General features: G+C 44.3%; 5 protein-coding genes across 7 annotated transcripts in view; 3 read left to right on the forward strand and 2 right to left on the reverse strand.

The window, feature by feature from the left end:
• Positions 1 to 7,623: 7,623 nt before the first annotated feature.
• On the reverse strand, positions 7,624 to 13,272 carry LOC140724706 (uncharacterized). Of its 2 annotated transcripts, none has more exons than XM_073039155.1 (2): positions 13,077 to 13,272; positions 7,624 to 7,837 (listed from the first exon to the last, which is right to left on the reverse strand). In XM_073039155.1, the coding sequence occupies exons 1-2, from the start codon at positions 13,270 to 13,272 to the stop codon at positions 7,752 to 7,754; spliced, it is 282 nt and encodes a 93-aa protein (XP_072895256.1). In that variant the 3' UTR covers positions 7,624 to 7,751. The 2 variants fall into 2 exon arrangements, with proteins under 2 accessions (XP_072895256.1, XP_072895255.1); XM_073039154.1 differs by having other exon boundaries at positions 13,041 to 13,272.
• A 203-nt stretch (positions 13,273 to 13,475) lies between these two features.
• On the forward strand, positions 13,476 to 82,765 carry ubr7 (ubiquitin protein ligase E3 component n-recognin 7). The gene is made up of 11 exons (XM_073039153.1): positions 13,476 to 13,635; positions 17,307 to 17,440; positions 31,311 to 31,371; positions 54,651 to 54,746; positions 54,840 to 54,893; positions 59,776 to 59,881; positions 64,337 to 64,515; positions 68,748 to 68,903; positions 70,960 to 71,128; positions 73,567 to 73,628; positions 81,801 to 82,765. Exons 1-11 carry the CDS (start codon positions 13,486 to 13,488, stop codon positions 81,891 to 81,893), a joined length of 1,260 nt encoding a protein of 419 aa, XP_072895254.1. The 5' UTR covers positions 13,476 to 13,485; the 3' UTR covers positions 81,894 to 82,765.
• Positions 82,766 to 86,158: 3,393 nt separating this feature from the next.
• On the reverse strand, positions 86,159 to 182,133 carry btbd7 (BTB (POZ) domain containing 7). Of its 2 annotated transcripts, XM_073039150.1 has the most exons (12): positions 181,983 to 182,133; positions 157,369 to 157,428; positions 139,968 to 140,163; positions 137,670 to 138,752; positions 121,909 to 122,117; positions 119,881 to 119,956; positions 117,565 to 117,725; positions 101,456 to 101,599; positions 95,822 to 96,008; positions 94,204 to 94,382; positions 93,077 to 93,451; positions 86,159 to 90,309 (listed from the first exon to the last, which is right to left on the reverse strand). In XM_073039150.1, the coding sequence occupies exons 3-12, from the start codon at positions 140,047 to 140,049 to the stop codon at positions 89,488 to 89,490; spliced, it is 3,318 nt and encodes a 1,105-aa protein (XP_072895251.1). In that variant the 5' UTR covers positions 140,050 to 140,163; positions 157,369 to 157,428; positions 181,983 to 182,133; the 3' UTR covers positions 86,159 to 89,487. The 2 variants fall into 2 exon arrangements, with proteins under 2 accessions (XP_072895251.1, XP_072895252.1); XM_073039151.1 differs by lacking the exon at positions 157,369 to 157,428.
• A 61,160-nt stretch (positions 182,134 to 243,293) lies between these two features.
• On the forward strand, positions 243,294 to 244,661 carry LOC140723078 (cytochrome c oxidase subunit 8A, mitochondrial). The gene is made up of 2 exons (XM_073037699.1): positions 243,294 to 243,755; positions 244,362 to 244,661. The coding sequence occupies exons 1-2, from the start codon at positions 243,645 to 243,647 to the stop codon at positions 244,455 to 244,457; spliced, it is 207 nt and encodes a 68-aa protein (XP_072893800.1). The 5' UTR covers positions 243,294 to 243,644; the 3' UTR covers positions 244,458 to 244,661.
• A 30,636-nt stretch (positions 244,662 to 275,297) lies between these two features.
• LOC140724707 (protein unc-79 homolog) overlaps positions 275,298 to 288,358 on the forward strand; it is a 436,731-nt gene continuing 423,670 nt past the window's right edge. The window contains exon 1 of the mRNA XM_073039156.1: positions 275,298 to 275,423. Within this exon, the coding sequence (XP_072895257.1) occupies positions 275,402 to 275,423 (22 nt within the window). The 5' untranslated portion in view covers positions 275,298 to 275,401. The remainder of the gene's footprint in view (positions 275,424 to 288,358) is intronic.

The raw sequence follows: 288,358 nt of genomic DNA on the forward strand, positions 1-288,358 counted from the left end.
GACCAAACCTTCTCTTTGCATATTTACTTTGAAGCTAATGGCGTAGTAGTCACTGGATGTGAAGTGTTTCCCGACCCACCATCCCCCCGAGGCAGAACATTCTGTTCTCAGTAAGGGCCTCACCTTTGTCCCCCTGTGCCCACACCTCAGTATGTTCCGCACCAGCACTGAGCTCTTCATTCACTGCCTCTGTTTCCGAGCCTATTTCTTTGGCAAGGACTTCCCACCTCGCCGATGACCCCTTCTCCTATCTTCAGCCCTCCTCCTCTTCCTGGACACACGGCCCTGGTCCTCTGCCCACTCTGGACCTTTTCATTGCCAACTGCTGATGGGACATAATCCGTCTCGACTTCAACACTCCTCTCTCCTATTCCAGTTTCACTCCTTCCGAACACTGGGCTCTCCACTCCCTCCGCACCAATCCTCAGTTCGCCATCAATCCCACAGGTGAGGGAGGCACTGAGGTAATTTTGCTGTCCTGACCTCTACCTTGATGAGGCCCAGCTCCTCTTATGTACCCTTCGAACAGGGCCCCACTAAGGAGCACCAGGCCATTGAATCCCACATCATCTATCAGCTCTGGGTGTTTCCCATCCACTGCCAACCTCATAGTTCCCACACCTCACACCTCCCATTCCTACCTCCTACCCAAGATACACAAACCCGCTTGTCCAGGTAGATCCATTGTTTCAGCTTGTTCCTGCCCCACTGACTGCTTACCCTGACTGTGTCTTATCCCCCTGGTTCAGTCACTTCCCACCTACATCTGTGACACTCACACACTCTTGATCTTTTCAATGATTTTAGGTTTCCTGGCCCCGATCATCTCATCTTCACTATGGATGTTCAGCCCCGTGCACCTCCATCCCCCACCAGGAAGGCCACATAGCTGCTTTTTCCTGGACACCAGACCTGACCAGTTACCCTCTATCACCACGCTCCTCCGCCTAGCGGAACTTGTCCACATACTAAATAATTTCTCCTTTGGCTCCTCCGACTTCCTTAAAAAAAAGGGGTAGTCATGGGAGCCACACGGGTCCGGGCTTTGCCTGCCTGTTTCTCAGCAACTTTGAACAGTCCATGTTCCAAGCCTACACTGGTGACCGTCCCACTACATCAACGACTGCATTGGTGCTGTTTCCTGTGCTCATGCTGAATTCGTCAACTTTATCCACTTTGCCTCCAATTTCCACCCTGCCCTTAAATTCACCTGGGCCATTTCCGACACTTCCCTTTCTTGATCTCACGCTCTCTGTCTCCGGAGACAGTTTATCCACTGATGTCTATTATAAACCAACGGACTCTTACATCTACCTAAACTACACCTCGCCCCACCCTACTACTTGTAAAAACACCATTGTCTTTTCTCAATTCCTCTGTCTCCGCTGCATCTACTCTCAGGATAAGGCTTTTCATTCTAGAATGAAGGGAATTCTAGAAAGGGGCTTCCCTTCCTCCACCATCAACACTGCCCTCAACCGCATCTCTTCCATTTCACGCACATCTGCTCTTACTGCATCCTCCCGCCACCCTACCAGGGATAGGGTTCCTCTTGTCTTCACCTACCACCCCACCAGCCTCCGCGTGCAGCACATAATTCTCCAAAATTTCCACTACCTCCATTGGGATCCCACCACCAAGCACATCTCCTCCCCCCACCACTTTCTGCTTTTTGCAGGGATCGCTCCCTACGCGACTCCCTTGTCCATTCGTACCTCCCCCCCCCCCCATCCCTTCCCACCGATCTCCCTCCTGACACTTATCCTTACAAGCAGAACAAGTGCTACACCTCCTCCTTCACTACCATTCAGGGCCCAAACAGTCCTTCTTGGTGAGGCAACACTTCACCTGTGAGGTCATAAACTGTGTCCGGTGCTCCCAGTGTGGCCTCCTGTATATGAGACCTGACGTAAATTGGGAAACCGCTTCGCGAGCACCTACGCTCCATCCGCCAGAACAAGCAGGATCTCCCAGTGGCCACTCATTTTATTTCCACTTCCCATTCCCATCATGATATGTCCATCCATGGCCTCCTCCACTGTTGGGATAAGGCCATACTTGAGTTGGAGGAACAACATCTTATATTCCGATTGGGTAGCCTGCAACCTGCTGGCATGAACATCAATTTCTCAAACTTCTGGTAATTCTCCAACACCCCATCCGCTCGATTTCCCACCCCCTTTTCCTCTCTCACCAATCAACTTCCCAGCTCTTTACTTCATCCCCCCCGCCCCCCCCAGGTCTCACCCATAACCAGCTGGTTCTCTCTCCCCTCCTCCCATCTTTTAAATCTACAGTTTTATGAGAGGGGTTTGGAGGGATATGGTCCAGGTGCAGGTCAGTGGGACTAGGCAGAAAAATGGTTTGGCACAGCCAAGAAGGGCCAAAAGGCCTGTTTCTGTTCTGTAATGTTCTATGGTTCTATGGTTTCCCCCCCAGTCCTGCTGAAGGGTCGCGGCTTGAAACATCGATGGTACTCTTGTCCACAGATGCTGCCTGGCCTGCTGAGTTCCTCCTGCATTTTGTGCGATGCTGCAGATTTTTCATTTGTTCCCGTCAGCTACCTCATCTCATTCCCGAATAGCAGAACCAGTATGACGTGCTCTCTCATCAGGACTTCTATGTACCAATAAAGGACTTTCCTGAACACAAACTCTGTCCTATCTGGTCCTTTTACAGTCAGTATGTAGACAGTTAAAACCACCTGTGATAACAAACTTTCTGTATGTTTCTTGAAACAGTCTGCGAACTTTACAAATTTGTTCCTCTAAATCCCTTGAAATGTTGGGTCTGTAATATAGCTCTATAATATGGCCTTTCTCCAATTTAGAATCCCAGCCTGTGGACCAGATCGTATTTCTCAGTTCCATTCATAACGCTAGTTGAGTTCTGCTCTGCCCCGCCGGTACACTGCCGTAACGTTTTCCCTGACTAGTAACGCCACCCCTCCTCCTTTAATCTCTCCCACTGTCATGCCACAACGACGGAACCCTGGAATATTGAGCTGCCAATTCTGCCCCTCCTGCAACCGTCTCATTAATAGCTACAATATAACTCCAGGTGTTGATCCATGCCCTGAGCCGATTCACCTTTCCAACCATACTTCTTGCATTCAAATTTATGCAGCTCACGACACTAGTCACACCATGCTTGACCTTTGAATCCTGACTTTGTCTGAGGTCTTACCAACATCTGTCTCCACTGACTGTTCTGGCACTCTGGTTCCCATCCCCCTGCAACTCTAGTTTAAACCCCACCATGCAGCATTAGCAGGATATTAGTCCCCCTCCAGTTGAGGTGCAAACCGTCTCCTCTGTACAGGTCCCAGTTGAGGTGCAAACCATCTCCTCTGTACATGTCCCAGTCCAGGTGCAAACCATCTCCTCTGTACATGTCCCAGTCCAGGTGCAAACCATCTCCTCTGTACATGTCCCAGTCCAGGTGCAAACCGTCTCCTCTGTACATGTCCCAGTCCAGGTGCAAACCGTCTCCTCTGTACATGTCCCAGTCCAGGTGCAAACCGTCTCCTCTGTACATGTCCCAGTCCAGGTGCAAACCGTCTCCTCTGTACATGTCCCAGTCCAGGTGCAAACCGTCTCCTCTGTACATGTCCCAGTCCAGGTGCAAACCGTCTCCTCTGTACATGTCCCAGTCCAGGTGCAAACCATCTCCTCTGTACATGTCCCACCTTCCCTGGAAGAGCCCAATGATCCAAAAACCTTATGCCCTCCCTCCTGCACCATTCCTTAGTCATGTATTAAACTGCATGATCTTCCCAGTTCTGGCCTCACTAGCACGTGGCACGGGGAGCAATCCTGAAATCAGAACCCTGGGACCCTGCCCTTTAACTTAGCACCCTACTCCATGAACTCCCTGTGCAGAACCTCACCACTCATCCTACCCATATCATTGGTACTTACATGGACCATGACTTCTAGCTGTTCACACTCCCACTTAAGAATGCTGAGGACTCGATCCTGAACCCTGGCAGCAATACACCATCCGGGAATCCCATTCTTGCCCACAGAACCTCCTGTCCGTTCCCCTAATGAGTCCCCCTTCAGCACAGTGTGCCTCTTCTTCTGAATCAGAAAGTCAGATTCAGTGCCAGAGACCGGACCACTGTGACCTTGCTCTGTTAGGCCAAGCCCAACAACAGTGGCCAAAGTGATATACCTGTAGTTGAGGAGCTGGCCAAAGGGTAACTCTGCACTGTCTCCTTAACCCCTTCCCCCTCCTGTCTGTCACCCAGTTTCCTGTGTCCTGCACGTGGGGTACAGCAACTTCTCTGTGCATCACGCCCTCAGCCTCCCAAATGATTCGGAGTTCATCCAACTCCTTAATGTGCATTGTTAGAAGCTGCAGCTGGATGTATTTCTTGCAGTTGTAGTCGTCAGGGATAATGAAGGTCTCCCTGCCCTTCCACACCCCATAGGAAAAGCATTCAACTATCCTGCCTGGCATCTTGACTGTCATCACTGAGCAGGTATAAAGGGAAGGAAAATAAAAACACTTTACCTAGAGCTTTTCTCATTCCTTTGCTTTCTCTGACTGAAGCCGCCTTTTGTTGAAGCCTGAAAGCTCTTGAGGCTGAAGATCAACCCTCTGCTCTGGCTGGGGATGCTGAAAGAAGCAGAGGGCATTCCCACGCATGGAGAAGCAGGCAATTCATCTTCCCAGCCCAGCAGAGCAGAGGAAGAGAGTGCAAATGATGAGATTAGGGGCATGGTGGTAGCGTAGCGACATAACAGCTCAGGCTATCAAAATTCGGAGTTCAATTTTGGCATTCTCTGTAAGAAAGTTCGTATGTTTTCCCCATGTGCACGAGGATTTCCTCCCACAGTCCAGAGGTACCGGTTAGTAGGTTAACAGATCATTGTAAATTGTCCTGTGATTAGGCTAGGGCCTAATCGGTGGGTTGTTGGGTTGTACAGCTCAGTGGGCCAGAAGGGCCTGTATCTCCAGATATTATAAAATTAAAAAAATGCCAACACAGCAGGGATTTCTGAGTATACAGAAACACAAACACAGCACATTTGCCATTGTGGGATCCCTTGCTTTACGTACGACATCTGGTATATGATCAGCATCCGACACTTCACTGTTTATTTTGGTTTAATTGTAGTTTGGAGTTTCTCAGCTATCAGTGTGGACTTCCCAGACTGAATATTGAGAACAGGAAGCATTTATCTTCCAGGGGAACAGTCTGAGGTACCAACCGAGCCCTGCTTCACCTGCTTTTGCTCCGCCAGGTATTTCACCTGAACTGCCAATTTGGGGTGGCACAGTAGCATAGTCTGTTGTCGCCAGTACAATCTCCTATGCAATAGTGTGCTGGAGCAATGGCATCAACACGGCTGGCTCTGTTGTGGGAGTCAAACTAGACACACTGGAGGCAGTGCTAGAACAAAGGACCCTCCGGAAAATCCTGTACAATGTTTCTGCATGTCACCTTGGCTGAACAGAGGAGCACTTTCAGTTTCAGACTAACACATCTGTGCGCTATATGAGATCATGTTTACCATCAGCCATTAGGCTCTATAATGAGTCAGCGGGGAGTGATCTCGTAAACCTTGTACATCACATTTTTCTAAGGTAAGCTTTTTAAAAATTCTTTCTTACTTCTCTTCTAATAATTGTGTATCTGTGCACTTGTAATGCTACTGTGACACTGATTTCCTTTGGGAACAATAAAGTTTCTATCTATCTCATGGCTAGTACAAAGCTTTACAGTACCAGTGACCCAGGTTCGGTTCCCACTGCTGTCTGTAAGGATGTTCTCCCTGTGACTGTCTGGCTTTCCACTGGGAGCTCCGGTCTCCCCCCACAGTGCAGAGATGTCCCAGATAGTGGGCTGATTGGTCACTCTGAATTGCCCTGTGATTCGGCCAGTGGGTTGCTGGGTGGCGCAGTTATTTCTCAGCTGTATTGACAGAGGAGATAAGAGAAAAGAACGAGTGATGTCCTGAAACTTATCAACATTTAAAAAAGAGAGGTACTGGTAGCCTGGAGGCACGAGGGTCTGTGCCAGTGTACCCCCGACCCGTGAGAAGCAAGGGAGGAAAAAAAATCCTGGCAGACCGGCAGAGATTTTTGTATCTTCCTTTGCAACGAGTGAGGCGCTGGAAGAGTGGAGAGTAGCTCATGCTGTGTCTTTGTTTAAGAACAGAAACGAGAGCAGGTCAGGGTGGGAAATGGATCCATCTGTCAGCATGGCTCTTACGTGTCTCATCAATTCAACTGTGTTTATCGAAGAGGTGACCACCTTGACAAGGTCAGCACAAAAGATGGACTTCTGCAAGACATTGGACAAGGTCTCATGCCATCCGATCCCAGATGAGCTGGTGAAACGATACAACACTGGCCTGGCTTGGTGGAAGAAGGTAGACTGGCTGGTTTTCAGATAGAAGGCCTGTGACCACTGGCGTGAAGCAGGGTCAGTATGAGGTCCCCTCTTAAATACGTATTTAAGTTGATGGCATAGTGGAAGATTACTGGGGAAAGAGGGCCAAAGAAAGAGAGGGAATTTTATTTAACGTACAGCAAGAGAAACAGCAGAGGAACAGGAAGTTCCAGCACAATTACGCCCGTGTGACTAATTGACCTTCCAATATGAACATCTTTGTAACGTGGCAGAAAACCAGAGCTTTCGGAGAAAACCCAGACGGTAACATGGAGAAGCTACAAACTCCTTACAGACAGTGGCAGGAATTGAACTGTGGTCATTGGCCATGTACTAACATTACACTAACCACGACACTAGCGGGCCACTCTTAAAAATATACCACTCAGTATACTTTAACTGATGCATTCTGGGGAGCTAAACCAAGGCAGGACATAATAATGAATGCTAGGGCCTTTGAAGGTGCTGAGTTCCTTCAGTGTTTCGTGTGTGTTCCATTCCTGTCTTATGCACTTGAACAGCCAAAATAAACAGTAAGAGATAAAACAAAAGGAAGACCATCATTGAATTTCAGGATCCCCATGACATGTCCTCTTCTCAATGCTACCAGCAAAAAAAAGTTCATTTATTATCAATGTACACTTTACACAATCTTCAGATTTGTCTTCTTACAGGCAGCCATAAAACAAAGCAACCCAATAGAATCCATTAAGAGAAGACCATCAAACATCCAATGTGTAGAACCAAACACAAATGCAAACAATAAAAGCAAGCAAACAGCATTTGGAACTGAAGTTCATGAAAGGGAGTCCACAGAAGCCCATTACTTGCAGGCCACAGCCTCATTTCGGTGCAGAGATGAGTAAACCTCATGGCCCTCACCTCGGGCACTGGCCCAGGGTCATTTCTCACTCTCGAAGGAGGAACAGGAACCTGAAGCCACACTCAAAGTTTCAGGACAGCTTCTTCCCATCTGCCATCAGATTTCTGAACGGACAATAAAACCCATTAAGATTAACTCAGCTTCCCCCCCCCCCGGCTCTTTTTTGCACTACTTATTTAGCTTAATTCTTTTTTTAAAATATATATTATTGTAATTTAGGTTTTATTATGAATTGCACTGTACTGCTGCCATAAAACAAATTTTATGACATAATCAGGAATATTAAACCTGATTCTGAATTTCTTAAGTAAACAGTAAAAAAAAGTTAACGAGTACAAAGTTTTCAACAAATTTAATAAAAAATGTCCTTCGGTTGTTGAGTAGTCTAAAGTGATTAAAACAGTGACAGCCTGAAGGAGGAGTCAGATCGTCAGGCGCATACTGAGGTGAATCATCATGACAATATCACGACTGCGTCCTGGTCCTTTTAGTCGGAGGTGCATCGCCATTTCCTTCGTCCTCACCTTCATCGTCTTCATCATCTTCTTCATCTGATTCAAGAAAAGAATGTTCAGTTCATGGCAAAAAATAATTATCACTGTACTTCAAGAAATGGGTACAAGTACCGAGAAAGAAAACTAGAATACTGGAAATCCAGAGCAACACACATAATGTTGGAGGAACTCAGCAGGTCAGGCAGCATCTGTGGAAATGAATAAACAGTTGTCGTTTCAGGCTGAGACATTTCATCAGGACTGGGAAGGAAGGGGGAAGATGCTGGAATAAGATGGCCCACTCTCCTCTCCTATCAGATTCCTCCTTCTGCAACCCTTTACCTTTTCCACCAATCACCTCCCAGCTTCTTTCTTCACCCCTGTCCCCCTATCAACTTCCAGCTTGTCCATCCCCTCCCCCCACCCCCTTCCTTTCCACCATTTCTGTGCGTTCCTCTGGGCACATCAGAAAGAAGTTCACAGAGGAATACGAGGGGATGCAAACAGAATCCGAGTCAGGTTTATCATCACCAGCACGTGACGTGAAATTTCCATCCAGACAGCAAGCACGGCCTCATTCTATAAAGTAGAATGCGAGGAGATATTAGGCAGATGATCAAAAGGGGAGTGAGGTGGAGGTGTTCTGGAAACACTTCAAATCTGGGAAGTCGGTGACAGAATTGCTGACAATAAACTCATTAACATAATGTTGGAACTGGGAGCCACTGCGCAGGATCAGGAAAAGCTGCAGAAAGTGGTAATCTCAGCCAGCTCTGTAATGGGCACTGGCCTCCCCAGATCACAGACACCTTCAAAAAGTGATGCCGGAAAAAGGGTATCAGTCCTTAAGGACCCCACACCCAGGACATGCCCTCTTCTCATTGCTACCATCGAGGCACAGGAACCTGAAGACACACACTCAATGTTTTAGGAACAGCTTCTTCCACACCACCACCAGATTTCTAAATTTGCCGCAATACAAATTTCACAACATATGCCAGTGATATTAAACCTGACTTGGAATCTCAGCTCAGGACACTTAGTGCTGTTGAAAAACCGGAGGTTCAGTCCCATCTTCATTTCCTTTACAGCATCTACTGCCATCAATCCAGGAAAAGAAGCTGACATCCCAAAGTATTTGGAGATAAATCCCGGTTGATAAATTCCAAAGCCGATCGATGCACTTACACACCATTTACACTAGATGGCAGCTTGCACAAAGCTTCCCGTTGGCGAGCCAAGAATGTTATATTGAATAACAACAAAGTGAGGGTTCACTTGTCCACTCCTCTTCCTATTACATATGGACATTGTACATCATTAAGTTCAAATTTACAGTCATCCAACTACAAATCTACAACCAAATGAAAGTGTTCCTCAGACCACAGTACACTCACAATACATACATCACAAAGCACGTGAAACAAAATATTACCCCAAGTTTATCAGAGACAGGTTTAATATCGCCGGCATACGTTGTAAGATTTGTCTTTGTGGCAACAATACAAGGCAATACTTAACAATAGAAAGAAAACTACTGCAGTAATTTAGTTTTTCCTTACAAGATATATGTAGTGCAAAAATAGAAACAAAAAAGCCTGAGGGAGTGTTCAAGGGTTCAATGTCCATTCAGGAATCAGATGGCAGCGGGAAGAAACTGTCCCTGAATCGCTGAGTGTGAGCCTTCAGGCTTCTGTACCTCCTACCTGATAGTAATAGTGAGAAGAGGGCATGCCCTGGGTGGCAGGGGTCCTTAATGACGGACTCGGCCTTTTTGAGGCATTGCGCCTTGAAGATGTCCCGGATATTATGGGGTTCAGTGCCCACATTATGACATATAATTCGAAGTCTATGCACATGTAAACAGTGAACTGCTCGCTGTCAGAGTGATGGGGCCTCGGAAGTGGCAGGGTCTCACAGCCTGAGGGAAGAAGCTGTTAACTACCCAGTCTGGCAGCCCCAGTCCTGATTAGGTCAAAGAGATTGTGAGATGGGTGGTAGGGATCTTAACAATGCTTCAGGCCAGACTCTGATGAGCTTCTCGGCACTGGAGCAGACGAGAACGGGTCTTAATATCCCAAAGATTGAGGAGCTCGAAAAGCACGTCCCCACTGTGTTGCAACAATGAGAAAAGGTTCATATTGACGTGGACGTCTCTTCAAATCTCAGGCATCACTTCTCGCCAAGGCAAACATTGGTGAATGTTATCACCATAACCTTCAAAGTAACCTCCAAAATGCAGGAAATAACACTCGGTGATCAAAGGTCTCAGAACTAGCACAAAACTGAGGTCTACTAGGCAGTAGGGATAACCACCCTCCTATTCACCTCCACAGCCCTAACCACCACGACTTTATCATCGCCTGTCACAGACACCTTGTGTACAGACACTCCTGTGTCTAGTGCCACTTTATAGACATACAATCAGTCTTTGTATACAATTATCTCATGTATTTTCTTTATCTTATTGTGTTTATTTTGCATCATGTCCAGAATAAAAATGATTTTGTTCTCCTTTACACTTGTGCTCTGGAAATGACTGAGGGTTGAAGATCTGCTCCATCTTCTGCAGGGATCAACAGGCTCTGGAGAAATGCCACCAACACTGCCCGGACAAAACCTTCCCAACTCAACAAACAGAGAGATGCCACAAGATGAACATTCTCTCCCAGGCAACCAGTATCTCTGGTCAGCTACAGTGGATACTGTACAATTTTTGAACTCAATATTGGGTGAAGATCACCAGGTAGACTGAGATTGAAAGGATATCCTCAAAGCTTTTCGTTTCGGAAAAGGATTTGCAATATCCCCTGTGAAACCACTGCTCCGGGACTATGTGTACAGAAAGAGCAGTCAGGACAGTGTTGGGAATTTCAGATTCATACGCTGGCCACGTAGAAGTCCGCATAAGCAGTGGAAGGAGTACAACACTTCACAAATACCAGCCCTCCCAGCCTGTCAACCACCTCCTGCTCCATTTCTGGAAGAGGCTAAAGTTAACTCGCCATGCCCTTCACTCAACTCTGACACTCTTGCCTTCTCCCCATAACCTCTGTTGCCCTGACTAATCAAGAACCTATCAACCTCCACTTTAAGTATACCCAATCACTTTGCCTCCACAACCATCCGTGGCAATGAATTCCACACATTCACCACCCTCTGGCTAAAGAGATTCCTGTTCATCTGTTCTAAATGGACATTCCCCTGTGGCTCTGTCCTTTGGTCCCAGACTCCCCAACTACAGGAAACATCATCTCTACATCCACACTACTGAGGCCTTTCAATATTTGATAGGTTTCAATGAGATCTTCTGCCCGTATTCTTCAAAACTCCAGTGAGTACAGGCCCAGAGCTATCAAACGTTCCTCATTGGGGCCGAACAGGACTAACACAAGAAGAGTCTGCTGGAGGAACATCTGTGGGAGACCACCCATCCCACCATCTCCTTGACCCACCTCTGGCAGGGAGGAGGTACAGGAGCATCAGGACGAGGACTGACAGACTAGGCACAGCTCCCTCCCTCAGCCCGTGAGACTAATGAATATCCTGCCACCACTGAGTTCTCATCACAAGGATAACAAGCCGTTTACTGTTTTCCTGTGCTGTGTACTACATACACTTTGAATTATAATTTATTAACTTATTTGATCTTGAACGTATCCAATTCCTCCTGGTCTACTCACAGCAATTTCATCTTTAACACAACAACAAAGCCTTGAGATTGCACTTAGAACAACATTCCCTCTCATTTTCTTTTCACAGCTGTGCAGACTGTTCAGAGCAGGAAGTTTTTACACAACCTGAGAACTGCACAGCTCTTTAATTCATTTCGTAGCATGTCACACCATTCTTGTCTGGCGTGTGGTGTCAGGATTGGTCTCCATTCGGATTAGCCGGGTCACGGTATGAATGTTCCTGACTCAACCCTTGTTATTTTAACGAGGCCGAGTGGCTAGCTCGACGCTCAACCCGGCACGGATGGAAAGCGTGAAGCTTTAATGAGTCGTTATATTCAGGAAAGTTCCACCTGTGCAGCAACAAAGCAGGAGCATTTTAGTTACAGTGCGGCCACACACCAGACCATCTTAGAGGGAACAGTGCCTCAGAGGTGCTCCCTGAGGATTTCAGGTGATTCGTGTGTATGGTAACCAGTCCACACCCTTTAACCCTCTGTGCTGCACAATTGGGAAAATATTCCCAGCATTTTCAAATTCTTCCTTCAGAGTTCCCGCATCTGCTGTTTGGATCATGGCAAGTTAAACCTGGTTTCCTGGGCAGTATTCCTCATGTAGTTTTCTGTACATGAAATTCCTGGGACGGGTCCCACACCACAAGTGTGTGTGCATTTCAAAAGAATATTAGCTGACTGCTAAGCATTTTTGGACATTCTAAAAGAGACAAGAGCCAATATATAATAGTAAGCCTTACTTTCAGAACTCTAACGGGTTTAAACAAACTACAATAAAGTTTATCCCTAACTTAACGTAAGCAAAGTTTCAAAGTACATTTATTGTCAAAGAATGTACAAGTTATACAACCCTGAGATTTGTTTGCTTACAGGTAGCCAGGCAGCAAGAAACCCGAACGAACACAGGTAAAATAAAGACCAATACCCGATGCGGGGGGGAGGGGAGAGAGAGAGAGAGAGAGAGGGAGGGAGAGGGAGAGTGAGAGTGAGAGTGAGAGAGACAATAAAAGCAAGCGGCAGCACTCAGAATGGAAGTGAGTCGGAGGACACGGAGCCTGGAGTAGGCCCAAAACCTTAGGGTCAGTTCATCACGCCGCGAAACCAAACAGCCTCGGAGAGGAAGAACATGCAAACAATAAAAGCGGCAACAGCGTTCAGAACCAACTCTCATTTACAACCCGATTGTCCCCAATTTACCAGGGTGCTGCCTGGATTAGAGTCCATGTACTCTAACGAGAAAACTCGGATCGCATGATCTAGGAAGGATGTGGGGAGGGTTGCCTGGATTAGAGGGAATGTGCATGGTTGTATTTCCCGGAGCGGTGGAGGCTGAGGGGAGATCAGGACCGTATCTTTTTACCCAGGGTTGAAATATCAGAGAACATGCAGAGAGGGGGAATTTTAAACGAGACGTGAGGCAAGTTTATTTACACAGAGAGTGGTGGGTGCCTGGGGTGATGATAGAGGCAGAAGCATTAGGGACTTTAAGAGCAGTTTAGATGGGCACATGAACGTGAGGGATTATGGACATTGTGTCGGCAAAACCGTTGAGGAAATGTTCTTTATATTTACACCAACTGCAGTGATGTGCGGTCACGGCGAACCCACCGGAGCCGGAGGCCGTCCTCTCGGTGTCTGCCTGCTTTTCCTGCAGGACCAGGTCGTTCAGGGCGCCGCCCAGCTGGCCGAGGAGGCTGCGGACGCCAGTGAGGATGCCCGGTATGGTGCGCCGAACACGGACGGAGTAACGCCGGCTCCGGCCGCTCCACTCCACCAGCTCTCCGCAAACTTCGCACTCAGCCATGACTGTCACCTCCGCACTTTGACCCAGGCGCCTCGCAAAACCACCGCCCCGTTTAAATTCACGTAACAATACAATAACCAGGGCAAAGTTGGTGGCTGCGCCCAGTGAAACGCGTCTTTTATTAGGAAAAGGCCGTGTAGCAGTGCGGGGGGATGGGAGGGCATTTGCAGCTTTAAATAGCCCCCAACCCCGGAAGTCCTTACGCAGTTTGAGATGGCGGCAAACGAGGAGAATCACAAGCGGCCGCTGCAGGAGGATCCTATCGTGTCCTTAGCCGACGTTCTGGAGGAAAATGAGGAGTTGGAGCACGAAGCGTGCGCGGTTCTGGGTGGCAGCGACTCCGACAAATGCTCTTACCCGGAGGTGAGTCCGTCTCTCTCTCTCTGTTTATAAGGCCTAACAATTTATTGCGTGGTTCTAAAATCCTCTCGGTCCTACGGCGGGGGCTCAATCGGGTCTGAATTATCGGTTTATGTGAATCTTTTGAAAGTCGACCTGACATAATTGTGTGGATGAAGGGGCTCGGCCCGAAACGTCGACTGTTTCCCAGCCTGGGGTCCATGGACCCCTTGTTTAATGGCATAAAAAAGGGTCGCGACCTGCTGAGTTCCTCCAGCATTGTCTGTGTGTTGGATCTGATAGGACTGGAGCGGATGAGTTTCAGGTTGGCCAGATATTTCAATGCGATTCAAAACATTTTTATAATAAACAAAAGCGGATACAATTAAACCAGCTGGTAGAGGATTATCTGGACTTGCGCTCTCGGGTTGGGTATGAAGTGTTTATTTGTGGACGGGGATTTTTTTTTTCCGTGAACTCACGAGATTTTATTTTAACTCCAATTAATTCTCCGAACGGATCAATTTCCCTCCCCGAGGTACTCCGGCCGTTTACTCGCGTCTGTCTGGCGCCATTTTTACGTAATGAGTTACGGCTGCTGTGATTGGTCAGCTAACTGTCGTAGGATTCTTTTTGTGGAACGGTGATACAGTACGTACGGTATTGGAGAGGGAGGGTTTAACGCTCCCCGTTAACCATGGGTTGAGTTCAAATCTGTTCCCCACGTTCATGTTCCTTATAGTGGGAGAGTCCCTAACCAGTAGGCACAGCCTCAGAATAGGGGGACGTCCCTTTAGAACAGAAATGAGGAATTTCTTTATTCTGAGGGCAGTGGTCTGTGAAATTCATTGCCAGAGATAACTGTGGATGCCAAGTCATTGGGTATATTCAAAGTGGAGGTTGCTAAGTTATTAATTAGGCAGGGTGTCAAAGGTTACAGAGAGAAGGCAAGAGAATGGGGTAAATAAGCCATGATGGAATGATAGCACACTCGATGGGCTGAATGGCTTAATTCTGTTCTATGTCTTGTGGTCTGTACATTCACTACTCAGCCCTTTCTGCTCCAGCTCTTTTGTTTAAATTAGCCACTGGGTGCTTAGCTGATTGCACTGTATTTTGTCAGTATTGGGTGCACCTACTGACGCAGAATCCGTATGATGCTGTTTCTCTACTAATTTAGTTTGAGGTTTTTAAAACTATATATCGCAATGTATGGGTGCAAAATAAATTTCATGATGTATGTCAGTGAGTTAAACGTGATTCTGATTACTAAAACCCCTTGAATTGGTTGTGAGTAGACCCAGGTTTCTGTATGAGTTTCTAAACGTATGCAGTTGTTTGTACATTATATGCATTTGAATTTCCTATCAGCAAAAGCTACTCATTTTCTGCTACTGAACGTAGAATAGGAACAGTCCCTTCGGCCCACAATACTATGCTGAACCAATTACCGAGGGAAATGAATCCCTTCTGTTGGATTAGTAACGTACGACTTTCATTCAGTACTCGGTTTTGGCTCTCAGTTCATTTGGGTCCTTGGCAGCATTTGCCTGTTTTTTTTTAGTCCCTGTCAATTTGCTCCAAATTGCCTGTGTTTGTTTATGTTATTTGTCCTCGGGTGGCTGTGGAGGCTGATCTGGTGCAATGTGGACACAGATAAGTGGTGTCTGGTCACTGGTTGGGTCTCTCCTTCCACAGTGGCTGCTCGTTCTGTGTGTTACAGCGGCGGCAGGTCACTCTCCTGTAGCACAGCTCCCTCTTGAGCAAATGTCCTCCAAGTCTCTCTGTTGAGTCCATGGTCTTCCCAGTATTTAAATGTAATGCTGAATTTCTTCAGGCTGATTTTGATGTGATCTTTGAAGTGTTTCCTTTGCCCACCGAGGGCTCACTGACTGGGAGTAAGGGATCTGTCTGGGGAGACGCGAGTTAGACATCAGATGACACGACCCCTCCATCAGAGGTGCTGTTGCTTTATCATGGTGGAGATGCCATTCATATTGGCCGTCTCCAGTACGCTGGTGTGGTGTGTCTGTCCTTCCAGCAGACCCACAAAGTCTGTAGTAAGGTGGTTTAGCCGTATCGATACAGGGTGTAAAAATGCCACTGAGAGAGGGTGATCGTGACAAGGTAGATTGTGAGGTTGAGAGCCTGTCTTATTGTACATCAGTGGCCCTTAAACTGGTGAAGATATCCTTGAGCCTGTTGCGATGTGCTTCAAGGCTTTTGGTCCCTTCTGTGCGATTGGAGGGGATGAATGGTGCAGAGAAGAGGGATTGTGCAGGCTGGGTGGAACCTTGGGCTATGTTGCCTGCTTCCTGAGGCCGTGAGAAGCGTAGATACGGTCTCTGAAGGAGAGGCTTGATCTGTGTCTGGAGAAAGGGTCTCAACCCAAAGAACAACTATCTGTTTTCTTCTCCAGATGTTACCTTGTCAACCTGAAATTATTAACCTGCTCAGTTGAGGAAAAACACCAGAGACACGAAATTACCTCTGAAGCGGTTTTTATTCAGAGAGGAGTAAGGTAGCCAACTCCCAATTTGTCGGTTTACAAAGGTCATACTTATACCCAAAAGCAGGGTACTACATTCGCAAATATGGTTACCGATTCAAATTTATCAATTGATCGGCTATTGCATAGCTAAGCACGCAAAATACTCAGAATAAGCATAGATGCAAGCGTAATACTTGGAATGGGTATGGACGCAAGCAAAACACTCGAAATAAGTATATAGCTCAAAATACTTTGCCAAACACATTGTCTCGTGGTCGCAAGGTTCCTGTTCTTTGTGGTTGCCACATGCTGTCTGGCATCTTAATTTAGCAACCTCTTCCCTGTCCTCCTACACTTCCCCAATGACGTATCCTCTCCCTGGTCCTGTCTACACTTACCCCTCGCCCACCCCTTCTACACGTACCCCTTGCCCTCTTCACATTCTCAACCTGAGCCACCGAGTTCCTCTAGTGGCTGTTTGTGTTCCAGCATCTGTAGTCTCGTGCGTCTCTGACATTGCTAACATTGCCTCTAGGACAGGGGCTGTCAAAGCTCTGATCCCTGGAATCAATTTAGTAACACACAAAGTGCTGGAGGAACTCAGCAGGTCAGGCAGCATCCATGGAAAAGACTGAACAGGTGACATTTTTGGCCGTGACCCTTCTTCAGGAATTATTGCCCTTTTAATTATTTTTGATGCTACCAAGCTCTCCAAGTCTTTTTGTTGCCTCTCTCTTGTCTTCAGTGGTTCATTGTTGGGTTGTCTGATAACTGTTCCTTGGGGCAAGCTGCCAGGAACCACCCTGGGGCTTTCAGAAGGTCTTGTGGGGACTTGCACATCATTGATTTGTGTAGATACTCTGTTAAAAACCAGATGGGTGAGTGTGTTTTGTGTGGTACAGGAGGTTTCTGAATTTGATGCATATGCAACTGAGAGAGGCCGTTTGGATAAATTCATAACCTCTTGCTCTGTGTCACTGTATGGTGTTTGAAGGTGAGAGCTCAGAGACTGTGTTCCTGAGTTAAATTCCACGCTTGACTGTGTTTGTCTTCTGCTTTTCCAGACATTTGTTTAATCACGTTGTGTGTCTCCCCACACCCACCCTGACCCAATAATTGCTGTATTTATGATTTTCTTCCTTGGCAAAGGTGATGTCACTGATAATCTGCTTTTCTGAAACAATTGATTTGCTTTCCCCCGCAGGGCTATGTGAAGAGACAGGCACTGTATGCTTGCAACACGTGTACGCCCAAGGGAGGACAACCTGCTGGGATCTGTTTGGCATGCAGCTATAAGTGTCATGAAGGCCATGAGCTGTTTGAACTTTACACTAAAAGGTATGATCGGCGGAGAAGGGAAACTGCGAACAGTGTTGGGTTAGACTGTACGGTTATTTTTCACAGCTTAATGTATAATTACCTGCTTGTATTTTGTATTGCTCATTATGTGCTGTCAGATGATGAGGGTGATCACGGTCTTACCATGACCGTGATTTCTCCTGGCAATTTTTCTGCAGAAGTGGTTTGCCATTGCCACCTTCTGGGCAGTGACGGGTGACCCCAGCCCCTGTCACTACTCTTCAGAGATTGTCTGCCTGGTCGCATAACCAGGACTTGTGATATGATCCAGCTGCTCATACGACCATTCACCACCGGCTCCCATGGCTTCATATGACCCTGATTTTGAGATGGGGGTTGGTAGCTAAGCGGGTGCTACAGCTTGCCCTGGGGTAACCTGCAGGCTAGTGGAGGGAAGGAGCGCTTTATACCTCCTTTAGTAGAGATGCATCTTGACCCTGCCACCCCGTGTTTTATGTGTTTTCTATACATGTAACTGTTTAGTATGTTTCCTAGTGGTCATGGTATGTATATGACTCTGGGAGCTTCTGTATGTATTTTATTTGAATAAAGACTATGTGATTGGTTAACTCTGATCTACAAATTTGAATGAAATGTTTATTTATGAGTGGAGGAAAGGTTGACCACATTGGCCCACCATCTTTTTTTCCCCTTTTATTCCTTTTCCGTTCTTTGTTGTTAGCTACTCTGTTTCTAATTCTTTGTTCATTTGGCATTTAATAAAACGATTGTGAAACACGACTGGGTTTGTTAACTGGAGTGTGGTAGAATGTGTTACTGAACAGAAAATCCTACAAAATATGGTGATATTAATTGTCCACAGATCCCCAGCTGCCTCGGGAGAGACCAAGGCTGTTGGAGTAAACCCGGAATGGAGCCCCTAAGGGGCTGGATGTCCTTGAACATCATTCTTGCAGCCAAGCTAGTGCCAAACGTACGGCCTGGCTTTCCACAGGTCTAAAGTGGTGAGGCCGCGAGAGGGATTGACAACTGGGCATCTCAGGAGCTCCAGGCCTTCTGCCCAGGCTTGCACCCTGGAGCGGTTACTCCACTGTCCTTCGAGACATGGATGCCATCACTCGTTTATTTATTTATTACCATTTTTATCTGTGCTTTACTATTGCCCAGTTTGTCTTTTGCATGTTGGTTATTTGTCCATCTTTGTGAATAGCTTTTCATTGATTCTGTTGTGTTTCTGTTTGACTGTGAATGCTGACAAGAAAAAAATAACTCAGTGGTGTGTTCCATAAGATAGAGGCAGAGTGAGGCCGCTTGTCCCATTGTCTGCTCCGCCATTTCATCGTGGCTGATCCAATTTTCCCCTCAGCCCCAATTTCCTGCCTTCTCTCCATAATCCCTTCATGCCCTGACCATTCAAGAAGCTGTCAACTTCTGCCTTGTGTATATTTCAGACTTGGCCTCCACAGCTGTCTGTGGCAACAAATTCCAAAGATTCACCACCCTCCGGTTTAAAAAAAAAATTTAAAAAAATCCTCCTCATCTGCCCTAAAAGGACACCCCTCTATTCTGAGGCTGTGACCTCTGGTCTTGGACTCTCCCACCACAGGAAACATCCTCTCCACATCCACTCTATCAAGGCCTTTCACCATTCGATAGGTTTCACTGGGGTCACCACACATTCTTCTGAGTTCCAGTGAATACAGGCCCAGAGACATCACTCTTCACATGACAAGCCATTCAATCCCAGAGTCATTTTTGTGAACCTCCTTTGAATTCTCTCCAGTGTCAGCACATCCTTTCTAAGACAAGGGGCCCAAACCTGCTCACAATATTCCAAGTGAGGCCTCACCTTTGCTTTATAAAGTTTCAACATCACATCCTTGCTTTTATATTCTAGTCCTCTTGGAATTAATGCTGACATTGCAATTGCCGCCTTCACCACAGACTCGATCCGCAAATTAACCTTCTGGGGAATCCTTGTGCAGTCCCTTTGCAGCACAGATTTTTGTATTTTCTATCCATTTAGAAAATAGTCAACCTTTTAATTTCTTCAACCAAAGTGCATGACCAGACACTTCCCAACACTATATTCCATCTGCCATTTCTTTGCCCATTCTCCTAATCGAAGTCCTTATGTAGCCTCTCTAACTTCCTCAAAGGTACCTGCTCCTCCACAGATCTTCACGTCTGCAAACGTTGCAACAAAGCCATCAATTCTGTCATTCAAATCATTGACATATAATGTAAAAGGAACTGGTCACCACACAGACCCCTGTGGAACATCGCTAGTCACTGACAGCCAGTCAGAAAAGCCTCCCTTTATTCTCACTCTTTGCCTCCTGCCAATCAGCCACTGCTTAATCCAAGCTAGAATTTTTCCTGTGATACAATGGGCTCGTAGTTTGTTAAGCATCACCTTTGTCAAAGGCCTTTGTTGATCCTGCTTGATATTTCTTCAAAGAATTCCAACAGATTTGTCAAACAAGATTTTCCCTTGAGGAAACCATGCTGACTACGGCCTGTTTTTATCATGTGCCTCCAAGTACCCTGAGACAATATCCTTGATAATTGACTCCAACAACTTCCCAACACTGAGGTCAGACTAACTGGCCTGTAGTTTCCTTTCTTCTGGCTCTCTCCCTTCTTGAAGAGTGGAGTTGTATTTAGTGATTCACAAAAGATCATTACTAATGTCTCCACAATCTCTTCAGCCACCTCTTTTCAAACTCTATAGTGCGTGCACTATCTTATCCAGCTGACTTGTCTACCATCAGACCTTCCAGTCTCCCAAGAACTTCTCTCAAGTACTGGTAAGTTCATATACTTTGTGGCCCCTGACCATCCACCATACTGTGTTATCTTCCACCATGAAGGATGATGCAAAATACTTGTTCAGTTTGTCCGTTTCCTTGTCCCCCATTACCACCTCTCCAGATCATTTTCCGGCAGTCTGATATCCACTCTGTCCTCTCTTTATGTATCTGAAGAAACTTTTGGTATCCTCTTTAATATTACTGGCTAGCTTGCTTCTAAAAATCATGAAGAATAGGGGTCCCAGAACAGATCCCTGAGGCACACCACTGGTCACCGATCTCCATGCAGAATATGACCTGTCTACAACCACTCTTTGCCTTCTGTGGGCAAGCCAGTTCTGGATACACAAAGCAATGTCCCCTTGGATCCCATGCCTCCTTACTTTCTCAATAAGCCATGCATAGGGTACTTTATCGAATGCCTTGCTGAAATCTATATACACTACACCTACTGCTCTACCTTCATCTACGTGTTTAGTCACATCCTCAAAAAATTCAATCAGGCTTGTAAGGCACCACCTGCCTTTGACAAACCTAATCATATTATGCCTCTCCAAATGTTCATAAATCCTGCCTCTCAGGATCTTCTCCATCATCTTACCAACCATTGAGGTAAGACTCACTGGTCTATAATTTCCTGGGCTATGTCTACTCCCTTTTTTTGAGTAAAGGAACAACACCCATAACCCTCCAATCCTCTGGAACCTCTCCCATTCCCACTGATGAAGCAAAGATCATTGCCAGAGGCTCAGCAATCTCCTCCCTCACCTCCCACAGTAGTGTCATGGTTGTATCATCTTTCCTTTTGAATACTTCTTTGGGATGTATATATCCTATCTTCAAAACTGCTTCCAGAAATTCCAGCCATTGCTGCTCTGCCGTCATCCCTGCCAGTGTTCTTTTCCAATCAGTTCTGGCCAACTCCTCTCCCGTGCCTCAGTAATCCTCTTTACTCCCCTCTTATTCCCATACATCAGACTTTAGCTTCTCCTTCTCAGATTTCAGGGTGAATTCTATCATTATGATCACTGTCCCTTATGGGTCTTTTACTTTAAGCTCTCTAATCAATTCCGGTTCATTGCATAACACCCAATCCAGAATAGCTGATCCCCCAGTGGGCTCAGCCACAAGCTGCTCTAAAAAGCCATCTCTTAGGCTCTGTAGAAATTCCCCCTCCTGAATCCAGCACTAACCTGATTTTTCCAATCTAACTGCATATTGAACCCCCCTATGATTATAGTAACATTGTCCTTTTGACATGCATTTTCTATCTCCTGTTGTAATTTATAGGCCCCATCTTTGCTACTGTTTGGGGTCTGTATACAACTTCCATCAGCCTTTTTACCCTTGCAGTTCCTTAACTCAATCCACAATGATTCAACACCTTCCGGTCCTATGTCACCTCTCTCTAGTGATTCGATTTCATTTTTTACCAACAGAGCAATGCCACCCCCTCTGCCTACTTTCCTGTCCTTTTGATACAAAGTGTTTCCTTGGATGTTAAGCTCCCAGCAGTAATCTTCTTTCAGCCATGATTCCGTGATGCTTACGACATCATACCTGCCAATCTGTAACCGTGCCGCAGGTTCATCTACCTTATTCCATATACTGCACACATTCAGATACAACACCTTCAATCCTGTCTTCACCCTTTTCAGTTTTTGTCTGCCCTTTACCTCACATCTCATCCTGTTGACACCAATTTTCCCCTAATCAGCAGCTTCTCCTCACTACACACAGTCTCTCTTTGTAAACCAGCTACCTCATCTTCAACACTAACGTCTCCCTTTCCTACAACACTTCTTGCATTGAAATATACATGGCTGAAGACAATTGTCACACCACACTCAACCTTTTGATTCCTAACTATGTCAGGTCTTACCAACAACTGCCTCCACAACCTCTCCACTAACTGTTCTGGCACTCTGGTTCCCATCCCCTGCAGCTTAAACCCCACCAAGCAGCTTTAACAAACACTCACATGAGGATATTAGTCCCCCTCCAGTCCAGGTGCAAACCGTCCCTTCTGTACAGGTCCCACCTTCCCCTGGGAGAGAGCCCAATGATTCAAAACTCTGATGCCCTCCCTCCTACACCAACTCCTTAACCAGGTATTAAACTGTATAATCTTCCTAGCTCTGTCCTCACCAGCATGTGGCACGGGTAGCAATCCTGAGATCACAACCCTGGAGATCCTGCCCTTTACTTGGCTGCTAGCTCCCTCTGCAGAACCTCGTCACTTGTCCATTACTGTCTAGCTGTTCACCGCTGAGTTCTCGATCCGAGATACCCCAGACCCTGACACTCGGAAGGCAACATACCATCCAGGAATTGCCTGACCGTTCCTCAACTAACGAATCCCTCGACCACAGCACGCCTCTACTTCCCCTTCCCCTCTGAGTCAGAGCAAGACTCGGTGCCAGAGACCTGATCACCGTGTGACTTTCCAGTGATATACCTGTTGTGGAGGGGAATGGCCACAGGGGTACAGGTCAGTGCAGGATCCTTAACCCCTTATCCCTTCCTGACCACCTAACCTGTGTCCTTGGGTGTAACTAGCTCTCCACATGTCCTGTCTATCACCCCCTCAGCCTTTGAGTGATCCTGAGTTAATCCAATTCCAGTTCCAGCCCCATCTCCTTAAAGTGACTTTGATAACAGATTCACTTGGAACTTTGAACATGGAGTCGCAGAGCACTGTTAATTTGCTCATTTTCTCCACTCTAGTTGATCGGTTGGACCTGTTTCTAATGGGATTAGAAAGCTGTTTATCCTTGATACTGTGGGGATCTGTTTTGGATTTCTTTGTGTAGGATGTGGTATCACTAACACTTGTTATTTATCTCTGCGACCTTTTAAAAAAAAAAAGTGCACACTGCCTGCTTGAAGCACTGCAGTCCTCGTGCTGAAGGCTATTTGGTCGCCCTGAAACTGCCTACGCAGGATTACGGGGAGGCTGACACGCTTACTCTTACTAGTTGAGGTACTAAGTTCAAAAGTCGGGAAGTTATGCTGCAGCTTTTTTAAACCGGTTCGGCTGCATCTGGAGTTTTGCGTACAGATCTGGTCGTCCTGTTCTAGGAAGGATGTTGAGGCTTTGGAGATGATGCAGAAAGGGTTTACCAGGGTGCTGCCTGGTTTCAGGGGCGTGTGCTATAACAATAGGCTGAATAAACACACACAAAATGCTGGTGGAACGCAGCAGGCCAGGCAGCATCTATAGGGAGAAGTACAGTCGATGATTTGGGCCGAGACCCTTCGTTAGTCCTGACAAAGGGTCTCTGCCCGAAACGTCGACAGTACTTCTCCCTATAGATGCTGCCTGGCCTGCTGCGTTCCACCAGCATTTTGTGTGTGTTGCTTGAATTTCCAGCATCTGCGGATTTTCTCGTGGCTGAATAAACTTGTGTTTTCTCTGGAACAGCAGAGGCTGTGGGGAGATCTGATAGACATTTATAAGATTGAGAGATTTAGCTAAAGTAGACAGACAGCATCTTTTCGCAGGGTTGAAATGCCTAATACGAGAGGGCACGCATTGAAGGTGAGGTGGGGTCATTCAAAGGAGATGAAGGCCAAGCTTTATTTTACACAGAGAGTAGTGGCTGGCTGGGGTGTTGGTTGAGCTAGAGACGTTGATTTGGCACAACGTTGTGGTTTGAATGGCCTCTTCCTGTGCTGTGCTGTTGCACGTCCTAATTTCCAAGATTCAGCTTCAGTAGTGGTTAAGCAGTGGAGATAGATTTCCAAGTTGGAGATGAGCATGAGAGTGTTGGTGTTCTCATGAAGATTTGAAAGATGTTGGGAGCGTGGAAGCGGTGGCTCATTGCTCAGAGCATCTCACATTCCTGCCGCTGTCTGAAAGGAGTGTTACCTTCTTTCCGTGACCGCATGGCTTCCCGCTGGGAGCTCAGATTTCCTCCCACTGGCCACAGGTGTCCACTTGGGGTGAGTGAGTGGCAGTATGTTTGTTGGCGAATACCAGATTGCGGCTGCTTAGTTCAATATTCACTGCATCTCACTGCCTGTGACAAATAAAGTTCCTCTTTATCTTCACTGGGACCCACCGTGCTGTGTTCCTGATGCCTGTGGAGTGTACTTGCACTTGTTGGAGCTTCTCCTGGTGACGGGGAAAAGCAGGCGCCAAATATGTAATCTATAAATGGCAAAAGAACTTGCAGCTCTTCTACTGCTTCTCCATAACACCCGTATGCTGAGTCTGTCCAGGGTTCTCTCTGTGTGACTCTGGGTTTCCGCATCTACAGACTGTAACACCCGTCTGCTGGGTCTCTCCAGGGTTCTCTCTGTGTGACTCTGGGTTTCCGTATCTACAGACTGTAACACCCGTCTGCTGGGTCTCTCCAGGGTTCTCTCTGTGTGACTCTGGGTTTCCGCATCTACAGACTGTAACACCCGTCTGCTGAGTCTGTCCAGGGTTCTCTCTGTGTGACTCTGGATTTCCGTATCTACAGACTGTAACACCCGTCTGCTGGGTCTCTCCAGGGTTCTCTCTGTGTGACTCTGGGTTTCCGCATCTACAGACTGTAACACCCGTCTGCAGGGTCTCTCCAGGGTTCTCGCTGTGTGACTCTGGATTTCCATATCTACAGACTGTAACACCTGTCTGCCGGGTCTCTCCAGGGTTCTCGCTGTGTGACTCTGGATTTCCGCATCTACAGACTGTAACACCCGTCTGCTGAGTCTGTCCAGTGTTCTCTCTGTGTGACTCTGGATTTCCGTATCTACAGACTGTAACACCCGTCTGCAGGGTCTCTCCAGGGTTCTTGCTGTGTGACTCTGGATTTCTGCATCTACAGACTTTTTGGTGTTTTTGTTGGTGTTCTTGAGCCCATCAGCCCTCCCGGGGCCTAGGCTGCCAGAATCCTTGGTCCTGGGCCAGTGGAAGTTTCCAGTTTCACCACATGACCTAAAGCTTCTTTAGGTATGTGGAAAGCAAAAAAATAGTTAAGTCCAAAATTGGACCATTGAAGACAGAAATGGGTGAATTCATTATGGGGAACAAGGAAATGGCAGATGAGTTGAACAAGTACTTTGGACCTGTCTTCACTAGGGAAGACACAAACAATCTCCCAGATGTAATAGTGGTCAAAGGAACTAGGGTAAAGGATGAACTGAAGGAAATTTATATCAGGCAAGAAATGGTGTTGGATAGACTGAGTCTGAAGGCTGATAAGTCCCCGGGACCTGATGGTCTGCATCCCAGGGTACTTAAAAAGGTGGCTCTAGAAATCGTGGACGCATTGGTAATCATTTTCCAATGTTCTATAGATTCAGGAACAGTTCCTGCTGATTGGAGGGTGGCTAATGTTGTCCCACTTTTCAAGAAAGGAGGGAGAGAGAAAACAGGGAATTATAGACCAGTTAGCCTGACGTCAGTGGTGGGAAAGATGCTGGAGTCAATTATAAAAGAGGAAATTACGACACATTTGGATAGCAGTAGAAGGATCAGTCCGAGTCAGCATGGATTTATGAAGGGAAAATCATGCTTGACTAATCTCCTGGAGTTTTTTGAGGATGTAACTATGAAAATGGACAAGGGAGATCCAGTGGATGTAGTGTACCTGGACTTCCAGAAAGCTTTTGATAAAGTCCCACATAGGAGATTAGTGGGCAAAATTAGGGCACATGGTATTGGGGGCAGAGTACTGACATGGATTGAAAATTTTGATGGCTAACAGGAAACAAAGAGTAGCGATTAACGGGTCCCTTTCGGAATAGCAGGCTGTGACCAGTGGGGTACCGCAAGGTTCAGTGCTGGGACTGCAGCTGTTTACAGTATACATTAATGATTTAGATGAAGGGATTAAAAGTAACATTAGCAAATTTGCTGATGACACAAAGCTGGGTGGCAGTGTGAAATGTCAGGAGGATGTTATGAGAATGCAGGGTGACTTGGACAGGTTGGGTGAGTGGGCAAATGTATGGCAGATGCAGTTTAATATGGATAAATGTGAGGTTATCCACTTTGGTGGCAAGAACAAGAAGGCAGATTACTATCTAAATGCAGTCAAGTTAGGAAAAGGGGAAGTACAACGAGATCTAGGTGTTCTTGTACATCAGTCAATGAAAGCAAGCATGCAGGTACAGCAGGCAGTGAAGAAAGCTAATGGCATGCTGGCTTTTATGGTGGTGGCATTCGTCGGTCTCGAGAGACCATGGATCTGCGCCTGGGCAGGGTTGTATGGGAGACCGGCAGTTGCCCAAGCTGCAGTCCTTCCCCTCTCCACGCCACCGATGTTGTCCAAGGGAAGGGCACTAGGACCCAAGCAGCTTGGCACCGGTGACATCGCAGAGCAATGTGTTGTTAAGTGCCTTGCTCAAGGACACAAACCCGCTGCCTCAGCTGAGGCTCGAACCAGTGACCTTCAGGTTACTAGTCTGATGCCTTATCCACTAGGCCACGCGCCAACACTCGCTGGCTTTTATAACAAGAGGAATTGAATATAGGAGTAAAGAGGTCCTTCTGCAGCTGTACAGGGCCCTGGTGAGACCCCACCTGGAGTATTGTGTGCAGTTTTGGTCTCCAAATTTGAGGAAGGACATTCTTGCTATTGAGGGAGTGCAGCGTAGGTTCACAAGGTTAATTCCCGGAATGGCGGGACTGTCATATGTTGAAAGATTGGAGCGACTGGACTTGTATACACTGGAATTTAGAAGGATGAGAGGGGATCTGATTGAAACATATAAGATTATTAAGGGATTGGACACACTGGAGGCAGGAAGCATGTTCCCGCTGATGGGTGAGTCCAGAACTAGAGGCCACAGTTTAAGAATAAGGGGTAGGCTATTTAGAACTGAGATGCGGAAAAACTTTTTCACCCAGAGAGTGGTGGATATGTGGAATGCTCTGCCCCAGAAGGCAGTGGAGGCCAAGTCTCTGGATGCATTCAAGAGAGAGTTAGATAGAGCTCTTATAGATAGCGGGGTCAAGGGATATGGGGAGAGGGCAGGAACGGGGTACTGATTGTGTATGATCAGCCATGATCACAGTGAATGGTGGTGCTGGCTAGAAGGGCTGAATGGCCTACTCCTGCACCTACTGTCTATTGTCTGTTATCTTCAAGGCAAGATCCCTCCGCTCCCGGCTGGGGATGAGGTCTTTGGAGCTTCTGAGGAGTTTAAGGTGGGGGGTTATATGGGAGGCAGGGTTTGAAGGTCGGCACAGCATTGTGGGCCGAAGGGCCTGTAATGTGCTGTACTATTCTATGTTCTATATGATGGTGTTTCTAGGCCCATGCCCAGCCCGCCTTCTTTCCGAGCCAGGCGTGGAGCTGTCGGGTGTGCTAGAGAGACATTCCTGTCATGTGCTTGCTGTTTATCGGCCAGAGTGGGAGTCCTGACTACAGGTTTCCCCCGCTATTCGAAGGTAGAGTGTTCCTATGAAACGGTTCGTAAGCCGGAATGTCGTAAAGTGAAGAAGCAATTACCATTTATTTATATGGGAAAAATCTGTGAGTGTTCGCAGACCCAAAAAATAACCTACCAAATCATGCCAAGTAACACATAAAACCTAAAATAACAGTAACATATAGTAAAAGCAGGAATGATTTGATAAATACACAGCCTATATAATGTTGGAATACTTTTCCACAATTATTGCAGCACTGTCCACTGCAGCGAAAATCTCACGCAAGCGCTCCCGGCAGAAACACACGACGCAAGCGCTCCCGGCAGAAACACTCTTTCCAGTAACGTTTAAGCTATGAAGCTACCAAATAACACACAAAAATACACAGCCTATATAAAGTAGAAATAATGTACGCCCAGTGTAGTTTCACTTACCGGAATCGGGAAGACAGGTGTGTTAGGCTGAGTCGGAGGTTGGGGTGGTGGTAGGTGGAGGAGACTGGGGTGCCATCTCATCGTCGTCTGTTTCCATCAGGGCAGGCAGGTCACCTTCTTCTATGTCTGCCTGCCTCAATGTTGAAGGTCGAGTTTCCTTGTCTGCTGTGGCTGATGTGGAAGGCTTGAAAAACAACAGTATGCTTGTTTGCTAAGCCTCGTGTGTTTTTCTATCATACGGTTCTTTGTAAGCACTCAAACCATCCTGCAAATATGCCCTAATCTTACGTACCCTTTCAAAATTAAAGTCATACTTCACTGCAATCATTGCAGTGTTGTCAATCGCAGCGAAAATCTCACGCAATTGCTTCCTGTTCAGTTCCTGGACGTCTTCACTTTCGGGCCATTCGCTACTGCGTTCGGTTTCAATTGTTATCCTTTCCTCTTCATCAGCTCTTCATCTCTCAGTTCTTGGTCATGGGATGCCAAAACCTCTTCAACATCATCTTCGTCATCACCCACAAACCCTTAGTCAAACTCACTATATCCTTACTTTGTTCACCACGATCGAAACGCTTAATTATGTCTAGTTTTACGCTAAGTGACACCCTTACGCGTTCTTTTAGGCTTTTCAGATACCTTAGAACTCATCTTGCTAACAGATGCACAGAATAAATCGAGATAAAGCACAGATGCTCACAGGCACGTGTTTAAGCAACGGCTAGAATGCAGTTCCGGGGGAGGAGCTTGGCTGCTCGGGGCGTGCTGCCTTTTTCATAACAGTGAAAACACCTTCTGTTAGTGAAAACAGGTAACTGATATAGGTCTTTCGTAACAGTGAGTTGACGTAAAGCGAACGTTCGAAAACCGGGGGACACCTGTATACTCAAACAGCTTTGAGAGATGTGTGAATGGAAAGCAGTGATGATGTCATGGAGTGTATCCATGGAGATGTATATCTTGGGTTTGCACTGTTGTAATGAAAGCTGTTATCGAGTGATAGAACATTACCCCCAGAAATGGGCCGTGGCAACTTGGCCTTCTGTCTGGCCTTGTCAACCTGCTCCCAGACCATAGCCCTCCATATCTTTCTCATCCATATATCTAACGAGGCTTAAATGTTCCAATTGAACTTGCATCTGCCTCTCTTGCTGACAGCTTGATCCACTGCTGCAGCACTGAGTGAAGTAGTTCGGAAACTCACTCCAGTCTCCCGCTGCCCGAGTCGAGAGAGACGGAAACTCACTCCAGTCTCCCGCTGCCCGAGTCGAGAGAGACGGAAACTCACTCCAGTCTCCCGCTGCCCGAGTCGAGAGAGACGGAAACTCACTCCAGTCTCCCGCTGCCCGAGTCGAGAGAGACGTAAGCTCACTCCAGTCTCCCGCTGCCCGAGTCGAGAGAGACGTAAGCTCACTCCAGTCTCCCGCTGCCCGAGTCGAGAGAGACGTAAGCTCACTCCAGTCTCCCGCTGCCCGAGTCGAGAGAGACGTAAGCTCACTCCAGTCTCCCGCTGCCCGAGTCGAGAGAGACGTAAGCTCACTCCAGTCTCCCGCTGCCCGAGTCGAGAGAGACGTAAGCTCACTCCAGTCTCCCGCTGCCCGAGTCGAGAGAGACGTAAGCTCACTCCAGTCTCCCGCTGCCCGAGTCGAGAGAGACGTAAGCTCACTCCAGTCTCCCGCTGCCCGAGTCGAGAGAGACGTAAGCTCACTCCAGTCTCCCGCTGCCCGAGTCGAGAGAGACGTAAGCTCACTCCAGTCTCCCGCTGCCCGAGTCGAGAGAGACGTAAGCTCACTCCAGTCTCCCGCTGCCCGAGTCGAGAGAGACGTAAGCTCACTCCAGTCTCCCGCTGCCCGAGTCGAGAGAGACGTAAGCTCACTCCAGTCTCCCGCTGCCCGAGTCGAGAGAGACGGAAACTCACTCCAGTCTCCCGCTGCCCGAGTCAGTGTTGAGGATTCTCATCAGTGTTACCTGGGAAGTTACACCTCAGAGTTGAGGAGTCTCATCAATTTACTGTTTACAATTTTTTCTGAATAAATTAGAATCTAATTGCTCAATTTATGCACTGAGTTAAAAGCTTATTTTTTTAAGTTTAATTTGTTCACCCGCAGTATTGTATGTGGTTCAATTTGTGGTTCAAAAATTAGAAATTAGATTTCTTCATCTTCAAATGTGATATTACTTTTGTAGGGGGTGCGAACATTAATCAAACATTTCCTAGGGGTGTGGGGCATAGAAAAGGTTGGGAACCACTGCTTTAACACAGATGAAGAGGAACTTCTTTATGCAGGGGTTGATGGATCTGTGGGTATATTTAAAGCAGAGGTTCTTCATTAGTCATGGCATGAAGGATTATCAGAAGGCAGAAGATCAGGGCTGAGAGGGGAAATGGATTAGCCATGATGGAATGGTGGAGTAGTGTCAATCTGGTTTATTATCGCTGGCATGTGTTGTGAGATTTGTTACCTTAGCAACAGCAGTTCAATGCAAAACATAATATGGAAGAAAAAAACAATAATAATAAGTCAATTACAGTGTACATATATGAAAAGATTAAAAATCATGCAAAAAACAGGATATGTATTAAAGGAGTGTGGTAGTGTGGAGGGTGGCCTGATCCTACTCCCGTGTCTCGACGTCTCTGAGGCGTCCCTCGCTCTCCTGCACTCCGGGGAATAAAGTTTTAAATGTTTGCAACGTTTTTCTGTCTCGGAAGAGTGAATTGAGTTGTTTTGAGTGTAGTACACGCGGTCATTTCATGCCAGACAGCTTTGTGGAGAACTTTGGCCCAACAATGGTAACGTGTGTATCGAGCACTTTCCATACAGACGATGCATTGCAATGGGATATAAAGTACAGAGATGTCAGTTAAAAACAAGGTAAAATAAATAGGATTTGATCTGTTGTAAAAGTGGCAACTGAGTCTGCACCCTTTATAGTTTGAATTCCACAGTTTAGGAGGCTACTTCAAAAAAGCTGATTTGCCAATTTTATTTTGAAGGAGACTGTTTAAATTTGAGAGACTGGTGGAAGAAGACATGGGAGCTCGAGCAGGATTACAAAACAAAAATGATTCTGTGATGTTCCAGAACATTGAGAGCTTTAAAAAAACAAAAGAGACTCTATGTACAAATAAATATACATAATGTACCAATGATCACATTGCAGCAAGTCTTTTTTTTGCGAAATGTGGCCAGTTTTTAACCTCTTCTGTGGTGATTTCTGTCATTGAAAGTCACTGACTATGTACTCATTATATTTTTGCTTTGCTCTTCCAGAAATTTCCGCTGTGACTGTGGGAACAGCAAGTTTAGTGATCTGCAGTGTAAGTTTTTCTCGGTAAGTTTGATGTAAGTGAACCATGAGCTTGTTATTTTAAATGTTTTTGGAATTGAAGTTTAGCAATGGAGTTGTTACAGATGTCTATATTAGAGGCAGATTTTGATTATTGATAGCTTTATTGAGGGTGCTGGATTAGACTTGTTGATTGTTAATTAGACTTGTAATTGTTTTGCAGCTTAGTAATTAATATCCTGCTTGAATTTTTTGTATGACTACATGTATATGTGTAATTGTTTAGTGTGTTTCCTAGTGGTCACAGTATGTACAGGCAATTGATCGGTGTGCCCCCTAGTGGTCACAGTATGTACAGGCAATTGATTGGTGTGCCCCCTAGCGGGTAAAGTTCTTTGCATGATTCTGGAAGCTTCTCTGGTGTTGCATTATTTGAAAAGGGCTCTCTGGTTAACTCTAATCTGCAAATTTGAATGCAATGCCTCTACACCCCACCTTGTACCCATACACAGTTCATTGAGATGCAGAACAAAGTAGGCCCTCTGGCCCTCTGAGTCACACCACCTAGCAACCCCTGGTTTCAGCCCAGCCTAATCACAGGACAGTTTACCAATAAACCTACTGTGTCTTTGGACTGGGAGAAGCCCAAGCACAGTCCACAGGGGGGGTTGCACAAAGTCCTTACAGAGGATGCTGGAATTGAACTCTCCCCTGAGCTCCACTAACCGCTGTGCTACCCGCCACTTTGTTCTTGCACTCTTGCTTCTCCCTGGTTTCAATTTTGTGCCTCTTGACTACTGAAGGAACCTTTGATCAGAACATCAGAATCCACCAAGGGTGTGGTTGCTGGGGGTGGGGGGGGTGGTGAATGTGGATAGCACAGTGACAGTGGGGAGGGAATTAACAGGTAGATTGCTGAGGACATGAAAGAAGCTGAAATCGAAAGGCCACTGTGAATGTACAACAGCCAAGCAGACCTTCAGTCCAGTGTCTCTCCACGAAACGTGAGCGGTACAAATGGAGTAAATGTGAGCAGGCTTTTCCAATTGAGGTTAGATGAGAAAAGAACTAGAGGTGTTAGGTTAAGGGTGAAAGGTGAAATGTTTAAGGGGAATATTTCTTCACTGAGGGTGGTGGGAGTTGGAATGAGTGGATATTGATTTGATTTTAATGTTTTTTAAAATTTTTTTAAATTAGTTTTTCAAAACATTTTACAAAATTAAAAAAACCCAAATCCCAATGAGGAGCATTAATACAGAGCAAGGTTAAGCATACAATATCAATATGCTACAGAGGAAGAGAATTTAACAAAAAAGCACCTAAATTAAAGACAAGTGAGCTTAGTGTCCTCCCCAAACCCCACAACACAAGAAAAAAAACAACAATTCCAGACCAACCACCACACAGTATAAAGAGTATAAGTCCGGACAGTCAAACTCCCAGACTGTGAATACGCTTAGCAACAGAGGATAATAATGCCTACTACCAGAAAAGAAAGGGAGCTGAAAGCAAGGGACCGAAAAGAAAAAAAAAACCCTAGTCAAGAGGAAGGTTATGAAAGTACTCGATAAAAGGCCCCCAGATCTTATGGAACTTTAAATTCGAATTGAGAACTGAATAATGAACGAATATGAGTTTCTTGGAGGAAAGCAATGTCAGCTTTGAGTTGTTTAATATGTGAGAATACCTTCCTCCTTTTAACAGGGTGGTTCAGTCCCTTTACATTCCAGCTCACAGATTTAAGTGCACTAGCCATTATCAATTACTAATGCATAAAAGGCAGCAGGCATATAAAAAATCAAGCGGTACAATAGCAGTCTGGGAGCAGAGATGTAAACATAGATTCGTAAGGTCAAAATATAAACATGTCCTAACCAATAAAGAAATGTTGGAACTGGAAAAGCCACCCCACCCACACAACCCAAAACTAGACAGCTACCAAAACAAGTAGCTAGCTCTACCAAAAAAATTAACCCAAATACAACTTCCAGATCTGTGTCATTGACAGCAGTTCCGTATAAATGCTATAACAAACAGTAACTAGTTTATGCACTAGAAAACATAACTACAGATTAGAACACCTTCTGCCGAGATATACATCTTAATACAGAGAAAATTGGAAGAAAACCAAAACTAATCTACCCGCGAAATATTATAGAAGGATAAAGTAAGAGAAAGGGAAAAAAAAGGTAAGAAGGAAAAAGAAAAAAAAGAGGAAGGGGAAAATTGTAAATTCAAGACGAGTATTTATCAACTGTTTACCGAGAAGGGAGAAAAAAACATTCAGAGAATGGGAAAAAAAGGGGGTGAAGAAAAGAAAAAGATAAAATAAATAAGTATTTAAAACAGAGGAAAAATAAATCAGCAGTTGAACTGTGAACCGACAAACAGGGAGGCCTTCACTAAAGACTTCAAACCTCCAAAACAAGTTAGATTTAGTTGTAGAACTCTGTAGGTAAAGTTATACAGAGGTGAAAATAGATTACACACACACCAAATCCCGGGAGAGATTGTCAACAGCCTTTAGAGTTTCAGTGAATAATGTCTGAGTGATTCAAGTGAATTCCGAGTCCAGAGAAAGTAATTTTACTACGAGGAGTACTTATCCACCATTTTAGGAAGTCCGATCAGATTCCGAAGATGACTGGATAGCCGGAAGACTTGCCACAAACGCTTCGGCTTCCCTCGCTGATTTGAACCACTTGAATTCCCCGGTATTAAACTTGATTCTTAGGTCAGCAAGATTACGAAAGGAAGGTTTGAAACCACGATCAAAAAGCACTTTCATTACGCCTTTATACTCAGCGCGCATCTTTAAAGTCTGGGGTGCAAAATCTTCCACAAAGCGAATGGTTGTATCCTGGAAAGAAAAAGAGCCTCTGCGACGTGCCTCCACAATCAGACTGTGTTTTACCTGGTATTGATGGAAACACAAGATTACTGGTCGCGGACGGGTGCCCAGAATTCCGGGAGGTACATTAACTCTGTGTGCCTGTTCGAGCTCGGGCGGGTTTGGAAGCAGATCCTTCCCGAATATCTCACAGAGAAACTCGGCGAAAAACTTCACGGTTGACCCCTTCTCAGTTGCCTCTGGTAATCCCAGAATTCTGATGTTGCAGCGTCTGCTGCGATTTTCGAGGTCCACCATTTTGGAAAGAAGTTTATTAGATTTTTCCTCTAAGCTGGAACAGAGAGTCTCCAAGTATCGAACCCGACTTTCTAAAGCTTCAGAAGTCGAATTGATGCGAGATAAGTGTTCAGCATGTTTGTCCACTTTATCGTTGATCCGATCCAGTTTGTCTTCTAGCTGTTTGAAAGCGGTTTTAATTTCCTTTAAGATTTCGTCTCGGAGATTTGCAAGCGCCTCCATCGTCACGCCCGACGAAGTCGTAGTTTCTTTTCTCCCGGATTTAGAACTCTTGCTAGACATTGTAGGTTAGATATATTTACAGGCAAGTAAGAGATACCGAAATAATTCCTATCTAAGCTTTATAAAATGGAGACATTTAGTGCAAAGGTAGCGACAGTAACGGAACAAAAGTTCGGAGCAGCTAAGCAATCGCCATCTTACCGGAAGTCGATTTTAATGTTTAAGAGAAATTTGGATAGGTACGTGGATGGCAAGGGAACAGAGGCTATGGTCTGGCTGCAGGTCAGTGGAACGAGACAGATTGAGTTCAGCATGGACTAGATGGGTTGAAGAGCCTGTTTCTGTGCTGTATTGTTTAATGACACAATACCTGATTAAATCTCTTCTGTCTGTACATGATCCATATTCCTCCATTCCCAGCGTATCCGTGTGTCTGTCTAAATGCTTCTTAAACACCAGTGAGGTATCTGCTTTCACCACTGCCTTGTTAGGCACTTGTTGATACCTACCACTCTGTTTTGCAATAGAATTTGCCCTGCACTCCTTTTAAACCAGGGGTTGGCAACCCTTTTGCCTCTGTGGGCCGGATCGCATATTAATGAGTGGACGGTGGGCCAGATAAATGTCATGAAAAAACTTAATATGGGAATTATCCATTTAAATACTTCTAGTTATGTTTTGCCTCAAATTAATGAATAACGTATGCTAGAATATCATTTGTGCTTAAGGTTGCCTATCCCTGTTTATACTGACCTTCTCACCTTACGTACACATCCCCCAGTATTCCAGTAGGCTGTCCACCCTCGGTACGCCTTCCATACGCAGCAAATTTGCGTAACAGTTAGTGATGTTTTCCAGCTCGGGGCATTCTAGTGCCGTCTGTAGTTTTTTTACGTTTTTCCCCTGGCTGCACTCTTGTTTCCTCCCACAGTAAAAACACGTACCGATTAGTAAGTTAATTGGTCATTGTAAATTGTCCTGTGATTAGGCTGGGGTTAATCTGGGGTGTTGGGTGGTGTGGCTCGTTGGGCTGGAAGGGCCTGTTCTGTATATGATCTCCATGTGAATACAGACAGTAATGTTAGAAACCCCTGTTGGCATGACTGCGAGAGAGAACATGGCAGGTCTGTCCGATACAGGCAGTGTTCTGGTATACCCGTTCCGCACCCAGCCTGGAACGGTATCGATGGGAATTGCACACGTCAGGAGATGAGAGGGTATCTGTAGAACAGAGAGGGTATCAGTGTGTGATTGTGTTTGGAACGTCCTTTTGTTGGAGGGTTTTATTCGGAGCGTGTGTACCAAGGCCAGCACCCCACACCTGTGGAGACAGCATTTACTCACCATTACTCATTACGGTTCCTTGTTGCACTTTCAAAGTTTCCACTTGGAATTCTAACAACTTTTAATTTTCATTGTGACTCCATCCATTCCCACCACCCCTTCCTCTGCTAATTCCACACTTCGAGCTGGATAAGACCTGGGGGAATTCGGCCCATAGGGTCTGCCCCGCCATTCCATCGTGGCTGGTTTATTATTACCCCCTCAACCCCATTTTCCTGCCGTCTGTAGAAAAGAATTTCACCACCCTCTGGCTCATCTCTGTTGCAAAAGGACGCCCCTCTATTTTGAGGCTGTGTCCTCTGGTCCTAGACTCTCCCACTATAGGAAACATCCTCTCCACATCCACTCTATCTGTGCCCTCTGGTCCTAGACTCCCCCACTATAGGAAACATCCTCTCCACATCCACTCTATCTGTGTCCTCTGGTCCTAGACTCCCCACTATAGGGAACATCCTCTCCACATCCACTCTATCTGTGTCCTCTGGTCCTAGACTCTCCCCCTATAGGAAACATCCTCTCCACATCCACTCTATCTGTGCCCTCTGGTCCTAGACTCCCCCACTATAGGAAACATCCTCTCCACATCCACTCTATCTGTGCCCTCTGGTCCTAGACTCCCCCACTACAGGAAACATCCTCTCCACATCCACTCTATCTTTGCCCTCCGGTCCTAGACTCCCCCACTATAGGAAACATCCTCTCCATATCCACTCTGTCTGTGTCCTCCGGTCCTAGACTCCCCCACTATAGGAAACATCCTCTCCACATCCACTCTATCTGTGCCCTCTGGTCCTAGACTCCCCCACTATAGGAAACATCCTCTCCACATCCACTCTATCTGTGCCCTCTGGTCCTAGACTCCCCCACTGTAGGGAACATCCTCTCCACATCCATTCTATCTGTGTCCTCTGGTCCTAGACTCCCCCACTATAGGAAACATCCTCTCCACATCCACTCTATCTGTGCCCTCTGGACCTAGACTCCCCCACTATAGGAAACATCCTCTCCACATCCACTCTATCTGTGCCCTCTGGTCCTAGACTCCCCCACTATAGGAAACATCCTCTCCACATCCACTCTATCTGTGTCCTCTGGTCCTAGACTCTCCCCCTATAGGAAACATCCTCTCCACATCCACTCTGTCTGTGTGTGCCCTCTGGTCCTAGACTCCCCCACTACAGGAAACATCCTCTCCACATCCACTCTATCTTTGCCCTCCGGTCCTAGACTCCCCCACTATAGGAAACATCCTCTCCATATCCACTCTATCTGTGCCCTCTGGTCCTAGACTCCCCCACTATAGGAAACATCCTCTCCACATCCACTCTATCTGTGCCCTCTGGTCCTAGACTCCCCCACTATAGGAAACATCCTCTCCACATCCACTCTATCTGTGTCCTCTGGTCCTAGACACCCCCACCATAGGAAACATCCTCTCCACATCCACTCTATCTGTGCCCTCTGGTCCTAGACTCCCCCACTATAGGAAACATCCTCTCCACATCCACTCTATCTGTGTCTGGTCCTAGACTCCCCCACTATAGGAAACATCCTCTCCACATCCACTCTATCTGTGTCCTCTGGTCCTAGACTCCCCCACTATAGGAAACATCCTCTCCACATCCACTCTATCTGTGTCCTCTGGTCCTAGACTCCCCACTATAGGGAACATCCTCTCCACATCCACTCTATCTGTGTCCTCTGGTCCTAGACTCTCCCCCTATAGGAAACATCCTCTCCACATCCACTCTATCTGTGCCCTCTGGTCCTAGACTCCCCCACTATAGGAAACATCCTCTCCACATCCACTCTATCTGTGCCCTCTGGTCCTAGACTCCCCCACTATAGGAAACATCCTCTCCACATCCACTCTATCTGTGCCCTCTGGTCCTAGACTCCCCCACTATAGGGAACATCCTCTCCACATCCACTCTATCTGTGTCCTCTGGTCCTAGACTCTCCCCCTATAGGAAACATCCTCTCCACATCCACTCTATCTGTGCCCTCTGGTCCTAGACTCCCCCACTACAGGAAACATCCTCTCCACATCCACTCTATCTTTGCCCTCCGGTCCTAGACTCCCCCACTATAGGAAACATCCTCTCCATATCCACTCTGTCTGTGTCCTCTGGTCCTAGACTCCCCCACTATAGGAAACATCCTCTCCACATCCACTCTATCTGTGCCCTCTGGTCCTAGACTCCCCCACTATAGGAAACATCCTCTCCACATCCACTCTATCTGTGCCCTCTGGTCCTAGACTCCCCCACTGTAGGGAACATCCTCTCCACATCCACTCTATCTGTGTCCTCTGGTCCTAGACTCCCCCACTATAGGAAACATCCTCTCCACATCCACTCTATCTGTGCCCTCTGGTCCTAGACTCCCCCACTATAGGAAACATCCTCTCCACATCCACTCTATCTGTGCCCTCTGGTCCTAGACTCCCCCACTATAGGAAACATCCTCTCCACATCCACTCTATCTGTGCCCTCTGGTCCTAGACTCTCCCCCTATAGGAAACAACCTCTCCACATCCACTCTATCTGTGCCCTCTGGTCCTAGACTCCCCCACTATAGGAAACATCCTCTCCACATCCACTCTATCTGTGCCCTCTGGTCCTAGACTCCCCCACTATAGGAAACATCCTCTCCACATCCACTCTATCTGTGCCCTCTGGTCCTAGACTCCCCCACTATAGGGAACATCCTCTCCACATCCACTCTATCTGTGTCCTCTGGTCCTAGACTCTCCCCCTATAGGAAACATCCTCTCCACATCGACTCTATCTGTGTCCTCTGGTCCTAGACTCTCCCCCTATAGGAAACATCCTCTCCACATCCACTCTATCTGTGCCCTCTGGTCCTAGACTCCCCCACTATAGGAAACATCCTCTCCACATCCACTCTATCTGTGCCCTCTGGTCCTAGACTCCCCCACTATAGGAAACATCCTCTCCACATCCACTCTATCTGTGCCCTCTGGTCCTAGACTCCCCCACTATAGGAAACATCCTCTCCACATCCACTCTATCTGTGTCTGGTCCTAGACTCCCCCACTATAGGAAACATCCTCTCCACATCCACTCTATCTGTGTCCTCTGGTCCTAGACTCCCCCACTATAGGAAACATCCTCTCCACATCCACTCTATCTGTGTCCTCTGGTCCTAGACTCCCCACTATAGGGAACATCCTCTCCACATCCACTCTATCTGTGTCCTCTGGTCCTAGACTCTCCCCCTATAGGAAACATCCTCTCCACATCCACTCTATCTGTGCCCTCTGGTCCTAGACTCCCCCACTATAGGAAACATCCTCTCCACATCCACTCTATCTGTGCCCTCTGGTCCTAGACTCCCCCACTATAGGAAACATCCTCTCCACATCCACTCTATCTGTGTCCTCTGGTCCTAGACTCCCCACTATAGGGAACATCCTCTCCACATCCACTCTATCTGTGTCCTCTGGTCCTAGACTCTCCCCCTATAGGAAACATCCTCTCCACAACCACTCTATCTGTGCCCTCTGGTCCTAGACTCCCCCACTATAGGAAACATCCTCTCCACATCCACTCTATCTGTGCCCTCTGGTCCTAGACTCCCCCACTATAGGAAACATCCTCTCCACATCCACTCTATCTGTGCCCTCTGGTCCTAGACTCCCCCACTATAGGGAACATCCTCTCCACATCCACTCTATCTGTGTCCTCTGGTCCTAGACTCTCCCACTATAGGAAACATCCTCTCCACATCCACTCTATCTGTGCCCTCTGGTCCTAGACTCCCCCACTACAGGAAACATCCTCTCCACATCCACTCTATCTTTGCCCTCCGGTCCTAGACTCCCCCACTATAGGAAACATCCTCTCTATATCCACTCTGTCTGTGTCCTCTGGTCCTAGACTCCCCCACTATAGGAAACATCCTCTCCACATCCACTCTATCTGTGCCCTCTGGTCCTAGACTCCCCCACTATAGGAAACATCCTCTCCACATCCACTCTATCTGTGCCCTCTGGTCCTAGACTCCCCCACTGTAGGGAACATCCTCTCCACATCCACTCTATCTGTGTCCTCTGGTCCTAGACTCCCCCACTATAGGAAACATCCTCTCCACATCCACTCTATCTGTGCCCTCTGGTCCTAGACTCCCCCACTATAGGAAACATCCTCTCCACATCCACTCTATCTGTGCCCTCTGGTCCTAGACTCCCCCACTATAGGAAACATCCTCTCCACATCCACTCTATCTGTGCCCTCTGGTCCTAGACTCCCCCACTATAGGAAACATCCTCTCCACATCCACTCTATCTGTGCCCTCTGGTCCTAGACTCTCCCCCTATAGGAAACATCCTCTCCACATCCACTCTATCTGTGCCCTCTGGTCCTAGACTCCCCCACTATAGGAAACATCCTCTCCACATCCACTCTATCTGTGCCCTCTGGTCCTAGACTCCCCCACTATAGGAAACATCCTCTCCACATCCACTCTATCTGTGCCCTCTGGTCCTAGACTCCCCCACTATAGGGAACATCCTCTCCACATCCACTCTATCTGTGTCCTCTGGTCCTAGATTCTCCCCCTATAGGAAACATCCTCTCCACATCCACTCTATCTGTGTCCTCTGGTCCTAGACTCTCCCCCTATAGGAAACATCCTCTCCACATCCACTCTATCTGTGCCCTCTGGTCCTAGACTCCCCCACTATAGGGAACATCCTCTCCACATCCACTCTATCTGTGTCCTCTGGTCCTAGACTCTCCCCCTATAGGAAACATCCTCTCCACATCCACTCTATCTGTGCCCTCTGGTCCTAGACTCCCCCACTATAGGGAACATCCTCTCCACATCCACTCTATCTGTGTCCTCTGGTCCTAGACTCTCCCACTATAGGAAACATCCTCTCCACATCCACTCTATCTGTGCCCTCTGGTCCTAGACTCCCCCACTACAGGAAACATCCTCTCCACATCCACTCTATCTTTGCCCTCCGGTCCTAGACTCCCCCACTATAGGAAACATCCTCTCCATATCCACTCTGTCTGTGTCCTCCGGTCCTAGACTCCCCCACTATAGGAAACATCCTCTCCACATCCACTCTATCTGTGCCCTCTGGTCCTAGACTCCCCCACTATAGGAAACATCCTCTCCACATCCACTCTATCTGTGTCCTCTGGTCCTAGACTCCCCCACTATAGGAAACATCCTCTCCACATCCACTCTATCTGTGCCCTCTGGACCTAGACTCCCCCACTATAGGAAACATCCTCTCCACATCCACTCTATCTGTGCCCTCTGGTCCTAGACTCCCCCACTATAGGAAACATCCTCTCCACATCCACTCTATCTGTGTCCTCTGGTCCTAGACTTTCCCCCTATAGGAAACATCCTCTCCACATCCACTCTATCTGTGTCCTCTGGTCCTAGACACCCCACTATAGGGAACATCCTCTCCACATCCACTCTATCTGTGTCCTCTGGTCCTAGACTCTCCCCCTATAGGAAACATCCTCTCCACATCGACTCTATCTGTGTCCTCTGGTCCTAGACTCTCCCCCTATAGGAAACATCCTCTCCACATCCACTCTGTCTGTGTGTGCCCTCTGGTCCTAGACTCCCCCACTACAGGAAACATCCTCTCCACATCCACTCTATCTTTGCCCTCCGGTCCTAGACTCCCCCACTATAGGAAACATCCTCTCCATATCCACTCTATCTGTGCCCTCTGGTCCTAGACTCCCCCACTATAGGAAACATCCTCTCCACATCCACTCTATCTGTGCCCTCTGGTCCTAGACTCCCCCACTATAGGAAACATCCTCTCCACATCCACTCTATCTGTGTCCTCTGGTCCTAGACACCCCCACCATAGGAAACATCCTCTCCACATCCACTCTATCTGTGCCCTCTGGTCCTAGACTCCCCCACTATAGGAAACATCCTCTCCACATCCACTCTATCTGTGTCTGGTCCTAGACTCCCCCACTATAGGAAACATCCTCTCCACATCCACTCTATCTGTGTCCTCTGGTCCTAGACTCCCCCACTATAGGAAACATCCTCTCCACATCCACTCTATCTGTGTCCTCTGGTCCTAGACTCCCCACTATAGGGAACATCCTCTCCACATCCACTCTATCTGTGTCCTCTGGTCCTAGACTCTCCCCCTATAGGAAACATCCTCTCCACATCCACTCTATCTGTGCCCTCTGGTCCTAGACTCCCCCACTATAGGAAACATCCTCTCCACATCCACTCTATCTGTGCCCTCTGGTCCTAGACTCCCCCACTATAGGAAACATCCTCTCCACATCCACTCTATCTGTGCCCTCTGGTCCTAGACTCCCCCACTATAGGGAACATCCTCTCCACATCCACTCTATCTGTGTCCTCTGGTCCTAGACTCTCCCACTATAGGAAACATCCTCTCCACATCCACTCTATCTGTGCCCTCTGGTCCTAGACTCCCCCACTACAGGAAACATCCTCTCCACATCCACTCTATCTTTGCCCTCCGGTCCTAGACTCCCCCACTATAGGAAACATCCTCTCCATATCCACTCTGTCTGTGTCCTCCGGTCCTAGACTCCCCCACTATAGGAAACATCCTCTCCACATCCACTCTATCTGTGCCCTCTGGTCCTAGACTCCCCCACTATAGGAAACATCCTCTCCACATCCACTCTATCTGTGCCCTCTGGTCCTAGACTCCCCCACTGTAGGGAACATCCTCTCCACATCCACTCTATCTGTGTCCTCTGGTCCTAGACTCCCCCACTATAGGAAACATCCTCTCCACATCCACTCTATCTGTGTCCTCTGGTCCTAGACTCCCCCACTATAGGAAACATCCTCTCCACATCCACTCTATCTGTGCCCTCTGGTCCTAGACTCCCCCACTATAGGAAACATCCTCTCCACATCCACTCTATCTGTGCCCTCTGGTCCTAGACTCCCCCACTATAGGAAACATCCTCTCCACATCCACTCTATCTGTGCCCTCTGGTCCTAGACTCTCCCCCTATAGGAAACAACCTCTCCACATCCACTCTATCTGTGCCCTCTGGTCCTAGACTCCCCCACTATAGGAAACATCCTCTCCACATCCACTCTATCTGTGCCCTCTGGTCCTAGACTCCCCCACTATAGGAAACATCCTCTCCACATCCACTCTATCTGTGCCCTCTGGTCCTAGACTCCCCCACTATAGGGAACATCCTCTCCACATCCACTCTATCTGTGTCCTCTGGTCCTAGACTCTCCCCCTATAGGAAACATCCTCTCCACATCGACTCTATCTGTGTCCTCTGGTCCTAGACTCTCCCCCTATAGGAAACATCCTCTCCACATCCACTCTATCTGTGCCCTCTGGTCCTAGACTCCCCCACTATAGGAAACATCCTCTCCACATCCACTCTATCTGTGCCCTCTGGTCCTAGACTCCCCCACTATAGGAAACATCCTCTCCACATCCACTCTATCTGTGTCCTCTGGTCCTAGACTCCCCACTATAGGGAACATCCTCTCCACATCCACTCTATCTGTGTCCTCTGGTCCTAGACTCTCCCCCTATAGGAAACATCCTCTCCACATCCACTCTATCTGTGCCCTCTGGTCCTAGACTCCCCCACTATAGGAAACATCCTCTCCACATCCACTCTATCTGTGCCCTCTGGTCCTAGACTCCCCCACTATAGGAAACATCCTCTCCACATCCACTCTATCTGTGTCCTCTGGTCCTAGACTCCCCACTATAGGGAACATCCTCTCCACATCCACTCTATCTGTGTCCTCTGGTCCTAGACTCTCCCCCTATAGGAAACATCCTCTCCACAACCACTCTATCTGTGCCCTCTGGTCCTAGACTCCCCCACTATAGGAAACATCCTCTCCACATCCACTCTATCTGTGCCCTCTGGTCCTAGACTCCCCCACTATAGGAAACATCCTCTCCACATCCACTCTATCTGTGCCCTCTGGTCCTAGACTCCCCCACTACAGGAAACATCCTCTCCACATCCACTCTATCTTTGCCCTCCGGTCCTAGACTCCCCCACTATAGGAAACATCCTCTCCATATCCACTCTGTCTGAATCCTCTGGTCCTAGACTCCCCCACTATAGGAAACATCCTCTCCACATCCACTCTATCTGTGCCCTCTGGTCCTAGACTCCCCCACTATAGGAAACATCCTCTCCACATCCACTCTATCTGTGCCCTCTGGTCCTAGACTCCCCCACTGTAGGGAACATCCTCTCCACATCCACTCTATCTGTGTCCTCTGGTCCTAGACTCCCCCACTATAGGAAACATCCTCTCCACATCCACTCTATCTGTGCCCTCTGGTCCTAGACTCCCCCACTATAGGAAACATCCTCTCCACATCCACTCTATCTGTGCCCTCTGGTCCTAGACTCCCCCACTATAGGAAACATCCTCTCCACATCCACTCTATCTGTGCCCTCTGGTCCTAGACTCCCCCACTATAGGAAACATCCTCTCCACATCCACTCTATCTGTGCCCTCTGGTCCTAGACTCTCCCCCTATAGGAAACATCCTCTCCACATCCACTCTATCTGTGCCCTCTGGTCCTAGACTCCCCCACTATAGGAAACATCCTCTCCACATCCACTCTATCTGTGCCCTCTGGTCCTAGACTCCCCCACTATAGGAAACATCCTCTCCACATCCACTCTATCTGTGCCCTCTGGTCCTAGACTCCCCCACTATAGGGAACATCCTCTCCACATCCACTCTATCTGTGTCCTCTGGTCCTAGATTCTCCCCCTATAGGAAACATCCTCTCCACATCCACTCTATCTGTGTCCTCTGGTCCTAGACTCTCCCCCTATAGGAAACATCCTCTCCACATCCACTCTATCTGTGCCCTCTGGTCCTAGACTCCCCCACTATAGGGAACATCCTCTCCACATCCACTCTATCTGTGTCCTCTGGTCCTAGACTCTCCCCCTATAGGAAACATCCTCTCCACATCCACTCTATCTGTGCCCTCTGGTCCTAGACTCCCCCACTATAGGAAACATCCTCTCCACATCCACTCTGTCTGTGCCCTCTGGTCCTAGACTCCCCCACTACAGGAAACATCCTCTCCACATCCACTCTATCTTTGCCCTCCGGTCCTAGACTCCCCCACTATAGGAAACATCCTCTCCATATCCACTCTATCTGTGTCCTCTGGTCCTAGACTCCCCCACTATAGGAAACATCCTCTCCACATCCACTCTATCTGTGCCCTCTGGTCCTAGGCTCCCCCACTATAGGAAACATCCTCTCCACATCCACTCTATCTGTGTCTGGTCCTAGACTCCCCCACTATAGGAAACATCCTCTCCACATCCACTCTATCTGTGTCCTCTGGTCCTAGACTCCCCCACTATAGGAAACATCCTCTCCACATCCACTCTATCTGTGTCCTCTGGTCCTAGACTCCCCACCATAGGGAACATCCTCTCCACATCCACTCTATCTGTGTCCTCTGGTCCTAGACTCTCCCCCTATAGGAAACATCCTCTCCACATCCACTCTATCTGTGCCCTCTGGTCCTAGACTCCCCCACTATAGGAAACATCCTCTCCACATCCACTCTATCTGTGCCCTCTGGTCCTAGACTCCCCCACTATAGGAAACATCCTCTCCACATCCACTCTATCTGTGCCCTCTGGTCCTAGACTCCCCCACTATAGGAAACATCCTCTCCACATCCACTCTATCTGTGTCCTCTGGTCCTAGACTTTCCCCCTATAGGAAACATCCTCTCCACATCCACTCTATCTGTGTCCTCTGGTCCTAGACACCCCACTATAGGGAACATCCTCTCCACATCCACTCTATCTGTGTCCTCTGGTCCTAGACTCTCCCCCTATAGGAAACATCCTCTCCACATCCACTCTATCTGTGCCCTCTGGTCCTAGACTCCCCCACTATAGGAAACATCCTCTCCACATCCACTCTATCTGTGCCCTCTGGTCCTAGACTCCCCCACTATAGGAAACATCCTCTCCACATCCACTCTATCTGTGCCCTCTGGTCCTAGACTCCCCCACTATAGGGAACATCCTCTCCACATCCACTCTATCTGTGTCCTCTGGTCCTAGACTCTCCCCCTATAGGAAACATCCTCTCCACATCCACTCTATCTGTGCCCTCTGGTCCTAGACTCCCCCACTACAGGAAACATCCTCTCCACATCCACTCTATCTGTGTCCTCTGGTCCTAGACTCTCCCCCTATAGGAAACATCCTCTCCACATCCACTCTATCTGTGCCCTCTGGTCCTAGACTCCCCCACTATAGGAAACATCCTCTCCACATCCACTCTATCTGTGCCCTCTGGTCCTAGACTCCCCCACTATAGGAAACATCCTCTCCACATCCACTCTATCTGTGCCCTCTGGTCCTAGACTCCCCCACTATAGGGAACATCCTCTCCACATCCACTCTATCTGTGTCCTCTGGTCCTAGACTCTCCCCCTATAGGAAACATCCTCTCCACATCCACTCTATCTGTGCCCTCTGGTCCTAGACTCCCCCACTATAGGAAACATCCTCTCCACATCCACTCTGTCTGTGTCCTCTGGTCCTAGACTCCCCCACTATAGGAAACATCCTCTCCACATCCACTCTATCTGTGCCCTCTGGTCCTAGACTCCCCCACTATAGGGAACATCCTCTCCACATCCACTCTATCTGTGTCCTCTGGTCCTAGACTCTCCCCCTATAGGAAACATCCTCTCCACATCCACTCTATCTGTGCCCTCTGGTCCTAGACTCCCCCACTATAGGAAACATCCTCTCCACATCCACTCTGTCTGTGTCCTCTGGTCCTAGACTCCCCCACTATAGGAAACATCCTCTCCACATCCACTCTATCTGTGCCCTCTGGTCCTAGACTCCCCCACTACAGGAAACATCCTCTCCACATCCACTCTATCTGTGCCCTCTGGTCCTAGACTCCCCCACTATAGGAAACATCCTCTCCACATCCACTCTATCTGTGTCCTCTGGTCCTAGACTTTCCCCCTATAGGAAACATCCTCTCCACATCCACTCTATCTGTGTCCTCTGGTCCTAGACACCCCACTATAGGGAACATCCTCTCCACATCCACTCTATCTGTGTCCTCTGTTCCTAGACTCTCCCCCTATAGGAAACATCCTCTCCACATCCACTCTATCTGTGCCCTCTGGTCCTAGACTCCCCCACTATAGGAAACATCCTCTCCACATCCACTCTATCTGTGCCCTCTGGTCCTAGACTCCCCCACTATAGGAAACATCCTCTTCACATCCACTCTATCTGTGCCCTCTGGTCCTAGACTCCCCCACTATAGGGAACATCCTCTCCACATCCACTCTATCTGTGTCCTCTGGTCCTAGACTCTCCCCCTATAGGAAACATCCTCTCCACATCCACTCTATCTGTGCCCTCTGGTCCTATACTCCCCCACTACAGGAAACATCCTCTCCACATCCACTCTATCTGTGTCCTCTGGTCCTAGACTCTCCCCCTATAGGAAACATCCTCTCCACATCCACTCTATCTGTGCCCTCTGGTCCTAGACTCCCCCACTATAGGAAACATCCTCTCCACATCCACTCTATCTGTGCCCTCTGGTCCTAGACTCCCCCACTATAGGAAACATCCTCTCCACATCCACTCTATCTGTGCCCTCTGGTCCTTGACTCCCCCACTATAGGGAACATCCTCTCCACATCCACTCTATCTGTGTCCTCTGGTCCTAGACTCTCCCCCTATAGGAAACATCCTCTCCACATCCACTCTATCTGTGCCCTCTGGTCCTAGACTCCCCCACTATAGGAAACATCCTCTCCACATCCACTCTATCTGTGCCCTCTGGTCCTAGACTCCCCCACTATAGGAAACATCCTCTCCACATCCACTCTATCTGTGCCCTCTGGTCCTAGACTCCCCCACTATAGGGAACATCCTCTCCACATCCACTCTATCTGTGTCCTCTGGTCCTAGATTCTCCCCCTATAGGAAACATCCTCTCCACATCCACTCTATCTGTGTCCTCTGGTCCTAGACTCTCCCCCTATAGGAAACATCCTCTCCACATCCACTCTATCTGTGCCCTCTGGTCCTAGACTCCCCCACTATAGGGAACATCCTCTCCACATCCACTCTATCTGTGTCCTCTGGTCCTAGACTCTCCCCCTATAGGAAACATCCTCTCCACATCCACTCTATCTGTGCCCTCTGGTCCTAGACTCCCCCACTATAGGAAACATCCTCTCCACATCCACTCTGTCTGTGCCCTCTGGTCCTAGACTCCCCCACTACAGGAAACATCCTCTCCACATCCACTCTATCTTTGCCCTCCGGTCCTAGACTCCCCCACTATAGGAAACATCCTCTCCATATCCACTCTATCTGTGTCCTCTGGTCCTAGACTCCCCCACTATAGGAAACATCCTCTCCACATCCACTCTATCTGTGCCCTCTGGTCCTAGGCTCCCCCACTATAGGAAACATCCTCTCCACATCCACTCTATCTGTGTCTGGTCCTAGACTCCCCCACTATAGGAAACATCCTCTCCACATCCACTCTATCTGTGTCCTCTGGTCCTAGACTCCCCCACTATAGGAAACATCCTCTCCACATCCACTCTATCTGTGTCCTCTGGTCCTAGACTCCCCACCATAGGGAACATCCTCTCCACATCCACTCTATCTGTGTCCTCTGGTCCTAGACTCTCCCCCTATAGGAAACATCCTCTCCACATCCACTCTATCTGTGCCCTCTGGTCCTAGACTCCCCCACTATAGGAAACATCCTCTCCACATCCACTCTATCTGTGCCCTCTGGTCCTAGACTCCCCCACTATAGGAAACATCCTCTCCACATCCACTCTATCTGTGCCCTCTGGTCCTAGACTCCCCCACTATAGGAAACATCCTCTCCACATCCACTCTATCTGTGTCCTCTGGTCCTAGACTTTCCCCCTATAGGAAACATCCTCTCCACATCCACTCTATCTGTGTCCTCTGGTCCTAGACACCCCACTATAGGGAACATCCTCTCCACATCCACTCTATCTGTGTCCTCTGGTCCTAGACTCTCCCCCTATAGGAAACATCCTCTCCACATCCACTCTATCTGTGCCCTCTGGTCCTAGACTCCCCCACTATAGGAAACATCCTCTCCACATCCACTCTATCTGTGCCCTCTGGTCCTAGACTCCCCCACTATAGGAAACATCCTCTCCACATCCACTCTATCTGTGCCCTCTGGTCCTAGACTCCCCCACTATAGGGAACATCCTCTCCACATCCACTCTATCTGTGTCCTCTGGTCCTAGACTCTCCCCCTATAGGAAACATCCTCTCCACATCCACTCTATCTGTGCCCTCTGGTCCTAGACTCCCCCACTACAGGAAACATCCTCTCCACATCCACTCTATCTGTGTCCTCTGGTCCTAGACTCTCCCCCTATAGGAAACATCCTCTCCACATCCACTCTATCTGTGCCCTCTGGTCCTAGACTCCCCCACTATAGGAAACATCCTCTCCACATCCACTCTATCTGTGCCCTCTGGTCCTAGACTCCCCCACTATAGGAAACATCCTCTCCACATCCACTCTATCTGTGCCCTCTGGTCCTAGACTCCCCCACTATAGGGAACATCCTCTCCACATCCACTCTATCTGTGTCCTCTGGTCCTAGACTCTCCCCCTATAGGAAACATCCTCTCCACATCCACTCTATCTGTGCCCTCTGGTCCTAGACTCCCCCACTATAGGAAACATCCTCTCCACATCCACTCTGTCTGTGTCCTCTGGTCCTAGACTCCCCCACTATAGGAAACATCCTCTCCACATCCACTCTATCTGTGCCCTCTGGTCCTAGACTCCCCCACTATAGGGAACATCCTCTCCACATCCACTCTATCTGTGTCCTCTGGTCCTAGACTCTCCCCCTATAGGAAACATCCTCTCCACATCCACTCTATCTGTGCCCTCTGGTCCTAGACTCCCCCACTATAGGAAACATCCTCTCCACATCCACTCTGTCTGTGTCCTCTGGTCCTAGACTCCCCCACTATAGGAAACATCCTCTCCACATCCACTCTATCTGTGCCCTCTGGTCCTAGACTCCCCCACTACAGGAAACATCCTCTCCACATCCACTCTATCTGTGCCCTCTGGTCCTAGACTCCCCCACTATAGGAAACATCCTCTCCACATCCACTCTATCTGTGTCCTCTGGTCCTAGACTTTCCCCCTATAGGAAACATCCTCTCCACATCCACTCTATCTGTGTCCTCTGGTCCTAGACACCCCACTATAGGGAACATCCTCTCCACATCCACTCTATCTGTGTCCTCTGTTCCTAGACTCTCCCCCTATAGGAAACATCCTCTCCACATCCACTCTATCTGTGCCCTCTGGTCCTAGACTCCCCCACTATAGGAAACATCCTCTCCACATCCACTCTATCTGTGCCCTCTGGTCCTAGACTCCCCCACTATAGGAAACATCCTCTTCACATCCACTCTATCTGTGCCCTCTGGTCCTAGACTCCCCCACTATAGGGAACATCCTCTCCACATCCACTCTATCTGTGTCCTCTGGTCCTAGACTCTCCCCCTATAGGAAACATCCTCTCCACATCCACTCTATCTGTGCCCTCTGGTCCTATACTCCCCCACTACAGGAAACATCCTCTCCACATCCACTCTATCTGTGTCCTCTGGTCCTAGACTCTCCCCCTATAGGAAACATCCTCTCCACATCCACTCTATCTGTGCCCTCTGGTCCTAGACTCCCCCACTATAGGAAACATCCTCTCCACATCCACTCTATCTGTGCCCTCTGGTCCTAGACTCCCCCACTATAGGAAACATCCTCTCCACATCCACTCTATCTGTGCCCTCTGGTCCTTGACTCCCCCACTATAGGGAACATCCTCTCCACATCCACTCTATCTGTGTCCTCTGGTCCTAGACTCTCCCCCTATAGGAAACATCCTCTCCACATCCACTCTATCTGTGCCCTCTGGTCCTAGACTCCCCCACTATAGGAAACATCCTCTCCACATCCACTCTATCTGTGCCCTCTGGTCCTAGACTCCCCCACTATAGGAAACATCCTCTCCACATCCACTCTATCTGTGCCCTCTGGTCCTAGACTCCCCCACTGTAGGGAACATCCTCTCCACATCCACTCTATTTGTGTCCTCTGGTCCTAGACTCCCCCACTATAGGAAACATCCTCTCCACATCCACTCTATCTGTGCCCTCTGGTCCTAGACTCCCACACTATAGGAAACATCCTCTCCACATCCACTCTATCTGTGCCCTCTGGTCCTAGACTCCCCCACTATAGGGAACATCCTCTCCACATCCACTCTATCTGTGTCCTCTGGTCCTAGACTCTCCCCCTATAGGAAACATCCTCTCCACATCCACTCTATCTGTGCCCTCTGGTCCTAGACTCCCCCACTATAGGAAACATCCTCTCCACATCCACTCTATCTGTGCCCTCTGGTCCTAGACTCCCCCACTATAGGAAACATCCTCTCCACATCCACTCTATCTGTGCCCTCTGGTCCTAGACTCCCCCACTATAGGGAACATCCTCTCCACATCCACTCTATCTGTGTCCTCTGGTCCTAGACTCTCCCCCTATAGGAAACATCCTCTCCACATCCACTCTATCTGTGCCCTCTGGTCCTAGACTCCCCCACTATAGGAAACATCCTCTCCACATCCACTCTGTCTGTGTCCTCTGGTCCTAGACTCCCCCACTATAGGAAACATCCTCTCCACATCCACTCTATCTGTGCCCTCTGGTCCTAGACTCCCCCACTATAGGGAACATCCTCTCCACATCCACTCTATCTGTGTCCTCTGGTCCTAGACTCTCCCCCTATAGGAAACATCCTCTCCACATCCACTCTATCTGTGCCCTCTGGTCCTAGACTCCCCCACTATAGGAAACATCCTCTCCACATCCACTCTGTCTGTGTCCTCTGGTCCTAGACTCCCCCACTATAGGAAACATCCTCTCCACATCCACTCTATCTGTGCCCTCTGGTCCTAGACTCCCCCACTACAGGAAACATCCTCTCCACATCCACTCTATCTGTGCCCTCTGGTCCTAGACTCCCCCACTATAGGAAACATCCTCTCCACATCCACTCTATCTGTGTCCTCTGGTCCTAGACTTTCCCCCTATAGGAAACATCCTCTCCACATCCACTCTATCTGTGTCCTCTGGTCCTAGACACCCCACTATAGGGAACATCCTCTCCACATCCACTCTATCTGTGTCCTCTGTTCCTAGACTCTCCCCCTATAGGAAACATCCTCTCCACATCCACTCTATCTGTGCCCTCTGGTCCTAGACTCCCCCACTATAGGAAACATCCTCTCCACATCCACTCTATCTGTGCCCTCTGGTCCTAGACTCCCCCACTATAGGAAACATCCTCTTCACATCCACTCTATCTGTGCCCTCTGGTCCTAGACTCCCCCACTATAGGGAACATCCTCTCCACATCCACTCTATCTGTGTCCTCTGGTCCTAGACTCTCCCCCTATAGGAAACATCCTCTCCACATCCACTCTATCTGTGCCCTCTGGTCCTATACTCCCCCACTACAGGAAACATCCTCTCCACATCCACTCTATCTGTGTCCTCTGGTCCTAGACTCTCCCCCTATAGGAAACATCCTCTCCACATCCACTCTATCTGTGCCCTCTGGTCCTAGACTCCCCCACTATAGGAAACATCCTCTCCACATCCACTCTATCTGTGCCCTCTGGTCCTAGACTCCCCCACTATAGGAAACATCCTCTCCACATCCACTCTATCTGTGCCCTCTGGTCCTTGACTCCCCCACTATAGGGAACATCCTCTCCACATCCACTCTATCTGTGTCCTCTGGTCCTAGACTCTCCCCCTATAGGAAACATCCTCTCCACATCCACTCTATCTGTGCCCTCTGGTCCTAGACTCCCCCACTATAGGAAACATCCTCTCCACATCCACTCTATCTGTGCCCTCTGGTCCTAGACTCCCCCACTATAGGAAACATCCTCTCCACATCCACTCTATCTGTGCCCTCTGGTCCTAGACTCCCCCACTGTAGGGAACATCCTCTCCACATCCACTCTATTTGTGTCCTCTGGTCCTAGACTCCCCCACTATAGGAAACATCCTCTCCACATCCACTCTATCTGTGCCCTCTGGTCCTAGACTCCCACACTATAGGAAACATCCTCTCCACATCCACTCTATCTGTGCCCTCTGGTCCTAGACTCCCCCACTATAGGGAACATCCTCTCCACATCCACTCTATCTGTGTCCTCTGGTCCTAGACTCTCCCCCTATAGGAAACATCCTCTCCACATCCACTCTATCTGTGCCCTCTGGTCCTAGACTCCCCCACTATAGGAAACATCCTCTCCACATCCACTCTGTCTGTGTCCTCTGGTCCTAGACTTCCCCACCACAGGCAACATCCTCTCCACATCCACTCTATCTGTGCCCTCTGGTCCTAGACTCCCCCACTACAGGAAACATCCTCTCCACATCCACTCTATCTTTGCCCTCCGGTCCTAGACTCCCCCACTATAGGAAACATCCTCTCCATATCCACTCTATCTGTGCCCTCTGGTCCTAGACTCCCCCACTATAGGAAACATCCTCTCCACATCCACTCTATCTGTGCCCTCTGGTCCTAGACTCCCCCACTATAGGAAACATCCTCTCCACATCCACTCTATCTGTGCCCTCTGGTCCTAGACTCCCACACTATAGGAAACATCCTCCCCACATCCACTCTATCTGTGCCCTCTGGTCCTAGACTCCCCCACTATAGGGAACATCCTCCCCACATCCACTCTATCTGTGCCCTCTGGTCCTAGACTCCCCCACTATAGGGAACATCCTCTCCACATCCACTCTATCAAGACCTTTCACCATTCAGAGGTTTCAGTGAGATTTCTACCTCTTTCCCTCCCCTTCCCCCCCCCCCCCCCCCCCCCATTCTCGTAAACCCAGTGAGTACAAGCTAGGATCTGTCAGACACTCCTCGTATGTTAACCCTTTCATCACCAGAACTCTGGACCCTCTCCAATACCAGCACATTCTTTGATAAGGAACCCAAAACTGCTCAACATATTCCAAGTGTGGTCTGACCAATGTCTCGTAAAGACTTAGTATTACATCCTTAATTTTATATTCTAGTCCCTTTTAAAATGAATGCTAACATTGCATTCATTCTGTGTAGGCCTTTCAATATTCAGTAGGTCTCAGTGAGATCCCCCTCATTTTTCTAAACTCCAGCGAGTACAGGCCTAGAGCCCAGTATGTTAACCATTTCATTCCCAGAGTAATTCTCAGGTACTTCCTCTGGTTCAGTGCCAGCACATCCCTTCCTGGATAAGGGGCCCAAAACAGCTCTCAGTACTCTGTGTCATCGGTCGAATGCAGATGATTACTTTGAATATAAAAGTTTTTTGTTTTTTATGGAATTATTGAATTTGATGTTTGCCGTTAAAGGAGCAACAGAAGGAATTTACACATTCCTGAGCGTTTTCTGGTTTTTTTGGGCTTTAGGACAAAGAAAAAACAAATTGCAAGAATAAATATAATGACAACTTCTTTGGACTGTACTGTACCTGCAAGAGGCCTTATCCAGATCCTGAAGATGAGGTGAGATATTCGGAGGCTTGCCGAGAAATTCGAGCTTTACCAGAATGGGCTACAAAGCAGCTGCCTCATGGAATCTGTGTTCTTGCTTCTCAGACCCCTGATGAAATGATTCAATGCGTGGTGTGTGAAGACTGGTTCCATGGAAGGGTGAGTTAACTGTTTGTACATAGTGGGAGTTTCTCAGTCTTCATATATTTTTAAAATTGTTTTGGCAGGTGCAAAACCTTTTTTTATGGTTTTATAGTTGGTTTCTGGGCAGAGGGTCTCTTGTTTTTTTTTGCCGAGCTGATCTTCCAAAACACAACAACTGACGCTTGTAAAGATCAAAATGTTATAAGGTAAACTTCCAACTAATACTCTTTGTTCAGTTTTTGATCGTAAATAGGAGCCAGTCTTTAGTACTTAATGTAAGTGGAAAGCAGCAATCAGCTTGAAGTTGAAAACACAGCTGTGCAAACAGACACATTATGTATAGAAAGCAGGATGTTGGATCACAACAGTTGTCTTAGTCAAGAGGCAAAGAGTAAGAAAATCGGTTATTTAACATAAAAATTAAAAAGAAGGCATATAATAGAGCAAAAATTAGCATGAGGTTATAGGATTGGGAAGCTTTTTAAAAACCAGCAGAAAGCAATAAACAGCAAATGCTGGAAATACTCCAGGTCAGGCAGCTTCTGTGGAGCAATCTCTGCATTAGGGTATTTCCACATTTTGTGTTTGCACATTTCAGAATGTGTAATATCGTATTGTCACATCAATTATTCACTCCTGTTGGCTTCACTGCACAGTACACTTGGCAGTAAAGCTGTATTCATAAGCAAATACCAAATAATAGTGCTCTTTCATCACAGCTCCTGGAGTATGTGCGTATAAATGAATTACACTTGGTGAATGAAGTATTTATTTCATTACTTAATTCAAACAAGTCTATTGGATAACTTATTTAATCCCACCAGTTGTATTAATCCATGCAACACACAAAATGCTGGAGGAATTTAGCAGGTCAGGCAGCATTTATGGAAAGAGTGGACAGTTCATGTTTCTGGCTGAAACCTTTCAGCAGGACTCTTGGATTTCCAGCATCTGCAAATTTTCTTATTTGTAATTGTATTAATACTATATTAATAATATTAATAGTAAACATAACGGTATGAAAGTACTATTATTAATACTATTTTAATAATTTATTAATTTTTTCCACGCTGATATCAGAAGTAAAACATGGGGTTATGTGTGAACAACACTTGTTGAGTCTGGATAACTTTTTGCAAGCTGTTAAAGGAAGCATATGTTGGTACTTGGTGGAGTTGGTTTTGGGAGTTCAATACAATGCTATTGGGCAGCACTTCTTCAGAAGTAAGGGGCGGGATTCTGATCCAGTGCTTCTGAATGAGGAAGTTTTAGATCCATGGAGTCTCGGGCCAGAGAGCACAGCCTCAGAATAGAGGAACAGAGCTGAGCCATGATAGAACATAGAACATACAGGTCCTTCGTCCCACAATGTTGTGCCGACCCTTAAACCCTGCCTCCCATATAACCCCCCACCTTAAATTCCTCCATGTACCTGTCTAGTAGTCTCTTAAATTCCACTAGTGTATCTGCCTCCACCACTGACTCAGGCAGTGAATTCCATGCACCAACCACTCTCTGAGTGAAAAACCTTCCTCTAATATCCTCCTTGAACTTCCCTCCCCTTACTTTAAAGCCATGTCCTCTTGTATTGAGCAGTGGTGCCCTGGGGAAGAGGCACTGGCTGTCCACTCTATCTATTCCTCTTAATATCTTGTACACCTCTATCATGTCTCCTCTCATCCTCCTTCTCTCCAAAGAGTAAAGCCCTAGCTCCCTTAATCTCTGATCATAATCCATACTCTCTAAACCAGGCAGCATCCTGGTAAATCTCCTCTGTACCCTTTCCAATGCTTCCACATCCTTCCTATACTGAGGTGACCAGAACTGGACACAGTACTCCAAGTGTGGCCTAACTAGAGTTTTATAGAGCTGCATCATTAACCCGTGACTCTTGAAACTCTATCCCTCAACTTATGAAAGCTAACACCCCATAAGCTTTCTTAACTACCCTGTCTACCTGTGAGGCAACTTTCAGGGATCTGTGGACGTGTACCCCCAGATCCCTCTGCTCCTCCACACTTCCAAGTATCCTGCCATTTACTTTGTACTCTGCCTTGGAGTTTGTCCTTCCAAAGTGTACCACCTCACACTTCTCCGGGTTAAACTCCATCTGCTGCTTCTCAGCCCACTTCTGCATCCTATCAATGTCTCTCTGCAATCTTAGACAATCCTTTACACTATCCACAACACCACCAACCTTTGTGTCGTCTGCAAACTTGCCAACCCACCCTTCTACCCCCACATCCAGGTTGTTAATAAAAATCACGAGAAGTAGAGGTCCCAGAACAGATCCTTGTGGGACACCACTAGTCACAACCCTTCAATCTGAATGTACTCCCTTCACCACGACCCTCTGCCTTCTGCAGGCAAGCCAATTCTGAATCCACCTGACCAAACTTCCCTCGATCCCATGCCTTCTGACTTTCTGAAAAAGCCTACCGGTGGAACCTTGTCAAATGCCTTACTAAAATCCATGTAGATCACATCCACTGCACTACCCTCATCTATATGCCTGGTCACCTCCTCAGAGAACTCTATCAGGCTTGTTAGACACGATCTGCCCTTCACAAAGCCATGCTGACTGTCCCTGATCAGACCATGATTCTCTAAATACCCATAGGTCCTATCTCTAAGAATCTTTTCCAACACCTTTCCCACCACAGACGTAAGGCTCACTGGTCTGTAATTACCCGGACTATCCCTACTACTTTTTTTGAACAAGGGGACAACATTTGCCTCCCTCCAATCCACTGGTACCATTCCCGTGGACAATGAGGACATAAAGATCCTAGCCAGAGGCTCAGCAATCTCTTCCCTCACCTCATGGAGCAGCCTGGGAAATATTACATCTGGCCCCGGGGACTTATCCATCCTAATGTATTTTAACAACTCCAACACCTCCTCTCCCTTAATATCAACATGCTCCAGAACATCAACCTCACTCATATTGTCCTCACCATCATCAAGTTCCCTCTCATTGGTGAATACCGAAGAGAAGTATTCATTGAGGACCTTGCTCACTTCCACAGCCTCAAGACACATCTTCCCACCTTTATCTCTAATCAGTCCTACCTTCACTCCTGTCATCCTTTTGTTCTTCACATATTTGAAGAATGCCTTGGGGTTTTCCTTTACCCTACTCACCAAGGCCTTCTCATGCCCCCTTCTTGCTCTTCTCAGCCCCTTCTTAAGCTGCTTTCTTGCTACCCTATATTCCTTAATAGACCCATCTGATCCTTGCTTCCTAAACCTCATGTATGCTGCCTTCTTCCATCTGACTAGATTCTCCACCTCACTTGTCACCCATGGTTCCTTCACCCTACCATTCTTTATCTTCCTCACTGGGACAAATTTATCCCTAACATCCTGCAAGAGATCCCTAAACATCAACCACATGTCCATAGTACATTTCCCTGCAAAAACATCATGCCAATTCACACCCGCAAGTTCTAGCCTTATAGCCTCATAATTTGCCCTTCCCAATTAAAATTTTTCCTGTCCTCTCTGATTCTATCCTTTTCCATGATAATGCTAAAGGCCATGGAGCAGTGATCACTGTTCCTCAGATGCTCACCCACTGACAGATCTGTGACCTGACCCGGTTTATTACCTAATACTGGATCTAGTATGGCATTCCCCCTAGTCGGCCTGTCAACATACTGTGACAGGAATCCATCCTGGACACACTTAACAAACTCTGCCCCATCTAAACCCTTGGAACTAATCAAGTGCCAATCAATATTAGGGAAGTTAAAGTCACCCATGATAACAACCCTGTTATTTTTGCACCTTTCCAAAATCTGCCTCCCTATCTGCTCCTCGGTATCTCTGCTGCTACCAGGGGGCCTATAGAATACCCCCAGTAGAGTAACTGCTCCCTTCCTGTTCCTGACTTCCACCCATACTGATTCAAAAGAGGATCCTGCTACATTACCCACCCTTTCTGCAGCTGTAATAGTATCCCTGACCAGTAATGCCACCCCTCCTCTCCTTTTCCCCCCTTCTATATCCCTTTTAAAGCACTGAAATCCAGGAATATTGAGAATCCATTCCTGCCCTGGTGCCAGCCAAGTCTCTGTAATGGCCACTACATCACAATTCCACGTATGTATCCAAGCTCTCAGTTCATCACCTTTGTTCCTGATGTTTCTTGCATTGAAGTACACGCACTTTAGCCCTTCAACCTTACTACCTTTATACCCTTTATTCTGCTTCTCTTTCCTCAAAGCCTCATTATATGCTAGATCTGGCTTTACGCCATGCACTATACTTGCAGCTCTCCCATGACCTTTGTCCTCCTCCACCTCACCATCTGCTCTAACACTCTGGTTTCCCTACCCCTGCAAATCTAGTTTAAACCCCCCGGAGCAAACCTTCCCGCAAGGATGTTAGTCCCCCTCCAGTTCAGATGCAAACCGTCCCATCGGAACAGGTCCCCACTTCCCTGGAAAAAGGCCCAATTATCCAGAAACATGAAGCCCTCCCTCCTGCACCATCTCCTTAGCCACGTAATTACCTGCATTATTTTCCTATTTCTAGCCTCGCTAGCATGTTGCACGGGTAACAATGCTGAGATTGCAACCCTGGAAGTCCTGTTCTTCAACTTTGCACCTAACTCCCTGAATTCTCTTTGCAGGACCTCCTTCCTCACCACGTCATTGGTCCCTACATGGACCACGACATCTGGCTGCTCACCCTCCCTCCTGAGAATACTTGAGAATGGTGGAGCAGATGGGCCAAGTTCTGCTGTTGTATCTTCAGTTTAACAAAAAGCATGATAATGGTGTCTGGATTGTTCTGCACCGTTTTCATTGTTTACCAAACTAGCAGGCATTTGTTATGATGTCACTCTCATTCCCATGGTGATTATGGCACTGACCGCTGTTTGATTTTTCAGCACCTTGGTACTGTTCTCCCTGACAACGTGGAGTATCAGGAAATGGTGTGCCGCAGCTGTATGAAGAGATGCTCCTTTCTTTGGGCCTACGCGACACACTTGGCAGGTACGGGTCACCTTGGTGCTTTCCTACCCACAGCTGACGTTCTCGACTCACTGTTCCCGAAGCCATATTGTGCAGGGTCTCTTGAAATGCTGATTGTCGGTTAGCTTGCAGGCATCTAGAACTGCAATTCAGCTGGCTGCTTCTCTTGCTGTTCCCACGGAGCTCCTGAGAGTAGGCACTGAACATGCAGAGAGGTTCACCGTGGTGGGTGTTGGCTCGATTACAGGGCTCGTGCTATCACAAGAGGTTGGACAAACTTGGGTTGTTTTCTTTGGAGCGGCAGAGGCTGGGGGGAGACCTGATGGAGGTTATAAGATTGAGAGGTACAGATAGAGAAGAAGGTATCTTTTTCCCAGGGTTGAAATGTCTAATTCTGAGGACATGCATTTAAGGTGAGAGGGGGACTTTTAAACGAGGGGTGAGGGGCAAGTTTTTTTTTAGACTGATGGGTGCCTCAAATGAGATGCCTGGGTGGTGGTAGAGGCAGAGACATTAGTACAACAAGATCTAGGTGTCCTTGTTCAGTACAACGAGATCTAGGTGTCCTTGTTCAGTACAACGAGATCTAGGTGTCCTTGTTCAGTACAACGAGATCTAGGTGTCCTTGTTCAGTACAACGAGATCTAGGTGTCCTTGTTCAGTACAACGAGATCTAGGTGTCCTTGTTCAGTACAACGAGATCTAGGTGTCCTTGTTCAGTACAATGAGATCTAGGTGTCCTTGTACATCAGTCACTGAAAGTAAGCATGTAGGTACAGCAGGCAGTGAAGAAAGCTAATGGCATGTTGGCCTTCATAACAAGGGGAGTTGAGTATAGGAACAAAGAGGTCCTTCTGCAGCTGTACAGGGCCCTGGTGAGACCACACCTGGAGTATTGTGTGCAGTTTTGGTTTCCAAATTTGAGGAAGGACATTCTTGCTATTGAGGGAGTGCTGCGTAGGTTCACAAGGTTAATTCCCAGTATGGCAGGACTATCATATGCTGAAAGATTGGAGTGACTGGGCTTGTATACACTGGAATTTGGAAGGATGAGAGGGGATCTGATTGAAACATATAAGATTATTAAGGGATTGGACACGCTAGCGGCAAGAAAAATGTTCCCGATGTTGGGGGAGACCAGAACCAGAGGCCACAGTTTAAAAATAAGGGGTAGGCCATTTAGAACAGAGTTGAGGAAAAAATTTTTCCACCCAGAGAGTTGTGGATCTGTGGAATGCTCTGCCTCAGATGGCAGTGGAGGCCAAATCTCTGGATGCTTTCAAGAGAGAGTTAGATAGAGCTCTTAAAGATAGCAGAGTCAAGGGATATGGGGAGAAGGCAGGAATGGGGTACTGATTGTGGATGATCAGCCATGATCACATTGAATGGCGGTGCTGGCTCGAAGGGCCGAATGGCCTACTCCTGCACCTATTGTCTATAAGTGTTTAGACAGGCACATGAATGTGAGGGAAATGGAAGTATAAGGACATTGTGTAGGCAGAAGAGATGAGTTTATTTGGCTATTTGATTTATTTATTTGGCTGGTTGAGCACAACATTGTGGGCTGACCGTTGGGAGAAATTTGAAAGCTTGTGAAATCGCTCAAAACCATCGGGTTGCTCCACCATTCCATCAAGACTGCTTATTTTCCCTCTCCCTCTGGTCTTCTGCTTTCTCCCCTTAACCTTTGCCAACTTTGCTGATCAGAAACCTATCAACCTCAGTTTTCATTATACCCATACCCCGTCCTCTCCAGGTCTGTGCTGATGCAATAAATTTAATTTATTTGTCGTGGGAACCGTGTGTATTGTATAACTGTACTACCTGAGTACAGACCAGTAACATTAGTAACTAATACAGTATGTTCCAGTACATTTGGCCCAGTTAAGCTCCTGTCTCAATTAGCCAAAAAAAGTATAAAAAACAAACTACATTTAACTGAGTGACAAATTACGTATTTAAATGAGAAACAGAATAAATTAGAACATGTCCTACAGTGCTATAAAACTATAACAGTTCCTCATAGTTATCAACAGAGGAATTCATACAGTCTACATTAGCATGTTTTCTTATCTGACAATGAATTAACAAGATCAGTGCAGACACCTAGGGTAGATCTTTTGGCTAGTGTCAAATCTTTTCGTGGTCCTAAAATCTTTTTTAAAAAAATCAAAAATCACTGCTTTTTGAATCGGCATCCTTTGGCCCAGATGGCTACCATAACACAAGCACGTGCAACTAATATAATTTTAAAAACTGCTCTCCCTAAGCATGGCATAGTGTCTTATCAGCTGTACATGTGTACGTGACTGGGGCTAGTTAAAATGAGTTTCCTGTTCCAGTTAAGTGACAGTGTCCCAAATAAACGAATATTAGGAACTAACACTGTTTTATAGTACTCTAGTGGTATTCTGGTCACCTCATTACAGGAAGGATGTGGAAGCTATGGACAGGGTGCAGCGGAGATTTACCAGGATGTTGCCTGGTTTGGAGAACAAGTCATATGAAGCAAGGTTAGCAGAGCTGGGCCTTTTCTCTTTGGAGAGTAGAAGAATGAGAGGGGACTTGATAGAGGTCTACAAGATTATGAGAGGCATAGATAGGGTGGATAGTCAGTACCTGTTTCCCAGGGCACCAATAGCAAACACCAGAGGGCATATGTACAAAGGGAGGGAAGTTTAGGGGAGACATCAGGGGTAAGTTTTTTACACAGAGGGTTGTGAGTGCCTGGAATGATTTGCCAGGGATGGTGGTGGAGGCTAAAACATTAGGGGTATTTAAGAGCCTCTTGGACAGGCACATGGATGAAAGAAAAATGGAGGGTTATGGGGTAGTGTGGGTTTACTTTTTTTTTTAAAAAGGATTATATGGGTCAGCACAATATGGAGGGCTGAAGGGCCTGTACTTGTGCTGTAGTGTTCTATGGTTCTATATGTTCTATATGTTCTCATTTGTTATTTAAGGAAGTTGAGGGCCTTTGTCGGTCAGAGTTGATCATGGATATTGCGACCTAGCTGTCTAGATACACAAGCCAGGGCAGTACAACATGGAGAGCAAGCTCCCCCTCTCCACGCCTCTGATGAACCCAAAGGAACGGCAGAGACCGATACAGTTTGGCACCAGCAGCGTCAGGTGTTGCCAGTCAGCATTGAACTCAGTGTAGGACTGCCTTAGGGACTCCAACTCCGGATTTTTCCCTCTGGGTTTACTCCCGAAGCCGTCCCCATGGGTGGGTCTAGCTGCAAGGCAGCAGAGGTTTGAGATCAGAGTTTTCCTTCTACATGAGCTGCCGACCACGGCTGACGAGCCCCATCTGCTTGAAGTGATGGGTTTTAAGGTGCCAATACCCTGCCTTTGCCCCTTCTCCTGTCAGTCAAAACAGTTCCACCAGGCTTGGTTACTAAGTGACACGTGAAGGCCAGGAGCTGGACTTGGTTGTCAGAGGCTATTTGAGGTGCCACCATTGAGAGCATTTAATCGGTCAGTGGGAGTTTGTCCCCATCACCACCCCTGGCTATAACAACCTTAAGAAACCTAAATTGTTCTATATTTAAATACATAATTTGTTACTCGGTTAAATGGTAGTTTGTCTTCTATTTTAACTATTTCTGTGAAACTTTGGCTAATTGGGACAGCTGCTTAATTGGGCCAAAATGTTTTGGTCCTGATGTGTCCATTTACCTGGAATCCACAGTATTCCTTATTGCAATACATTAAAAAAACTATAAATTGCAATGTACTGCTGCCACAAAATGACAGTTTCATCACCTCTGCTACCCGATTCTAATTGTGTTTGGTTTTGCTTGATTTCAAAGTCATCGCTCTTGTGGAAACCCAGCTCTACCATATTGAGGGTAAATTTGGGTAGGTATGTGGAGGAGAACGTGTGGAGGGCTATGGTCGATGGGACGGGGCAGATTAATGGGTTGGCATGGAGTAGATGGACCAAAGGGCCTGTTTTTGCACTGTAGTGTTCTGCGACTTTCTGCTTGGATGCTGTGGCAACTGTGTCTGGGTTCAGTTCAGTATGGTTCATGTTTGCATAGGTGTGATTGCCGACACAGTGACGAGTTCTTGATGAGGAAACAGCATTCTGCCAGGTGAACGGAGGCAGGAGAAATTGACGGTGTGGAGTGTCGTTCCCTTAACGGGAGATGGACTGGCTTCAAGCCTTTCAGAATGGGACAAGCGTGCCGATGAATCATGCTAGTTGTGTTAGAACTGGATAAAAGAAACTGTTTAATATGGGAATGAGTAAACAGTTGACATCTCAGGGTTATTCTGGCATCTTCCCACTTCCTTTCCAGTCCTGATGAAGGGTCTCGGCCCGAAACACTGACTGTTTATCCATTTCCATAGATGCTTCCTGACCTGCTGAGTTCCTGCAGCATTTTGTGTGTGTTGCTCTGCATTCCTAGCATCTTCAGAATCTCTTGTGCTTAACTATTTAGTGTCCTTTTTGTGAACTTCTGCCAGTTATCAAGGCAGCAGATGGTGAGAACAGCGCACCGTTGACCAAGTTGGAGGACAGCAACGTTGATGTGTGTACGGTGCAGGAAAATGGTGATTCCTGTAATCAAAAAGCAGTGAAAACTGAAGAAGGTGAAGCCAAGCAGAATGGACCCTCCACAAGCTGCACAGCTGAGCAATCTGAGGTAACCTCAATACTTGCTATAGCTGTGATGTCTGTACTCAGTCCTGCGGCGTGGAATGCTCAGCTCTGCCACCTGCTGGCCGATATCGTCTCTGACTCCATAGACATGCACTGCACAAAACAATTTGATCCGTTGTGCAGGTGGTGACATTTAATTACCCATTTCAGGCCATAAAATAAAGGAGCAAAGTTAAACCATTCAGCCCATCGAGTCTGCTCTGCCGTTCCATCATGGCTGATATATTATCTCTCTCAAATCCATTCTCCTGCCTTCTCCCTGTAAACTCATGCCCTGTCTGATCAACAACCCATCAAGCTCTACTTTAAATGTACTTAATGACTCGGCCTCCACAGCCGTCCGTGGCAGTGAATTCCACAGATTCAACCCCCTGCCCCCAGCTTTAGAAATTCCTCTTCATCTCTGTTCTAAATGGATGCCCCTCTATTCTGAGGCTGTGCCCTCTGGGAAACATCCTCTCCACATTTACTCTATCTTGGCCTTCCAACATTCGATCGACTTCAGTGAGATTTCTACACCCACTCACCCCCAATTCTCCTAAACCCCAGTGAGTACAGGCCAGGACCCATCAGCCACTCCTACATTAACCCTTTCATTCTCAAGCATGTTCTCTGGACCCTCTCCAATACTAGCACATTCTTTGATAAGAGACCGAAAACTGCTGAACATATTACAAGTGTGGTTTGACCAATGCCTTGTAAAGACTCAGTGTTACATCCTTGCTTTTATATTCTAGTCCTCTTAAAATGAATGTGAACATTGCATTTGCTTTTCTAACCACCAACTGAACCTGCAAGTTAATCTTTATGGAATCCAGCACGACAACTCTCAAGTTCCTTTACTCCTTTTGATTTCTGAATTTCCTTTCCATTTAGAAAATAATTTACACCTTTTATTACTTCTGCTAAAGTACATGACCACTCATTTGCCTATACTATATTCCATCTGCCACTTTGTCTATTTTCCCTATCTGTCCAGGTCCCTCCTCCAACATGACCTGCCCTCTAATTATCTTTGTATTGTCTGCAAAGTTAGCCACAAAGCCACCAGTTCCATCATTAATTCATTGACATATCATCTGAAAAGATGTGGTCCCAGTACTGACTGCTGTGGAACACCACTCGTCACCAGGAGCCAAGCAGAAAAGGCCCCCTTATTCTCACTCTTTGTCTCTTGCCAGTCAGCCGGTCGTCTGTCAATGCTAGTATTTTTCCTGTAATACCATGGGCTCTTGTACTGTTTAGCAGCATCATGTGTGGCACCTTGTCAAACGCCATCTGAAAACACGTAAACAACATCCACTGACTCTCCTTTGTCTATCCTTGCCTGTTCTTTCCTCAAACAATTCTAACAAATTTGTCAGTCAAGATTTTCCATGAAGGAAACCATGCTGACTTTGGTCTTTTTTTTTAGAAAAATGTGTTGTGTCTCCAAATACCCAAAAAAAACTCGTTCTCAATAATTGTCTCCAACATCTTCCTAACACTAAGGTCAGACTAAGTGGCCTATAATTTCCTTTCTTCTGCCTCTCTCCTTTCATTAAGAGTGGAGTGACTTTTGCAATTTTCTAGTCTTTGCGAACCATTTCAGAATCTAGTATTCTTGACAGATCAATGCCTCCACAATCTCTTCAGCCACAGTACCTCTTTCAGAAACCTGTTATGTTGTCTATCTGGTCCATGTGACCGATCTACCGTCAGACTTTTCAGCTTCCCAAGAACATAAGAAATAGGTGCAGGTATAGGCCATCCGGCCATCGAGCCTGCCCCGCCATTCAATAAGATCATGGCTGATCTGTCCGTAAACTTAGCTCCATCTACCTGCCTTTTCCCCGTAACCCTTAATATGTAAAAACCTATCTAACTGTATCTTAAATATATTTAGTGAGGAAGCCTCAACTGCTTCCCTGGGCAGAGAATTCCAGAGATTCACCACTCTCTGGGAAAAACAGTTTCTCCTCATCTCCGTCCTAAATCTTCTCCCCTGAATCTTGAGGCAATGTCCCCTAGTTCCAGTCTCATCTACCAATGGAAACAACTTTCCTACTACCTTATCTATCCCTTTTAAAATTTTGTATGTTTCTATAAGATCCCATCTCATTCTTCTGAATTCCAGAGTATATAGTCCCAGGCGACTCAATCTCTCCTCATAGGTTAACCCTTTCATCTCTGGAATCAACCTGGTGAACCTCCTCTGCACTGCCTCCAAAGCCAGTACCTCCTTCCTCAAGTATGGAGACCAGAACTGCACACAGTACTCCAGGTGCGTCTTCACCAGTACCCTGTATAGTTGCAGCATGATCTCCCTGCTCTTGAATTCAATCCGTCTAGCAATGAAGGCCAACATTCTGTTTGCCTTCTTAATAGCCTGTTGTACATGGAACCCAACTTCTCCTCGGTAATAGTAACAACACTCGTTTCTGTCCCGACACCTAGAACTTTAACCATACTACTAGTGTCTTCCACAGTGAGGGAAGATGCAAAATACTTATTCAGTTTGTCTGCTATTTTGTTGTTCTCCACTACTATCTCTCCAGCATCATTTTCCAGCAGTCCAACATCCACTCTCACCTCTCTTTTATACCTTGTGTATCTGAAGACACTTTTGGTATCATCTTTATTACTAGCTAGCTTACTTTTGTATTCTGTTTTAACCTTTATTACTTTTTAGTTGTCTTCTGTGGTTTTTAAAAGTTTCCCAATCCTCTAATCTTTGCTCTAGTATATGCCCTCTCTTTGGCTTTGACTTCTCTTGTCAGCAACTGTTGCATAATCCCAACTTTAGAGTACTTCCTCTTTGGGATGTATCTATCCTGCACCTTCTGAATTGCTCCCAAAACTTCCAGCCATTGCTGTTCTGCCATCATCCCTGCTAGTGTTCCCTTCCAATCAACTTTGGGCAGTTCCTCTCTCTCAAGCCTTTATTTCCCTTTACTCCACTGTAACGCTGATGCATTTGACTTTAGCTTCTTGAACTTGCAGGCCCCCCTGCACTAGTTGTGATTGGCCGGCAGTACAGACGCTTTGCTGTCATATTCTGGGTATGGGGTATTAGTTTTGAGTGACTGTTACAGCCAACATTTCCTTCCAGCCAACAGTGCGTGTGTATGACCCGTACCCCTGCCCCTGAAATGCAAGGTCCTGCGTTCAAATCCTATTCTGGAAATTAAAAATTGAAACACCACTGAGAGAACATTGCTACCAGGCACCATGAAACTTGGACACAGAAGATCCCATCACATCGAGGAGGATGGGGCTGTGCTTGTTTAGCCTCTGTTACTCCTTTAGGATTTGTACAATAATACAATTCACTTTTTTTTGCTCAACTTTTGCATTGCTTATTAAATTTAATCCAATCTTTTAATACTTCTACATTATAGTTTTTAATGTGTAGCAATGTATAGCTGCTGCAAAACCCATCTCACATCATGCAGTACTATGCAAAGGTCTTGATCACATTTTTTAGCTAGCGTGCCTAAGGCCTTTGCTCGGTACTGTTGTAATTTTGTTTTGCGCTATACTGCTGCCACAAAAAACCCCCCAGATTTCTTGACATGTGAGTGATAAACCTGATTCTGGTGGGGGGGGGGGGGTCTCCATTGTGGACTGAGAGTGGGAAGAGGGGAATCATGGTAGGGAAAAGGGGAAGGGAGCAGGAAGCACCAGAGAGAAATTCTGTAATGACCAAGAAATTAATTGTTTGGAATGAAATGATCTTGCTGGGTGTGTCTGCACTTGCGCCAATCCCTACCCCTGGCACTCCTCTGCCACGTGTCCCACACCTTTCCTGCGGCACTCCACATTCACTGTTCCCAACATCCTTTTCTCCTCTCCTCGCTCTCCGCTCCTCTTTGACAAGTACGGTAATGTCCAAAAGTCTTAGGCACACGTATATGGCTAGGCAGTACTGTACGCCTGTGAGTTTAAACCTGATTGTGATTCGTACTTTGGATTACAATAAATGTAAAAGATGCAGCCAATGTTTCTCTCTCCCCCATTATCGGTGAAGTATAATCAGTGATTTTAATCATTGCGACAAAGTCTTGAAAAGGATGTGCATTGAGCTTGGGGGGCTTTCACTCTTGCCAGAGTCTGGGGGCATAGATCATTTTCAACCGTGTCAGTAACATGCATTCATATCACTAATGCCAGCATGTTGTATCCTCTTTGTAATTTGTGTTTGGTCTAGAATTTAAAGTTTGATTTCTCTCTCAGGCAGTGAGTGACGACAAAGCAAGTTGCAGTGTGAAAGAGGAGGATGCTGGCTGCAAACTGCAACAGCTGAGGAAGAGAGGGGGCATGCAGAGAGACTGTGCCACCTACTGGCCTCATAACTGGCGCAACACGTTGTGCACCTGCCCGTCCTGCATGGTAGGTTGGCCTCCACTCTCCAATTAAGTTAAAGTTTATTGTCATCTGATTTTATACAAACTAATGAAACAATGTTCCTCTGGACCATGGTGCACCCACAATACATATATCACACACAGCACATAAAACAAAAATATTACCATAAGTCTAAAATATAATTCAAAATGCATGAAATGTGCAGCACGGGTAAACAGTATACAACTCGCTGTTGTCGTGACAAGCTCTTGGTGGTGGCAGGGTAAGAAACTGTTAGGCAGTCTGACAGTGCGAGTCCTGATGCTCCTGTACCTCCTCCCTGATGGTAGGGATCCTCAACAATACTTTGGACTGTTGGTATTCTATGCTGCTGCTGAAGGTCACAGTGGGGGAGGAAGACCCCAGTGATCTTCTTGACGGTTTTTCTGCCCTCTGTAGGGTCATGCAGCTTCCTGACCACACTTAATTTCCCCACTATCATGGCTTCCTGTAAATCATAGGTTTAAAAAACTGAGTACAGAACTTTAATCTGTTTTTAATGTTAGCAATAAAGATTTTTGTGTGCTTTTCTGCATGTAGCATTCTGAAATGGTTTAAGATGCCTTGTAAATGCATATTTAAATAGATAAATGATTTTAAATCAAGGATACTGGATTCACATCTTATGAAACATTGAATCCTGCTTCTGGGTTTCTTAAATCCTGTGACTCTGAAGATTTGCAAGATGTTTTTTTTCTTGCACTTCCAGCCTGTACTGTTTCTCTGGATACCTAGTCATAAAGTATATTGAGTCTTGGAAATCTGTCTAACCACAGCATTGAATAATTCATCTTAAAAGAAAGCTAACTCTTCAAATATTACAAATGCCAGCTGATGTTCTGCTGGAGGCTTGCCAATATACAATTTGCAAGTGTTGATGAGGAGGAGGAATTTGACAGCATGTCCTCCAGGTTTTTTTTTAAACAAAGAAATTAAACTGTGTGTGGATGAATTCTTGACAACTAGTATTGTGTTCACTAGTGTTTAGATCACATCATTTCAATTGTGATAAAATAGACCTCTGCGCCTTGAGGTGCTCCGCTGTTTGGGGTCGACCATGGAAGTTGCGTCTCAGCTGTTTGTGTTACACAAGCCTGGGCAGTACGATATGGAGAGCAGACAGCAGGCTCCCCCTCCATGCAGCTGATAACCCAAAGGAACAGCAGAGACCGATACAGTTCGGCACCAGCAGCGTCGCAGGAGTTTCCAGTCAGCATTGAACTCGGTGTAAGACTGCCTTAGGGACTCCAGCTCTGGATTTTCCCTTGGGGTTTACTTCCCCACGAGTGGGTACAGCTTCAAGGTGGAGGGTTGAGATTTTTTTTCTCCTCCTAGATGAGCTGTCAGCAATGTTCCCTTTGAGGTGTGCATTCACACATCTTCTGCTGCTAGTGCACAAAGGAATTTAAACTGCGCACAAAAGGTTGTCCTCTACCTCATTGGTATGTTAAGGATATTTCACAATTGTACATAATCATATTTCCTTTTCCGGTTTCTGGAGTAGACAGTGTTGACAGTATGGAGTTTACAATGATTTGTCTGCAGATTTTATAACTGGCTTATTTATACTGTTTTTATTGAAGAAGTTATTCAGTGCACACACACGTCACTAGGCAAACAACTGCACTGTAGAAGATTTTTGCGTGAACTGGTCAGAGGGAACGTTGGTTGCCAGCGTGGGCTAATGAACACCATCTGCTCCAGGCAACGGGTTTGAAGTTGCTAGTAACCTGCCTTTGACCCTCCTGTGTCAGTAGAAACGGTTCCGTCGGGCTTAGTAGTTGAGCCACAAGTGACGGCCGGGAGCTGGACTTGGTTGTCAGAGGCTATTTGAGAGGTACTCCATTGCGAGCATCTACTAGGTAGTGAGATCTCATCCCTAGTACCCCAAGCCTGGCTATAACAACTGTAAGAAACCAGTGTTTCAGTTATGACTGAATTTTATTAAATGGCTTGTTTTTCTTTAAATTATTTCATTGCTGATAAAAACTTTGTGCTGTGCATTCTGTATCCACCTCTGTTAAATATGATTGCTTTGCAGAACCTGTACAAAGAACTCGAAATCTCATTTCTTTTGGATGAGTTTGACACAGTACTGGCTTATGAGAACAAAGGTAAAAGTGATGAGGAGACTGATCGAGAGAGAAGTGACCCACTGATGACTGCCCTGAGCAATATGAATAGAATCCAGCAAGTTGAACTCATTTATGGTACCGTGTTCGTTTTTGTTTAAGTCTGTTAAGTGTTTGAATAGCTGTCTGGTTCTGCTTGTGGCTTTTAAATAAAGATCAGTGGCTACTTGGTAGCCAAGCGCTACAGCGCCAGCAACCTGGGTTCAATTCCTGTTGCTGCCTGTAAGGAGTTTGCACGTTCTCCCTGTGACCGGGTGGGTTTCGCCCCATATTCCAACACCACGTGGGTTAGTCACATGGGTGTAAATAGTCTGGAAAGGCCAGTTACTGTATCTCTACAGTAACCCGGACAGGATGAGATGTACCCCAGGCTACGGTGGTACACGAGGGAGGAGATTGCTGAGCCTCTGGTGATGATCTTTTCATCATCAATGGGTACAGCAGAGGTTCCGGAGGACTGGAGGGTTGCGGATGTTGTTCCCTTATTTAAGAAAGGGAGTAGAGATAGACCAGGAAATTATAGACCAGAGACTTACCTCATTGGCTGGTAAGTTGATGGAGAAGATCCTGAGAGGCAGGATTTATGAATATTTGTAGAGGTATAATATGTCAGCATGGCTTTGTCAAGGGTAGGTTGTGCCTTACGAGCCTGTTTGAATTTTTCTGAGGATGTGACTAAACTCATTGATGAAGGTAGAGCAGTAGATGTAGTGTATATGGATTTCAGCAAGGCATTTGATAAGGTACCCCATGCAAGGCTTATTGAGAAAATAAGGAGGCATGGGATCCAAGAGGACATTGCTTTGTGGATCCAGAACTGGCTTGCCCACAGAAGGCAAAGAGTGGTTGTAGACAGGCCACATTCTGCATGGAGGTTCGGTGACCAGTGGGGTGCCTCAGGGATCTGTCCTGGGACCCTTACTCTTCATAATTTTTATAAATGACCTGGATGAGGAAGTGGAGGGATGGGTTAGTAAATTTGCTGATGACACAAAGGTTGGGGTGTTGTGGATCGTGTGGAGGGCTGTCAGGGGTTACAGTGGTTCATTGATAAGTTACAAAACTGGGCTGAGAAGTGGCAGATGGAGTTCAACCCAGAAATAGCAGTGAGGTGGTTCATTTTGGTAGGTCTAATATGATAGCAGAATATAGTATTAATGGTAAGACTCTTGGTAGCGTGGAGGATCAGAGGGATCTTGGGGTCCGAGTCCATAGGGCACTCAAAGCTGCTGTGCAGGTTGACTCTGTGGTTAAGGCGGCGTACAGTGTATTGGCCTTCATCAATTGTGGAATTGCATTTAAGAGCCGAGAGGTAATGTTGCAGCTATATAGAGCCCTGGTCAGACCCCACTTGGAGTACTCTGCTCAGTTCCAGTCGCCTCACTACAGGAAGGATGTGGAAGCCATAGAAAGGGTGCAGGGGAGATTTACAAGGATGTTGCCTGGATTGGGGAGCATGCCTTATGAGAATAGGTTGAGTGAACTCAGCCTTTTCTCTTTGGAGTAACGGAGGATGAGAGGTGACCTGATAGAGGTATACAGGATAATGAGAGGCATTGATTGTGTGGATAGTCAGAGGCTTTTTCCCAGGGTTGAAATGGCTAACACAAGAGGGCACAGTTTTAAGGTGCTTGGAAGTAGGTACAGAGGAGATGTCAGGGGTAAGTTTTTTTTTACGCGGTGAGTGCGTGGAATGGGCTGCCGGCGGCGGTGTTGGAGGCGGAAATGATAGGGTCTTATGAGACTCCTGGATGGCTACATGGAGCTTAGAAAATTAGAGGGCTATGGGTAAGCCTAGTAATTTCTGAGGTAGGGACATGTTTGGCACAACTTTGTGGGCTGAAGGGCCTGTATTGTGCTGTAGGTTTTCGGTTTCTAAAAACAAATTAGCTTTGTCACCTATACAGCACAAACATGCGGTGAAATGTGTCATTTGCGTCAATGACCAACAGTCTGAGGATGTGCTGGGGACAGCTCGCTACTGCAGCTGAGAATGGCCACAACTTACCCAGGAGAACACGCAAACTCCTTACCCTGAGAACTGAACACTAATTGCTGGCACAGTACAGCATTGTGCTAACTTGGTGCTGCCCAATCACTCTGACTGCACTGCTTCTGAAAGACTAGATCACAGTTCTGTTGTCTCTGGGAGCTATTTTGTTGTATTATGGATTGAAAATCACGTTCAAGGCTGAAGTATGGGTCTTGACTGAATTTTAATCTTACTGGGGTATTTAAGTCTACTTAAACATTTAACTGTCATTTTAATGGGCACTGAAATGGGGACTTAACACAAAACACCACAATTATTACAATCAAATAGATTTAAGCTTGTGAAATCTGGTGCCAGAGAAATTATCATGTCTGATTTGCATGTCTTTTAAAAATATTGGCTTATTTCACCTGTTTCTCTGCTCACATGCTAGTAATTAACTGTGCTGTAGGGTAAAAAATAAAATTCTGATTCACTCATCCTGGTGCGTGTTATGGTTTAAAGAAAGTTTTTCCTTTTACAGAGTACAATGATTTAAAATCTGAATTGAAAGATTACCTGAAGAGATTTGCAGATGAAGGAAAGGTAAGGTCAGCTTTGTTTTGAACAAGTTTATGAAATTGAGCCAATTGAAAAAGGTAGAATTCTTTGTGGTAACTTTTGATTCGTAACCAGGTCAGTAAAAGGCACACAGGCTCCCTGCAGCATCTGAACTGTGAACGAAGAGAGGAGATGAGATCCAGCAGAATCAGGCAATTTGGCCCATCGAGTCTGCTCCACCTTTTCTTTGTGACAAACCCAATTTTCCTATCTGCCCTGATCTCCTGCTTTCTCCCTGTATCCCTTCATACCCTGACCAATCAAGGATCTATCAACTTCTGCCTTAAATACACGTAAAGACTTGGCCTCCACAGCTGCTGTGGCAAAGAATTCCACAGATTCACCACCTTCTGGCCTAAGAAACTCCACCTCATCTCGGTTCTAAAATGAGGCCCGTCTATTCTGAGGCTGTGTCATCTGCTCTTAGACTCTCCCACCATAGGAAACATCCTCTCCACATCCACTCTATCAAGGCCTTTCACCATTCGGTAGGTTTCAATGAGGTCACCCCTCATTCTTCTGAATTGTAGTGAATACAGGCCCAGAGACTTCAAATGCTCTTCATATGACAAGCCATTCAATCCTGGAATCATTTTCATGAATCTTCTTTGAACCCTCTCCAGTTTCAGCACATCCTTTGAGATGAGGGGCCAAACCTGCTCACTGCTTTTTAAAAAAAGTCTCAACATTGCAACCTTGCTTTTATATTCAAGTCCTCTTCAAACGAATGCTAACATTGCATTTGCCTTCCTCACCCACATGATTTAAATAATGTTTTTTATTACCCTTGCGGTTTCTTAACTCCACCCACAAAGATTCAACATTTTCTGAACCGATGTCGCCTCTTTCTAAAGATGTAATTCCATCTGTTGCCAACACAGCCACACCACCGCCTATGCCTTCCTGCCTGTCCTTTCAATACAAAGTATATGCTTTGATGTTAAACTCCCAACTATGGCCTTCTTTCAGCCACGACTCACTGATTTTCACAATGTCATACCGACCAATCTAATTGTGCCTCGACCTGATTCTGAATGCTACACATATTTAAATACAGCACCTTCAGTCCCGTATTCTTCGCCCTTTTGAATTTTGCTGCTGTGGTACAATTTAACTCTTTGCTCTGTCTGCATTTGTACCCAATCATTGGCTTGTCCTTTCTTACATTCATGTTACACCCATCATCTACTTGTAAACCTACTGGCTCATCCTCAGCTCTGTCATTCTGGTTCCCATCCCCCTGCCATATTAGTTTAAACCATTCCCAACAGCGCTAGAAAACCTGTCCGCAAGAATATTGGTTCCCCTTGGATTCAAGTGCAACACATCCTTTTTGTACAGGTCCCATCTGCCCCAGAAGAGATCATAATTATCCAGAAATCTGAATCCCTTCCCCCTGCTACAATTCTTCAGCCACACATTTACCTTCCACCTCATTCTATTCCTATCCTCACTGTCAATCTCCTGAGATTACTACCCTTGAGGTCTTGCTTCTCAACATCCTTGCTAACTTTTTTTCAGGATCTCCTCCCTTTTTCTACCCATGTCATTGGTACCAGTATGTACCATGACTTCTGGTGCTCACCCTCCCTTTTCAGGATATTGTGGACATGTACAGAAACACTGCGGACCCTGGCACCCACCTGCGTTTGCTTTTGGTGTTCACAGAATCACCTATCTGTCCCCCTGACTATAGAGTCCCCTAATACTGCTGCCATCCTCTTCAGTTCCCTGCCATTCTGAGCTACAGTGCCAGAGGCATGGCTGCTATTGCTTCCCCCAGGTAGGTTTCCTCCCCCCACAGTACTCACTCAAAATGGAGTACTTATTGTTGAGGGGACATCCAGTATCTGACATTCTCCCTTCCCTCTCCAGATAGTCACCCATTACCAGTCTCCTGTAGCCTTGGGGTGACTACCTCCCTGTAGCTCCTGTCTATCACTGCCTCATTTTCCCTAACAAGCCGATGGTCACCGAGCTGCAGCTCCAGTTCCCTAACTCCATCTCTAGGAGCTGCATCTCGCTGCATAGGGTGCAGATGTAGCCATCAGGGACACTCGGCGTCTCCTGGAAATCCCATATCTGACACCCAGAACTGAACACTGGCTCTGTAGACATGTCCCCTATGCTCTCAGGAGTTAAAGAAGAAAAAAATAAGGAATGAACTCACCTACTTACCTTGCTTCCATCTGTTCTTGCCAAAGCTTTGTGAGCCAAAATCTTACTACTATGACGACCGTTCCCACAATGACAGAAGTGCGATGGGGTACTTCCCTTTCACAGAGACTGGGATTATACAAGCTCTTTGTTTGACCTGTGTAGGAACGCTCCTGTTGCGTCTGCAGTACTGTACTTCAATTAACAACCTCTGAGGCCGTGTCCAATCAAAACCTATCCATCTCTGCCTTAAATACACCCAACAACCTGGCCTCCACAGCTGCATGTGGCAACAAATTCCACAAGTTCACCAACCACTGGTTATTGAATTTCCTGCACATTTGTTTTAAATGGATGCCCCTCTATCCCGAAGCTGTACCCTCCTGTCCTAGACTCTCCCACCATGGGAAACATCCTTTCTGCATCTACTCTGTTTAGGCCTTTCAACATTCAAAAGGTTTCAATGAGATCCCCCCCATCCTTCTAAATTCCAGAGAGTACTGACCCAGAGCTATCAAATGTTCCTCGTATAATAACCCTTTTATTCCTGGAATCATCCTTCTGAACCCTCTCCAATGCCACATTTTTTTTAGATGAGGAACACAAAGCTATTCACAATACTCAAGGTGAGGCCCCACCAGTGCCTTATAAAGCCTCCGCATCACATCCCTGCTCTTGTATTGTAGACCTCTTGAAATGAATGCAAACATGGCATTTACCTTTCTCACCACCGACTCGACCTGCAAGTTAACCTTTGATAATTCTGCACAAGAACTCCCAAGTCCTTTTGTATCTCAGATTTTTGGATTTTCTCCCCATTTGAAAAAGTCTGCGCATTTATTTCTACTACCAAAGTGCATGACCATTGTACTTCCAACATTGTATTTCATTTGCTACTTTCTTATCCATTCTCCTAATCTGTCCAAGTCCTTCTGCAACATTCCTGTTTCCTAAACACTACCTTCCCCTTCACCATTCTTCTTATCTCCTGCAAATTTGGCAACAAAGCCATCTATTCCATCATCTAAATCATTGATAAACAGCATAAAAAGTGGTCCCAACACCGAACACTGTGGAACACCACTAGTCACTGGCAGTCAACCAGAAAAGGATCCATTTATTCTCACTTCCTGCCTTCTACAGATCAGCCAATGCTCCAACCATATCAATAACTTTTCTGTAATACCATGGGCTCTTAAATTGGTAAGCAGCCTCATGTGTGGTACATTGTCAAAGGCCTTCTGAAAGTCCAAATATACAACATCCACTGCATCCCCTTTACCCTACACGTACTCTCCTCAAAGAATTCCAACAGGTTTGTCAGGCAAGATTTTCCATTAAGGAATCTATGCTGACTTTGTCCTATCTTGTATGTGTCACCAAGTACTCCATAACCTCATCCTTACCAAATGACTCCAACATCTTCCCAACCACTGAGGTCAGGCTAACTGGTCTATAGTTTCCTTTCTGCTGCCTTCCTCCCTTCTTAAAGGGCAGAGTGACATTTGCAATTTTCCAGCCCTCTGGCACCATGCCAGAGTCCAATGGTTTTTGAAAGATCATTACTAATGCCTCCACAATCTCTACTGCTACCTCTTTCAGAACCCTAGGGTGCAGTTCATCTGATCTGGGTGACAACATGAGCCCTTAGGTTTTTGGCTCTTTGAACACTTCCTCCCTTGTAATAGTAACTACTCACTTCCCTTCCCTTGCACATCAGGCATACTACTGGTGTCTTCCACAGTGAAGACTGATGCAAAATACTCTTAGTTTATCTGCCATCTCCTTGTCCCCTGTTATTATTTCTCCAGCCTCATTTTCCAGCAGTATTATATCTACACTTTTTTTTTACATACTTGAAAAAGATTTTACTATCCACTTGGATAATATTTGCTGGCTTGCTTTCATATTTCATCTTTTCCCTTCTAATGTTCTTAAGTTGCTCTCTATACATTTTTTAAAAACTTGCCAACCCTCTACTTTCCCATTCATTTTTTGCTTTGTTGTATGCCCTTTCTTTTTGCTTTTACAATAGCTTTGACTTCCCTTGTCAGTCACGGTTGTACTATTTTACCATTTGATTATTTCTTAGTTTTGGAATGTATCTCCTCATTTTCCCAGAAACTCACACCATTGCTGCTCTGCTGTCATCCCTGCCAGCACCTCCTTCCAGTTCACTTTGACCAACTCCTCTCTCAAACCACTGTAATTTCCTTTACTCCACTGCAATACTGCTATATCAGACTTAACTTTCTCCCTATCAAATTTCAAGTTGAAGTCAATCATATTGAAATCACTGCTTCCTTAGGGTTCTTTTACTGTAAGCTCCCTAATCACCTCTGATTCATTACATAACACCCAATCCAGTATAGCTGATCCCCTAGTAGGCTCAATGACAAACTGCTCTAAAAAGCCATCTCTTAGGCATTCAACACTCTCGAGATCCATTAGCAACCTGATTTTCCCCAATTGACCTGCATGTTGAAATTTCCCATGACTATTATAACATTGCCCTTTTGACACGCCTTTGCTATTTCCTGTTCTAAACTGTGGTCCACCTCGCAGCTGCTGTTGGGAGGTCTGTATCTGACCTCCATCAGGGCTTTTTACCCTTGTTGATTTTTTTTTTAACTGAACCCACAAGGATTCAACATCTTCTGATCTGATGTCACATCTTCTACTGATTTGATGCCATTCTTTAACAGTAGAGCCATGCCACCTCCTCTGCCGACCTTCCTATCCCTCCGATACAATGTGTAACCTTGGACATTCAGCTTCCAACTACAACCATCCTTCAGCCATGATTCAGAGATGGCCACAATCTCACACCTGACAACCTGGAATAGTGCAGTAAGATCACCCACCTTATTTCTTGTACTTTGTGCCTTGAGTGCAGTATTTGTTACCCTTTTTTGATTCTGCATCCCTGATGCACTGATACTCACCCTGCTGGCTGCAATTATGTCCTACCATCTACCTGTCTTCCTGACAGTCTGACTGCATGCTATCTGTGCTTTTTTACCATCTGTCCTATCCTGTGTACTTCACTCCAGTTCCCAACAGAAAAGCCTCCCTTTATTCCCACTCTTTGCCTCCTGCCAATCAGCCACTGCTTTCTCCATGCTAGAATCTTTCCTGTAATGTCATGGGCTCATAGCTTGTTAAATAGCCTCATGTGTGGCTCCTTGTCAAAGGTCTTCTGAAAATCCAAGTGTACACACACATCTACTGATTCTCCTTTGTCTATCCTGTTTGTTATTTCTTCAAAGAATTCTAACAGATTTGTCAGGCAAGATTTTCCCTTGAGGAAACTATGCTGACTTTGGCCTATTTTACTATGTGCCTCTAAGTACCCTGATAACTTGTCCTTAATAATCAACTCCAACATCTTCCCAAACACTGATGTTCGACTAACTGGCCTATAGTTTTCTTTCTTCTGCCCCTCTCCCTTCTTAAAATTTTCCAGTCTTGCAGAACCATTCCAGAATCTGGTGATTAGTGATGACCTTTCAATAATGCCTCCATGACCTATTCAGCCACCTCTTTCAGAACCTTGGGGTGCACACCATGTGGTCCAGGTGACTTGTCTACCTTCAGACCTTTCAGTTTCCCAAGAACCTTCTCTCTAGCTATGGTAACTTCATTCCCGCACCCCTGACACCTGGAGATTCCACCATACTGCTAGTGTCTTCCACAGTGAAGACTGATGCAAAATACTTAGTTAGTCTGCCATTTCCTAGTCCCCCATTACTACCTCTCCAGCGTCATTTTCCAACAATCTGATATCCACTCTTGCCTCTCTTTTACACTTTGCATCTGGAAAACCTTGTTTTTGGCTATCTTACCTTCAATATTTCAATTTTTCTGTGTTTTACTTTTTAGTTGCCTTCTGTTGGTTTTTAAAAGCTTCCCAATCTTCTGACTTCCCAGTAATTTTTTCTGCATTATATGCCCTTGTTTTGGCTTTTATGCTGTCTTTGACTTCCCTTGTTAGTGATGGTTGGCTCATCCTCCCTTTAGAATATTACTTCATCTTTGGGATGTATCTATCCTGGGCCTTCTGAATTTCCCCCAGGAACTCCAGCCACTGCTATTTGGCTGTGATCCCTTCTGATGAAATTTGCGGGAAGATGTTATTTTGGAGTTGGCATTGGTGGTATCACACAGAGGTGGCTATCCTCACTGCTGAACCACTGGGTGAAAAATTTTGGGGGCAGGGCAATGTGTCATTGGTTGCCTTGATGAGGAAGTGGAGTCTGTCTTGTGGGATCTTCCATCTACCTAACCCCCTATATTTTCTCTTTCGGACCTCCTCCCTTTTCCTACTTGTGTTATTGGTACTGATAGGTCCTATGACTTGTGGCTGCTCACCCCCCCCTCCCCCGATGATGTGGATCTGAGAGATCCCCAAGCTTGGCACCTGCAAGGCAAAATTCCATTTGGGTGTCTTTTATGTTCATAGAATCTGCTGTTGCTCCTTGAATGATGGAACCCCTACCATTACAGCCCTGCTTCTCGTCTCTCCTTCCCCTCTGAGCCACAAAGCCAGACTCAATGCTAGATGTACACATGTAGTTATCAGCGAGGCTGGCGGTCTCCCAGAGTTCCCACACCTCACACAGAGAGCGTACCACTAACCCATGACCCATTCTCAGCACAATGTATCAATAGACAAAAAAAGGGGGAAAATACTTGTTAGAAACTCACTTAGAATCTCCGCCTGTGTGAGCCTTGGCCTGTTTATGCTGAAGCCTGTTGAGCCAAAGTCTGCAGACCTGGCAGCATCTATGGAAAAGAGTACAGTTGATGTTTCATTCCCGAGACGTCTGTACTCTTTTCTATAGATGCTGCCTGGTCTGCTCTGTTCCTCCGGCCGGCATTTTGTGTGTGTGTTGCTCAGATTTCCAGTATCTGCAGGTTTTCTCTTGTTTGTGACCCAACCCTGAGGGCTCTAACACTGTCTACTCCTACCTGGCTGCTCTGCTTACACCTGGCTTCTTTTGACTGGCCTTTGTCGAGTGCTGAAGAGATTGTTATGATTGCAGGAACTCTGCAGGCCAAGCACCATCTATTACTGTTTTCTCTCCCCCCCCCCCCCACCCCCCCCAAATTCTGGCATCTTCCCCAGTCCTGAAGAGTTTCGGTTCGAAGTGTCATCCGTTTGACCTACTGTGTTCCTCCCACAGATTGTGTGAATTTGGGTTAGCATAGACTATTTGGGCCAAAGGGCATGTATCTGTGCTGGATGACTATGTGGCTTTATGGAAGGGTATAATCAGTGACCCCAAGCAGTGGCTTTAAGTAGCAACTGAGCTGAGCAGACTTTCAAGCTGCTCATTTCCTGTTTTTGACTAGATGCTTTCTATTTTTACAGTAATTCAATTTCACTGGCGGGCATGTGACATCAGAAATTTGCCTTTGAAGCTGCAGGCTGCAACAGAAAGCTTCAAAGGAACTTCCCCCTGATGGGGAGTGAGCAAACTAAAATGTTCAAACGGCAACCCTCTCCCTCCTCCAGCAATGGTCACCCAGTCACAGAGAGGTTTATGATGCCACCTGGAGCTTAGCTCTGGTAGTCACCATGGTTCTAGCCAAAGAGTGTTCCAATCAGTGGAGCTGGTGGAAGATGATGACACATCAGTGGTAGCAGTAAATGGTCCCCAGTCTCTAATTCCATCCTGATCTGTCAGGCTGATGCCCCCCCCCCCCCCACATTAAACAAAATCTTGCACGTTTTCTCCATTTAGGGAATCTGCCCTAACATCCCCATTAACTGGATCTCAGTCGGCCTCTACAGCCACACCCACAGACAATACTTTAGGAGATCATATTCAACTTGAGTGAGCCACCTACTACATTGCCCCACCCCTTCAGGCAAGTTGTACAGAGAAGTTATCAACATGTGGATGTTTGTCCAATGGCCGGGATTGGACATCCTATTTTAGAAACTCACTTGTTCTAATAAAACTGATTTTTACCTTTATCTTTCTCCGTTAACAGGTGGTTACAAGTGAAGATATCCAGCGATTCTTTGAGGAGCTTCAATCAAAGAAGAGACGGCGAGTGGACGGGATGCAATATTTTTGCAGTTAAACTACCATAACATTCAGTCAAAAGATGTGCAAAATGTTATCATAACAACGGCACTTTTAAAATTAACTGGTTGTCCCCTGTTTATTTTACTTGGCCTACTTGGTGTAATTCAAGCAGAAATGGTTTAGTGCAGAGGTTCCCGAGCTTTTCTTGCGCCATGGACCCCTACTACTAATGGAGGGGTCCATAGACGCCAGGTTGGGAACCCCTGGTTTAGTGAGAAGAGGCAATAGAGAATTCATAGCATCAGTTCACTTCAGTAGGGGAAGAGTAGAAATGCAGAAATGATACTTTTATAAGAAATTAACAGCTTGGATTATGTATGCACAGGTAATTCTTTTTAAACTCATGGTTTGTAATAAGCATTGGGACAAATGAGACCTTCAGACGGGACAGTGGCTGTAATACATCCATGCTGCCTTCATCCACCAACTAAATACCCACCCCGACAAGCTATTTAACAGCAGTGTGCGGTAAATATTGAAATCAAGCCATACCTGTAGCTGAGAGCTCTCTTGTTCACCGACTTTAAAACCAGCTTCATCTAGCCAGAAGGGGCAAGTTCATAGCTTCAACTGTACACTTAAAACTGCAAATCAAGGCACTAAGGTTCATATTGAGATTGCTAAGAAACTAGCCATCATTTGACAGTGAGGATCTTTAATTGACAATTGTTAACCTGAAACCGTGCTCTACAAGTTGCTTCATTTACAGCAAGTATAAGGAACATCTGTCTCAGTGTCACACCCTGTAATTTTTAACGTTGGAACTAAAATATGAAAAGCTGACCGACATGTTGAATCTGTTCTGTTACTAATGCTTTAATGTTCATGGGTTAGGGAGAAGAAGCCAATAAAAATTTAGTTACTTTCTCATGTGAGATGCTTTCTGAAATGTGACATCACCCATTTAAATATTTCTTTCTAGTCCTGCAACAAGGCAGTCTTGTCAACAAGTTCAAATTTAATTGTTCAACCAAACGTGTGACACTTGGGTTCTGTTGGCTGTACAAGTCTAGGGAAGACGATCTCTGGCCCCACTAAACATGAGATTGAGGTGCAAAACCTCCTGTTTGTGTGGATACTGCATAATGTGTTACTCTGTTACAAATCAATACCACAAAATAAGACAGTACACTCTACGCAATTTAGCTTTAGTCAAATTAAGAATTATGAAGGGTTAGTAAAGTAAAACAAGAAGGGCCCATTTTAATGAAAGTCTAATGCAGACGGTAGGAGCTCACAGTTTCCCTTCCTTTGGTCCTCCATCGACTTTCCCCAGGCTTCGTCGACTCCTGGCCCCACTCCACGTCCACTCCGACCTCTCGTTTCTGGCATCTTCTCTCTTCATCTTTCACCAAACAAAAGACCCAGATCACCTCTGTCTCAGGCACACAAGAAAAAAAACTCTTCATTGGACAGCGCACATTCCATGGCCCGTTATCTCTAGCCATAACCCAAACACTGCTGCTACAGAACAACCATTGTGGTAGCAGTGAAACCTTTACCAGGGTGTTACACATGTATGCAGCCAAACGAAGCACTGGGCCAAGGAGAACCAACAGCCATGCACACCAGAGAAATATTGTTACAAAACATTTTTGAAGTGAGTCATAGAGAAGTACAGCACAGAAACGGCTCTTTGGCCCAGATCATCCATGCCAAAACTAACCTGCCTATTTCTATTGACGTACACTGGGGCCGTATCCCTACTATCCACTCACAAACAAGAAAATCTACAGATGCTGGAAATCCAAGCAACCCACACAAAATGTTGGAGGAAACAGCAGGCCTGCTGAAGGGCCTCTCCCCGAAATATCACCAGTACTCTTTTCCACAGATGCTGCCCAGCCTGCTGAGTTCCTCCAGCATTTGTGAGAGTTCCCTACTATCCATGTACCTATCTGAACTTCTCCTGTGCTGGCAGCTCATTCCACACTCGCAACCCTCTGAGTGAAGTTTCCCCTCATGTTTTTCATCCTTAACCCATGACCTCTGATCACAGTCCCACACAACCTCAGTGGAAAAAGCCTGCTTGCATTTACCTTAGCCATACCCCTCATAATTTTGTATACCTCTATCAAATCTCCCCTCACTCTTCTACATTCTAAAGAATACAGTCCTAACCTGCTAAATCTTTCCCTATAACTCGGGTCCCCCAGACATAGCAACATCCTTGTAAATTTTCTCTGCACTCTATCAACCTTGTGTATATCTTTCCTTTGGTAGGTGACTAAAACTTCATAATACTCCAAATTTAGGCCTCACTAACATCTTGAACAACTTTTATCTTCAGTACTCAATACATTGATTTATGAAGGACAATGTGCTTAAAGCTTTCTTTACGAGCCTATCTACCTGTGACACCACTTTCAATGAATTATGTACCTGCAGTCGCAGATCCCTTTGTTCCCCCATGGCCATGAGACATGAGCAGAATTAGGCCATTGAGTCCACTCCATTGTATCATCATGGCTGACCCCAGATCTTTTTCAACACCATGCATACACCTGCCCTCTCACCGTAACCTGACCAATCAGGAATCTATTCCGCTTTTAATATACTCACAGACTTGGCCTCCACCACAACCTGTGGCAGAGCATTCCACAGATTCAACACTTTTTGGTTTAAAAAAAAATCCTCTGTGCCTTCTAGTTCTGAATACCTCCACCAGAGGAAACATCTTCTCCACATCCACCTTACCTAGAACTTTCAACATTCAGAAGATTTCTGTGAGATCCCCGCATTCTTATAAATTCCAGTGAGTACAGGCTAAAGCTGCCAGATGCTCATTTGTTAACCCCTTCATAATAGACTCCCCCCAACACTTCCCCAACCACTGAGGTTAGGATAACTGGCCTATAATTTCCTTTCTTTTATCTTCCTTCCTTTTCAGTTTTGCAATTTTCCAGTGTTCCAGGCCCATGCCAGAATCAGGTGATTCTTGAAAGATCATGACCAATGCATCCGTTATCACTTCAGCTCGAGGGTCTTGGCCTGTGGATTGATGGTGCATGGATGTTGTCCTGGAGCCACATTGCTGCAAGAACAGCCCACAGCAGCTGCAGATGAAGGAATTCAATTTGTCCTTGACCTAGTGAATAGAGGGCAGCACTGATGGGAGGGGGCTGCCTCCAACCTAGCACAGAATTCTTAAGTAAAGGCTTCAAAAGGTGCAGAAGCTGATAGAAATGCCAGTGTTTCTTTGCTGTCTGCCTCACTGACTTTAAGATGGAACATTATTTCAGGAATCTGACATTAGACATGACATGGCCATTTTAACCCAATAGGAGAACCAATGCTGCAGTTGCATACCACTGTTTATACACAGTGGCCAGTTTATTAGGTACACCTGCTCATCAATGCAATTATCTCACCAGCCAATCATGTGGCAGCAACTGAATGCATAGAGAATTGCAGACTTGGTCAAGGAGGTTCAGTTGTTCAGACCAAACATCAGAATGGGGAAGAAATATGATCTAAGTGACTTTGACCATGCAATGATTGTTGGGTATGGTTTGACTATCTCAAAAACTGCTGATCTCCTAGGATTTTCATGCAGTCTCTAGATTTTATAGAGAATGGTGTGAAAAACAAAAAAAAATCCAGTGAGCAGCAGTTCTGTGAGCGAATGATGAAAGGCCAGCGTTGGGCATTTTCATGCCTTACAAGGCGTGGAACGAAAGACTGTGTGGCACGCCACTCCTCACACAGATATTTTGCAGTATTTTTCTTTATTTTGCGAGGTTGAGTTGCCAGCTCAACACTCAACCCGGCACGGATGGAAAGCATACTCGGATTGGATTTGAACCCGGGAACCTCCGTTCCGGAGTCCGGCGCTGATGTCACTGTGCCACCAGCCGACCCTGTGAGCGAAAATGCCCTGAAATGAGAGGTCAGAGGAGAACGTCCAGACTGGCTCAAGTTGACAAGAGGGCGATTAGTAACTCAAATAACCACACATTACAACAGTGGCGTGCAGAATAGCATCTCTTAATGCACAATGTGTCGAACTTCGAGGTGGATGGGCTACAGCAGCAGAAGACCACCGACATACACTAAGTGGCCATCTTATTAGGTACAGGGTGGTACATGGGATAAACATACAAAGTTGGATTTGGGGACAATCAAGAACATGATGGGATAAATAAAGTGTATTCAGATTATATTTGGATCCTTCCACAGATGAAACAGTCACCAACCACTGGAATGCCATTCCAGGTGGTCACATTTCCTCTTGCTCGAACAATGATGAAGGGACAGTCATTTCAAATGTGCTGTTTCATTTTAATAAAAATATGGATTAAATTCACAATCATAATGAAACATTCTGTTGGCCATTTAATTAGAACACTAACTATGCCAGTTTAGAATTTGTTACATGCTTTTCCCTCCCCAGAAACAGTAGAAAAATAAATGAGAGATTCTGTACAACTGCTACAGTACTCAATAGGGAAATGCATTTCACTAAGCAACAACTTCCTTTTAAGATGCTAAAAAAAATAGTCATCTCTTTAAAAAACTTTATATACATTGAAGCATTGTAGAATCAATAGACAGTTATGCCATTTGTAGAAAACATTTGCATAGGATATTTGATCTAATTTACTGTTATTTGAGCCTTTAGCATTGAAGGCACTTTACTGTATCCCAGTAACAGTTTAGATCGTAAGCATCCAAAACAAATCATTACAGAACTAAACACCAACAATGCAAGTTTTTAAAAAAGCTTTTGCTACGAAGCACAAATTCATCTGAGTGGCTTCCAATATTCTAATATAACCAAAATTAAACTGGTAAACAGTTGCAGTTCAACATCATGCAGGGGCATGTGGCCAATAGAAAAAGATACATCAACACAATTTAGAACAATATACAAGTAGCGTCAGATCAGGCAACTTTCGAATGTTGTGCGTGTACTGGAAATAGTTGCTTCTGTTATGTTTAGGAAGGGCTGCAGATCTGTGGCAATGCAGATAAATTAGCAGGCAGTTTTGACTACCTTCTTAACCTAAAAGCAAGCACTTATACTGATCAAAAACCAACAGTGAAAACAATGTTAGAGTCATCGAACACAGAAACAGGCCCTTCAGCCTATCTAGTGAATACTACTGCTCTGCCTAGTCCCATCAGCCTGCACCTGGACCTTAGCCCTCCATAACTTTCCCATCGATGTACCTATCCAAACGTCTCTTACATGTTGAAATCAAATGCGAATCCACCACTTTCAAGGGCTACTCGTTCCACACTCTCACCAACCTCGTGAGAGAAGTTCCCCTCATGTTCCCTTTAAACATTTCACTTTTCACCCTTAATCCATGACCTCTAGTTCTAGTCTAACCAAAACTCAATGGAAAGCTTAGCTCCCAAGCTAATGTGTTAAACCTGGAAACCCCAGTACTCTCTCAAGAAACTGCACACACATCCACAAGGTGGCACTAGAGCAACACTCACAGTACAATAAGGGTGCATTAGGCTAGATGATCATCTGGAGTGGAATTGGAACTCACTCTGTACAACCAAATGAAGCACAGCTAACATATTGGAATAAAGCAGGGCACCAGAGTAACAAAGCGATTAGCGTGAGGCTATTACGTTCAGGCTATAGCAGTTTGGAATTCAATTCCAGTATCTTCAGTAAGGAGTCTGTATGTCCTCGATGTGGCTGTTTTCTCTGGGTGCTTCTCCCACAGTCCAAAGGTATACTGGGCAGGTGAATTGGTCATTGTAAATTGTCCCATGACTAGGTTAGGGGTAAATTGAGGTTGTTAGGATGGCACGGCTCGAAGGCCAGAAGGGCCTAATTCCGCTTTACTAAAATAAAATTAAACTTTATATTCAATGGTTGCCACACGCCCAAGAGTGGAAGTTTGTGTGTAGTCTTAGAATTAAGATTTTCAATTTAACACCAATACATCAGCTCTAGGTACCCTGACATGATTGATAAGATTGCACTGTAACACTGAACAACAGTAGGCTTTGCATCAGTATATTGCATTGGAAATTTGCACGCAAAGCTTTTTGCTTTGAATTCTCCTGTCTCCTAATGTCAGTCCTGATGTGGCATCCAAACAGGAAACAGAACAAGATCTGAGAAGGAAAATCTGCACAATTACTTCAAATTAGTTTTATACTGTAGATCAGAATGAGTAAAATTCAAAACACCACCACTGAATTTAAATGTATAACTCACAGATACAGGTTCAAGAGGAGAGAAGTTTCTGCAAGCGATTGTAGGATCGACATAGCTGGGAGAATACAGAACTAAAACAACTATAATCAATTATTATAGTTCTCTAGATATTCTACCTTGCCTCCAAGATTGGATTAACAGGGTTAGTCTCTGTCTTTAGGAGTAGGCCTGGATTTAACTGTTGCCAGGGAGGTGAAAATGAGATCTGCAGCACGTTGGCCATCAACAGTGCCGCAGAGAGGGAACTACAGCATCTCACAAGAGATTCTGCAGATGCTGGAAATCCAGAGTAACAAACACAAAATGTTAGAGGAACTCAGCAAGTCAGGCAGCATCTACGGAGGGAATAAAAACCTTCTTGCTTGTACTCCTCCCCTCCCCCACTTTCTTACTCTGGCTTCCCCCTTCCTTTCCACTGATCGCGGCCCAAAACATCAACTGTTTACTCATTACTATCGATGCTGCCTGACCTGCGGAATTCCTTCAGCATTTTGTGCACAGAACATCTTAAATATGTGCAATTGCAGACCCTACTTGGATACAGCAAAGGGGAAACAAGAGAATTTAAAAATCACATACAACTTGCATTCTAGTTTCTCCCCTTCACAGAATTATTATTTTAATTGTTGGAAACCATTTTGGAGACCAACATTAATCTATCCATGCAGAAATTTGAAAAGGAGCTAACAAACTAAAAAATGAGGGGAAAGGGCTGAGAAGTTTCATGTGTCCAACGACAGATCCATGATTAAGCAAACAATATGACAGCAGCTTCATCGGGAACTCCAGCTGCTTTCTCCATGTTGCTAGTATTTCTGCCTTTGGGATTTCAGCTTCTCAGGATATATTAAAGCATTAATCCTATAAACCGATTGTCACAGCAATCTGATTGTCCCAAGATTAAGACTATAGCTTTAAACTGACAAGGATCTGTGCTCTGAATAGAGGCAGCTGGCCAGCAGATTAAAGGCGTTCTTCCCTTGCATGTTTCCAATGCTGAGTACACTTGAAAAGAATACTGCCCAGTATTTTAAAGACTAAAAACTTTCTCGAAAATGAGAAAATATGCCAATGTGTACTGTATATCAGAGTACTTTTCAACATTAAATATTACACAATTGTTATCCAATGCACAAAAACATGGAACTGTTTTAAACAGACCTGAAAAAACGGAGGTAAAAGATCGAGCATTATTTTAAATGGTGAACTTGATTACCGGACGATTTGAACATTAGAAAGGATGGCAATACTGCACATGACTTGGTTTCCCGAGATATTAAAAAAGTCATAGAAAATCACTTAGAAATTATCCTGTTTAAGGTAGAAATGTTATGTACAAAACATCTATGAAAGCAAAATTAAGAGTCATCTGCTGAAAAATCACAATGGATTACTGCTGTCATTAAAGAGCTGACTTTTTGTACGAGAGATCAGATCTGTTTGGTGACCTCCTTTCTCGGCTTAGTGTATCTTCCCTACTGTTCCGGATGTTTCTGTGAGGCTGAGCGCTGGGTCCCGGCTCCAGCACGTCACCATCCGATGATCGTCTGCTGCAGTGAGCCTCGCGGCTCTCAGAGCTACAGGGCACACTGAGGGCATGGCTAGCGGTCAGGCCACAAGTCAGATCCGTCTCCATTAATCCCCTGCTTCTGGTATGCAAAGAGCCCCCACTATACTCTTGCTTCAGTGCTAAGTCCAACCTGTGTGGTGGCTGCTCCAGAAAATCGAAATAAGGTGGGTCACTGGGTCTTGGCTGTTGGGCTTCAGGAGGCAGTAAATACTCTCTCCTTGATTCTACCGGCTTACTAGAAGGTTCACTGCAAAGAGAAGTCATCTTGAAGCTCCCTGCTGCTGCAGATCTATTGGGATTGTATAACTCTGGGCTGAAATATGTTGCCTGTGAAGGAGCCAATGTATGTCTGCTTGTTCCTGGAGTGTACGGCCGGTAAGATACAGTGGAGAAATCATAGAGATCAGGGTAGTCCTGGAAGCCTTGGCGAGGTTCTGCCTTCAGATGACTGGGCTTTCTCCTCACACCGTGTGCGCGTCTACTGTGCAAATATGGTGCAGGCCGTGGAAAGGAAGCAAAATCTGAAGCCATTTGGTTCACTTCGGTACTTAAAGCAAGCTCTGGAAACCTTCTGTCCTTAAGTGACAAGTTACTCAGAGATGTCACACCCATTGCAATGTCTGGCATCAGTTCATTCAAGGCACCTTCAGCACTCTAGAAGAAAACAAAATTGAACAACATCAAATTTGGATTTTCTACTCCATGACTTTTGAAACCAAATTAACAAAGCAAACTATGTGAACACAACATCTGTAGATCCATATGATCACAGTAACTTTTAAAGTATAGCTGGTGAGCTCCATACTGAACTATTCATTGACCAGCACCTGGACCACGGCTCTCCATACCCTTCCCATATATGTACCTGTCCAAATTTCTCTTAATCAAACCTGTATCTACCACTTCTGCTGGCAGCCTGTTCCACACTCTCAGCACCCTCTGAGCGAAGACGTTTCCCTTAAATAGTTCATCTAAGACCTCTAGTCTCACCCAACTTCACTGGAAAAAGCTCACTTAAATTTACCTCATAAATTTGTATACGTCTATCTTGACTGGACACAGCATGAAAGGTTATGGAGAGGAGACAGGGGAGTGGGGCTTAGGAGGGGAAAAAAGATCAGCCACAATTGAATAGCAGAGCTATGCTTTGTACTGTGTTTTACACATTGGCCCCTGAGAAACCCTATACTATTTGGCTGTATTCATGTGCAGTTGAATGATAATTAAACTTCGATTTGAACTTGAAATCTCCCGTCATTCTTCTACACGCTAGGGAATAAAGTCCTAACCTATTCAACCACTCCCTGTAGTTCAGGTCCTCAAGTACAGCAGTATCATAATAAATTTTCTCTACACCCTTTCAATCGTACTGATACATTTCTGTGGGTAGGTGATCAGAACTGTAAATTAGACCTCACCAATGAATGTTGCTTTTGGAAAATTAAAGAGATAGTGCACAAACACTGAAAATGTGAAGCCTCAAGCTTCCTGATGAAACTAACTCAAAATACTAACCAATACCCTCCTTTACCTCATCTAAGATCCATGCAGGAAAAAGGCATAATGAATGATGCATGTTGTTCCAATTGTTGAGTTAATATTCTCATAGCACCCTTTCATTTATAAGCACACACTTAGTTTCAGGCCCAATTTTATTTTAGGGTTCTCAGTAATATTAACTGTAATGTTAACTGGCAAGGCTAACAAAATAGTTTTTCTGTAGTGTTATAATGAAATGGCTTCTCTGTAATGTTAACTGGTGATGTAATGGTTCTTTGTAGTTGTGATGTTTGGGTTATAATTACAGATAACGGGGAACTAACCAGTGGAAGACTTGTGCTATCTTGTATGGTGGGAACCAAGAGAGGGTTCGCAGTCTTTAGGAGGAGGCAAGTGGCAAGGAAGGGTGAGCGTGGGAGCATTCAGCGGTCCCAGGGCAGCGGATACTGGAATTTGACGGTTCGGAGGTTGTTTGGGGACAGATCCGGAAGGCGTGAGCTCCAATGAATTAAATTTGTGCACAAAACTAATGAATTTACTGAGTGGCACTTTTGTTTATTTGTTTCTACTAACCATACCACCAAAAAAAGTTATGAAGTGTAATCATTTAATTGTACACTGTGTATTGTCTGATATTTTACATTGTGGGCTTGTATCGGGGTGCATTACACAGCATCTACACCACTGTGAGCACACCGTTTGGCAGGGCCTACGGCAGTTCCCCCTAGAAGGATGTTACATATTTATTTATTTAGAGCTCCAAGGCGGAACAGGCCTTTCTGGCCCAACGAGCTGCCCTGCAATACACCGATTTAACTCCAGCCTAATCACAAAAATTTGCAAAGACCAATTTGGCTGTACTCATTTTACAGGTACCCAAGTTGCTGATTTCCACACCAGATGGTCTGATGTGTTTCCTTAAAAGGCTCCATGCCCTGAATAAAAATTAGCACACAAACAGCATTTTTTATATTTTAATACTTATTTATAATATTTTTATTAGTTTATTAATATTTATTTACAATATTTTAATACCCTAATCAGCAAATTAGAAAATGTTGATGTTGAATCTGGGAGGAATAGACATTTGATAACCAAATCTGTTTAAGGACATTGGCCAAAGATGGATATGCAGAGTTGGGTCATGGATTAACCATGTAATCATTAAGAGGCCAAATAACCTACTTCCATTCTTAAGATCCAATGAGAGCCCGTGCAGAAGTCAGTAAAGCAGATTTACATTACTATAGAGCTTCAAGAAATCAGTAGAATCAGTATAGGGTGTGATGCATAGAGATCTCCTATGGAGATAGGTCTTGATCCTTCAAGGTTCAAAGTACATTTATTATAGAAGTATGTATACTATATACAAGCTAGAGATACATCATTTTGCTAAAAGCCATAAAACAAAGAAACACAATAGAATCCACAAAAAACTGTCAAATATCAATAAAACAAACAATACACAGAACATTAACTGCAGAGTCTCCAAAAGTTACCCCACAGCTGTGCAGCCAGTTCAGTGCTGAGCTGTTAAACGGCCCAGGTGACTGATGGCTACAGGCCACAGGCCATAGCTGTGCAGCCAGTTCAGTGCTGAGCTGAGTAAAGCCTGTCTAGGAGCCTGATGGCCACAGAGCAACACTATTCTCGAAACTGGCCATGTGGGATATCAAAATTCCTGAATCTCCTGCAGGCAGTAGTAGAGAGACGAGAGGGAGTCTCGTCAAAGTCAGGCAGACAAGATAGGCTTAGGTGGAAGATCTTGGCTGACATGGAAAACTGAACAGAACACCAGATACTTAGAAATAAAATAGTTAATGTAACATTTTAAGCCCCGTCACATGATTCAGAAAGGCACGTGGATATTTTGTTTCCAAATTCTTTACCACTGATCTGACATTTAAAAGTCAAAACTTACCCCTATATCTGTTTGCGCCTGGACCAGTCTGGCAGAATTGGTGCAGTTGGGAGGCATTTGTTTACCACCAGATGTATAAATAGGTCTGGTGGTCAGTCCAGAATAATGTAAAGAACGATTACATGGGTAGGATAAGGAGCGGGATGACAGCTGACCAGGCAGCCTCTGCTTCGAATCGGTTTTGTGCTTCTCGTGTGTCATTGCTTTCGGTGGGTGATACGGTGGTGGAGGTGGTGGCAAAGGTGGCCGGAAAGCTGCAAAGGGCTCAACGTCACCACGTTGTCCAGCCGGTGAACTGCTCATCCTGCAGTGACGAACAGCTAGCACTGGACTCTCATCACCAAACCGCTCATGAGGAAAGAACTTCAGAGGATTCTGTGGAAAGCAATAGATAATCATTAGATTAGCAGAGCTACATTCCTATAGACTTAACCCAGGTCAATTGTCATTAAAGTTTTCACATATCTTAATAATTCAAATATTTTAAGTTAGCTGGCTTGTTAACAGGGAGAAAGAATTTTAAATTGTGGGTTGCTCATGTCCGTTAGAGGGTGCAGAAGAGGTTTACGAGGATGTTGCCTGGGTTAGACAGCATGTGCTATAACTAGAGGCTGGACAAACCTGGGTTGTTTTCTCTGGAGCAGCAGAGGTTGAGGGGAGATCTGATGAAGGTTTACAAGACTATGAGAGGCATAGACAGAGTAGACAGACAAATATTTTTCCCTGGGGTTGAGATGTCTAATAGTAGAGGATATGCGCATTTAAGGTGAGATGGGGTATTTCAAAGGAGATGTGGATTTTAAAAAATTATCATTCAATTTATTTATATATATATATATATATATATATATATATATATATACACACACACACACACACACACTTGATTATTACTTTATTTGGCTTGGCACGACGTTGTGGGCTAAAGGACTTGTTGCTGTGCTGTACGGTTCTCAGTTCTATGAAGCTGCATCAATTCCAAAGTAGTTTTAAAAATGGTTATTAACAAGCTAATTGTAGGAAACCTCTTTGCCCAATACTGCACCTAAAGGTATTAATATTTATGAAAACTCATTTGGTCGTTTAGGCTGGTCAATGTCATAATGTTACACACATAATTCCCATACCTGAAGCAGTTCAACAGCAGCATCTGGGAGGTTAAATTCTCTCAATACCCGGATCTGAATTTCGTAGCTTACAGTTGCTCCTTCCCCACAGTTCAACGCATATGCTCGCTGCACCTGATCCGTATGTCTAAGTTCTTGAAGGCGCCTGATCATATCTTTTACCATTTTCAAGGGGGGGACTGAAAAGTAATATTTATTTAGTAAGGTCTTTGCACAAGAACCTGCATCTGAACTCATTTATATTGGGAGGAAATCATAAGGCAGAGGAGCAGAACAAGGTTATCTGGCCCATCAATCCTCCTCCGCCTCCGTTCATTTACTATCCACTAAGTGGTAATTTTTAGTGATTTATTGTAATATGGATGAGATTCTAACTAAAAAGCAATACATACAAAATGCTGGAGGAATTCAGCAGGTCACAAAGCAATTAAGGAGGAGAAAGGAGAGTCAACATTTTGGGCTGAGACCCTGGACCAGGACTAACTGAAGTGGTAATTTAGTCTGACCAGTGGAGTGATAACAGGCCATCTAGCTGTTTAAATATTCAGGTTTTTTCATTGTCGTTTTGTACTATTTACTTTCTTTGTGTGTGTGTGTGTGTGGGGGGGGGGGTCTGTTGCTCCCTCACTTTCAGGGAATTTAACTCCCATTATCGTCTGTCCATTAGCTGAATAACAGGAATGGATTTAATGATACTGCTTTGTAAACCAAATCAACATGTAATGCAATCCCTACAAATCAAGAGCACAAGAAACTATAACAAAACAGTCATATCTAAGTAAAGTGGACTGATGCTGTTTAAGAGAAAAGCAATCTGAGAAAGGCAATGAATTAGCCCTCAAGAGCTAACAAGTGCAAATGTTATGATGGTGCTGTTTGCATGAGACAGCAGCCACACCCGGTACACTGCTTTGATAGGCAAGCTAAACCAGGTGAGAGTAGCCAGCGGGCCTCATACCAGGTGAGATAGAGTCATGCCTGGCCTAGCACGTGCAGCCAGCACCAATGGACTGGAGATCCAGGGCAGTTCTGCAACACTCCGTGGAGAATGAAGTGCTTGACGTGGCACAGTAGTAGTCATGGTCACGTACTGCAACCTGGACCCGGACGTGATGACTTACCCACACCGGACCCAGACTTCAGAGGTCGAGAGAGTGGAACTGCCCCTGCGCAATAGCTTGTACACTTGAAAAGTCTTCCTGCACAGCTCTCAGATCATTGTTGGATACAATGTCAACCAACAGGTCATCAGGGCTCAACATCTGAGCACAACTTTTTAATGGTATCAACTGAAGGCAGTGAGTGACCCCTCCATTGTGGAAACCATTCCAAAATTCCCCAACTGAAGTACAACCATTTAGGTGATTTGAGGGGGTGGTATGAGGCAGAGTGACAAATAGGTGGGGCAAAGATCATGGGTGAGAGTGAAAGGTGAAATATTTAAGGGGAATCTGGGAGGGGTAGGGAGGGTTACGGTCTGGGTGCAGGACAATGGGACTAGGCAGACTAACAGTTCAGCATGGACTAGATGTCACCTGTTTCTGTGCTGTAGCTCCCCATAACTCCAAATACAGAACTGAGAATGAATAGCTAATTCCAGCACTGGAATAATACTTACCGGGAATTTCATTGGCAATGATTGAAGGAGGGTTAGATGGTGCACCTATCGGCTGGTGATTCATTAAGTGACAGCATTGTGGAACAGCACTATTCACCATGTATAGTGTGTCTGGTACATTGGACATACGGACCATTCGCAGCCGGACAAGATCAGTCTGCTCCACCATCATCTCGTCCAATACAGTCTGCAAACAGAAATCAACACACATAGGGGCTGCAATTACATAACGGCTTGAAAGAAGAAAAGTTACTTCTTACAACTACTAGAAATTGTTAAGCTTGCTAGAATCAAAGATGAGTTATGACAATTAATCTACTTCATTGCCAGCTCCATCATGGGCACTACCTCCCTGGCATTGAGGACATCTTCAAAAGGCGATGCCTCAAATCGGATCCAGCATCTATGAGCTAAAAATCTAGATTATTGGTATTACAGTGGAGAAAAGGGAATTACAGAGGCTTGAGAGGAGATGGCCAGAACTAATTGGAAAAGAACACTGGCAGGGATAACGGCTGAGCATCAATGGCTGGAATTTCCTGAAGCAACTTGGAAAGCACAGGATATTTATACCCCATAGAGAAAGGAGTATTCTAAAGGAAAGATGACACAACCGCGCTAACAAGAGAAGTCAAAGCCAACCTAAAAGCTAAAGGGAGGGCATATAATGGAGTAAAAATTGATGGGAAATTAGAGGATGGGGAAACTTAAAAACCAATAGAAGGCAACTAAAAAAAAATCATTAAAAGGTGAAGATGGAATATGAAAGTAAGCTAGCCAATAATATTAAAAAAGATACCAAAAGTGTCTTCAGATACATAGAGTGTAAAAGAGAGGAGAGAGTGTATATTGGACTGCTGGAAAACAATGCTGGAGGGGTTGTAATGGAGGACAACAAAAATGCTGACAAACTGAGTAAGTACTTTCATCAGTATTCATTATGGAAGACACTAGCAGTATGGTGGAAATTTCAGGTGTCAGGGAGCATGAAGTGTGCGAAGTTACCTTAATTAGAGAAGAGGAGGAGGAATTTCTTTGCCACAGGCAGCTGTGAAGGCCAAGTCTTTATGTATATTTTAGGCAGAGGTTGATAGATTCTTGATTAGTCAGGTCATGAAGGGATACGGGGAGAAGGCAGGAGACTGGAGCTAAACAGAAAATTGGATCAGCTACGATGAAATGGCAGAGCAGACTCGATGGGCTAAATGGCCTAATTCTGCTCCTATATCTTATGGTCTTATTAAGGAATCCATCACTCAAGATATGCCCTTTTTTCACTGCTACCATCAAGGAGGAGATACATGAGCCTGAAGACACACTCAGTATTTCAGGAACAGTTACTTACCCCATGCCCTCAGATTTCTGAATAGATAGTGAACCCACAAATGAACTCAATTGTTTATCTCTCTCTTTTTGTAATACTTAATTTAAATTTTTAAAATATATTTTTTATTGATTATGTATTGCATTGTACATTGAGCAGCGGTGAATCAGAGAGATTGGAAGCCAGAGTTCATTCAGTTTCACCGACTGAGGAGGAAAGGCAGCAACTTGTGGCAATTGGGAGCTTTGTGCAGTGTCTAAGCAGCGTTCAAGACTGATTGGCAAAAACAATTAAAATAAGGCATGAGCAAGTGGAGAGGACAGAGATAGAGTGGGGATTTTGAAGCTTTTACTCTTCAAGACTTCTTCAAGGAGAAGCTTTAGTGACAGAAGGCAAAAAAAGCTTTAGGTAGAGATTCACCCACAACTTATTGTTCTTCCTTCATTATATTTGTTCAGTTAGAACAATAGAGATGCCAGCCAGATAGCTGAATGCTCCTCCTACAGGATGTGGGAAGTCAGGGAGATGTGGGAATGTCCTTGATAGCTACAGCTGTGAGAAGTGCATCCAACTACAGCTTCTACCAGTCCACATTATGGAATCGGAACTGAAACTGGATGAACTCCAGATCATTCATAGATTGCACATACAGAGAGGTAGTTACGCCCAAAGTGCAGGACACAGGACACTTGGTGTCAGTCAAGAAAGGGAAGGTTAAACAGTCAATGCAGAGTACCGCTGTGGCCATTCCCCTCAACAACAGGTACTGTATATCACTTTGGGTGCTCTGGTGGGGGGCTGAGCTAACAGAGGAATGTCACATCAGTCAGCTCTCTAGGCCTGTGTCTGATTCTGCAGCTCAGAAGGGAAGGGGAGAAGAGGCAATCTGTGGTGATAGGGGATTCATTAGTTAGGGAAGTTCTGTGGGCAAGAACAAGATTCCCGAATGGTATGCTGCCTTCTGGGTACAAGGGTCAGGGACATCTCAAATCGAGTCCTCAGCATTCTTAAATGGGAGGATTAAAAACCAGAGGTCGTGGTCCATGCAGGCACCAATGACATAGTGAGGACGTTCTGCAAAGTAAGTTCAGGCAGTTAGGTACCAAATTAAATGGCAGGACGAGGGTTGTGATTTCAAGATTCATAACTGTGCTACATGCTAGTGAGGCCAGAACTAAGAAGATTATACAGTTTAATTCATGGCTAAGGATTTGGTGTAAGAGGGAGGACATAAGATTTTTGGATCATTGGGCTCTCTTCCAGGGAAGGAGGGATCTGTACCAAGAAGATTTGCACCTGAATTGGAAGGGAACTAATATTCAAGCAGGAAGGTTTACTAGTGCTGCATGATGGTGTTTAGAGCTGCAGAGAGATGGGAACCACAGTGGCAGAACAGTTAGTGAAGAGGTTGTGGAGATATGTATTGCTAAGACAAAGTCAAGAACCAAAAGGGTGAGCATGGTGTGACTAATGCCCTGAACTGCATATACTTCCATGCAAGCAGTATCATGGGAAAAACGGGTGAGCACAGGCCTGAATCAACACCTGAGTTATACTGGAGCCAAGAGTGAGACTTGGTTGCAGGAGGGCCAGGACTGACAGCTCAATATTCTAGGGTTCTATTGTTTTAGATGCGACATAGTAGGAGAGATGAAAGGAGGAGGGGTGGCATTACTAGTCAGGCAAAATGTCATGGCAGTGCTCCGTCAGGAGACTGGAAAACTTGTCTAGTGAGGTGTTGAGTGGAACTGAGAAATACGGAACGTATGACCACATTAATGGGCTGTATTCCAGACCACCCAATGATCCGAGGGATTGTGAGGAACAAGTTTGCAGATATCGCAGCAGTTTGAAGAAACATAAGGTTGCTATAGTGGGTGATTATAACTTCCCATATATTGACTGGGAATCACATATTGTAAAATGTCTAAATGGGATAGAGTTTGCCCAATGTACCCAGGAAAGTTTACTTCTATCAGTATGTAGAAGCTCCAATATGAGAGTGCTTGATATTTGATCTTCAATTTGGGAATGAGACAGGGCAGGAGATAAAGTGTAGGGGAACACTTTGCATCTAGTGATCACAATGCCAGTAGTTTTCAATGCAAATATGCAAAAAGATAGGTCTGGTCTGTGGGTTGAGATTCTACATTGGATGACATCAGAAATGATCTGGCAAATGTGGATTGGGCAGGCTGTTTTCTGGCAAAGGTGTACTTGGTAAGTGGGAGGCCTTCAAATGCAAAATTTTGGGAGCAAAGCTTGTATGCGCCTGTCAGAATAAAAGGTAAAGATAACAAGTATAGGGAGTTTTGTTTTTCTAAGGGTATTGAGGCCTTAGTTAAGAGACAAAAGGAGGTGCATAGCAGGTAGGAACAAATGCGGAGCTTATAGAGGACAAGAGATGTAACAGAACACTTAAGAAAGTGCAGAAATTGCTGAGGCCTTAGCAGAGATATTTAAAACATCCTTAGCAACAGGAGAGGTACCAGCGGATTGGAGGATAGCCAAAGTTGTTCTGCTGTTTAAAAAAGGTTCTCAATATAAACAAAGAAATTATAGGCCAGTGAACCTGATATCAGTTGTGGGAAAGTTATTGGAAAGTATTCAGAGGGACTGGATCTAAAAGCATTTGGATAGACAGGGACTGATTAAGGATAGTCAACATGCCTTTGTCTGTGGTAGGTCATGTCTAACCAATTTTATAAAGTTTTTTGAGAAAGTTACATGGAAAATTGATGGATCTTGTCTATGTGGACTCAGTAAAGCATTTGACAAGGTTCCACATGGGAGGCTTGTCAAGAAGGTTCAGCTGTTTGACATTCAAGATGAGGTAGTAAATTGGATTAGACATGGCTTTGTGGAAGAAGACAAAGAATGGTAGTAGATGGTTGCCTAGATCCCAGAAGGAAATCCAAGAACTTCCAAAGTAATGTAAATCAAGATTTAATTTCTTATTGATATTAAATTGAAAGTCATGCATGTAGAAACTCCGCCATGGACGGTCCCCAGCCTAGCTATGAAAGGAGAAGGGTTGGGCATGGGGTTAGCAGACCCAGAGCTACCAAAATCTCAACAGAAGCTACAAAGACCTTGTTCCTGGGAGAGGAAGGATCTTCAATGGACTACACGTGGAGACAATGTGAAAGCCTGACTCAGGACACAGGACTCTGGCACGCTGCAGTTGGCAGCCTATACCCGATGCAGTATGATGACAGAAACTAATGAAACTTTATAACTTTAGACTGAATGTACTTGGATGCAAGGCACCAAACCTGATATAATATCCAGGACTTGAATATTCGTTAGCATTTGTACTAAACTGAAAAATGCTAGTATTTTAAACAGTGACTATTATTTTAAGTACACACCCAACTCAGGTGTAAACGTTTAGTTTAGTTAACTAATCTTTCCTTTTATAGCAGTGGATTCTGGTTAGTTGAGCCATCAGTTAACCAAGGCAGCCACTTAATTTGGATAAATATTAAAGAACAGAAACTAATTGAGAAAATAGCTGAGATTCCATTTGTTTATTTGGAACACTATGTTGCTGATTTGGGACAGGAACCTCTTGCAGAACAGTTTTTAACTAGCATCAGTCATGAGCACTTGTGTGGTCATCAGACACCACACTGTGCATAGAATGAACAGTTTTTAAATAGAATCTATTATGTGTGCTTGTGTTGTTATCTATTTGGGCCAATGGATGCCGATTCAAAAAGCAGTGATTTCTGATAATTTTGTTTATAAGGCAGTTCATTTTCTGCATTAGGTATCTGAACGGATTTTGTTCCCTCAATTTCACAACTGACAGTCAGCAAATCTTTTCAACTTTCTTGTGCATCAAACACTTGGCCAGAAACACTGACTGATATGCCCAGTTACAAGTAAAAATATCAACTTCATTCAGCTTCACTTGCACCATCACTGAACTGTTCCCAGAACCTATGGACTCACTTTCAAGGACTCTTCATCCTATGTTCTCCATATTAATTGCTTATTCATATTATTATTTTTCTCTTTCGCATTTGCACAGTTTATCTTTTGCATATTGATTGTTTCTTCATCCTGTTCGTGTAGTATTTCATTGATTCTATCATAGTTCTTGGATTTACTGAGTATGCCCACAAGGCAACAAATCTCAGGGTTGTACACGTTCAAATTTACTTACCCAAATTGTCAAGCTTAATGTATAAAACAGCTTATTAATAACAACAGTTCATAACTCAGATGTTAAATTGTGAAGCACATTGAATTTAATCCATATTTACATACAAGCTTGGAACACAAACTACTTTGTACAAAGGTACCTTCGCCTCCTCCACGTATGGTGCAAATAATCGAGGTTTCACATAGATCCCAGAATTTTTCTGACGCAGCCAAGCATGAGATTTTCCACCTTCTGCTGTTGGGAGCATATCTGATGGTGGTGTGCTAATCAGTCCTCTCTTCATCTAAATTTAAAGAAATGAAAGTGTTGAATAGTATCATTTTTTCACCAGTTTACAATTCATTTTCTCACATCTTCTTAGCAGGGTTGAAATGTCTAATACTGAAGGACATGCATTTAAGATGAGGGGTGGGTGCCTGGAATGTGCTACAATGTAGTGGTAGAGGCAGGTAGATTAGAGGCTTTTAAGATTCATTTGGAGAGACACACGAATGTGAGGAAAATGGAAGGATATGGGCATGGTGTAGGCAGAAGGGATTAGTTTAGTTGGCCATTTCATTCCTAACTTAATTGGTTTGGCACAACATTGTGGGCCAAAGGGTCTGCTCCTTGCTGTATTGTTCGGTGTTCCACACTACCAGGATATTATATGACCCAGTGAGTTCAGTAAACTCCAGGTAATCCCAACAGCCCTAATCCATTTCTGTGTCATTGATTCCTTCTCACTCGCACCGATACCAGACATACAGTAATTTATAGCACTCAATTAACCAACCGCCTTTTGTAGATCTGTGAGGAAACCAGAGGAGCCAGGGGAAAGCCACATCATCACATAGGGAAAGTGCAAACTCTACACGGAGACCTCCTCAACCTCAACAAATGCAACAATTTTTATATGTGCATTTATATGCACTCTTGGGTTTATGTTATTAATATTGCTGCTTTACAAATATTATTTCTGAACATTTATTGATGGGAGAATAGTTCTGCCATGGTAGCACAATGATGATGCTACTACAGCCTGGGGAGTTCAATTCTAGCGCCTTCATTACGGAGCCTCTGTACATCCTCCCTGTGGAATGTGTGAGTTTTCACCAAGTCCTCCGGTTTCTTCCCACAGGCTGGAGACATACCGGATAGATTAACTGGTCATTGTATACTGGATTAAATGCGGGTTGTCGGGGCTGCTAGGCCGCGCAGCTCAAACAGCCAGAAGGGCCTATTCCGTGCTGTATCTCTAAATGAATGAACTGAAGTCATTTCTGTCTCTACTTAAATTGCCATATCTTACATGACTATCATCTGTCAACCACTCACTCACATTTTTAATAAATAATAACAATAACAACTTATTTATAGTGCATTTTTCATTCAAATGATGTGAACAGTGCATGCCTGGAATTTATTGAGTTATTAGACCATAAGATATAGGAGCAGAATTAGGCCTTTTGGCCCATCGCTTCTGCTCCATTTCATCATGGTGGATTCATTTTCCCTCTCAGCCCCAATCTCCTGCCTTCTCCCTGTATCCCTTCATGCCCTGACTAATTAAGACCTATTAACTGTTAAAAGATCAGTTGCCACTGGTGAGTTAAAAGTTGCCAGGTGTCAGTATTACCAATCAAAAGATGAGAAGGCAAAAATACATAAGACACAACTTATGACACTCTAACTAATGAAGAATCTATCAACCTCTGTTTATCCAATGACTCAGCCTCTACAGCCAAAGCAAGTGAGTCAGTAAGAACCAAAGGTGTAAATGTGAGGTGAGATATGGCCACTAGTTTCACTTGCACATCTAACTGCAGGGAGTTACAGCAAATTAACACAAACAGCAACAGGCCAGAGCTCACCTAGCTTTCTCACCCATGAAATCTGGCAGCAATCTCATCTTAATATAACAATTACAGCACAGAAACAGGCCATCTCAGCCCTTCTAGTCCGTGCCGACGCTTACACTCACCTAGTCCCACTGGCCCGCACTCAGCCCATAACCCTCCATTCCTTTCCCGTCCATATACCTATCCAATTTTACTTTAAATGACAATACCGAACCTGCCTCTACCACTTCTACTGGAAGCTCGTTCCACACAGCTACCATTCTCTGAGTAAAGAAATTCCCCCTCATGCTACCCTTAAACTTTTGCCCCTTAACTCTCAAATCATGTCCTCTTGTTTGAATCTCCCCTACTCAATGGAAAAAGCCTATCCATGTCAACTCGATCTACCCCCTCATTATTTTAAATACCTCTATCAAGTCCCCCCTCAACCTTCTACGCTTCAAAGAATAAAGACCTAACTTGTTCAACCTTTCCCTGTAACTTAGGTGCTGAAACCCAGGTAACATTCTAGTAAATCTTCTCTGTACCCTCTCTATTTTGTTGATATCTTTCCTATAATTCAGTGACCAGAACTGTACACAATACTCCAAATTCGGCCGTACCAATGCCGTGTACAATTTTAACATTACATCCCAACTCCTATACTCAATGCTCTGATTTATAAAGGCCAGCATACCAAAAGCTTTCTTCACCACCCTATCCACATGAGATTCCACCTTCAGGGAACTATGCACCATTATTCCTAGATCACTCTGTTCTACTGGTGAATGATGAATGATCCTGGGAATGAAAGGGTTAAGGTACGAGGAGCACTTCATGGCTCTGGGCCTGTACTCACTGGAGTTTAGAAGAATGGGGGAGGGGTGGAGAATCTCATTGCAACCTATCGAATATTGAAAGCTTTAGATAGAGTAGATGTGAAAAGGATGTTTCCTATAGTGGGTGAGTCTAGGAAATGTTTCCCAATGGGGGCGGTAAGTGTCCTAAGGGGGCATTAGGGGAAATAAAAGTTGTTGGGGGTGTTCAGGATTTTTGGGGGGGGGGGGGGCACTAACTTGAGATATGAAACCTGACCGACCATTTGAGCAGACACTTCCAAAAAAAAGAACGAGGCACTGGAACACAGGAAGAGCCATATCTCTGCAAGCAGCGGGTATCTGTCATCACAACGCATCTAAAACCTGGTAATCTCATCTGAATTTACCAACACACAGACATTATTGCTGATGGATAAATTAGTAAGCAGGGTGCCCAAAAGTTCCCCTTGACTCACGACACAGAACAAGTTCATGCAATTTAACAGTTAGTAAATCAAGAGCGTCCTCTGAACTTTCTCTACAGATCTACAAAAATCAAGTTGCACAACGATACAGCACTGACTGGAACCAAATGATGAACCTGCCGACTCCGAGTATTACCAATGAGGTGTTCAAAGTGAACTCGACTTCATACGTGCGGTTAAGAACCATCTTTGGGGATTATGAGACCTTATGTGATCGGTCAAATGTATTAACTGGAATAGTATAAAGGTAGCTTGCTGAACAACAGCACTATCCAGACTAACATTCAGATTATAATCTGAATTCTTGTCAACGTAATTTTTGCTGTTATGATCATCTCATCTTCGCTTAGCCGTTCCTTTGCATACCGCTACCATCGCCTCATCTGCGTCAACATCTGATAGACAATCCCAGTTTGTGGTCATTTATTTTAATTTCGCCCCATTAATGATGGACAAATACATATGGCACGATCTCTATGAGCCTGAAGATGGTGAAGCTTTGAATTCTAGTCCAGGTAAGAAACAGAAACTACAGGAAGTGCATCTATACACAAACAATAGACAATAGGTGCAGGAGAAGGCCATTCGGCCCTTTGAGCTAGCACCGCCATTCAATGTGATCATGGCTGATCATCCACAATCAGTACCCCGTTTCCTGCCTTCTCCCCATATCCCTTGACTCCGCTATCTTTAAGAGCTCTATCTAACTCTTTCTTGAAAGCATCCAGAGAACTGGCCTCCATTGTCTTCTGAGACAGTGCATTCCATAGATCCACAACTCTCTGGGTGAAAAAGTATTTCCTGAACTCCGTTCTAAATGGCCTACCCCTTATTCTTAAATTGTGGCCTCTGGTTCTGGATTACCCCAACATCTGGAACATGTTTCCCTGAAGTATGGTTTTATTCTGTTCCTGTCAGATCAGATTGTCTTACATGTTATACTGTATTGTCTACTGAAACCATAAACCAGCAAGATTGCAGGAATACTTCTGTAAAAGACACCTTGAAAAAGCTACTTATGATATTACTCAGTTCCAGAAGAAGAAGCATTTGGAAAGTGTTGCATATTTGAGTCATTTGCCAAGAAAGCTAAAAATGACCTCGATACTGGTTTCATTGCTTCTTATAACATTTCCAAAATAATAGCAAGTGTGGAAAATCTCACACAATTGGTGAAAGATTAATAATGCCTGCTGTATCAGAAGTGATCAACACTATTCTCAAAATGGATACCAGTATTTTAAAATCAAACTCTGTAACTCGTCACATTGACAAAATGAGTGAAGATATTGAGTATTAACTATGCACAAAGGTACAAAAAACTGGATGAATCAATTGTGCAAGACAATGAGGCGTTGCTAATGGCATATATACAGTTGATCAAAATGGGAAAAATTTATGGAGGTCCTGTTTTGTAAAAAATTTAAAACAAATATCAATGGAGAATCAACCTATGACAAGCTCAAAATGTATATTGAGGATCAAAGTACTCTGATTAGGAACACGATTTCTTGTGCAACAGATGGAGCAACATATATGATAGGTCACTATGCTGGTTTAGTGGCATTTATGAAAAAGGAAATAACAAATCTGCTTGCAACATCATCTCGCAGCCAAAAATCTCAGCCAGTGACTTTTTTCCAAACATGACTCTTGTAGTATCTTCAGTCAACAAAATTAAAGGTCATCCATTAAATAGCAGAATATTTCACCAGTTATACCAAGATAATGATGAAGAGTTTGCATTGAAGTGCATTGGCTGTCAAAAGGCCACCGCTCAAAAAGTTTCTTTCATCCTTTTGGCACTGTGGTTGAATTGAGTATTTGCTCAAAGTCGACAAAAGCTTGGGAAACAAGATTGAATTTCTATGTGGAGATGTGGCATACTTAGCTGATCTGTATGACAAAATGAACATTCTAAATATTAAACTGTAGGGTGAAAATTTCAATTTAACCCAGCCATAAACTGCAGTGTCCACTTTTAACAGAAAACTGGAAATATACTGTCTATAAAATTATTCAACCCCTCGGAAGTTTTCATATTTTATTGAATCACTGTGGATTTAATTTGGATTTTTTGACACTGATCAGCAGAAAAAGACTTTTTCATGTTAAAGTGAAAACAGCTGTCTGCAAAGCGAGCTAAATTAATCACAAACATAAAACACAAAGTAATTGATTGCATAAGTATTCACACCCTTCAAGTCAGTATTTAGTAGATGTACCTTTGGCAGCATTTACAGCCTTGAGTCTGTGTGGATAGGTCTCTATTAGCTTTGCACATCTGGACACTGCAATTTTTCCCCATTCTTCTTTACAAAACTGCTCATACTCCATCAGATTGCATAGGGATTGTGAGTGAACAGCTTTTTTCCAGTCCAGCCACAAATTCCAAATTGGATTGAGGTCTGGACTCTGACTTGGCCACTCTAGGACATTAACTTCGCAAACACAAGTTAATCTGCAGATGCTGGAAATTCAAGCCACACACACAATATGCTGGTGGAACACAGCAGGCCAGGCAGCATCTATAGGAAGAAGTGCAGCTGACGTTTTGGGTCGAGACTCTTCGTCAGGACCAATGGAAAAACGAGATAGTAAGATATTTGGAAGTGGGAGGGGGAGGGGGGAGATCCGAAATGATAGGAGAAGACATCAGGAGGAAGGATGAAACTGAGAGCTGGGAAGTTGATAGGCAAAAGGGATACAAGGCTAGAGAAGGGTCCATATTTGCCAATCAACTTCCCAGCTCTTAGCTTCATCCTTCCTCCTGCTGTCTTCTCCTATCATTTCAGATTCCTTGTTGGCCACATCTGCACCAGGTGCACCGAGATGCAGCCCCTCAGAGACCGTGTTAGGGATCTGTAGCTGCAGCTTGACGACCTACTGCTTATTAGGGAAAGTGAAGAGGTGATAGACAGGAGCTACAGGGAGGTAGTCATCCCTAGGCTACAGGGGTCAGAAAGCTGGGTGACTGTCAGGAGAGGGAAGGGAAATGCCTGAATAGTGGAGAGCACCCCTGTGGGTGCTCCCCTCAGCAACAAGTATATCGTTTTGGATGCTGTTGAGGGGGATGACCTGACAGGGGATGGCCACAGTGACCGGGTCTCTGGCACTGAGCCTGGCGCTGTTGTGCAGGAGGGAGAAGAGGAATGCAGTAGTCATAGGGGATTCCAGAGTCAGGGGAACAGACAGGAGATTCTGTCAGCCTGATAGAGATACCCGCATGGTGTGTTGCCTCCCAGGTTCCAGGGTATGGAATGTCTCGGATCGGGTCTAGAATATTCTGAAGGGAAAGGGCAAGCAGCCAGATGTCTTGGTACACGTTGGTACCAATGACGTAGATAGGAAAAGGGAGGAGGTCCTGAAGAGAGATTTCTGGGAGTTAGGAAGGAAGCTCAGAAGCAGGACATCCAGGATAGTAACCTCAGGATTGCTACCTGTGCCACGTGCTAGTGAGGGCAAGAATAGAAGGGTCAGGCTGAGAGACTGGTGCAGGGGGCAGGGCTTCAGATTATTGGGACCTCTTCTGGGGGAAGTATGACCTGTTCAAAAAGGACAGGTTACACCTGAACCTGAAGGGGTCTAATATCCTGGCGGGAAGGTTTAATAGAGCTGTTAGGGAGGGTTTAAACTAATTTGGCAGTGGGTTGGGAACTGGAATGATACAGTGGAGGAGGGGGGAAAAACAGAAATAAATCTAAGATAGTGAGCAGTAAAGATGTCAGAGAGGACAGGCAGGTGATGGGGCAAATTTGCAGCCACTGGGATGAGTTGCAGTGCAATCAATGCAAAAAGTACCAAATACTGGACTTAAGGTGTTATACTTAAATGCACACAGCATAAGGAATAAGGTGGATGATCTTGCTGTACAGCTACAGATTGGCAGGTATGATATTGTGGCCATCACTGAGACGTGGCTAAAGGATGCGTGTCTCTGGGAGCTGAATGTCCAAGGATACATGGTGTATCAAAAGGATATTCAGGTAGGCAGAGGGGGTGGCATGACTTTATTGGTAAGAAATTATATTAAATCATTAGAAAGAGGTGACATAGGATCGGAAGGTGCAGAATCTTTATGGGTTGAGCTAAGAAATTGCAGGGGTAAAAGGACCCTGATGGCAGTTATCTACAGGCCTCCTAACAGCTGCAGTGATGTGGACTACAAATTAAAACAGGAAATAGAAAAGGCTTGCCAGAAGGGCAGTGTTACAATAATTGTGGGGGATTTTAACATGCAAGCGGATTGGGAAAATCAGGTCGGCACTGGATCTCAAGGGAGAGAATTTGTAGAATGTCTATGAGATGGCTTTTTAGAACAGCTTGTTGTTGGGCCCACTAGGGGATCCGCTGTACTGGATTGGGTATTGTGCAATGAACCAGAGGTGATTAGAGAGATTGAGGTGAAGGAACCCTTCGGAGACAGTGATCATAACATGATTGAGTTCACTGTGAAATTTGAGAAATAGAAGCTGAAATCCGATGTGTCGGTATTTCAGTGAAGTAAAGGAAATTACAGTGGCATGAGAGAGGAACTGGCCAAAGTTGACTGAAAAGGGACACTAGCGGGAAGGACGGCAGAGCAGCAGTGGCTGGAGTCTATGCAAGAAGTGAAGAAGGTTCAAGACAGATATATTCCAAAAAGGAAGAAGTAGCTGTGGAGATTGCGAAGGCACGAGCAATGATCTTTCAAAAGTCAATAGATTCTGGCATGGTTCCGGAGGACTGGAAGATTGCAAATGTCACTCCGCTATTTAAGAAGGGGGCAAGGAAGCAAAAAGGAAATTATAGACCTGTTAGCTTGACATCGGTGGTTGGGAAGTTGTTGGAGTCGATTGTCAAGGATGAGGTTACGGAGTATCTGGAGGCATATGACAAGATAGGCAGAACTCAGCATGGTTTCCTTAAAGGAAAATCCTGCCTGACAAATCCAGTGCAATTTTTTGAGGAAATTACAAGTAGGCTAGACAAGGGAGATGCAGTGGATGTTATGTATTTGGATTTTCAGAAGGCCTTTGATAAGGTGCCACACATCAGGCTGCTAAACAAGATAAGAGCCCATGGAATTACAGTAAAGTTACATACGTGGATAGAGTGTTGGTTGATTGGCAGGAAACAGAGAGTGGGAATAAAGGGATCCCATTCTGGTTGGCTGCTGGTTACCAGGGGTGTTCCACAGGGGTCCGTGTTGGGGCCGCTTCTTTTTACGTTGTATATCAATGATTTGGATTATGGAATAGATGGCTTTGTGGCTAAGTTTGCTAATGATAAAGGAACAGAGTCTGCAGAGAGACTTGGATAGATTGGGAGAATGGGCAAAGAAGTGGCAAATGAAATACAATGTTGGAAAGTGTATGGTCATGCACTTTGGTAGAAGAAATAAACGGGCAGACTATTATTTAAATGGGGAGAGAATTCAAAGTTCTGAGATGCAACGGGACTTGGGAGTCCTTGTGCAGGATACCCTTAAGATTAACCTCCAGGTTGAATCGGTGGTGAAGAAGGCGAATGCAATGATGGCATTCATTTCTAGAGGAATAGAGTATAGGAGCAGGGATGTGATGCTGAGGCTCTATAAGGCTCTGGTAAGACCTCACGGAGTACTGTGTGCAGTTTTGGGCTCCTTATTTAAGAAAGGATGTGCTGACGTTGGACAGGATCTAGAGAAGATTCACTAGAATGATTCCAGGAATGACAGGGTTAACATGAGGAACATTTGACCGCTTTTGGACTATACTCCTTGGAGTTTAGAAGAATGAGGGGGGACCTCATAGAAACATTTCTAATGTTGAAAGGCATGGACAGAGTGGATGTGGCAAAGTTGTTTCCCATGGTGGGGGAGTTTACTATGAGAGGGCATGACTTAAGGATTGAAAGGCGCCCATTCAGAACAGAGATGTGAAGCAATTTTTTTTAGCCAGAGGGTGCTGAATCTGTGGAATTTATTGCCACAGGCAGCAGTGGGGGCCAAGTCATTGGGTGTATTTAAGGCAGAGATTGATAGGTATCTGAGTAGCCAGGGCATCAAAGGTTATGGTGAGAAGGCGGTGGAAGTGGGACTAAATGGGAGGATGGATCAGCTCATGATAAAATGGCGGAGCAGACTCAATGGGCCGAATGGCCGATTTCTGCTCCTTTGTCTTCTGGTCTCATCCACTTTGTTCACAACACTCCTTGCATTAAAATAGACACATCTCAAACCTTCGGTCTGAGCACGTCCCTTTTCTATCACCTGCCTATCCTCCCTCTCGCATTGTCTACAGGCTTTCTCTATTTGTGAGCCAAGCTCCTCTTCCCCAGTCTCTTCAGTTCGGTTCCCACCCCCCCAACAATTCTAGTTTAAACTCTCCCCAGAAGCCTTAGCAAACTTCCCCGCCAGGATATCGGTCCCCCTGGGATTCAAGTGCAATCCGTCCTTTTTGTACAGGTCACACCTGCCCCAAAAGAGGTCCCAATGATCGAGAAATCTGAATCCCTGCCTCGCTTCAATCCCTCAGCCACGCATTTGTCCTCCACCTCATTCTATTCCTATTCTCACTGTCGTGTGGCACAGGCAGTAACCCCAAGGTTACTACCTTTGCGGTCCTGCTTCTCGACTTCCTTCCTAACTCCCTCACTTTTTGAGGACAGCCTGCTCAAGGCAAATTTACAGCTGATCTATATTTTTACCATTTCTTGTATCCATCTCCTGACGGGCTTTTCAATAACCTTTTTGCAGTTACTTGGAGTGTTCTTTTGCCTTCATGGTGTAGTTTTTGCCAGGTTAGAAACTTAGAAAACCTACAGCACCATACAGGCCCTTCGGCCCACAATGCTACGCCAAACATGTACTTACTTTAGCAATTACCGAGGCTTACCCATAGCCCTCTATTTTTCTAAGCTCCATATACCTATCCAGGAATCTCTTAAAAGACCCTATCATATCCGCCTCCACCACCATTGCCGGCAGCCCATTCTATGCACACACCACTCTCTGAGTAAAAATAACTTACCCCTGATATCTCCTTTGTTCCTGCTTCCAAGAACCTTAAAACTGTGTCCTATCCATGTTAGCCATTTTAGCCCTGGGAAAAAGCCTCTGACTATCCACAAGAACAAAGCCTCTCGTCATCTTTTACACCTCTATCAGATCACTTCTCATCCTCCGTCGCTCCGCTGAGTTCACTCAACCTATTCTCATAAAGCATGCTCCCCAATCCAGACAACATCCTTGTAAATCTCCTCTGCACCCTTTCTATAGTTTCCATCGATGTGTTTAGTCACATGCTCAAAAAATTCAATCAGGCTCAAAAGGCACAAACTGCCTTTGACAAAGCCATGCTGACAATTCCTAATCATATTATACCTCTCCAAATGTTCATAATTCCTGCCTCTCAGGATCTTCTCCATCAACTTACAACCACTGAAGTAAGACTCACTGGTCGATAATTCCCTAGTCTATCTCTACGAATAAAGGAACAACATCTGCAACCATCCAATACTTCAGATCATTGCCAGAGGCTCAGCTATCTTCTCCCTCACCTCCCACAGTAGCCTGGGGTACATCTCATCCAGTCCCGGAGACTTATCTAACTTGATGCTTTCCAAAAGCTCCAGCACATTCTCTTTCTAAATGTCTGTATGCTCAAGCTTTTCAATCAGCTGTAAGTCATCACTACAATCACCAAGATCACTTTCCATAGTGAATAATGAAACAAAGTATTCATTAAGCATCTCCTCTGGTTCCATATACACTTTTCCACTGTCACACGTGATTGGTCCTATTCTCTCACATCTTATCCTCTTGCTCTTCACATACTTGTAGAAATCCTTGGGGTTTTCTTTAATCCTGCCTGCCAAGGCCTTCTCATGGCCCTTTCTGGCTCTCCCAATTTCATTCTTAAGTTCCTTCCTGCTAGCCTTATATAGGTCTCTATCATTATCTAGTTTTTTTAACCTTTCGTAAGCTTTTCTTTTCTTCTTGACTAGATTTTCAACAGCCTTTGTACACCACGGTTCTGTACCCTACCATGCTTTCCCTGTCTCATTGGAATATACCTATGCAGAATACCACACAACTAACTCCTGAATATTTGCCATATTTCTGCTGTACATTTCCCTAAGAACATCTATTCCTAATTTATGCTTCCAAGTTCCAGCCTGATAGCTTCATAGATCCCCTTACTCCAATTAAGTGCTTTCCTAACTTCTTCCAATGCTACGGTAAAGGAGATGGCATTGTGATCACTATCTCCAAAATGGTCTCCCACTGAGAGACCTGACACTTGACCAGGTTCATTTCCCAATACCAGATCAAGTACAGCCTCTTTTCTTGTAGGCTTATCTACATAGTGTCAGGACACCTTCCTGAACATACCTAACAAACTCCACCCCATCTACCGTAAATTCTGGTGTACAAACCAACCCAGAGTATAAGCCGATCCCCCATTTTCAAAGCTAAAAAAAAGTGACTTTTTCATGTTATCTTTGTATAAGCCAACCTCTTTTGTAGAGGTTTTTGATTTAACCAGGAAAGATCACAAGATTTCACATGCCGGTACTCAGCTTGCCAGATCCGGAACCTGGAAATTTTGTGAACCAGTACCTGCTAAGAAAACAGGCCTACACATTGTAGAGCGTTATATGCCAATTCTTAATAAATAAATCAGGGAGGGAAATTTTGGATTAGGTTTCCAAAGGAAAAGAATCCTCTGAAATGTAACCCCCGTGAAACCATTTAGCACCCATCATAATCTCGTTAAAACATAACATGGGGTGGTGGGATCAGTACGTGTACTCAGTATTGAGTTTGCGACCACCATGCACAAAAGATTAAAACGAATGCGATATGATGCTGGCTTCAAGCTGAAGGTTGTTGATTTTGCTAAAGGAACGAATAATTCTGCAGCTGCTAAGAAGTTTAGTGTAAACGAGAAACAAGTGAGTGGAGGAAGGCAGAGGACACGCTGAGGGAAATGCCAAAGACGAAATGTGCAAACTGCGGGAAAACATGCCAGTGGCCAGAACTGGAAGAAAAAGTTTCAGAGTGGGTGAATCACCAGCGATCGTCAGGATATACTGTTACCAGAGAAATGATTCGAGTTCAAGCGTTGAAATAGGAGGAAAAACACCGTGAGATCAGCAAAAATTTCAAAGCTACGCGAAGTTGGTACACCTGATTTATGAATAGATGTGATCTTGTATTGAGACAAAAAACAAAGATTGCTCAGAAAATTCCCGTGGGGTGTTGTTTATGTTCAAGAACGCTGCTGGATGGACAAAGCAGGTTGCTTGAAGTGGGTTAAAGAAGTGCGGCGTCGACGTCCTGAAGGTTTCAGGAAGGAAAAGTCGCTACTTGTCTGGGACATGTTCAGAGCGCACTTGTCAGGTGAGACGAGCAGCATTGAAAGCTGAAAATACAGACATTGCAGTCATCCTCAGTAGTTTGACATCTATGCTCCAGCCACCAGACGTGAGTTTAAACAAGATGTACAAAAAAGCTGGATGAACTCAGCAGGTCGGGCAGCATCCACTGAAAGAAGCAGTCAACGTTTCGGGTCGAGACCCTTCATCAGGACTGAACAAACATTTAAACATGGTTTAAACAAATCATTCAAAGAATTCATGCGTCGACACTGGAACGCATTTGACTCAATAACAGCCAATAAATACGACCTGTCTTCCATGTATTCGTTTTTCCAAAGTTGGCACTCTGTATAAGCCAACCCCCTAATTTTAGGACCAAAATTTAGGGGCAAATTCTCGGCTTATACACCGGAATTTACGGTAAACCCCTTGCCCTAGGGAGATGCCAATCAATATTTGGGAAATTAAAATCTCCCACTACAACAACCCTGTTATTATTACTCCTTTCCAGAATCTGTTTCCCTATCTGCTCCTCGATGTCCCTGTTACTATTGGGTGGTCTATATGTTACTATTGGGTGGTCTATAAAAAACACCCAATACAGTTATTGACCCGTTCCTGTTCCTAACTTCCACACACAGAGACTCAGTATACAATCCCTCCATAACTTCCTGTTTTTCTGCAGCCGTGACACTATCTCTGATCAACAGTGCCACACCCCACCTCTTTTGCCCCCCTGTCCTGCCCCTGAGCCATCCAAGTCTCTGTAATAGCCACGACATCATAGCTCGAAGTACTGATCCATGCTCCAAGCTCATCCACTTTGCTCATGATGCTTCTTTCATTAAAATAGACATATCTCAAACCATCAGTCTGAGCGCATCCCTTCTCTATCACCTGCCTATCCTCCCTCTCGCACCGATTATAAGCTTCGCCTATTTGTGAGCTAACCACCCCTTCCTCCATCTCTTCAGTTCGATTCCCACCCCACAGCGATTCTAACTTAAACTCTCCTCAGTAGCCTTAGCAAACCTCACTGCCAGGATATTGGTCCCCCTCAGATTCAAGTGCAAACCATCCCTTTTGTACAGGTCACGTCTGCCCCAAAAGAGGTCGCAATGATCCAGAAATCTGAATCCCTGCCCCCTGTTCCAATCCCTCAGCCACACATTTTTCCTTCAGCTCACTATTCCTATACTCACTGTTCCGTAGCACAAGTAGTAATCAACTTTCTTTCTAACTACTGTAACTCCCTGTAGCCTGTCTTCAGGACCTCCTCCCTTTTCCTACCTACGATGTTGGTACCAATCTGTACCACGACCTCTGGCTGTTCACCTTCCCACTTCAGCATATTGTGGAGGTGATCAGGAAACATCCCAGACCCTGACACCTGGGAGGCAAACTACCATCTGCATTTCTTTCCTGTGTCCACAGAATTGCCTGTCTGACCCCGTAACTATAGAGGCACCTATTACTGCTGCCTTCTTCCTTTCCCTACCCTTCTGAGCCACAGGGCCAGACTCTGTACCAGAGGTGCGGCCACTGTTGCTTCCCCCCGTAGGCCGTTCCCTCCCCACCCCCCCCTCCCATGACAGTACTCAAACAGGAGTACTTAATCTTAAAGCGGACAGCCACAGGGATACTCTCTAGAATCTGACTCTTGCCCTTCCCTCTCCTAACTGTTACCCACTTATCCGTCTCCTACCTCAGGAGTGATTACTTGCCTACAGCTCCTCTCTTATCACCTCCACACTTTTTCTCACCAGACGATGCACCTGGGGCAAATGTGGCCGACTGGGAGGCTAGATGTCTCCCGGACTTCCCACATCTGACACTGAGCACAGAACACCCACGTCACAGACAGACTTCCTGTTTCTGTTTTTCACAGGTAACTTACCTCTCTTCGACCCTTCGTTGAGCCAAAGCCCTCCTACTCTGCCTCTCTATACTCCGTCTCCTGTACCTCTGATGCCTGCTGTATAATGCTGCCTCCTTTTAAACTCTTCTCGTTGGTCTAACTTGCTGATGTCCACACGCTTGCACAGCTGTGCCTTGATCAAACCGCGAAAGAAAAAATACTGACTCACCGGCAGTTGGACCTTCCAGATACAGGTGTGTTTTTACTACAATCAAGTAAAACACCTTGACTGCATGGTGATCTCCATTTAACGAATTATGTAACTTATAAAACCATTGGCTGTGCCAGTGATGATTGGGTGTGTCATATTAAAGGGGGTGATTACTTGTGCAATCAATTATTTTGTGTTGCAATTAGATCACTTTGTAGAGATCTGTTATCACTGACACAAAAGTTTTCTTCTGCTGATCAGTATCAAAAAAGTCAAGTTAAATCCACTGTGATTCAACATTGTAAAACAATATAACATGAAAACTTCTGGAGCGGGGGGAAGGTGGTGAATACTTTTTACTGGTACTGTATACAAGCAAAACATTGGGAGAAGAATGTTCTCACAGTTTCCCTGCATGGAAAGTATGACACATGCTTTCACAAACAATAATTTGCAAGAGTACTGCTTATAGTCACTGAAGAAGGATTTTCAGAATCAATTCAAGGATTTGAAGCAATATAGAAATTCTGGATTGGGCAATTAACCCATTTCTTTGCAAGCTGGAGCTTGCAAAAAGAAATTATTGAAATTCAGAATGATAATGAAGCAAAAAATGCTTTTTAAGAATATTAGCTTTTGTGGTATTTGGCTGCAATGTCATACGAAGCTTCCTGGTCTTTGGAGAGGAGCCAAACTGCTCATCGTTGCATTTCCATCCTCCTACCTTGTTGAAAGAAGTTTTACTGCAGTGAACCACATACTCACAGAAACCCCTCGAACACTTTTACATGTGGAGATGCAAGGTTTTCACTGTTACAACTTGAACCAGATATTTCAACTCTTGCTAAAAACCATCAAGCTCAAATATCACTTTGATATTGAAGTTGCTGTATAGTGCACAGGTACTGTGCAAGTTAGGTTTAAAGACAAGTAAAAATTTAAAGCAGAATAATTTTTCTCATGTTAGCATACAGTAGCTATCTTTTTACATTATGGCAGCACCACGAAGTATATTGTGCCAAAGAGGGGTGTTGGCAAGTATGAAGGTTCTTTAGGAGTGAGTTGGCAAATATGAAAGTGTTTTTTTTGAGGGGGGGGGGGGAAGTGTTGGGCTAAAAGAAAAGGTTGGGAAACACTGGTCTAGGACCAGAAACACAACCTCAGGACAGAGGGCCATCAATTTAAAACAGAGATGAATTCCTTTAGCCAGAGGGTAGTGAATCTGTGAATTCATTGTCACAGATGGTTGTGGAGATCAAGTCATCGGGCATATTTAAAGCAGAAGCTGATAGGTTTTTGATTAGTTTGGTTATCAAAGTTTATGGGGAGAAGGAAAGATAATGGGATTGAGAGACGTAATAAATTGGCCACGATGGAATGGCGGAGCAGACTTGATGGGTTGAATGGCCTAATTCTATGTCCTATGGTTCATAACATCCACATCATATGCATGGAAAATCTGTGCAGTCTTCAGTGTGCAGGACTAATGGAGTTGTTCTATACTGTACCAACACACATTAATGATCTCATTGTTGGTGATCTGCCAGGTATACCGGTGGTTGTGAGTCTGGTGTTGAGTGACAGAGAGCACTGATTGCTTTTCAGCATCTCAGTAACCACCCCCCCCCCCCCCCCCCCATTCTGCTCCGATATCATATGTTCTTATGGTGTTAAACATGAGCAAAATTAAGACAAAATGAAATCAACCTACAGCATCATTAAGAACCTCACTGTTAGTGGGAAGGATGTGATCTATGCGGATATGAGGCAGAACTGGAGACAAAATCTCTTTTAGTTCTTCTATGTCCAGATCACGTCGTTTCACACCTCTTTTGTTGACACTGTGTGCAGTTCCACTCAGCAGGTTCGGCTCTGAAACAAAACACAAATAGAAAATCATGCAACATTATGCTCTCGGATGAGCAGAGTGAGAAAGCCTTACATTTACACAACTGTTTCTTTTATATCATGTCTCCAGATACATTCCAGAGGTATCGTCAGGTACCGAGTCACTCAAGAAAGCTTTAAGACAAGAGGCACATAGCCCTTTCAAAGAGATTGGTTTTTAAGATTCAAGATTGTTTAATGTCATTTCCAGTACACAAGTGTAAAGGAGAACAAAATAATTGTTACCCCAGATCTGATGCAACACAAAAAGACAGTAAGATATAGAACACAATAACAAAAAACACAATAAATATAACTACATAAGATAGCTTACATACTTAGATTGATTGTATGTCCATAAAGTGATGCTTGGGAGAGGAGTGTCTGTACAGAAGCGGACTGACACGAAATGATACAGTAATGATGGAAGGGTGGGTTAATGGGTGGAGGTGCTGATCAGCCTTACTGCTCGGGGAAAGGAACTACTTTTGCATCTGGTGGTCCTGGTGTGTATGCTACATAGCCCCCTCCCTGTTGGCAGTGGGACTAACAGTTAATGAGCAGGATGGGTGGGGTGCTTCCTGATGTTATTGCACTTTTACTGGTACCTTTCTGTATACATGCCTTTGATGGTGAGTAGGCTGGTGCCAATGATGTGTTGGGCAGTGTTAATTACCTGTTTGTAGAGTCCTCATTGGTGGAGTGACTTAACAGAAAAACAAGGCAATTGTCATGCTGACGGACCAAGATAGATACATGAACATCAATTTCTCGAACTTCTAGTAATGGTCACCTCCATTTCCCATCCCCTTTCCCTCTCTCACCTTATCCCTTTGCATGTCCATTGCCTCCCTCTGGTGTTCCTCCCCCTCATTTCTTTCTTCCATGGTCTTCTGTCCTCTCTTATCAGACAGCCCTTCTCCAATCCTGTATCGCCTTCACCAGTCAACTTCCCAGCTCTTTACTTCACCCCTCCCCCTCCCGGTTTCACCTATCACCCTGTTTCTCCCTCCCCTCCCCCAACCTTTTAACCCTACTCATCTTTTTCTCTCCAGTCCTGCCAAAGGGTCTCAGCCTGAAATGCTGACTGTACTCTTTTCCATAGATGCTGCCTGGCCTGCTGAAGTTCCTCCAGCATTTTGTGTGTTATCTTGGCCTGAAACACTGACTGTACTCTTTTCCAGATACTGCCTGGCCTACTGAGTTCCTCCAGCATTGTGTGTGTGTTGCTAGGCTCACCATCGTTATTCTTGTTTCTGTTCTTTATTCTTAGCCACTGGACCTCAACTTCTTCCTGTTTCCAATCCTCTTTGTTCTATTAACACTTAATAAACAATTGTGAAGCAACAAGTTTTGTGCCTCTTGATTTCCAAAAGAAGTTTGGATCAAAAGCATTAGAATCTAACATAAAAGCATTAGAATCTAACAACTGTCATTCAGTAAGTTTACAGTTGACCTTGTACCACACTCACCTTTCCGCACTAACATCACAGCCTTACTACAAGTAAAACAGCCTGCTCCGTCACTGGTCCGTGAGCATACTGATTTAGAAAATCATCTTCCAAATGCTCATACTCTGCACTACTGCTAGTTGTGTGCTCAATAAGTTCAATGTGGTAGCTTCAATCCAAATTATACAAATTACAACTGCGCTGATTAAAAATAAACTCCAGAAAAAATTCTTACAGGATTTGTCAGGCCTGTATAAGTGCATCAAGGATGTGAGATTCATGTCAGGAAAATTTTTTGTATAAATACTATCTCAAAACAATGGCTGCATGTTGGTAGAGATGAAAATTTACATCAAAAGGTATTGTAGGATGTTGTGAATAAAACATGCAAGATTTGTTTTATGCGCTTAACAAACGCTGTAGCTATTTATTTACATTACAAACTAAAAGCATTATGTCAGACACCACCTCTTAAAACTGAACACAACAACTCAATGGTGGTGCTTGTGAATTATGTAGAACAGTTTCTATTACGAAATGTGTCATCTGTCAACCATTACCCTACAGTATGAAATAAAGCAGCAACATTCATTTTCAATTCGATTACTTCAGGAGGTCTGTTATAACCTGTATTGAACCAGAGACCACAATTTAAAAAGTAATGTAAAATTTAACTAGGAATTCCTCACCTCTCTCTGCCATCTGTTTAATGAGCTGATGTTCTCCCCACTTGTTCATGTATTTCAGGATATCTTGCTCACTAGCCTTAAATAAATAAATTGTTAATTTATTTAGCAAAGGGTAAAAAAAATGAAAATTGAATTTATTTTGTTTTGAAGATTTAAACTATATCAACTATTGTTTAAGTTATACCCTTTCCTTCTCATCTAAAGCATGCATTAACAAAAAATCAATTAATATTACCATTTCCTTCATCCCAATTACCTTGTTCAGAATCTCAGTCCTGGATTTCTGCTTGCTTATGCTACAACTGGATGCATAATCAGACAATAAGTTTACTTTGGACAATTATTTATATAATGGTCTGTTTCTATGGATTATGAAGCACAAATATCAAACAATTTGTGCACAAACAGCATAAAAAAGAATGGTATTTACACTGACCACACACATTCAATGTGCTTAAGTTCTACTTTCTCCTCCAAAGATGGACTTAATTTTTTAAAAAATAAGATAGGAAATGGGATAATAAATAAGATAGTTATATTTGTCAGCTGTCCACAAAACGCCAGCACCATCTTGGCAAGAAAATGAATCTCTGGATGGAATATGGTGATATATATGTAATTTGATAATAAATTCACATTGAACTTTGAGCTATATATTATATTTCAACTCTTGAGCCAAAAATTTGTCAGAGAATGCAATGACAAACTATCAGAATTAATTCTTAAACACAAGAAATTCTGCAGATGCTGGAAACCCAGAGCAACACACACAAAACGCTGGATGAACTCAGCAGGTCAGGCAGCATCTGAAATGAATAAACACTCAATGTTTTGGGCTGAGACCCTACATCAATTAATTGAAAAAAATAATTATTTCTCTGCCGTGTTCCAATCTAGAATGCTTCCCCACTGAAAAGTATCTGCTTATGATTTTACAGTCTAGATGAATCCTTCTATAAAGAGCTATTCCAAACAAGTTTGTGTTAATCTCATGAAACTGCACATATATTAAAAAAATTAGAAATCTAATGTTTGATATTGAAATTTTCAGGAAGCATACTCAAATTTCTTTGAGCACAAGAGATGCTACAGATGTCCTAATGAAGGTCTCAGCCCAAAACATTGACTGTTTATTCATTTCAATAGACACTATCTGACCTGCTGAGTTTCTCCAGCATTTTGTGTGCAAGTTGCTCAAATTTCTTTGAAATAATTCACCATTTAAGAGACTTAAACAATTTTTCACTTAAAATATTACAACTGCTTTGAATGTCACCTGTACTTGAAGACATCTTCCTTTTGTTAAATAAGTGGGACAAAGAAGCAGAGGTATTCCTGAAAATATCATAACTATTTTATTAGCACGGTTGCTCAAGAATAGGTGCATCAATTCTAGCAGGCAAAATTCAGCTCCACATTTGACAGAGACATGGGATCTGACTATTTAATTCTTAGATTAAACTGTTCAATTGTAATTTTCTTTGCCGTTTAACAATTAATCATCTGCTTGTATCTTATGCAAGTTTAATCTGCCTCTAGTGGCTATCATTCTGGAAAGCTCTGGAAACTTCTTTCTGCATTAAGATAATAAGTGCTTTCTCACTGGTTAACTTGGTACTGCAGTATTTGAAATGAGTATTTTCTAATTGGTTGTCCCTCATCTACAGATGTGAATGGAAGTTTTCTTATCACGGCAGTATAAAATTCACTGTTTTATGCTAGGAGCCATCTGTCTGTTTCAATTTCTCTTTGTTCTATCAACTCTTAATAAAACAAACATGAAGCAACAGGTTATGTGCCTCTTTCCTGGCTGCTAAAAGAACCTTGGATCAAAACATCAAGCACTAAGTTTTCTATTTTCTATACCACCATTTTTATACCCAAAGTTGTAAACTTATTTTCAGATTTCATGAATTTGTTACAAATTTTCTACTCCATTAGCTCTGTACAACATTGCAGAATCAGGACTCCACTGAAAGACCAGATTATCTTAGCTTGTGTCAAAATACAGTAAATGAAAACCAATACCTGCAGATAGTCCGACTGAAGTACGACAGACAAGTAGTCCATGCTGAGCTCAAAGAACACATCAGAGATCATGACTGAAGTGAATTCCTCACATAGGAAATTAATTGCCTGTCGGTAAACCCATTTAGAGCCGTAAGGCTGCGAACTCCAGCTCAGAATGGAAATCAGCGTGTCAAGGGAGATGCTCTCCGCCACAATATCTTCACATCCTGCAAATATTTATGTTTTCATATGTATTTAGAGCTACACAGACTACCAGACTCAAAAACAGTTACTTTCCCTAAGTAGTAACCTCCACCCATTAGCCCATCCCTCCACACCCCCAACCACCACTACTCTATCACTTCCTGTTGTCACTCCTGCGCCCAGCGTCACTTTATGGGCATACAATTAATCTGTGTACAGTACAGTGCAAAGGTCTTGGACACATATATAGCTAGAGTGCCTAAGGCTTTTGCACAGCATTGTAGAAATTGCACTGTGTATTGCACTGTACTGCTGCAGACAAAAGAATTCATGATGTATGTGAGTGATGATAAACCTGATTCTGACATGGGTCTCTGTTGTGGACTGAGAGTGGGAAGGGAGCAGGAATCAGGATGAGATTTAATATCACTGGCAAATGTCATGACATTTGTTAACTCAGTGGCAATAGTACAATGCAGTACATGATAAATAAACTGCAGTCAGTATATACAGTATATATATATATATATATATATATATATATATATATATATATATATATATATATATTAAACAGTTAAATTAAGAACAGTAGTGCAAAAACAGAAAAAAATAAAGGTCGTGTCTATGGGTTCAATGTCCATCTTGGAATTGGACGGCAGAGGGGAACAAGTTGCACCTGAATTGCTGAGTGTGTGCCTTCATGCTCCTGTATCTCCTACCTGATAGTAACAGTGAGAAGAGGGCATGTCCTGGGTGATGGACGTCGCCTTTCTGAGGCACTGCTCCGTGAAGATGTCTTGGATACTATGGAGGTGAGTACCCAGGATGGAGCCGACTAATTTTACAACTCTCTGTAGCTTCTTTCGATCCTGTACAGCAACAGCACCCCCCTCCCAAAATCACAGATGGTGATGGAGCCAGAGAGGATGCTCTACAGGGTGCACCTGTAGAAGTTTGAGCGTTTTAGGTGACAAACTAAATCTCCTCAAACTCCTGATGAAATATAGCCATAGAACATAGAATAGTACAGCACATTACAGGCCCTTTGGCCCACAGTATTGTGCCGACCCTCAAACCCTGCCTCCCATATAACCCCCCCACCTTAAATTCCTCCATATACCTGTCTAGTAGTCTCTTAAACTTCACTAGTGTATCTGCCTCCACCACTGACTCAGGCAGTGCATTCCACACACTAACCACTCTCTGAGTAAAAAACCTTCCTTCAATATCCCCCTTGAACTTTCCTCCCCTTACCTTAAAGCCATGTCCTCTTGTACTGAGCAGTGGTGCCCTGGGGAAGAGGCGCTGGCTGTCCACTCTGTCTATCCCTCTTAATATCTTGTACGCCTCTATCATGTCTCCTTTCATCCTCCTCCTCTCCAAAGAGTAAAGCCCTAGCTCCCTTAATCTCTGATCATAATCCATACTCTCTAAACCAGGCAGCATCCTGGTAAATCTCCTCTGTACCCTTTCCAATGCTTCCACATCCTTCCTATACTGAGGCAACCAGAACTGGACACAGTACTCCAAGTGTGGCCTAACTAGAGTTTTATAGAGCTGCATCATTACATCGCGTCTCTTAAACTCTATCCCTCGACTTATGAAAGCTAACACCCCATAAGCTTTCTTAACTACCCTATCTACCTGTGAGGCAACTTTCAGGGATCTGTGGACATGTACCTCTGCTCCTCCACACTACCATGTATCCTGCCATTTACTCTGTACTCTGCCTTGGAGTTTGTCCTTCCAAAATGTACCACCTCACACTTCTCCGGGTTGAACTCCATCTGCCACTTCTCAGCCCACTTCTGCATCCTATCAATGTCTCTCTGCAATCTTAGACAATCCTCTACACTATCTACAACACCACCAACCTTTGTGTCGTCTGCAAACTTGCCAACCCACCCTTCTACCCCCACATCCAGGCTGTTAATAAAAATCACAAAAAGTAGAGGTCCCAGAACAGATCCTTGTGGGACACCACTAGTCACAACCCTCCAATCTGAATGTACTCCCTCCACCACGACCCTCTGCCTTCTGCAGGCAAGCCAATTCTGAATCCACCTAGCCAAACTTCCCTGGATCCCATGCCTTCTGATTTTCTGAATAAGCCTACCGGTGGAACCTTGTCAAATGCCTGACTAAAATCCTTGTAGATCACATCCACTGCACTACCCTCATCTATATGCCTGGTCACCTCCTCAAAGAACTCTATCAGGCTTGTTAGGCACGATCTGCCTTTCACAAAGCCATGCTGACTGTCCCTGATCAGACCATGATTCTCTAAATGCCCATAGATCCTATCTCTAAGAATCTTTTCAAACAGCTTTCCCACCACCGACGTAAGGCTCACTGGTCTGTAATTACCTGGACTATCCCTACTACCTTTTTTGAACAAGGGGACAACATTCGCCTCCCTCCAATCCTCCGGCACCATTCCCATGGACAACGAGGACATGAAGATCCTAGCCAGAGATTCAGCAATCTCTTCCCTTACCTCGTGGAGCATCCTGGGGAATATTCCATCAGGCCCCGGGGACTTATCTGCCCTAATGTATTTTAACAACTCCAACACCTCCTCTCCCTTAATACCAACATGCTCCAGAACATCAACCTCACTCATATTGTCCTCACCGTCATCAAGTTCCCTCTCAGTGGTGAATATGAAGAGAAGTATTCATTGAGGACCTCACTCACTTCCACAGCCTCCAGGCACATCTTCCCACTTTTATCTCTAACCGGTCCTACCTTCACTCCTGTCATCCTTTTGTTCTTCACATAATTGAAGAATGCCTTGGGGTTTTCCTTTACCCTACTCGCCAAGGCCTTCTCATGCCCCCTTCTTACTCTTCTCAGCCCCTTCTTAAGCTCCTTTCTTGCTACCCTATATTCCTTAATAGACCCATCTGATCCTTGCTTCCTAAACCTCATGTACGCTGCCTTATTCCACCTGACTAGATTTTCCACTTCACTTGTCACCCATGGTTCCTTCAACCTACCACTCTTTATCTTCCACACCGGGACAAATTTATCCCTAACATCCTGCAAGAGATCCTTAAACATCGACCACATGTCCATAGTACATTTCCCTGAAAAAACATCATCCCAATTCACACCCGCAAGTTCTAGCCTTATAGCCTCATAACTGCCCTTCCCCAATTAAAAATGTTCCTGTCCTCTCTGATTCTATCTTTTTCCATGATAATGCTAAAGGTCAGGGAGCGGTGATCACTGTCCCCCAGATGCTCACCCACTGACAGATCTGTGACCTGACCCGCTTCGTTACCTAATACTAGATCTAGTATGGTATTCCCCCTAGTCGGTCTGTCAACATACTGTGACAAGAATCCATCCTGGACACACTTAACAAACTCTGCCCCATCTAAACCCTTGGAACTAATCAAGTGCCAATCAATATTAGGGAAGTTAAAGTCACCCATGATAACAACCCTGTTATTTTTGCACCTTTCCAAAATCTGCCTCCGAATCTGCTCCTCGGTATCTCTGCTGCTACCAGGGGGCCTATAGAATACCCCCAGTAGAGTAACTGCTCCCTTCCTGTTCCTGACTTCCACCCATACTTGCCTTTGAATCGGTGACTGGACCGTATTCAGAGGTTCATCTTCGAGTCTGAATGAGTATGCCGCAGTTGTTACCAACTTCTTTGAAACGTGTGTAATAAGCGTGTGCCTACAAAGATTTGCTACAGATTCCCAAAACAAAAAGCTCTGTCTCTGTTACTTGCCATTGTCTTGCCTACTTTATAACTGCATCGATGTGTTGGGACGATGGCTATATTTCATCAGGAGTTTGAGGAGATTGGCCACTGCTCACTCTCTCCACTTCTGATCTCTCTATGAGGATTGGTATATGTTCCTTTGTCTTACCCTTCCTGAACTCTACAATCAGCTCTTTCTTCTTACTGACATTGAGTGTAAGGCTGTTCCTATGACCCCCCCCCCAGTTAGCTGGTATATCTTGCTCCTGTACACCCTCTCATCTCCATCTGAGATTCTACCAACAATGGTTGTATCATCAGCAACTTTACAGATGGTATTTGAGCTGTGTCTAGCCACACAGTCATGTGTGTAAAGAGAGTAGAGCAGTGGTTAAGCACACACCCCTGAGGTACACCAGTGTTGATCGTTAGTGAGAAGGAGATGTTATCACCAATCCGCACAGATTGTGGTCTTCTAGTCAGGAAGCCGAGGATCCAATTGCAGAGGGAAGTACAGAGGTCCAGGTTCTGTATTTTTTCAATCAAGACTGTAGGAATGATGGTGTTTAACAAATAGCATTCTGACAGACACACAAGAAATGCTGGAGGTACTAGGCAGGCAAGGCAGCACCTATGGAAAAAATTACAGACGACGTTTTGGCCAAAACCGTTCTCCAGTATGCCGAAGGGTTTCCGCCCAAAACATCGACTGTACCATTTTTCCCCATAGATGCTGCCTGGCCTGCTGAGTTACTCTAGCATTTTGTGTACGTTGCTCAGATTTCCAGCATCTGCAGATTTTCTCTTGTTTGTGAGCATTTTGACATAAGTGTTTGTATTATCCAGGTGGTCTACGGCTGTGAGAGGAGCCATTGAGATCATATCTGCTGTAGACCTATTATGTCAATAGCAAATTGAAGTGGGTCCAGGTCCTTGCTGAGGCAGGAGTTCATTCTAGCCATGACCAACCTCTCAAAGCATTTCATCACCATAGCTGTGAGTGCTATTGAATGACAGTTTGTTAGGCAGCTCGCAATGCTCTTCTTGGGCATTGGTGTAATGGTTGTCCTTTTAGGAAATTCCAACTGTAGCAGTGAGAGATTGAAAATGTCTTTGAGTACACCTGACAGCTGGTTGGCACAAATTTTCAGACTGTTACCAGGTATTCCATTAGGGCCAGCCACCATGCAAGGGTTCACCCTCCTGAAAGAAAGCCTGACATCAGCATCAGAGACAGAGCTTTTGTTTTGGGAATCTATAGCAAATCTTTGTAGGCACACACTTATCCACACACGTTTTTAAAAAAGTTGGTAACAACTGCGGCATACTCATTCAGACTCTAAGATGAATCTCTGAATACGGTCCAGTCACCGATTCAAAGCAGTCCTGTAGGTGCTCCTGTGCTTCCCTTGTCCATATCTTCTTGGTGCTCACTACTGGTCTTCAGTCTCCGCCTACTCTCAGGGAGTAGAAATACAGCCAGGTGATCAGACTTTCCAAAGTGTGGGTGTGGAATAGAATGGTACGTGCTCTTGACGGTGGTGTAACAGTGGTCCAATGTGTTGCTTCCTCTGGTACTACAAGTGATTTTTTGACGCTAATTATTTAGTGACTTTTTCAAGCTAGCCTGGTTAAAATTCCCCAAATTGATGGGGACAGCATCAGGGTGTGCTGTTTCATGCCTGTTGATCACATCACTCAAATCGTCTAGAGCCCAAGGGGCTCATAGTTTGTGAAACATGATTGGGAAAAGGGGAAGGAAGAGGAGAGGGAGTAGGAAGCACCAGAGAGGCACTTTGTAATGATCAATGAACCAATTGCCTGGAATCAAATGACCTTGCCTGATGTCTCAGGGCTGGGTGTGTCTACAGCTGCACCACCCCCACCCATGCCAATCCTTTTCTGACAGCTTTCCCACACCCGTTCTGTGGCACTCCACCCTTGCCATTCACAATATCCTTTGCTCTTGCCAGATTTACAAACTTGCTCTCTGCTCCACATTGACAAATACAATACTGTGCAAAAGTTTTGGCGTTCAAGCTATATATGTGCCTATGACTTTTGCACAGTACTGTATATATAATTCTTATGTACTCATTGAGTTTTTTTTTGTGTTCTTTACCTTACTGTGCTTCTTTGTCCTGCAGTATATTCTGAATAACCTTCCTTTCTCCTACGGTCCACCCTCCTCTCCCATTAGGTTCTTCCTGTAGAATTCTATAAAAAATTTGGAAAATTACTTTCTCCGTATATGTTGGAAATGTTTAAGGACTCTTTTGTGAAAGGTGACTTACCCTCTACTTTTTAATGAGGCTTCTATTTCTTTAATTCTTAAAAAGGATAAAGATCCGACTGATTGTGCCTCATATAGACCCATTTCATTATTGAATGTTGATGCTAAGATCCTGTCAAAGATAATGGCCAATCGGTTGGAAAATGTTTTGGGTAAAATTGTTTTTAAAGATCAAACAGGCTTTATAAAGGGTCATTAATCATTTTCAAATGTTCGGAGATTATTTAACATTAGATACTTGTCTTCTTTTAAAACTCCACAATGCGTCGTCTCTTTGGATGCTGAAAAAGCGTTTGATTGAATCGAATGGAAATATTTATTTAATGTTTTAGAGAAATTTGGTTTTGGTGTTAATTTTAATAATTGGATTAGAATAATATATAAAACTCCTATTGCTACTGTTATTACTAATAACTGTAGATCCCCTTTTTTCCAGCTTTCACAGGGTACAAGACAAGGTTGTCCATTAAGTCCTTTGTTATTTAACTTAATATTAGAAACCCTTGCTATTGCTCTTTGTGAAGTTAAAGATATACATGAGATTCTTGTGAATTCATAAGATTTCTCTTTATGCTGATGATTTACTGGTTTATATATCTAATCCCGAGGAATCTATCCCTGCCTTGCTAAAATTATTTAATGAATTTGGAGATTTTTCAGGATATAAAATTAATTTTAATAGAAGTGAACTGTTTCCTTTAAATGAATCTGTTTCTATAAATGATAATACTTCTTTCGAAGTTACGGATTCCTTTGGATATCTAGGCGTTATAATCACTAAAAAATATGGATATTTATAAAGCTAATTTTGTTCCCTTGGTAGATTCTATGAAGTATTTATTTAGTAGATAGAACCCACTTACGTTTCCACTTGCTGGCCGCAACCATATAGTCAAAATGATGATTTTACCAAAATTTTTATATTTACTTCAGAATATCCCTGTTTTTTTGACTTAAGAAGTTTTTTGATTGAATTGAATCTATTATCTCATCTTTTATTTGAAATGATAAAAGACCAAGAATTAGTAAATGTCACTTAGAAAAATTTAAAAAGGATGGAGGTCTTGCTTTGCCTAATTTAAGAATGTATCACTGGGCTGTTAATGTGCGATATATGTCCTTTTGGTTACACTGGGTTGATAAGAACGAGCGGCCAATTTGGGTAGATTTGGAATTGAAAGCTGTATAACAGTTTTATTTAACCTCATTATTGGGAGCTGCTCTACCTATACAATAAGCTAAACCATATAACCATATAACAATTACAGCACAGAAACAGGCCATCTCGGCCCTTCTAGTCCATGCCAAACGCTTATTCTCACCTAGTCCCACTGACCTGCCCTCAGCCCATAACTCTCTATTCCTTTCCTGACCATATACCTATCCAATTTTGCTTTAAATGACAATACTGAACCTGCCTCTACCACTTCTACTGGAAGCCCATTCCACACAGCTACCACTCTCTGAGTAAAGAAATTCCCCCTCATGTTACCCTTAAACTTTTGCCCCCTAAGTCTCAACTCATGTCCTCTTGTTTGAATCTCTCCTACGCTCAATGGAAAAAGCCCATCCACATCAACTTTATCTATCCTCCTCATAATTTTAAATACCTCTATCAAGTCCCCCCTCAACCTTCTACGCTCCAAAGAATAAAGACCTAACTTGTTCAATCTTTCCCTGTAACTTAGATGCTGAAACTCAGGTAACATTCCAGTAAATCTTCTTTGTACTCTCTCTATTTTGTTGACATCTTTCCTATAATTCGGTGACCAGAACTGTACACAATACTCCAAATTCGGCCTTACCAATGCATTGTACAATTTTAACATTACATCCCAACTCCTATACTCAATGCTCTGATTTATAAAGGCCAACATACCAAAAGCTTTCTTCACCACCTTATCCACATGAGTGATCACTCTGTTCTACTGCATTCTTCAATGCCCTACCATTTACGATGTATGTTCTATTTGGATTATTCCTACCAAAATGAAGCACATCACACTTATCAGCATTAAACTCCATCTGCCATCGTTCAGCCCACTCTTCTAACTGGCCTAAATCTCTCTGCAAACTTTGAAAACCTACTTCATTACCCACAACGCCACCTATCTTAGTATCATCTGCATACTTACTAATCCAATTTACCACTCCATCATCCAGATCATTAATGTATGACAAACAACACTGGACCCAATACAGATCCCTGAGGCACACCACTAGTCACCGGCCTCCAACCTGACAGTTATCCACCACTACTCTCTGGCATCTCCCATCCAGCCACTGTTGAATCCATTTTACTACTTCAACATTAATACCTAACGATTGAACCTTCCTAACTAACCTTCCGTGCGGAACCTTGTCAAAGGCTTTACTGAAGTCCATATAGACATCCACTGCTTTACCCACGTCAACTTTCCTTGTAACCTCTTCAAAAAATTCAATAAGATTTGTCAAACATGACCTTCCACGCACAAATCCATGTTGACTGTTCCTAATCAGACTCTGTCTATCCAGATAATTATATATACCATCTCTAAGAATACTTTCCATTAATTTACCCACCACTGATATCAAACTGACAGGCTTATAATTGCTAGGTTTACTCTTAGATCCCTTTTTAAACAATGGAATCAGATGAGCAATACGCCAACCCTCCGGCACCATCCACGTTTCTAATGACATTTGAAATATTTCTGTCAGAGCCCCTGCTATTTCTACACTAACCTCCCTCAAGGTCCTAGGGAATATCCTGTCAGGACCCAGAGATTTATCCACTTTTATATTCCTTAAAAGCGCCAGTACTTCCTCCTTTTTAATCGTCATAGTTTCCATAACTTCCCTACTTGTTTCCCTTACCTTACACAATTCAATATCCTTCTCCTTAGTGAATACCGAAGAAAATAAATTGTTCAAAATCTCCCACATCTCTTTCCGCTCCACACATAGCTGTCCACTCTAATTCTCTAAGGGACCAATTTTATCCCTCACTATCCTTTTATCATACTCACTAGTTGCTAATTTAAATTTATACCCTGTGATTAAGTATTCTTTACAAATTTGGCTCCAGTTCCGTAATTTTTTTAATCTTAAAAAATTTAAACTTTCTAGTTTAATTTATCGAAATTATTTTTAAGCCTTCTTTGAGTGATCCGATGTTTTCATTTTGGAATAATAAAGGTATTAATTCTTTTTTGGATCTATTTAAAGAAGATAGATTGATGTCTTTTGAGCAATTAGTTGATAAATATTCTCTTTCATACTCACACTTTTTACAACACCTTCAAGTTAGACATTTCTTACAAAATTATTTAAGTAATTTTCCTAACATATTGGATGCTGACCTGTTAGATACAATTACGAGTATGAACCCTTTAATCAAGGGTTCCATTGGAAGAATTTATTATTTATTATTACAATGTGATAAGCATCTTTTGTTTAAGATTAAACAAGACTGGGAAAAGGAACTTAATTTGACTTTTATGACGGAGGACTGGATGTGGATTCTGAAGTTGGTTAACTCTTCTTCGATTTGTGCTAGTCATTTACTGATTCAATTTAAAATTGTACATCGTTACTATTTGACGAAGGAGAGATTGTCTAAAATCTTTCCTAATGTTGATAGTTATTGTGATAGAGGTAAAACTGAGACAGTTACACTGACACACGTTTTGATCTTGTTCTATACTGGAACAGTTTTGGAAGTCAGTTTTTTCTACAATTTCTAAAGCACTTAAAAATAATTTACAACCTAACAAATTAACTGTCGTCTTTGGAATAATTCCTCAAAATATCTGCGGTATTTCTTTGTCTGACCAACATGTTATTGCGTTTGTTTCACTGATAGCTAGGAGGGCCATTCTGTTGAAGTGGAAGGATGCGTTGGCTCCCACTCTGTCACAATGGTTCTCTCAAGTGATGTTATGTCTTAGTTTGGAGAAAATTAGAAGTTGAACCTTCGAACCTATGTTTGATGTTGAGAAAAGATGGGGTTCATTTGCTCGTTGCTACCATTTGAGTTAATTGATAGATTTCCTCCACGATCTAATTGTAAATTTTGGTATAATTTTTTTTGCTGGCAGTTTGATGTTTATCTTTCGAGCTTTTTGTATGACACATGGCTCCGGGGTTGAACACCTAATGGGTTCTTTTATTTCTCACTTTTCTTTGCTTTAGTAGGGTTTTTTTCTTTTGTTTTTTTGAGTCACCATTTTTCAATCTTTAAAACATTGATTTTTTTCCTTTGAGACATTGTCAGTGTTACCTACTTTGATGTACTCTTGTTATTTTGGATAATAATAATAAAAAAGATTTGAAAAGATTCTTTCTTCTCCAGTCCTTGACCTTTCCCACCTACCTGGCTTCACCTATCACTTTCCAGCTAGCCTCCTTCCCTTTTGCCCTCCTTTTTATTTTGGCATCTTCCCCCTTCCTTCTCAGTCCTGAAGAAGGATCTTGACCCGAAAGGTCAACTGCTTACTTTTTTCCATGGATGCTGCCTGACCTGCTGAGTTCCTCCAGCATTTTGTGTGTTGATTCGGAGTAACAATTATTTTGTTCTCCTTTACATTTTGTGTGTACTGGAAATGACATTAAAAAATCCTGAATCTATAACACCATTTTTTGATAAAACCCATAGCTATCTAAGAACATGATCGGCTATACATAAACACTATTCACAAACAATGCACAAGGAACCATCTGGACTTGGAAGAGCTATTTAATTAGTTTGATTCTTCTGTTCTTTACCATAGCCATGTACTGGTAGTTCCATCAAAAATTTGTCCAAATCTCCAAATTGCTGCTGAATCTGCTTCCAATACCTTTTCTGGCACAGCATTCTTGATTGTGAAAGACATTAGGTCTCTAGTCTCTGCCTGTCATTCCCTCTGCGACTGAAAATGCTTTTTATTGAGATAAACTACACTGATTCTGAACATCTGCAAATATCTCAGCTTTGTTCTGACTAGAATAACCATTCTTTTGTCAGTTTTCTTGATCATACCATATTAAATTTGCACCACAAAACACAGGAGCAGAATTAGACTATTCAGTCCATCGAATCTGCTCCACCTTTCCATCAATCTGATTTAATAACCCCCTCAACCCCATTCTCCTGCCTTTGCCCTGTAACCTTTGATACCCTGACCTATCAACCTCTGCTTTAAATATACTCAATGATGTGGCCTCCACAGCCACTTGTAACAATGAATTCCCCAGATTCACCACCATTTGGCTACAGAAATTCATCCTCTTCTCTGTTCTTAAGGAACAGCTTTGTATTCTGAGGCTGTGCCCTCTGGTCCTAGACACCCCAGCTGCAGGAAATATCCTCTCCACATCTACTATCTAGGCCTTTCTATATGCGACAGGTTTTAGTTAATATAAAGTATGTGTTAAGTACATTAAACTCTTCAACGGTGCAGAAAAAATTTCAATGGAATGATTGATCAAGAAAACCCAAAGTGGATCACAGCACTCCAAAAGCTGTACACATTGATCAAAGATACAAATAGCTCCACATTCCACAACTCTCAAATTTTTACAGAAGTACCGTGAAAAACATTCTAACTGGTTGCATCAATGTCTGGTATGGAGGGGGCCACTGCACAGGATCTCAATATACTGCAGGAAGTTACAAACTCTGCCAGCTTCATCATGGGTAGTAGCTTCCCCAGCATCCAGGACATCTTCAAAAGGTGATACCTCAAAGTGCCAGCATCCATTATAAAAGACCCCTCCCCCACCACAAAGGATATGCTCTCTTTGATACCATCACAGAGGAGATACAGGAGCCTGAAGACACACACTTAATAGTTCAGAAACAGCTTCTTCCCCTCCACCATCAGATTTCTGAATGGATAATGAACCCATGAACACTGCCTCAGTATTTTTTCCTTTTTTTTTGTACTACTTATTTAATTTTCTTTTTTTAATGTGTATATACTCCTTATTGTGATTGATAGTAATATGTATTGCAATACACCTCTGCCGTAAAACAACATATTTCAAAACATATGCCAGTGATATTAAACCTAGTTCTGATTCACAATATACTCCACGTGATGTACTGAGTGGATTAAAGTGGATAAATCAAAGTGCTTGCGACTGCTTATAAAAGTACTGATGAATCTACCAAAACAAATTAAGTTACAGCTCGCTCACTCTCTACAACGGTGAGATTTACCTAGATTTAATATTTCACACTTCTAATGTCAGCCTCAGATTGACAAATGAAATGATAGATATTGTCAGAGAAATACACAGCAACTGGATTTATCATTACTAACAGCTTTAAGTTTCTCGGCATCCACATCACCGAGGATCTCACGTAGCCTATACACACCAGCTGCATGGTGAACAAGGCACAACAGCACCTCTTTCACCTCAGACAGTTGAGGAAATTTGGTATGGACCCCCAAATCCTAAGAACTCTCTATGGGGCACAATTGAGAGCACCCTGACTGGCTGCATCACTGCCTGGTATGGGAACTGTACTTCCCTCAATCGCAGGACTCTGCAGAGAGTAGTGCGGACAGCCCAGTGCATCTGTATTGCATTGAATTGAACTGACTATATTTCTTACATCCTTCACATACATGAGAAGTAAAATTCTTTGTTACGTCTCCATCTAAATGTGCTATGTGCAATCATAGAAATTTATAATAAATAGAACAGTTAATATAATATAGAGTACACTGAAAATCAGCATGAGTTCATCAGTCTGATGGCCTGGTGGAAGAAGCCTGCTGGTCCTGGCTTTTCTGCTGCGGAACCATTTCCCAGATGGGGGCAGCTGGAATACATTGTGGTTGGGATGACTGGGGTCCCTAATGATCCTACGGGCCTTTTTTTACACACCTGTCCTTGTTGTTTTGGGGCAGCAGTATAGTGCAAAGAAATAATTATAAACTAAGAAATAAATAGAGCAAAGAAAATAATATTGAGTCATGTTCATGGACTGTCTGATGAAGGAAGGGAAAAAGCTGAGTGTGCGTCTTCAGGTTCCTGTACCTCCTCCCTAATGACTGTAACAAGAGGGCATGTCCTTCATGATAGATCCCTCTTGAGGCTATTTTCTAGACCGAGAGACGATTCAAAAATCAGAGGTACAAAGGGACTTAGGAGTCCTTATGCAGGAATCCCTGAAGGTTAACTTGCAGGCTAAGTTTGTAGTGAGGAAGGCAAATGCAATGTTAACAATCATTTTGAGACAATGGGAAGATAAGAGCAAGGTCATAATGATGAGGCTTTATAAGGCACTGGTCAACCACACTTGGAGTATTGAGTAGTTTAGGCCCCTTATCGAAGAACAGATGTGCTGGCTTTGGAAGGTGTCCAGAGGAGGTTCACGAGAATGATTCTGAAATGAAAAGGTTAGCACGAGGAACATTTGATGGCTTTGGGCCCATACTAATTGGAGTTTAGAAGAATAAGGGGAAGACGTCATTGAAACCTGTTGAATATTGAAAGAAACAAGAAATCCAAGCAACACATATGTCTCAGCCTGAAACCTGTGTACTTCTTTCCCCATAGTTGCTGCCTGGCCTGCTGAGTTCCTCCAGCATTTTGTGTGTGTAGCTTGAATTTGTGTGGATTTGGACAGGATGTTTCCTCTAGTGGGTGAGTCTTGGACCAGAGGGCAGTAGAGGGATGAGGAGGATTTTCTTCAGCTAGAGGGTGGAGAACCTCGAGAATTCTTGGAGGTGGAGCGGAGTGATGATGGTGCAAAACGGCGACTCCTTTGCTTGTATCTTCGGAAACAGCTCTATTTCCATCTTTAATTTTCCATTTCAGGGGTCTTTTGAAGACCCTGACCTGGAGTTACATGCTGACTACAGTTCTTTGCGGGAATGGGACCCACTCTCGGGGTTTCAAAACTGGCTGTTGTTCCGCATGCCAAGGGCTCTGCTCTGTTTTGAAGGCCTGGGATCTCGGAACTCTGGAGATGGGTGGATCAAGGTTGGTGTCATGGCAGCAGACCCGTGTGTCATCAGGGAGTCGGAATATCTAAGGTTGTGTGCCCAGAGACTCGAGATCCTTGGGCACAAAGCTCTAAAAAAGCAACGTAACGGACTTTTAACATCGTACATCAGCAAGTTGTTTGTTTTGTCTCCCCACTTGCTGTGAAACGGACACACTTCTTTCTCTCTTAGAGAGAGCCTGTGGTATGTCGAATACTGGGTGAACAGTACAGTTTTTGGAGTACTGAAAGTCTGTGTCTTCACTGTTGCTTTGTTCACACTTGAGTGCTCGGTGGTGGGTGCAATGATTTTTTTTGTTAGTGGGGGAGGGGAGATTGTTGCTTGCTGTCGCTTACGAGCAGGAGGGAAGGGAGCTAGGGTGGGACTTTGGCTAACATTTAACTGTCATTCATTCTTTGGGGCACTCCTCTGCTCTCATGGATGGCTGCGAAGAAAAAGCATTTCAGGACGTATATTGTATACATTTCTCTGACGTTAAATGTACCTTTGAAACCTTTGAATTCATTGCCACAGTCAGCTGTGGAGACCAAGTAATGTTGAAGTTGTAGATCTTGGTGAGGCCTAGTTTGGAATATTGTGTGCAGTTTTGGTTACCTACCTACAGGAAAGATGTAAATAAGGTTGAAAGTGCAGAGAAAGAGAAATTTTACAAGAATTTTGCCAGGATTGAAGGACCGAGTTATAAGGAAAGATTGAATAGGATTATAACTTTATTCCCTGGAATGTGAAGATCGAAAGGTGATTTGATGGAGGTATACCCCTCATATATTTGTATACCTCTATCAAATCTCCTTTCAATCTTCTACGATCTAACAAATAAAGTTCCTCTTGCAACCAACGGCCGCAACACAGTATTTCCATGTACTGATCAATGCTTTAAATTTGCAACTTAGATTTTCATTATTTAAAACAGAACAAATCCACACCTAAGTTTGCTCCAATTGAAAGCAGTATCTTAAAACCAATTAATATTTTTTATGCTTTAAAAACTTGATATTCCAATCTTTATCAAAAGATCTACTGCACAAGTGCAAGGTTAGAGAAGAAAAATTGACAAATACATTGTAGAAGTTCTTGAAAGATTAAAACTTAACAGTTGCTTTTATGGCAATGGAAAACACAATTACTTTAGCATTTAGCTACACACACACTTAACAGGTGTATCTTAGGCTCAGATCACACAGGATCAGAAAAAGCTGCAGGAAGTTGTAAACTCTGTCAGCTCCATCAGGGCACTACCCTTCCAGCACTGAGAACAAAAAGGCAACATCCATCATTAAGGACACCCATCACCCAGGGTATGCTCTTCTCATTGTTACCATCAAGAAGGAGTAAAAGAGCCTGAAGACACACACTCAATGTTTCAGGAACAGCTTCTTCATCAGATTTCTGAATGGATTATGAACCCACGTACACTACCTCACTATTTTTGCATTGCTTATTGAATTTAGTTTTAAAATATATTCCTTATTGTAATCTTTAAATTATGCATTATAATGTAATGCTGCCTCAAAACAACAAATTTCATGAGATACGCATGTGATATTAAACCTGATTCTAATTATCGTAAACCTACCTTGGGCGAGCATATTAAATTCCAGAAAAAGAGCTATGTGGTAAAGTTCCATCGCTTCTTCAGCTCTCGACATGTTACCTTTCCCTGCTACCATTGCTTGGACTTCACTTAGGCTCCCCACAGATGGGTTGCAGTGCAATACAAGAGACAAGTCCACAAGATCGGTATACATACAATGTAAAATTACTTTTGCATATTTCTTTGGAATGATAGACTCATCAAGTACGATTCTAGTTGGTGTCTGCAGAGTTCGATCTGTTATTTCTTCACCAGTCCTTATACGTCTTTGGAGAAGATTTCTGAAAAATGGCGAACGTGCAGATAGAACAGCCTTATGCCCACGGAGTTCCTCATCCAAATAACCTGAACCTCTTCCAAATGCTTCCACAAATTCTGAATCAGATGAAAAGCTAAGAATAGCATCATAGTAACACATGTTATCGAAAAGTTCTCGCATATCCACATCCAGAGAATTCGGTGTTCCAAATTCTTCAGTGAGTTGTAACAGGATGTCAACACTTTGGAACCTGGAATCCTCTATTCCAAACTCTCCAGTGTACAGGTAGTGTAACAGTGCTGAAAACATTGGCAAATCTATGCCAGCTGTGTTTATGTCCATCATAATCTCAGCACCATATTCAGGTGATGATGAAAGCAATGTCTTAAAAAAGGGACACCGCGCTGCCAGAATGGCACGATGTACTGGAAAGCAAGTGTCTTGGAATATTAAATCTACATCAGTGCAGTACTTGTAATCATAAAGATCTGCTAGATCTCTTTGCAAGGTCCGTGCATCGGGTCGCGCCAAAATTCCTTGCAATGAAAGCTCCTTTAAAGCTGCAGTGCCTTCATATTCTTCCACTAAAGCATTCACATCCCTTACATCCCACCCAGAAAGAAGCTCACGCATCTGCTTTGCATGATCGGCAGAGCGACTAGATTTGCGCCTTTTTATAAATTTCTTCTTCAGTGTCGCAAGGCCAGAACTCTTTTTCTTTTTGTCTTGTGGTTTCTCGTGGCTATGTTCAAGGCTATATAATTTCGAATCACATCCATATCCTTGATGTAAGTAGGAAGATGTTCCTGGGAAATGAAAACAAAAATACATTTTGTGTTTAGTATGCCTGATACCAACAATCTCTTCCTTTAAATTAATAAGTTACTTTGTAATCTGCTGAACACATGAAAAGAGACTACTTGCTGGATAATACTGATAAAATCAAAGTTGATTTCACTGTAGCTCTCTTTAAAGTTAATTGAGAAATGACATCTCCACATTGTATTATGATTCCCTCTACTCATTTCTCAGGACCTGCAGACTCTGAATTGTTTCTTCTTGGGACATACTTCGAGATAATTGGTTCAGGACAACATTATGGGCTGAAGGGCTGGCCCCTGTGCTATCCTGTTCTATCCCATCTCACTCTGCCATCTCACCCTCTGTAGCGTATTCTTAGACAGCATTTTAAATCAGTAGGCTTTTCAAGTTGTGGCAAGCACCTTTCGCACACATACCTTAAACTACTTCAATTCTTTTGTCAAAAGGTGACCATTCCAGGATTGCCTCTCATTTCCATAGTTGACTGAAACATCCTAGCCATTTAACCATAATCTTCCCATCTCCAAGATACACATTTAAAAATTATCACAAATACATAATGGTATACTAAAACTTCCTGACTTCCATTATTATAAAGAGCAAAATAACCACCAAATATAAGACATAGGAGTAGAATTAGGCCGTCGTGGCTTTAAATTTTCCCAATGACTTGGTCTCCAAAGCTGCCCTTGGAGAAGAATTCCAGGTTTGCTTCCCTCTGACAAAGAAATTCTTCCTCAACTCTGTTCTAAATGGTCGTCCCTCTAAAGTAGCTCAAAGGGATGGCAAAATATTTAAGGTAACTGGGAATAGGGAACAATTTATGCTTAGCATTACTGCCCACATCTGTCATTCAGACACCACAAGATGGAAATCAGAACGATAGTGTAGCAGTTAACGTGACGCTATTACAGCTTGGGGCGTTGGAGTTCAGAGTTCAGAGTTGGAGTTCAGAGTTTCCTCTCACAGTCCAAAACCGTACAGGTTAGTAGGTTAATTGCTCATTGTAAATTGTCCTGTGATTAAGCTAGGGTTAAATCAAGGGTTGCTGGGCAGCGCGGCTTGAATGGCCTATTTCATGCTGTACCTCTAAATAAATAAAAATAAACATCAACCAAATCTACAGTACATGTTAAACTTACTGTTTTGTGATCTTTATGGGTTTTTAAAGTACCTTGGATCAAGAAAGCACAACTTACCAATGAATGTCTGCTGAGCCTGTGAATTTCCTCCTACCCTCTGAGAGAAAGAGTGAGGGTAGCTCGAAGCATTAACGCCCATTTTCAGGTCAAACCATGCGGCATGCTGGCAGCCAAGTCATCCGCTACAAATTCCAAAAGTAGATGCTGGACATCACTTTTAGATCTGCCCTCTTTGAATTTTTTTCAGCCATTCCTGAAAACAACCAAAACAAATTATTGGTGGCTATTTAAACAAAATGAAAATTGTTTGTTAAAAAGCAAAGTTACCCAGAAGACTCGTACTGTGAAGCAACATCACAGAATTACTTTCGTTTTATTATCCTGCTCAAGCTCTCAGGCCTTCTTCCACTAGTCTCTCTCTCATATTTAAACCACGATGTGCCATGTCATGTAATGTGGGCAATCATGGTCCCATGATCAAGACTGTTCTTGGCAAATTTTTCTGCAGAAGTGGCTTGCCATTGCCCTCTTCTGGGCAGTGTCTTTAAAAGATGGGTGACCCCAGCCATTATCAATACTCGTCAGAGATTATCTACCTGGCATCATAACCAGGACTTGTGATATATGTCACCATCTGCTCCCATGGCTTCACATGACCCTGATTGGGGGCTAAGTGGGTGCTACGCCCTGGCTAAGAGTGCCCTGCAAGCTAGCAAAGAGAAGGAGCACCTTACATCTCCTTTGGTAGAGATGCATCTCCACATGCCACTCTAAAATTTAAATCATCTCCCTCAAAATATAATTGGTAAAACTATAAGGGATGCAGACTCGACACTTTCAAATGCCAGCTCAAAACCTATTTATTTAACCTTGCTTTCGACTGTAACGCCCTGGGAAAGTTTTCACTGCTAAAGTAATGGTTTTTCGTATAGAAGCAGTGTTTGGGTAATGGTTAGAGATAACGGGGGCTTTGGAATGTGTGCCAGCCGATGAAGGGAGTGTTTTTTTCTTGAGTGCCCGAGAACGAGGTGATCTGGGTCTTTTGTTCGGCAAGAGATGAAGAGAGAAGACACCAGAAAGAAAAGGTCATAGACAGCAGGACGGAGTGGACTTGGGGTAGGGCTGGGAATTGACGAAGCCTGGGGAAATCGATGGAGGACCAACTGTGAGCTCCAACTTGCACATGAGGCTTTTCATTAAAATGGACCCTTTTCTTTTAGTTTTTCTTTACTAAACCTTTAGTCAAATTAAGAACTAAAGTGCTAAATTGTTTTAATTGCATATGGCATAGTTTCTGTTATTTCATGGTACTGATTTGTAACGGGGGAAACAGATCACACAGCATCCCACAATCAACAGGTTTTGCACTTCAGATTACATGCATCTGGCGGGCCTAGAGACTCTTCCCTAGACCAACACTGCCAGCCAAACCTGAGGGTTACACAACTAACATCGTTTTATCTTATATTTTCATGTTTGTACTTTATCCCATCGTAAAGCACTTTGAACTACATTGTCTGTAAGAAAAGTGCTCTATAAATAAGATATTGTTATTAACTAAGATGAAACGCACACAGCTAGCAATCTCAGAAATCAGAACATCAGAAGAGCAGTGGGATCTGTGATGCTTCCAGCTTGTTTCTCCATTCAATACTGGATATTCTCATCTTGCATTCAACTCCACTTTTGTGCCAGATCTCTTTAAACACAATGCCCTCCAAAGTTGAAAAATCTATATTGGCACTGAGTGTACTTAATGAATCAGTGTCCACAACTCATTGGCAGAGACAAATTACAAACATTTTGCAACCCTTTCTTGCACTTAAATGGACACTGCTTACTCTGAAACAAGAAATGTTAATATTTCAGATGCTTCACTGTACACTTGATCCATTCCAGTTTTATTTTCCCCCCTTTAAAATATCCAAAGTAGATGTCTGAAAGATTTAAGGTGAACACTTGATCACATTAACTCAAACAGGGCAGCAGTGAACTCGGACACCGAACAAGGCCTAGGATCAAATTTATAAATCCAAAAATGAAACAATGCAGCATTATAAAAAAATGACCAATGCTCCCTTCATTTGCCTGGATTTGAGGACTTTAGTCTCGGGATAGGAAAACGACCAAGAGGGTCACTGGGGTCTCCTTCCCCTCCATACTGTCATTTACTGGGACCATTGTGTAGGAAGGGGCCGAAACATTGTTCAGACTCCCCACAATCTCTTCGATCCGCCCAGGTACAGGAGCATCAGACCTACGACTGCCAGACTGGGTAACAGCTTCTTCCCTCAGGGGTGGGGTATTGCAGTTTGTCACCTTTTGCACATTGGTTGCTTGTCTGTCTTGTGTGCAGTTTTACACTGATTCTATTCTGTTTGCTTGTATTTACTGTGAATGGCCGCAAGAAAATGAATTTCAGGGAACATCCACACTTTATGTCTTCCAATGAAGGCAGTGATGGATGAAGTACCTGAATTCTGCCCCACAGAAACCCTGTAGCCATGTCCCAGGGTTCAGATACTTGTTCTCCAACAATCACAGCCATCTTCTGTTGCATAAAGTATGCCTGGCCATGGGGAATTTTCCCTTGCTTCTCTTTACCTGTACATTTCAGAAAGGTGGTATAACTCAGAAAGATCTTATTTTGATCTAATGCTACATTCAGATCTGGAACCTAGCAGTACTGGCAAAATACAATCATAATCAGGTTTAATATCACTGGTATATGTCATGTTGTTGAGCACCTCCATTCCATCTTCCTAAAGCAGAACTTCCCAGTGGCCAAACATTTTAATTCCGATTCTCATTCTGACATGTGTCAAGATGAGTCCACCAACAAGGTGGAAGAACAACATCTTATATGCTTCCTGGATAGCCTCCAACTTAATGGCACAAATACAGATTTCTCCTTCTGGTTTAAAAAAAATCCCTTCCCCTCCCCTCTTCATCTATTCCCCACTCTGGCCGCTTGTCTCTTCTCACCTGCCCATCACCTCCCACTGGGTACTCTCCTCCTTCCCTTTCTCCTCTCCTATCAGATTCCTTCTTCTCCAGCCCTTTACCTTTCCTACCCACCTGGTTTCAGGTTTCACCTTATAGCTACCCTCCATACCAGATGGTGATGTAACTAATTAGAATTCTCCCCATGGTACGTCTGTAGAAATTTGCAAGTCAGCAGAATAGTGGTAAATGCTGGACCATCAACATCATCTTCCATCGTATCAGAGTAAACTGAATGAGTAACATTTCACCCAGTTTAAATAGTCCTGCCTCTTGTGACTATGATGTAGCTGGGAAACTTCACATTTTAAAAAATTAATGCCAGTGCAGTAATTCTACTTGAACTGTAACTGCTCTGAGTGCACTTTCATCATTATCAGGGTGTTCCCTGGTCCCACTTTAAGACCAGAAGACATAGAAATAGAATTGGGCCATTCAATTTATTATCCCTCTCAATCCCATTCTCCTGCCTTCTCCCTGTAACATTTGACACCCTGACTAATCAAGAACCTATCAACCTCCACTTTAGCCATCTGTGACAATGAATTCCCTAGATTCACCACTCTCTGGCTGAAGAAATTCTTCCTTATCTATTCTAACGGGATGTTCCTCTATTCTGAAGCTGTGTGCTCTGGTCCGAGACCCTTCTTCTTTCTTATATTCAGAGCTTTTATACATAGCTTGATACCAGGTCATCTCAGGGACCACAGAGAAGATGGGTTATTTGCAATCCTGATAAGAGTTTTGCAAATTCTTCAGCCTTATGGGCCACTGCTGTGAGGAACAACTGTACCGTAGCGGTTCCCACGACACTATCTCAGCACAGGGCATCCTCTGTAAACAAGTGTGTGTGCTCCTGCCTGTGTGCATGTGGGTTTCCTTCCACAGCCAAACACATACCAGCTGGTAGGTTAAGTGATCATTGTGAACTGTCCAGTGATTTGGTTAGGGTTAAATAAGTGCACTGCTGGGGGGCATGGCAGGGTGGGCCAGAAGGGCCTGCTCCGTGCTGTATCTCGGAATAAAATAATTATGCCTGGGACTTGCATGATTGTGGAGGATTTAATTGTATTTACTGCATACTGTCTTGTATGGTGAGCACTTCAGTCCTATGCTGCAGCTCTACCGGGTTGTGACTCACTTTTAAGTACAAACAAGTGAAAATCTGCAGATGCTGGAAATCCAAGCAACAGACACAAAATGCTGGAGGTACTCAGCAAGCCAGGCAGCACCTATGGAAAAAAGTACAGTTGACAGTTCCGGCTGAACCCCTTAGGCAGGACTGGACAAAAAAAAATGAGGAGCAGATATAAAAGGTGGGCAGGGGAGACAGAAACACAAGGTGATAGGTGAAACCAGGAAGGGGGGGGGGGGGGGACAAAGTAAAGAGCTGGGAAGTTGATTGGTAAGAGATACAGGGCTGGAGAAAGGGGAATCTAACAGAAGACAGAAGGCCATGGAAGGGGGTGGGGGGAGGATCACCAGAGGAAGGCAAAGGGTAGGCAAAGTGATAAGGTGAGAGGGAAAAGGGGATGGGGCAGGTCATGAAGAGGTATGGGGAGAGGGGAAAGGGGAAATGGACCAGTCATGATGAAATAGCAGAACAGACTCGATGGCCTAATTCTGCTTCTACGTCTTATGGCATTGTATGCTCTTCTGTACCCGCTGACGAGATTCCACCCCCCCCCCCACACCCTCAGTCTAGCAGGCCCCAACGATCAGACTGTGTGAAATTTATGTTTACTGCTGCTCATAACCCAGTGCCTCAACTGTGAATTGGAGTATTTGCTCTCAGTATTCCATTTTGCATATTTGTAATTACACACAACATAATGGAGGATCTTGTCTCTTACAATAGGGCAGCACCGTGGCATGGTGGTTACTGCATCGCTTTTTATCTCCAAGTTCAGTTCCCACAGTTCTCTGCAAGAGGTTTGTAAGCTCTCCCGTCACTGTGTCGGCTTCCTCTGGGTGCCCCAGTTCCTCGCACAATCCAAAGATGCACAGGCTAGTAGGTTAATTGGTCACATGGGTAAAATTCGGCAGAGTAGGCTCATTGGGCCAGAAGGGCCTGTTACTTACTTGTACCTCTGAATTAAATATTAATTTATGGAGCACTTTTCATACAGATGATGTAGTTCAAAGTGCTTTACAATGGGATAAAGTGTAAACATAAAAGTAAAACAAAAAATAAATACGAAAATGAAAGACAAAATGTCAGTTAAAAGCAAGGTTAAATAAATAGGTTAAGAGCTGATGTTTAAAAGTGTCAACTGAGTCTGCATCCCTTATAGTTTTAGGTATCGAGTTCTACTGTTTAGGAGTGTAGTTCAAAAAAAAACCTGACCTGCCAATTTTATTTTGGGGGAAGATTGTTAACTACAAGAGACCAGCAGATGAAGAGCTGAGAGCTCAAGCAGGATTATAAAACAAAAGTGATTCTGTGAGGTATTCTGGTGCCTGATCATTGTGAGCTTTAAAAACCAGTGAACTTATCAATTCCGAAACATACAGGAAACCAATGCAGAGTAGCTAGGATGGGAGTGGTAGGTTCCCGCATCCTGGTTTTAGTGGCAGCATTCTGAATGAGTTGCAGTTTGTCAACAGATTGCTTCAGAAGGCCAGCAGAAAGTGCACTGCAGTAATCCAAGCTATTCAATATAACTGTTCAATATCAATACCATTATAGAGAGATACATTTGTATCCAGCAGGTTTATATTATGCGCTGGTTCTTTCACCACCTACCACAGGATCAATCTGATAGACATCTACTAAAAGTCATGAATTAATCACTCTTAATTACAGACACCCAGAGTATTATTCAATGCCCAAAATACTGATACATCACATGGAAGAGGATTAGTGGGTGGGGATCAGCAGGCTTCAGGAGATTTCATGGAAGCCACAGTCAACACCATGAGATACAGGAGCAGAACTAGGTAATTTAGCCATCAAATTGCTCCATCATTTTATCATGGCTGATCCATTTTTCCTCTCAGCCCCATCTCCTGCCTTCTCACCATATCCCTTCAGAACCTGACCAATGAAGAAAATATCAAGCTCTGCCTTAAATATACATAAAGACTTGGCCTCCACAGCTGCCTGTGGCAAAGAATTTCAGATTCACCACTTTACTAAGACACCCCCACCACAGACTAGAGGACACTGCCTCAGAATAGAGGGACTTCCTTTTAGAACGGAGATGAGAAGGATTGTCTTCAGCCAGAGTGGAGAATCTATGGAATTCTTTGCTACAGGATCACAATCTATGGTGGATATGTCTGGTCACTGAAACAGGAAACATACAAATAAAACCAAGTTCAAAAGACACTCCTCCCTCCAGTTCCAAGCTCCATTTACTTATAAAACCCCCTTTTCATCTCACCTCATACCTTTTGCGTATTCACTTGGTCCAGGAGATCACAGGTTCTTTAGAACCATTTCAAACAACCTGTGGACCACACATCATCCTGGGGCAACCAGACAACCAATTACTGTAAAAACCAGGTCAAAGTTGTATAGCATAGAAACAAGCCCTTCAGCCCATCTCATCCATGCCAAGCTATTAACACACCTAGTCCCACATACCTACACCCAGACCACTGCTCTCCATACCCCTCCCAGGCACGATTTCAATTTTGTGAATAAAACAGACGAGTCATTTTTTGTGCTTAATAAAAGTCTCAGTTCTTTACTTCCATTACGAACAAACCAAAAGCAGTCATCCTATACTGATGTCATTATGTCAGACCTTGTCTCTAAAAGTGAGCACAACTACTCAATGATGGTGTTTGTGTATGTAGAACAGTTTCTATAATCAACAAGTTGTCATCTGTCACCCTTTACATTGCTCTACACAGGCCCCTGCAGAATTAACCAAAACCAGCATTGTGAAGCTGTCTTGTCCAGGCAAGGGTGTGCTGACTTGCACATGGTCATGTCGTGATGCGGGGGGTATGGTAGTGGAACGATCCAGGTCTTGGTGGGTCAGTTTAAGGCAATAAACATGTAACCACCCTGATTTAAAACCATACTTTATTGTATTAATAGTTATGCTATTGGGTATTTTAGTTTCTGCAGATTTTCTCAAAATGCAATGTGTTCCTTCAATTACATTATATATTTGGGTATTTTCATCTTTTTTACTGTTTAAAATAATAATGCAGTTGATTAAGTTAGGCTTGTTGTAATGGGGAGGGAGGGCGAAGGCACGAAGAAGGCCCCATCTCTAGGTTTCTTGGCCTTGAGGCACATGCTTTGACTGTAGCCTCCAGGCCTCCTGGAATGCCCTTGAAGACAACAATATGCCAGAGCGCCCAATCTGCTGGATTAACACACCATCAAACTGTAGATTACAGGCTTCAACAGTGGCAGAATCAAACTTGAAAGAAAAAAATCTAAAAAAAAGTGAAATAAATAGTTTCATGACCTGTCTGGAGGATGTCACTCTCGGTCACGTTGTTCGCTGGCACCATTGTCACATACCCTTCATGGTACATCGGTAGTAATTTGCCAAAGTCTCTGATGACATACCAACTTCCCTCAAACTCCAAATGAAATCGAGCTGTTGCCATGCCTTCTTTGTAATTGCATCAATATGTTGAGCCCAGGATAGATCTTCAGAGAAGTTGACAACTAGGAACTTCAACCGGTTCATTCTTTCCACTGCTGATTCCTCGATGAGAAGTGCTGTGTTCCCCCTCAACTACCCATTCCTGAAGTCCTCAATTAGTTGCTTGGTCTGACTGATATTGAGTGCAAGGTGCACAGGAGTGTCTTGGCAGCATCACTGCACAGGTAATAGCACTGTGACTGTAGTCTCCATTTCCAGTGACCCAAGTTCAATACCGACCTCTGGTCCTCTGAATGGGTTTTGCAGGTTTGTGATATGACCAAGCGGGTTTCTTCCAAATTCTCCAATGACCTCCTATATCAAAGATGTCCTTGTTGATTGGTTAACTGCCAAGAGCAAGTTGTCCCTCATGTCCAGGTGCCTGATAGACTCTGGGAATTTGGTGGAAATGAGGGAGAATAAATTGCAAGTTGCATAGAATTAAATCTCATCAGCTTTTTTCTTCAGTCCTGCCAAAAGGTTTCGGCCAGAAACGTCGACTGTACTCTTTTCCGAGATGCCACCTGGCCAGCTGAGTTTCTCCAGCATTGTGTGGTGCATGCCTGTGTGTGTGTGGCATGCGCGTCCTGCGTGTGCGCGCGCACAGTGTGGGTGTTGAATGTTACAATAGTCATGGGGGATTTCAATATGCAGGTAGATTGGGAAAATCTGGCTGATGGTGGATTATACGATGGGGAATTTCTAGAGTGCTTAGAAGATGGCCTTTTTAGAGAAGCTCATGGTTGAGCCCACTAGGGGATCAGCTATTCTAGATTGGGTGTTCCACAGTGAACCAGATTTGATTAGGGACCTCAAGGTAAAAGAACCCTTAGGAGCAAATGATCATATGACCCTGGATTCACCCTGAAATTGAGAAGGAGAAGCTAGTTAGATGTATCAGTGGAGTAAAGGGAATTTCAGAGACATGAGAGAGGAGTTGGCCAGAATTGATTGGTAAAGAACACTGGCAGGGATGACAGCAGAGCAACAATGGATCAATTTTTGGAAGCAATTCAGAAGGCACAGGATATATACATCACAAAGAGGAAGTAGTATTCTTTAGGAAAGCTGATACAATCACAGCTAATAAGAGAAGTCAAAGCCAATATAAAAGCAAACGAGAGAACATACAATAGAGCAAAAAGTTCATCAGAAATTGGAGGATTGGGAAGCTTTTAAATACCAACAGAAGGCAACTAAAAAAGTGAGGAAGGTAAAGATGGAATACAAAAGTAAGCTAGCCAATAATATTAAAGAGGAGACCAAAAGTTTTTCCAGATACATTAAGTGTAAAGAGAAACCAGAAAACGATGCTGGGGAGGTTGTTGTTTCATAAGGCAGGTACTTTTCCCTTCACAACTCTAATTGTTTTTTGTCAAGCCACTCCTCTAGTTCTGACAGTGGCAAAGCCGTCCTGGATCTTGGTGAGAGGGCATCTTTGGACCAGGTGGAAGACGTCCTGGGTTGAGGCACCACAGAGGCAAGCTGGGGTTTGTCAGGCACCCCACTGGTATAGTGTCTGCGCTTTTTTTGCATATCAACGTTCCAGTCTATTTGTGGCTGCCCAGTTTTTTCTGGGAGCTGTAGTATAGTCCGGGAGGAACGAGGTGGGGTCGTCGATCAGATCTCCGACAGGGGTGGGGAGAGGGGTCTTGGTGTACTTGTATTGGTGCCATTAAATGTGACCATCACAGGAGTTCAACTTTTTCAAGCTGTAGAAAGGTTTTTGAGATTTGAGTCGGGAAGTTGGAACAGCATTTTTATGAACAGAGTTTATGAACTGGTATGTTGTTGAGCATATTTTGGTTACACATGTAGAATTTTGCTGAAGCTGCTCTTCTATGGATCTCCAGGATGCTATTTCTCCACTCATTGTTGGGAGCCATCGGACAGGTGTGGATTTTAGGGCTCCTGAGATTATTCTCAAAGTAGTATGGAGCTATGCATTAATGATGCTTGTGTGAGCACTCTCTCCTAGGTGGGTGCTCAATATTCGGCAACTGAGAAATATCGTGCCAGGCTAGATGTTCGTAGGATTGACTGGTTAGCACCCATTTAGTTCCTGCAATCTTACTGATTGTGGCTGCTCTGGATTTTAGTTTCTTTGCAACATTTTGAATATGGATCTTGTACGAGAGAGCTTGATCGAGTGTGACTCCCAAATACTTTGGATGTGGATTGTTGAGTAGCTGTTTGTCACTTAGTTTGATATTAAGTTTAGTTAGTTGGTTGTCCAGATAAAATATGAAAGTTACTGTTTTGTTGACATTCATATTTAGGTACCACTTTGAGAAGTAGCTGATTAGGGAGTTGATATCTTGGGCAAGGTTCTTCTTCTCCCCCCCACCCCCCCCCCAATGGATTTGACATTGTTCAATTGGAAGGCTATGGCCCATTAATCAGTGTATCCAAATTTAGCAGATTTGGTCTCAGGGAGTTACTGAGGTACACACTGAACGAAGTTGAAGACAGACTGACCCTTGGGGACGCCATTATAGAATTTCACAATGTGACTAGTGCCACTTCCTTAGCAGGTGAAGAAAGAATGGATGCCTGTCATTCTGTGGAGGAGATCTTTTTACTTGGGATAATTTGGGCTAGTTTTAACATTAACCATTGGTTTCAAATAATGTCGTACTCATCGGACAAATCAATAAAAATTGCTCCGGTGTTCTTTTTGGCTTCAAAGCCTGATTTCCTGCACGCTGTGAGTACATGAACTTGTTCACTGGTATTGTGGTGTTGTCTGAAGTCAGTTTGTTCGATTGGTATGCAAGAATCTATCAGAGGTAATATTCAGGTTAAAATAATGTGCTCAAGTAGTCTGTAGGTACAGCAGAAGAGAGAAGTTGGATGGCAACTTGCTGGATCCTCCATGACCTGGATGTGTTGACGTCATGTGGAAGGTTGCGTGCTGCAAGGACTCCATCAGGCGATGCCAACTCAAGAGCCACCCATGTTGGAGGGTTGTGGATGAGATGCCAGATGAAGATTGATCTAACCTGGTTCTCGAATGGACAGATGCGCATCTACCCCTCCCGGGCTACTCTTCATCATAAATCAAGCTGGGGAGGTAGTAATGAGGGATAACAAAATGACAGATGAACTGAATAAGTATTTTGCATCAGTCTTCATGGTTGAAGTTCCAGGTGTCAGAGGCATGAAGTGTGTGAAATTAACATAACTAGGGAGAAGGTTCTTGAGAAACTGAAAGGTCTGACAGTAGATTAACTCACTTGGGCCAAATAGTGTACACCCCAGAATTCTGAAAGAGGTGGCTGAAGAGATCATGGAGGCATTAGTAATGATCTTTCAAGAATCACTAGAACTTGGAATAGTTCCGGAAGACTGGAAAATTGCAAATGTCACTTCACTCTTCAAGAAAGGAGAGAGGGAAAAGAAAGGAAACTATAGACCAATTAGTCTGACCTCAGTGGTTGGGAAGATGTCGGAGTCAATTATTAAGGATGAGATTCTCAGGGTACTTGGAGGCACATGATAAAGTTGGCCGTAGTCAGCATGGTTTCCTCAAGGGAAAATCTTGCTTGACAAATCTATTGGAATTCTTTGAACAAATAGCAAACAGGATAGACAAAGGACAATTGGTTGATGTTGTGTAATTGGATTTTCAGAAGGCCTTTGTCAAGGTGCCACACACGAGGCTGCTTAACAAGCTAAGAGCCCATGGTATTACAGGCAAGATTCTAGCATAAAAGAAAGTAGTGGCTGATTAGCAGAAGAAAGAGTGGGTTGGCTGCCGGTGACTAGAGGTTCCACAGGGGAACTATGTTGGGAGTGATTTTTTTTACGTTACATATCAACGATTTGGATGATGGAATTGATGGCTTTGTTGCAAAGTCTGCAGATGATTTGAAGACGGGTGGAAGGATAGGTAGTTTTGAGGAAGAAGAGGGGCTACAGAAGGACTTAGGAGAATGGACAAAGAAACGGCAGATGGAACACAGTGGTGGGAAGTGTATGGTCATGCACTCTGGTAGAAGAAATGAATGGGTTGACTGTCTAAATGGCAAGAAAATACAAAAAAAGTTGAGTTGCAAAGGGACTTGGGAGTCCTTGTGAAGGATTCCCTTAAAGTTAATTTGCAGGTTGAGTCTGTGGTGAGGAAGGCAAATGTAATGTTAGCATTCATTCCAAGAGGACTAGAATATAAAAGCAAAGATGTAATGTTGAAACTTTATAAAGCACTGGTGAGGACTCACTTGGAGTATTGTGAGCAGTTTTGGGCCCTTATCTCAGAAAGGGTGTGCTGAAGGTGCATAGGGTTTAAAGGAGATTCACAAAAATGATTCCAGGATTGAAAGGCTTGTTGTATGAAGAGCGTGTGATGGCCCATCCTGTATTTGCAGGAATTCAGAAGAACGAGGGGTGTCTTCATTTAAACCTATTGAATGTTGAAAGGTCTTGAAGAATGGATGTGGAGAGGATGTTTCCTATGGTGGGAGAGTCTAAGACCAGAGGACACAACCTTAGAATAGAGGAGTGCCCTTTTACAACAAAGATGAAGAGGAATTTGTTTAGCCAGAAAGTGGCGAATTTGTGGAATTCTTTGCCACAGGCAACTGTGGAGGCCAAGTCTTTATGTTTAAGGCAGAGGTCAATAGATTCTTGATTGGTCAGGGCATGAAGGGATACTGGGAGAAGGCAGCAGATTGGGATTGAGAGTAAAATTGGATCAGTCATAATAAAATAGTGGAGCAGACCTGATGGGCCAAATGGCCCAATTTTGCTCCTGTATTTTATGGTCGTATTTTGACATCAACATGAAGAGGTATAGGTGGCGTAAATCTATACAACACATCTGTGAAGATAGGAATAAAATGAGGTGGCGATAACTGTGGGGCTGAAGAATTGGAGTAGGGAACAGGGATTCAGATTTCTGGATACTTGGGTCCATTTCTGGGGGAGGTGGGACCTGTACAATAGGGACGAATTGCACTTGAAGCTGAGGAGTCCAATATGTTTGCGAGCAGGTTTACAAGAGCTGTTGGGAGTGGTTTAAACTAATATGGCAGGGGCATGGGAACCAGAATGATAGAGCTGAGGATGAACCAGCAGGCTTACAGCAAATGTTGAGTGTAACATGAATGGTCAGGAAGGACAAGCCAATGACTGGGTACAAATGCAGACAGAGGCAAAATTCAAAAGGGCGAAGAATGGAGGACTGAAGATGCTATATTTGAATGCACGCAACATTTGGAATAAGGTGGACAAACTACTGGTGTAATTAGAGACTAGTTGGTATGACTTTGATGTTAGGACAGGCAGAAAGGCATAGACAGTGGTGTGGCTCTGTTGACAACAGATGGAATTACATCTTTTAGAAAGAGGTGACATAGGGTCAGAGAATGTTGAATTTTTGTGGGTGGAGTTCAGGGTAATGTCACAAATGGATTGGGGACTTCAATACACAAAGGTATTGGGAAAATCAGGTTGGTGTCAGATCGCAGGAGAGGGAATTTGTTGAATGCCCATGAGATGGCTTTTTAGAGCAGCTTGTGCTTGAGCCTACTTGGGGAAAGGTTGTCTGAGATTGGGTGTTGGAACCAGCTTGGAACCCTTTAAGAGGCAGTGATCAGAATATGATTGAATTCATACTGCAATTTGAGAGGGAGAAGCACAAATCATATCAATATCGCAATGGAATAAAGGAATTAGAGGCATGAGGAGCTTGCCCAGGTGGATTGGAGGAGTATACTGGCAGGGATGATGGCACAGCAGAGATGGCTAAAGTTTCTGGGAATAGTTCACATGGTGCAGGATAGATATGTCTCACAGATGCAGTAGTTCTCAAATGGCAGGGGTAGGCAACTGTGGCAGACTCGGGAAGTTGAGGACTGCATAAAAGCCCAGGAAAGAGCATATGAGATAGCAAAACTGAGTGGAAAGTTGGATAATTGTGAAGTTTTTAAAATCCAACAAAAGGCAACTAAAAAAAAAGGGAGAAAATTCAAATATCAGGGGTGCAGAGAGACCTAGCAGTTCTCATGCAAGGCTCCCAGGAGGTTAATTTACAGGTCAAGTCTATGGTAAAGAAGGCAAACACAATGTTGTCATTTATTTCAAGGGGAATAGAATATAAAAACAGGGAGGTAATGCTGAGCCTGTAATACTCAGGCCGCACCTGGAACATCTTCAACAGTTTACTGCCCCATATCTCAGAAAGGATGTTTTGTCATTGGAGAGACATACAACCACGGAGTGGCTTCTACTGAAGAAAACTGATGTTGTGGTCAAACGTGAAAGTGAGGGGCTTGTGGTCCATGAAGACCGTGAACTCCCTCCCTTCCAGGAAATACCTGAAGTGCCGGATGGCAAGGTACAGGGCCAGCAGCTCCCTGTCGAAAGCGCTGTACTTAAGTTCCGGGGGTCATAGGTGCCGGCTGAAAAAAGCAAACGACTTCCACTGGCCTTTGATGAGCTGCTCAAGCACGCTGCCAACTGCCGCGGAGGCATCCACAGTGAGGGCAGTGGGGATGTCGACCCGGGGGTTGGCCAGGACCGTGGCATTTGCCAGCATGCTCTTGGCTTGTTTGAAAGCCGCCATCGCCTCCTCTGTCCAGGTGACCTCTTTGACCTTGCCAGACATCAAGCCGAAAAGGGACCACATGATCTGGCCCACTGAGGGCAGGAAACGGTGGTAAAAGTTAACCATCCCAACAAATTCCTGCAAGTCTTTAACAGTGCTGGGTCTGACAAGTCGGCGGATGGCTTCAACTTTTGCCGGTGGGGCACAGCTCCATGGCGGTCGATCCGGTCTCCCAAGAAGTCGATGGCGGGTAGGCCGAACTGGCACTTGGCGGGGTTGATAGCCAGGCCATAGTCACTTAGGTGGTGGCAGAGCAGGCGTAAATGTGCTAGATGTTCCTGGCGGGAGAGGTTGACGATAAGTATGTTATCCAGGTAGATGAACAGAAAGTCCAGATCTCGCCCTACTGCGTCCATCAGGCGCTGGAACGTCTGTGCTGCGTTTTAGAGCCCGAACGGCATCCTGAAGAACTTGAACAGGCCAAAGGGGGTAATGAGGGCCGTTTTGGGTACATCGGCCGGGTGGACTGGGAGCTGATGATACCCTCGGACCACGAGGTCTCCACCCTCCCGCGGACTTGGGCACCATATGGAGAGGGGAGGCCCACGGGCTGTCAGAATGCCGCACAATCCCCATCTTCTCCATCTTCTTGAATTCCTCTTTCGCGAGGCGGAGTTTGTCAGGCGGTATCCTGCGGGCCCCGGCATGAAGGGGAGGTCCCTGCGTGGGGATGTGGTGCATCACGCTGTACTTGGGGGCTGTTGAGGAAAACTGCAGCATTATGATAGATGGGAACTCCGATAACACTCTGGCGAACTCGTTGTTGGAATACGTGATGGAGTCCAGGTGCGGGGCCGATAACCTGGCCTCACCGAGGGAGAAAGTCTGGAACGTCTTCGCATCGACCAATGGCCGTCCCTTCAAATCCACGAGCAGGCAGTGCGCGCGGAGGAAGTCTGCACCCAGCAATGGCTGTGATACTGCAGCCAGCGTAAATGTCCATGTAAAGCGGCTGGAACCGAACTGCAAGGGGTTGGTTCTTGTGCCATAGGTGCCGATGGTGCTGCTGTTGGCTGCCGTAACTTCTGGTCCTGTTCTTCTAGTTCGGGTACTGTGGCTCATGGGGGGTAGGACACTGATTTCTGCCCCCGTGTCCACCAGGAATCTATGCCCGGAGTGCTTGTCCCAAACAGAGGAAGCTATCAGTGATGGCTGGTCCTGGCGTTTTCCCTGGAACGAGCATGGCGGTTCACAGTGGCGAGCCCCAGAACCCCACCTTTGATGATAAAAACACCAAAAACACCAAAAAACACCAAAACACCTTGGTGTGGGTGTTACGTGCTCCGCTGCTGGGCTGTGGGAGGGCTGGCCTTTCGGACGTGCTGCAGCACTAATTTCGATGGTGGTTCCGCCGTTTTGTTTGGCGCACCAAAGCACGTCCGCGCGGGCAGCCACCCTGCAAGGGTCTCTGAAGTCTTCATCTGCTAGCAGGAGGCGGATGTCTTCTGGCATTTGCTCCAAGAAGATCTGTTCAAAAAGGAGGTAAGGCTTATGGCCGTCTGCCAGTGCTGGCATGGCGCTCAATAGGGCTGATGGCAAGGTCATCGTCCATATGCAGTAACCACGCAGCCCGTTAGTGGCGGGAGAGGCCAAATGTGCGGATTAACAGGGCCTTGAGTGCCTCATACCCGTCTGTTGCCAGGGGCCGATGCAGAAAGTCGATAACGCAGCCCGTTGTCTCCTGGTCGAGGGCGCCTACCATGCAGTAATACCTGGTGGCATCTGAGACAATTTGCCTGACCTGGAACTGGGCCTCTGCTTGCTTGAACCAGACCAGGGGTTGAGTGGTCCAGAAGGTTGGCAGTTTAAGGGAAATTGCATTCTGCAGAGCCGAGTCGTTCATGCTGGGTCCAAATGTCATTAGACCGTCGGGGTCATCAATGTAGTCGCGCTGATACGCAACGAGTGAAAGCAACACACTGAGTCAAGCAGGGTCTGGTTGAACTGTTCACTGTTTTCAATCCGCGCGCATTTATGTGCCTGCTCCCAGCATCCCCTGCTCTTTGCGGAGCTGAAGTGACACTGGCTTCCAGGCCGAGGTCTGCCCTGCAATCAGAGCCCTCTCGTTTGCCGCTGGCTGCAGACTCACCCGCAACTGCTGGAGCCGGTTCACTTGCTGTGTGGGCAAGCCGCCACCAAGTCCTTGAGCAGCCCAGCATCCTGACCTTAATCCAACTGCACATTTCTGGTGAGACCTCAAGATTCTTTACCACCACTGCTCCCCAAATAACCTGGTGTAGCTTGAGCCATTTTGCAAGGAGGTTTGGGCAAATCTAGCTCCATCATATTATGCAAAGATAATGGAAACTTATCCAGAAAGACCACTGGCAGCTGCAAGAGGTGGTTCAACTAAGTACTGAGGAAAGAGGGATGAACTGGTGACATTTCAATTTTCAAATTTTAGTTTTTCATGCTTTACAATTCTGTTTTTTTTGGACTCTACTGTGAAGAAAGGTGCATGTGATTCATAAATAAAAATTCAGTTAAATTGATCAAAATCCCTGGCTGTAATACTCGTTTATATGAACAAACAGCTGGGGGCTGAATCATTTTTCAAGGCACTATCAACTGACCATAAAGTGACACTAAGCACAGGAGTGTCTGTACATAAAGTGACTGACAGGAAATGATAAAGTAGTGGTGGTTGGGAATGTGGAGGGGTGGGTTAGTGGTGGTGGTGTTGATCAGCCTTACTGCTTGGGGAAAATAGCTGTTTTTGAGTCTGATGATCCTGATATGAAAGCTGCATAGTCTCCTTCCTAATGGGAGTGGGACAAAAAGTCCATGAGCCAGAATTCCATATTTGATTCCAACTTCAGCAGCACAATTTACCAACATACCCATCAGAACTCCTGTTAAGCTCCTTAAATTTGATATTCTCGTTACCTGCAAAAAGAGTTCACTTATCTACCCTATCTCTGCCTCACATATTAACCATAAAAATGCATTAATGTGGGTACTTTGTGTTTTTGCAACTTAAGAAAAACACCAATTTAAATACATTAATTATCTGTAGATCAGCCAACAAATGCGTGTATAATTGTTCTGATTATAGTTTTTGGTCCTGATGGAAGAAATTTACATGTTTTTCCCCCTCAATGACATAACAGAATTAATTATTTTAATATTATTCAAGCCACAAAGCCAAGCAGCTGTACCACAGTTTAACAAAATAGCAAAGACCTTTAAGAATACAAGCTGGCTTAAAATTTTCATTGTCAAAAAAGTAGCTTACCTAATCTTTTTTCAACCATTCATGGATCAGATAAAGCAGTTATAAAATCACCAAGAGGTTCTAGGAAGAAATCAAATAGCAAGAGCTGAGCACTACTTCACCAAATGGAATTGCTGCCTTGAGACACATCTTCAAAATTATTGCAACAATATGCCTCCTTATAACACTGGGGAAAAATTCAGCTGGATGATAGGATTATCTATCTTGATTTTTTTTTTAAATAAAGAAGAATGAACCTTGTACCCTTTTCCGCATCTACGTACCTGACAAAGACACTGTCAGCCACCTGACTGCTCTGGGAATTGGAGAGGCAGTGCAGAAAGTAAGCAGGTAGAGGAAAGTTGAGAGAGCAAACTAGCTTTATTTCATAGTCCAGATCAGAATTTCACATCTGAAATAGCACTTCAACCCAGTACAGACTCCAATGTGCCCACAGGTGCCTTTGCTCTCTTTCACCCTGCTTCATCTCTTCTCTTGGGCAGCTGCAACAGGTGATCACGCAGCATGAGGGCCACACAAGTCCACTGCTGTCGGTCTCACCAGTGAACTAGACTTCAACTATTCTACATCACCAATCTCCCAACAGGGTCTTGAAATTACAATGAAAACGTCCAAGACAATCATTTGCACCTTTTGTTGGATTGTGCACCAAGTCACTTTTATTGTCATTTCGACCAGAACTGCTGGTACAGTACATAGTAAAAATGAGACAACGTTTTTCAGGACCATGGTGTTACATGACACAGTACAAAAACTAGACTGAACTATGTAAAAAAAAAACAGAGAAGGCTACACTAGACTACAGACCTACACAGGACTACATAAAGTGCACAAAAACAGTGCAGGCATTACAATAAATAATAAACAGGACAATAGGGCGAGGTGTCAGTCCAGGCTCTGGGTATTGAGGAGTCTGATAGCTTGGGAGAAGAAACTGTTACATAATCTGCTCGTGAGAGCCCGAATGCTTTGGAGCCATTTCCCAGATGGCAGGAGGGAGAAGAGATTGTATGAGGGGTACATGGGGTCCTTCATAATGCTGTTTCCATTGCGGATGCAGCGTGTAGTGTAAACGCCTGTGATGGTGGGAAGAGAGACCCCGATGATCTTTTCAGCTGACCTCACTATCCGCTGCAGGGTTTTGCGATCCAAGATGGTGCAATTTCTGAACCAGGCAGTGATGCAGCTGTTCAGGATGCTCTCAATACAACTGTGCACACCATCATAAGACCACAAGACAGCAGCAGTATGTTACGTGTTTTGTTCTTCCATCGCTGTAACATAGTAATGTGAATCTCCGAATCCCGTTGAAGGATCTTGGCCGGAAACATGACAGTTTATTCCCCTTTCTTCCTGACCTGCTGAGTTCCTCCAGTGTGTTTTGTTGATGTGAATTTGTGCAAGGCGTAGCTGGTTTGCAGCTTATATTTGGAAATGTTTGCCCTCGGGTGTCTGCAGAATTATAATCATGTTAGAGAGCATGTGTGTACTGTGGATTTGATTTAACAATTTGTATAGTGAGACGGGTAGCTATAGCTTCTCCAACAATCTGGTGTGAACATTCTGTGGAATAGAATGAGGTTCACGAGGATAATACCGGGAATGAATGTGGTTAACATATGAGGAGCGTTTGGCAGCTTTAGACCTGTACTCACTGGAATTTAAAAGAATGCTGGGGGATCTCATTGAAACCTACCAAATGTTGAAAGGACTAAATAGGGTGGAAGTGGAGAGGATGTTTCCTATGGTGGGGGTATCCAGAACTAGAGGACAAGGCCTCAAAATTGAGGGGCAACCTTTTAGAACAGGAGGAGGAATTTTTTTTAGCCAAAGCGTAGTGAATCTGTGGAATGCTCTGCCACAGACTGCAGTGGAGGCCAAGTCCATGGATATATTTAAGACAGAAATTGATTATTTCCTGATCAGTCAGGGCATCAAAGGATAAGGCGGGAAGGCAGGTGTATGGGATTGAATGGGATCCGGGATCAGCTGTGATGGAATGGCAGAGCAGACTCGATGGGCTGAATGGCCCAATACTGCTGCTATGTCTTGTGGTCTTATGGTGGTGTGCACAGTCGCAACGGCCTCTCCAGGTCCAACCAAAGGTATGATTGATCATCCATTGTCTTTAAGATGGCAAGACATGGCTGGATATTTTGAACGTCAGGTGTACTGCGGGTCTACCCCTTCACTGAGTTGCTCGATGTGATGAAACTGTGTACCATGTTGTTCCCTAGATTGTTGAGTAAGGTGCAGAGCTGGTGCAGAGTTATGCTAATCTCAGCATACAGACCGCTCGTCAGGTGCTTCAGACCAGTTCAGAAGCAGGTGAAAACCTGGCCAGCAGGAGCCATCTCTGCTCTTCAAGACTGCTTTGAGCACACTGACTGGCACATGTTCAGGGAGGCTGCAACCGATGGCGACTCCACCAACTCAGAGGAGTACACAGTGACCAGCTACATCAGCAAGTGCATTGATGATGTTACTCTGTCCAAGACCATCACTATACGCGCTAACCAGAAGCCATGGATGACCGCGGAGGTGCGTGCGCTGCTGAGGACCCGCGACTCCACCTTCAGAGCAGGCGACAAGGCAGCTCTAACAACAGCGAAGGCCAAACTGTCCCGAGCCATCAGAGAGGCAAAGTGTGCACACACCCAGCTAATCCACAGCCACTTCCAGGACAGCGACGACACATGGCGCATGTGGAAGGGCATCCAGGACATCACCAATTACAGGACATCACCTGACTGTGCAGGTGATGCCTCCCTCCCAGATGCGCTGAATAACTTCTACGCCCGGTTTGAGGCGGAAAGTGACGTGGTGGTGAGGAAGTCCACCCCTCCTACAAATGACCAGGTGCTTTGTCTCACTGTGGCCGATGTGAGAAGAACCCTGTGCAGGGTCAACCCACGGAAGGCTGCTGGACCAGACAACATCCCTGGTAGAGCGCTCAGAGGATGTGCAGACCAGCTAGCAGATATTCTCACTGACATCTTCAACATCTCCCTGAGCAGCGCCACCGTTCCAACGTGCTTCAAGGCCACCACCATCATCTCTGTGCCAAAGAATTCTTCAGTGTCCTGCCTAAATGACTACTGTCCCGTTGCACTCACATCCATCATCATGAAGTGTTTCGAGAGGCTCGTCATGAGGCATATCAAGACCCTGCTGCCCCCCTCACTGGACCCCCTGCAGTTTGTGTACCATCCCAACCGCTCAACAGACGACTTCATTGCCATCACCCTCCACCTGGCCTTAACCCACCTGGACAAAAAAGACACATACGTTCGGATGCTGTTCATAGACTTTAGTTCAGCATTCAACACAATCATCCCTCAGAAACTGATTGGAAAGCTGAGCCTACTGGGCCTGAACACCTCCCTCTGCAACTGGATCCTAGACTTCCTGACTGGGAGACCTCAGTGTGTCAGTCTAGATCAGGAGCAGCATCTCCAACACCATCACACTGAGCATGGGGACTCCCCAGGGTTGCGTGCTCAGTCCACTGCTGTTCACTCTGCTAATCCACGACTGTGCTGCAACACACAGCTCGAATCACATCATCAAGTTCACCGATGACACAACTGTGGTGGGTCTCATCTGCAAGAACTATGAGTCAGCTTACAGAGAGGAGGTGCAGCGGCTAACGGACTGGTGCAGAGCCAACAATCTGTCTCTTAATGTGAACAAAAGAATGGTTGTTGACTTCAGGAGGGCACGGAGCGACCACTCCCCGCTGAACATCGATGGCTCCTCAGCAGAGATCGTTAAGAGCACCAAATTTCTTGGTATTCACCTGGCGGAGAATCTCACCTGGTCCCTCAACACCAGCTCCATAGCAAAGAAAGCCCAGCAGCGTCTCGGCTTTCTGCGAAGGCTGAGGAAAGTTCATCTCCCACCCCCCATCCTCATTATATTCTACAGGGGTTGTACTGAGAGCATCCTGAGCAGCTGCATCACTGCCTGGTTCAGAAATTGCACCATCTCAGATCGCAAGACCCTGCAGTGGATAGTGAGGTCAGCTGAAAAGATCATCGGGGTCTCTCTTCCCACCATCACGGACGTTTACACTACACGCTGCATCCGCAAAGGAAACAGCATTATGAAGGACCCCATGTACCCCTCATACAATCTCTTCTCCCTCCTGCCATCTGGGAAAAGGCTGCAAAGCATTCGGGCTCTCTCGACCAGATTATGTAACAGTTTCTTCCCCCAAGCTATCAGACTTCTCAATACCCAGAGCCTGGACTGACACCTCGCCCTATTGTCCTGTTTATTATTTATTGTAATGCCTGCACTGTTTTTGTGCACTTTATGTAGTCCTGTGTAGGTCTGTAGTCTAGTGTGGCTTTCGCTGTTATTTTTTTTTTACGTAGTTCAGTCTAGTTTTTGTACTGTGTCATGTAACACCATGGTCCTGAAAAACGTTGTCTCATTTTTACTATATACTGTACCAGCAGTTCTGGTCGAAATGACAATAAAAGTGACTTGACTTGATAACATCTGTTAATGCAGTGGCCTTCAACCACTGGGCCGCAGGCCGTTAACGGGCTGCGAAGAAACAATATGATTTGTTGATATGAAAAGATATGAGTCAGCTGCACCTTTCCTCATTCCCTGTCACACCCACTGTTGAACTTGAACACACACAAGATCATCAGTCACCTAAACGCAGTGACACCCTCGCGCCAGGGATCACTGGTTGGCCTCAGGTAACTGGCCGCCTCGTACAGCTGGCAAGAAATGCTGTTGCTACTGGCCTGGAGTGCGGACAGATGGGCGCCGCCTCTAAACCTGTTTAGCACATAGAATGTTCGTTGGGAACCCGGTGCTAAAATATTCGCAGACAACCTAATTCGGGCTCAGGGTTTCATAAGTAGCAGAGCAGCTACCTCGCTGTGATCTACTGAAAGTCATCCCTCGAGCCAAACTTTTGTGGGCCGATAGATTCTACTGACCTACTGGGGGCGGGTGAGCGCATGCCCCGTCACTCCTCACTCGCTCTCCGGCTGCGACCGCCGCAGCCCTGGCACAGGGACCACCGGCCCTTACCTTGCCCTCTTACTGGTGTGTTGCAATGATTTTATATGTTCATACGAGGAAAATATGCGCTGTGTTTAATATCCAAACGTTACTTAAAATGTTATGATGTTATTGTTATAAGTGAGTTATAATTGACTTATCACTATATTCACATGAGGAAAATATGTGCTGTGTGTTTAGTATTAAATTCATTAGATAAACCCTTTTAGAAACGAAATTGAGGGTATTAGCCACTTATAAGTGACTTATCACCTATAAACCGGTCGTGATTAACACCTCCCCCCTCCCACCCCGTCAGCCGGTCCGCAAGAATATTGTCAATATTAAACCGGTCCATGGTGCAAAAAAGGTTGGTGATCCCTTTGTTAACGTAACATCATAAACATAACATTTGTAATTAATCATTGATTTATGAAGGCCAATGTGCCAAAAGCTTCTTTACAATCCTATCTGCCTGTGATACCACTTGAAATGAAAAACGTACTTGTATTCTCAGAACCCTTTGTTCGACCACATGCCTTTGTGCCCTATCATTCACTGGCTGGCCCTACCAAAGTGCAAAACCTCACACTTGTTTACATTGAATTCCATCTGCCATTTTCAGCCCATTTTTCCAGCTGATGCAGATCCATCTGCAAGTCATGACAGCCTTCCTCACTGTCTACCACATCCCCAACCTTGGTGTCATCCATAAATTTGCTGATCTAGTTAACCACATTATCATCCATCATTGATATAAGTGACAAATAACAAAGAACAGAGCTGCAAACCCCGAAGCACACCACTAGTCACAGGCCTCCAGTCAGAAAGGCAACCCTCCACTACCACCGTCCGGCCTCTTCCACAAAGCCAATGACAAATCCAATTTAAATACCGAGCGACTGAACCTTCTTGACCAGCCTCCCATGCGGCAATTGTCAAAGGCCTTGCTGGTCCATTTAGACACCATCTAATGCCTTGCCTTCACCAAATTTCTAGGTAACTTCCTTGAAAAAAAACTATAAAATTGGTTAAACATGACCTACCATGCACAAAGCCACGCTAACTATCCTTAATCGGTCAATGTCTATACAAATACTCACATAATCTGGTCCCTTCAAATACCTTCCAGTAGCTTTCCCACAACTGATGTCAGCCTCACCGGCCTGTAATTTCCTAGTTTACATTTACAGCTTTTTTGGACAACATTGCTCATCCTCCAATTCTTTGGTACCTCTCCTGTTGCCAAGGATGATTTTAGTTGATGATGGCAATTTCTACACTTGCCTCCCATAAGGTCAGAGGGAACACCCTTTCAGGCTCTGGGGATTTATCCACTCTGATTTACCCCAGGGTAGCAAACACTTCCTCCTCTGAAATCTGCACAGGCTCCATGAAGTTGATGCTACTTTTCCTCACCTCCATAGACTCTGTATCCATCTCCCAAGTAAATACAGATGCAAAGAATTCACTTAAGATCTCCCCCATCTGTTTTGGCTCCATACATAGATTACTATTCTGATCTTCTGGAGGACCGATTTTCTGCCTTGCAATCCTTTTGCTCTTAACATACCTGTAGAATCCCTTTGGACTCTCCTTCACCTTGTCTGCTTAGGCAACTTCATGCCTTCTTTTAGTCCTGCTGATTTCTTTCTTGTGTTCTCTTTCATTTCTTATACTCCTTAAGCACCTACCTGCCTATACCTGCTCCGCACCTTTTTTCCTCTAAATCAGGCCTCAATATCTCTTGAAAACCAAGGTGCCCTACACTTGTTATCTTTACCTTTTATTCTGACAGGCACATACAAGCTTTGTACTCTCAAAATTTCATATTTGATGGCCTTCCACTTTCCAAGTACAACTTTGCCAGAAAATAGCCAATCCACACTTGCCAGATCATTTCTGATACCATCAAAATTAGCCGTTCTCCAATTAGGAATATCAACCTTGTGGACCTGACCACTCTCTTTCCATATTTACTTTGAAACTAACAGCATTGTGGTCACTGGATGCAAAGTGTTCCCCAAGATCCCTCTGATCCTCCACACTGCCAAGAGTCTTACCATTAATACTATGTTCTGTCATCATATTTGACCTACCAAAATGAACCACCTCACACATATCTGGGTTAAACTCCATCTGCCACTTCTCAGCCCAGTTTTGCATCCTATCAACGTCCCGCTGTAATCTCTGACAGCCCTCCACACTGTCCACAGCACCCCCAACCTTTGTATCATCAGCAAATTTATTAACTCATCCTTCCACTTCCTCATCCAGGTCATTTATAAAAATCACGAAGAGCAGGGGTCCCAGAACAGATCCCTGAGACACACCTCTGGTCACTGACCTCTATGCAGAATATGACCAGTCTACAATCACTCATTGTCTTCTGTGGGCAAGCCAGTTAGGAATCCACAAAGCAACGTCCTCTTGGATCCCATGCCTCCTTACTTTCTCAGTAAGCCTTTCCTGCTATTATATGTTAAATATCAGTCTACACGATGGTGAGGAGATAAGATGAGATTCAGAATTTGATCTCAACTTCCATGCTCAGTTGTTGTAAAGGAGTACAAAAAAACCTCAAGGATATAGCAATACAGCAATGACAAAAGAGGACGTTTCCTATTGTGTGGAGTCTAGGGCAGAGGGCATATCCTCAGAACAGGGGAAAAAGACAAGATGACATAGGAGCTGAATTAGGCCACTCAGCCCATTGAGTCTGCTGCACCATTCCATCATTGTTGATCCCGAACCCCACTCAACTCCATACACATGCCTTTTCGTCATATCCTTTGATGCCCTGACTGATCAGGAAACTATCAACTTCTGCCTTAAATATACCCACAGACTTGGCCTCCACTGCAGTCTGTGGCAGAGCATTCCATAGATTCACTACCCTCCAGCTAACAAAATTCCTCCTTACCTCTGTTCTAAAAGGTTGATCCTCAATTTTGAGGCTGTGACCTCTACTTCTGGATATTGCAACCATTGGAAACATCCTCTCCTTATCCAACTTCTAACCTGGTCCCAACATACTGATGCAGTTATAAAGGTAAGACAGCGGCTATACTTCATCAGGAGTCTGAAGAGATTTGGTATGTCAACAAATACACTCAAAACTTCTATAGATGTACCATGGACAGCATCTTTGTCTGGTATGGAGGGGCTACTGCACAGAACCAAAAGAAGCTGCAGAGGGTTGTAAATTTAGTCAGCTCCATCTTGGGTACTCGCCTACAAAGTACCAAGATCTTCAAGGAGCGGTGTCTCAGAAAGACAGCATCCATTATTAAGGACCTTCAGCACCCACGGCATGCCCTTTTCTCACTGTTACCATCAGTTAGGAGGGACAGAACTCTGAAGGCACACACTCAGCGATTCACGAACAGCTTCTTCCCCTCTGCCACCAGATTCCTAAATGGACATTGAAGCTTTGGACACAACCTCACTTTTTAAATATACAGTCGGCCCTCCTTATCCGCGAATTCAACCAACCGCGAATCACAAAAACCTGGAAGTGCTCTTCCAGCACTTGTTGTTCGAGCATGTACTGATTTTTTTTTCTTGTCATTATTCCCTAAACAATGCAGTATAACAACTATTTTACATAGCATTTACATTGTATTAGGTATTATAAGCAATCTAGAGATTATTTAAAGTATATGGGAGGATGTGCGTAGGTTATCGTGGATCGGGATTTAAAAAAAATCGCAAGTTCTTTTAACTAAGTAAGTCGGAACAGGTACATCCGGTATTATTTAGCGTCAGTTAGTCGAACGTTTGTCTTCGTATATAGTATATATTTTACCTTTCTATGCATATAAAACACTTAAGAATGTATGTTTCAGCGCCAGGCTCGGGAACGCAAGTTCACGAGTTCAATCTAGTGACAGATTACTATGGAGTGCACTCTCCACCGTGCCGGGTTGATGTGGAGGATCAAAAACCCCAAACCCCAATAATTAAACTACTGTGTTGCTTAGTAATAATTGTAGCTTTCATTGGGGCACAGCCTAATGCTTTTCCAATGACCGATGGCGTTTCACCTCTTTCCGATCGCTTTATTATTTACACTTTATTTTCAATCGTTATCATGATTATTTTCATGAACAGACACACTGCGGATTCAGATCTCTGCCGCTGGTCCTAATGTCTACCGCACTCAGACAGGTTAAATAAGGTCTTGGGTTCTGCTGGGTCCTAAGATCCACCGTATTGAGACAGGTTGAATAAGGGACTTGAGCATCTGCGAATTTTGGTTTCCGCGGGGGGTCCTGAAACCAATCTCTCATGAATAAGGAGGGCCGACTGTATGTTATTTCTGTTTTTTTGCATGATTTTTAATCTATTCAATATATGTATACTGTAATTGATTTAGTGATTTATTTATTATTACTTTGTTGTTTTTTCCTCTATATTACGTATGGCATTGAACTGCTGCTAGGTTAACAAGTTTCACAACACATGGCAGTGATAAACCTGATTCTGATTTTGAATCTGACTTTGCATTTGCCTTCTTTACCACAGACTCAACCTGTAGCACCTTATCGAATGTCTTCTGAAAATCCAAGTAAACGACATCCACTGCCTCCCCTTTGTCCACCTGGCTTGTTACTTCTTTGAAGAACTCTAACAGATTTGTCAGAGAAGATCCCTTTACAGAAACCATGCCGACTTTGACTTATTTATTCATTAGTCTCCAAGTACCTCAAAACCTCATCCTTAATAATGGACTCCAACACTTTCCCAACCACTGAGGTTAGGCCAACTGGCCTACAATTTCCATTTTTTTTAAAAAAACCTTCCTCCTTTCTTGAAGAGTGGAGTGACATTTGCAATCTCCAAGACCATGCCAGAATCAAGTGATTCTTGAAAGATCATGACCAATGTATCCATTATCTCTTCAGCAACCTCTCTCAGAACTCCTGGATGTAGTCCATCTGGTCCAAGTGACTTATCCACCTTAAAACATTTGAGTTTGCCTAGCACTTTTTCCTTTGTAATAGCAAAGACACTCATTCCTGCTCTGTGAATTCATGGACTTCTGGCACACTGCTAGTATCTCTCACAGTGAAGACAGATGCAAAGTACCGATTCAGTTCATCTGCCATTTCTTTGTGTTCCTCTCCCCCCCCCCCCCCCCCCCCCCATTACTACCTCACCAGCATCATTTTCCAGTGGTCCAATATCAACTCTCAGCTTCCTTTTACCCTTCATATAACTGTAAAAACTTTTGGAATCCCGCTTTATATTATTGGCTAGTCTGCCCTCATATTTCATCTTTTCTCGTCTTATAGCTTTTTTAGTGGCCTTGTATTGGATTGACCCTAAGCTAAGATTCAATCAGAATGGTTTTCAGCAGAAGCGCACAACAGTAATGCAAATACTTGCTCTCCATAGAATCATCGAGGAAGTCAAGAACAACAACCTACCAGCCGTGCTTACTTTCATTGATTTTTGCAAAGCTTTTGCCTCCATTCACTGAGGTAAAATGCTGAAGATCCTGAAAGCTTACGGAGTGCCAGACCATCTACTGAGAGCAATAGAGTCCAGCTACACCAAGACCATGGTGAAAGTTGTATCACCAGACAGAGAAACAGCAGTGTTCGAGCTCCTAGCTGGTGTGCTGCAAGGAGACACTCTGGCACCCTACATCTTTATAATCATCCTTGATTACGCTCCACGTCAAGCTACCAAAGATCATGGCAAGCTTGGTTTTACCACAAAACCAGGACGAACAAAAAGGGTCAGATCAGTTACACTCACAGATCTCGATTTTGCAGATGACATAGTCCTGTTCTCTGACCAGATGGAGGAAGCACAGCAGCTACTGACAAAAGTGGAAATTGAGTGCAATAAAGTTGGACTTCACCTAAATGCTAAAAAGACGGAGTACATGGCAACGAAGGTACTCTCAAGACTATAAAGAATGATACCGTTAAGAAAGTCTTAGACTTCAAGTACCTCAGGCCAAGAATGATGAGTTCGGAGAAGGACATAAAGATAAGGACATAAAGATAAGGAAGGTGCTGGCGTGGAGGGCTATGAACGACATGAAGAAAATCTGGAGGTCGAATCTAAACAGAGAGCTCAAAAAGAGGATCTTCATAGCAGTCACAGAGTCCATTCTCACATACGGATGTGAGATGTGGTCATTCACCAAGACCATGAGAAAGTCACTATATGGTTGCTATACACAAATGCTCCAGATGGCTCTTGATGTGAGTTGGCAACAGCACATGACGAACGTCGAGCTCTATGACGAGCTACCGATGCTCACCACTAAAATCGAGGCGAGAAGACTGCAACTAGTGGGGCACTGTCTATGTCACCCTGAGCTACCTGCCAGCCTAGTCATCACATGGGAGCCCAAGCATGGGAGGATGAACCCTGGGCGCCCTCCCAAGACTATGGTCAACACGCTCCTAGAAGATAGCGGCGCGGCTAACGTAGATGAACTGAACACACTGATGAGGGAGAGGGAGGAGTGGAGAGTCCGTCATTGTGCCCGATGCTGGCCCCCTAGGCCTGAGTCGACGTAGTAGTAGTAGTTTGTTGGATTCTAAAAGCTTCCCAATCATCCAACTTCCCACTCACTTTTGCTACCTTATTATACCCTTTCCTTGGCTTTTATGCAGTCCTTAACTTCCTCTGTCAGCCACAGTTGCACATCTCTACCATCTGAGAACTTCTTCCTCCGTTGCACATATCTATCCTGCACGTTGTGAACTATTCCCAGAAACTTCAGCCATCTCTGCTCTGCCGTCATCCCTACCAGTATCCTCCTCCAATCCACCTGGGCAAGCTCCTCTCTCATGCCTCTGTAAATCCTTTATTCTATTGCGATATCGATACATGTGACTTACGCTTCTTCCTCTCAAATAGCAGTATGAATTCAATCATATCATGATCACTGCCTCCTAAGGGTTCCTGTATGTTAAGCTCCCTAATAAGATCTGGATTATTACACAACACCCAATCTAAGACGTCCTTTCCCCGAGTAGGCTCAAGCACAAGCTCCTCTAAAAAGCCATCTTGTAGGCATTCAACAAATTCCCTCTCTTCTGATCTGACATCAACCTAATTTTCCCCAATCCCCTTGCATATTGCAGTCCCCAATTACATCATTACCCTTATTACATGCCTTTGCAATCTCAACCCCACATCTTGGTTACTATTTGGAAGCCTATATGTGATTCCCATCAACAACACACACAAAATGCTGGTAGAACATAGCAGGCTAGGTAGCATCTATAGGGAGAAGCGCTGTCGACGTTTCAGGGCGAGACCCTTCATCAGGACTAACCGAAAGGAAAGATAGTAAGAGATTTGAGAGTAATGGGGGGAGGGGGAAATGTGAAATGATAGTAGACCGGAGGGGGTGGGATGAAGCTAAGAGCTGGAAAGGTGATTGGCGAAAGTGATTCAGAGCTGGAGAAGGGAAAGGATCATGGGACGGGAGGCCTCAGGAGAAAGAAAGGAGGGGGAGCACCAGAGGGAGATGGAACAGGCAAACAACTAACATTATGTGATTCCCATAATGTTTTTATTTACCCTTGCAGTTTCTTAAATCCGCCCACAAAGATTTGACATTCTCTGACCCTATGTCACCTGTCTAAAGATGTAATTCCATCTCTTACCAACAGCATCACACCACTGCCTATGCCTTCTTGCTTCTCTCTTCAATACAAGGTATACCCTTTGATGTTAAGCTCCCAACAATGGCCTTCTTTTGGCCACGACTCAGTGATGTCCACAACGTCATACCGACCAATCTATTTGTGCCTCGAGTTTGTCCACCTTATTCCAAATGCTACACGTATTTAAATACAGCACCTTCAGTCCTGCATTCTTTGCCCTTTTGAATTTTGCCTCTGTGGTACAATTTAACTGTTCGTTCTGTCCGCATTTGTAACAAATCATTGCCTTGTCCTTCCTTACATTTATGTTACACCATCATCTACTTGTAAACCTCCTGGCTCATCTTCAGCTCTATCATACTGGCTCCCTGGGATGTCCATTTAGAACAGAAATGAGCAGGAATTTCTTTAAACAGAGGATGGTGAATCTGGAAATTATTAACACAATTGGCTGTGCAGGTCAAGTCATTGAATATATGTAAAGTGAAGAGATGGATAGTTCTTAATTAGCCAGGTCATCAATGGTTACAGAGAAAAGGTAAGAGAAGGGGTTCAGAGGTAATATAAGTCAGCCACGATGGAACGGTGAAACAGTTGATGGGCTAAATGGCCTAATTCTAAGCCTATGTTTTGTGTTCTTTAAAGATATCTAGCAGTTATTTAGAGTGGGTAAGAAATAAGCCAGAATAATTGTATCCTTCCCATTTCCCCATAAAGCAAAGTATTTCCCAGTATGTGACAATGTAAAATCACCTCTAATCAAATCCCACTGTTGTAACCAGAATGCATACTATTGAAATATTCTGCATTGGCAAAACAATAATTTAATACTGCAACGGAACTACAAGATAATGACATTTCATTAAACCACTGCTCTGGATGGTTTCAAATGATTCAGAAATGGTATACAAGACTTAATCAAAAACCACAGCTTCCTTGAGAAATTTACACAAACTGAAAAAAAATGAAGTTTCCATTTACAGATAACATTAATGTTCTATTTGTTGTATAAAGAAAGTGATAAAATTCTGGAAATATGCGTGACACTAACACATGCATCAGTTTGCTATACATTTTTTTAAAAACAGGAAACCTATATAGAATATTTTGTAAAAAGCTCCACAGAGCTGTTTACAAACTATTTTCCAAGGATGCTGTTACACAGGTTTTATGAATGTTATCATAAATCAAAAAGCACTCTTACCATAAATCAAGCTTCTTAATGGCTATGTTTCCAATACCTAGTGAATCTCTGACTGTAATGTATGTTTAAGATAAGCAGTACACTTTCAGAATTTTGCATCTTTGAAGAGGGACAGAATCACAGAGCACAACAGCACAGAAATAGGTCCTTCTACACCACACCAGCCTGATTTTATGCCTATTCCCAACTATCTGCACCTGGAACAGATTCCTCCAAACTTCTCTTCATGTTACAAAATTGGCATGGTAGTGTAGTCGTTAGCACAATGCTTTACAGTACAGGTGACCCAGATTCAATTCCTGCCATTGCCTTCAAGGAGTTTGTATGTTCTCTGAGCGACCACGTGGGTTTCAAGGGCCTACATGTTGGTAGGTGAATTGGTCATTCTGAATTGTCCCATATTACGCTCAGATGAAATTGGGGGCTGATAAGTGTGGCTTGAATGGCCTACTCCCCACTGTATCTCAATAATAAATCAATAATTGAACCCACTTCCACTAGCAACATGTTCTGCACTTGCACCTTACTATGTGAAAAAGTTTCCCTGCAGGAATTTCTTTCACCAAGAGGGTCGGAAATTTGTGGAATTCATTGCCACAGACTGACACTCGTCACTTGCCTCCAGCCAGACTAACACTCTGGCTTCTCCTGCTAAACCAATAATGGATCCATTTAGCTACTTCTTCCTGAATGGCAAGCAATGTAACCTCCTGGAACAGCATCTCATGTGGGACTTTGTCAAAGGCCTTGCTGAAGTTCGAATTGATGATGTCGACCACCTTTCCTTCATTCTTAGTAAAATGACAAGAGCTGATGACCATTTTAATCATAGATTCACAGAAAGGTTCAGCACAGAAACAGACCCTTCAGCCCATCTAGCCTGTACCAAACCATTTAAACTGTCTACTCCCATTGACCCATACCGGGACCATAGCCCTCCATAACCCTACCTACGCTCCATGTACCTATCCAAACTTCTCAAACATTGAAATCGAGCTCACATGCACCTCTTGTGCCGGCAGCTCGCTCCATACTCTCATGACCCTTTTGTTTCCCTTGAATATTTCACCTTTTACCCTTAACCCATGACCTCTAGTTGAAGACCCACCCAACCTCAGTGGAAAAAGCCTGCTTACATTTACCCTATCTTTACCCATCAACTTATATACCTCTTATCAAATCTGCTCTCAATCTTCTACAGTCCAAGGAATAAAGTCTTAAACTATTCAATCTTTCCTTATAACTCGGGTCCTCTTGACCCAGCAACATCCTTGTGAATTTTTTCGGTACTATTTCAACCTTGTTTGTATCTTTTCTGTGTAGGTAGGTGACCAAATATGCACACAATACTCCAAATTAGGCCTCACCAATATCTTGTACAACTTCAACATTATATCCCATCTCCTGTACTCACTCAGTACATTGATTTATGAAAGCCAATGTGCCAAAAGCTTTCTTTACCACCCTATCTACCTGTGATGCCACCTTCAACAAATTATAGACCTGTCTTCCCCGATCCCTTTGTTCTACCACGCTCCTCAGTGCCCTACCATTCACTTTTGCAAGACCTACTCTGATTGGTCCTGACAAAGTGCAACACCACGCATTTTTCTGCATTAAATTCCATCGGCTATTTTTCCAGTATATTTTTCCAGCTGGTCCAGATCCCGCTGTAAGCCATGAAAGCCTTTTTCACTGTCTAATGCATTATCAATCTTGGTGTCATCTATAAGTTTGCTGATCCAGTTAACCACTTCATCCAGATTGCTGATACAGATGACAAACAACAACAGAACCAGTACTGATCCCTGCAGCACTCCACTAATCACTGGCCTCCAGTCAGAGCGGCAACCATCTACTACCACTCTCTGGCTTCTTGCACAAAGCCAATGTCTAATCCAATTTACTATCTCATACTGAATGCCAAGTGACTGAACCTTCTTGAACAGCCTCCCATGCAGGACTTTGTCAAATGTCTTGCTAAAGTCCACTGCCTTGCCTTCATCAACTTTCCTGGTAACTTCCTCGAAAGATTGCTTAGACATAACTACCACACATGAAGTCATACTGACTATCTTATCAGTCCATGTCTAACCAAATAATTATACAGTACCTATAAAAAGTATTCAAACCCTCTTAAGTTTTCACGTTTTATTGTTTTACAACATTGAATTGCAGTGGATTTAATTTGGCTTTTTTGACATGGATCAACAGAAAAAGACTCTTTCATGTCAAAGTGAAAACAGATCTCGACAAAGTGATCCAAATTAATTACAAATATAAAACACAAAATAATTGATTGCATAAGTATTCACCCCCTTTAAGTCAGTATTTAGTAGATGCGCCTTTGGCAGCAACTACAGCCTTGAGTCTGTGTGGCTAGGTCTCTATCTGCTTTGCACATTTGGACATTGCAATTTTTCTCCATTCTTCTTTACAAAACTGCTCAAGCTCTGTCAGATTGCATGGGGATTGTGAGTGAACAGCCCTTTTCAAGTCCAACCACAAATTCTCAATTGGATTGAGGTCTGGACTCAATTGGCCACTCCAAGACATTAACTTTGTTGTTTCTAAACCATTCCTGTGTAGCGTTGGCTTTATGCTTGGGGTCATTGTCTTGCTGGAAAACAGATCTCCTCAGTTACAGTTCTCTAGCAGACTTCCTTCAGGACTTTATAGTTTGCTGCATTCATTTTACCTTCTACCTTCACAGGACCTGCTGCAGTGAACCATCCCCACAACATGGTGCACCCACCACTATGCCTCACGATAGGGATGGTGTGTTTTGATGATGTGTGGCTTATGCCAAACATAGTGTTTCGTCTGATGGCTAAAAAGCTCAATTTTGGTACCATCAGACCGTAGAACCTTTTTCCAGCTGACTTCGGAGTCTACCACACGCCTTCTGGCGAACTCTAGTTGACAGTGGCTTTTTCTTTGCCACTCTCCCATAAAGTTGCAATTGGTGAAGCACCTGGACAACAGATGTTGTATACACAGTCTCTCCCATCTCAGCCACTGAAGCTTGGAATTCCTCCAGAGTTGTCACAAGTCTCTTGGTGGCTTCCCCAACTAGGCCCCTTTGTGCAGGGTCACTCAGTTTTAGAGGATGGCCTGCTCTAGGCTGATTTACAGCTGTGCCATATTCTTTCCATTTCTTGATGACTGACTGAACTATACACCAAGGGAGATTCAGTGACTTGGACATTTTCTTGTATCCTATCCTGATCCTGACCGATGCTTTTCAGTAACCTTTTTTGTAGAGTTCTTTTGTCTTCATGGTGTAGTTTTCTCCAGGATAATAACTCACCAGCAGTTGGACCTTCCAGATACAGGTGTACAATCAATTGAAATACCTTGACTGCATGGTAATCTCCATTTAACTAATTATGACTTCTAAAACCAATTGGCTGCACCTGCAATTTGCTGTGTCATATTAAAGGGGGTGAATACTTGTGCAATTATTTTGTGTTTTATATTTTTAATTAATTTGGATCACTTTGTAGAGATCTGTTTTCACTGACACGGAAGAGTCTTTTTCTGTTGATCAGTGCTTAAAATGCCAAATTAAATCCACTGTGATTCAATGTTGTAAAACAATAAAACATAAAAACTTCTGGCGGGGGGAGGGGGGAGATACTTTTTACAGGCACTGTATATCCAAACCCCTTAGAATGCCTTCTAATAACTTTTCCACGGCTGATGTAAGACTCAGAGGCCTATAATTTCCTTGTTTATATTTAGAGCCTTTTTTAAACAGCTGAACAACTTTGGCTACCCACCAATCCTCTGGTACCTCTCCTGTCACTAAGGGTGATTTAAATATCTCTGCCAGGACCCCAGCAATTTCTGCACTTGCCTCTCGTAGGGTCCAAGGGAACACCTTGACAGGCCCTGGGGACTTATCCACCCTGATTTGCCTCAGAACAGCAAACACCTCCTATGTAATCTGTACAGAATCCATGAAGTTGTTGCTGCTTTGCCTCACTTCTATAGACTCTGTATCCATCTTCCGAGTAAATACATATGCAAGAAATTAATTTAACATTTCCCCCATCTCTTTTGACTCCACACAAGGATTTCCATTCCGATCTTCCAGGGGACCAATTTTGTCCCTTGCAATCCTTTAGCTCTTAACAAATCTGTAGAATCCCTCAGGATTCTCCTTCACCTTGCCTGCTAGGGGAACCTCATGCCTTTTTTTAGCCCTCATGATTTCTACAAACATTCTCTTGCATTTCTTATATTCCATAAGTACCTGATTTGGACCTACCTGCCGGCACCTGCTCTTAAATCTACTCCTCAGCTTTTTTCTGTAGTCCTGCCAGAGGGTTTCGCCCGAAACTCTGACTGTACTCTTTTCCCAGATGCTACTTGGCCTGCTGAGTTCCTCCAGCATTTTGTTTGTACGTTGTACCTGCTCTGCATCTTTTTTCTTAACCAGAGCCTCAATCTCTCTTGAAAACTAAGGTTCCCTACACCTGTTATCTTTATTCTGACCGGCAAGCTTTGTACTGTGAAAATTTCACTTTTGAATGTCTCCCACTTACCAAGGACACCTTTGCCAGAAAACAGCATGCTCCAGTTCACACGTGCCAGATCATTTGACACCATCAAAATTGGACAATGTTTGACATGTATCATGTCAAAGTTCAAAGTTTATTATCAAAGTACGTATATGTCACCATATACAATCCTGAGATTCATTTTCTTGTAGGCATTTACAGTAAATACCAAGACACATTAGAATCAATTAAAAACCTCAAGACAGACGGACAAAGAACCCATATGCAAAAGACAGACTGTATAAGTGCAAAGGAAAAATAAATAATAAATATTGAGAATAGAAGCTGTAGAGTTCTTAAAAGTAAGTGTGTAGATTCTGAATCAGTCTAGTGTTGAGGTGAGTGAAGTTATCCCCTCTGGTTTAAGTGCCTGATGATGATGACGACGTCGACCCAGGCCTAGCCAGTGTTGGGCATTTTCATGCTTTACAAGGTGCAGAACGAAAGACTGTGTGGCACGCCACTCCTCACACAGGCATTTTGCAGTATTTCTCTCTATTTTACGAGGTCGATTTGCAAGCTCAACACGGCACGGATGGAAAGCATACTCGGGATCAGCCCAACTGGATTTGAACTCGGGAACCTCCGTTCTGGTGACCAGCACTGATGTCACTGAGCCACCAGCCAACAAAGCCTGATGGTTGAGGGATAAAGTTGGGATCTAACTATTAAGTCTTTCCAGTTCAGGAATCAGGAATTTCACAAAACTGGTTAAAATCCAGTGGTAAAGAGCTAGAGAATACTGGAAAGCAACAACAAAGTCAAAACACAAGCTCATGCAAACATTTTCATTGCTTAACGCTTAGAATCAGTAACAAGATCAATGGTAATCCCCACCCCCCCCACACACATTTACACAAATCAGCATGGCAGTGGACAGATGATAACCCAGTGACAATTAATAGCTCTATCCATGATGACTAACCAATTTACTTTGTCCAAGGTATTCCTTGCGAGCAGTCAAACTAGGAAAGACATGTAGGATTAAATTCTTGACAACTGGAATTCAACAGTAAACAAACTTGCTTTCTGTTTAACCAGTCATATTTTAGGGGTGGAAGACTTACAAGCTATATCTGGGGTGGGATAGTAAATAAAACACTCGAACACAGACCTCAGATTTTTAAAAATTCAGATGTCAATTTCAGGCTAGTTTCAGGCACGAAGGAAATGTATCTGAACAGAGATGGGAGTTGTGTCTGCAGTAGGAACATGATCCTTTCAGTGCTGCTTGTAAAGCAGGAAGGGAGAGATCACACTCAGCACTTAAGCAAATCCATCACCAGAGACAACCTGCAATGGCTGTGCAATATCCAAGCTTATTGCACTGACACCTACAACCTTTCCCATTGCTTAGAATTGGTGCTCAGTTCCTTGAAGCAGACATACTCCTGCACAATAACTAAGAGCATTTCATCTGACTATCATCTGGTCTAAGTGTGACCAGTTCTTCCTGGCCATTATCTGTCCAGCTGCAAATATTAAGGCAAGAGATTTGGAGAGGTATTTTATGTATACACATTTCTGTTAATACCACAAACAGTTTTGTTTTGGAAAGCTGAAACATTGATTGTTCTGGTATTATATACACAAGATTATTTTCCTTTCCAATTAGTCAGCATAACTTTCCTAACAGTATAACCAGAACAATTATAACCAGAAGCTAAATTCAATTTAAAATATTTTGGTTCAAAATCTTCCTTTTTTTTAAAAAAAAGAGGATATGGTATAAAATTATCTAGTTTGTGCTGGCACATGAGAATTGGGCCAGAAAAAAGGAGTCCTCATAACAGCTCAACCAAGAGAAAATCTGCAGATGCTGGAAATACGAACAACACAAAATGCTGGAGGAACTCAGCAGGCCAGGCAGCATCTATGGAAAAGAGTACAGTCGACGTTTTGGGCTGAAACCCTTCAGCAGGACTGGAGAGAAAAAAAGCTAAGGAGCAGATTGAAAAGGTGGGGGAAGTGGAGAGAGAAAAACACAAGGTGATTGGTGAAACTGGGAAGAGGAGGAATGAAGTAAAGAGCAGCGAAGTTGATTGGTGAAAGGGACAGAAGGCCACAGAAGAAAGGGGGGCAATGGATGGGCAAGGAGTTCGGGTGAGAGAGGGAAAAGGGTTTGGGAAATGGTGGGGTGGGGGTGGAGGTGGAGGGCATTACTGGAAGCTAGAGAATTCTATGTTCATGCCATCAGGTTGGAGGCTACCCATTAAGAATGCCCAAGGTGTTGTTCCTCCAGCCCAAGTATGTCCTCATCATGACAGTGGAGAAGGCCAATGGGAGATCCTGCTTTTACCTGCCCCTACACCATTCAGGGCCCTAAACAATCCTTCCAAGTGAGACGACACTTCACCTGTGAGTCTATTGGGCTCATATACTGAGTCCGTGCTCCCGGTGTGGCCTCCTGTACATCAGTGAGACCTGGCATAGACCTCGCTAAGCACCTACGCTCTGTCCACCAGAAGAAGTGGGATCTCCCAGTGGCCACCCATTTTAATTCCACTTCCCATTCTGATAGAAAATCCATGGCCTCCTCCAGTCACGATGAAGTCACACTCAGACTGGAGGAATAACACCTCATATTACAGCCTTCAACCTGATGGCATGAACATCGATTTCTGGTAATGCCCTCAACCTCACTCCTTCACCATTTCCCATCACCTAATCTCCTTGCCTGCCCACCGCCTCCCTCTGGTACTCCTCCCCCTTTTCTTTCTTCAATGATTTTCTGTCCCTTTCACCAATCAACTTCCCAGCACATTATTTTATTCCTCCCCCTCCAGGTTTCACCAATCACCTTGTGTTTCTCTTCCCTCCCCCTATCTTTTAAATCTATTCCTCAGCTTTTTTCCCCAGTCCTGCCAAAGGGATTTGGCCCGAAACATCAACTATACTCTTTTCCACAGATGCTGCCTGGCTTGATGAGTTCCTCCAGCATTTTATGTGTTCCTCATAACAATGGTCACATTTTGACAACAATCAGATGTTAGTCTATCAGAACGCACCACAATTTCTTAAGAGTAAAACTCGTTTTATAGTTTTGAATGCCTGGAAACCTAATGTCTTTCCAAGTTTTCTGTAAATGAATCAAACTTTATAAAATAAAAAAAAATTAGGTTGCTGCAGAATCAATTAATGTTTTCAAAGCACTCTCAATCTGGTTTCATCTCTAAATACATCAATTAAAATAATTTAATCAATTACAGAGTAAACAAGTTGATTGTTTTGGCCTATTCATTTAAGGACTTAAAACTTGTCACCACACTGTTTACTTTGTATATAGATGAACATTCAAAAGCAAAAAGGCAATTATTTAAACATTCTAATTAAAGAGTCTGAATTTGGAAACAACAAAATAACCTTACTACTTTGCCAACTAGCAGGTGTTCAAGGGAGTGCAGTATTTTGATGGAGTAAATTATGAAAAACTGTTTCCAGTGTCAGAAGCGTTGATAACCAGAAGACTTAATTATGGTCATAGTTCCTCAGACTATTTAAGAAACTGCTTTACAGAAAAGGATGTAACAATCTGAAATGCAACACCTGAATGAAAGGTAGCAGCACATTCAATTATATATTTTCCATAAAAATCAACAGACATAGGAGCAGAATTAGGCCATTCAGTCTGTCCACCATTCCATCATGGCTGCTATATTATCCCTCTCAACCCTATTCTCTTGCCTTCTCCTCATAATCTTTGAAATCCTGAGTAATCAAGAACTTATCAACCTCTGTCTTAACTATGCTCATTGACTCGGCCCCCACAGCCGCCTGTGGAATGAATTTCACAGATTCATAAACCTCTGGCTTAGAAATTTCTCATCTCTGTTCTAAATGGATGTCCCTCTACTCTGAGGCTGTGTCCTCTGATCCTAGACTTTCCCACTACAGGAATCAGCCTCTCCACATGGACTCTAGGCCTTTCACTGGGCATTCCAACCCAGGTATTGTTCTAATTGCACCCAAGATAGTGTGCACTCAACCTATAGACATTTAAACATGGTGGGTGCATATACAGTGTATCCTCTCCTCGTCCACTCAATCTTGGCCTTTCAATAAAGTCAATCAAGGAAATTTATTTCCATTCCGAAAGGGAATACTTGAAGAATATGATTACTAATAACAAAGGGAAAGGAGCATGGAATTAATTCTCTTGTTACACACAAAGCTACATGTGTGAACCAGATTGAGCCCTTTAACCTTATCCTTCAGTGGCACAGTAGTATAGCAGTTAGGGCAATGCTATTACAGATCAGGCTGTTTCACAGTTCAATTCCAGCACCATTCTGTAGGGAGTCATTGTGTGCCCTCTCTGTGGAATGTGTGGGTTTTCCCTGGGAGCCCCAGTTTTCTCCCACGGTCCAAAGATGTACCGGGTCGGTTAACTGGCCATTGTAAATTGGTCCGTGATTAGATTAGGTTTAAATTGGGGTTGCTGGGGCAGTCGGGCTGGAAGGTGTATCAAAAAAATAAAAAAACAAAGTGTTTAGCTCGGAAGAAGAATGCAATTACACTGACAAGAATCTGATTCAGATGACACTGACAGAAGAACATGAATTGTGTACAGCTTCCAATTGCAGGCTGGGTGTTGGAAGGCAGCTGTATTCCATTAGGAGTTTGAGGAGACTCAGTATGTCAAAGATCATAACAAATTTCTACAGATGTACTGATATGCCTGTAGAGAGATGTACAGCGCCAATGATATTAAACACAACTCAGCTTCTGGGGTTGTAGATGAAAACAGGAAACAGAGAGCAATCTTTCAAATGGTAAAATTAGCTGATGTTGACAGTAGTATGGGCCAAACTCAAACAGACAATCAAATACACTCAAATTGCTGGAGGAACTCAGCAGGCCAGGCAGTATCTACGTAATAGAGTACCGTTGAGGTTTCAGGCCGAGTCCTGGTGAACAGTCTCGGCTCGAAATGTGAACTATACTCTTTTCTATAGATGCTGCCTGGCCTGCTGAGTTCCTCCAGCAACTGGTGTGTGTTGCTTGGATTTCCAGCATTAAGATTTTCACTTGTTTGTGATTGGACAAACAACTGGGCTCTGCTCAGCTGAATGCATGAAATACAAAGACCAACTGAATTCTTAACACAATGAAGAGTACAGCACTCTTGGAATTATTGTATGCAAATACAAAAAATAGCTTAACTAGAAAATGTGTTGATGTTAGAAGATAACACTTCCTGTAAATTCAAAGACAAACAAGCTATTATCTAAAAATGATCAATTGTTAAACTACATAAGCAAGAACCACAAGGATCCACCTTAAAACCCATAGTTTAATCCTTGCCATCATTGTCTGATCAGTTTTAGAAAAAGCAACAGTGTTTACTTAATCCCATCAAAGCTACTGTAAGATAATATTGATAAGCACATTTTTAAAACCTCCAAAGCTATACTTTGCAAGCTTGATCCTGAACAAATTCCAAGTACTGAAACACACAATTCCTGGGACTGTTAGTACCATTCTTTCCAATGCCAAAAAAGATCTCAGAATCATTGCAATTTCATCTATATTTTCTGTTCTGTACACCAAAAGCACAGCTTTGACAGCAAAAATGTATATCCCCTACTCCATAAAAACATACCACCACCTTGAAGGGCAGGGCTAAGGGTGAGGAGTGGTGGGAGTTGTTGAGGGAGGTTAGAAGATGGAATTTTAAAAAAACGCCCATACAGGCATAATTCTCCAAGTGAAAATGCAAATGATCTGCGATGACACACTCATACTGCACCCTGGTTGCAACCTAACAAGACAGAAACAGCCAGTTTGGATATGCAGAGGCTGAAATGCAATCGACAAGCTGCATTTTTCCCTTCTTTCATAACTGTCGACGTTGAACTCTTACATAAAAAAGTGATTGCACTGAGGAAACGCCGGCGCCACTATAAACTAGCATCATTTAGGAAGAGGAGGCATGGGAAGGCGAAGGTCTCCCTCCCCACCTCCGTCTCAACGGGATTAAGATGGGCGCCACAAACTCTTAGAGGCAACTGGGGGCCGGGGACGAGCGCGGAGAGGGCCCAACCCATGCAGCCTGGTTCGGGAGTGGACCCGGTGGGTCGCCCCTCCTCGACAACCTGGGCCGGGAGTACGGGCCCAAGCCCCCTCTGTAGCCTGGACTTCCCTCCCCGAAACTTTCCCCCAGCGCCTGTAGCCACTCACCGCTCCTTCCAAAGGCAAGTTTTATTGGGTTTAGTCCGAGCACGTTGGAGCCGCCCTCAGCCCAGCCCCGGTCCATCCCTCTCCTTTACTAATTAATCCCAAATAACTCATTGCCACACAGAGCCGATCCTCTCCCTGTGCCCCGTCTCTCTCCGCCCCACCGCCCTCCAAGCCTCGTCACCATTGAACACCGACTAGCCAATCAGAAGCTCCATTGCTGAGGGGGGCGGCTCCCTCCCTCAAACGAGAAGAACCGCCTCCATCCTGAGATTTAAAATCCGCTGCCTCGAATGTCTGCAGCTTAGCAACCCCGGCCGAGCAGGAGAGAGAATGAAATGCTTTCTTTACCTCGTTTTAGGTTCTCGGTTTCTTCTTACTGGTGCAAGCATTTGTTCGGTATCATTGTGCGAGGTTAACTATTGTCCAAAGTTCAAAGTAAATTTATTATCCAAGTACATGTAGGTCACAGTATACATCCTTGTGATTCATTTTCTTGCGGGCAATAACAATAAATCCAAGAAACATAATGTGGTGAACTAGATATACCTGTCTGGGCTGCTCCTGTGGCTCCTCCCACAGACCCCTGTATAAAGGCGACTGTGACCTGTGGCTCTGCCTCATTCCCCAGGATGTAGTGTTGTTCATTAAAACCGATAAAAGCCGATACCTCGCTTCCTACGTCTCAGCGTGAGTTATTGATGGTGCATCACATAATAGGATTCATTTACCCCTAGACTTGAAGAAGCTTGGTTTTCCTATTTCCACACATATAACCATATAACAATTACAGCACGGAAACAGGCCATCTCAGCCCTTCTAGTCCGAGCCGACGCTTACTCTCACCTAGTCCCACTGGCCCGCACTCAGCCCATAACCCTCCATTCCCTTCCTGACCATATACCTATCCAATTTTACTTTAAATGACAATACCAAACCTGCCTCTACCACTTCTACTGGAAGCTCATTCCACACAGCTACCACTCTCTGTAAAGAAATTCCCCTTCATGTTACCCCTAAACTTTTGCCCCCTAACTCTCAAATCATGTCCTCTTGTTTGAATCTATCCTACTCTCAATGGAAAAAGCCTATCCACGTCAACTCGATCTATCCCCCTCATTATTTTAAATACCTCTATCAATACCCCGCTCAACCTTCTACACTCCAAAGAATAAAGACCTAACTTGTTCAACCTTTCCCTGTAACTTAGGTGCTGAAACCCAGGTAACATTCTAGTAAATCTTCTCTGTACCCTCTCTATTTTGTTGACATCTTTCCTATATTTCGGTGACCAGAACTGTACACAATACTCCAAATTCGGCCTTACCAATGCATTGTACAATTTTAACATTACATCCCAACTCCTATAACTCAATGCTCTGATTTATAAAGGCCAACATACCAAAAGCTTTCTTCACCGCCCTATCCACATGAGTGATCACTCTGTTCTACTGCATTCTTCAATGCCCTACCATTTACGATGTATGTTCTATTTGGATTATTCCTACCAAAATGAAGCACCTCACACTTATCAGCATTAAACTCCATCTGCCATCGCTCAGCCCACTCTTCTAACTGGCCTAAATCTCTCTGCAAACTTTGAAAACCTACTTCATTACCCACAATGCCACCTATCTTAGTATCATCTGCATATTTACTAATCCAATTTACCACCCCATCATCCAGATCATTAATGTATATGACAAACAACATTGGACCCAGTGACCCTGAGGCACACCACTAGTCACAGCCTCCAACCTGACAAACAGTTATCCATCACTACTCTCTGGCATCTCCCATCCGGCCACTGTTGAATCCATTTTACTACTTCAATATTAATACCTAACGATTGAACCTTCCTAACTAACCTTCCGTGCGGAGCCTTGTCAAAGGCCTTACTGAAGTCCATATAGTCAACATCCACTGATTTACCCTCATCAACTTTCCTTGTAACCTCTTCAAAAATTCAATAAGATTTGTCAAACATGACCTTCCACGCACAAATCCATGTTGACTGTTCCTAATCAGACCCTGTCTATCAAGATAATTATACATACCATCTCTAACAATACTTTCCATTAATCTACCCACCACTGACGTCAAACTGACAGGCCTATAATTACTAGGTTTACTCTTAGATCCCTTTTTAATCAATAGAACCACATGAGTAATATGCCAATCCTCCGGCACCATCCCCGTTTCTAATGACATTTGAAATATTTCTGTCAGAGCCCCTGCTATTTCTACACTAACCTCCCTCAAGGTCCTAGGGAACATCCTGTCAGTATCCGGAGATTTATCCACTTTTATATTCTTTAAAAGCACCAGTACTGAACGGCGGTGCAGGCTCGAAGGGCTGAATGGCCTACTCCTGCACCTATTTTCTAGTTTCTATGTTTCTACTTCCTCCTCTTTAATCATCATAGTTTCCATAACTTCCCTACTTGTTTCCTTTACCTTACACTATTCAATATCCTTCTCCTTAGTGAATACCGAAGAAAAGAAATTGTTCAAAATTTCCCCCAACTCTTTCGGCTCCACACATAGCTGTCCACTCTGATTCTCTAAGGGACCAGTTTTATGCCTCACTATCCTTTTGCTATTAATATAACTGTAGAGACCCTTTGGATTTATTTTCACCTTACTTGCCAAAGCAACCTCATATCTTCTTTTAGCTTTTCTAATTTCTTTCTTAAGATTCTTCTTACATTCTTTATATTCCTCGAGCACATCATTTACTCCATGCTGCCTATATTTATTGTAGATATCTCTCTTTTTCCGAACCCAGTTTCCAATATCCCTTGAAAACCATGGCTCTCTCAAACTTTTAACTTTTCCTTTCAACCTAAGAGGAACATAAAGATTTGGTACCCTCAAAATTTCACCTTTAAATGACCTCCATTTCTCTATTACATCCTTCCCATAAAATAAATTGTTCCAATCCACTCCTTCTAAATCCTTTCGCATCGCCTCAAAGTTAGCCTTTCTCCAATAAAATATCTCAACCCTGGGTCCAGTCCTATCCTTCTCCATAATTATATTGAAACTAATGGCATTGTGATCACTGGACCCGAAGTGCTCCCCAACACATACCTCCATCACCTGACCTATTTCATTGACTAACAGAAGATCCAACACTGCCCCTTCTCTAGTTGGTACTTCTATGTATTGCTGCAAAAAACTTTCCTGCACACATTTTACAAACTCCAAACCATCCATCCCTTTTACAGTATGGGCTTCCCAGTCTATGTGTGGAAAATTAAAATCTCCCACAATCACAAACTTGTGCTTACTACAAACATCTGCTATCTCCTTGCAAATTTGCTCCTCCAATTCTCGCTCTCCATTAGGTGGTCTATAATACACCCCTATAAGTGTTACTACACCTTTCTCATTCCTCAGTTCCACCCAAATAGTCTTCCTAGACGAGCCCTCCAATCTATCCTGCCAGAGCACTGCTGTATTCTGGAAGGTTTAACTGATGATTAAAGAAGGTTGTATGATTGTTACTGAAACAGAGAAGGTTGAGTTACCAGCATGGTCACTTGCCACAACTCATAATCAAGATAACTGAAGTGAAGAGGCTAAACAAAGTAGGATAAGATTCTGAGTGAATACCCTTATGTGTTAGAAGCCAGCTGTAGCAATGATAGTATTAGTGATGTTGAGTTTTCCTTGTGTGAATTTAAGAAAGCTATTGATAGTTCAGGTCAGACGGCTGCAGAAAAGGATTATATATGTTATTCTATGTTTAAACATTTGGCTGACAACTCTCTTAAGTTTTTGGATCATATTTTGAGTTCAGGCCATCATGAAAAATGGCGTAGTAGTACCTATTGTAAAACCTGGGAGACCCCTGTGGGATTCTTCTAGTTATTGACCAGTACCATTAACGTCCCATTTGTGTAAACTTATGGAACACATGGTAATAGAGCAGTTGAATCATATTTTGGAAAAAAGAGATGATATAGCATTTTATCAGTATAGATTTCAGAAAGGTATAATAACTATGGATTCAGTTTTATGTTTGGAAGATGATATTAGTAAAGCATAGGTAAATAAAGAAGTTGTAATTGCAGTATTCTTTGATATAGAGAAAGCATATGACATGTTATGGAGGAACAGTCTTCTGATTAAATTATGGAAATTAAGAGCGAGAGGAAGGCTATATAATTTTTTTCAGAGTTTTGTATTTGGACAGTCTATTCAGGTAAGGGTATGAAGGGTATATTCGGGCTTCTATGAGGCAGAGAATGTATTTCACAAGGCAGTATTTGTAGCCCTTTATTGTTTAATATTATGATTAATGACATTTTCTCTGAGATGGGCACTGGGGTGCAGAAATCATCTTTTGCAGATGATGGAGCTTTATAGACCAGAGGAAAAAAATTTAATTTAACTGTATATAGGATGCAATTAGCAATTAATAAGGTTGAACAGTGGGCAGATAGATGGATTTTTAAGCTTTCTGTAGCTAAAATGCACGTTATATGTTTTACAAAGAGGATCAATAGATCTACACTTAATTTGAAATTAATTCTTGAAGAAGTGTCAGTGGTAAGAGTTCTTGGCATGTGGCTGGATAATAAGCTGACATGGAAACACCATATCAGAAAAATAATTGACAAATGTAAAGGGGCATTAAATATTCTTTGGTGTCTATGTGGGTTTTCTTGGGGTGCTACACGAAAATCTCTGTGACCATTTCTACTTAATTAGGTCGGTACTTGATTATGGTTGTGTGGCTTATGGATCAGCTGCTTCTTCAAACTTAAAATGGATGTAACACAAACTCAGGCTTTAAGACTGTGTTGTGTATCTCCTGTTTCAGCTTTACTGGTTACCTTTACAGTTGTGGAGGATGAAGTTGTTGTTAACATACTGGGTTAACTTGAGGGAGCAGAGGAATAATCACCCTGTTAAAAGTGTGTTGGAACATCACAAGAAGAGTGTTTTTACTTTTGAGTGGCTGGGTTCTCATCACGCAGGGACTATGGGTTTGCTGGATTACGTAATTTGTCCCATTGTAGCTTTTTCAGTAATCACACTTTGGTTTTTTCCAATGGCCTTAGTTGATTTTAGGTTGCATAATTTAATGAAATCCAAGGATCCTGATATGCCTGAGAGTCTGTTGGTTCATCATTATGTTAAGGAAGATTATTGTGATCTGTTGACCATTTTTACTGATGGATCAAAAGATAATTTAACAGGGAATGCAGGTGTGGCCATCTTTGCAGGTAACAATAAAGAAACATCTCACTAGCTATTTATCAGTGTATACTGCAGAACTGGTTGCCATCATTTTGGGCTTGAAGTGGTGAAGAAAATCTGTCCTTGCAAAGCTATAATTTCTTCAGGTTCTTTTTTGGTTTTAACTAGTCTTCTAACAGGTCGTTCTAGCAGTAGGTCTGATTTACTGCTGGAAACTCTTCAAACTATTTCACATTCAAAGTATTGGTCTACATGTCCTCTTCTTATGGGTTCCTGCTAACAGAGGTGCACACGAGCAGGTTGATTGTTTGACCAAAAAAACTGTTAAAAGTTTATCTGGGGTATAGACCTTCCACTTAGCAAATCAGGAGCTAAGGGGTTGGTGGGGCTAAGAATCAAGGAATTATGGCAAGACTTGTGGGAGAATGGGTATAAGGAGAGACACTTTTCCAGAATGCACAAAACTGTTGGATTGATGGGAGAAAGGGTAAGACAAGAGGGGAAGGAATTATATTGACTTAGAATTGGGCATACTATTCCTTGTGTCTTGATGGAAAACATCACTTTGGGGTGTGTAGGTTTTGTCATCATTATGAAACAGTTGAACACCTTCTTTTGAAGCATCTAAGGTTGAAAGAAAGCAAATGCAGGCTGCACTACTAGCTTTGGGGGTTGACAGTATTCATTTAAAAAGTTTACCAAGTTATGGAAGTGACATTAATTTAATTCACAATATTGTCTTTCATTATTTAAAATCTATAGGGCTTTCTGAGGTAATTTACTTTTCATTTGATAAAGAACTAGTAGGGGTTTTATTTCCCAACTCTCCACACTACACTCCAGTCCAGTTGGTGGCGATAATGCACCTTTAAGTTGGACTGTCAACCGCATTAAAAGTTGTTGTCGTCGGAAGAAGAAAGAGGTTTAGCTGCTGGTGAGTCAGTATCTTGGCAAAACCTACACCATGAAGACAAAAGAACACCCTAAACAACTCTGCAAAAAGGTTATGGAAAAGCACAATCCTGGAAATCCTGGAGGAAAACCTGATGCAGACTGCAAGAGAACTGTGACTGAGGAGATTTGTTTTCCAGCAAGACCATGACTCCAAGCATTGAGCCAAAGTAGATGATGGATGTAACATGAATATAAGGAAGGACAAGCCAATGATTGGGTACAAAGGTACCCCATGCAAGGCTTATTGAGAAAGTAAGGAGGCATGGGATCCAAGGGGAATTGCTTTGCGGATCCAGAACTGGCTTGCCCACAGAAGCCAAAGAGTGGTTGTAGACAGGTCATATTCTGCGTGGAGGTCGGCGACCAGTGTTGTGCCTCAGGGTTCTGTTCTGGGACCCTTACTCTTTGTGATTTTTATAAATGACCTGGATGAGGAAGTGGAGGGATGGATTAGTAAATTTGCAGATGACACAAAGGTTGGGGGTGTTGTGGATAGTGTGGAGGGCTGTCAGAGGTTACAGCAGGACATTGATAGGATGCAAAACTGGGCTGAGAAGTGACAGATGGAGTTCAACCCAGATAAGTGTGAAGTGGTTCATTTTGGTAGGTCAAATATGATGGCAGAATATAGTGTTAATGGTAAGACTCTTGGCAGTGTGGAGGATCAGAGGGATCTTGGCGTCCGAGTCCAAAGGACGCTTAAGGCTGCTGCGTAGGTTGATTCTGTGGTTAAGAAAGCATACAGTGCATTGACCTTCATCAATCATGGGATTGAGTTTAAGAGCCGAGAGGTAATGTTGCAGCTGTATAGGACCTTGGTCAGACCCCACTTGGAGTACTGTGCTCAGTTCTGGTCGCCTCACTACAGGAAGGATATGGAAACCATAGAAAGGGTGCAGAGGAGATTTACAAGGATGTTGTCTGGATTGGGGAACATGCCTTATGAGAATAGGCTGAGTGAACTCAGCCTTTCCTCCTTGGAGTGACGGAGGATGAGAGGTGACCTGATAGAGGTGTATAAGATAGATAGATGGATAGATAGATAGATAGATAGATACTTTATTCATCCCCATGGGGAAATTCAACTTTTTTTCCAATGTCCCATACACTTGTTGTAGCAAAACTAATTACATACAATACTTAACTCAGTAAAAAATATGATATGCATCTAAATCACTATCTCAAAAAGCATTAATAATAGCTTTTAAAAAGTTCTTAAGTCCTGGTAGTAGAATTGTAAAGCCTAATGGCATTGGGGAGTATTGACCTCTTCATCCTGTCTGAGGAGCATTGCATCGATAGTAACCTGTCGCTGAAACTGCTTCTCTGTCTCTGGATGGTGCTATGTAGAGGATGTTCAGAGTTATCCATAATTGACCGTAGCCGACTCAGCGCCCTTCGCTCAGCTACCGATGTTAAACCCTCCAGTACTTTGCCCACGACAGAGCCCGCCTTCCTTACCAGCTTATTAAGACGTGAGGCGTCCCTCTTCTTAATGCTTCCTCCCCAACACGCCACTACAAAGAAGAGGGCGCTCTCCACAACTGACCTATAGAACATCTTCAGCATCTCACTACAGACATTGAATGACGCCAACCTTCTTAGGAAGTACAGTCGACTCTGTGCCTTCCTGCACAAGGCATCTGTGTTGGCAGTCCAGTCTAGCTTCTCGTCTAACTGTACTCCCAGGTACTTGTAGGTCTTAACCTGCTCCACACATTCTCCATTAATGATCACTGGCTCCATATGAGGCCTAGATCTCCTAAAGTCCACCACCATCTCCTTGGTCTTGGTGATATTGAGACGCAGGTAGTTTGAGTTGCACCATATCACAAAGTCCTGTATCAGTTTCCTATACTCCTCCTCCTGTCCATTCCTGACACACCCCACTATGGCCGTGTCATCAGCGAACTTCTGCACATGGCAGGACTCCGAGTTATATTGGATAATGAGAGGCATTGATCATGTGGATAGTCAGAGGCTTTCATCTAGGGCTGAAATGGCTAACATGAAAGGTCACAGTTTTAAGGTGCTTGGAAGTAGGTACAGAGGAGATGTCAGGGCAAACACGAGGAATTCTGCAGATGCTGGAAATTCAAACAACACACACAAAATGCTGGTGGAACACAGCAGGCCAGGCAGCATCTATAAGGAGAAGCACTGTCGACGTTTCGGGCCGAGACCCTTCGTCAGGACTAACTGAAAGGAAAGATAGTAAGAGATTTGAAAGTAGTGGGGGGAGGGAGAAATGCGAAATGATAGGAGAAGACCGGAGGGGGTGGGATGAAGCTAAGAGCTGGAAAGGTGATTGGCGAAAGTGATACAGAGCTGGAGAAGGGAAAAGATCATGGGACGGGAGGCCTCGGGAGAAAGAAAAGGGGGGGGGGGGGAAGCACCAGAGGGAGATGGAGAACAGGCAAACAACTAAGTATGTCAGGGATGGGTAAGAAGGGGAGAAGGGGCATTAACGGAAGTTAGAGAAGTCAATGTTCATGCCATCAGGTTGGAGGCTACCCAGCCAGTATATAAGGTGTTGTTCCTCCAACCTGAGTTTGGATTTATTTTGACAGTAGAGGAGGCCATGGATAGACATATCAGAATGGGATTGGGACGTGGAATTAAAATGTGTGGTCTCTGGGAGATCCTGCTTTCTCTGGCGGACCAAGCGTAGGTGTTCAGCGAAACGGTCTCCCGGTCTGCGTCGGGTCTCACCAATATATAAAAGGCCACACTGGGAGCACCGGACGCAGTATACCACACCAGCCGACTCACAGGTGAAGTGTCGCCTCACCTGGAAGGACTGTCTGGGGCCCTGAATGGTGATGAGGGAGGAAGTGTAAGGGCAGGTGTAGCACTTGCTCCGCTTACAAGGATAAGTGCCAGGAGGGAGATCGGTGGGAAGGGATGGGGGGGGGGACGAGTGGACAAGGGAGTCGCGTAGGAAGCAATCCCTGCGAAAAGCAGAAAGGGGGGGAGGGAAAGATGTGCTTGGTAGTGGGATCCCAGGGGATAGGTTTTTTACGAAGAGCGTAGAGTGCGTGGAATAGGCTGCCGGCAGCGGTGGTGGAGGCAGATACGACAGTTACTTTTAAGAGACTCCTGGACAGGTACATGGAGCTTAGAAAAATAGTGGGCTATGGGTAACCCTAGGTAATTTCTAAGGTAAGAACATGTTCGGCACAGCGTTGTGGCCCGAAGGTCCTGTTGTGTAGGTTTTCTATGTTTCTCGATGTTTCAAATTATGCAATTATTTTGTGTTTAATAATTGCAATAAATTTAGAACAATTTGTAGAAATTTGTTTGCACTTTGACACAAAAGATTATTTTCTGTTGATCAGTGTATACTTACATACTGTAATTCAATTTTTTTCCAATTATTATATAATTGCATTGTACTGCTGCCACAAAGACAACAAATTTCACAACATATACCAGTGATATTAAACCTGATTTCTGATTCAGATTCAAAGTACATTTATTATCAAAGAATGTATAAATTATACAAGCTTAAATTTGCTTACAGCAGTTGCAAAGCAAGGAACCCGAAAGAACTCAATTAAAAAAGTAAAGACCAACACTCAATGGACAGAGAGAGAGAGAGAGAGAAGAAAACCAAATCAGGCAAACAATAGAAGCTCGTAACAACAACAGCATTCCAAACCACATTCCTGGAGCAGCCTGGAGGTGGGGTCAATACTCAGTTCATCATATTGTGGGGTAAGTTGCCGCAAAGCTCACAGACATGAAGCCATTCTCGACCTCTTCAAATCAGCTCGGTACCCGGAGTGATCTTCCCTCGCCAAACTCTCAACACCCTGTCTTTCCAGTCTATCTGGGCTGGTGATGAGGTTGTCAAAAAGTGGGTTGTAGCTCGCATTAGGGCCTGGGCTCTGCCGCAGTGAATCACTGTGGTCCTAGAACAAACCTCACAACAATTTGCTCAGCTAATTCTGATTCTCTTTGTTAAATAATATTTACAGCCATCATTACCATATAGTCAATCAGTGTATAATTTATTTTCTCAAAATTGCCAGGAGTATACATGTCAGTCCAGGGCCTCCTCTTTCGCCAAGATGCAGGAGCAACACTTCCTATTCTATCCAGGTAACCTCCAGTTGATGGCATGAACACTGATTTCTCCAGCTTCTGGTAGTTTTTCCCCTCCTCCCTTCCTCTTCTTCAATTCCCCACTCTGACCTATTCCTCTTCTCCTCACCTCCCTATCGCCATCCTCAGGGTCCCTGACTCAAGAGTATCAGCTCTGCTTTGAGTTTTGCAGCCCTGTCTTGAGTTTCCCAGGGCCATCAGCTGCCAGCCCTGGGGAGGGAGGTACTCTCATGAGCCCTACGGCAAGCTATAGAGTGTGGGCTTCTCACTTTCTTATGCCTGTATTTGCTTATTATTGTCTTAAGAGTCAATAAGCCCTTGTGCTTTCTGTTTAATCTTGTCAAGTTAATTGTGACTGGCACGGGTTTTCAGTTGTCTGTGATTATTTGAAGTGGACCCTCAATTAGCGCTTATGGTGGGGTCCTCGTGTTTGTGCGTTTTGAGAATGATTCATCATGCGTCGTTCAGTCAAGCCACTGAAGTTCAGCTGGAGTTCTGATGAATTAACTCTTGTTTCTGTCTCTACATGGGAGCATCCATTCCTACAAACCTGAGTTCAGTTTTCTGTCAGCACCCACCATTTCCAGCACACAAGCGTAAAGGAAGATGAAATAATTGTTACTCTGGATCCAATGCCTTTGGAAGCCCCGTTCTGCCCTCAAGGGTAAACAAGCCGGCTCCGGCCAACAGGCCTGTGTGGGTCCCAACTAAAGGAAAGACTTTCATGCATATTACCATAGGCACTGTGCATAAAAGTATTTTATAAGGTACAAAATGAGGTCGCAGAAGTATCACAAGAAATATTCAAGTGAGAAAAGAATTTTGATGGAGAGAAATAAAGTGGTTGCCTATCGAGTACTGAGAGAATTAGATAAATAAAGTTCAGTGCAGTTGGGAATTAGACTTGATTATAATGACATGCTTTCAATGGCCGAAGGAAGTGTCAAGAAGTTTAGGGTAATGGGAGGGCTTTGAGAATCATTCCACCTGATGAGAGAAAATTAGCAGTGGAATGAGAGAACAACTTCTGAGAGAAAGTACAGTGTAATTCAATTAAAACTGAACTTTACTATTGATGCACCATCAATAACTCACGCCGAGACTTAGGAAGTGAGATTATCGGCTTTTATTGACTGAAGGACAACACTACATCCTGGGGAAAATGAGGGAGAGCAGCAGGCCACAGTCGCCTTTATACAGGGGTCTGTGGGAGGAGCCACAGGGGTAGTCAGCAGGGTCTTGGGAGGAGCCACAGGAGCAGTCAGACAGGTATATCTAGTTCACCACATTCACCCCCCCTTTGTTTAAAAAAATTCCCAAGCATATTTACAGGTTAAGTCGATCAGGTGGTCGAATCGTTCGCTGCGATCTACGTAGCTCCGGCTGCAATTGCACAGGAGCCGGAGGTGATGACGGCACAGGTGCCGGAGGTGGTGTGTGCTCCGAAGGCGGAGAGTGGGTTAATTCTGTCCCAACAGGAGGTGTCAGGGACCCCTCGCGTGTGAGCGAGGGCCCTGGAACAGACGCATACGGAGTCTGTGTGGGGCACGGGGCGTGCGGAGTCACCTCGGGTACAGGGTGCATAGTTACCGTGGAGTGCTCGGGGTAGTGGTCTGCTGCTCCGGCGGGCGCCAGGTCGCGGACAGAGACCGTGTCCTCCCGCCCATCAGGCAAGACCACGTAGGCATACTGGGGATTAGCATGCAGGAGGTGAACCTTCTCGACCAGTGGTGAGTACTTATTACTCCTCGCATGTTTACGCAGCAGCACTGGCCCCGGGGACGTCAGCCAAATTGGCAGGGTGGTCCCAGTGACAGACTTCCTGGGAAAAGAGAATAAGCGTTCGTGAGGGGTGGCATTAGTGGACGTACACAACAGGGAGCGGATAGAGTGGAGTGCCTCAGGGAGGACCTCCTGCCATCGGGAGACCGGCAACCCTTGTGACTTAAGGGCTAAAAGTATGGCCTTCCACACTGTGGCATTCTCCCTCTCCACCTGGCCATTCCCCCGGGGATTATAACTCGTGGTGCGACTAGTAGCTATGCCCCTAGCAAGCAGGAACCGGCGCAACTCGTCACTCATAAAGGAGGACCCTCTATCACTGTGGACATAGCAGGGATATCCGAACAGTGTGAAGAGCTGGCGCAGGACTTTGATGACCGACGTGGCAGTAGTGTCGGGGCAGGGAACGGCAAAGGGGAATCGCGAGTACTCGTCAATAATACTAAGAAAGTAGACATTGCGGTCGGTGGAGGGAAGGGGGCCCTTAAAGTCAATACTCAGTCGCTCAAAAGGGCGGGTGGCCTTGACAAGCTGCGCAGTGTCAGGACGGTAGAAGTGCGGTTTGCACTCAGCGCAGATCTGGCAGTCCCTGGTCATCGTCCTGATGTCCTCCAGGGAGTACGGCAGGTTCCGGGCTTTAATGAAGTGATAAAACCGGGTGACCCCCGGGTGGCAAAGTTGGGCATGAAGGGCATACAGCTGGTCGAGCTGGGCACTAGCACACGGTCCCCGGGATAGGGCATCAGACGGTTCATTGAGCCTGCCAGGCCGGTACAGGATATCGTAAGTATAGGTGGAGAGTTCTATTCTCCATCGCAAAATTTTATCATTTTTGATTTTGCCCCGCTGTTGGCTGCTGAACATGAACGCAACCGAGCGCTGGTCGGTCAGCAAGGTGAACCTTCTGCCGGCGAGATAGTGCCTCCAGTGCCGAATAGCTTCCACTATGGCTTGGGCTTCTTTCTCCACCGTGGAGTGCCGAAGTTCAGAGCCTTGAAGGGTACGAGAAAAAAACGCCACTGGCCTGCCTTCTTGATTGAGGGTAGCAGCCAGCGCGACGTCAGAGGCGTCACTCTCTACTTGGAAGGGAATGGTCTCGTCTACCGCATGCATCGTTGCTTTGGCAATGTCCCCTTTAATGCAGCTGAAGGCCGCTCGGGCCTCGGCAGAGAGGGGAAAGGTGGTAGACTTGACCAGGGGGCGGGCCTTGTCTGCGTAACGGGGAACCCATTGGGCGTAATAGGAAAAAAACCCCAGGCACCGCCGGAGGGCCTTGAGAGTAGTGGGAAGAGGGAGTTCTAACAGGGGGCGCATACGGTCGGGGTCAGGGCCAATGACCCCGTTCTCCACGACATACCCAAGGATAGCGAGCCGTGTGGTTCTGAACACACACTTGTCCTTGTTATAAGTGAGGTTCAAAGCATCGGCCACCTGGAAAAAACGCTGGAGGTTGGCGTCATGGTCCGACCAGTCGCGACCACAGATGGTGATGTTATCTAGATAGGGAAATGTGGCCGTCAGTTTGTACTGGTCCACCATCCGGTCCATCTCCCTCTGGAAGACTGAGACCCCATTTGTGACACCAAATGGGACGCGCAGAAAGTGATAGAGCCTGCCACCCGCCTCGAAGGCGGTGTAGGGGCGGTCCTCTGGGCGGATGGGGAGCTGGTGATAAGCGGATTTCAGATCAATTGTCGAGTACACCTTGTACTGAGCTATCTGGTTGACCATATCCGCGATGCGGGGTAGGGGGTACGCGTCAAGCTGCGTGAATCTATTGATGGTCTGGCTGTAGTCCACAACCATTCTATTTTTCTGCCCAGTCCGAACAACGACCACCTGGGACCGCCATGGGCTTGTGCTTGGCTCAATGATCCCCTCCCTGAGCAGCCGCTGCACCTCTGAATGAATAAAGGCCCTGTCCCCCGCACTGTACCTCCTGCTTTTAGTTGCCACAGGTTTACAGTCGGGGGTCAGGTTGGTGAACAGTGATGGGGGAGGGATCTTGAGGGTGGAGAGGTTGCAAATAGTGTCGGCGGGATGTGGGGTTCGGGGTGTATGTGCGTGTGGTAACGGAGTATATGGCGAAGTCCCACCAAACTGAGGATTCCTGACAGTGAGTGGTGGGAGGGGCCCGTCATATGCCATAGTCACACTTTTGAGATGGCTCTGGAAGTCCAGCCCCAATAGCACAGGTGCGCACAGTCGAGGCATGACCAGGAACGCAAAGTTCCGATATTCTGTGCCCTGCACCACCAATGTCGCTACACAACCCACCTGGATGTCTGTGGAATGCGACCCTGAAGCCAAGGTGATCTTCTGACGGACCGGCCGTGTCACGAGTCCGCAGCGTTTCACTGTGGCCGGGTCAATAAAACTCTCAGTGCTGCCCGTGTCAAACAGGCAGCGAGTCCTGTGCCCCTCCACCAGGATGTCCATCATCGACCTTGCGAGCTGGTGCGGAGCGCTTTGATCGAGGGTCACGGAAGCCAGCGTTGAACGGGGCGTGTCGAGGGCGGGGCCTGGTGACGCCGGCAAAGATGGCCGCTCACATCCGGGCATGCAAGATGGCGAGGCGGGGGCGGGGCCTGGTGACGCCGGCAAAGATGGCCGCTCACATCCGGGCATGCAAGAGGGCGGCTCCCAGGTCGCACACGGGTAGGTAGGGGCGGGGCCAGGTGACGCCGGCAAAGATGGTTGTCCACATCCGGTCATGCAAAATGGCGGCCCCCAGGTCTCAGACGCGGCGCTGCTCGACCCCGGGCGCGGTTTAGATTTACAGACCTTGGCGAAATGGCCCTTCTTCCCACAGCGGGAACAAGTCGCTTCGCGCGCCGGACAGAGTTCTCGTGCATGTTTCCGAAGCCCACAAAAGTAACAGAGTCTCATACCTGGCGAATTCGTGGGGTTTGAGATACCGCGACTGGCTGCGGCATTGGCGAATTCGCTCGGAACCGGGGAATGGCTCGGTTGGACTTCTTCGGCGTACAGTTGCGCAGCCTCTATCGAACTGGCCGTCTCTATCGCAGAGCGTAAGGTAAGATCAGCTTTTTCCAGCAGCCGCTGGCGGATACACACTGACCGAACCCCAGTCACAAAAGCGTCTCGGACCAAGAGTTCCTTATGCTGTTCCGCTGAGAGCGCTTTGCAGCCACAGTCTCGCGCGAGTATCTGTAGTTCGCTGAGGAATTCAGCAGTCGACTCCGTAGGCCGCTGTTTTCGCGTGGCCAAGCGGTGCCGTGCATAAACTGGATTTACTGGCCGCAGGTACTGTCTTTGGAGGGCGGCAAGCGCCTCCTCGTAGGTGGATATGTCCCTGATGAACGAATAAACTTTTGGGGCGACCCTCGAGAAGAGAAGTTTGTGCCGAACAGCCGAATCGGTGGCACGAACCTCCTCTAAGTACGATTGGAAGCACACCAGCCAGTGTTCAAAGGCAAGAGCTGCTCCCGGGTCTCGGGGGTCCAAGTCTAGGCGTTCTGGGCGTAAAGCGGTTTCCATGTTGTAACTTTCAGTCAATAAAATTGATGCACCATCAATAACTCACGCCGAGACTTAGGAAGTGAGATTATCGGCTTTTATTGACTGAAGGACAACACTACATCCTGGGGAAAATGAGGGAGAGCAGCAGGCCACAGTCGCCTTTATACAGGGGTCTGTGGGAGGAGCCACAGGGGTAGTCAGCAGGGTCTTGGGAGGAGCCACAGGAGCAGTCAGACAGGTATATCTAGTTCACCACAACTATATTAAGCTTCCCTTTCCTACATGGCCCTATATTTGTGTCTACAGTGTACACACTTTATTTCCACATTTAAATTTTTTTAATCTAGATATACAGTGTGGAACAGGCACTTTCAGCCCAATGAGCTGCACCCCCCCCCCCCAGCAACTTTCGCCAATCAGCCGCAGCCCCCAGCAACTTTCAGCCAATGAACCGCACTCCCCAGCAACTCACCTATTTAACACAAACTGAATCACTGGACAATTTCCAACTCTCGTGCTGGAAGCTGGTTCCACACTCTCGCCCCCTCTGAGTGAAGAATTTTCCCCTCACGTTACCCATACACATTTTACCTTTCACCCTTAACCCATGACCTATAGTTCTAGTCTCACCCAACCTCAGTGGATGCAGTGCTTGCATTTGCCCTACTATACCTTTCATCATTTTGTACATCTCTGTCAAATCTCCTCTCAATCTTCCAGAATCCTCAAAACAAAAAAATCAAATGATACGTACACAACGCTGGAAGAACTCAGCAGGTCAGGCAGCATCCATGAGAAAAGAGTAGCCAATGTTTCAGGCCGAGACCCTTCATCAGGAATGGGGGGGAAGAGAGGGCTGAAGCCCAGTGATAGAGATAGGGGAGGGGGAAGGGCTAGAGGTGCCAGGTGGAGAACCAATCAGAGGAAGGATAAAGGGGGAGAGGATAAGCATGAAAGAACTGTAGAGGTAAAGGAGCAGAAAGTTGGAAGGGGAGAGAGGCAGAGAGGGACCTGGGATAGGGGAAGAGGGAATTACCAGAAATTGGAGAATTCAATGTTCATACCACCAGGCTGGAGGCTACCCAGACGGTAGATGAGGTGTTGCTCCTCCAACCTGAGTTTGGCCTCATCATGGCAGTAGAGGAGGCCATGTATGGACATATCTAGATGGGAATGAGAGGCAGAGTTGAAGTGGGTGGCAACCGGGAGGTCCTGTCTATTGTGACGGACGGAGCGGAGGTGCTCGACGAAGCGGTCCCCCAATCTGCGTTGGGTCTCGCCGATGTAGAGGAGGCCGCACCGGGAGCACTGGATGTAATAGACAACTCCAGCAGACTCGCAGGTGAAGTGTTGCCTCACCTGGAAGGACTGTCTGGGGCCCGGAATGGTGGTAAGGGGGGAGGTGTGGGGACAGGTGTAGCATTTGCGCTTACGGGGATAAGTGCCGAGTGGGAGTTCTGTGGGGAGGGATGTGTGGACCAGGTAGTCGCGGAGGGAACGATCCCTGCGAAAAGCTGAGAGGGGTGGGGAGGGAAATATGTGCTTGGTGGTGGGGTCCTGTTGAAGGTGGTAGAAGTTGCGGAGGATAATGTGCTGGATCCGGAGGCTGGTGGGGTGGTAGGTGAGGACAAGGGGAACCCTGTCCCTGTTGTGGTGACGGGAGGATGGGTTAAGGGCTGAAGTGCGGGTGGTGGAGGAGATGCAGGTGAGGGCATCTTTGATGACGCCAGAAGGGAAATGACTTGTAACAGTTTGCTCATGACTAGCAATCACTGGGGATAACCTTGTGAAGCTCCTTTCAACCCAGCATAAATGAAAGTGATGAGCATCCGAATTCTGCCTGTGGGCCAGTTATCACCAGAACGTCCTTGCTTCTATTTACCATCTTATACAACATTCCACAACTTCTCTTTGGTTGTGAGTAGGGCCTTTATCTAATCAGAACCTGGGGTTCCCAACCTTTTTAATGCCATGGACCCCACCATTAACCGAGGGGTCCATGGACCCCAGGTTTGGAACCCCAGCTGTAGAGTAATGACAGCTTTTTCCTTGAATGAATCTTTCTTGTCTAACCATGGAACCCAGGTTTGTCCGAGGAGATAGAGAGTTGATATGCCACAAAGATCAGTGTTGGGTCCTCTGTAGATTCACAATATATTAGTGATTTTAATGAGAATGAAGGTGGCACAATTGATACCTTTTCCAATTACACCTACTGTATATAATCATAAATCCATAAATTCAGCTGTATTTATATATGATTTGAATGATAAACTTAATTTCACTTGAACTTCGAGGGTTCAGATGCTTTAACTCCCTGGAATATGGATAACTTCATATGTCCTACCAGTCTGTTGTCACCAATATAATCCTCTATGTGATGGAGTACTGGGGCAATGGCATCAACACATGAGATGCCAACAGGCTCAATAAACTGATTAGAAAGGCTGGCTCTGTTATAGGAGTCAAACTGGAGAGACTGAAAATCCAGGCAATTCTGGACAATGTTTCTCACCCTCTGCATGCCACCGTGGGTGAACAGAGGAGTACTTTTAGTGACAGACTAAGACAACTGCACTACTCAAAGAGCGCTACATGAGGTCATTCTTACCCCCAGCCATTAGATGCTATAATGAGTCAATCTATAGCTGGGGAAGTGATGACCCTCCTGTTAGACTGTTTGAGGTAATTCATTTTTTATTCTTTCTACTTCTCTTCTAATATTTATATCTGTGCATGTGTAATGCTACTGCGACACTGTAATTTCCTTTGAAATCAATAAAGTAACTATCTACCTGTCTATCTAAGGGAGCTGGTGTGGCCCCTTTAAGGATTCAGGACTGTCCCACTAATTGGGAGCTATGTTTTGGTGCCAGGATTTCATTATTTAAGGGGCACCTGAACTGAGGTTCAGTGCTCAACCAGCAGCTCTACTTGAATTATTGTCTAGTGTCCAGTTCAGTTCTCTGTTTCTGTTACAGTCTCACATTGTGTTTCAATTTGTGTTGGATACTCCAGCACTTGGGTGCAACCATTCTCGCCTAGCTCTCTCATCACAGCCTGACTGAGCCTAACATGGATCAACAGGGTATCAGAGCCTCTCGATTGCCAAGGCCAGCACAGCGAGAGGATATCTGGACAGAGTCTGGAGATACACAACCTCCAGGTCGCCATGGGCCAGGAATCGCGGGGGCGGGGAAGCCAGAGTCACTCAGGTGAGGCTGTTGCTCGCTCTGTGGAGCAAGTGCATCTTCTGACACTAGAGGGATTCTACAGTGACCCGGGTTCTTGCTGCAAGTTCCTCACTCAATACTGTTACGTTCCCCCATAACCGGATAGTTTTCCAGCAAAGATAGATGGGTCCACCGAAGCCTGATGCTACTATTTTCAAACGTTTTTATTTATAAAGGGGCACAAACGTATGGTTAATACAAAACATTCAGATCATAGACGTCGTCACAACTCAATCTAAAGCACAGGTATAGTAATAATCAATCAGAAATAAGCTCTACAGTTGTCTAGGGGTAATGTAGATATATATTGTTTACTGGATATTTAAAAGTCTTTTTGCGGTCACTGCAGTTCCACCAGCCGCCGTCGGTTGTGGTGTCGCGTTGGTGCACTTTTGTTAGAAAGAGAGAGAGAATGACACATTTACCCGACAGGTTTTCCAACCTGTAGGAGGTAGTCGGAAGTCTCGTTGGGGAATGGACTCTCATCTGTGGCTTCCCCTGTAGCTAGGCCGTTCTTCCGTGGTGAAGTCGCCAATCCCAGGCAAGGGAAGGACGCACACGAACCCCACCACCGGCTGTCGCTCTCTAAACGCAGTCGCAGGAATTCTCGCGTATCTTCTGGTGCGTCTGGTGCCCCGCCTCGGCAGCCCACCTTTTATCTGGACTGGCAGGGTTGTAGATGTCCATCAGGGTAGGGGGGCGAGGCAATCCTTCCCCTTTCACCCATCTCACGTTGCCCTGAGATTTTGCACGTAGGCCAATTCCTTATCCCACAAAGGTGTCTCCCAAGACAATGGCTATGTCCGAGGCTTTTGTCTTGTTGAGCGACCAGCCCACTTTGCCCGAGGGCTTTACACATGGTTTTCATGAGACAATAGTCAAAGAGTCGCTTTATTCTGCTTCCCTGGGGAACGTGGTCTTCAGCACGTCTCCCTCTCTCTCTTGGGTCATTTGACCCCCCCTTGACTAGGGCTCTGCGAATCTCACAAAGGAGGGGGCTGGGGTCATAACAATACTCACTGGTGTTCAAACTCCAGTCATCCCAGTTCCCTTCAGAGCACTGACAGGGAGAGCCCTGGCCTGGGGACATTGGGAATAATGGTTGGAGATTTGCTCGGATTCGGAGCAATTCATGGCCGCCAGGAGGAGGGTGTTCCATCATCCCACTGGAGCAAGCCGAGCCTCGGACCGTCTGATGAAGGGAGGTCAGAGCAAATGATCAGTGGCCAACTACGCTATCAAGTTTCAGAATTTGACCCAAGAAAGTGACTGGAATGGGCAAGCCATGGCCACTCTGGACCACCATAGATCTCCAAGACGGACTAGAGTATGCTATTGCCTTGGGAGAGCCAGCAAAGGTTCTGATTGACCTCAATTATCTTCTGGTGGAGTGAAAGTAGGACTACTTCAATAGTCAAAGAGGCCAGACAGCCACCAGCTAAGTTCCAGATAGGTCCAGCAACAGATATTGGTTTTGTGGATGAGGATTGAGGATCACGTGGAGGCCCTTAGTTTCTTTAACATCGATTCACCTCTCTTAGCCCTGATTGGTGGGCATCCTTGGCTAACCATTCTGTGAACTGGAAGGAAGAGAGGATCATTACTTGGTCCAGTCACTGCAAGAAGGAAAGACTCCTAAACACAGACCCTTTACAGCTTGGTCACAGGGGTGCAAGGGCCATTTGTAATGCCTCGTTGCCATTGTCCGAAGATACAGACAAGGATTTGGACTCTAATTTAGCCACTATTTCAAGGAAAGAGGAGACTCTGAGGTCTGTCAAATAACCCTTGCCCTCTAAGGAGCCTCAGGAGTCATTCACAAAAGGGTTGGAGGAAGTTGCAACAACCAACCCAGTCAAAATCCCTCCCATCAACAAGGATTTGGAAGAGATCTTCAGCAAGGGTCGGCTTTGACTCTTCCGCTGCACTGACCCTACGACTGCTACAGATCTACTGCCTGGTACTTGTCCTCCGTGGGGTTGATTGTATGCACTCTCAGGCCGCAGGGAAGCACTATGGAGGAGTTCAGAAAGGAGGCTCTTGCCGTGGAATTCATTCGGCCTTCCACCTCACCAGTTGGCACTGTGTTCTTCGTACAGTAGAAGCACGAGAGCCTGTGGCCGTGCATTGATTACACAAGGCCAAGAATCGTTACCCCTTCTGCTCACAAACACTGCCTTTGAGATTCTCCAAGGGGCAAGAATATTCAAGGTTAGACTCGTGGGTGCGTACAATCGAGTCTGCAAAAGACCGTAAGAAAAAGGAGCAGAATTAAGCCATTTGGCTCGTCGAGTCTGCTCCAGCATTTCATCATGATTGATCCCATTTTCCTCTCAGCTCCAATGTCCTGCCTTCTCCCTGTATCTCTTCATGCCTTGACCTATCAAGAACCTATCAACCTCTGACTTAAACATACATAAGACTTGGTCTCCACGGCTGCCTGTGGCAAAGCATTCCACAGATCCACCATTCTCTGACTAAAGAAATTCCCTCTCATCTCCATTCTAAAAGGACACCCCTCTATTCTGAGTCTGTGTCCTCTGGTCTTAGACTCTCCCACCAAAGGAAACATTTTTTTCCACATCCACTCTATCGAGGCCTTTCACCATTCGATAGGTTTTAATGAGGTCAACCCTCATTCATCTGAATTCCAATGAATACAGGCCCAGAGCCATCAAACACTCTTCATATGACAAGCCATTCAATCCTGGAATCATTTTTGTGAACCTCCTTTGAACCCTCTCCAGTTTCAGCACATCCTTTCTAAGACAAGATGCCCAAACCTGCTCACTATACTTCAATTAAGGCCACACCAGTGCTTTATAAAGTTTCAGCATTAAATACTTGCCTTTTATATTCTTGTCCTCTTGAAATGAATGTTATCATTGCATTTGCCTTCCTCACCACAGACTCAACCTGCAAATTAACCTTTAGGGAATCCTGCACAAGGATTCCCAAGTCTCTCTCCATCTCAATTTTTTTGTATTTTCTCTCTATTTAGAAAATGGTCAACCCTTTTATTTCTTCAACCGAAGTGTATGACCATACACTTCCCAACACTGCAGGAGGCCGAAGATCTCGTCTGACGCTGCAAGGAGAAATGGACGAGGGCAAAGGAGACTTTGTAGGCCTCCACCTGGCAAAGCTAACTGCAAGAGAAGACAGGAACCAACGTTGCGGCCTGGGCAACAGATCTGGCTGTCTACTCAGAATTTGCCTCTCTGGGTAGCTTACATCTTGCAGCTCCCCAAGACCCTCAAAATCAATCGCACTTTCCACATTTCCAAATTAAAACCTGTGAACACCAGTCCTCAGTCCCACTATCACCCATGTCTGTCTATGTGTTTCAGGTCTTCACCGTGAGAAGAGTTTTAATTCATGAACTGTCCTGGTTGTTCAGCAGTTCCTTGTGGACTGGGCAGGATTCGGACCTGAGGAATAGTGCTGGGTTCCTGAAAGGGACATCTTGGATCCAGCTCCCATCCATGACTACCATTGTCATCTATCCGAACAATCAGGGTCACCAGGAGTCGGCCATAGGGGAGGGGGTCCAGTTACCATGCTAGCTTCCAGGCTTTAGACTCTCAAACTCTCTGGAATATGGATAACTGGCACGACCACTTTAAGGGTTCAGACTGTCCCACTAATGTTTAATATTTGAGAAGCAGCTGAAGGGAGGTTCAGTGCTCAATCATCAGCTGTGTTTGGATTGTTGTTTAGTGTCTAGTTCAGTCCTCTCTCCTCATTTCAGTCCCGCATTGTGTCTTGATTCCAGCCTCGGATACTCTGGCACTTGGGTCCAACTATCTCTCGTAAGGTATCAGACCACAAGACCCTCTGGAGAATTGTAATTACCGACAAGAGGATCATCAGAGTTTTCCTCCCCACTAGTTGTGCCATTTGTCAGGAGTGTTGTAGGCAAAGGTCCTGTAGCATTGTTGAGGGCCCCCACCACCCACCCCACAATCTCTCTGACACACTACCATCAGGAAGGAGGTACAGGAGCACTAGGAATAGGACTGTCAGTCTGGGTTTACCACTATTTGTTAAACAGAATTACAGTTCTTCCTGAATTTAATTCTTTCACTGCAAATTAATTCACTTAAAAAAAAAGACTATTAGATTAAGGGGGAAAGGCGAAAAGTTTAAGGGGATCATGAGGGGAAACTTCTTCCCTCAGAAGGTGGTGAGAGTGTGGAATGAGCTGCCAGCACAAGTGATGGATGTGGGTTCAATTTCAACATTAAAGAGAAATTTGGACAGGCATGTGGATGGGAGGGTCTGGAGCAGTGTGGTCCAGGTGGAGGTCTATTGGACGAGGCAATTTAAAGGTTCAGCACAGACTAGATGGGTTGAAGGGCCTGTTTTTGTGCTGTAGTGACTCCATGAATCTATTTTTTGTTGCTTTCTCTCAGATTCATCTCAAGAGAGAATCAGAATCGGAATCAGGTTTATTATCACCGGCATGTGTTGTGAAAATTTGTTAACTTAGCAGCAGCAGCAGCATTTCAATGCAATACATGACAATATCCAAAGAGAAAAATAAGTAAATCTATTACAGTTATATATATGTATATTGAAAAGATTAAGGAAGAGCAAAAACAGAAATACAGTAGTATGTATTTTTAAAAAAGTGAGCTAATATTCATGTGTTCAATATCCATTTAGGAATCGGATGGCAGAGGGGAAGAAGCTGTTCCTGAATCGCTGAGTGTCTCTCTTCAGGCTTCTGAACCTCCTACTTGACGGCAGCATGTGCTGCATGCTGGGGGTCCTTAATAATGGATGTTGCCTTTGAGGCATCGCTCCTTGAAGATGTCTTGGATATTACATAGGCTAGTACCCAAGATGGAGCTGACTAATTTTACAACGTTCTGCAGCACTTTCAGTCCTGTGCAGCCCAATCTCTGAGTACACGTTATAAAACAAATGCAACATTCCAATAAACGATAATAATAACTTTGCGTCTCTCTCCACCCTACTGACTGGCTTGCCAATACTTCAATGGTGATATTAAATTTGTTTCTGATTCTGATGCAATTATAACTTTAGGATCTTTTCTTGATGATTTATATTAAAGATTGAAATATGAAAATGTCGCATGAACTCACAGAAGCCCAAACAACTGCAGCATCTTCAATCAGTTTTGCATTTTGATGTTACATTGCAAACCTCTTCCCCAACTTGAACGGGATTGTTCTTCGTTCTGGGCTGCAGATGAAACCCGCGTTGCTTAACCTTGGTCACCAGAAGCTTTGAAGTCCTCCACCCACATCTGCTTCACAACCTGGACACAGAGGCCAGAACTGTGTACTACAACAAAGGAAAAAGGGTCCCATTATCCAAATGACACATCACTTCTCTACAGCCACATCTTTCTCCAGCTCTCTCTAAAGAGCTGGTGGAGCAAAAGCTCTTCTCTGATTGGTTGGTACAAGAGAGAATTGAGCATATTCTTTACCTATTGGAAACACATTCACAGTCATCACCAAGGCAACAGCATAAAAATCAGCAAATTCAACATCATGGTATCATAATCTTACTGATCAGTAAAACTTCTAATGAAAGAAATATGGTTGATACATTAATCCCTGGAAACTAGAGGGTAAATTTTCAGTTTTAATTAAATGTTGCTGAAATTGGGCTGTTCAAAGTAAATTTATTATGGAAGTACGTATGTCATCATTTTCTTGAGGGAATTCACAGTAAATATAAAGAAACGCAATAGAATCAATAAAAGACCACACCCAGGAGGACAAACAGCTGATGTGCAAAAGGCAACAAACAGAGCAAATACATAAATAATTAGGCAATAAATATTGAGAATGTGAGCTGTAGAGTACTTGAAAGTGAGTCTGTAGGTCATGGTTGTCATCATCATATGGTGTAGAAACAGGTCTTTTGGTTCAAGGAATATGTGCCGACCATTTGCATTCATTTCTACCACTAATCCATTTATAGAGGTCAAAAACTGATAACTCTGCATGTTTTTTTAATGATGTTTGAGGAAACTGGGGTAGCTGTCTGGTATGGAGGGGAGGGGCCACTACACAGTATCAGAAAAAATACTCCCATTGTGAGAAGACTTGTTGGAGCCTGCAAGGAGAGAAATGGAGAGAATTTTTTGAAAACCTTGTCCATTCCCCCAGGGGTTAGAGCTGTTTTTGAGAAAGTGAAAGTTCCTCCAAAGCAAGATGAGCATAAACAAGGAACTGTGTGATACACCAAGCCCAAACCCACCATGTTACATCGCGGTGAAGTAGCTAGAGTGACAGGAAAGCCCAAATTCCCTGAAATGCCTGATGATGAGGCACTCCTGGTGGATGCTCTGGAGGATCCTGAAGAACAGTCATGCTTACCGGCTGGGTATTGGCGAGGCCCTAAACTGCAGAAACCTTCAGCTGTACATGTAAACAGGATGACGGTGATTGGAGAGAGAGGTTAGCCTCCGACATGGAATGCCAATGGCACGTCTTTTCTTGGTGACCATAATGTCTAGATTTCTGGTAAGTAAACCAGGACAGAGACAATCTCTTGCATCAGGAAAGTTAACGGAAAAGTATTTCAACTTTGGTGACTCCCTGGTACCCAAGGGATGGAAAAGGAGACTAACGGAGAAGATGCTGAAGTTTGAAGATGTCTTTTCTACCGATGAATTTGGTGTGGGTTGCTCTAAGAGTACTCGCCACACCATCCAAATGACAGAGGACACCCCTTCCAAAGAAAGGTCTTGGTGATTAGAACCGGCTAAAGTTGATGATTGGCTGCATCTGCTGAAACTGAAGGAAGCTAGAACTCTCAATGAGTCAAGGAATCCCTAAGTGACTCCCATAGTGGTGGTGAGGAAGAAGAATGGGAAGGTATGAATGTGTGTTGTTTATCGGACACTGAACCAACGTACATTCCCTGACCAATATACGGTTCCACGGATCGAGGATACTCTGGCCTGCCTGAGAAAAAGAAGTTGGGAGTAGGTATTATCAGATACCCATGAATGAAGCTGACAAAGAGAAGACAGCATTTATATGTCCACTTAAATTCTTTCAGATTGAACAAATGCCCCAGAGCATATCAGGGGCATCAGCTACTTTACAATGTGTCATGGAGAAGGCTGTTTGAGTCATGAACTTGCTTGAGTTAAAGGTGTACTTGGATGACCTCAGTGTTCGCATTGTTGGCCATAAGAAACGATAGTCTAATCAAAGACAGAAGCAGACAAGCCAGTTGTTTTTGTTTCCAATCACAAACAAGAGAAAATCTGCAGATGCTGGAAATCTGAGTGACATACACAAAATACTGCAGGAACTCAGCAGGCTAGGCAGCATCTATGGAAAAGAGCACAGTTGATGTTTTGGGCAGAAACATTTCAGCAAGTCCATCCACTTTGTGTTCCAATCCAATTCTGGTTCTTGGATAATCTAATCAGAGCAATTGAATGTGGACACAAAGAGCTTCACCTGCTGAACCGGAGCCCATTCTCAGACGAGTAGCTACTTATTATTTAAAATGTCAGACCTACCAAAGAAACAATCTGTAATTTCGTTAGACTCCATCTGGGTCGTCTCATTTAACTGATTTGGACCAGTCAGAGTTGAAAGACACAAATATACAAGAGCAAACATGAGGAAATCTGCAGATGCTGATAATTCAAACAACAACTCACACAAAATGCAGGTGGAACACAGCGGGCCAGGCAGCATCTATAGGGAGAAGCGCTGTCGACGTTTCGGGCCGAGACCCTTCGTCAGGACTGGCTGGGGTGGCCAGAACCATGAGACAATGTTGGGTTGTACTCGTGTACAAGAACCAGTAAGAAGGCAACCCAGTGTAGGTCAGGTGACGTTGAGCCAATGGGATGGAGAACCAACAGTTCAATTGATTAGGAACACTGAGAGTCAGGAGCTCCAAATATACAGGAGCAATAACTCTCCAGCAACCAGAAACCATCGTGGATAAGTTGGACCCCACAGACATTAGGAACGCCTGGCCAGTGTAAACTCCTTTCCCAGGTAATACCTTTTTTCTTCATTGACTGTTCATGGAGGTTCAGGGATTCTAGTGGGGTACATACAGGTAGTTGAACCCAAACTTTTTAGTTGAGACAATAAAAGTTACTTGTCGGTAAATACAGATTCTCTGTGCCTCACTGATCATTATTAGAAAGAGTGATCACAGAAACATAGAAATCTACAGCACATTACAGGCCCTTCAGCCCACAATGTTGTGCCAACTGTGTAACCTACTCTAGAAGCTACCTAGAGTTTCCCTACCACTTAAGCCCTCTATTTTTCTAAGCTCCATGTACCTATCTAAGAGTCTCTTCAAATTCCCTTTTGTATCTGCCTCTACCAGCTTTGCTGGCATCGCATTCCACTTACCCACCCACCACTCTCTGTGTGAAAAACTTATCCCCCTTGTACCAACTTCTAAGCACCTTAAAACTATGTCCCCTTATGCGAGCCATTTCAGCCCTGGGAAAAAGTCTCTGTCTATCCACACAAGCAATGCCTCTCATCATCTTATACACCTCTATCAGGTCACCTCTCATCCTCCGTCGCTCCAAGGAGAAAAGGCCAAGGACACTCAACCTATTCTCACAATGTACACCCTCCAATCCAGGCAACATCCTTATAAATCTGTTCTGCACTCTCTCTATTGTATCCACATCCTTCCTGTAGTGAGGTGACCAGAACTGAGCACAGTACTCCAAGTGGGGTCTGACCAGGGTCCTATATAGCTGCAACATTACCTCTCGGCTTTTAAACTCAATCTCATGGTTGATGAAGGCGAATGTACCATATGCCTTCTTAATCACAGAGTTCATCCAACTCCAGCTCCAGCTCCTTAATACGGTCTTTCGTGAGCTGGAGTTGCCTGCACTTCCTGCAGATGTACTCATCAGGGAGACCATCAGGTTCCATGAATTCCCACATCCTACAGGAGGAGCATTCCACTGCCGTATCTGCCATCCTGCCTGCACTGTACTACGGCCAACCAAGACCAAATCCTCTAACCTGTTCCTTTCTCATCGAAGTCTCTTGAGTCAAAGCCTGATGCTCCCACTCTCACCGCTGGCCCACTCCTGACAATGGCCACCCTGCTTGCCCCTTCTCTACTTTTATTTAATTCGCAGTGCTCTGCTCCCAACGCTGACTGGCCCTCTGGAATGTCCGGACACCTACGAAGCTCTTGTTTTATATAAGCTTTGTTGACTTGCCAGTAAATTCATTGAAGTGCAAAACGTCAACTTTTACAAGACGTCAGTTAACTATGTTGGGCACATAGTCTCATGGGATGGAGGAGGTATGGATCCATCCAAGACAGAGGTGGTGACCATATGGCCAAGGCTCTAAGCTCATTCCTTGGATTCTGTGAGTAGTAGCAGAGGTTTGTGAAGGATTATTCTAACATGAGTCACCCTTTGAATTAGCTTCTCTGTGGTTACCCACCCTTGGGGAAGAAAGGGAGGAAGACAAAAGGAGAAGGTAAGGCTTATCTTGGCCCTTTGGAGCCTTTCAGGGAAAGATGGAATGCAAAATGTGAAGAGCCCTTTCAGCCGCTGACTAAAGCAGCTGTGTTGGCCTTTGCAAACCCCCAGTTTCTACTATATACCGATACTAGCCATGACGATATAGGGGTTGCTCGATATCAGGGACATGGCAGAGGGTTGAGACCTGTTACTTTCATCAAGCTGGAGTCTGTCACCCTCCGAGCAGAATTACTCCATGTGCAAGTTGGAGTTTCTGGCATTGAAATGGGCTGTGGAGGATAAGTTTAGTGACTATATGGTGTCAAGTTCAAGGTGAGGACTGACAGCAATCCACTGACTTATATCTTGACCTTCTCAAATTTGGATGCCACAGGTCATTGTTGGTTGTCAGTGTCGCCTGGTTATGATTACAGCCTGAATTACCTGCTGGGGAGCTGGAACATTGATGTGGATGTGCTGTCCTGACATTCACATGAGGTGCTGGAAACGGACGGAGAATGGGAGAGCGTCCCTGCCTCTAGTGTTAAAGCAATGTGCCAGCTTTCCACCAAGGCTGTGGCAGGGTAGAGCTGTGGATCATCTGGGAGCTTCTGGTTGCTCCATTCCACAAATTTACTGCAACTTGACCACTCTGGATATGAAGCAGCTGCCTGCCTCGAGTCCTGTGGGACTGGCAGCAGCACAACGAGACAACCCTTGTATAGGTGCCATTTGGTCATCTGTTACAAAAGGGAACATGGCCGAGTTGAAAAGATGAAACACCCTACCTACTGATGAGAGAATGTAACAGACTGGAGTTGAGGAACCAGGTTCTATACAAGGTCATGTCTCCTCTAGACAGGCCTCAGTGTTCCCATAAACACGTACAAACAAGCTGGATGAACACAGCAGGTCAGGCAGCATCTGTTGAAAGGAGCAGTCAACATCAGTCAGTGTTCCCAGTTTGTTTTGCCTGAGAAGCATCAGAGGATTGTGTTGAAGTCACTTCATGATGATTCAGGTCACTTGGGGTTTGACAAGACCTACGGATTGGTCCGAGATTGGTTCTACTGTTTCTTTCAGGCTGATCCCCAGTCTGAAAGATTCAACTAGACATTGTTAGACATGCTCAGAACCCTGGAGATCAGCAAGAAGAGCAAATGGAGTCAGCATATTGGGCATTTGGCACACTGCTACAACTGTACACTGAATGAAGCTACCGGATACTCACTGTACTATTTGACGTTTAGGTGTGAAGTGAGATTGCCTGTATATCTCTGTATTGGGACTGGCGGTGAAGACTTCCTACAGAAGACCTATCTTAGCTATGTGTCTGACACAGAAACATAGAAAGCCTACAGCACAATACAGGCCCTTCAGCCTACAAGGTTGTACCGAACATGTTCCTACCTTAGAAATTACTAGGCTTACCTATAGCCCTCTATTTTACTAAGCTCCATGTACCTACCTAAAAGTCTTAAAGACCCTATTGTATCTGCCTCCTCCACTATTGCTGGCAGCCCATTCCACAGACTCACCACTCTCTGAGTAAAAAACTTACCCCTGACACGTGGAAAGAAATGGAAAAGGCTTATGAGCAAGCAGTGGTGTCTGCTGCCAAGCAAAGTCAATGAAACGAGAGGAAGTATGATAAAAAGATTAGGTTCTCTCAACTGATGCCTGGAGAGAGAGTATTAATAAGGAATTTGGGGTCACCAGGGAAGCATAGTTGTCTGACCACAGGGTGTCTATGCCTTATGTCAGGGACAGCCAGATGCCAAATATGCCAGTTTCCTGGGTGAAGCCAGAAGATGGGAATGGCCCTGTCAAAATTCTCCATCAGAATCACCTGTTACCCCTAGGGCACGAGGTATATGTTGACTCAGAACCTGACATGGAACATACACTTTGTAGAAGAACTCTGCGTAGAAGGAGAACAAGAAAGACAATCAGTGAAGAGACCTGGGCTCAGAGGATGAGGAAATGGGGGTGTGATATACATTACCCTCTGCAAACTCCCCAAGCATTGATGAAGAGATTCCTGACTCTCCCAATCCTGACTCAGATGTAACGGGGCATTGGGAGGGGTGGGGGGGGGGGGGTGACTAACAGTTGACAGGCAGATGCAATGCTGGTCAGTGAAGGGAAGCTGGGCTCTAATGAAATTGGGGATGAAGCTGAGCTCAGTCAGGCGACAGCGGGACCTGAGTTACCAGAAGACATGAGTAATGGACAGTGGGCAGCATCCCCAAGTAGGCAGGAAAGGTTTCAAGGAGTGTCTGAGGCTGAAGAAGCTGAAAATGAAATAAAAATGTCTTAGAGTCGGGAAACCCCCAGATTGGCTGGCATATGACAAACCAGGGAAACAAAGTGTTGTGTCTACCCCCATCATGATAGGTTTTTAAAATTTTTTAAATTGAATTTTCAAATAGGTTACAGAAGGAAAAAAAATTAACCCTTCCCCCATCCCCTCCCCACTAACATATCCCTATAGAAAAAAAAGAAAAAAGAAAAAATGCCTGGATATCGGAAGATCCCCACATGCTCCATGGAGTTCATAATAGCTTTTATTTATTTATTTATTTATTTCTCCAGATAACCAATAATTTTAGCTTCGGAGCACCTATATATTTAATCCTATTTTTTGTAAATAAGGGCACCAAATATTCAGAAATATTTCATATTTATCTCTTAAATTATAAGTAATTTTTTCAAGTGGAATGCAGCTAAAAATTTCATTCTTCCAACGATCTATACTTAAGTATGAATCCGATTTCCAAGTAACTGCAATAGCCTTTCTGGCTACTGCCAATGCAATTTTTATGAATTCTTTCTGATATTTATTCAATTTGGATTTCGATTTTATCCCTTCAATATCGCCTAGTAAAAATAATGTTGGATTATGTGGAAGTTGTGTTCCAATAATTTGTTCCAGTAAAACTCTTAAATTTGTCCAAAAAGGTTGAATTTTAAAACAAGACCAAGTAGAGTGTAAAAAAGTACCAATTTCTTGATTACATCGAAAACATTGATCAGATAAATTTGAGTTTAATCTATTTATTTTTTGTGGTGTAATATATATTTGATGTAAAAAGTTATATTGTACTAACCTTAGTCGAACATTTATTGTATTTGTCATACTGTCAAGACATAATCTTGACCAACTTGTTTCATCAATTTTAATATTCAAATTGGTTTCCCATTTTTGTCTTGACTTATTAATTCCTTGTTTAATTGCCTGTTTTTGAATCAAATTATACATACCAGAAATAAATTTTTAAATTTTTCCTTTATGAATTAAAGTTTCTATTTCATTAGGTTTCGGCAATAACATTGTTCGACCCAGTTTATCTCTTAAATAAGCCCTTAATTGGAAATAACAGAAAAGAGTGTTATTTGATATTTTATGTTTATTCTTTAATTGGTCAAATGACATTAATATACCTCCTTCAAAACAGTCTCCTATATATCTAATCTCTTTGTGAAACCAGTTATATAAAAGTTGATTATCCATTGTAAAAGGGATGTTTATTTTGAATTAAAGTTCTCTTTGCTAATAAAGATTTCTTTATCTCATCATCAACATTTATCTTATTCCATAAATCAATCAAATGTTTTAGTATAGGAGATTCTTTCTTTTCCCGTATCCATTTAGATTCCCATTTATATATAAAATCTTCTGGTATATTTTCTCCTATTTCATCTAATTCTATTCTAATCCATGCCGGTTTATCTTCATCAAAAAAAGATGCAATAAATCTAAGTTGATTTGCTTTGTAATAATTCTTAAAATTTGGTAATTGTAACCCTCCTAGGTCAAATTTCCATGTCAATTTTTCCAACGAAATTCTTGACATCTTATCTTTCCAAAGGAATTTCCTCACACATTTAACTCTTGAGAAAACTTCTGCGGTAATTGTATTGGTAGTGTTTGGGATAAATATTGTAATCTAGGGAATATATTCATTTTTACAGCATTGACTCTACCTATTAATGTTATTGGTAACATCATCCATTTATCAAGATCCTCGAATTTTTTTCAATAATGGCAAATAATTTAATTTATATAAATTCTTTATATCATTATCAACTCTTATACCTAAATACTTTATACCATTTATCAGCCATCTAAATTGAGTTATTAATCGACATTGATTATAATCTCCTTTAGTAAGGGGTAGAATTTCACTTTTATCCCAATTTATTTTGTACCCTGATATTTTCCCATATTCTTCCAATCTAGAAGATAATTTATGCAACAAATGCAATGGGTTAGTTAGATAAATCAGAACAGCATCAGCAGATAAGTTAATCTTATATTCCTCCTGATTAACTCTGAAACCCATAATATCTGAGTCAGTTCTAATTAATTCAGCTAATGGTTCTATCGCCAACACAAATAAAGCAGGTGATAATGGACAACCTTGTCTAGTTGACCTTGTTAATTGAAATGATGTTGAAATTTGGCCATTTGTCACCACTTTAGCTTTAGGGTTAGTATTTAAGGTTTTAATCCATTTTATAAAAGATACTCCCAATCCATATTTTTCCAATACCTTAAATAAAAAATCCCATTCCAATCTATCAAATGCTTTTTCTGCATCCAAAGCAACTGCCACACTCATTTCTTCCCTCTTTTGTGCCAACTGAATTATGCTAAGTAACCGAGTTACATTATCTGCCGATTGTCTATTTTTAATAAATCCTGTTTGGTCCATGTGTATTAATTTTGGTAAGTATTTAGATAATCTATTAGATAAAATCTTTGCTATTATTTTATAGTCCGTGTTCAACAAAGAAATAGGTCTATATGATATTGGCTTTAAAAGATCTGTCTTTTTTTGGCAATACTATTAAAATAGCTGTCGAAAAAGATTCTGGAAGTTTATGCGTTCTTTCCGCTTGGTGTATTAGCTCCATAAAAGGAGGAATTAATAAATCTTTAAACTTTTTGTAAAATTCAGGTGTAAAACCATCTTCTCCTGGGGATTTATTACTCTAAAGTGATCCTAGAGCTTCTTCGACCTCTTTTAATGTAAAAGGCACATCTAATCCCTTCTGTTCTTCCGAATTCAATTTTGGGAGAGTTATTTGTGATAAAAACCTTTCTATCTCAACAATATCATTTTGTGATTCTGATTGATACAGTTCAGAATAAATTTTTTTTTAAAGTTTCATTGATTTCTAAAGGTTTATAAGTAATTTTATTTACATTTATTCTAATCGCATTTATCGTTTTGGAAGCCTGGTCTGTTTTTAACTGCCAAGCAAGAGTCTTGTGTGATCTTTCACCTAGTTCATAATATCTGTTTAGATCTCATAATTGCTTTTTCTGTTCAGTATGTCTGAAGTGTATTATATTGTAGCTTCTTATTAACAAGTTGTCTTTGTTTTTCTTCTGTCATATCTTTGAGATTCTTTTTCTAATTTTGTAATCTCTTTTTCCAATTGATCTATTTCTACCATATATTTCTTCTTAATTTTAGAAGTATAACTTATTATCTGGCCTCTCAAATATGCCTTCATTGCTTCCCATAATATAAATTTATCATCAACTGAATGTGAGTTTGTATCTAAAAAAACTGAATCTGTTTTCTCATAAAATCACAAAAATCTTGACGTTTTAATAATATTGAATTAAATCTCCATCTGTAAATCGATTCCTCCTTATCCATCATTATCATTGTCATTATCAAGGGGGAATGATCTGACAATGTTCTTGCTTTATATTCCATATTTTTCACTCTGTCTTGAATATTCGCTGATAGTAGGAAAAAATCTATCCTTGAATATGTTTTATGTCTATTTGAATAAAATTAATAATCTCTTTCTCTTGGGTTAATTCTTCTCCATATATCAATCAAATTTAAATCTTTCATCAATGATAAAGTTAATTTTTCTACTTTTGGTTTTGTAACAACCTTTGTTGACCTATCTAAAACTGAGTCTAGACAAAAGTTAAAGTCTCCACCTATTAATATTTTATCGTGTGCGTCAGCCAAATTCAAAAAAGCCTCTTGTATAAATTTTACATCATTTTCATTTGGTGCATAAATATTCATAAGAGTCCATAGTTCTGAAAAGATTTGACAATGTATAATTACATATCTTCCCGCAGAATCAATTAATACATTTTGTATTTTAATTGGTAAAGTTCTGTTGACCAAAATTGCAACTCCCCTCGCTTTTGACTTAAATGAAGCTGCTATAACATTTCCGACCCAATCGCTCTTTAATTTCTGATGTTCTATCTCTGTTAAATGTGTTTCTTGTATAAAAGCTATATCTATTTTCATTCTCTTAATGCATGTTAAAATTATTTTTCTTTTCATCGGTCCATTAAACCCATTAACATTAAAACTTTAAAAATTCAGTAAATTAGTCATTATTTTTAACAGGGTTACTTCAGTCTATAATAATACATAATATTTCAACTCTCATAGTACCTTGGGGAATTATTTTAAAATTCTCCATGTTGCTATGTGTCTCCCCTCTGATCATCCAAGCAAAGAAAGATAAAAGAGAAATAGATTATAAAGAAAAAAAAACAAAACCCCCCCGCTAATGTTGTGAATGAAAAAAAAACACATTACCCCCCTCCGTTGTGCGGGTCATGGCAAACGCCATGATTACACATGTGAATCCCGTAGCGATCGATCTGAAGTTACCCCAGCTCCCCCGTAACATGAAAAAAGTATATATAAGAGAAGAAAAAAATAGTATCACTACTCTCGATTAATATTTCTCAAATTTTTACCTTTCTCCCCCTGTATCATATAATTAAAAGTATATTTAAATATTCTTCTGTCCTTAATGTCCATCAACTCACTTCAGTGTCCCCGTCTTCATCTTTAATCTGTTTCACTTTAAAATCTTTACTGTGTCTAGCGAATATTTGGGAGTTCTTGTGCAAACTCCTCTGCATCCCGATGATCAGTAAAAGATCTTTTTCCGTCATCCAAAAAAATTATCAGTGTTGCCGGGTGGTGCAATATAAATTTATAACCCTTTTCCCATAAAACTTTTTTCGCTGGGTTAAATTCCTTCTTTCTCTTCAAAAGTTCATAACTTATATCAGGAAAGAAAAGAACTGCTTTCCCTTCTATCATCAATGGCTCATTTCTCTTTCTGGCACTTTGGGCAGCTGCCTTCAGGATCTTTTCTTTATCTTGATATCTTAAGCATTTTATCAAGATTGGTCATGGGTTTTGATCAGGTTGAGGTTTTGGTCTTAAGGCTCTGTGGACCCTTTTGATTTCAATCAACTGGGTTCCCTCTTCCATTTCCAAATTTTCCAGGATCCACTTTTGAATTTTTTTTTATTGGATCCTCTCCCTCTATCCCCTCTTTAAGACCAACAATTTTAATATTATTTCGTCTACTAAAATTTTCAAGCACGTCTATTTTTTTCAACAGTCGTTTTCTTTCTGATGTCCAGGCAAGAATATTATCTTCTATTTTATTCATTCTATCAATAGTGTCTCCCATTATTTCTTCCAGCTTTTTAAACTTTCTTGTCCATTTTCTCCTGTTTTTTCACCATTTTATCAGTCTTCATATTTTTAGTATCTTCTTTTATTTTTAATGTTTTTAATTCTTTTAATTCATGCATTATTTGTGCCAAAGCTTCTCTTATGTCTCCAGAATATCTTCCACCTTCAACCTCTTCCTGTTGTTTTTCTTTGACCTCATGTTCATCTGTATGTTCCAGAGAATCCGAATCCACCTCGGGTTCATTTTCACTTCCACTTCCAATCGTAGCTGGGATTTGTAGTTCAAATTGCTCGTGTTTGCGCATGCCCTTTCCTTCGCGCACGCGCAGTTCCTGTTGTTCCTTCTTGGAGACTGTTGATGTTGCCGCCGATTTCTGTCCCGTATCGCCAGAGGTAAGATGCACTTGAGTCCGAGGCTTCTTCATGGTGGCCGGCCCAGCTTGTACTGTCTTCAAAGTAGTAGTTTTCTTCTGTGTCTGTTTAGGAGGCATATCTAAGTAAAATCCTGAGTAGTTTAGACGTAGTTTTTAGAACATATTTACTAACTTTTCTTCACTTAAACATTAAGTTATTAGTTTTTTACGGGAGAGCTGGATATCCACGTCTCGATCCTACATCATCACGTGACATCCCCCATCATGAGGTATGTTACTACCATCTACAAATGGGTTGGGGGTCCTGAATCACAAAATTCATTTGAATACTCTGTTATTACTAACGATTTGATAACTTCCGAAGTAATGAATATTTGTGGTTGAGGGAGAATATAACGCCCTGGTTAAGATTTTTAATGCTAATGCAGTAGGGTATTTCAATCAGTAGCTTTCTGTTAAAACAGTGTGTCCTGCTAGTAGAATGTTTGGGCTTCGGTTAAAGATCGGGGCTATGGTGTTCAATTTAGGAATGTTGTGTCAGCCAATCAGGATGGAGGAATTGGGAGAAGGTTCTATAGAGAGCTGGGCGGAGAGAGATTTGTGATGGACACTGGGTGGGTTTGTGGCTTTTTGGCAAGAAATACGGACAGAAGATCAGGAGAGACGGCTATAAGATTCGAGCCGATGGGAAGATGCAATTACAAGGGGTGCTTAACGAGACAAAAGAGTCCAAGATGGGCCATTCTACCGGTGATTGGTGATGAGAATTCAGTGCCATAAGTAACGGTCATACCCAGCTTCTGGACGATACGAGCTCCAACGATGTGCACATTTAGACTGGTTTAAATGTAAAGGGCCCTTTTATTTTTTCTTTTCTTTTTCCCCTCTTAATAACTTTGATAAAGCTGATATTTAGTAAATATGTTTTCTTTATAATTGTATGCAGTGTCTGATCTGTTACACCCAATTTCCCTCGGGATCAATAAAGTATGTCTGTCTGTCTGTACTTCTTGCTGATGGATAATTGTGTATGGATGGTATTTACACAGCATTTGCTCAATTTGGGCTTCTGTTAATCAAACCATCCCAACTTTCCTTTTTGGTTGAACCCAAACCATACTGACCTCAGATGTATATCGTTTAAGAAAGGTGGTTTTCTCACCACTGAGTCCAGTGGCTGTTGGCAGAGCTGGCTGTGGTGAACTACATATACCTGTCTGGACACGCCCCCCCTGCTGACTGCTCTTCAGTCTCCAGGATGTTGTGTGATGGCTTTCTTCCAGCCAATAAAAGCCCACCTTAACCCATGTCTCAGAGTTATTGATGGTGCATCACTGGCTAATGAGCCAAGTTTGCATAGGAGCTCAGTGGAGCGGGGAGGGGTACACGTATAGCACATAAAACTGAATATTACTGCAGCACATAAACCACACGGCAACTGAAATGCTCCCGCGCACATAGCCTTTGTTGCCACGCAGCCAGAATTTTCTTTTCGATAATTTTTATTAAAGCGTCAGCCTGTGTAAAAATTTCCTGCTCAGAACAATGGTTGGTCTGTGAAAAAAATGAGAGAGAACGTTGCTCTAAGGTACAATGTCAAGGCATTGTGGTGTTCTTGTGTGTTAAAGATGAAATTGCCGTGAGTAAGCCTGGAGGAATTGGATTACATTCAAACTCAAATAATTTAAAATGCATGTAGTGTGCAGCACATGTAAACAGTAAGCAGCTGGCTGTCCGAGTGATGAGACCTCAGAGGTGACAGGGTCTCACAGCCCGAGAGAAGCTGTTACCCAGTTGTGGTAAACTATGTATACCTGTCTGGACACGCCCCTCTGCTGACTGCTCCTGTGGCTCCTCCCACAGACCCTTGTATAAAGGCGATTGGGGCACTGCTCCTCCCTCAGTCTCCGAGATGCTGTGCTCCATTTTGCTGCTGATAAAAGCCTATCGTTCGCCTCCTGTCTCCGAAGAGTTATTGATGGTGCATCACGTTCGCCTCCCGTCTCCTAGAGTTATTGATGGTGCATCACCAGTCTGGCAGTGAGAGTCCTGATGCTCCTGTGCCTCCTTCCTGTCGGTAGTGGGTCAGAGATTGTGGGCTGATGGTAGGGATCATCAACAACACTTCGGGCCCTTTGTGTACTGTGCACCCAGCAAATAACAAAATAGGGGAGAGGGAGACCCTGGTGATCCTCTCAACAGTTTTTACTATCCTCTGTAGGGCCTGGTGGTGCAATCTCCTGCAGCTTCTGTACCACACAATGATACAGCCAGACAGGACACTCTCAATGATGCTCCTGTAGAAACTTGTCAGAATGGAGACTGGAGCCTTGCACGCCTCAATCTCCTCTAAAATTGTAGACACCGATGCGCCTTCTTGACCAATGAGGTGGTTTTGAGTGTTGCAAGAAAGAAATAGATGGAAGATTATTTATTGTAACTGAAAAGTGAGAAAACAAGCAGATTTTAATTTACAGAAGGAAGAAAGTTTTTGGCACATTGGCCTTCATAAATTAGTCATCATCATTATAGCTTGTCACACCAGACAGCCAGCCACTGTAGTGTTGTTTGGTTGATGTTGAGCAGGTCAGTGTCAGCTAAATCAGGTGAGAGTGAGTAGTGTACTGCATTCAGGAGATGGGATGTTATGTTAAAGTTGTATAAGACATTGATGAGGCCTAATTTGGAGTATTGTGTGCAGTTTCAGTCACCTACCTACAGCAAAGGTGTAAACAAGTTTGAAGGAGTACAGAGAAAATTTACAAAGATTTTTACAAAGACCTGGCTTATAAAGAAAGATTGAATAGGTGAGGACTGGATTCATTTGAACATAAAAAATAGAGAGGAGATTTGATAGAGGTATACAAAATTATGAGGGGTATGGATAGGGTAAATGCAAGGCTTTTTCCACTGAGGTTCTGTGGGACTATAACTTGAGGGCAAAAGGTGAAAAGTTTAAGGGGAGTATGAGGGGAAACCTCTTCTCTTAGAGGGTCACAAGAATGTGAAATGAGTTGCCAGCGCAAGTGGTACATGGATAGTAGGGGTATGGAGAGCTATGGTCCAGTATCAGGACATTGGGGGTTGGCAGCTTAAATGGTTTTGGCATGGACTAGATGGGCTGAAAGGCCTGTTTCTGCGCCATATGACTCCATGACTCTAACAGAACAAAGCTAACGCCCCATTTCAAAATACTAGTGGAAGGCATCAGTCAGAAATTTAACCCTTTTTCTGGCCACGTGAAACTTAATAACCAAATCTACGTTTTCTATATAGTGTCAAATTATTCTTAGGTTATTTGTAAACAAAAAAAAACACTGTGAGAGTTGAAGTAAAATTAAGATGTGCGAGGTTAAAAGTCAGTGCAGAAAACAAATGTGATTTAATTATGTCTGGGTTAAAGTCAGTAAACAAATGTGATTTAATTATGTCTGATAAGCAGGAATGCAGAAGCGCCTGACAAGATTAACTGCTTGTGGAATCATTGAAGTCCTGAGATATGGACTATTGTTTTACAGAAATGTGTAAAAAAACAACTCCAAATATGGAATGGGAAAACACTGAATCTAAGACTGTGTACCTCCCGAGTCGGGGAGGGGAGGGGTAAGGAAGAAGGATAAAACCTGCTGCCCTGTAAGGTTCAGGGTTCCCTTCTCTGAAGGCACCCAGCTCTGCAGAACTGTTAATAAACTTTGTTTCCTTGAATTTGTCTTGAAGCCATTATTCGGGAGCGTGGCTCGTTTCTGACAAACACTATGTATTCTCCCTCTGTTGCTGGATATCCTGAATGCACCCCACCATTGCGGACATCTTCGAAAGGCAGTGCCTCATCCATCATTAAGGACCCCCACCACCCAGGACGTGCCCTCTTCTCATTGCTACCATCAGGAAGGAAGTACAGGAGCCTGAAGGCACAAGCTTAGTTTTTTTAAGAACAGTTTCTTCCCCTCTGCCACCAACTTCTGAATGGACAATGAACCCATGAATACTTCCTCAGTATTTTGCACTATTTAGTTTCTGTAATTTATGGTAATCCTTATGCCCAGCATTGTACTGTCACAAAACAACACATTTTACAACATGCGTCAGTGATTATTATCCTGATTTGGATTCTAATCCTTTCAGCAAATTGGTTTCTTTTGTTCCAGGTTCCTGCATTGGCAGTCTCCTCATGGTTCAAAGTAAATGTATTATCAAAGTGCATATATGTCACCATATACTACTCTGACATTTGTTTTCTTGTGGGTATTCACAGTAAATCCACAAAACACAATAGAATCAATGAAAGACCACACTCAACAAGACGGACAAATGACCAGTGTGTAAAAGACAACACTGTGCAAATACAAAAGAAATAAAAGAAATAAATAAGCAATAAATATCAAGAACATGAGGTGAAGAGTACTTCAAAGTGAGTCCATATGTTGTGGGAACAGTTCAGTGATGGAGTGAGTGAAGTTGAGTGAAGTTTTCCCTCTCTTGCTCAAGAGCTTGATGGTTGAGGGTAATAATTGTGCCTGAATCTGCTGGTGCTGAGACACAAGGCTCCTGTGCTTTCTTTCTGATGGTAAAAGTAAGAAGAGAGCATGGCCTGGGTGTTGGGGTCCCTGATGATAGATGCTGTTTTCTGTGACAACGCTCTATGTAGATGTGCTCAGTGGTGAGGAGGGCTTTACCCGTGATAGACTGGGCCATATCCACAACCTTTGTAGGAGTTTCTTTCCAATGCCATGGGTGTATTTATGCCAAGTCATGACGCAGCCAGTCAATACTCTTCTCCACACATCATAGAGTCATAGAAAAGTACAGTGTGGAATCAGGCCATTCGGCTCATCTAGTCAGTGCTGCAGCAGTAAAATTGCCTACTCCCATTGACCTGCACCAGGACCATAACCCTCCATACCTCTCACATCCATGGACCTATTGAAGCTTCTCTTAAGCATTGCAATCAGGCTCACATGCACCACTTACACTGACAGTTCAGTCCACACTCCAAAGACCCTCAGAATAAAGAAGTTTCCCCTTATACATTTCCACTTTCACCTTTAACCCACGACCTCTGGTTATAGACCCAACCAACCTCAATGGAAAAAGCTTGCTTTCTTTATGACCCAGTCTACCTGTAACACCACTTTCAATGAATTCTAGACCGGTTTTCCCAGATCCATTTGTTCCATCACACTCCACAGTGCCCTACTGTTCACTGTGTAAGACCTAGCCTGGTTGGTTGTACTGAAGTGCACTTGACTGCATTAAATTCCATCTGCCATTTTTAGCCCATTTTTTCAACTGGTCCAGATCCTGTTGCAAGCTCTTAGAGTCCACAGCACCCCCAATCCTGGTGTCACCTGCAAATCTGCTAATCCAGTTAACTACATTATGATCCAGATCATTGATATAGAAGACAAACAATAACAAACCCAGTACCAAAGACTGTGGAACTCCACTAGTCACAAGCCTCCATCAGGGAGGTAACTATCTACTACCACTCTCTGGCTTTTCCCATAAAGCCAATGTCTAATCTAATTTACTATCTCATCTTGAACCTTCTTGACCAACCTCCCATGTGGTACCTTGTCAAAAGTTTTGCTAAAGTCCATGTAGAAAACATCCACTGCCTTATCTTCACAAGCAAGAGAAAATCTGCAGATGCTCGAAATCCAAAGCAACTCACACAAAATGCTGGAGGAACTCAGCAAGCCAGGCAGCATCTAGTTGACATTTCGGGCTGAGACCCTTCGGCAGGACTGGAGAAAAAAAGATGAGGAGTAGATTTAAAAGGTGAAGGGAGGGGAATGGAGTCAGAAGCACAAGGTGATAGGTGAAATCAGGAGGGGAGAGGTGAAATAAAGCTGGCAAGTTAATTGGTGGAAGTGATACAGGGCTGGAGAAGGGGGAATCTAATAGGACAGAAGGCCATGGAACAAAGAAAAAAGGGGGAGGAAGAGCACCAGATGGAAGTGATGGGAGGCAAGGAGATAAGGTGAGAGAGGCTTCTGTCCTCTCCTATTAGATTCCTCCTTCTCCAGCCCTGTATCTCGTTCACCAATCCAATTCCCAGCTCTTTACTTCCCATCTCCTTCTTCCGGTTTCATTATCGCTTTGTGTTTCTCCCTCCTCCCACCTTTTAAATCTCTTTCTCATCTTATTTTCTCCAGTCCTGCTGAAGGGTTTCAGCCTGAAATGTCGACTGTACTTTTTTCCATAGAAGCTGGCTGGTCTGCTGAGTTCTTTCAGCATTTTGTGTGTGTTGCTTGGATTTCCAGCATCTGCAGATTTTCTCTTGTTTAAGACCTTTGAGTTTGCCTAGCAGTTTTTGCTTTGTTATATCAGTGGCACTCACTCCTGCTCCCTGAAACTGCTGGCCTGTTCACGAGGCCAAAGTCATGACCGGTTACTCATAGTGCCCTGTCGGTGTGTTGAATGCAGTCATCTGCTCATCTGGTGAGGTGGAGGGCTGAATGAATCCTGTAGCAAGAGCCTCCTTTATGTGCTCCTCCATAGTGCTTCTCTCTGGGCCTGAGATTGCGTGCAATCAACCCTGCAGAGGACAAGAACCAGGTAGTTGCTCTCTAGCACGGTTGTAGGCTTGGTGTGGTGGAAGAGTTGAAGCCTTTCCCTTGCCAAATCCTTGTAGATGGAAGGGACTGCAACCAGCTTGGGTGTTGCAACTATTCCTGAACCTCCTTCTGAGAATGAGTCCTGAGGTTCCTTAAGTAGTGGGGGTGATTTGGAAGTCCTCAGAGTCTCCTCCATAGGTTCACGAGAGTCTTCAGGTTGAAACAGAGACCAAATCAGAGTCCATATCCTCTTCTGAATCCTCAGACAACAACAGCAAGGTTCTACAAATGGTCTTTGTGCTCCTGGGACTAGGCTCCAAGGGTCTACGTTTAGAAGCCTTGCCCGTAGATGGGACCTGGTGCCTGGATCCCCTAGGCTTGGCTACTAGAACTCCAGACTGCTTGGGCACCGCCTGGGCTTGCTCTTGAACTGGAGACCCTCTCTCTCTAGACAGGGTCAGGATTCACACTGGAGCTGGCTTGTCTACCCTCGGAGGCAGGACTGGGTATCCCGAAGGCTCCAGGTTACCCCAAACAAGAGCCTGCCCCCTCATCAGCTGCTGGTCCCAGGAGGGTCGGGGGGGGGGGGGGGGGGAGGGTGGAACCAAATTGAAAACATCCCTCTTGCAATAACTGGGTGATGCAGTGATCCTCCCTTCCTTCCAGTCCATGCTAGGGTTACACTGGGACTGCCAAGGGTGCCGGAGGATCAGGGGTATGTGAGGAGAATCTATGGTGTGAAAACAACTATCCTCCACATGGTCCTCTACCCTCATCTGCAAAACTGATGCCTGCTGTAGGATTCGCCCGGAACCAAGAGGACGACCGTTCAGGGCAGTTGCAGGCGTGAGCTGGCTCACCTTCTGTAGAGGTAGGCCAAGTCGATGGGCTGTCCCCCAGTCCAGGAAATTACTGGCTGCTCCAGAGTCCACAAAGGCATTCACCTCTCATTGGTTCTTACCCCAGGAGATTGCCGCCTGTTGTGATGGAAAATAACTGGTTCTTTGAGTCTCAACAGTGGAGGCCTGGACACAGACAGTTTTAATAATATGGAATTTATTTACAAGGGGAAGTCGGGTCAACACAAGCAACTACAATATTCTAACAAAAAACGCTTAGGGTTAACACATGTGGGGAAAGCTGGGTCGGCTGTACAATACACAGGAAGCGGTGTTGGGACAGGGTACGGTTACACATACAAAGAACAAGGGAAAAGCACAACAACAGCTGTCCCCCTTGACCTTGGATAGCTGCGGCTCCCTTACCAGGACAAATGATAGACCTTCCCAAACATAAATCGATGCACTTACCTCCAAGGTGGTCTGTAAGAGAGGGCTAGCCAGGCACATGTCTCACCTTTTATAGCATGGGGATGGGCGAGATAATTCAATTAAGGTGACCAATAATTTAGGTGTGCATTGATTAGTTGGGAGGGACCAAATGTTGATTGGCGTGTGGTGTGTCCTCCGACCAGCCGGGTGGCAGTGCGTCTGTCACGTGGCCGGTATCTCTGGGTACACCGCCTTCAGCGAGACAGCAGAATCAGCAGGATTGGGAGTAACGGCATTCCTCCCAACATTGAATGGTCTGATCAGTTTTCCGATGGCAGTAAATTCAGACATTCAGAATCAGAATCAGGTTTATTATCACCGGCATGTGACATGAAATTTGTTAACTTAGCAGCAGCAGTTCAATGCAATAATCTAGAAGAAAAAAAATAAATAATTAATATGTAAATCAATTACAGTAAACATATATTGAATAAAGATCATGCAAAAACAAAAATATATATTAACAAAGTAAGGCAGTAAAAATGGTTTAACTATATAATTCCTCATAGGCCTGATTTTATTCTCACAAATCAATGAATATGTTGTAAAAAAAGATCACTTTGTAGCGGTGTGCTAAACGCAGCGCTGCAATAACGACACGGAGTCGGTGAGCTGCAGTTGCAAAAGAGGTTTATTCAAACTTCGCGGCCTCGCTTTAAAGCCTTCCTGATCCCGCCCTCCCCGGGTGGGAATGCTGTAGGAGGCGCGTATTCACAGTCCCGTCCCGCGCGCGGGCTTTTCCCCTTGCTGGTGAAGCAGGCTTGGCGCCCTTTTTGGGACCGGCCTCAATGCTGGCGCGCGCCACTTTGTGAGACGGTTCGAGTGCGCTGGGAAGTGGGTCTCCACATAACCCCCCCCCCCCAAGAACCGGTGATACACCCCCAATGTCCACAGTCTGGGTCGGACCCTGTTTGGGAGGTCTGCCTCTGCTCCACGGTGCCTGAACCTCGACTGGCTGCGCCAAGTCCACATGGGCCGGTTTGAGTCGGTCCACCGTGAAAACCTCCTCTTTCCCCCCAATGTCCAGCACGAATGTGGACCTGTTGTTTCTGATCACCGTAAACGGCCCCTCGTAGGGCCGCTGTAGCGGTGCCCGATGTCCGCCCCATCGTACAAAAACAAACTTACAGTTTTGCAGGTCTTTGGGTACGCAGGTCGGGTTCTGCCCACGCTGTGAAGTGAGTATGGGGGCCAGGTTACCGAGCCTCTCACGTAGTCTGCCCAGGACTACTGCGGGTTCTTCCTCTTGCCCCCTTGGGGCTGGTATGAACTCTCCTGGGACGACCAGGGGTGCGCCGTACACCAACTCGGCTGACGAGGTGTGCAGATCCTCTTTCAGCGTCATGCGGATTCTGAGCAGGACCCAGGGAAGTTTGTCCAATCAGTTAGGCCCTTTGAGGCGGGCCATGAGAGCCGACTTCAGGTGACGGTAGAAATGCTCCACTAGTCCGTTCGACTGTGGGTGGTAGGCAGTTGTGTGGTGCAGCTGTGTCCCCAAAAGGCTGGCCATAGCTGACCACAGACTGGAGGTGAAATGGGCGCCTCTGTCGGAGGTAATGTGGGCCGGTACACCAAAGCGAGCTACCCAGGTGGCAATCAGTGCCCGGGCGCAAGATTCGGAGGTGGTGTCGGTGAGCGGGACCACCTCTGGCCATCTTGTGAACCAGTCCACGATAGTCAGGAGGTGCCGCGCTCCTCGCGACACTGGCAGGGGGCCCACGATATCCACATTAATGTGGTCGAAACGCCGGTGGGTGGGGTGGAACTGCTGCGGCAGAGCTTTGGTGTGCCGTTGCACCTTGGCTGTTTGGCACTGCATGCACGTTCTGGCCCATTCACTGACCTGCTTGCGGAGTCTGTGCCAAACAAACCTGTTGGCTACCATCTGGACAGTTGTTCTGATGGAGGGGTGCGCTAAGTTGTGAATGGAGTCGAAAACGCACCACCACCAGGCTGCCGGGACGACAGGACGGGGTTGGCCGGTGGTGACGTCACAGAGTAGGGTCCTCTCACCTGGGCCTACGGGGAGGTCCTGGAGCTGCAAACCGGAGACTGCAGTTCTGTAACTAGGGATCTCGTCTGCCTGCTGCGCCTCCGCCAGTGCTTCATAGTCTACCCCCGGGACAGGGCTTGGATGTTAGGGCGGGAGAGGGCGTCCGCCACGACATTGTCCTTTCCCGAGACATGCCGGACATCTGTCGTGTATTCGAAGATGTAGGACAGATGTCGCTGCTGGCGGGACGACCAGAGGTTGGATGCTTTTGTGAACGCAAAGGTAAGTGGTTTGTGGTCCGTGAACGCAGTGAAGGGCCTACCTTCTAAGAAGTGCCTGAAATGCCGGATTGCCAGGTATAGCGCCAACAGTTCCCGGTCGAAAGCACTGTATTTGAGCTCGGGTGGTCGTAGGTGTTTGCTGAAAAATGCCAGGGGTTGCCAGCGACCCTCGATGAGTTGTTCCAGCACCCCACCAATTGCCGTGTTGGATGCGTCCACTGTGAGGGTGGTAGGGACGTCCGTTCTGGGGTGCACTAGCATCGTGGCGTTTGCTAAGGCTTCTTTGGTTTTAATGAAAGCGGCGGCGGACTCCTCGTCCCAGGTAATGTCCTTGCCCTTACCCAACATCAGGGCGAACAGGGGGCGCATGATTCGGGCAGCTGAAGGGAGGAAGCGGTGGTAGAAATTCACCATACCCACGAATTCCTGAAGGCCTTTGATTGTGTTGGGTCGGGGGAAATGGCGGACCGCGTCTACCTTGGCGGGCAGAGGGGCTGCCCCATCTTTAGTAATCCTGTGGCCCAGGAAGTCGATGGTGTCGAGCCCGAACTGGCATTTGGCCGGGTTGATTGTCAGGCCGTATTCACTCAGTCGGGCGTACAGTTGACGGAGGTGGGACGGATGCTCCTGACAACTGCTGCTGGCTATGAGGATGTCGTCCAAATAGATGAAAGCGAAGTCCAGGTCGCGTCCCACTGTGTCCATTAACCACTGAAACATCTGTGCGGCATTCTTTAGGCCGAACGGCATGCGGAGGAACTCGAAAAGGCTGAATGGGGTGATGAGTGCCGTTTTGGGGACGTCGTCCGGATGCATCGGGATTTGATGGTATCCCCGGACGAGGTCTTCCTTGGAGAAGATCCGTGCACCGTGCAGGTTTGCTGCAAAGTCCTGAATGTGCGGCACAGGGTAGCGGTCCGGTGTGGTAGCCTCGATCAGCCTGCGGTAGTCGCCGCATGGTCTCCAGCCCCCTGTTGCTTTGGGCACCATGTGCAGGGGGGAGGTCCATGGGCTGTTGGACTGCCATATGATCCCCAATTCCTCCATCCACTTGAACTCCTCCTTCGCCAGTCGGAGCTTGTCCGGGGGAAGCCTTCAAGCACGGGCGTGGAGGGGTAGTCCTTTTGTCGGGATGTGGTGCTGTACACCGTGTCTGGGCATGGCTACCATGAACTGCGGTGCCAGAACCGATGGAAAATCCACCAGGACTCTGGTGAAGTCGTTGTCGGACAGTGTGATGGAGTCTAGGTGTGGGGCCAGCAACTGGGTTTCACCCAGGGAGAACGTTTGAAAGGTCTCGGTGTGGACCAATCTCTTCCTTGGCAGGTTGACCAGCAGGCTGTGAGCTCGCAAAAAACCCGCTCCTAGGAGCGGTTGGGCTACGGCGGCCAGTGTGAAGTCCCACGTGAACTGGCTGGAGCCGAACTGTAGCCGCGCCATACGGGTGCTGTATGTCCTTACTGTGCTGCTGTTCACGGCCCTCAGGGTGGGACCCAGTTCTCTGTTGCGGGTGTCGTAACTCGTTGGAGGTAAGACGCTGATCTCGGCTCCGGTGTCGACCAAAAAACGGCATCCCGACTGCTTGTCCCAGACATACAGGAGGTTATCCCAATGGCCAGCTGCCATAACAATCAGCGGCGGCTGGCCCTGGCGTTTCCCGGTGTTATGACCTCAGCCCCCTCCTTTGGGAGAATCACCAGAGAGAGAGAGCCTTACGGTCTGGAATGTGGATTGGCCGCTCAGCAAGACAAAGCCTTGGACACAGCCATTGTTTTGGGAGGCACCTTTTGTGAAATAAGGACGTGGGCTACGTGCAGACCTTCAGGGCCATGTGAGATAGGGAATGGGGGAAAGATTGCCTCACCCCCCCCCCGATTGACATCTACAACCCTGCCAGTCCAGATAAAAAGGTGGGCTGCCGAGGCGGGGCCTCAGACGCACCAAGGAGACACACGAAGAAGACACAGTAGTGCTTCCCGTCGGAGCGGGACGCCATTCTGAAGGAAACCACATGCGTTAGACTCCGGATCGGGAGTCTGTGGATGGAATCACAGACAATCGCTTTTAACTAACAACCGGGAAGCCTGCTCTTCTGATTCCACGGCGGTGCTCCGTAGGGAACCGGGCAGGTGAAGCTGTTTAATGACATCTCTCTCTCTCTCTCTTTCTAACAAAAGTGCACCAACGCGACACCACAACCGACGGCGGCTGGTGGAACTGCAGTGACTGCAAAAAGACTTTTAAATATCCAGTAAACGATATATATCTACATTACCCCTAGACAACTGTAGAGCTTATTTCTGATTGATTATTACTATACCTGTGCTTTAGATTGAGTTGTGACGACGTATATGATCTGAATGTTTTGTATTAACCATACGTTTGTGCCCCTTTATAAATAAAAACGTTTGAAAATAGTAGCATCAGGTTTCGGTACATCCATCTATCTTTGCTGGAAAACGACCCGGTTACTGGGGAACGTAACACCGGGAACTTGTAGAGTGGGCTACAGAGGCGAGCTTCTGCGCCCCACTGCTGGTGGTAGGAGCACCATTGTTCGTTGGTCTCCTCACCCCTGCCTCTGGGGTTAGCGGGCTTTGCGGCCGGGCCTGGTCTGGTCTGCTGCTGGGAGCGTGGCCTGGTGATCTGTGCGACGGATGCCCCACTCTCCTTCTTGGCTTTCCACAGCACGTCCGCCCGGGCCGCTACCTTCCGGGGGTCGCTGAAATCCGTGTCGGACAGCAGCAGGCATATGTCCTCGGGCAGCTGCTCTAGGAACGCCTGCTCAAACATGAGGCAGGGCTTGTGACCTTTGGCCAGGGACAGCATCTCGTTCATCAAAGCCGACGGTGGCCTGTCCCCCAAACCATCCAGGTGCAGTAAGCGTGCATCTTGCTCGCACTGTGAGAGTCCGAAAGTCCTTATGAGCAAGGCTTTGAATTCTGTGTATTTGCCGTCCACTGGGGGCGATTGTATGAACTCCTCAACCTGGGCGGCTGTCTCCTGGTCGAGGGAGCTCACCACGTAGTAGTAACGTGTGGCATCCGAGGTTATCTGCTGAATGTGGAATTGGGCTTCTGCTTGCTTGAACCATAGGTGAGGTCGCAGCGTCCAGAAGCTTGGCAGTTTTAACAAAACCGCATGAACAGATCCGGCGTCGTTCATCTCCGGTCCAAATATCGTTTGGGCCGTCGGGGTCACCAATTGTAGCGGTGTGCGACACGCAGCGCTGAAATAATGACATCGAGTTGGTGAGCTGCAGTTACAAAAGGGGTTTATTCAAACTTGGCCTCACTTTAAAGCCTTCCTGATCCCGCTCTCCCCGGGCGGGAATGCTGTAGGGGGCGCGTATTCACAGTCCTGTCCCACGCCTGGGCTTTTCCCCTTGCTGGTGAAGCAGGCTTGGTGCCCTCTTTGGGACTGGCCTCAATGCCGGCGTGCGCCACTTTGTGAGCCGGTTCGAGTGCGCTGGGAAGTGGGTTGCCACAACTTCCTACTTGTACAGAGTTTTTTCCTTTTGCTTGTTTTTTCTCTCCACTCTTTTCTATAAGTGTATTCCTCAGATAAATACTATGTGGAGATTTGTGACATATATGATTATATGATATATATGTACAATGACTGAAATACATCTTATGGAAATATTTGTTTGATGATGAACTTCAATAAAAAAATAAATTACAAAAAAAAAATTGAGGTAGTGTTCATGGGTTCAATGTTCATTTAGGAATCAGATGGCAGAGGGCAAGAAGCTGTTCCTGAATCGCTGAGTGTGTGCCGTCAGGCTTCTGTACCTCCTACCTGATGGTAACAGTGAGAAAAGGGCATGCCCTGGGTGCTGGAGGTCCTTAATAAGGATGCTGCCTTTCTGAGACACCGCTCCCTGAAGATGTTCTGGGTACTTTGTAGGCTAGTACCCAAGATGGAGCTGACTAGATTTACAACCCTCTTCTGCTTCTTTTGGTCCTGTGCAGTAGCCCCTCCATATTAGACAGTGATGCAGTCTGTCAGAATGCTCTCCACGGTACAACTATAGAAGTTTTTGAGTGTATTTGTTGACATACCAAATCTCTTCGAACTCCTAATGAAGTATAGCCGCTGTCTTGCTTTCTTTATAGCTGCATCGCTATGTTGGGACCAGGTTAGATCCTGAGATCTTGACACCCAGGAACTTGAAACTGCTCACTCTCTCCACTTCTGATCTGTCTATGAGGATTGGTATGTGTTCCTTTGTCTTACCCTTCCTGAAGTCCACAATCAGCTCTTTCATCTTACTGACATTGAGTGCCAAGTTGTTGCTGTGACACCACTCCACTAGTTGGTATATCTTGCTCCTGTACGCCCTTTCGTTACCATCTGAGATTCTACCAACAATGGTTGTATCATCAGCAAATTTATAGATGGTATTTGAGCTATGCCTAGCCACACAGTCATGTGTATATGGAGAGCAGAGCAGTGGGCTAAGCACATACCCCTGAGGTGTTAATCGTCAGCGAGGAGGATATGTTATCATCAATCTGCACAGATTGTGGTCTTCCTGTTAGGAAATCAAGGAAGCATTTACAGAGGGAGGTACAGAGACACAGGATCTGCAACTTCTCAATCAGGATTGTGGGAATGGTGGTATTAAATGTTGAACTATAGTTGATGAACAGCATCCTGATGTAGGTGTTTGTGTTATCCAGGTGGTCTAAAGCCATGTGAAGAGCCATTGAGATTGCATCTGCTGTTGACCTATTGTAGCGATAGGCAAATTGCAGTGGGTCCAGGTCCTTGCTGAGGCAGGAGTTCAGTCTAGTCATGACCAACCTCTCAAAGCATTTAATCGCTGTCGATGTGAGTGCTACCGGGCGATAGTCATTAAGGCAGCTCACATTATTCTTCTTAGACACTGGTATAATTGTTGCCATTTTGAAGCAAGTGGGAATTTCTGCCCATCGCAGTGAGAGGTTGAAGATGTTCTTGAATACTCCCGCCAGTTGGTTGTGTTATGAATATACCACAGCTCTGAGGGGCCGAAGGGTGCGGGACCAGCCCCCCTCCTTCCGGAGAATCGCAAGATCGCTATTAATTCGGGTCTTGGACCCAGGAAATGAGAGACAATGCAACGGATTTGACCATTGTTCTTAGAGGCATCTGTGTGAATTGCAACTCTATAGTACGTGCCAGCTATCAGGGACATGAACACCCAGCGGTCCCTCAAACGGCTAAAAGCCTTCATGAACTGGCGAGACTTTTTATATTTCCATCGGACAATAGTTTTACCCCTAGACAAACGATAGAGCTACTTCGAATTGTTGATTATTACTATACCCGTGCTTTAGATTGAGTATTGACGACGTATATTATCTGAATGTTTGTATTAACCTTACTTTTGTGCCCCTTTATAAATAAAAACGTTTAAAAATGGTACCATCAGACTTCAGCGAACCTCTCTATCTTTGCTGGTAAGTGACCCAGTTATGGGGTTCATAACAACATGGGGCCTCGTCTCGAGATTTGATACCAAATTGGGAGGTCAGTGAATTGGGTTTGTAAGTCAAAAAATTTGGATCTGGTACGCGGGTAGCCAGACGGGAAACCAGCAAAGATGGACGTGGATGAATTTATGAAAGACCCGACTCTGGGGGCGCTAGAGGCGGCTACAAAATTAGACTTGGTAAATCTGGCGAAGGGGTTAAGCCTCACAGAGGTGAGGTCATCAATGAAAAAGTGGGAAGTGCGAAGGGTCATAACTCAGTATTACATTGGGAAGAAGGTGTTTGCAGCTGAGGAGTTGGAAAATATCCCTGAAAAGGTACTAGCGAGTGGGACGGATCAGTTAGAGTTGGAGAAATTAAGGTTGGAACATGAATTTAAAATAAAGCAGCTAGAAGCAGCCGAGAAAGAGAAAGAACGGGCTGAGAGAGAGAAAGAATGGGCTGAGAGAGAGAAAGAAAGGGCTGAGAAAGAAAAAGAAAGGGCCGACAAACAAAGGGAGCAGGCGTTCCATCTAAAGGAGTTAGAGGTGAAACGGGACCAGGAGCTCCAACTAAAGGGGTTAGAGGTGAAAAAAGAGCAGGACCAAGCTGAGAGGCAAAGACAGCATGAAATTCAGCTAAAAGAGCTAGAAGCAGCTGAGAAGGAGAAGGAACGGGCTGAGAGAGAGCAGGACCGAGCTGAAAAGCAAAGAGAGTATGAGGAGAAACAGAAACAGAGGGAACATGACTTAGAGATGGAGAAGTTAAGGAAAGAGCGAAGAGATCCAGGGTTAGATCGAGAGGAGAGGTTTAATGTTAGTCGGGAGTTGAGGGTAGTACCTCCATTCGAAGAGTCAGATGTTGATAGTTATTTCTTGCTTTTTGAAAAGGTGACAGTAAATCAGAAGTGGCCCAAAGAGCAGTGGGTGGCGTTGTTACAAAGTGTGTTAAAAGGGAAGGCACAACGAGCATATGCGGCATTGGCCGTCGAGGAGGGGGAAGCGGAGAATTATGCCAAAGTAAAGGAGGCCATTCTCCGGAGTTACGAGCTAGTACCTGAAACGTATAGACAAAGGTTCAGAAATTTACGGAAAGGGTGGAATCAAACGTATACCGAGCTAGCCCATGAAAAGGGTGTGCTCTTGGACTGTTGGTGCACTGCGGAACATGTGGACGGGGATTATGGGTGTATCAGGGAGTTATTTTTGATTGAGGAATTAAAAGGGTGTGTTCCGGAGGAGATCCGGATGCATTTGAATGAGAAGCCGAATAAGTCCATCTCGGAAATTGCTAGGTTCGCAGATGAATATGCCCTAACCCACAAGACAAAGTTTCCCTCGAATAAAAGTACCCCGAGAGACCGTGGGAACGACCGAGAAAGTCCGTCGGTTGAGGCAGAGGTCCCGCCGGGAGCTAGTGGTAACGTTGAAGGGGAAAGGCCAGGCGGCCCGAGATTTCTGGGCTTGACCTGTTTTAATTGTGGGAAGGGAGGACATATTGCATCTAGGTGCTTTGCTCCGAGAAAGGAGCCAGAAAAAGGGAAAGCAGCGGTCCCTATCGGGTGTGCAGTGGTAATCAGTAAATCGGCAAGAGAGTCCCGGGTAAGCAGAGAGAGCGAGGGGTCTGAGATTTATCTGTCACACGGAACCGTGTCTGTGAGGGAGGGGGACCCACCAATTCCCATGCGGATTTGGAGAGACACGGGGGCAGAGCTATCATTAATTAGCCGTACGTATTACAATTGTTATGAACCCCATAACTGGGTCACTTACCAGCAAAGATAGAGAGGTCCGCTGAAGTCTGATGGTACCATTTTTAAATATTTTTATTTATAAAGGGGCACAAAAGTAAGGTTAATACAAACATTCAGATAATATACGTCGTCAATACTCAATCTAAAGCACGGGTATAGTAATAATCAACAATTCGAAGTAGCTCTATCATTTGTCTAGGGGTAAAACTATTGTCCGATGGAAATATAAAAAGTCTCGCCAGTTCATGAAGGCTTTTAGCCGTTTGAGGGACCGCTGGGTGTTCATGTCCCTGATAGCTGGCATGTACTATAGAGTTGCAATTCACACAGGTGCCTCTAAGAACAATGGTCAAATCCGTTGCATTGTCTCTCATTTCCTGGGTCCAAGACCCGAATTAATAGCGATCTTGCGATTCTCCGGAAGGAGGGGGCTGGTCCCGCACCCTTTGGCCCCTCAGAGCTGTGGTATATTCATAACACCCCCTTTCTTCAAAGCGTTTTCACCAGTGGTGAAAACAAAGTGGTACAGAGGCTTACAGGATTTTAGAATCTAACACAATACACAAGCTTTCCATGTCACTACAGAGTTATACAGTCATACATTTAATTCAGCATCTAAACAGGTAACGAGTACAGTGGCACTTCCTTTAATATTTTTTTTTGTTTCTCTTGTACCTGACTGAAGGCTGGTAGCGTCAGATTTCAACTTAACAGGCAGGTTCCAAGGGGGTTGTCTTTGTTATTCACATGCTTTGTCAAAATCCCGTACAGCCAGTTTTCCTATTTAAAATGGCGCCCCCATTAACCATCACCTTTTTTTTGGTGAGTTTCTACGGGAGGAACTTGAGTAGTTTGGCAGGGTAAACTCCCGTCCGCCTTATTCATAGGAGTTCTCGTATCAACACCGGATCCCAGACCTATTTCATTTCTACCCAATTCTTTAGTTTGAAGCAAGTTGCTATTTTTCTCTTCAGGACCCGTCATGCTATTAGTTTCCAATTTAAGATCTGCAAGCGATCCTGCTTTTTCCAGACAGCCTGTCAAGTGCTGCCTGTTCACCCCACACCCTTGAATAACAATAGCGTGTGGGGCCCCTGCAGCTCTCGACTTACTCTGTAAGCGAGCTGCCGGGTTTAAAATTTTTTCATTTGATTTGGGAACTACAAACTTTCCGTTCCCTTCAATAATAATGTTTATCCCCCCCATGGTCGAGTTCCACTTTAAGGTTCACCACCCCTTCGTGTACAAACACCTGGGAACCCTCACTTCCCCCAATTACCAGGGTTAACCCTGTCTTCACTGAACCCAGTCCATCTGACCCACAGGGACTGCATTCCTTTTCAACTGAATCAAATACCTCAGACTTTTTCTGAGCTCCATTACTAGGTTCAGTACCACGTGCATCCACATCTTGGACACACTCAAATGGGACATCTGCCTCTTCCAGGCTTTCAATACCCGTACCCTTTTCAAATTCTAAATTCCCCTGATCCTCTCAGTTCCTCTCTGGGCAACTCCCTTCCGGAGTAAACTCAACCCCGCGGGCTGAAAAAACCTCATCTGCCAACCCAGCAGACCTCTCCAAGGTAATGGCATCCTTTTCATCTAGGACTGCCCTCATTTCATTATCGGGAACACCTTGATAACTCTCAACTTCTTCAAACAGGGCTGCCACCCCCGACAGATCATCTATGTCCAACTCTGGACCTTTTAACAGCTTTTTCCGTTTCTCATCTTTATTTCCTACCTCTAGGACCTTTCTCTTCGCTAAGGGCAGATCTATCTCCTCTCCCTTACCCCCTTTTATGTTACTATTCCTCGTTTTACCACCCTCTAAACCCTCGTGGCACAGGGTCGGTAAAGACATCTCAGCCAAATCAAAACTGGCCAATTTTAAACTGCTCCCGTTCTCAGCTGCCGATCTCGACAGGCTGCGAGTGACCGCGCATGCGGTATAGCTCGGGGACGCTATGGGCGGGGCCTCGACTTGCACCGGTCGGCGGGTCATAGTCATGGTTGACCAAATCGTACCCCCCGCTAAATCGTTCCCAAGGAGGAAGTTCTCGGGAATTCTGATAGCACCCCTATTTCAACTGATCCATACACCAGCTCACAATCCAAAATGACCCTATGTAAGGACACCATTTCTGTCCACTTTCCTATTCCTCTCAGGGCTACCTCGCCCGTCTGAGGTCCAAATTGTGTTATGAATGTACCACAGCTCTGAGGGGCCGAAGGGTGTGGGACCAGCCCCCTCCTTCCGGAGAATCGCAAGATCGCTATTAATTCGGGTCTTGGACCCAGGAAATGAGAGACAATGCAACGGATTTGACCATTGTTCTTAGAGGCACCTGTGTGAATTGCAACTCTATAGTACGTGCCAGCTATCAGGGACATGGACACCCTCGGGCAATGTGGGGGTGGGGATTGTATCACCCTACCTTGATTGACATCTACAACTCTGCCAGCCATGATAAAACGGAGACTGCAGGAGGCAGTACTCCAGCAACGCACCAGACGGAGACACCATCGCTCATCGTTCCCGTAAGAACGGGAAGCTGCTCGGGAGCCACGTGTGATTTGGATCCCCTAGCTAGGGAATCGAGTGGCTAATAACCCCGAAAAGGATTCCGAACTGACAATGGGGAAATCACGTTCCCGATTCCACGATTTGAGTCCAGATGGCTGGCAAGTTTATTTTCTCTCTCCAACCCGTGAACACCCAGCGGTCCCTCAAACGGCTAAAAGCCTTCATGAACTGGCGAGACTTTTTATATTTCCATCGGACAATAGTTTTAACCCTTGACAAACGATAGAGCTACTTCGAATTGTTGATTATTACTATACCTGTGCTTTAGATTGAGTATTGACAACGTATATTATCTGAATGTTTGTATTAACCTTACTTTTGTGCCCCTTTATAAATAAAAATGTTTAAAAATGGTACCATCAGACTTCAGCGGACCTCTCTATCTTTGCTGGTAAGTGACCCAGTTATGGGGTTCATAACAGTTGGCGCAGGTTTTCAGAGCCTTACCAGGTACTCCATCGGGGCCTTCCGCCTCTCAAGGGTTCACTCTCTTTGGAGTCTAACATCGGCCTCTGAGACAGAGATCACAGGGTCATCAGGTGCAGCAGGGATCTTCACAGCTGTAGTTCTGTTCTCCCTTTCAAAGCTTGCATAGAAGGCGTTGAGTTCATCTGGTAGTGAAGCATCGCTGCCATTCATGCTGTTGGGTTTCACTATTCGTCCCACAGGTGACCTGCTTCCACACAGGAAGTGCAGCAACCTTAACACCGATACCGGAGACTCACATCAGTGGGGAGTCTGGTGCAGCTGCTCTGCATGGGCTCAACAGGATCTTCAGCAGGGGATGTTGTCCGATTTAAGACGTGAAACCGCGATGTGTTGAGGCCAGGCTCAGGCTAGCCCTCTTTAACATCTTGAGGTAGTCCCACTGTCACTCCGCCAGGCGATTATTGAGGCGGATGGATTGAACAATCAATCAAAGCCTCTGGGTCCTCTCCAGCTCTCCCAAGGCAAGGGCATCCTCTAGTTTGCCCTGGAGTCAGTGGCGGTACAATGTGGCCAAGGCCACCCCACTTCTGCAACTTTCTGCCGCCAGAGTCTGAAATTCAATATCTTAGTCGATTGTTGACCGACTACTCTGACGCACCATCATCAGATGGTCCGAGCTTTGCTCCCAGTGCACGCTGGTCCAGGCCAGGGCTCTCCCGGTCAGGATAGAGATCACGAAGGCCATATTCCTGGGGCCAGGATGGCTGGAGTTCAAACACCAATGAACATTGAGTGAGGAAGTGGATGCAAGAGCCGGGTCACCGCTCAATCTCTCTGGGGTCGGAAGACCGACTGGCTCACAGAACGAATGACAGCCTCACCCGAACGACAGTGGCTTCCTCCTTGCAATAGTTGGCACCCGGCAACCTGGAGGTTTCTCCAGAGTCTGTCCAGAAATGTTCTGTCTGTGGCTGGCCTCCACATTGGACAGGCTCTGGAGCTCCACTGGGTCCATGTTGGCCTTGATCGTACTGTGATGAGAGCCCCAGGTAAGGATGGTTAGGATCCAAGCACTGGAGTAAGTGAGAGCAGAACTGAGACATGACACGAGGCTGAAATAAAGACGGGGTTCCAAACTAGACATTAGACGAGACTACGAAGTTGAGCTGACGATTGAACCCTGAACCTCAGTTCAAGTGCTCTTTAAATATTACAACTCTGCCGCCAAAACATGATGACCAGTTAGCAGGGTGGGCCCAGATCTTTAAAGGGGCAGTGCCAGCTATCCTTATTTAAGAGAGTCAGAGCCCCTAAACTCTGGAGGCTGGTGCGGTCGTAACACACGGACTGTTCAGTGGCCTGCAATGTAGCCCCATTAATGTGGTCATACCTTTCGTATTGAGTTCCACCCATAATGCCTCAGTAGACGAATTCACCAGTCTGCTGAAGAATATCCAGTACTGAGCCATGACATTTTCCTTGAATAGGAACGCCACCCCTCCTCCTTTAATCCCTCCCACTCTGTGCAGCTAAAACAATGAAACCCTGGAATATTGAGCTGTAAATCCTGCCCCTCCCGCAACCAAGTCCCACTAATGGCCACAATATCATAATTCCAGATCAGAATCATGCCCTGAGCTCAACTGCCTTTCCTGCAATACTTCTTGCATTGAAATATATGAACATCAGGACCCTAGTCGTACCTTGCTCAACCTTTTGATTCCCGACTTTGTCTGAGATCTTAATAACATCTGTCTCCACAACCTCTCCACTAACTGTTCCTATCCCCTGTGACTCTCGTTTAAAACTCACTCCTTCCTCCTGTGCAGCACTAGCAAACCTTCCTACAAGCATGTTAGTCCCCTTCCAGTTCAGGTACAAACCATCTCTTCTGTACAGGTCCCAATTTTCTTGGAAGAGAGCCCAATGATTCAAATTCTATGCCCTTCCTCTGACACTAACTCTTTAGCCACGTGTTAACATGTGACACAGTTAGCAATCCTGAGATCACAACCCTGGAGTTCCTGCCTTTTAACATAGTACCGAACTCCCTGAACTCCCCATGCAGAACCTCATCACTCATCCCACCCACGTCATTGGTACCTGATGGACCATGAGCTCTGGCTGCTCACTGTCCCACTTACGGACTCGATCCAAAATATCCCAGGCTCTAGCACCCGGGAGGCAACATTCCCTCTGGGAATCTCGGTCTGAACCTCCTGTCTGTACCCCTAACTAATGAATCCCCTGTCACCACGGTGTGCTTCCCCCCCTTCCCTTCTGAGTCACGGAGCCAGACTCAGTGCCAGAGACCTGTCTTTCCTCTGCTAGGTCATTTCCCCCCCCCCCCAACAGTATCCAAACCTGTAGTTGAGGGGGGATGGCTAGAGGGGTACTCTGCATTGGCTCCTTAACCTGAACCTTCTTCTCCTTCCTGACTGCCACCCAATTTCCTGTGTCCTGCACCTTGGGTGTAACTGCTTCTCTATGTGTCCCATCTATCACCCCTTCAGCCTCCTGAATGATCTAGAGTTCATCCAGTTGCAATTCCAGCTCCTGAATGCGGATTGTTAGAAGCTGCAGCTGGATGCATTGCTTACAGCCGTAGTCATCAGAAACACAAGGTCTCCCTGCCTTCCCACATCCCGCAAGAGGACCATTCAACTCTCCTGCCTGACATCTTTACTGTTTCTAACTGAGCAGATATAAAGAAGGAAAAACAGCAGGGGAGAAAAAATACTCAAGCTGCAGCATTTTTTTTTGCCTTCTCTCATTCAAGCCTCTTCCTTGCTGAAGCCCCGAAGAGCTAAAGCCTCAAAACCCCACTCTAACTCTGACCACTCCAAAGTTGGCTGCTCCACTTGCCCCTGACTTTCTTTAATTTGTTCCTATCAATCCCAAACATTGATGGGCAGCTGCTCAAAGCACCAAATTGCCACAATCTCTTCTACCTGAGCAAACTATATCTTCTCAGGTTTCTGATCTCTGATTGAGCACTGCTCAAAGTTCCAACTGCTGCAAGTCGCTGCCTTTTCTACTCGATATGGACTGTGTTGTGCACCTTGGTCTGGAGGGATGTTGCTTCATTTGGCAGTAGACGTGTAGATAAACCACAGCCACCACTTGCTTGTGTCCACACTGCACCAGAATATGTGGATCCTCAATCAGCCTCTACAGCCACCCGAGGAACCACCGACAGACAACTCCTCATACTCAACTCCAGTGATCACACTATCACTAGTATACCTGTGTGGTTGAATGACAATAAACTGAACTTTAGCTTCAAATTGAAGAGACCATCTGAGAACTTGAACTGAACTTGCACTGGCAAATAGTGAAATAGAATTTTGAAAGGTTAATTTGAACATGTTTGAATATTAGGGTTTTATCAAAAGTAAAAAGACTGTTGAAGACAGGAAATTGGAAAACCGAGCAGTGCTGGCTGGGACGAGTTGAGAAAGAGGTCGAGAGGAGTTTGAACTTTGGTGTAACTGGATGGAGTCTGATGCCTCTGGGAATTTGCCGTTGTCATGTTTGCATAATACAGGCCTGAAACTGATTTGGATCAGTGGGAGAAAAGATAATTGAGTGTGACACACAACTATCGGAGCCCTTACCCACGGCTGAGATACTCGAGTGCCCAGGAGGGCGCATTGTCGGATCCAATCCATGCAACAATCGAGGTTGATTAATGTCATTTCCAGCACACAAGTGCAACGCTGCCTTTAATTTGTTTTTTTCTAAAATTGCGCGGACCAACAATTGCTCTGAGCAAGAAATTTTTACATGGCCTGAAAACTGCTTTGCACTTTAATAAAATAATAAATAAAATAAAATCCCAGCTGCACGAAAACAACGTCTATGTGCATGGGAGCGCTTGAGTTACTGCATGGCCGCTCACCCGCGCATCTTAGACGCAAATCTTCACTAGTGTAAAGGAGAACAAAATAAATTTTTCTCCAGATCCGACGCACCACAAAACACACACGCAAACACATGCAGACACAAACACACACACACAAGTATATACACACACACACACACACACAAGTATATACACACACAAACACACACACCACACACACACTCGCACATTGACACAAACATAACACACGCACACACACGCAAACACGCACATACACACAAACACGACACACAGTCACTCACACACACTCATACGCGCGCGCACACTCTCTCTCCCACACACACACATACACAATAAGATAAAGAACTCAATAATAAAAATACAATAAATATAACACATTATATAGTTTATATGCACATATTGATTATATGTCCCTAAAGTGACGCTAGGCACAGGAGTGTCTGCAGAGTAACGAGGCAAGTGAAATTTTAACTTTATTCTTATCCCTAAGGTTAGAGCACCGGACAAAACTTTGCATTCATAGAGGCATTGGGATGTATTATCAATGTGAAAATCTGTATAAAAGTTCCATCAAATAGAATTTCCAGCACTGTTAATTATGCACAATTATTAATTTTAATAATAATAATAACCGATTTATAGAGCAGTTTCCAGACAGACGATGGAATTCAAAGTGTTTTACAATGGGATAAAGTGCAAACATGAAAATTAATAAAAGATAAAAAGATGTTGGTTAAAAGCAAGGTTAAATAAATAGGTTTTGATCTGATGTTTAAACGTGTTGACTGAGCCTGCATCCCTTATAGTTTTAGATGTTGAATTCCACAGTTTGGGGCGTAGTTCAGAAAAGCTGACATGCCAATTATCTTTTGAGGGAGATTGTTTAAATTTAAGAGACCGGTGGAAGAAGACCTGAGAGCTCGAACAGATTATAAAACAAAAGCGATTCTGTGATGTACGGTTCTCCAGTCCCAGACCATTGAGAGCTTTAAAAACAAGTAAATTAATTTTTGAAATCAATTCTAAAAGACGCAGGAAGCCAATGTGGATTAGCTAACAGGACTGAGATGTTCCCTCATCTAAATAAAGTGAGTTGGAATAATTTGATGTTGAATGTGATACTCAAAGTTTCTGCTAGCAGACGTGCCTAACTGGTCCTGCCTCTCCGGGACAAATCACAAATTGCCAAATTACACAGCCCCCGTCAGTTTGGCGCTGACCGTGAGAAATCCAAGTCACAGTTTGAACCGAGGAGTGCACAGAGAAAAAGCAAAGATATGTCGGGCGTTCTCCGAGGACTGTTTGGCTGCCGTTTGTCGGTGACGCAGACCTTAATGCAAAAGGCGAATATTCACGTAAAACCGCCAAAAGAGAAAATCGGCCCTTTGGTAAGTTTGTATCCATGGCACCGCCATGTCTTCTCCTGTGCAACCTGGTGTCTGTCACGTAGGCCCACAGTAGAAAAAAAAACTTTATTTTCAAAATTACTCCAAAATAAAGCTGCCCGAAGACGAGATTTTGTAAAATCCGATTTCGGAGTTACAAGTCATCAAAGGTTACGGAGAGAAGGCAGGAGAGTGAGGGTTGCGAAGGAAAGTGAATAAGTCATAACGGAATGATGGTGCAGTCTCGATGGGCCGAATAGCCAAATCCTGCTCTTATGTTCTGTGGTCCGATGGTCGCACGGAAATTTTGAGTTTTGCACAGTTTATTAAACCCAACGAACTTTGAAATCCACACCGTTATTTTGCTCGCTTTTTAACGGGTCTTTCAGGAATATATTTTTCCTTGCCCTAGTTCATCAAAGTATGTTAAATAATTTACTCTCCTTTTCTTAAGGTAAAAATTGGGTTGTTAACGTTTTTGCTCCCTCTCTGTAAAATCTTAACGCTTGTCGGTGATTTTTTTGGCACTGCACAGATTTCGGTATCGATAAAGTGGTAACGTAGTGTTTATCTCCGAGTTAAATGTGTTTCTTTGTGTGGCTTTTACAGAAGACAGTTCTGTGCCTGTCGGTGTTCGCATTGAGCCTGCTTGGACCAGCAGGTTGGATTCTGCATCATCTGCCGGAATACCGCAAAAGAAATTAAAGGGAACAGAGAGGGTTTGTGGTCGACTGCTTTCAGACCCCGGTTATATTTAGAATCTGAGGTTGAAAGAACATTACGGGGACAACAATGTGCTCTCTGTTGCTGTAGTCTTTATCCCAGCTGTCTCCCGTGCCTTGCAACTCGGGGAAGCGTTCCTTCTGTTTCTGCATGTTAAATAAAAACATCCGCTAAGAGTTACTACAACCTTAGTTAGCCTTGTCTATTTATACATCTTAATTTGCAGGCACATACACCGGAGACTGCACCCTACTCACTCTGAACTAGATTTAATATCACCGGCATATGTCGTGAAATTTGTTAACTTTACGAGAACAGTATAATGAATTACATGATAAATAATTGAGAAAAAACTGAGTTATATTAAATATATAATGTCCATTAAATAAATAGTTAAGTTATAAATAAGTAGTACAAAATAACAGAAATAAAACAAAGTAGTGAGATAGTGTTCATGGGTTCAATGCCTATTTAGAAATCAGGTGGCAGAGGGGAAATAGCTGTTCCTGAAACACTCAGTGTGTGCCTTCAGATTTCTGTACTTGCTTCCCACCGGTATCATTGTGCACAGGGCACGGCCTGGCTGGTGGGGATCCGTAACGGTGGGCGCCTCCTTCCTAAGCCTCATACAGCGCTCTCTGGAGCAGTGCAGTTGTCTTAGTCTATTACTAAAAGTTCATCTCTGTTCAGCCAAGATGTGTTGGACACCATGAAGTCCAACTTAGATACTATGATCCCATCTAGATCCTAGTTGATCCATATCATACTTCTTCTGGCGTCCCTCCTCCTTCCCTTTCTCCCATGGCCCACTTTCCTCTCTTATCAGATTCCTTTTTCTCCAACCCTTTACCTTTTCCACCTATCACCTCCCACCTGTGCCCTTCCTCCTTCCCTTTCTCCCATGGTGACTCTCCTCATCTGTCCGGTTCTTTCAGAGCAGGACCTCCAAGATAGTAATCTCTGGATTACTCCCAGTGACACATGCTGGTCAGGGCAGGAACAGGATGATTTGGCAGATGGAAGAGTGGTTAAGGAACTGGTGCAGGGGACAGGGATTCAGATTTCTGAATCACTGGGATCTGTTCTGGGGAAGGTGTGACCTGTACAAAAGGGGCAGGTTACCCCTGAACCTGAGGGGAAGCAATATCCATGCTGGCTGGTTTGCTTGAACTGTTGGGGAGGGTTTAAACAAAATCGGCAGAGAGATGGGAACTGGAATGATAGGGCTGAGGATGGGGCCGTAGATAAACAACCAGATAGGTAGACAGATAGGTACTTTATTGATCCCACAGCAAATTAGTGTCACAGTAGCATTACAAGTGCACAGATACACAAGTATTAGAAGAGAAGTAAGAAAGAGTAAAAATTAATTTACCTCAAACAGTCTAACAGGAGGGTATCATCCCTTCCCCAGCTATAAGTTGACTTGTTATAGAGTCAAATGGCTGAGGGTAAGAATGACCTCATATATAGCACTCTTTGGAGCAGCACAGTCGTCTTAGTCTATTACTAAAAGTGCTCCTCTGTTCAGACAAGATGGCATGCAGAGGGTGAGAAACATTGTACAGAATTGCCTGGATTTTCCATAGGGTTCTTTGTTCCACTTTCGTCTCCAGTGTGTCCAGTTTGACTCTTATAACAATTCCAGCCTTTCTAATCAGTTTATTGAGCCTGTTGGCATCACCCATGTTGATACCATTGTTCCAGCACACCACTGCATAGACGATTATATTGGTGACAACAGACTGGTAAAAAATTTAAAGGAGACGCCTGCATACTCCAAAGGACCTCAATCTCCTCCGGAAGTAGAGACGACTCTGGCCATTCTTGTACACAGTCTCTGTGTTGGCGCTTCACTCAAGTCTCTCATCCAGGTGCACCCTAGGTACATGTTGGTCCTCACCACATCCATGTCTTAACCAACAAAAGCGACAGGGAGCAGTGCAGGCCTAAAGTCCATCACCATCTCCTTTGTCATACTGATGTTGAAGCAGTGTATAGTGAGACTGTGAGTAAAGACAGGCAGATAATAGGACACAATTGTAGTCAGCGGGATACTTTGCAATGTAACAGATTAAATTGAAAAGGGTGGTGAATACAAGTCTGAAGATGTAATATTTTAATGCACGCACTATACGGAATAAGGAAGATGATCTTGTAGCGCAATTAGAGATTGGCAGGTATGACGTTATGAGTGTCACTGAGTCATGGCTGAAAGAAAATTATAGCTGGGAGCTTAATATCCAAGGGTACACATTGTATTGAAAGGACAGGCATGTAGGCAGAGGGTGTGGTATGGCTCCGTTAGTAAAAAGTGAAATCAAATCCTTAGAAACAGGTGACATAGGATCAGAAGATGTAGAACCGTTGTGGGCAGAGTTAAGACATTTTAAGGGTAAAAGACCTTGATGGGAGTTATATACAGATCTCAAACAGCAGTAAAGATGTGGACTACAAATTACAATGGAAGATAGAGGCAATGTTACAATAGTTGTGGGGGATTTCAATTTGCAAGTAGATTGGGAAAATCAGCTTGGTGCTGGATCCCAAGAGTGAGAATTTGTAGAATGCCTATGAGATGCATTCTTAGAGCAGTTGGTGGTTGAGCCCACTTAGGGAAAGACCATACTTTTTGTAAAGGTGTTTGTAATAACCCTGATTTGATTAGAGAGCTTAAGGTAAAGGAATCCTTATGAGTCAGTGATCATAATATAATTCACCCTGCAATTTGAGAGTTTGAAGACGAAGTCTGATGTGTCTGTATTACAGCTGTTATGAATGTACCACAGCTCTGAGGGGCCGAAGGGTGCAGGACCAGCCCCCTCCTTCCGGAGAATCGCAAGATCGCTATTAATTCGGGTCTTGGACCCAGGAAATGAGAGACAATGCAACGGATTTGACCATTGTTCTTAGAGGCACCTGTGTGAATTGCAACTCTATAGTACGTGCCAGCTATCAGGGACATGGACACCCTCGGGCAATGTGGGGGTGGGGATTGTATCACCCTACCTTGATTGACATTTACAGATCTGCCAGCCATGATAAAACGGAGACTGCAGGAGGCAGTACTCCAGCAACGCACCAGACGGAGACACCATCACTCATCGTTCCCGTAAGACTGAAGGAGAGAAAAGATGAAATATAAAGGTCAGCTAAAAGACAATGTGAAATGTTTTTTCAGATATATAAAGAATAAAAGAGAGGGGAGAATGATGCTGGGGGGGATAGTAATGTTTTATTCCTGCCCACGATGTTCAGCTGAACACCACAAGCAACAAAACAACAACAAAACAAGCCCCTCCCCTCCTTTACAAATAACAACAACCACTCACCTATAACTGTCCCTTATCCCTAACCTGTCCCCTAACCCCCAACATACCCAATTTCCCTCAGGATCAATAAAGTATGTCTGTCTGTCTGTCATTGTCATAATTCTACTACTCCTTACTTCTAACTGTCCTTATCCCTGACTCCCTGTGCTGTCCCCAAATCCATCCCAACAACTCTAAAAATTAAATAACTCAAGAGTTATGATCTTGACAGACTTTGGAACTCAATAGCCATCTTGACCTAAAAAAGTGATTGTAAGCCCATCCACCATCTTGGTTTTGCTATCCCCAAATCTCAATCTTCACTAAATCTATGAATGTCAGCTTTAAAATTGCTTTTGTTGGAGGTTGTGGGGGTAGTGGTATCACTGATAGGGAACAGTAGCTGGTAGTAAGGTATTCTACATTTCCATTAGATTTGGGTAAAGAAGTTCTTCCTGATATTCTCCATATTTGTACTGGTTCCAACTACAAGATGCTCTTGACTGCACAATCAGAGAAAAGAGTTTTACTCTATTTATTTTCTTTGATCCTTTCACCATCTGAAATATCTGAAGTAAATTATTTCTTAAACATCCAACCAAGGAAACACAAACCCCATTAAAGCAATCCATCATTTATTTACTCTTAAACTAAACTATATGATACATAGCAAGTGCTATACATTATATTTATATATAATCATATATTTATACACACATTATTATATGTGATATAATATATTGGACCAATACATTTTGGCCCAATTAAGCAGTTGTCCCAATTTGTTAAAATTTCATCAAAATAGTTAAAAGGAGCTATTTAACTGCTAAAAAATTATGTATTTATATGAAATACTGATCAATCTAGAATACTACCAATACCTCTACAGTACTATAAACTGCATATTAGTTCCTAATACTTATCGACAGAGGAATTTATCCAGTGTATTCTGCCATGTTCTTTTGATTGATTGTAAATGAACAAAATCAGTGCAGACACTTAGTGCAGACAAACAGACTGCCTTCGCATAAAGCTTTCAAAGATTACATCCTCCAAATCTTCATTTTCATTGTAGCATTCAATGATGAATGGCAATACTTTCAAATTCTTTGTAATTCCAAACTCGTCTCATTTTTGCTCTTGGCCATTTCTGGTATCTCCAAATCGGAATGCTTGAAACTGAGGTGAGAAAACAGTTCAGAATTGTCCTACCTGCTTATTTCTTGCCAACTATCAATGACAAAATAACTGGATTTTTGCACACAAACACACAGAACTGATAAGCGATACCAATCCATCAGGGTGCTAGGGTGGAGATGCATCTTATCCAAAAGAGGTATAAGGTGGCCTACAGGTCACCCCTGGGCTAGGTGTAGCACCTGCTTATTCCCTCCGATCAGGGTCACGTGAAGCCATGGGAGGACGTAGTGGATGGTCGTATGATCCTGGTTATGTGACACTGACACCAGATTGACAATCTCTGAAGAGTATTGATAATGGTTGGGGTGGAAGGTTACCTGCCTGGTAAAGACACTGCCCAGAAGAAGGCAATGATAAACCACTTCTGTAAAAAAATTTGCCAAGAACAATCATGGCCATGGAAAGACCACGATCACCCATGTTATACAACACACACACATAATGATTGAAACAATACGTAAAATAAACCATACAGAATCTTTGACTTTAAAATTAAAGGCTCAGTGCACTAAAGCAAGGAAGGTGTGGTAAATATTTAAAACTCACTTATTTCCCAGAACAAAATCTGTAATAAGGAGAAATGATCAAAGCTAGAACTGCCGACGATATTGAGATATTTATATACTTATTTACAGCCCTAAGCCGCTGGTGCTTAGGGGAGCAATGAAAGCCCTCCATCTCTGCCTGTCTTGATCTTGGCAGTGCCGAGGGCTTCCTTCATCGTGCCAGTAGCTTCCTCTCGGTTTTCACTACTGTCAGCCATGCAAGTCCCAAGTGGAGACAAAGGAGCACACACAAATGTGGAAGAGTTCTGCATTGCTGTTTCCATAACAGTTCTGTTTGACCAGGCAGGATTGTTAGCCCTGAGCTGAACTCCAAAAACTGGAGGACGTGGATCACTCTTTGTCTGGCTTCTTCCCTTTGACAACGCATAAAGAGACAAGGCATAGAGCCCTGACTCCAGCCGGCATAGTGCTCTGGGTCTTTTGAGGCACACAAGCCTCCAGACCCCAACAATGTTGTGGTCGTCTTAACTACAAGCTGCATTATCAAGTCTGGACAATGACTATAGAGTCACTGCATCACATAAGTTAATTTTCTTCTGACAACACTAATCTTGTGCTGTATATTTATAATCAGTGAAGTTCTCAGGAATCCATTAACCCTCTTTGTAACCATATAACTATATAATAAGTACAGCATGGAAACAGGCCATCTCGGCCCTTCTAGTCCATGCTGAACGCTTACTCTCACCTAGTCCCACTGACCTGCATTCCTTTCCTGTCCAAATAACTATCCAATTTTACTTTAATGACAATATCGAACCCGCCTCTACCACTTCTCCTGGAAGCTCGTTCCACACAGCTACCACTCTTAGAGTAAAGAAATTCCCCATCGTGTTACCCCTAAACTTTTGTCCCCTGACTCTCAACTCATGTCCTCTTGTTTGAATCTCCCCTACTCTCAATGGAAAAAGCCTATTAATGTCAACTCTATCTATCCCCCTCATAATTTTAAATACCTCTATCAAGTACCCCTTCAACCTTCTACACTCCAAAGAATAAAGAGTTAATTTGTTCAACCTTTCTCTGTAACTTAGGTGTAGAAACCCAAGTAACATTCTGGTAAATCTTCTCTGTACTCTCTCTATTTTATTGACATCTTTCCTATAATTCGGTGACCAGAACTGTACACAATACTCTAAATTTGGCCTTACCAATGCCTTGTACAATTTTAACATTACATCCCAACTCCTATACTCAATGCTCTGATTTATAAAGGCCAGCATACCAAAAGCTTTCTTCACCACCCTATCCACATGAGATTCCACCTTCAGGGAACTATGCACCATTATTCCTAGATCACTCTGTTTTACTGCATTCTTCAATGCCCTACCATTTACCATGTATGTCCTATTTTGATCATTCCTACCAAAATGTAGCACCTCACATTTATCAGCATTAAACCCCATCTGTCATCTTTCAGCCCATTCTTCTAACTGGCCTAAATCTCTCTGCAAGCTTTGAAAACCTACTTCATTATCCACAACGCCACCTTTCTTAGTATCATCTGCATACTTACTAATCCAATTTACCACCCCGTCATCCAGATCATTAATGTATATGACAAACAACATTGGACCCAGTACAGATCCTTGAGGCACACCACTAGTCACCGGCCTCCAACCTGACAAACAGTTATCCATCACTACTCTCTGGCATCTCCCATCCAGCTACTGTTGAATCCATTTTACTACTTCAATATTAATACCTAACGATTGAACCTTCCTAACTAACCTTCCGTGCGGAACCTTGTCAAAGGCCTTACTGAAATCCATATAGACAACATCCACTGCTTTACCCTCTCCAACTTTCCCAGTAACCTCTTCAAAAAATTCAATAAGATTGTCAAACATGACCTTCCACACACAAATCCATGGGCAGGAAGGCTGTTCTGCAATGCTCCATGGAGAGCAAAGAGCAGGACAAGACACAGAAGACTTCATGGTTATCCACTGCAACAAGGGAAGACCCCAGCTTGTGATGCTTGTTCGTACCATTGGACCTAGACTTCTGAGGTCGATAGAGTGGATCTGCCCCAGTGCAAAGGCTTTTCCACTTTAAAAACACTCCTCCACTGATGTCTTATCATCGTCAGACATGACGGGAAGTCACCACCATTAGCCTCGGAGTTACTAATATCTATACACGTTTGTTCAGCTAAAATTGTGTTCTAGTTCCACCTTACAACACTGTACACAAAAATAGATATTTTTAATTAAAGCTTTCCCCCTCAGTATCCCTGACACCATAAGACATAGGAGCAGAATTAGGCCATTCAGCCCATCAAGTCTACTCCACCATTCCATCATGGCTGATCCTGGATCCCACTCAACCCCACATACCTGCCTTCTTCCCATAATCTTTGATGCCCTGACCGATCAGGAAAGTGTCAATTTTCGCTTTAAACATACCCATGTTATTGGCCTTCACAGATATCTGTGGCAGAACATTTTACAGTTTTACTACTCACTGGCTTTCCTCTGTCCTACAGGGCTGCCCCACAATTTTGAGGCTATGCCCTGTAGTTCTGGATACTCCCACCATCAGAAACATCCTCTCCACATCCACCTTGCCTAGTCCTTTCAACATTCGGTTGGTTTCAATGACATCCCCCCACATTCTTCTGAATACCGGTGAGTATAAGCCCAAAGCTGCCAAACGCTCCTCATGAGGATGAGAGGTGACTTGATAGAGGAGTATAAGATGATGAGAGGCATTGAGTGTGTAGATAGTCAGTGGCTTTTTCCAAGAGCTGAAATGGCTAATACGAGGGGGCACAGTCTTAAGGTGGTTGGAAGTAGGTACAGAGGAGATGTCAGGAGTAAGTTTTTTATGCAGAGAGTGGTGAGTGTGTGCAATGGGCTGTCGGTGACGGTGGTGGAGGCAGATACGATAGGGTATTTTAAGAGACTCCTGGATAGGTATATGAGTTCAGAAAAATAAAGAGCTATGGGTAGCCCTAGGTAATTTCTCAGGTAAGGACATGTTCAGCACAGCTTTGTGGGCTGAAGGGCCTGTATTGTGCTGTAGGTTTTCTATGTTTCTATACATTAACCTCTTCATTCCCAGAATCATCTTCGTGAACCTTGTCATGGTTTCTTGTGCCCCACAAACGACCAGGAGACACAGAAGATTCTTCAAGAAGTGTTAAACTTTAATTTGCAAATCAAAGCTGAGACAGTCATTGAGCTAGTCGCTGATTGCCCACTGATCCTTGTACATAGCATTTTTTATAGCAATCTCCTGGTTTAGTTGCATTAGCGTATCCAATCAGTCTACAGTTGCGTATCACCAGTACATCAGCTCCCGACTTCCCATCATGTTCTAATCTACTTTTTGGGCCACGTGTTACCTCATCCCTGGCCACAGTTATCTCTTAGCCAGCCTCTCGTTAACACACCATTATCTTCTTATTTGGCTACATTCTTCAGTTACTGATGTGTTCAACAGTACAGAGCCAATACAGAGATTTCATTCTGGCTGATAAGTTGGATACATAGTAAGTATAAGTTAGCTACATTCTCAAGACATTGATGTGTTCAATAGTACAGAGATTTCATTCTCCTACTAAATTGGATACATACATAGCAAATAGCAAATACAAAGCTGACTGCATAGTTTTGGTTACACAGCAAAAATGCAACTTTATACTCCAATAACCTCCTCTGGACTCTCTTCAATGACAATACATTTTTTTCTGAGATATTGGGCCCAAAGCTGTTGACAATACTCCTGACCAGTGTCTTATAAAGTTTCAGCATTATCTCCTTATTTTTATGTTCTATTCCCCTTGAAATAATTGCTGACTTTGCATTTGCCTTCTTTACCACAGACTCATCCTGTAAATTAACCTTCTGGAAGTCTTGCATGAGGACTCCTAAGTCCCTCTGCACCTCCGATGCTTGAATTTTCTCCCCATTTGGATAATAGTCTATTGTTCATTTTACCAAAATGCATTATCATGCATTTTCCAACACTATATTCCAACTGTTACATTTTTGGCCATTCTTCCAATTTGTCCACGTCCTTCTTTCTGCAATTGCATTGCTTCCTCAGCAGTACCTAACCCCCATCTATCTTCGTATCATCCGCAAACTTTGCCACAAAGCCATAAATTCCGTTATCTAAACCATTGACAAAAAATGTGAAAAGTAGTGGTCCCAAAACTGACCCCTGAAGAACATCACTAGTCACTGGCAGCCAACCAGAAAAGGGCCCTTTATTCCCACTCACTGCCTCCTGCCAATCAGCCATTCCATTATCCATGTCAGTACCTTTCCTGTAATGCCATAGGATTTTATCTTGTTAAGCATCCTCGTGTGCGGCACCTAATGAAATGATTTCTGAAAATCTAAGTAAATGACATCTGCTTCTTCTTCTTTATCCACCCTGCTTGTTATTTCCTTGAAGAACTCTAACAGATTTGTCAGGCAAGATTTCCCTGTACAGGAACCATGGTGACTGTGACTTATTTTATCATTAGTCTCCAAGTACCCCGAAGCCTCATCCTTAATAATAATAATAAGTTTATTGATCCCAAGTGGGTAATACTTTCATTACAGCAAAAACATTTAAAAACAAACTTAGCAGAGTGCAGGTTTTACTAATAATAAAGTACAGAATAATAATATACACAGTAAATAATGTACCAACATGCAATAATAATGTACAAAATAATAAAGCAGAGACTATTGTATGATAATGTGTGTTCTCCTGTTGCACAGAGATGAACTGTTGTATATGCTCATTGCATTTGGTCAGAAAGGATTTTCTGTAACGATCCTCGTGACAGTGGAGCTGAATGAATCTGTTTGAAAGGGCGCTCTGCTGCTTATTCAGTCAGTCATGGAGAGGATATGCCTGATTGCCCATAATGGATAACAGTTTGTTTAGTGACCTCCTCTCCACCACTAACTCAAAAGGGTCCAGGTTATGGCTAAGGACAGATCCAGCCTTTTTGATGAGTTTATTGGTCATTTTGCATCACCAGCGCCGATGCTGCTCCCCCAACATAAAGCTGTAAAGAAGACCACACTCGCTACAACAGACTGGTAAAAGATCTCCAACATCCTGCTGCTCACATTGAAGGATCTCAGCTCCCTTAGAAAACAGAGTCCGCTCATACCCTTCTTGTAAACAGCCTTGATGTTGGTTTTCCAGTCAAGTCTGTTGTAGAGGTGAACTCCCAAGTATTTGTACTACTCTTCTCCCAGAATGTGTACAGGACTTGTCACAGTCCCTTCTTCCTAAAATCAATCACCATCTCCCTGGTTTTGCCAAATTCAGGAGCAGGTGATTCCTCCCACACCACTTCACAAACTTGTCCACCAGTCCTCTGTCTCCGACTCCTGCCCATTTCTGATACATCCAACCAGATACATACAGAGTGGTCAGAGCACTTCTGCAAGTGGCAAGACTCAAGAGTTCTTTTGAAAGTCTGAGGTGTACAGCGTGAATAGAAGCAGAGACAGGACATCCCCTTGTGGCACTCCAATACTTCCCCAACCACTGAGGTTAGGCTAATTGGCATATAATTTCCTCTTTTTTTGCTTTTCTCCCTTCTTAAAGAGTGGAGTAACATTTGCAATTTTCCAGTCCTCCAGGACCATGCCAGAATCAAGTGAATCTTTAAAGATCATAACCAATTCATCTGCTATCTCTTCAGCAACCTCTTTGAGAACTCAGGGATGTAGTCCATCCGGTCCAAGTGACTTATTCACCTTAAGACCTTTGAATTTGCCTTGCGCATTTTCCTTTATAATAGCAATGACACTCACTCCTGCTCCCTGACACTCATGGACCTTGGCACACACAGTAAAGAGTTGGAGCAAAGTACTTGTCAAGATCATTCGCCATTTCTTTGTTCCCCATTACTATCTCATCAGCATCATTTTCTAGTAGTCCAATAACAATTCTCACCTTCCTTTTATTCTTTACATAACTGAAAAAAACCTTTTGATTATCCTGCTTTATATTATTGGCTAGTTTGCCCTCATATTTAATCTTTTCCCTTCTTATAGCTTTTTTAGTTTCCTTGTGTTGGATTTTAAAAATTTCCCAATCATCCAACTTCCCACTCACTTTTGTTACCTTCTATGCCCTTTCCTTGGTTTTTATGCAGTCCTTAACTTCCTTTGTCAGTCATGGATTCCTATTCTTGCCATTTGAGAACTTCTTCCTCTGTGGGACATATCTATCCCTGCACCGTGAACTATTCCCAGAAACTTCAGCCATCTCTGTTCTGCTGTCATCCTTGCCAGTATCCTCTTCTAAACCACCTGGTCAAGCTCCTCTCTTGTGCCTCTGTAATTCCCTTTATTCCATTGCGATACTGATACACCTGATTTATGCTTCTCCCTCTCAAATTGCAGTATGAATTCAATCATGTTACGATCACAGTCTCCTAAAGGTTCCTTTACCTTCAGCTTCCTAATAAAATCTGGATTTTTACGCAACACCCAATCTACGACAGCCTTTCCCCATATAGGTTCAAGCATAAGCTGCTCTGAAAAGCCATCTCGTAGGTATTCAACAAATTCCCTCTCTTGCAATCCAACACCAACCTGACTTTCCCAATCCCCTTGCATAATGAAGTCCCCCATTACAATTGTGGCATTACCCTTATTACATTATCCTTTCCAGCTCCCTTTGCAATCACAATGCCACATCTTGGCCACTATTTGTAGGCCTATATATATGGTTCCCATCATGTTTTTTTTACCCTTGAGTTTCTTAAACTCCACCGACAAAGATTCAACATTCTCTCACCTTATGTCACCTCTTTCTAAAGATGTAATTCCATCTCTTTCTAATAGATCCACATTGCCGCCTATGCCTTCCTGCCTGTCCTTTCAATACAAAGTATATCCTTTGATGTTAAGCTCCCAACAATGACTTTCTTTCAGCCACAACTCAGTGATGCCCATTGTCTGCATTTGTACCCAATCATTGGTTTGTCCTTCATTACATTCATGTTACACTGATCATCTACTTGTAAACCTTCTGGATCATCCTCAGCTCTATCCTACTGGTTCCCATCCCCCTGCCATATTAGTTTAAACCACACCTAACAGCTTTAGCAAACCTGCCTGCAAGGATATTGGTCCCCCTTGGATTCAAGCCCATCCTGTCCCTTTTGTACACAAAGGATTTGTGAGAATACTTCAGAATGTCCTGGCTCCATATTTATATATTTACTTTGAAATCACAGTAAGACAACAGAGGAGGCATTTAGATGTCAACATTCTCCATTGTCTAGGAGGAATACTACAGAGCAGGTAATTTATATTCAGGGGAACTCAGCAGTCCTGCCAAAGGGGCTCAGCCTGAAATGTCGACTGTACTCTTTTCCATTAATGCTGCCTGGCCTGCAGAGTTCCCTCAGCATTCTGTGTGTGTTGCTTGAATTTGCAACATCTGCAGATTTTCTGTTGTTTGAGATCTTTTATATCACTCATTTTTCAGCATTATGTGTTGTAGACTTGCTATGTAAAACCAACTGTGTAATCATACCTTCCTTTCTAAAAAATAGAAAAGTCATCACCACAAATAAGTTTAATTAATTTCAGAATAGAATGAATTAACAGAATTAATTCCATTGAATGGAATAGCCTATGAAACAGTGGATTTGGCCCAGTCCATCACGAGTACAGCCCTCCCCATGATTGAGCACATCTCCACAAAGCATTGTTGTTGGAAAGCAGCATCCATCATCAGGGATCCTCACCATCCAGGCCATGCTCTCTTCTCACTACTGGCATCAGGAATGAGGCAAAGGAGACTCAGAACCCACACCACCAGGTTCAGAAACAGTTATTACCTTCAACTATCAGGTTCTTAAACCAGAAGGGATAATTTCACTCCTTCACTCACCCCATCACTGAACTGTTCCCAGAACCTATGGACTCACTTTCAAGGACTCTTCATCTCATATCCTCAATAGTTTTTGCTTATTTATTTATTATTATTATTTTGCTTGTTTATTTTTATTTCTTTCTATTTGCTGTGAATACCTGCAAGAAAATCAGTCTCAGGGTTGTAGATGGTGATGCATTATGTACTTAGAAAATAAATTTATTTTGAATTTACTTTAAACTTTCAATGCTGTCCACAAAGTTAGGCACATGAAATTACAACCAAAAATCTCGATCGTGCTTTGCATCTGTCCAGAGCATTTGTTCAATACGCTTTGAAATGAAAAGTTTTATTGTGTAGACTGCTTGTAATGTTTCTAATTATTGTTATTATCGCTCTTTCCCCATTACCCACTTCCTCTCCTCACTCCTGCCCTCACGATCTGCCCATCACCCACACCTTCCCACCTCCTTCTCTCTTTTCTGTGGTCCACTGTTCTCTCTTATCAGATTCTATCTTTTTCAGCCCTTTACCTTTTCAATCTATCACCATCTGTCCCTCCCAACTCCCCAGTTTCCCCTCACCTATTGGGTGCCAGTTTGTACTCTCCCCCCCACCCTTTTATTCTACCTTCTGCCTTCCTTCTTTCTAGTCCTGATGAAGGCTCTCAGCCCGAAATGTTGAACTTTCGTTTCTCTCGATCAATGCTGTGTGGCACGCTGAGTTCCCTCACTGCCGCTGCACTGCAGTGGGCAGGAAGGCTTTACAACAGGTAGTTAAAACTACCCCACACATCACCGGCATCAAGGACATCAATAGAGAAAGATGCCACAAAAAAAGGACAGTAACATCATGAACGACCCTAGCCACTCTGCTCATGGACTGTTAGTCCCACTCCCATCAGGGAGGAGGTGACATAACATCCACACCAGAAGCACCGGACTCAAAAAGCTATTTTCCCCGAGTACTAAGGCTGATCAACACCTCCACCCACTACTACTTTATCATTTCCTGTCACTCACCTACATACAGACACTCCTGTGCCTAGTGTCACTTTATGGACAAAAAAAACAATCTATATATATAAAAGCTCTCTTACATATTTATATTTATTGTGTTCTTTATTTTATTGTGTTTTTTATGCTACTTTGGATCCAGAGTAACAATTATTTCATTCTCCTTTACAGTTATGTACTGGAAATGACATTAAACAATCTTGAATGTTAAGTATTTTGTGTGCTGTTGCCTTGATCAAAAAATAAGTTACACTGAAGTCCAAGGTCATGAACAATATGGAGCACATAGACACTGTCAATATTGAAAAATCTACAACTTATTTTTATGATTCAGCATTGAAAAAGCAAAATGTCTCAATGCACCTTGCATGTACATAATTAAACACATTAACACTGAGATAGTACCATAACTGAAAAACCGACAGTTTTTTGAATGTATTTTTAAGGAGGAAAGAGGTATCGAGGCAGAGAATGAAGACACTGTCATCAATGACTGTAGTGAGGGAGATCAGAAATGGAGGATCACGGGAGTTTCAGAAGATTGTTGGACGGATGGATGAGAGGGTTATGAAGGGTATTGTTCCGAGTGCAGGTTGACAGGATTAGGCAGATTAATGGCTCAGGCTGAAGTGCCTGATTTTGTTCTGTAGTGCTGGATGAAGATTACAATGAAAAGGAAAGGAAGAAGCATAGACTTGTCTGAAAACAAGGGATTCACTTCAGCTGTGGCCAAAGACTACCAGTAAGCTCAGGCCAATGGGTGACCAAAGGACGTCAGTAAGCTCAGGCCAATGGTGACTAAAGGACATCAGTAAGCTCAGGCCAGTGGGTGACTAAAGGACACCAGTAAGCTCAGGCCAGTGGGTGACTAAAGGACATCAGTAAGCTCAGGCCAATGGGTGACCAAAGGACGTCAGTAAGCTCAGGCCAGTGGGTGACTAAAGGACACCAGTAAGCTCAGGCCAATGGGTGACTAAAGGACACCAGTAAGCTCAGGCCAGTGGGTGACTAAAGGACACCAGTAAGCTCAGGCCAATGGTGACTAAAGGACATCAGTAAGCTCAGGCCAGTGGGTGACTAAAGGACACCAGTAAGCTCAGGCCAGTGGGTGACTAAAGGACATCAGTAAGCTCAGGCCAATGGTGACTAAAGGACACCAGTAAGCTCAGGCCAGTGGGTGACTAAAGGACATCAGTAAGCTCAGGCCAATGGTGACTAAAGGACATCAGTAAGCTCAGGCCAATGGTGACTAAAGGACATCAGTAAGCTCAGGCCAGTGGGTGACTAAAGGACACCAGTAAGCTCAGGCCAGTGGGTGACTAAAGGACATCAGTAAGCTCAGGCCAGTGGGTGACTAAAGGACACCAGTAAGCTCAGGCCAATGGGTAACCAAAGGACGTCAGTAAGCTCAGGCCAATGGGTGACTAAAGGACACCAGTAAGCTCAGGCCAGTGGGTGACCAAAGGACATCAGTAAGCTCAGGCCAGTGGGTGACTAAAGGACACCAGTAAGCTCAGGCCAGTGGGTGACTAAAGGACATCAGTAAGCTCAGGCCAATGGTGACTAAAGGACACCAGTAAGCTCAGGCCAGTGGGTGACTAAAGGACATCAGTAAGCTCAGGCCAATGGTGACTAAAGGACATCAGTAAGCTCAGGCCAATGGTGACTAAAGGACATCAGTAAGCTCAGGCCAGTGGGTGACTAAAGGACACCAGTAAGCTCAGGCCAGTGGGTGACTAAAGGACATCAGTAAGCTCAGGCCAGTGGGTGACTAAAGGACACCAGTAAGCTCAGGCCAATGGGTAACCAAAGGACGTCAGTAAGCTCAGGCCAATGGGTGACTAAAGGACACCAGTAAGCTCAGGCCAGTGGGTGACCAAAGGACATCAGTAAGCTCAGGCCAGTGGGTGACTAAAGGACACCAGTAAGCTCAGGCCAATGGGTGACCAAAGGACGTCAGTAAGCTCAGGCCAGTGGGTGACTAAAGGACACCAGTAAGCTCAGGCCAGTGGGTAAACAAATCGTGAGGCTCTCAGTCTGCTTCGGTCAACCATGGATATTGTATCCTAGCTGTCTATGGGATACGCAAACCAGGGCAATACAATATGGAGAGCAAGCTGTTGCCCATATAGTAGGCTCCCCCTCTCCATGCAGCTGATCAATCCAATGGAACGGCAGGGACCGATACAGTTTGGCACCAGTGGCATCTCATGAGTTGCCATTCTACGTTGAACTCAACATAATTCTACCTTTGGGACTCCAGCTCAGGATTTTTTCCTCGGGGTTTACTCCTGAAGCCTTCCCCATGAGTGGATATAGCTGCAAGGCTGTGGAGGTTTGAGATCAGAGATTTTCTTCTTGCAGATGAGTTGCCAACCATGGCTAACGAGCTCCATCTGCCTGAAGTGGCTGGTTTTAAGTTGCCAGTAATCCACCTTTGGCCCTTCTCCTCTCAGTAGAACCGGTTCTACCGGGCTAAATAGTTAAGCCACACATGATGGCTGGGACCTGGACTTGGTTATCAGAGGCTATTTGAGTTGCATGCCATTAGGAGCATTTAATAGGTGGTGGGAGCTTGTCCCCATTACACCACCACCCCCCACCTCTGCCACCCCACGTCAGCAATGGCAATCTTAAGGAACCTGAACAGGATGGTAGGAGTTAGGAAAATTTTGGATGGCCTTGGATTTATGGAGGTCAAATGCAGGAGGTTGATCAAGAGTGTGCCAGAATATTCTGGTTGAGTACAGTTTTGAGGTACTCAGTGAAAATCTATGGTTTTATTTCCATAGAAACTGAAGGTCATTTATAGCACATTATACGAAACAACAGATGCCAGTGCCTGCTTGCTGTCATTTTACAATAGTAATGAGATCAAATGAAACCCAAGATTAGATAATGGACCTTAACACACTCTGAACTGTGAGTTATTCAGTGTTTGAAAGCACAAACATATGGAATTTATTTGTTCAGTTCTGCTCTGCATTTAATTACATATCTATTTCCATTTCCTCATTGAGTCATATTTAATATTTGCTGATATTTAATGACTGATCTCAATACAGGTTGAGCACTCCTTATCCAAAATGCTTGGGGCTGGAAGTGTTTTGGATTTTGGATTATTTTGGATTTTGGAATATATAATGGATAGTTTGGGATTGCCTTCATTCCCGACTCTGAATTTATGTTCTACCACTCAGCAGTGTTTGTCTTACACTTGTTCAGCATGGATCAGTACATAACAGTAAAAAAAATTACCTACCAATGATATAATGAAAATATAATGTGTGCAGGGTAACAAAAGCAGCACAACAGCATTGGGAGAATAGCTGAATCAGCTGTTAAACAACAAACAATGGCAGGCTTTCAGTCTCCAACTAAGATGTCGTGTTTTGATTAAAAGGTTACAGTACTCTGTATTTGTATTTACTTTTTTTAGGTTTTATGTAAGGTATAAAAATAATCAGCATTGTAGACTAGTTCTGCTGCTAGATTCTCATGATCAGCAGATCCTTTAAAAAATTAATGCTGTGCCTTTCCTTAAAGTTCTGCAACCAGCCTGCTGAAACACGAAAAAATCTGCAGATGCTGGAAATTCAAGCAACACACACAAAACGCTGGTGGAAAGCAGCAGGCCAGACAGCATCTATAGGAAGAAGTACAGTTGATGTTTCGGGCTGAGACCCTTCGTCAGGATTAATTTAAAGAAGAGATAGTAAGAGATTTGAAAGTGGGAGAGGGAGGGATGAAGCTAAGAGCTGGAATGTGGATTGGCAAAAGGGATACACAGCTGGAGAAGGGAGAGGATCATGGGACGGGAGGCCTAGGGAGAAAGAAAGGGGGGGGGGGGGGGAGCACCAGAGGGAGATGGAGAGCAGGCAAGGAGTGATTGTGAATGGGACAGAGAGAGAAAAAAAGAGAGAACGGGGTGGGGGGGGAGAAAGTAGAGAGAGTGGGGGGGAGGGGGAGGAGGAGGAGAAGAGAGAGAGAGAGAGAGAGAGAGAGAGAGAGAGAGATAAATAAGGGATGGGGTAAGAAGTGGAGGATGGACATTAACAGAAATGAGAGAAATCAATGTTCATGTCATCAGGTTGGAGGCTACCCAGACGGAATATAAGGTGTTGTTCCTCCAACCTGAGTGTGGCTTCATCTTGACAGTAGAGGAGGCCATGGATTGACATATCAGAATGGGAATGGGACATGGAATTAAAATGTGTGGCCACTGGGAGATCCTGCTTTCCCTGGCGGATAGAGCGTAGATGTTTATCAAAACGGTCTCCCAGTCTGCGTCGGGTCTCACCAATATATAGAAGGCTGCACCAGGAACACCTGAGCTTGTTGACTTCATTAACTTTGCCTCCAACTTTCACCCTGCTCTCAAATTTACCTGGTCCCATTTCTGACACCTCCCTCCCCTTTCTTGATCTTTCTGTCTCTATCTCTGGAGATAGCTTATCTACTGATGTCTACTATAAGCTTACGGACTCTCACAGCTACCTGGACTATCCCTCTTCCCACCCTATCTCTTGCAAAAGTGCCATACCCTTCTCGCAATTCCTCTGTCTCCGCCGCATCTGCTCTCAGGATGAGGCTTTTCATTCCAAGACAAAGGAGATGTCTTCCTTTTTTAAACAAAGGGGCTTCCCTTCCTCTACCATCAACTGCTCTTAAACGCATCTCTCCCATTTCACGCACATCTGCTCTGACCCCGTCCTCCTGCCAACCCATTAGGGATAGGGTTCCCCTTGTCCTCGCCTACAACCCCACCAGCCTCCGGGTCCAACATATACTTCTCTGTAACTTCTGCTACCTCCAAAGGGATCCCACCACCAAGCACATCTTTCCCTCCCCCCCTTTCTGCTTTCCGCCCCATCCCTTCCCACCAATCTCCCTCCCGGCACTTATCCTTGTAAGCGGAACAAGTGCTACACCTGCCCTTACACTTCCTCCCTCACCACCATTCAGGGCCCCAGACAGTCCTTCCAGGTGAGGTGACACTTCACCTGTGAGTCGGCTGGTGTGACCTACTGGGTCCGGTGCTCCTGGTGTGGCCTTTTATATATTGGTGAGTTCTGACGCAGACTGGGTGACCCAAGTTGGAGGAAAAACACCTTATATTCTGTCTGGGCAGCCTCCAACCTGATGGCATGAACACTGATTTCTCGAACTTCCGTTAATGCCCCTCCTCCCCTTCTTACCCCATTCCTTATTTATTATTATTCCCCTCCCCCTTGATGGCATGAACATTGATTTCTCTAACCTCCGTTAATGCCCCTCCTCCCCTTCTTACCCCATCCCTTATTTATTATTACTCCCCTCCCCCCTTTCTCTCTCTGTCCCTCTCCCATCACTCCTTGCCTGCTCTCCATCTCCCTCTGGTGCTCCCCTCCCCCTTTCTTTCTCCCTAGGCCTCCCATCCCATGATCCTCCCCCTTCTCCAGTTCTGTGTCCCTTTTGCCGATCAACTTTCCAGCTCTTAGCTTCATCTCTCCTGCTCCTGTCTTCTCCAATCATTTCGGATCTCTTCCTCCCTCTCCCACTTTCAAATCTCTTACTATCTCTTCTTTCAGTTGGTCCTGATGAAAGGTCTCAGCCCGAAATGTCGACTATACTTCTTCCTATAGATGCTGCCTGGCCTGCTATGCTCCACCAGCATTTTGTGTGTGTTGCTGAATATTCAGAACTACTTTCAATTTTCAGGTTGTTGTGATAGATCTTTTCTTGCTTCACGATCAGCATACCGTTAAGCTGTGTATGTTCACGGTATTGATGATCAATGTCTGATCACCACCTTCTTTTTGGCTCCATGTAGTTTTTTTCAATTTTTTTCATTAACTTCTGTTCATTACATATGTGAGGTCACTTCTCAGAAGTGTCTGTGGTGTGCAGAGACCTGTACTTTGCCTGGGGACCTTCCCAGCATTTTGTAGAATTTTCCATGAGTGATCCATGTCAGCGCCAAAAACAAAATTAGGATTTCAGAGTGGATTAGTGACAGGTGGATAAGGAGAAGCCTAGAGGTACTGGGGAACCAGAGAAGGGAATGGAAGAGGAGGGAAGGGGGAGGGGAATAAGTAACAGAGGTTAGAGAAGTCAGTGTTCATGCCATCAGGTTGGAAACTATCCAGATGGAATTGGAGGTGTCGCTTCTCCAACCTGAAGGAGGCCTCATCATGGGAGTAGAGGAGGCCATGGACCGACACGTCAGAACAGGAATGGAAATTGGAAATGAAATGATTGGTCAGCAGGAAATGCTGCTTGTTGTAGACAGTGCCAAGATGCCCAACAAAGTGGTCCTCCATCTAGGTTGGGTCGCATCAGATACACCAGATGCAGCAGATACTTGGATCACAGTTCAACAAAGGCAGTGGAGCATTTGTAGTTTGAAGCCCTCTGAGAGGATGATATGTGTTAGCTATAGATACTGGAAAAGACTATCTGAATTGAGGAGCTCAATAAAAGCTGACAAGTGTCTGTCTGCATGAACTGAGGGTAAGATGGATGGGAAAGTAAGACAGTGCCAATGAGAAGCAGGTGTGGTTTGCAGCAGTGAGGTGGTTTTGGTCGATTATTGAAGAAAAATCTATGTCACTGGACGAACTTAAGGCCATAAGGCATCAAACGTAGCAGCGGAATTAGGCCTTTGGGCCCATCGGGACTGCTCTGACATTCCATCATGGCTGATTTATTAACCCTCTCAACCCCATTCTCCTGCATCTCCCTGTAACCTTTGACTCCCTGATTAATCAAGAACCTATCTGATGCACCATCAATAACTCACTCTGAGACGTAAGAAGCGAGATATCGGCTTTTATTGACTGGAAGAATGAACAACACTACATCCTGGAGAATGAGGCCGGGCTCAGGCCTCAATCGCCTTTATACAGGGGTCTGTGGGAGGAGCCACAGGAGCAGTCCAGACAGGTATATGTAGTTCACTACACTATCAACCTCTGTTTTAAATATACCCAATGACTTGGCGTCCACAGCTACCTGTGGCAATGAATTCCACAGATTCTCCACCCTCTGGCTAAAGGAATTCCTCCTCATCTCTTTTCTAAATCGATGTCCTTATATTCTGAGGCTGTGCTCTCTGGCCCTAGACACCTCACTATAGGAAACATCCTCTCCACATCCACTCTATCCAGGCTTTTCAATATTTGATAGGTTGCTTTGATAGGTCCCATTATTCTTCTAAACTCCAGCGAGTACAGGGTCAGAGCAATCAAACGCTCCTCATACATTAACCCTTTCATTCCAGGAATAATTCTCGTGAACCTCCTCTGGATCCTCTCCAATGCCAGTACATCTTTTCTTAGGAAAGGGGCCCAAAACTACCTTGTACTTACAATACTCCGTGCAGTTTGACCAATGCCTTATAAAGCCTCAGCATTACATCTTTAGAGGACAGAAGCTATCTTGTTACATTTTACATTACCTAAAGTATGCAAGAGCATTGGCGCACTGGTTGCAGTTCTGTCTGTTGTGAGGATGTTGTGGTGGTGTAGCGGTTAACGTAATGCTTTAAAACACTGGAATTGAAGATTGGGATTCAAGTCACTGCTGTCTGCAAGGAGCTTGCATATTCTCCCAGTGGCCACATGGGTTTTCTGGAATGCGGACCACAGATTACAACAGGAAATAGAAAAGACGTGCCAGAAGGGCAATGCTATGATAGTCATGGCAGATTTTAACATGCAGGTTGATTGGGAAAATCAGGTTGGTAATGGATCTCAAGGGAGTGAGCTTGTTGAATGCCTACAAGATGGCATTTGAGATAATTGGTAAAAGTATGGGTGAACACACCAACAAACAACTTTACATACACACTATTAGATTTTTAGCTTTATATATAAAGCTGCTTTATATACCCACTCTACTAGTTTTTTAGTTTTATAAAAAAGCTACTTTATATGTACACTCTACTAGTTTTTTAGTTTTATATATAAAGCTACTTTATGTACACACATGGCAGCAGAAAAATACTCAATGGTAACATTTAGGAGAAAAACGGATGTGGAGAGTGGAAGGTGGGAAGGTCGTGGAACTAATTGGATAAATGTGCAGTCCTGCGAGGATGTGATGATCCAGAGCTCTCTTGTGTTGGACCAGTTTAATCTGAAATACCGTGGGAATTTTTTCCATGTTTCCACTGTAGGCTTCTGGTTTTGATTTGAAACCAAAAGCTCCTTGCCTGCTTGAATGAACAGCAAGATCTAACTCAAAGAATATGGTGATTCTGTATTCATGTTCTCCTCAACTTGCAACACTACCGACACTAGCAGAATGTGAATTAACTAGCCACCGATCTCATGTTCTAACTGAGAATTTGCAGTGTGTAAAATTAGAGTAGTTGAGGCTGGGGATATCCTGAGCGGATGAAATATATTGATCTTATTTGTTTTCCCAACACTCAATGTTCTTCTCGAACAGGTTCAAAGGACAATTTAAATGGAAATTTATCATGAATATTTAGCATTTAAGGATTATATTTTGATAACACATAAACATAACTTAAACATATTTATAATAAACCACAAACATGAGAGAATCTACTGATTCTGGAAATCCAAAACAACATACACACAAAATGTTGGAGGAACACAGCAAGTCAGGCAGCATCTGTGAAAAAGAATAAACAGTCAACATTCTGGGCCATCAGGACTGGAAAGAAAGAAGAGAAATCAGAGTAAGAGGAGTTTTTTTAATAATAAACTAACGAGTAATAAAAACTTATTTATAGAACACTTTTCATAAAGACGAAGTATGTTTGTAGTTCAAAGTGAATAAACTCTTCTCGAGTGTCCAGCCGGATAAAGGATGACATTTTGATGACAACCTCTGCAATTTCATTAGTTCAAAGTGTTTTACAATGGGACAAAGTGCAAACATGAAAATAAAAGACAATAAAGATGTTAGTTAAAAGCAAAGTTAAATAAATGGGTTCTGATCTGTGTTTAAAAGTGTCAACGGAGTCTGCATCCCTTATAGATTTAGGGTTCGATGTCCACAGTTTAGGGGGGTGTGTCAGGAATGGACAGGAGGAGGAGTATAGGAAACTGATACAGGACTTTGTGATATGGTGCAACTCTAACTACCTGTGTCTCAATATCACCAAGACCAAGGAGATGGTGGTGGACTTTAGGAGATCTAGGCCTCATATGGAGCCAGTGATCATTAATGGAGAATGTGTGGAGCAGGTTAAGACCTACAAGTATCTGGGAGTACAGTTAGACTGGACTGCCAACACAGATGCCTTGTGCAGGAAGGCACAGAGTCGACTGTACTTCCTAAGAAGGTTGGCGTCATTCAATGTCTGTAGTGAGATGCTGAAGATGTTCTATAGGTCAGTTGTGGAGAGCGCCCTCTTCTTTGTGGTGGCGTGTTGGGGAGGAAGCATTAAGAAGAGGGACGCCTCATGTCTTAATAAGCTGGTAAGGAAGGCAGGCTCTGTCGTGGGCAAAGTACTGGAGAGTTTAACATCTGTAGCTGAGCGAAGGGCGCTGAGTAGGCTACGGTCAATTATGGATAACTCTGAACATCCTCTACATAGCACCATCCAGAGACAGAGAAGCAGTTTCAGCGACAGGTTACTATCGATGCAATGCTCCTCAGACAGGATGAAGAGGTCAATACTCCCCAATGCCATTAGGCTTTACAATTCTACCGCCAGGACTTAAGAACTTTTTAAAAGCTATTATTAATGCTTTTTGAGATAGTGATTTAGATGCATATCATATTCTTTACTGAGTTAAGTATTGTATGTAATTAGTTTTGCTACAACAAGTGTATGGGACATTGGAAAAAAAGTTGAATTTCCCCATGGGGATGAATAAAGTATCTATCTATCTATCTATCTATCTAGTTCAGAAAAACTGACTTTCCAATTTTCTTTTGAGGGAGATTACTTAAATTTAAGAGACCGGTGGAAGAAGACCTGAGAGCTTGAGCAGGATTATAAAACAAAAGCGATTCTGTGATGTACTCTGGTCCCATACTATTAAGAGCTTAAAAAATAAGAGAAACATAGAAAATCTACAGCACAATACAGGCCCTTCGCCCACAAAGCTGTGCCGAACATGTTCCTACCTTAGAACTACCTAGGCTTTACCCTTAGCCCTCTATTTTTCTACACTCCATGTAGCCATCCAGGAGTCTCTTAAAAGACCCTATCATTTCCACCTCTACTACCACAGCCGGCAGTCCATTCCACGCACTCACCACTCTCTGCATAAAAAACTTAGCCCTGCCATCTCCTCTGTACCTATTTCCAATCACCTTAAAACTATGCCCTCTTGTGCCAGCCAATTCAGTCCTGGGGTAAAGCCTCTGACTATCCACATGACCAATGCCTCTCATGATCTTGTACACCTCTATCAAGTCACCTCTCATCCTCCGTCACTCCAAGGAGAAAAGCCTGAGTTCATTCAGCCTATTCTCATAAGGCATGCTCCCCAATCCAGGCAACATCCTTGTAAATCTCCTCTGCACCCTTTCTATGGTTTCCACATCCTCCCTGTAGTGAGGCGACCAGAACTGAGCACAGTACTCCAAGTGGGGTCTGAACAGAGTCTTATATAGCTGCAACATTACCTCTTGGCTATTAAACTCAATCCCACGATTGATGAAGGCCAATGCACCGTATGCCTTCTTAACCACAAAGTCAACCTATGTAGCAGCTTTGAGCGTCCTATGGATTCGGACCCCAAGATCCCTCTGATCCTCCACACAGCCAAGAGTCTTACCATTAATACTATATTTGACCGACCAAAATGAACCACCTCACACTTAAGTGGGTTGAATTCCATCTGCCACTTCTCAGCCCAGTTTTGTATCCTATCAATGTCCTGTTGTAACCTCTGATAGCCCTCCACACTATCCACAACACCTCCAACCCTTGTGTCATCAGCAAATTTACGAACCCGACCCTCCACTTCCTCATCCAGGTCATTTATAAAAATCACAAAGAGTAGGGGTCCCAGAACAGATCCTTGAAGCACACCACTGGTCACCGGCCTCCATGCAGAATATGACCCGTCTACAACCACTCTTTGCCTTCTGTGGGCAAGCCAGTTCTGGATCCACAAAGCAATGTCCCCTCGGATCCCATGCCACCTTACTTTCTCAATAAGTCTTGCATGGGGCACCTTATCAAATGCCTTGCTAAAATCCATATACACTACATTTACAGCTCTACCTTCATCAATGTGCTTAGTCACATCCTCAAAAAATCAGGCTCGTAAGGCATGACCTGTCTTTGACAAAGCCATGGTGACTATTCCTAATCATATTATGCCTCTCCAAATGTTCATAAATCCTGCCTCTCAGGATCTTCTTCATCAACTTACCAACCACTGAAGTAAGACTCACTTGTCTATAATCTCCTGGGATATCCCTACTCCCTTTCTTGAATAAGGGATCAACATCCGCAACCCTCCAATCCTCCGGAACCTCTCCTGTCCCTCATTGATGATGCAAAGATCATCGCCAAAGGCTCAGCAATCTCCTCCCTTGCTTCCCACAGTAGCCTGGGGTACATCCCGTCCGGTCCCGCTGACTTATCCAACTTGATGCTTTCCAAAAGCTCTGGCACATCCTCTTTCTTAATATCTACATGTTCAAGCTTTTCAGTCCACTGCAAGTCATCCCTACAATCGCCAAGATCCTTTCCGTAGTAATACTGAAGCAAAGTATTCATTAAGTATCTCTGCTATTTCCTCCGGTTCCATACACACTTTTCCATTGTCACTCTTGATTGGTCCTATTCTCTCACATCTTATCCTCTTGCTTTTCACATACTTCGAGAATGCCTTGGGGTTTTTCTTAATCCTGTCTGCCAAGGCCTTCTCATGGCCCCTTCCGGCTCTCCTAATTTCATTCTTAAGCTCGTTCCTGCAAGCTTTATAATCTTCTAGATTCATATCATGACCTAGTTTTTTGAACCTTTCGTAAGCTCTTCTTTTCTTCTTGACTAGATTTACAACAGCCTTTGTGCACCATGGATCTTGTACCGTACCATCCTTTCCATGTCTCATTGGAACATACCTATGCAGAACCCCACGCAAATATCCCCTGAACATTTGCCATATTTCTTCGGTATGTTTACCTGAGAACATCTGTTTCCAATTTATGCTTCCAAATTCCTGCCTGATAGCCTCATAGTTCCCCTGACTTCAATTAAACGTTTCCCTAACTTGTATGTTCCTATCCCTCTTCAATGCTATGGAAAAGGAGATAGAATTGTGATCACTATCTCCAAAATGCTCTCCCACTGAGAGACCTGACACCTGACCAGGTTCATTTCCCAATACCAGACCATGTACAGCCTCTCCTCTCGTAGGCTTATCTACATATTGTGTCAACAAACCTTCCTGAACACACATAACAAACTCTACTGCATCTAAACCCCTCACTCTAGGGAGATGGCAATCAATATTTGGGAAATTAAAATCTCCCACTACAACAACCCTGTTATTATTACTCCTTTCCAGAATCTATGTCCCTATCTGCTCCTCGATGTCCCTGTTACTATTGGGAGGTCTATAAAAATCCCAGTAGAGTTATTGACACCTTCCTATTCCTGACATCCACCCACAGAGACTCCATAGACAACTCCTCCATGACTTCCTCTTTTTCTGCAGCCGTGACACTATCTCTGATGAACAGTACCATGCCCCCACCTCTTTTGCCTCACTCCCTGTCCTTTCTGAAACATCTAAAGCCTGGCACTTGAAGTAGCCATTCCTGTCCCTGCACTATCCAAGTCTCTGTAATGGCCACAACATCATAGCTCCAAGTACTGATCCACGCTCTAAGCTCATCTGTTTTATTCATGATACATCTCACATTAAAATAGATACATCTCAAACCATCAGTCTGAGCGCGTCCCTTCTCCATCACCTGCCTATCCTCCCTTTCGCATTATCTCCAAGCTTTCTCTATTTGTGAGCCAACCCCCCCTTTCCTCTGACACTTCAGTTCGGTTCCCACTCCCCAGCAATTCTAGTTTAAACTCTCCCCTATAGCCTTAGCAAACCTCCCCACCAGGATATTGGTCCCCCTCGGATTCAAGTACAACCCATCCTTTTTGTACAGGTCACACTTGCCCCAGAAGAGGTCCCAATGATCCAGAAATCTGAATCCCTGCTCCCTGTTCTAATCCCTCAGCCACGCATTTATCCTCCACCTCATTCTATTCCTATACTCACTGAGATTGCTACCTTTGAGGTCTACTTCTCAACTTCTTTCCTAACTCCCTGTAGTCTTTTTTCAGGATCTCCTCCCTTTTCCTACCTATGTCGTTGGTACCAATATGTACCATGACCTCTGGCTGTTCCCTTTCCCACTTCAAGATATCATGGACACGATCAGAAACATCCCAGACTCTGGCACCTGGGAGGCAAACTACCATCCGCATTTCTTTCCTGCATCCACAGAATCGCCTATCTGACCGCCTAACTATAGAGACCCCTATCACTTCTGTCATCCTCTTCCTTTCCCTACACATCTGAGCCACAGGGCCAGACTCTGTGCCAGAGGCATGACCACTGATACTTCCCCCAGGTAGGCCAAGTCACAAACATAAGCAAAGTGTAACCCGCTGTAAGGTACAAGACTGTTGCAGTTTGCTATGGTTTCTGTTGTTGGTCTGTACATGGTGGGGAAGGTGGGGAAGATGGGGAATCTCTGAAGATCTATCTTGGGTCCAACATATTGATGAAATTACAAAAAGGGCATGTACAACAAGCTGGAGGAACTCAGCAGGTCAGGCAGCATCAGCGGAAATGAGCAGTCAACGTTTCGGGCTGAGACCCTTCATCAGGACTGAAGAGGGAGGGGGCAGGGGACCTATAAAGAAGGTGGGGGGAGGGTGGGAAGGAGAAGGCTGGTAGGTGCCAGGTGAAAAACCAGTAAGAGGAAAGATCAATGGGTGGGGGAGGGGAAGCAGGGAGGGGATAGGCAGGAAAGGTGAAGAAGGAATGTAAGGGGAAAGCACTGTGTAGTAGAAGAAGGCAGAATCATGAGAGAGGTGATAGGCAGCTAGCGGAGGAGGCGGAGTGAAACTGGGATGGGGAAGGGAGAGGGAGGGAATTACCAGAAGTTGGAGAATTCAATGTTCAGGCCAAGGGGCTGGAGACTACCCAGACGGTATATGAGGTGTTGCTCCTCCAACCTGAGTTTGGCCTCATCATGGCAATAGAGGAGGCCATGTATGGACATATCCGAACGGGAATGTGAAGCAGAGTTGAAGTGGGTGGCAACTGGGAGATCCTGTCTGTTGTGGAAGACGGAGCAGAGGTGCTTGACAAAGTGGTCCCCCAATCTGCGTCAGGTCACGCCGATGTAGAGGAGGCCACACCGGGAGCACCAAACAGTCCTTCCAGGTGAGGCAACACTTCACTTGTGAGTCTGTTGGGGTCATCTATTGCATCTGGTGCTCCAGGTGAGCTCAATGCCTTCTGTGCTCACTTTCGCCATCAGAACATGGAGGAACCAACGCAAACCCCCACATCTCAAAATGATCCTTTGATCTCAGTGTCTGAAGCTGACGTGCAGACTGCCTTCAGGAGGGTGAATTGAAGGAAACCATCTGGACTGGATGGGGCATCTGGCTGTGTACTAAGGACATGTGCTGTCCAACAGGCTGGTGTATTCACTGAGGTCTTTAACCACTCGCTTTGGCAGTGTATGGAACCCACCTGCTTCAATCAGGCTTCAGTTGTACTGGTGCCCAAGAAGAACATGGTAACCTGCCTCAATGACTATGCCCAGCTGTACATATCCAGAGGGATGAAGCGTTTTGGGGAGGTTGGTGATGAAACATATCAGCTCCTGCCTGAGAAGCAACTTGGATCTGCTCCAATTTGCCTACTGGAGCAACAGGTCCATAGTAGATGCCTTTTCATTGGCTCCTCACTCAGTCCTGGAACATCTGGACAGCAAAGATGCATACATCAGGATGATCTTAATCAACTACAGCTCAGCATTTAATACCATCATCCCTCAAAACTGATCAATGAACTCCTAGATCTTGGCTTCAATACCTCGATGTGCAACTGGATCCTGGATTTTCTCATTTGTAGACCCCAGCCATTTTGGATTGACAACATCATCTCCTCCCTTTTCTCCATCAGCACAGGTGCACAACAGGGCTGTATGCTTAGCCCCCTGCTCTACCTGCTTTACACCTTAGACTGTGTGGCTAAGCAAAGCTCCAATATCATATTCAAATTTGCTGATGACACCACTGTTGTGGGCTGAATCAAAGGTGGTGATGAATCAGCATACAGGAGGAAGATTAAAAATTTGGCTGAGTGGCATCATAAAAACATTCTCTCAGTCAATGTCAATAAGACCAAAGAACTGATTTGTAGACTTCAGGAGAGGGAAACCAGAGATCCATGAGCCAGTAATTATCAGAGAATCAGACATGGCGAGGGTTAGCAACTTTAAATTCCTGGGTGTCACTATTTTGGAAGATCTGTTCTGGGCCCAAATGAAAGTACAATTGTGAAGAAAGCATGGCAGTGCCTCTACTTCCTTAGGAGTCTGTGGAGATTTGGCATGACATCAAAAACTTTGACAAACTTCTGCAGATATGCAATGGAGAGTGTATTGACTAGCTGCATGAGAACACCAATGTTTTTGAATGGAAAATCCTCCCAAAGGTAGGGGATTCGGTCAGTACATTGTTATAACAATCCCAACCATTGAGCACATCTACATGAAACGTTGTCGTAGGAAAGCAGCATCCACCATCAGAGGTCTCCACCACTTTGGTGGTGCCATCACTGTTGCCATTAGGTAGTAGACAGCGTCCATTATTAAAGACCCCCAGCACCCAGGGCATGCCCTTTCCTCACTGTCTCCATCAGGTAGGAGATACAGAAGCCTGAAGGCACACACTCAGCGATTCAGGAACAGCTTCTTCCCCTCTGCCATCTGATTCCTAAATGGACATTGAAGCTTTGGACACTACCTCACTTTTTTAATATACAGTATTTCTGTTTTTGCACATTTTTAATAATCTATTCAATATACATAATTAATTTACTTGTTTATTTATTATTGTTTTATTTTATTTTTTCTCTCTCTCTGCTAGATTATGTATTGCATTGAACTGCTGCTGCTAAGTTAACAAATTTCACACCACATACCAGTGATAGCAAACCTGATTCTGATTCTTATTCTGATATAGGCACCTGAGGACGCACACCATCAGGTTCAAGAACAGTGACTACCCCTCATCCATCAGGCTCTTGAAGAAAAGGGGACAGTCACTTGCCCATCCATTGAGATGTTCCCGCAGTCAATGAATTCAATTTAAGGACTCTTTATCTCGTTATCTCAAGTTCTCTCCATATATTGCTATTTATTTATATTTGCATTTGCAATTTGTTGTCTCCTGCACTCTACCTGATCTTTCATTCAACCTGTTATACTATTCCATAGATTTGCTGAGTATGCCCACAGGAAAATGAATTTCAGGGTTGTACATGGTGACATTAATGTACTTTGATAATAAAAACTTACTTTGAACTTTGGACGTGCTATGCACCACCTGCTCCCACCGCTTCAGGTGACGGGGGAGGGGGGGAGTTGCTAAACAGGTGCTGTACCTGCTTAGCAATATATATATATATATATATTTTTTTTTTTCCTCATTGTAATTTATATATTTTTACTATTATGTATTGCACTGTACTGCTACCTGAAAACAGCGAGATTCCCGACAATATGCCGCTGCCGGAGATATGAAGGTACGACGGCGGGCAGGTGAAGCCGCCGGGCGCCGCCGTTCCCGGTCCAGGCCGGAGGAGGCAGCCGGGTGCTGGGTACCGCGCATGCGCCGCCGTTCCCGGTCCAGGCCGGAGGAGGCAGCCGGGTGCTGGGTACCGCGCATGCGCCGCCGGACTGCCACCCGCTGGAAGATGCTCCATGGCCGATTTGATGCTGGTGACAAGCGCCTTTGAGAAAACAAAATGTCCACCAAAGCCGAACAATGTGAGTATCGAGTTTGTTCTGGCAAAGCAGAGTGCCATTATCAAATGAGAGACGTTATTATTCTGCCGTGTGCCATCTGTCATCCCCCCAAAAACGGAACGGGCCAGGTCAGCTGCTGTCGGTACATGCACCTACATGTTAATTTAGGAATTTAAAGCAACGAAAATAATACAGATGTACTTAGACAGAAGTAGAATTGGGACAGCGATCCTTAAATGTTCCCTCTCTCTGCTGCTGTGGAAGAGGTTGGTTGCCAAGGTCAGCCGTCCTCAGTAATGGGGTGAGAATGGGATAAACAGTAAGGTGCGTAACTGCAAAAGTCCCAGCTATTTATAGTCTTTTTTAAAATTTTCATATTTTATAGACTTGAATCAAAGATGATTTGCTGAAAGTCAAATTAATGAGAGAGAACAAGAGCAGCTAATTATTACAATTATGTATAAAACTGTCATGATATGTACTGATGTTAGTTATTTAACAGTCATGAAAACAGTCCTCTTTTGGAATCTTTTGGAATCATCTTCTCGGGATGACCTGCTGTGTTATTTTCATAAATGACTTTTGATACCATCACTGAGGGGAGATTTGATAGAGATATACAAAATTTTGAGGGGAATAGATAATAGGGAATAGGGGAATAGGTTAGGACTTTATTCCCTGGAGTGTGGGAGAATGAGGGGTGATTTGTTAGAGGTGTATAAAATTATGATGGGTATAGATAGAGTGAATGAAAGCAGGCTTTTTCCACTGAGGCCAGGGGAGAAAAAAACCAGAGGTCATGGGTTAAGGGTGAAGGGGGAAAGGTTTAAAGGGAACATTGGGGGGCTTCTTCACTCAGAGTGTAGTGGGAGTGTGGAATGAGCTGCCAGATGAAGTGGTGAATGCGGGCTCACTTTTAACATTTAAGAAAAACTTGGACAGGTATATGGATGAGAGGAGTATGGAGAGATATGGCCCAGGTGCAGGTCAGTGGGACTAGGCAGAAAAATGGTTCGGCACAGCCAAGAAGGGCCAAAAGGCCTGTTTCTGTGCTTTAATGTTCTATGGTTCTATAAGGTAAAAGCAAGCAGGCATTTTCCACTGAGGTTGGGTGAGACTACATTACAACTAGAGGTCGTGGGTTAAGGGTAAAAGATGTGAAGTTTAGGGAGAATATGAAAGGGAACTTCTTCACCCAGAGGGCGGAGAGAGTGTGGAATGAGCTGCCAGTGGAAGTGGTGGATGTGGGTTTGATTTCACCATTTAAGAGAAACTTGGATATGTATTTCGATGGTTGGGGTTTGGAGCACGATGGTCTAGGTGATGGGACTAGGCAGATTGATGGTCAAGTCAGCACTGAGTAGATGGACTTGCTTCAGTTCTGTAGTGCTTGATGACTCTATAAATCTATCATCTTTGCAAGAAGCATGAACAATGTTCTTCAGGATAGTTGAATTTTAAAAATTATTGCTTGAACGTAGAACAGTACAGAACAGGAACAATGTTGTGCTGAACCCAGTTAAATTAGTAATCAAATGGCCAACTAAACTAATCTCTTCTGCCTACAAAATGTCCATAGCCTTCCAATTTTCTCACATTTGTGTGCCTATCTAAACATCTGTCAAGAATTTATAATGTATTTGCTTCCATTACCTCCCCAGGCAGCACATTCCAGGCATCCACCACTCTCTGTGTAAAAATACTTGCCCCTCACAATTCTCTTGAACTTGCCCCATCCCCCTTTAATTGCATGCCCTCTGATATTAGACATTTCAACCCTAGGAAAATAATACTGTCTGTCTATTCTATCTGTGGCTCTCATAATTTTATAAACGTCTATGAGATCTCTCCTCAGCTTGTACCACTCCAGAGAAAACAACCCATTTACCCAGCTTCTCGTTATAGCACATGCCCTCTAATCCAGGCAACATCCTGGTAAACCTCTTCTGTACCCTCTCCAAAGCCTTGACATCGTTCCTATAATGGGGCGGCAAGAACTGTATGCAATTCTCCAGATGCAGCCTGACTAGAGTTTTATAAAGCTGCAACTTAACTTCATCACTTATGAACTCAATGCCTTGACTTATAAAGGCAAGCCTGATGGATGCCTTCTTAACCATCCTATCAACATGTGTACCACTTTCAGGGAGCTATGTATGAACTTGGACCTCAAGATCCCTCTGTTTGTCAACACTCTTTGGCTATTATAAATTTCATGTTTTGTCTTTATAAAAGTGAATGAAAAATTGGGTAGTCAGAATACAGCATGATAGAATGATCTTGTAAAGCAAATGACACGTCCCATAAGTGCCAAATTCACAAGTATTTTGTGATGAATGGCATTGATAGAAATAGCTTATTACAGTCGGCCCTCCTTATCTGTGGCGTATTGGTTCTGAGACCTCCCATGGATACCAAAAATCGCGGATGCTCAAGGCCCTTATTTAACCTGGTTCAGTATGGTGGTCTTTAGGACCCAGCAGAACCCCGGACTTTATTTAACATGCTCAGTGCGGTGGACATTAGGACCTGGTGGTGAAGCTCTGAATCCGCAGTGTTTCTGTTCACGAAAATAATCACGATCATGATTGAAAATAAAGTGGAAGTAATAAAGCGATCGGAAAGAGGTGAAACACCATCAGTCATTGGAAAAGCGTTAGGCTACAGTCGGTCAACGATTGGAACAATTTTAATGGAGCATGTGAAAGGTCTTGCCCCGATGAAAGCTACAATTATTACTAAGCAACACAGTGCTTTAATTATTGAAATACATATGTTTCTTAAGTGTTTTATATACATAGAAAGGTAAAATATGTACTATATACTAAGAAAAACATTTGACTAACTGATGCGAAATAATACCGGATGTACCTGTTCCGACTTCAAATCCGACTAAAAGATGGACTCAGGAACGGAACTCGTTCATAACCCTGGGACTGCCTGTACTTTTAAGTCATTTCTAGATTACTTATAAGACCTAATACAATGTAAATGCTGTGTAAAAGTTGTTATACTGTATTGTTTAGGGAATAATGACAAGAAAGAATAGTTTGTACATGCGGAATCCGCGGATAAGGAGGGCCGACTGTATATGGTGACAATGTATTTTGCTTATTGGAAGTTAATTTTCAAATAATTTTTTTTTTTAAAAAGCCAAAAAATATCTTAAACAGCTTTTAGTGGCTTTTGAAAACAACTGTAAAACAGTTTGAGGAGATTTGGTATGTCACCAAAGACACTTGCAAATTTCAACAGATGTGCTGTGGAGAACATTCTAACTGGCTGCATCACCATCTGGTTTGGAGGGGTCACTACACAAAATCGAAATAAGCTCTATAAACTTGTAAACTCAATCAGTTCCATCATGGGCACTAGCCTCCCAGCATCGAGGAAGTCTTCAAGGAGTGATGCCTCAAATGGTGGTATCTTTCATTGAGGATCTCCATCACCCAGGTCATGCCCTCTTCTCATTTGTACCATCAAGGAGATGGTACAGGACCCTGAAGAGACACTCAACATTTTAGGAACAGCTTCTTCCCCTCTGCCATGAGATTTCTGAATGGACATTGAACCCATGTGCACTACCTCACTACATTTTTTTTCTTTTTTTGTGCTACTTACTTCATTTAATTTTTCTATCTACTTATGGTAAACATAGTATTTTTATTATGTATTACAATGTACTGCTACTGCAAAATAACAGTTTTCATGACATGTGCCAGTGATATTAAAACTGATTCTGCTTTGCTGTCAACCTCAAATGACTTTGATATACAGTACCAATAAAAGGTATTCATCTCCATTGGAAGTTTTCATGTTTTATTGTTTTACAACATTGAATCACAATGGGGTTAATTTGGTTTTTTTGACACTGATCGATAGGAAAAGACCCTTTTGTGTAAAAGTGAAAACAGATAAGACTATAAGACATAGGAGCAGAATTAGGCCATTCAGCCGATTGAGTCTGCTCCTCCATTTCATCGTGGCTCAACCTGGATCCCATTCAACCCCATACACGTGTCTTCTTGCCATACCCTTTGATGCCCTGACCAATCAGGTATCTATCTACTTCTGCTTTTCAGTATACCCACCGTCTTGGTCTCCACTGCAGTCTGTGGTAGAGCATTTCACAGATTCACCACTCTTTGGATAAAAAAAATTCTCCTTTCCTCTGTTCTAAAAGGTTGCCCCTCAATTTTGAGGCTGTGCCCTCTAATTCTGGATACCCCAAATTGAGGAAACATCCTCTCCATATCCACCTTATGTAGTCCTTTCTACATTTGGCAGGTTTCAATGAGATCCCCATGCATTCTTCTAAATTCCAGTGAATACAGGCCCAAAGTTACCAAATGCGCCTTCATTCCTGGAATCATCCTCATGAACCTCATTTGGACTCTCCAATGACAACACATTCTTTCTGAGAATAGGGCCCAAAACTGTAGACAGCACTCCAAGTGCAGCCTGACTAGTGTCTTATAAAGGCTTAGCTTTATCTGCTTGTTTTTATATTCAATTCCCCTTGAAATAAATGCCAACATTGCATTTGCCTTCTTTACCACAGACTTAATCTGTAAATTAACCTTCTGGGAGTCTTGCATGAGGACTCCAAAGTCTCTGTGCGCCTCTGTTGTTTGAACCTTCTTCCTATTACTTCCTCAGCACTATCTACCAATCCACCTATCTTTGTATCATCTGCAAACTTTGCCACAAAGCCTTCAATTCCACTATCCAAATTATTGACAAACAGTGTGAAAAATAGCAGTCCCAATATTGACCCCTGAGGAGCATCACTAGTCACTGGCAGCCAACCAGAAAAGGCCCCTTTATTCCCATTCGCTACCTCCTGCCTCCTCTGTTATCCATGCTACTATATTTCCTTAAATACCATAGGATTTTTATCTTGTTAAGCAGTCTCATGTGAGGCACCTTATCAAATGCCTTCTGAAAATCCAAGTGAATGACATCTACTGCCTCTTCTTTGCCCACCCTGCTTGTTACTTCAAATACTCTAACATATTTTTAGGCCAGATTTTCTTTTATTGAACCATACTGACTTTGATTTATTTTATCATTAGTCTCCAAGTATCTTGAAACCTCATCCTTAATAATAGACTCCAACACTTTCTCAACCACTGAGGTTAGGCTAATTGGCCTATAATTTCTGCTCTTTTGTCTTCCTTTTTAAAGAGTGGAGTGACATTTGCAATTTTCCAGTCCAGATCTGTACAAAATGATCTAAGTTAATTGCAAATATAAACCACAAAATAATTGATTGCACAAGTATTCACCTCCTATAATATGACACACTAAATCATCACTGGTGCAGCAATTGGTTTTGGAAGTCACATAATTAGTTAGTTGGAGACCTGTGTGCAGTTGAGGTGTTTCAATTGATTGTAGTAAAAATACACCCATCTGGAAGGTTCAACTGCTGGTGAGTCAGTATCCTGGTTAAGAACTACACCATGATGACAAAAGAACACTCCAAGCAACTCTGCGAAAAGTTTATGGAAAAACACAAGTCACTGTAGCAGGCACTAGAAGGTGTGGGAAGGCCATTATACAAAAAAAGTTCCAAGTCACTAAATGTCCCCTGGAGTACAGCCAATCATCAAGAATTGTAAAGAATACAGCATAGCTTTAAACCTGCCTTGAGCAGACCATCCTCAAAAACTGAGTGACCGTGCAAGAAGGGAACTAGTGAGGGAGCCCACCAAGAGACCTATGACAAATCTGGAGAAGTTACAAGCTTCAGTGACTGAGATGGGAAAGACTGTGCCTACAACAACTGTTGCCTGGGTGCAGCTTTATGAGAGAGTGGAAAAGAGAAAGCCACTGTTGGGGAAAAAAATCTCCCCTGAGAGATCGGCTAGAGTTTGCCAGAAGGCATATGGGAATCTCTGAAGTCAGCTGGAAGAAGACTGTATGGTCTGATGAAACCAAAATTGAGTTTGTTGGCCATCAGACTAAACGTTATGTTTGGCATAAGCCATACACCACACATTGTCAAAAACACGCCATCCCTACTGTGAAGCATGATGGTGGTGGCATCATGCTGTGGGGATGCTTCACTGCAACAGGCCCTGGAAGGTTTGTGAAGGTAGAGGGTAAAATGAATGCAGCAAAATACAGGGAAATCCCAGAGGAAAGCCTAATGCAGTTTGTAAGGAAACTGTGACTTGGGAGATTTGTTTTCCAGCAAGACAATGACCTCAAACACAAAGCCAAAGCTACGCAGGAATGACTAAAAACAGCGAAGTGGCTGAGTTAGAGTCTGGACCTCAATCCAAATGAGGATTAGTGGTTGGACTTGAAAATCGCTGTTCACTTATGATCCCCATGCAATCTGACAGAGCTTGAGAAGTTTGATAAAGAAAAATAGGGAAAAATTGCAGTGTCTAGATGTGCAAAGCTGATGGAGACCTATTCACACAGACTCAAGGCTGTAATTCCTGCCAAAGGTGCATCTACTAAATACTGACTTGAAGGGGTGAATACTTCTGCAATCAATTATGTTGTGTTTTATACTTATAATTAACTTGGGTCATTTTGTAGAGATCTGTTTTCACTGTGACACAAAAGAGTCTTTTTCTGTTGATCATTGTCAAAAAAGTCAAATTAAATCCACTGTGATTCGATGTTGTAAAACAATAAAACTTGAAAACTTTGGGGGGGGGGGGGAATACTTTTTATAGGCACTGTAGTTGTGCTAGACTGCTGTATTATGTGTGTAAACTGCCATGGTGCCCCAACTCTCAGTAATTCAGAACCGGATCATGAAGACCCTAGAGAGACTTGTTCTAGAGAAGCTCCGGCCTGTGGTTAGGCCACACTTAGACCCCCTCCAGTTTGCCTATCAGCCCTGACTAGGAGTTGAGGATGCCATCGTCTACCTGCTGAACCGTGTCTATGCCCACCTGGACAAGCCGGTGAGCACTGTGAAGGTCATGTTTTTGACTTCTCCAGTACGTTCAACACCATCCGCCCTGCTCTGCTGGGTGAGAAGCTGACAATGATGCAGGTGGATGCTTCCCTCGTGTCATGGATTATTGATTACCTGGCTGGCAGACCACAGTACGTGCGCTTGCAATACTGTGTGTCAGACAGTGGTCAGCAGCACTGGGGCTCCACAGGAGACTGTCCTGTCTCCCTTTCTCTTCACCATCTACACCTTGGACTTCAACTACTGCACAGAGTCTTGCCATCTTCAGAAGTTTTCTGATGACTCTGCCATAGTTGGATGCATCAGCAAGGGAGATGAGGCTGAGTATAGGGCTACGGTGGGAAACTTTGTCACATGGTGCGAGCAGAATCATCTGCAGCTTAATGTGAAAAAGACTAAGGAGCTGGTAGTGGACTCGAGGAGGGCTAAGGCACCAGTGACCCCTGTTTCCATCTAAGGGGTCTGTGTGGACATGGTGGAGGATTACAAATCCCTGGGGATACAAATTGACAATAAACTGGACTGGTCAAAGAACACTGAGGCTGTCGACAAGAAGAGTCAGAGCCGTCTCTATTTCATGAGGAGACTGAGGTCCTTTAACATCTGCCGGACGATGCTGAGGATGTTCTACAAGTCTGTGGTGGCCAGTGCTATCATGTTTGCTGTTGTGTGCTGGGGCAGCAGGCTGAGGGTAGCAGACACCAACAGACTCAACAAACTCATTCGTAAGGCCAGTGATGTTGTGGGGCTGGAACTGGACTCTCTGATGGTGGTGTCTGAAAAGTGGATGCTGTCCAAGTTGCATGCCATCTTGGATAATGACTCCCATCCACTCCATAATGTACTGGTTAGGCACAGGAGTACATTCAGCCAGAGACTCATTCCACTGAGATGTAACTCTGAGCGTCATAGGAAGTCATTCCTACCTGTGGCCATCAAACTTTACAACTCCTCCCTCGGAGTGTCAAACACCCTGAGCCAATAGGCTGGTCCTGGACTTATTTCCACTTGGCATGATTAACTTATTATTATTTAATTATTTATGGTTTTTATATCGCTATATTTCTTCACTATTCTTGGTGCGGCTGTAATGAAACCCAATTTCCCTCGGGATCAATAAAGTATGTCTGTCAGTCTGTCTGGAAGTTAATTTGGAGAGGAAAGTGTTCCCTTTCATCTACTGCTCTGGTTTGTCTAAGTGATAAAAATTAACAAATGTGTAAACTTGCTGAAAAATGCAGTGCAAGGGATCATGTGAATATGAAGCCTTGGTATGATGGTGTTTAAGACATTTGATTTTAAAATCATATGACATAGGAGAATTAGGCTATTTGGTCCATCGTGCCCACTCTTCCATCATGGCTGATTTATTATCCCTCTCTTTCCCCATTCTTCTGCCTCATCTCTCCTTAAATCTGGATGTACTGACTGATCAAGAACCTATCAACTCTGCTTTAAATATACCCAATGACTTGGCCTCCACATCATTCTGTGGGAATGAATTCCACAGATTCATCACCTCTGGCAAAAGCAATTCCTCATCTTCTTTGTTCTAAATGGACAACCCTATATTCTGAATCTGTGCCCTCTGGTCCCAGACTCCCCCACTATAGGAAATATCCTCTTCACAATGTAGAATATCAGTCAGTTGGAGCTTTTTGACCTGAACTTGTGTGCTGATGTGGCTGTGTCATTCCAAACAAATGAAGAATTTCCAACACGTCCTTCAAGTGCAAAGTGGTGGACAAGCTTTGGGGGGAATTGAGGGTAGAACCAGCTGGCATGTGTTAAAATAATTGTTGTCGCCGATAATAAAATAACCAAAGTAGCTGAACCCAAAACACATGCACTCTTATGACTCAGGCATTCTTTTTATTTTACTTATGCACAAGGAGAACAGCATGGGCTCCTGTCACCCACACTATTTTAGACATAATTGGCACATCAGTTACAGACAACACACACAAAATGCTGGTGGAACACAGCAGGCCAGGCAGCATCTATAAGGAGAAGCACTGTTGACGTTTCGGGCCGATACCCTTCGTCAGGACTAACTGAAAGGAGAGATACTAAGAGATTTGAAAGTAGTGGGGGGAGGGGGAAATGCGAAATGATAGGAGAAGACCGGAGGGGGTGGGATGAAGCTAAGAGCTGGAAAAGTGATTGGCGAAAGTGATACAGAGCTGGAGAAGGGAAAGGATCATGGGACGGGAGGCCTTGGGAGAAATAAAAGGGGAGGGGGGAGCACCAGCAGGAGATGGAGAACAGGAAGTTACAGTAACATCAGTTACAGATATTATAAATTGTGTATGTTTGACTTGCAAGATCAAACTCATTCACAATGGAGGTGTTAAAGTCAATCAAAACAGTAAAGGCAATAGAGCCTTTGTTGTTGGGTGTGTTTCACATCCCTCTGTTATCTTGGTTGTCTCTTGCACCCCCTATTGTGTAAAGAGGTGGGAAGTTTTAGGAAGACCTTTCTTCACTAGAGGCCTTACTCGTCTGGTTTCAGTACATACCCAGCTTATCTTGTCTGTATTAAGCAGGGGTGTCTCTGGCATCACACTTCAAAGTTCTCACTTGACTGCAACTGTCCCAGGCTATCCTTTGCTTTGCTGCAACTTCCACACACGTGTAGCAACTGCATATCTGGCCAAGTTCAGATTCCGTGAGGAAGCTGACATAAAACTAGAAACACAGGAAATACTCAGCAGCTCAGGACTGATCTGTGGAGAAGGAAAAAAGAGTTAATATTTCAAATTCGCTGGGAGTGGGGGTGATGGCTTGTTCACCGAGGCTGATTTGCTTGGAAATAGTGAAAGATAAATGAGGGCAAAGGAACGAAAAATCCCCCTCTAACCCAACCCTGAAAAAAAATTAGAATTGTGACAGTCACTGAAAATCTGAAGTGACGCATCATGCTTGAAATACCCAGTGGAGAGCAACACATTGAGCAGACAGAAAAACTAAATTATTTCAAAATGGTTTAATGTCATTTCCAGTACGAGTGTAAAGGAGGATGAAATAATTGTTACTCTGGATCCGATGCAATACAAAACAAAAATACAATTAGATAAAGAATGCGATAATAAAAACACAATAAATATAAAATATAAAATACCTTGTATACAAAGATTGAACGTAAGTTTACAAAATAACATTAAAAAAACATAGAAAACCTACAGCACAATACAGGCCCTTCGGCCCACAATGTTGTGCTGAACATGACCTTACCTTAGAAATTACTAGGCTTACCTATAGCCCTCTATTTTTCTAAGCTCCATGTTCCTATCCAAAAGTCTCTTAAAAGACCCTATTGTATCTGCCACCACCACTGTTGTTGGCAGCCCATTCCACACTCTCACCACACTCTGAGTAAAAAACTTACCCCTGCCATCTCCTCTGTACCTACTCCCCAGCACCTTAAACTTGTGTCCTCTTGTGGCAGCCATTTCAGCCCTGGGAAAAAAACCTCTGACTATCTACACGATCAAAGCCTCTCATCATCTTATACATCTCTATCAGACCTCTCATCCTAGTTGCTCCAAGGAGAAAAGGCCGAGTTCACTCAACCTATTCTCATAAGACATGCTCCCCAATCCAGGCAACATCCTTGTAAATCTCCTCTGCACCGTTTCTATGGTTTCCACATCCTTCCTGTAGTGAGGCAACCAGAACTGAGCACAGTACTCCAAGTGGGGTCTGACCAGGGTCCTGTACAGCTGCAGAAGGACCTCTTTATTCCTATACTCAATTCCTCTTGTTATAAAAGCCAGCATGCCATTAGCTTTCTTCACTGCCTGCTGTACCTGCATGCTTGCTTTCATTGACTGATGTACAAGAACACCTAGATCTCGTTGTACTCCCCCTTTTCCTAACTCGACTCCATTTAGATAGTAATCTGCCTTCCTGTTCTTTCCACCAAAGTGGATAACCTCACATTTATCCACATTAAACTGCATCTGCCATACATTTGCCCACTCACCCAACCTGTCCAAGTCACCCTGCATTCTCATAACATCCTCCTGACATTTCACACTGCCACCCAGCTTTGTGTCATCTGCAAATTTGCTAATGTTACTTTTAATCCCTTCATCTAAATCATTAATGTATATTGTAAACAGCTGCGGTCCCAGCACCGAACCTTGCGGTACCCCACTGGTCACAGCCTGCCATTCTGAAAGGGACCCGTTAATCACTACTCTTTGTTTCCTGTCAGCCAGCCAATTTTCAATCCATGTCAGTACTCTGTCCCCAATACCATGTGCCCTAATTTTGCCCACTAAACTCTAATGTGGGACTTTATCAAAATCTTTCTGGAAGTCCAGGTACACTACATCCACTGGCTCTCCCTTGTCCATTTTCATAGTTACTTTATTAATACTATATTCTGCCATCATAGTGGACCTCCAAGATGAACCACTTCACATTTATCTGGGTTGAACTCCATCTACCACTTCTCAGCCCAGTTTTGCATCCTATCAATGCCCCACTGTAACCTCTGACAGCCCTCCACACTACCCACAACACCCCCAAACTTTGTGTCATCAGCAAATGTACTAACCCATCCCTCCACTTCCTCATCCAGGTCATTTATAAAAATCACGAAAAGTAAGGGTCCTGAGGCACTCCACTGGTGACCGACCTCCATGCAGAATATGACCCGTCTACAACCACTCTTTGCCTTCTGTTGGTAAGCTAGTTCTGGATCCACAAATCAATGTCCCCTTGGATCCCATGCCTCCTTACTTTCTCAATTAGCCTTACATGGAGAACTTTATCAAATGCCTTGCTGAAATCCATATACACTCCATCTACTGCTCTTCCTTCATCAATGTGTTTAGTCACATCCTCAAAAAATTCAATCCCACTTGTAAGGGACAACCTGACCTTGACAAAGTCATGCTGACTATTCCTAACCATGTCATGCCTCTCCAAATGTTCATAGATCCTGCCTCTCAAGATCTTTTCCATCAACTTAACAACCACTGAAATGAGACTTGTCTATAATTTCCTGGGCTATCACTACTCCCTTTCTTGAATAAGGGAACAACATCCACAACCCTCCAATCCTCTGGAACCTCTGCTGTCCCCATTGATGATGAAAAGATCATTGCCAGAGGCTCAGCAATTTCTTCCCTTGCCTCCCCCAGTAGCCTGGGGTATATCTTGTCCAGTCTCAGTGACTTAGCCAACTTGATGCTCTCCAAAAGCTCCAGCACATCCTTGTTCTTAATATCTATATGTTCAAGCTTTTCAGTCCACAGTAAGTCATCTCTATAATCACCAAGATCCTTTTCTGTAGTGAATACTTAAGCAAAGTACACATTATGTATCTCTGCTGTCTCCTATGGTTCCATACACACTTTTCCACTGTCACACTTAATTGGTCCTATTCTTTCATGTCTTATCCTCTTGTTCTTTACATACTTGTAGAATGCCTTGGAGTTGTCCATAATCCTGTCTGCCAAGGCCTTCTCATGGCCCCTTCTGGCTCTCCTAATTTAATTCTTAAGCTCCTTTCTGCTAGCCTTATAATCTTCTAGATCTCTATCATCACCTAGTTTTTTGAACCTTTTGTAAGCTTTTCTTTTCTTCTTGACTAGATTAACAACAGCCTTTGTACACCATGGTTCCTGTACCCTACCATCCTTTCCCTGTCTCATTGGAATGTACCTATGCAGATTGCCACCCAAATATCCCCTGAACATTTGCCACGTTTCTTCCGTACATTTCCCTAAGAACATCTGTTCCCAATTTGTTTCCACGTTCCTGCCTGGTAGCTTTGTATTTCCCCTTACTCCAATTAAACACTTTCCTGACTTGTCTGTTCCTATCCCTCTCCAATGCTATGGTAAAGGAGATAGAGTTGTGATCACTATCTCCAAAATGTTCCCCCACTGAGAGACCTGACATTTGACCAGGTTCATTTCCCAATACCAGATCAAATATAGCCTCTCCTTTTGTAGGCTTATCTACATACTGTGTCAAGATACCTTCCTGAACACACCTA

This window comes from Hemitrygon akajei, chromosome 3 (genome assembly GCF_048418815.1).
Source record: "Hemitrygon akajei chromosome 3, sHemAka1.3, whole genome shotgun sequence".
In the NCBI taxonomy this organism is placed as follows: Eukaryota; Metazoa; Chordata; class Chondrichthyes; order Myliobatiformes; family Dasyatidae; genus Hemitrygon; species Hemitrygon akajei.

Excerpts from the sequence above, each read along its gene's own strand:
- LOC140724706 (XM_073039154.1), bottom strand. The coding sequence starts at position 13,272 with ATGGCTGAGTGCGAAGTTTGCGGAGAGCTGGTGGAGTGGAGCGGCCGG. Across the intron at positions 7,838-13,040 it reads CGCACATCACTGCAGTTGGT|ATGAAGAAGATGATGAAGAC; the intron begins GTAAATATAAAG and ends TTCTTGAATCAG.
- ubr7 (XM_073039153.1), top strand. The coding sequence starts at position 13,486 with ATGGCGGCAAACGAGGAGAATCACAAGCGGCCGCTGCAGGAGGATCCT. Across the intron at positions 59,882-64,336 it reads CTACGCGACACACTTGGCAG|TTATCAAGGCAGCAGATGGT; the intron begins GTACGGGTCACC and ends AACTTCTGCCAG. Across the intron at positions 64,516-68,747 it reads GCACAGCTGAGCAATCTGAG|GCAGTGAGTGACGACAAAGC; the intron begins GTAACCTCAATA and ends TTTCTCTCTCAG.
- btbd7 (XM_073039151.1), bottom strand. The coding sequence starts at position 140,049 with ATGGGCGTTAATGCTTCGAGCTACCCTCACTCTTTCTCTCAGAGGGTA. Across the intron at positions 96,009-101,455 it reads CATACGTGGAGGAGGCGAAG|ACTGTATTGGACGAGATGAT; the intron begins GTACCTTTGTAC and ends TTCTGTTTGCAG. Across the intron at positions 90,310-93,076 it reads AGGCGCAAACAGATATAGGG|AGTGCTGAAGGTGCCTTGAA; the intron begins GTAAGTTTTGAC and ends GTTTTCTTCTAG.
- LOC140723078 (XM_073037699.1), top strand. The coding sequence starts at position 243,645 with ATGTCGGGCGTTCTCCGAGGACTGTTTGGCTGCCGTTTGTCGGTGACG. Across the intron at positions 243,756-244,361 it reads AAGAGAAAATCGGCCCTTTG|AAGACAGTTCTGTGCCTGTC; the intron begins GTAAGTTTGTAT and ends TGGCTTTTACAG.